The 288,358-nt window shown below is 41.4% G+C and overlaps 6 protein-coding genes across 21 annotated transcripts in view; 1 reads left to right on the forward strand and 5 right to left on the reverse strand.

Moving 5' to 3' along the window:
• Positions 1-22,188: 22,188 nt before the first annotated feature.
• On the reverse strand, positions 22,189-111,211 carry FAXC (failed axon connections homolog, metaxin like GST domain containing). 2 transcript variants are annotated; one of them, XM_062187629.1, is made up of 6 exons: positions 110,935-111,211; positions 104,706-104,841; positions 87,170-87,366; positions 78,258-78,481; positions 43,084-43,200; positions 22,189-26,028 (listed from the first exon to the last, which is right to left on the reverse strand). In XM_062187629.1, exons 1-6 carry the CDS (start codon positions 111,198-111,200, stop codon positions 25,739-25,741), a joined length of 1,230 nt encoding a protein of 409 aa, XP_062043613.1. In that variant the 5' UTR covers positions 111,201-111,211; the 3' UTR covers positions 22,189-25,738. The 2 variants fall into 2 exon arrangements, with proteins under 2 accessions (XP_062043613.1, XP_062043614.1); XM_062187630.1 differs by lacking the exon at positions 43,084-43,200.
• An 11,939-nt stretch (positions 111,212-123,150) lies between these two features.
• Positions 123,151-148,120, reverse strand: COQ3 (coenzyme Q3, methyltransferase). Of its 3 annotated transcripts, XM_062186532.1 has the most exons (8): positions 147,994-148,010; positions 141,647-141,777; positions 136,095-136,206; positions 132,990-133,142; positions 129,790-129,889; positions 127,323-127,565; positions 124,999-125,158; positions 123,151-123,901 (listed from the first exon to the last, which is right to left on the reverse strand). In XM_062186532.1, exons 3-8 carry the CDS (start codon positions 136,100-136,102, stop codon positions 123,681-123,683), a joined length of 885 nt encoding a protein of 294 aa, XP_062042516.1. In that variant the 5' UTR covers positions 136,103-136,206; positions 141,647-141,777; positions 147,994-148,010; the 3' UTR covers positions 123,151-123,680. The 3 variants fall into 3 exon arrangements, with proteins under 3 accessions (XP_062042516.1, XP_062042514.1, XP_062042515.1); XM_062186530.1 differs by lacking the exon at positions 141,647-141,777 and having other exon boundaries at positions 147,994-148,120; XM_062186531.1 differs by lacking the exons at positions 141,647-141,777; positions 147,994-148,010 and adding an exon at positions 147,292-147,379.
• Positions 148,121-148,618: 498 nt separating this feature from the next.
• On the reverse strand, positions 148,619-181,886 carry PNISR (PNN interacting serine and arginine rich protein). 6 transcript variants are annotated; one of them, XR_009865510.1, is made up of 14 exons: positions 181,697-181,829; positions 172,408-172,487; positions 171,141-171,257; positions 168,037-168,225; positions 166,466-166,689; positions 164,827-164,998; positions 163,092-163,282; positions 161,277-161,414; positions 159,749-159,848; positions 158,964-159,017; positions 157,620-157,790; positions 153,146-154,232; positions 152,780-152,900; positions 148,619-148,967 (listed from the first exon to the last, which is right to left on the reverse strand). XR_009865510.1 is itself a non-coding variant. In XM_062186533.1 (13 exons), exons 3-13 carry the CDS (start codon positions 171,226-171,228, stop codon positions 152,870-152,872), a joined length of 2,445 nt encoding a protein of 814 aa, XP_062042517.1. In that variant the 5' UTR covers positions 171,229-171,257; positions 172,408-172,487; positions 181,697-181,829; the 3' UTR covers positions 152,546-152,869. The 6 variants fall into 6 exon arrangements, 5 of the variants coding, with proteins under 5 accessions (XP_062042517.1, XP_062042518.1, XP_062042519.1 ...); XM_062186533.1 differs by lacking the exon at positions 148,619-148,967 and having other exon boundaries at positions 152,546-152,900; XM_062186534.1 differs by lacking the exons at positions 148,619-148,967; positions 172,408-172,487 and having other exon boundaries at positions 152,546-152,900.
• Positions 181,887-188,777: 6,891 nt separating this feature from the next.
• USP45 (ubiquitin specific peptidase 45) lies at positions 188,778-266,396 on the reverse strand. Of its 7 annotated transcripts, none has more exons than XM_062186540.1 (18): positions 266,357-266,396; positions 259,118-259,227; positions 253,489-253,658; positions 251,328-251,431; positions 248,440-248,540; positions 233,899-234,041; positions 233,428-233,523; positions 229,701-229,831; positions 227,270-227,357; positions 208,007-208,088; positions 206,342-206,433; positions 205,286-205,342; positions 203,515-203,658; positions 200,887-201,592; positions 199,835-199,932; positions 196,271-196,357; positions 192,778-192,931; positions 188,778-191,916 (listed from the first exon to the last, which is right to left on the reverse strand). In XM_062186540.1, the coding sequence occupies exons 2-18, from the start codon at positions 259,215-259,217 to the stop codon at positions 191,786-191,788; spliced, it is 2,484 nt and encodes an 827-aa protein (XP_062042524.1). In that variant the 5' UTR covers positions 259,218-259,227; positions 266,357-266,396; the 3' UTR covers positions 188,778-191,785. The 7 variants fall into 7 exon arrangements, with proteins under 7 accessions (XP_062042524.1, XP_062042527.1, XP_062042528.1 ...); XM_062186543.1 differs by having other exon boundaries at positions 259,118-259,224; positions 266,357-266,383; XM_062186544.1 differs by lacking the exon at positions 266,357-266,396 and adding an exon at positions 265,692-266,032 and having other exon boundaries at positions 200,887-201,550.
• A 4,174-nt stretch (positions 266,397-270,570) lies between these two features.
• On the forward strand, positions 270,571-276,728 carry TSTD3 (thiosulfate sulfurtransferase like domain containing 3). The gene is made up of 4 exons (XM_062186546.1): positions 270,571-270,685; positions 275,296-275,469; positions 275,565-275,724; positions 276,584-276,728. Exons 1-4 carry the CDS (start codon positions 270,613-270,615, stop codon positions 276,651-276,653), a joined length of 477 nt encoding a protein of 158 aa, XP_062042530.1. The 5' UTR covers positions 270,571-270,612; the 3' UTR covers positions 276,654-276,728.
• An 8,066-nt stretch (positions 276,729-284,794) lies between these two features.
• Positions 284,795-288,358, reverse strand: part of CCNC (cyclin C) — a 38,184-nt gene continuing 34,620 nt past the window's right edge. Inside the window, exons 12-13 of one of the 2 annotated variants that reach the window (XM_062186548.1) lie at positions 286,660-286,754; positions 284,795-286,115 (exon numbers count right to left, since the gene is read on the reverse strand). In XM_062186548.1, the coding sequence (XP_062042532.1) occupies positions 286,703-286,754 (52 nt within the window). In that variant the 3' untranslated portion in view covers positions 284,795-286,115; positions 286,660-286,702. The remainder of the gene's footprint in view (positions 286,116-286,659; positions 286,755-288,358) is intronic. The other variant, XM_062186547.1, reaches the window with a different exon arrangement.

Raw genomic sequence — 288,358 nt, forward strand, 5'->3', positions numbered from 1 at the left:
CTATTGATTGGACTTTGTCCTGAGATGTTAGACACAACTCAAATGTTGTGTTCTTTGTAACATGTATCATTATCTGAAATTTTCTTATTAGTTTCCTTGTCTGTTACACACACTAACATATAAGCTCCCTCAGAGACAAACTCAGACTGTTCTGTCCACTAAGGTTGCTCATCATCTAGAATAATGACTGCAACATGGTAAATACACACTAAGCATTTGAACGAACAAATGAAGTCAGTGAAATGATGGCAGGATCACTCCAACAGTAAGGTCAAGTTTTGTAGGCTCTTTACGGCTCTGACTGCTCCCTCAGGTGCCCCTCGGTACTGTGGAGCTGTTTCAGAAACTCCGTTTATTACCTTGATCTCGCTCTCTTGTGTGTGCTGACAAGGCTGTATTCTCCTTTATTCCAGAATACACACTCCCTTTTTGGCATTCTCCTTACACCATGCTATACCCTTAGTAGGCAGTACTAGTGGTGGCTTGCTTGAAACATTTCCCCTTTACTGGGAAGTCCAGGGCACAGGAGTTGTGTAACAATACCTCTGGCTACATGATGGAGACAGAACAAAATGGGACAACCAGGGATGAGAAGGCAGAAGCCCAGGCAGCTTCATTCAAGACACCTAAGCTGGATCACTGATTCTTTCACAAAGAATTTTTTTTTTTTTTTTTGGACAGGCAGAGTTAGACAGTGAGAGAGAGAGACAGAGAGAAAGGTCTTCCTTTTCTGTTGGTTCACCCCCCAATTGGCTGCTACGGTGGGCGCACTGTGCCGATCCAAAGCCAGGAGCCAAGTGCTTCCTCCTGGTCTCCCATGCGGGTGTGGGGCCCAAGCACCTGGGCCATCCTCCACTGCACTCCCAGGCCACAGCAGAGAGCTGGCCTGGAAGAGGGGCAACCGGGACAGAATCCATCGCCCCAACCAGAACTAGAACCTGGGGTGCCGGTGCCGCAGGCGGAGATTAGCCAAGTGAGCTGCGGCACTGGCCAAAGAATTTTGAAAGGTGGAATGGAAAGACCCAGAGATTGGGAGTCCCTAGCTCTGAAGAATATCGGGAACAGTTACCACTGAATTGCCCATTCTGAGGTCGGGGCGTCCTTGATCTTCTGTTTGCTTTGTGATTGATTTGTATTGCTTGTAACCAAATGAATCTTCATTGACATAAGAAAAGATTAGTTCACTCTGCAGCACATATCTCTGTCACTTAACACTTTATCTAGCAGCTATCACTGTAAGAGCATGGGCAATTGTAACAAAAATAAACTGACGAGGCCGGCGCCGCGGCTCAATAGGCTAATCCTCCACCTAGCGGCACCAGCACCCCAGGTTCTAGTCCCAGTCGGGGCGCCAGATCCTGTCCCAGTTGCCCCTCTTCCAGGCCAGCTCTCTGCTATGGCCCGGGAGTGCAGTGGAGGATGGCCCAAGTGCTTGGGCCCTGCACCCCATGGGAGACCAGGAGAAGCACCTGGCTCCTGGCTTCGGATCAGCGTGCTGGCCGCAGCGGCCATTGGAGGGTGAACCAACGGCAAAAGGAAGACCTTCCTCTCTGTCTCTCTGTCTCACTGTCCACTCTGCCTGTCAAAAATAAATAAATAAATAAATAAATAAATAAACAAACTGACACATTGATCAAAGGTGGCTGTTCATCAGCAGGATGCTATCAGTGCACTGTGTAATCCAGGAACCTCAGTGAAATCAGAAACCCAGAAATAGCCTAGATATCTGGGCGGGGGTGGGGGGAGGCACAAGACCAAAATAATCAAACTTTATAGGAATATATATAAAGACGTAATGTCACAATAATCTACGTAATCATATCAAAGAAGTTGAAAAGATCTAGCATCTTAGGAGCTTAAATAAAGGTACCTGAAGGTTTCAGTTGAGCCTACACTCAAAATGTACCAACACTACAAACACTCACAGGTTGATAAAACTCCCAGATTATGATTCTGGCATGTCTGTGGACTAAATATTATTTGAAGTATTGTTCCCAAATTTGTGGTCATCCTACAAGGGTGACACTGGATACAGATCATCCAGGTGATGGCTCTAAGGTGATGAGAGGTGTGCAAGCCATGTGACCTAAGGAACCATTGAAAGAACTGGGTAGGGGGAGGGAGGAAGGTTTAGGGAAGGAAATGCTTCAAACAGTCTAAATGCTTCATCACATATTTAAAGAGCAAGCACACAGAAGAAAGTTTGCACTGTAACTCCAGTGAACAGAAGAGTGGGAGGATGCTACAAGGAGACAGAATTTAATCTAATAATATCTTTCAGAATTCCTCAATGATATATTAATGCCTAATGAAGAAGTGGGCTGCCCTCCCTGGAAATATTCTCAAACATGCTAAATGCTTCCAAATAAGGACTTCTGCACTAGATGAATGAGTGGCATAGATGACATCCAAGTCCCTTTGATACTAGGATGTGGTATTTGCGTGTGGTTTCTATCACTCACTGTCCTTGTGACTTGAGCAAATAAGTTAATTTCTCTTAGACATTTTAGCCTCACCCATAAGAAGAAAACAGTGGTTAGGTGGTTTCAAGATACCTCACCTTTCAAAATTCTGCAATTTACAACATAGAACAGGACACCTAAGGCCAAGGAAAGATAGACTTACAGAGAGCAGGAAAGAGGGAGGAAAAGAAAACCTGCAATTAGAGGGGAAAGTAGAGACTGACCAAAAACCAGGGTAAACAAAAGTTTTCAGAGGAAAGAAAAAGCTTATAAACAGTCACATAACAAGAAAGAAAAAAGAATGAAAAAGGGTGAACAAGTAAGGTGAAAAAGGAATGTGGAAGTTCTGCCTCACCTGAGCCCATCCCAGATCTATTTAGTACCTCTGTCTCCACCTTCTTCATTGTCCAGCTATTTTCACAAATTTCAGCTGGCATTACTGTAAAGCATGTAGTTAATAACATAGTTTTAACACCCAAATTAAATTTTATTACTAAAGATGTCTTTTTTTGTCCTAAAACAAGATTTTCTCTAAGACTCATTGCTTTTCTCCTTTATAGTCATCACATAGTAAAGATTTCCAGGAGCCCCTAAATTTCCCATTTATGCTGATGCTCCCATTTGGTATGCTGAAGGCACTTCATCGCCATTCGTTATGAATGAGCTACAACAGTATTGCAACAGTGCTCAGCAAACAGCTCCTGACTTTCGGGTGTCGTTACATGCAAGTTAAACTAAATGGATGAATTTTGAGCAGGAATAATGTAGTTCATGTTGACATTATTCACAGCTTTCCCGAGAAGACAAGTATTAATCAGACAACACTCGTGTAGTTCTCAGTATATAAATATTTGGGTGTCTGGCTAAACAGTGGCCTAACCTTTAAAAGGCATATAGACCTTATGCTTTAAATAGGGTCATCATATAAAGGGCAATTTAGGACAAATAAAAGGAAGAACTTCTTTACACAGGAATATGGATGTATATGAAACTTATTATCTCAAAAGTTTGAATAGTATAAAATAAGAACAGGAAGGATTTAGATAAGTCATTAGACAAAAAATTCTGTGATTTCTTCCTTCAAAATCACTCATGCATCTGTCCCTTCCTTTCCATTTCCACTGTCCCCACTTTAGAAAAAGTAATATGTCACTATTGAAGCCTCCTAGAAGAATTTTAAATGTGGAAACTCAAGTGGTTTTTATCTGCTTATAATTTAAAACATGGCATATGGTATATAACAAGAGACTAATAGCTTGTTTGGAGGTTCTAGCAGGGGAGCGCAGCTACTCGTATACCCTTGACCAAAGACCGGTCCTCCTCTAGCGGGGAAGGTCGTCCTCTTCGACCGAGCATGCAGCTTCGGGAGGGACACATGTGGAGTGGTGAGGGAGGAAGGGGACACCTGCCTAGCCAGCCAGATCAGCAGAATCAACCCTGGCGATCAACGGGGTGACAGATGTCACAGCCAGATCGCCCTCACATCCACAGGAGACTAATAGAAAAGCAGGTGAGCACATGCTAGGAGTTAAATGAATACATGAGGAATAATTGCTCCAGAAACTAAGAGGGACCTTTCCTCAAAGCAGGAATACTTCCTGGAGAAGGATAAACTTGATCAACGATCATAAGGCATCAGATAGACACAGAGGCAGACAGGATGGGAACTCACGACTCAAGATGTGAAGGCAGGGGCTGGCGATGTGGCGCAGTGGCGCAGTGGGTTAACACCCTGGCCTGAAGCCTCGGCATCCCATATGGGCGCCGGTTCGAAACCCGGCTGCCCCACTTCCGATCCAGCTCTCTGCTACGGCCTGGGAAAGCAGAAGATAGCCCAAGTCCTTGGGTCCCTGCACCCGCGTGGGAGACCCGGAGGAAGCTCCTGGCTCCTGGCTTCGGATCAGTGCAGCTCCAGCCATTGCGGCCAATTGAGGAATGAACCATCAGATAGAGGACCTCACTCTCTCTCTCTGCTCCTCCTCTCTGTGTAACTCTGACTTTCAAATAAGTAAATCTTAAAAAAAAAAAAAAAAAAGATGTAAAAGCAGCCAAGAGCACGACACAATTTTTAGTAAATCAGCTGTGTGCATGGAGAACACAGTTTATGTGAGAAAACTTCACATAGGAGAGCAGGAAAATGATTGCTTCAGGGATCAGATGTGAGATATCCTGGATAAGCAGGCTATTCCATACATGATGAAGAACCATAGCAGGTATTTGAGTGTTGGAGCAGGAAGTTCAGAAAAGAATTGATAATAACCACAGTTGAAGGCAACATATGAAGAGAAAAGAAGGAATGAATGTTGAAACTCTACTCTTTCCTTTTATTGCCCACTGCTGCTGGATTTTCATCAGCTTGTTAATCTTCCACTCAAAAGTCCTCATTGAATACCACACAAAGTCAAATGCCTCTTCACCTCCACCAGGCTTGCACAGATCTATTTATGATCTTAGTTAACACTTACAGCAGAACTCGTCCACAGCACCCAACCAGTCAGTTCACTAAACTCAGCACACAGTGTTCATTATTAAAACATTTACAATTCACCTGTTGGGCTCAGCTCTGTGCCAGATATCAAAATGAAAGGGTGACAAAATAGAATATGATTCTTCGATCCAACATGGGAAGCAGGATACACAGCAGACTCATAGAATGGCAGATGTCCTAAACAGCACTCTGGCCTCAGAATCAGCCCTTAAGGCATTCGGATCTGGCTGAAGAGCCCATGAGAGTATTTTAGGCATGGGAAGCCAAGGCAAAGTAGGAGGTACCTTTCTCTGAAGGGAGGAGAGAACTTTCATTTTGACTATGACCTTGTCTAAATAAGATCAGAGTTGGTGAACTCGAAAGGCTTCCATAGCCTTGGCAACTCATGACAAGAGCCTAGGGTGATTACTGACGCCATAAACAAGAGTGTCAATTTGTTAAGTCAACAACAGGAGTCACTGTGCACTTACTCCTCATGTAGGATCTCTGTCCTTAACGTGTTATACTATGTGAATTAATGCTATAACTAATACTCAAACAGTATTTTACACTTTGTGTTTCTGTATGGGTGCAAACTATTGAAATCTTTACTTAGTATATACTAAATTGATCTTCTGTATATAAAGATAATTGAAAATGAATCTTGATGTGAATGGAAGGGGAGAGGGAGCAGGAGATGGGAGGGAAGTTATAGGGGGTAAAAAGCCACTGTAATCCATAAGCTGTACTTTGGAAATTTATATTTGTTAAATAAAAGTTAAAAAAATAGAATATGATTCTTAAAGACATTTAATTGAATTAAAATCCCTTTCCATTGTCTTTGAACTAAATCCTACTCATAATTCAGAAGTAGTTCATGTCCACATATTCCCCAGGGCCACTGATGGTCACTCTTGCCTACTCTGGCCCCCCTTACTATGAACTTATCTGTATCTACAACCTCTTCCACTTATTTTATAATTTTAATTCATTTATAATTTTAACACGTTCAAAAATTGTCACTTTTTCTGTTTGAATAAATTTAGCATATATAATTGGTTTGCATTCCTGGTTAGTGCTCCTATGGTTTGCAGATCACCACCAGGAGGCAATAGCATGCCAGGGGTATAGCCATGCGTAGCAGCCACACTTTAGAAGCATGGATTTCTGGAACTGGTGCTGTGGCATAGTGGGCTAACCCTCTGCCTACAGCACCAGCATCCCACATGAGCACTGGTACATATCTTGGCTGCTCCTCTTCTGATCCAGCTCTCTGCTATGGCCTAGGAAAGCAACAGAGGATGGCCCAAGTGCTTGGGTCCCTGCACCTACGTGGGAGACTCAGAAGACGCTCCAGGCTCCTGGATTTGGATCAGCCCAGCTCCAGCCATAATGGCCATTTGGGGACTGAACCGGTGGATGGAAGACCTCTCTGTCTCTCCCTCTCTGTGCCTGTAACTTTACCTCTCAAGTAAATAAATTTTTAAAAAGCATGGATTTCTATTGTTTTTATAAGTATTCAATTAGTCCTCATCTTGTACACAGGCATAATTAAAACAAAAATCAAGATATCTCTGAGGCCAACACTGTGGCACAGCAGGTTAAAGCCCCAGCCTGCAGCACTGGCCTCCCATATGGGCACCAGTTCGAGTCCTGGCTGCTCCACTTCTAATCCAGCTCTCTGCTGTGGCATGGAAATGCAGTGGAAGATGGCCCAAGTTCTTGGGCCCCTGCATCTGTGTGGGAAACTTGGAAGAAGCTCCTGATCCTGCCGTTGGATCACCTCAGCTCTGGTCATTGCCACCATTTGGGGAGTGAACCAGCATATGGAAGACCTCTCTCTTTCTGTCTCTCTCTCTCTATAATTCTGTCAAATAAAATAAATCTTTTAAAAAATTTCTGAATCATAACTTGGGAATAAATCCCTATGAAATATTTACTCAATTTTAGCTTTAGATGTGAAGTTTTAATAGTTAATATTCCCAAAACAAATTCACTTACATTCTACAAGCCAATATGCTCCTACTAACCAGTCTCCCAGCCAGGTCCCTTGATAGCACCCTATCCCATTTGCCAGATGTCTTCACATATATACAGCTTTATATTCCTATGTTTTAATTTTTATTTTTATTTATCTGAAAGGTAAAGAGAGACAAACAAAAATATGCACTCACTAGTTCAACTGCCAAACATTCCAATAGCTAGAGCTGGGTCAGTCCCAAGCCAGCAGCCCAAAACTTGATCTGGGTCTCTCACATGGGTGGCATGAACCCAAGTACTTGAGCCATCACCTGCTGCCTTTCAGGATGCAAATCAGCAGGGAGCCAGAGCAGAAGTGGAGCCATAACCTGACCCCAGGTACTCCAATATGTGAGTTAGGCATCCCCAAGAAGTATTTTCATCACTGTGCCAAATGCTCCCTGCCCCAAGTTTATTTTTTAAACCATCTCATTGGGTACTTTCAAATCTCTAGTACAGAACAGAATTTGAGGAGAGCAACAAACTTCTGCTATTTGGCCAACCAAATATCTAACTAATATATGATTTTTATATATTAGTGTTAACTCATTCCATGTTATTAGAAGAAAAGGACATTTGAAAATACCCCTGCATGCCAAGAGGGTGTTTACAGAATACCTCAGAATCTCACTTCAGAGACAACACTTGGGCTATACTAGTCAGTTGGAACAATGGAGAGGTTTTCATCCTCTTATTTTCTCTAACAAAGGAAGGAATTGGAGCCCATAAGAACCAGAGAAGGTGGGGATGCTTGGAGCAGGGTCCTTATGACGAGTGCTTCCAAGCCTGAGGGTAGATGCCAGAGGCCCTCCTGTTTCAGTGAGGCTACCAGTGGCTCTCTCCAGACTCATAACCATCAAGTCCACTCAAAAAAATTTGGATCTCTTTCACATGTGTATACTACATTTTACAGGATGTAAAACTGAGACCGTGTCCTCACCTTTGACTGTCACCCCAAGAAAATAACACTATATTGATCCCATTCTCCTCAAGGTGGGGCTTAATCACATTAGCAGGTCTAACAGAGATAGGTGAGGACTAGGGGAGGTTTCCAGCTCCCTCAAGCTGGTAAAGAGTTCAACATTTTAGAGAAGTCCACATTTTCACACCAAGAGAAAGAGATATTGGCACCATCCTAGATAGACTATGCCCAAGAGGACTTTTAGAAAAATGGTAGCATCCCAAACAAAGGGCAATGGGATAATCATAAGGGATCAGCCAGAGGAGATGCATTTGCCTGCATCTCGTGCTGCCAGACGACAGATCTGCCGCACTAAGGAGTCTGCAAAAGCCATACAGTGCCCACCACAGAGTCCTCTTTGAACATCTGCAAGTGTCTGTGACCACTTTGGTGGCAGACGAGTTGGCAATGCTCTAGAAACTCTTCTTCCTTCCTCTGCTCTATGCTAGAAAGGTCAGAATCTATGGCCAGTCAGTGTGTGCATGGGTCAGGATAGGAGTAGGTTGTAGAAGTTAATAGAAGACAGGAAACAGAAGCTCCGTGTCCTTCTCATAGACAGCAAAGCAAAGCAATGCAGCAGCTTCGGCGCTGAACGCAAGTCAGGGTTTTGGTTGTTACACTTCCACGAACATAAGAAGGCTTTCTAAAAGTTCATGATAACATATGGATTTCAAAATGGTTTTGCCCCAAAGTAAATGTATTATCTAATTCCATTTTCTGTGAACTTTTTGAAGTATCCTCATAGTAATAGCAGAACTGAGCTTAAAGAGATTCCCCCACTTTTCATTTCTAACAGTAAACATACAAGAGGCTTGCTGGAAATTCCATCCCACATCACAGGAAAAACAAACCCCCCAGAGTTGCTTTATAATTGTGCCTGTCATGTCTGCCTTTAAGATAGTAGTTACAGATATAGGACAACATTGGAAAGAGGACTAGAAACAATAGCATATTACTATGAATGCAAATTCCCAATAACAGCAAAGATTTGCAGCAAAAGAAGGAAAAAGTAAAAGAATGTGAATCATCTCCTACCTACCAGGAATTTCTCCCTCTGTGTGCAGCAATCAAGCTAAAGTCATGCAAAGAATGCATCACTAATCTTACTCTGCATCCTGTAGGATGCAGAAACTGATAGCTAAAAGGAATAAACTCTCAAGACCTCAAAGAAAGCCATAAGCAGAATTCTAATGTATGTAGTCTCATTGGTAAATTAAATATTCACTAATTTGTAAAAACAACATAACACAAAGAAATGGCTAAATGGAGAGGCACCAACAAAGGAATTTACTGCGCAGAGCAAGAGTTCAGGAGTGGAAAAAACTAGTTCCTACTATGGCAGGATTTGGGATTCAGATCCATAGTATATTTGTGTCAAGGAAACAGGAGCTGTTTGAATTATGGCACTATAATTCCATCGAGGGATGCTGAGGACTGCATAAACCACTTGAGCCTACAGAAATTACTACCCCATATTTCAGTCACCTGCGGTTTGTTCTATAAGTAATTTATTGGCTGCCTTCGCACAGTATGTTGTGTCAAACTTCAAACTTTGGATATGTCTTTGCAATCTGATTTGTCTTTTACCTGAGAATCTATCCATTCCTGTAACAAATCTTTATTGAGCATTTACTACACATACCATGTTGTAGGGAGACACAAATCGTACAATTCCCTTTGGACACGAAGCTGCTTCAGGTTCTAAACCATTCAAGCTATCCAACTCCAGAAATCAGACATCCTAAGGAGGGCATTTGGCTCAGCGGTTCAGTCCCTGCTTAGGACACTCATATCCCATATAAAGGCCTGGTATGAGTCCTGGCTCCTCTGCTAGTGTACACTCTGGGAGGTAGCAGATGGTGGCAATAAGTACTTGGGTCCCTGCCACCCACATGGGAGAACTGGACTGAGTTCCTGGCTCCTGGCCCTGGCCTGACCAACCCCTAGCAGTTGTAGGCATGTGGGGAAAGAACCTGAAGATGAAAGATCTGTCACTCTCTCTGCCTTAAACAATACATTGAAAATTGTAAAAACACAGAAATCAGACACCTGATAAGGAACCAAGGAGCTTTGCCTGCAGTACAAATACTGTCATCATAAATAACTGTTTAAATAGGACACAACCACAGGCATTTGGAACATGATTCCCAAAGAACTCTAAGCAGTTTCCCAGGATTCCAGTCATAGGGCAAAGCCACTGCACACATTTAAGGCAGCTGCTTTTAAGGAGATAGGGGAATCACTTGATTGCTAAGGTGTATACTCCCCATCAGCTCATTGGCCTGCCTCCAGGCAGCTGAGCAAAACCTACCAGAGATGCACTCCTTGTCAACTTGAGCCTTTTAAGATGTCAAAATGTCTCTTTGCCTATCTCTTCAATGCTAATAGTAATCACTTCTGTAAGTTGCTGAAGGCAGAGAGAGGGTCTTTCACAATGCAAGATGTCTCAGGAGCATGAGAAAATAAATCTTACAGTTACTAATTAGAATTTGGGTCATATGGCCTGTGGATCAATTCTTAGACATCTAGGCTTTTGAAAGTCTTTATAACCAAAGGAAAACCATATTTATTCCTTCCTATACTAGAGAGAAGGCACATCTAGAGGCATTACAATGTAAAAAAATAAGTTTAGCATCAGTGCTAAAAGGGCAGAACAATGGAGAGAGGCCTGGAATGTCTTTAAGATTTATTTATTTATTTAAAAGTCAGAATTACAGAGAGAGGAGAAGCAGAGAGAGAATCTCCCATCCGATTGTTCACTCCCCAATTGGCCGCAAGGGTCATAGCTGCGCCAATCTGAAGCTGGGAGCCAGGAGCTTCCTCCAGGTCTCTCACGTGGATGCAGGGGCCCAAGGACTTGGGCCATCTTCCACTGCTTTCCCAGGCCATAGCAGAGAGCTGGGTCGGAAGTGGGGCAGCCAGGTTTCAAACCGGCGCCCATATGGGATGCCAGGGCTTCAGGCCAGGGCATTAACCCACTGTGCCACAGCCCAGCCCTCTGGAATGTCATCTCTAAGAGGCATCTCTGTGTTCCCATTCTGGAAGAATTCTCTCCACCATGAGGTCCAAATAATGTTTATTATTAGCATCTACCTTTTTTTCAGAACTGTGTGTGTTCATGCCTGACCTTCTGTTAAGGGTAAGGAAAAAAAGATAACAATTTTGAAACCATCTATATTAGGCATCTTCAAAAGGTTCATGAAAATACATATCATGAGGCCAGCACTGCAGCTCACTAGGCTAATCCTCCACCTGCGGCACTGGCATCCAGGTTCTAGTCCCGGTCGGGGCACCAGATTCTGTCCCGGTTGCTCCACTTCCAGTCCAGCTCTCTGCTGTGGCCCCAGGAGTGCAGTGGAGGATGGCCCAGGTGCTTGGGCCCTGCACCCGCATGGGAGACCAGGAAGAAGCCCCTGTCTCCTGGCTTCGGATCGTCACAGTGCACTGGACATAGCGGCCATTTGAGGGGTGAACCAACGGAAGGAAGACCTTTCTCTCTCTCTCTCTCTCTCTAACTCTGCCTGTCAAAAAAAATTTAAAAATAATAATAAAAAGAAAATACATATCATGATAAAGTTTATGGAATTCAACTCATTTTGCACAAATATAATTATTCCATTTTCCCACAAACTTTTTTAAGTATCCTCACATGTATGCGTGTGTATGTGTGTGTAGGGAGGAAAGAGGAGACTGGGAGCAAGAACTAGACAGTTGAGTGAGAAAGTGAGCATTTGAGGTTTTGTTTGTTTGTTTGTTTGTTTGTTTTTGACAGGCAGAGTTAAACAGAGAGAGAGAGAGAAAGATCTTCCTTCCGTTGGTTCACCCTCCAAATGGCTGCAATGGCCGGCGCACTGCGCTGATCTGAAGCCAGGAGCCAGGTGCTTCCTCCTGGTCTCCCATGTGGGTGCAGGGCCCAAGCACTTGGGCCATCCTCCACTGCCTTCCCAGGCCACAGCAGAGAGCTGGACTGGAAGAGGAGCAACTGGGACTAGAACCCGGGGTGTCGGCACCGCAGGAGGAGGATTAGCCAAGTGAGCCGCAGTGCTGGCCTGAATTTGAGGATTTCACTCACATGATTATGGAAAGTGAAAAATTCCATCGTCTGTGAACTGGAGACCCAGGGCAGTCAGTGGCATAATTCAGTCGGAGTCCAAAGACTTGCTGATCAGGAGTTAATGATGTACATCCGAGCCCACGGGCAGACGAGAGGTCTCAGTGCAAGGCAGTAAAGGAGAAGCGCATTCCTCTTTCCTCCACCTTCTGTGGTTCTCAGGTTTTCTCGGTTGAGCCCTCTCACGTTGAGGAAAGCGGTCTGCTTTACTGAGCCCATAATCAAAGTGAAAGTCATCTGGATGGAAACATCCTACTGACACCCAGAAAAAACTATTCAGCCTAGGCACCCCCATATCTTGTTTATGTTGACACATAAGCTTAATGAAAGTAAAGATTAAGAAATTAACCATCATTAACTCACCATATAGAAGAGCAGCTTCCTATAGGACCACAAATCTCTGAGAAACTGCAGTGAAATGAAGGCACTTGACAGGGAAAACAGAAAACAAACTACAATTGATCATTTTTATCTATTTAAATCAAAGAGAAAAGTTGTTTTTTTTAAAAAAAAAGCATAATCCTTTCAGTGGTGCGCTGACATGTCAACAATGGAGCCCAAACCCTTTTAGTTTGGTAGCTTTGGAGTTTGATGTGTGAGGATGGGAAGGAGAATAGTATAGCATCCAAGACAAGCAAGGGAAGCAGTCTGCAACCCTCGAAGACCTGGTGTGCCCAGACTTTATCTTGAAGTAATAGAAGTAACACAGATTTTCCCTTTTTTGAATAGCTGGCAGCAAATGCAGACAATGGTTTGAGGATAGCTTTGTAGAAGCAGAGAACCCAGATCAGGTGCAGTAGACCCCATAGTTGCAGGCTGAGCCAAGAAGTAGTGAATCTAAATTGTCTTCAAGCAGCAAAGTGCAGGGGCCGGCATGGTGGCGTAGCAGATAAAGCTGCTGCCTGCAGTGCTGACATCCCACACAGGCACCGGTTCAAGTCCTGGCTGCTCCACTTCTGATCCAGCTCTCTGCTATGGCCTGGGAAAGCAGTAGAGGATAGCCCAAGTCCTTAGGCCCCTACACCTGCATGGGAGACCCAGAGGAAGCTCCTGGCTCTGGATTGGCACAGTTCCTGGCCATTGCAGCCAATTGGGGAGTGAACCAGCTGATGGAAGACCTCTCTTGCTTGCTCTCTCACTCTCTCTGCTTTTCCTCTGTGTAACTCTGACTTTCTAATAAAGAAATCTTTAAAAAAAAAAAAAAGCCAAAGTCCACAGAATTGAGTAACTCTTTATTTTGAAGGAGGGAGTTAAGAGCCCTGGAGGATTTCATGGGTGTCACTTGTTAGACATTGGATGAACTTAAACTCCAGGAAACCACAGACCAGAGGAGAGATGATTATAAGTTCACTTATGGATATGTTGAGACATAAGAGGCGATGTTTTGCAAGCATATATGCACATATTGGCCTGGATGTAGGGAGTAAGATCTGGTTTGGAGATGTAGAAGTGTGTCTCCACCTCACACATGGTGGAAAGCAGTATATAAGATAAGCTCCTTCAAGCACCAGGCAGTTGGAACCCTTTTTCAGGCATTCCTCCAGGATTCCTCCAAATAAGGAGTCAGGAGGAGCGAAATGTATAGGGCCAATGGCCATGTATACCAGAAGTACATTGAGTTGACCACTTATGATCCACAAACAGACTAGTTCTTCAATAGAGGCGAGGACTATCTGAGCATGGATTACAGACTTGATGACATGGATCTGCATACATTCTGTCAGAAGGCAAGCATTAACAGGTGAGAGTCATGCAACAGAAGTTAAAGAAGTAAAATTATTCCTGGTTCAAACAGGTGCCTTCTAAGTACAGTCAGCCTTCTACTTGAGAGGTTGTGTGGTCTGTCAAGGAAGAGCTATTCTTGGTGTCAAGGTGTAGAAGCAAGACTCTTAACTTCAGGCTCTCTGCATTCAAGCCCCAGCTCAGCTGTTCACTTGGCTTGAAATCTGGAGCACATTATTTAACTCTGTTTTGCCTAAGTAGCTCATCAGTAACAGACAGTTTTGGTGTTGTTCGTGATGGTGATGATCATGGTGACAATAATAATACCTATCTCAGAGTTTTTATGAGATTAAATGATTTAATATTTGTAGGTTACTAAGAAAATAGTTCTGGGTCCATAGTTGGAGACACGTGAATGTTAGCTATAATTAATTGATTTGGTTAACAAACTTCTCTTTCAGTACTACAACAATCTAGAAGGCAGGATGTGAAATCAACATTTTGTCAGAGAAGTAGTATTTGACATCAGGGAAAGATGAAAAGAGGTTTGACCTAGAAGGCATATTAAAGATCAACTTGAAAGTCCTTCATTTTATTTAATATACTAATGACACATCCCAGGAGGTATGCTGATTTGATATTATCTTAACAATAAACATTATACAAATACAAGGTACTAAGAACCTTTCTTCTCTCTGCAGCCTATTTGTTTCAACCATCCCTTCGGTGGCTGTGGCTTCACTTTCACCCCTTCAAGGGGCCCAGTCCTGCACCTCCTGCTTGATCTAAAATTAAGTGTGGCCAAGGTCACACTGTGCCTCCCCGCCAGCCATTTCCCCTCCTCCGTATTTCCCACATCACACAGCATCATCACATGGTCCCAGTCTCCCAGAGAACGAACTTCAACATTATCCTGGTTTTCTCCCAGGCCCCAGTGCTCTCAGGGATCTCACTATTTTCCACTGCACAATGGCTGCTCTCTCCCACACCAGTCCCATTTCACGCCTCCAGTTTCTCTCTGAGCCACCAAAATCAGGTCCAGTTGCCCTGCAGCAACCTTTTCTCTGACTAGTCTGGTAAGGTCACAAAAATTGTACTTACATACTCTTCTTCATGTTAGTGACTTGCTCTCATGACTTCCAGAAAGTCTGGTCCCAGGATTCTTCCTCCTCAGACCCCATCCCATCCATGTGTTGAGGAGTCTGTGGTCTTTACAATTTATTTTTCTCTGCCAATTCATATCTCATGTTCACGAAAAATGAGGGCCATGGACAAGGAAGGGTGTGTAAAACAGAAGTGGCTTATTTAAGAAAACAAACCTGAAAGGGGGGGGGACTCAAAATTACTAAGAGGGACCCCTAAAGAAAGCAAAAAGTGGAAGGAAAAACCTCACAGCAACACCTAGAAAGGTCCCTAAGGGAGGCAGCCATTTTGGGGGCTGATTGTCCAAGGTTTTATAGGCTGTGGAGGGATATTCTCATTAGGGGTCCAGGAAAGGGGATGGTTTTCATTGGTTGATTGGATGATAGTTCCACATGAGATTCAACAGAAAACACATGAAACTTTCCCCCTCAAAGTGAATAGGATTCTCATTACCTAGATCAATTACAACAGCACAGAAAAACCTTAATTACAAGGACTAGCGCATGCCATCAGCATCCCTCACAGAAACTGGTTGCTGGAATTCTATTTTTCTACAGATTGCATGAGGGGGCTCTGATCCCTTCTACCCAGTTGGCAATCTGTCTCTCTATCACTTGTACCACCTGGACAATTTGATATCCCAAGTAGTCCGCAGAATTTCTGCCATCTTCCTTCGAATTAACCAGCTAAAGTCGCAGAGTGAGAGAAGCAGGCAGTAGGGCTCCCATGTGATCAACATGAGCACAGGCAGGCCTGGGAAGCAGCCTGGGGCTGCCACTCCACACACAGTCCTTCTCTCCCCTCTCCTCCTCCTTTTCAAAGCTGTCTTTGATGTTGGTTTCAATCAGGGCTTACCAGTACACAGTGCCAGGCCAAACACTCCCCCAGGGAGCTAAACCTCAGGCTGAAAACCCAACTGTCTGTGCCCCAGAGACAACTCCCATAAGTCTTTGGCACAAGAACACTGGGCACTAAACCAGACCCAGTACTGCTCAAACACACAGGGCAGCAACACAGTAATGTTTGTGAGGAAGGAAGCTAGTCCTCTTACTTTGTTTTCCAAAGTCCCCTGTCTTCCCAAGGATAAGCTAATTTAACCTTGGCTGTTTTTAAAAGATCAGGCTGTTGCTATGGGGAACCAGTCCAGCTGGGAAGTGTTTAAGGGGGGCTGAGAGTGTCATCATCTACAAACACAACATAGCTCCCAAGAGAGCAGGTAGACCAACTGTTCCTCCTCTCTTCTAAAGGGAGGGACAAAACTATGGAAAACCAAAGCATGGAATACACAGTGCAAGTGGCAGCAGTGCATTTATCTCTGCACTTCTAAAAGCACAGTCATTTGGGTAGCTTCAAAGGCAACCCGCTTCCCTCTATTGTGTTCTAAAGACAAAGAGAGCCAAAGCTTCTACAACAGAATGACACTGAGCTTGAAGTCTGGGACCCCTGCCCCAAGTTCTAGAAGAGTCTACAACCAACTGAAATCGAAGTGAACATGCAAGGATACTTCACAAAGCTTGAAGAAAATTGAATTATAACCTAAGTTTCTTTGGATACTGAAAAACTTCAAAATCCAGGCATTTGAGCGATCTTCAAAAAGTTCACAGATACTAGGTAAGGTGCTTTGAAAAAACTATATGTGGTTTCAAAATTCCACTTTTCTGTGAAGTTTTTGAAGTGTATTTGTAGATTGTCCCCAAACATTTCTGATTAGGATCTTTGTTAATAAGCAAAGCAGAAAGGTTAGGATTTCTATGTCAAGAGACCAAAGGATCCAGATGAGTAAAACCCAAACTATTATCTCTGAAATCTGAGATTAAAGGGCTCTCTCATTTTCTGTAAAGCAGACATTCCCATGATTGGGCTGGGAGGTAGAATTTTGGATATTGCCTTGTTGTAATTTACTCTAAATGGAAAGAAGATAATAAGTATTCAGTCAGTTTTCAAACACCCTGCATGCCTTTATGGATCCTCAGACCTTAAAGGCCTAGCTATCCTTCAAAGTTCGTTGAGGTACACAGATGTGAGAAACGCTTAGCAATGACCTTGTATTTCCAAAGTCTGCCTGTGAATCCTTGACCCCAACGACTTGTTCCTATCTCAGTCATGTTATTCTATGTAAATTTACCTCCTCAATTGTATCCTTCATCTGTAAAGGGGGAGTCACAATTACTCTATTGAAGAGGTATGAAAATTAATTGAAACAATATTTATGGAAAGGAGAAACTGGGGTGGGTGGATGTTGTTGTGCAGAGAATTGAGTCACTGCTTGCAACTCTAAGCCTATATGGGACAGAGCGTCGGTTCAAGTCCCAGCAGCTCCTCTTCTAATCCAGCTCCCTGCTAATAAGCCTGGGACAGTATCAGAACCTGGCCCAAGTAATTGAGTCCCTGCCACCCAGGTGGGAGAACAGGATGGAGTTCCTGGCTCCTAGATTCAGCCCAGTCAGCACCTGCTGTTGTAGCCCTTTGGGAAGTAAATCAGTGGATGGAAGATATATATCTCTCTCTCTTGCTTTGCCTTTCAAATAAATTTAAAAATATTTTTTAAAATGTAAATTTACAAAAAGGAAAAGCTGTCCCAGAAAAGTTCTTAACATAGATTCTTAGTTTTACCACTCCTTTTCTTCTCTCCACCAGACTATCACTTTCACATGCTCCGAGGGGTACACTGAGCATAAAATAAAAGCAGGAGAGGATGGGACCGCATATTCCCCAGATTTGTTTTTCCCTTTAAAAAATACTCATTTTAAATTCTATCAGAAAGTTACATGCCTAAAAAATTCATAATCTCTGTTCTAATTATACAAGAGCCTTACAACTAAAATATTCTCCCAATCTTCTAAGGGACCACCACTTAACAGTATATTAGATGCAAAAATTCAAAATATTTCCCATGGGTATAAATTTTAAACATTCATATTTGCCAAAGAGAAGTGAATTGCAATAAAGACATGCACAGCAAGCTATTTCATATCCATTAGTTATCATTTACACATCAAATACATACAGCATTAAGACCAAATATACAGAATTTCCACATTTATATACAGTAATCAACATAGTGCACAATTCAAATCTATCTTACAGTCAAGTGTACAAGTTTAAATATGGCTTTATAAACTACCAAAAATATCTGTGCTAAAGTAACTCATAGGTCCAGAAAGAAACACTGGAATGCTGCCTCCACGTTGGGGCCCTCATTCAGCAAGAAGCTAGTCACTGTGTTTGCAAAAGAGATGGTGCATGTAAATATTTTCAGGCAGTGTCCACCAGCAGCACACAAGCAGCTGGATTCAAAATCCCAACACCAGTCTACCCTATCTCAGATATCTGAAAACAAATCTTTTCATCTTCCACATGTTTGGAGACACAGGTTCTAAACAAATGTTGCACACATATCCTCTACTCAGTTACCGTCTTCTAGATGCTACTTTTCAGTACCCCTTGGCCTATTCCTTAAATTCTATCCGGTAGCAGAAAATACACTTCTCAAATTGCTATGTTTGCTAGGGTTTTTGTGTATGTTTCTGTACAGCAGTGTATACATATATACATAAATTACACTAAGGAGCATGCTCAGAAAGTTTTGCCAATGGGGTGAATAAGCACAAAGATTTTGAGACTACTGCCTAAATACAGATGAGCTGAGGTGTCTCCCCACATTTAAAGCAGGTGTCTAAAACAAAACACACATTACTTTGTAACTTGTGTATTTGGAAAGTGGAAAATATATACCATAAAAACTTGTGAGACTAGAGGGAAGTTCCAAAATGAAAGATCTCTCTCCAAGGTCTTAGGCCTAGCTCAGGTGGAGCAATTCCAGTGCACAGGCTCAGAAATTAGCTCTGGTACAGATATACCTGACTTCAATGTGGCCTGCACCAGTCCCTTGTATATCCCTAGGCAGTCCTTCCTTACATAGGTTGTATTTGTTTTTTTACTCATAAGCCTGAACTTTTTCTTTATTAAGATGCCACTTCCCAAGAAAACGTCCGATGTGTCCGACGAAAGTTATGCCACATGGTTGTTTGAAGGTCTGGAATCTGTTTCTGTTCCTTCCCTCCACCCACTCCAGGTAGATTCCATTATCTCCCAGTGGGGGTCTCACATCCTCATTTCCCTAACCATCTCCACAGAGAAACCATCACCATCACCAACACTGGAGTTGCAAGACATTCAGTGTAATGCAGCTCTCTGGGAAAAAACATGTGTTCACAATGAGCATGATCAGATCACACAGGGCTTATTGCTTGAGGTAAAATCATTTTGACAAGAGGAACACAAACATGCCATCCCTACTGAAGCAGAAATTCCTCAAAAATTTGAATATTGTTTTCAATACAGCAAAAAAAAATTCAGATGTAAGTTAAAGGTAAAAATACAATTATTTGGACATGGTTAATAAGCCAATGTGATCTCTTGTATGGGTGTAGAGCAAATACAAAGGAACTCTTCCAATCTTTCACAACTATTAAAGAGCAAAGTCCATAGATTGTTCTATAGAAGGAGACACTAAATGCTCAGAGCTTTCTTCTTTTCTAGCCCTCCTATGAACAATTATATGCTCTATTTGTTTGTCCATCACTAATTAACATGCATGCTAGATTCTATTCTTTTAGCCATGAGGCAATTTTTAAAATGTACTAGAGAAAGGGGCCGGCGCCATGGCTCACTTGGCTAATCCTCCGCCCGTGGCGCCAGCATTCCATATGGGTGCCAGTTCTAGTCCCGGTTGCTCCTCTTCCAGTCCAGCTCTCTGCTGTGGCCCAGGAAGGCAGTGGAGGATGGCCCAAGTACTTGGGCGCCTGCACCCGCATGGAAGACCAGGAAGAAGCACCTGGCTCCTGGCTTCAGATCGGTGTAGCTCCGGCCGTAGCGGCCATTTGGAGGGTGAACCAATGGAAGGAAGACCTTTCTTTCTGTCTCTCTCACTGTTTAATTCTGTCAAATTAAAAAAAAAATGTACTAGAGAAGGAATAAAGTTTAAATATTACTGATAAATAAAAGCTACTGTATTGCCATGAAGTACAAATAAATAAACCAAAGCAAATGCTTGCCAGTGGAGAGTGGGAGGCAATTAGTCGCATTTAATAACACTACCTTTTATACAATTAACTAGTTGTGATAAATACATCTTGTTCTACATTTAATGAATTGTTTTTAAATATTTAAAGCTATAAGGAGAGACAATCATGATTTTTAAAATGCAAGATGATCATTAATTCATTGCTGAAATTATCAAATTGTGTCCAGAAAACCAAAGTACTATGCCAATCATTTACTATAGATAATGTGTTTCTGCACCAATATTAGGAGTTAGGTGCTGGCTAGACCACAAATGAGCTATTTGATTACTGCAATAGTCCCCTTTATTTATCTACAGATTTGACAGTTTGGTGCAACAATCCTCATGAAATTTGAGATCTTGGTATGTCATGGTGTAGCTAGCAGCAGGAGTTTAGGAGAGCCTGGATCTGGGGACAGGTTCCCTACAAGAGCAAGAATGGTTGAGGAATTCACAGGGTCAGCTCCAAAACACATGAGACTCTTTCCTTGAAGCCATTTTTCAGTAACCTCTATCACCATCTCCAAGGTGCAAGGCCCATATGTTGCTCGTTGCTCATCTAGAATCTTGCCTAAAGATTAAGAAAACTTTATTAGAATAGTGTTGAAAGTAAGGAATCTAAGTTCCCTGTGAGGAATTCAAATGAGGAAAACATTTCTCACGTGTTTACAACTAGTCCTGACACTAACAAGAATCCTAAAGGCAAGCAGCACCTTCACCCATCCACCGAGACAATCCTTGAAGATTTTTCAAGGGTCATTCAGACCACTGGAAACACCTGGATAAAGGGCACATGCAATTTGACCCCTGACCTGTTAAAAATGGGTTGCCAGAGTCCAGCATTTAGATCTGGAAGAACTGTCATTGAAAGTGCTTCTACCAGCTCTTGTTTGACTTAGTATGCACATATAAAGGAAAGCAAAGAATCCTGGATCATAGGCAGGCAGGAACGATAAAAATAACTCCACTATTTAAAAAAATAAATGGAAGAATAACCTGAGTTGTTCCCAAACAACAAAAAAAGGCACTATCTATTTATTGAAAATACACTCAACAATTGTTCTATGAATTGTTCAATTAGTACAGAAAAATAATTGTGTAGACCCTTGTCCTGTAAGGAAAAACCCAGCCTCAGAGGCCGCAGGCTGATTGGTCTACCCATGGGGAAGTGGCAGGTTTCAGGGCTGAAATGAAGCTCCCTTGATCCTGAACTCATTTTGATAAATCAACTTTTTGGGTTTTTAAAAGATAAGTGATATTGACAACAATAACAAAACTCTGTCACTTTCAAAATTCCAAAACCATAAAGCAAAGATAATTTCTCAGATAAAGCAAATTATTGTTTCTTCCTTCTTGGTCATTCAGCACATACTCAGAGTGTATAGAGATTCTTTTTCCTTGTGTATCTCAACCAGTTTCTCTCTTCTCTGGGTATTTAAAAGACAAGAATAAACATCAATAACCACAATATTTAAAGACTCTAGAACAAGACCTCTTCAACTGGGGTTCATGAACCCCCTAAGGAATTCAAGGACAATTTCAAGTCTCTAAATCTCCTGAATTTGTTTGTAAAGTTTTAGGTGTTTATATATATTGATTTTTTTGAAAAAAGGGTGCAGGAGTTTCATTAGTTTATCGATGAAATTCCTGGACACTTACCAAAAAAAGGAAAAACCACTACCTTATAGTATGTAACCCATGTTCTCAGCATACTTTCTCTATGCAGCCTTCCTGGAAGGAAATAATGAGTGTTTTGTTCCCACAGTAAAATAATGAGCTGGGAAGATTTTGTGTGGATTTGATGGAGGTGGGCCTTAAGAGATATGATTTGGTCAATGGAGAGGGGAGTGGAAATTTCCAGAGAGGGACTGGCAGGAGCAGAGGTGCAGGGATGGGGGTTCACTTGAGGCAAGTATAGGCAGAGCCAAATGGGTCAACTTGGCTGCACCAGATACCCACATGGAGGAGTCAGAGAGACAGGGTCAGTGAAGTGAGGATACTGGCCCTAAGGGGTAACCCTTATCAGCAAGTTATGCAGCAGCCCCTCTGGGTCAGAGAGCTTTTACAAACAGTCCAGTTTGATGCAAGGGATGGATGAACAAGTGGTCAAGCATGTAAATGAGGCTATGGCAGAAGTTTGGCCAAGAAAAGATGCCATGAAATTAGAGGACCATATCCGCTTGGCTCACCACTCTATACTATACACAGTGTGGATCCAAAGGCCAGGCATAGGGTAGCTGCTCAGAAAATATTTTGTGAATGAGTTTATGGACATGAATTCTTTACAAGATTGACCAGAAAGAATGGGGAATCTTAGAGGTTTGGAAATCCAGTCTATTATTTACAGAGCTCAACAGTGCCATGCACAGAGCAGACACTTAGGAAAAGTCTCTTTGATTGGCATGGACCATTCTGTGTGAATGACACACAAGACAAACATGGAGGAGTTGTCTAAGCACACTGGGAGAGGCAGGGGGTATGCTGATTCTGTGAACATGGAATGATTTCTTGAGGAGCATAGATTTTACAAGGAAACCACACCAAAGAAGTAGAACAGAAAGTGTCATCTGGGGCAAGTGAAAGGCTTGAGCTCTGTGGCTGCCCTTCAGATAGGTAACAACCTCAGGGCCTCTCTTGTTGGGAGCTGTCTAGAGCTAATCCTTGCCCTGGCTATACATCTGAACTGTTCTAAACTTTCTCTCAAACAAATTTAGGCAAGACCCATGAAACTAAAATCCTAAGCACTTCCTGTCCTTGAACTCTGTTTCATAGAAATATATCCTAGTATCTTCGTATACACACGTGAGATTCACTTACGGAGTATACTGTAGTTGTGATTTAAGTCCAAGTTGTTGTAAGTCTACAATGAGTTCTCTGGGTAGCCCATGTCCTTGGTAGTGTCACTGTGGTATCTCTGATAATGTACTTTATCTCTGCATAAACTTATGTTGTCCTCCTAGCTCTTCTGATGGACGGAAAAGCATACAGCTGCTGCTCATTAATACTAACAAGATTATGGGCCAAAAGTTAATAGATATAAGGGCAAAGTTTATTTTTCAATGAGAGGTTAAAAAAAGTAGAAGTGGCCCAGGGATCTTCTGTCCAATCCAAGGCATATGCTAATATTAAAGTTATTTTCCAGTAAAAAGAAAATAGAGATTTTTGAACAAGTGAGCCAGATGACCAAAATGTTCCCTAATTTTTTGTCTTCTTATAAGTAGCACCTGTTCATCAAATTGGAGAACACTTCAAACCTGGGTGGCTTAAAAATGAAGCAAATACAATTAAAGCCCTCCAAATAGTCATACCACAGCGGTTTGTCTTGGTCATTTTGTTTCCATAACCCATGTTGGGGTATATTCTAGAGTTCCAAATAAAGTTTTCACCAACACCAAGTTGCATGCCTAATCTTAAGCCATCACAGAAGTACCCAAGACTCCAGCTGGCAATGTCCATTTCACGCCCTGTGGGAGGTACCCGGATGGAATGAGTTGTTTTACAGCTTCACTTGGAAAACTGGCTTTCCTCATACCTGCCTTCCACATAATGCACAATTAAAAATATATACAAATCTACATACTCATATCATTTTTGAAGTAAAAGACATCATACTTGGTGCTATACAGTAAGAATAAGCTGTTGGTAGGCAAAATTCCAAACATAATTCTTTCCAGCTGAGGGTGGGGGAAGGGCAGCTGGGACTTTGGGTAGTCAGGCATAGTCCACCTGTTCATTATATTCATATTTTCAGACCAGAGTTTCCCTTGTCATGCAGAACTGCCACCAGCTGGCCTAAAAACACACTGGTTAGGGATGGAGGCAGCAAACAGTCCTCCCAAATGACACTACTGACTCCAAACAGTCTTATCCATTACATATTCCCCACCGCATTCTCATTAGGCATCAGACAGTCCCTTCAATTCATGGCTTTAATAAGGTCCTAACAGCTCCTTTCCTGGAGGGTAAGGTTTTAGGATAGCTCAGCATTTATTCCCAGTTACATGTGCCCACCCACAATTGCTTAACTGGTAAACAGCCTCAGAAATTGTCCTCTCTGAAACTCCTTGTGCATCCATGGCAGTCTTACAAGATTGTTTTTGCAAATGCTATATCCAGAGTTTTTTCAAGTAAAGTACATGAATCTCACAGACATCATGTTTCCAGAAGTGCCTCTTTAACACCATAATGAGGAATCCTTCCCCGATCAGGAAGAAGTGAAGCAGTTTCACTTGCAGCCGTAAATCTCAACAGTGGGTCTCCTAGTCCAGATAAACAGCCATCATCCAGGATCTTCACCTTTTATTTCCCCCCCAAAAAAAGTTCCAAGTCAACAAAAATTGGTATCTTCAAAGACAGAGTGCCTTTGTAAATATCAGAAACCCAACAGCACACATGCCCTGCAGGGAGGAGAGGGAAGACAGAGAAGGGAGGGATGGAAGATCCTTAAGAAGCATAAGATGTGTCCTCAGTGTCGCCCTCCTCTCACTAAGCAATGTCTAACAACATCACAAAAGCTGCATTAAAGAAACTGCATATAGTCTATCACTGGACAGAATGCTTTGATACAAATAACATGATCTTCCTCCTTTGTATTTTCTGTATTTTCAACACACCTTTGTTTTCAAAAAGACATTACAAGTTGGCAAGCTTCTGCTTGCAAAAATCAAATACCTGCCCTTTCACCTCTATTAAACCCGTCATATTCCTGAGCTTTATTCTCTCCAAACCTTTCAAACATAGGCAGCTCATTAACACTCTGGAACAGCATTCCAGTGTGAGTTCAGGCAATGAAACGCTTCTCTGCAGATACACAGTAGAACTGAAGACTGCTGGAGTTGTTGATTCATAAAAAATATTTCCAAGGTTCTTTCAACAAAAGATTTCAATTCAAACTAGATCACAAAGAGGAATGATGACAAATTCCTAGGAGTGCCTTTGTGTGCTCAGCTTTTGCTAGTGACTGTGGCTGTTGTTTCCTGGATTATGGAATTCCTTTGCCCTCAAATCTTCACTCATATGAAGCACAATGAAGAAGAATAAAATGTTGTGTTCATATCACACCACTTCCAAGAGGCTCAAAGCGCCATACAATGTCACCACGTGAATCCCCACAACACCCCTGTGAGGTAGGTAGGTGGAGAGTGTTGTCATCCCCACTTTACAGGTGGGAGAAATGAGGCACACAATAGTCATAGGACTTGCCTGAAATCACACAGCGAATCACTGGCAGGGCTTAGAATGATCTACTGATTAGCACCTAGCACAGTGCTTTGCACATAGCAGGTGTTCATTGAATATCTGCATTTTATTTGACACACATCTTAACATACAATATACACACATAAAATACAAGCAGCCACCATAGAGCATTTCTCACCTACATTTTTTACTGATGATACCTCTCCTTACTTCAAACTCTGGTGAAGGAAGGATATTCAAGAGTCCATCTCACAACTAAGCCCCCAGGCTGCAGAGAATCAACATAAATGCTACCCATGGACAACCCGCTCTTCCACCTGCTCTACCACCCATATTGGTTTTCTAATGAAAACAAAAATGGATGTCAAGAACCATGCTGACTTTTGTTTTTTGCCTGTTTGTTTTAAATGGAGCCATCTGAATGGTTCTTTGTACAAAAAAAGAAATAAGGCGGCTCTAGTCCAGTTAGTGAGTGAAAACTCTGCCAAGCATGAAGATCTCCTCCCAACTTGATGAATTTCCTCCTGGGGAACTTGCCCAGCCCCAGGGAGTGGCAGCTCCAAAGGAAAACAGTCAGAGAGGCTGGACATCACTTGCACTGTTCATGGTCTGTGCAGTCATCCATGTCCACATCCGAATCAAAGAGTGAGTGTCCTGTGAAATCCGTGTCAGGGGTTCTGGAAAAACTGTTCTCTGCTCCCTCATCTTCGAAGGTCTCTGTCCTTGAGTAAAAGCTAAAATCCAGCAGCGGGGTGTGGGTTTTGCTGCCTTCGCTGCTCTCCTCGGACTCATAGATGGTGTTGTCATCACCGTGGTGCCACTCGGGCCAGAACTTCCTCCTTATCCTCTCACAGTACATGGCAAGGTTGATCAGCTCACCTGCAGGGTGGGAAGGAGAGCACTGGTCAGGTCTCAAAGGCAACGTCTACTTGTGCTGTGGCCAGAAAGGAAATGTTAAAACCCTCACCCCCAAGGTGATAACATGAGGAGGGGAGGCCTTGGGGAGGCAATTAGGTTGGGAAAGCACAGCTGTCACAAATGGGATTAGTGCTCCCATCGGTGCTCCCAGAGAGCTGCCTTGCCCCTGCCACTGCATGAAGGCACAGTGAGAATGCATCATCGATCAACCAAAATGCCAACCCTCACCAGACACCCAATCTGCCCAAACCAAGATCCTGGACTTCCCCACTTCCAGAAATATGGGGAATAAACTTCTGTGGACTACAGGCCACCTAGTTTATGGAATTTTGCTACTGCATTCTAAAGGAACTATGACCAGTCACTGGGCTTCCTGGGGAATGTGGAACAGGGTGGAACACAAAGTAACAGTGTTTTCCACGGAGATAGCATCAACACATCTAGATGTGTATGTACATATTAAGAAAGGTAAGGGGCTGGCGCTGTGGTGCAGTAGAATAAGCTTCCACTTGCAGCCCCGGCCTCCCATGGGTGCCGGTTCATGTCCTGGCTGCTCCTCTTCCAATCCAGTTCTCTGCTGATGGCCTGTGAAAGCAGTGGAAGATGGCCCAAATGCTTGGGCTCCTGCATCCACATAGGAGACCTGGAAGAAGCTTCTGGCTCCTGGCTCAGCTCCAGCCATTTGGGGAGTGAGTGAACCAGCAGATGGAAAGACTTTTCTGTCTCTCTCTTTCACTGTCTGTAACTCTACCTCTCAAATAAATAAATAAAATCTTAAAAAAAAAAAAAAGATTGAATTAAGATGGTGGAGTAGGGAGGGAGCTTGCTGCTCAAGTCTAGGAGAAGATAGTTTTAAAAAGTGGAAAGAGTACAGTCTTAGGGAAGAATTAGGGAGAAAACAGCAGAGGAAACTCTACACAAGTTGGAGGAACACAGTGGACCCATGTGCAGGGCAAAGACACACACAACTCAGGATCCCATCAGCCAAGAGCCTCCACACCAGTGTTGGAGAATAAGGTGAGACCAGACTGCAGTAACTCAATCCACTGGCAAAAAAGCTGCAGGAAGAGCCTAGAGGGAATCCAGGTTGTGGGCGGAATGTGGTTGTGGGGACAGTGTACCCACCAAACTAGAGGAGAAAAAAAACCAATGGGGGGCACATTTTCTCTCTCCCTGATCATCCTGCACAGGCATCCTGTAACAAGCTGACAGAGAGCAGGTGCCATTTTGGACATATGTAACAGCCGTACCAGCTTGTGTCCTCACACAGCAACCAGTCAAGTGGAGACTCCTGAGACTGGTGGGGAGAACAGACAGGGTGCTGGGTGCTCGTGACTGTGGGAGGCTTGTGTGCCAGGATTGTGAAAACACTGAGGCAGCATGGGAGGGCTCAGGGTGTGGCTGGGACATTGGGCAGTCACTGTGGGAGGCTCCACAAGATTAGGGCTCTCTGGTTATCTGGTGAGAGACATTACTGAGGAATCGGAGCTTATACTGAGAACAGCACAGATCCTTTGTGTGGTCCTTGTGGCAGAGTAGACTAATAATATACTCACAGGGCTGATCTCCTTGGAGGAGAGGAGTTCAGCTTAGTCTAAACCAACAGACAAGAAGAAACCTCCCCTCTGATTGGAAAAAAAAAAAAGGAAAGATTTATCACACCAAACCTGGGTGTGTCACCTCAGACATGCCTTTCACCCTGGAGCACTGAACAGAGTTCCCTGGCCACTTCAACCATGCACCTCTAGTTATTCCCTGAAAGTAGACCCTGCGATAATTAAATCAGATATAGTCAAAAGATAAAAGCCACCACTGTGAAAAAAAATCAAAGAACAAACCAACAAGTATCCCCACAAATACCAAATAACAAACGCACCAACCAAGAACAAGGAAGACAACATAACACCCTCAAAAGAATACAACACCTCAATACTAGATTGTGAAGATGATGAGATTGAAGAATGACAAAAATGGAATTCAAACAATTGATCATAAGATTACTTAGAAGTAATGAGAAGCAAATGCATGAACTAATGAAATCCATATATGACATAAAAGACAATTTTTCCCATGAAATTGAGATCTTAAAGAGAAATCAAAATGAAATCTTGGAAATGAAGAATTCAATAGAACAAATTAAAAATGCAATGGAGACAACACATTAAGGACAGTTCCCACATGGGATGTAAGTACACAGTGACTTCTGTTGCTGACTTAACAATTTGACACTCCTGTTCATGGCGTCAGTAATCTCCCTAGGCTCTAGTCATGAGTTGCCAGGGCTATGGAAGCCTTTAGAGTTCGCTGACTTTGATCTTATTCCGATAGGGTCATAGTCAAAGTGGAAGTTCTCTCCTCCCTTCAGAGAAAGGTACCTCCTTCTTTGATGGCCCCGTTCTTTCCACTGGGATCTCACTCACAGAGATTTCATTTAGGTCTTCTTCTTTTTTTCTTTTCCATGGTATCTTGGCTTTCCATGCCTACAATACTCTCATGGGCTCTTCAGGCAGATCCGAATGCCTTAAGGGCTGATTCTGAGACCAGAGTGTTGTTTAGGACATCTGCCATTCTATGAGTCTGCTGTGTATCCCGCTTCCCATGTTGGATCCTTCTCTCCCTTTTTGATTCTATCAGTTAGTATTAGCAGACACTTGTCTTGTTTGTGTGATCCCTTTGATTCTTAGACCTATCAGAGCCATCGAATGTGAACTGAAATTAATCACTTGGACTAGTGAGATGGCATTGGTACATGCCACCTTGATGGGATTGTATTGGAATCCCCTGGCACATTTCTAACTCCATCATTTGGGGCAAGTCTGATTGTGCATGTCCCAAATTGTACATCTCCTCCCTCTCTTTTTCCACTCTTAAATTTAACAGGGATCACCTTTCAGTTAAAATTTAAACACCTAAGAATAATTGTGTGTTAATTACAGAGTTCAACCACTAGTACTAGAACAACAACAACAACAACAAATACTAAAAAGGATAAAGTATTACATTGTACATCTAGAGTCAGGACAAGAGCTGATCAGGTCATCGTTTCTTATAGTGTCCATTTCACTTCAACAGGTTTCCCCTTTGGTGCTCAGTTGTCACCGATCAGGGAAAACAAATGATATTTGTCTCTTTGGGACTGGCTTAATTCACTCAGCATGATGTTTTCCAGATTCCTCCATCTTGTTGCAAATGACTGGGTTTCACTGTTCCTTACTGCTGTATAGTATTCTATGGAGTACATGTCCCATAATTTCTTTATCCAGTCTACTGTTGATGTCCTTAATGTGTTGTGTAATGTGAAGTGATGCTATAACTAGTACTAAAACAGTATTTTTACACTTTGTGTTTCTGCGTGGGTACAAACTGATGAAATCTTTACTAATTATATACTGAATCGATCTTCTGTATATAAAGATAATTGGAAATGAAAAAAGGAAAAACCTGGTGTTAAATTGGAAATGGCATAGAAAATTAATTTTTTTAAAAAATATATATTATGTAAGATCTCTGTCTTTAATGTGCTGTACACTGTTATTTAATGCTATAACTAGTACTCCAACAGTATTTTTTTTTCACTTTGTGTTACTATATGGGGGCAAACTGTTGAAATCGTTACCTAATATATACTAAACTGATCTTTTGTATATAAAGAGAATTGAAAATGAATCATGATGTGATTGGAAGGGGAGAGGGAGCGGGAAAGGGGAGGGTTGTGGGTGGGAGGGAAGTTTTGGGAGGGGGAAGCCATTATAACCCATAAGCTGTACTTTGGAAATTTATATTCATTAAATAAAAGTTTAATTTAAAAAATGCAATGGAGAGCCTTAACAACAGAATCAGTAAATCAGAAGAAAAAATATATGACTTAGAATACAAAGCACAAGAAATTATACAGTCAGACCAAACACAAGCAGAGGAAATTAGGAAACTAAAATACACTGTTGGGAATCTACAAGCTACTACCAAACGACCCAACATATGGGTTGTAGGAATTCCTGAAGGCGTGGAAAAAGAGAAAGAATTAGAAGGACTTTCTTTATCTTTTTTTTTTTTTTTACAGGCAGAGTTAGACAGTGAGAGAGAGAGAGAAAGAGAGAAAGGTCTTCCTTCCATTGGTTCACCCCCAAAATGGCTGCTACGGCTGGCGTGCTGTGCCGATCCTAAGCCAGGAGCCAGGTGCTTCTCCTGGTCTCCCATGCGGGTGAGGGGCCCAAGCACTTGGGCCATCCTCCACTGCCTTCCCGTGCTTCAGCAGAGAGCTGGCCTGGAAGAGGGGCAACCGGGACAGAATCTGGTGCCCCAACCGGGACTAGAACCCGGGGTGCCAGCGCCTCAGGCGGAGGATTTGCCTAGTGAGCTATGGCGCCAGCCTAGAAGGCCTTTTAAGTGAAATAATAACGGAAAATTTCCCCAATTTGGAGAAAGAAAGGGGCATCCAAGTACAGGAAGCACATAGAACTCCTAATAGACATGACCAGAAAAGATCATCACCACAACACATTGTAATCAAACTCTCCACAGTAAAACATAAAGAAAAGATTCCAGGCCGGCACCGTGGCTCACTAGGTTAATCCTCCACCTGCAGTGCCAGCACCCTAGGGTTCTAGTCCCAGTTGGGGCACCAGATTCTGTCCTGGTTGCTCCTCTTCCAGTCCAGCTCTCTGCTGTGGCCTGGGAGTGCAGTGGAGGATGGCCCAAGTGCTTGGGCCCTGAACCCACATGGGAGACCAGGAGAAACACCTGACTCCTGGCTTCAGATCGGCACAGTGTGCTAGCCACAACACACCATAGCGGCCACTTAGGGGGTGAACCAATGGAAAAAGGAAGACCTTTCCTTCTGTCTCTCTCTCTCTCACTGTCTAACTCTCCATGTCCAAAAAATCAAACAAATAAATTTAAAAATTAAGAAAAGATTCTAAAATGTACATGAGAGAAATGCCAGATTACTATCAAAGGATCTCCAATTAGACTAACAGCAGACTTCTCATCAGAAATCCTACAGGCTAGCAGAGAATGGCGAGATATATTCCAAGTCTTAGGAGAAAAAAAAAAAACTCAACCAGGAATACTGTACCCTGCAAAGCTCTCATTTATGAATGAAGGTGAAATAAAGACCTTCCATGACAAACAGAAACTGAAAAAATTTGTCACCACCAGTCCAGCCCTACAAAAGATGCTTAAGGATGTGCTACACATACAAACACAGATACATGGCCATCATTATGGAAGAATGTAAAGGAAGGAAAGCTCCCAGTAAAAGCACAAAGGGAACCAAAAGTAAAAAAGAAGAATATTTATGGAAAAATGGCAGGCCAAATGTTGCTTAGCAATAATCACCTTGAACGTAAATGGCCTCAACTCTCCAGTTAAAAGACAGACTGACTGAATGGATTAAAAAACAAAACCCATCTATTTGCTGTGTACAGAAAATACATCTCACCAATAAAGATGCATGTAGACTGAAATTGAAAGGATGGAAAAAGATAGTCCATGCTAACAGAAACCAAAAAGGAGCTGGTGTAGCCATTGTAATATCAGACAAAATAGAATTTAACACAAAAACTGTTAAATGAGACAAAGGAGGACACTATGTAATGATTAAGGGATTAATTCAACAGGAAGATAAAACTATTATAAATATAATTACAGGGCACCCGCCTATTTAAAAGAAACGTTAAGGGATCTAAATGGAAACATAGACTCAAATACAATAGTAGTGGGGGATTTCAATACCCCACTTTCAGCAATGGACACATCACCCAACAGAAAATAAGCAAGGAAACACTAGAGTTAATTGACACTATACACCAAATGGACCTAACAGATATCTACAGAACTTTTCATCCTACAATGCAGAATATACATACATCTCACCTGTGCATGGAACTTTCTCTAGGATTAACCATATGCTAGGCCATAAAACAAGTCTAAGCAAATTAAAAAAAAAAAAAAAAAACGAAATCGAACCATGCATCAATGCAATGAACCTGGACCACAATGCAATGAAGCTGGAAATCAGCAACTCCAGAATCTATAGAACATATGCAAACACATGGAGACTTAACAACATGCTCTTGAATGAACAGTGGGCCATAGAAGAAACCAAAATATTTTTGGAAATAAATGAGAATGACAACACTACATATTAAAATTTATGGAATACAGCAAAAGAAGTTCTAGAGGAAAGTATATAGCAATAGGTGCCTACATCAAAAAATTGGAAAAGCACCAAATAAATGAGCTATTAATGCATCACAAAGATCTAGAAAAACAATAGCAAACCAACCCAAAACTAGTAGGAGAAAAGAAAATAAAAATTAGAAAAGTGGGGCTGGCACTACAGTGTAGCAGGTAAAGCCGCTGCCTGTGGTGCCGACATCTCTTATGGGCACCAGTTTGAGTCCTGCCTGCTCCATTTCCAATCCAGCTCTCTGCTATGGCCTAGGAAGGCAGCAGAAGATGGCCCAAGTCTTTAGACCCTGCACTCCATGGAAGACTCAGAGTAATTCCTGGCTACTGGTTTTCGATTGGCACAGCTCCTGGCCATTACAGCCATCTGGGGAGTGAACCAATGAATGGAAGACCTCTCTCTCTCTCTCTCTCTCTCTCTCTCTGCCTCTCTTTCTCTCTGTGTGTAACTCTGACTTTCAAATAAATAAATAAATCTTTAAAAAATAATGGGGATGAAATCAACAAAATTGAAACAAAAAAATACAAAAGATCAGCAAAACAAAGAGTTTTTTGTTGTTGTTGTTGGTTTTTTTTTTTTTTTTTTTTTTTTTTTTTACAGGCAGAGTGGATAGTGAGAGAGAGACAGAGAGAAAGGTCTTCCTTTTTGCCGTTGGTTCACCCTCCAATGGCCACTGTGGCCGGTGCATCTTGCTGATCTGAAGCCAGGAGCCAGGTGCTTCTCCTGGTCTCCCTTGCAGGTGCAGGGCCCAAGGACCTGGGCCATCCTCCACTGCCTTCCCAGGCCATAGCAGAGAGCTGGCCTGGAAGAGGGGCAACCGGGATAGAATCCGGCACCCCGACCGGGACTAGAACCTGGTGTGCCGGCGCCGCAAGGCGGAGGATTAGCCTGTTAAGCCACGGCGCCAGCCAAGAGTTGTTTTATTGAAAAAATAAACAAAATTGACACACCATTGGTCCAACTAATCAAAAAAAAAAAAAAGGAGAAAGAAGACCCAAATCAATAAAATTAAAGATGAAAAAAGGAATGTAGCATCAGATACCACAGAAATAAAAAGAATCATCAGAAATTACTACGAAGAGCTGTATGCCAACAAACTAGGAAACCTAGAAGAAATGGATAGATTCCTAGACACATACAACCTACCTAAATTGAGCCATGAAGACGCATAAAACCTAAACAGACCCATAACCAAGATGGAAACTGAATCAGTAATAAAGGCCCTCCCCACAAAGGGAAGCCCAGGACCATATGGCTTCACTGCTGAATTCTATCAGACATTTAAAAAAGAACTAACTCCAATTCTTCTCATGTTATTCAAAACAATTGAGGGCTCAGTGCTGTGGCTCACTTGGCTAATCTTCCACCTGTGGCACCAGCAGCCCATATGGGTACCAGGTTCTAGTCCCGGTCACTTCTCTTCCAGTCCATCTCTCTGCTGTGGCCCAGGAGTGCAGTGGAGGATGGCCCAAGTGCTTGGGCTCTGCACCCATGTGGGAGACCAGGAAGAAGCACCTGGCTCCTGGCTTCGAATCGGTGCAACACCAACCATAGTGGCCATTTGGGGTGAGAACCAACGGAAGGAAGAACTTTCTCTCTCTCTCTCACTCTCTGTAACTCCACCTGTCATTTAAATAAATAAAAAAATTTTTAAAAAAAAGATATAAGGAAACTACGTAAAAAAAAAATTGAAAGGGAATCCTCCCAAATTATTTCTATGAAGCCAGCATTATCTTAATTCCTACACCTGAAAAAGATGCAAAAAGATGCAACAGAGAATTACAGGCCAATTTTCCTGATGAACATAGAAGCAAAAATCTTCAACAAAATTCTAGCCAATTGAATCCAACAACATATCATAAAGATCATCTACCCATACCAAGTGGGATTTATCCCTGGTATGCAGGGATGGTTCAACATTTGCAGATCAATCAATGTGATACATCACATTAACAAACTGCTGAACAAAAACCATATAATTATCTTGGTAGATGCAGAGGAAGCATTTGATTAAATACATCACCTTTTCATGATGAAAACTCTAAGCAAATTGGGTTTAGAATGAACATTCCTCAACACAATCATGGCACTTTATGACAAACCCACAGCCAGCATCCTATTGAATGGAGAAAAGTTGGAAGCATTACTACTGAGATCTAGTACCAGATAGAGATGCCCACTCTCACCACTTCTATTCAATTTAGTCCTGGAAGTTTTAGCCAGAGCCATTAGGCAAGAAAAAGAAATCAAAAGGATACGAATTGGGAAGGAAGAAGTCAAACTATTCCCTATTTGCAGATAACATGATTCTATATACAAGGGATCCAAAAGACTCCACTAAGAGATTATTGGAACTCATAGAAGAATTTGGTAAAGTCACAGGGAATAAAATCAATACACAAAAAATCAACAGCCTTTGAACACAGACAATGCCACAGCTGAGAAAGAACTTCTAAAATCAATCCCATTCACAATAGCTACAAAAAAAATCATATAATTTGGAATAAATTTAACTAAGGATGTCAAAGATCTCTACAATGAGAATTACAAAATGTTAAAGAAAGAAATAGAAGAAGATACAAAAAAAATGGAAAATCTTCCATGTTCATGGATTGGAAGAATCAATATCATTAAAATGTCCATTCTTCCAAAAGCAAGTTACAAATTCAGTGCCAGCATCCCATATGGGTGCTGGGTTCTAGTCCCGGTTGCTCCTCTTCCAGTCCAGCTCTCTGCTGTGGCCTGGGAGGGCAGTGAAGAATGACCTAAGTACTTGGGCCCCTGCATCCACATGGGAGACCTGGAAGAAGCTCCTGGCTCCTGGCTTCGGATCGGTGCAGCACCGGCCGTAGCAGCCATTTGGGGAGTGATCCAATGGAAGGAAGACCTTTCTCTCTGTCTCTCTCTCACTGTCTAACTCTATCTGTCAAATAAATACATTTTTAAAAAATTTTTAAAAATTACTTGCAAACTATGCAACTGATAAAGGATTAATAACTAGATTCTACAAAGAGATCAAGAAACTCCACACCAACAAAACAAACAACTCAGTTAAGAAATGGGCCAAGGACAGACATTTTTCAAAATGGCCAACAGACACATGAAAAAATGTCCAGGATCATTAGCCGTCAGGGAAATGCAAATCAAAACCACCATGAGGTTTCACCTCACCCTGGTCAGAATGGCTTTCATACAGAAATCAGCAAACAACAAACACAGGCGAGGATGTGAGGAAAAAGGTACCCTAATCCACTATTGGTGGGAATGCAAACTGGTAAAACCACTATGGAAGACAGTTTGGAGATTCCTCAGAAATCTGTATATAGTCCTACCATACAATACAGCCATCCTACTCCTTTACCCAAGGGAAATGACATCAGCAAATAAAAGAGTTATCTGCACCTCTCTGTTTATTGCAGTTCAATTCACAATAGCTAAGACATGGAATCAACCTAAATGCCCATCAACGGAAGACTAGATAAAGAAATTATAGGATATGTACTCTATGGAATACTACATAGTGGTTTTAAAAAAATGAAATCTGGTCATTTGCAACAAAATGGATGAATCTGGAAAACATTATACTTAGTGAAAAAAGTCATTCCCAAAGGAACCAATACCATATGTTCCCCCAATCTGTGACAACTAACAGAGTAACCAAAAGGAAACCTGTAGAAGTGAAGTTGACACTATGAGATGCAATGACTTGAACAGCCCTTGTCTTGACTGTTGAGGAACAGTTTTTTGGCTTTGTTGCTGTTGTTGTTGCCTTTTTCTTAATGGAGAATGGGACTGGGAATGGGAGAGGGAGAAGGAGGTGGGGTGGTAGTGGGGATGGGAGTGCAGGTATGATGTGAAGAATCACTATATTTCTAAAGTTGTACTTATGAATTTTGTACTTATTAAATAAACAGTTTCTTTGGAAAAAAAGATGAGTGTATTATTTAAAAAAAAGAAAGACAGACAAGAAAGGTGAGCAGGAAGAGCTAAATTCCGTGAACAGGATGGATAAAACTTAAAGAAGTGAGTTTTATGATGACAGGAAATGGAGGGGTAATAGATCCAGCAGGAAGATAAACTGTCATCCTTGGGCTTTATGAAGCATTTTATTATGGGTGTTTACATACCAAGAGAACAAATGCTTCAGTTAGTTCATATTTACATTAATTTATATGCTATGAAAATATACTAACTGTTGGTTACATCAAGTTAGCTGGAAGTCAGCGCTCATTCCTCAGATTTTTTTATACCATTTATGGGCCAGGTCCTATGTCAAACAGTTGAAAGATGTTATGCCAGGATTCATAACACTTTACCCTAAAAGATTCATCAAATGGATAACTCAGGAAGTGAGCACTGGGCACAGCAGTTTAAGTCCCTGCTTAGGACCTGCATTCCATCTCAGGGTGTCTGGTTGGAGTCCCACCTGCTTAACTTTGGATCCAGCATCCTACTAATGCACATCCTGGGAGGCAGCAGATAACAGCTCAAAGTACTTTGGTCCCTGATACCCACAATATCCACAAGGGAGACCTGAATGGAGTTCTGGCTGCTGGCTTTAACCTGGCCCAGTCCTGGCTGTTGTCAGCATGTGGGGACTGAACCAGCAGACGGAACATAGCACAAAGGCCCACTGTGTGTGTGTGTGTTTCTCCCTTTCAAATAAAATGGTAACCTTATTTTTTTAAAAGATTTATCTATTTATTTGAAAGGCAGAGTTACAGAGAGGCAGAGGCAGAGAGAGAGAGGTCTTCCATCTACTGGTTTACTCCCCAGATGGCTGCAACAGCCAGAACTGCATTGATCCAAAGCCAGGAGCCAGGAGCTCCTTCTGGGTATCCCCAATGTGTGCAGGGGCCTAGGGACTTGGGCCATCCTCCACTGCTTTCCGAGGCCATAGCAGAGAGCTGGATCAGAAGTGGAGCAGCAGGACTTGAACCAGTGCCCATATGTGATGCCAGCACTGCAGGCAGCGGCTTTACCTGCTATGCCACAGTAACGGCCCCTAAAATGGTAATTTAAAAAAAAATTTTAATAGAAAACTCAGAATTGTCTTTATAGATAAATCAGCTTAGAAACACTGTACAACACATATTTTTTAAACTTTTAAAGAAAACAAAACTTTTAAAGAAAACAGACAGTCACTAGATTGCTTTTTTCCTGGAAAGTCACTAGCTTCATAAACACATCTGTCTGAAACATGACAGTATTTGACCTTCATTTCCTAATTCCAAATGAAAAAGAAAGCAGGTGAATTTTTGCCTTTGATCCACCAGATGGCAACACTGCTTATAGATACATTGTCAGTATCTCCTACAGAACATTATTATCCTAAGAATAGTCTTTGGATAGTAGGGTCTTTTTTATCCATTTATTTGATTTTATTTGAAAGAAGAAAGAGAGAAAGATAGATAGACAGAGCTCTCCTATCTACCGGTTCACTCCCCAGATACCCACAACACCCAGGGCTGGGCCAGGACAAATCCAGGAAGTATCTGAGCCATGGCCTGTGGCCTCCCAGGGTGCACATTAGCAGGAACACGGAGTCAGGAGCCAAGCTAGGACGTGGACCCAGGCCCTCAGTCACAGGATGTGGGCATTCTCAGCAGTGTCACAACCACCTCACAAGATGCCTGCCCTGGATAGCCATTGTTGTTAAGGTTACATAAGCATTCACTAAGGAATCGATGTTTTAACTGTAGAAAATTAGAAAGTATAGATAAGCAAAAAATAAAAGAATTACAATAATCTCATTCTCCATATATAATTTATATTTTCCCAGAAATTTATAAATATATATTATATATATACATATATATATACTTATATATAATATATATTATATATAAGTATATATATAATATATATTTGCTATGTAGGATTTACTGTACTGTGTCCTAATCTACTTGTTACCATTTAACAACATATAATGAGCATATTTTAATTTTACACTATGAGTACTTGATAATAATTTCATTAAATGGATGTACCATGGTTTAATTTGTTTTTATCAGTCTCCTACCACAGGCCATTAGGTTGTTTCTGTATTAATAGCTCTGTTAATTATAGTCTGTAGCTGTTATTAAAGAAAAGAATACACTTACATCTGGGGAAGTTAGAAATCTGTTTATAGAAATTTAATGAATACCAAAGAAAACCAAAAGCACCTATCATTTCATTAATCCAGGATAATCACAATTAGCATTTTCATGCAATTTCTTTCAGTGTTTTTTTTTTCGATTTATTTATTGCCACTATTATTATCTATTATCTCCCATAACGTTATAATAAACATTTTCTCATGTCATTAAAATTTTTCAAAACTTGATTGCTTAAATGAATACACCCCAGGCCTGATGTTGTGTCACAGTGCCACTTGCCATACCAGCATCCCATATCAGAGTGCCAGCTCAAGCCCCAGCTGCTCCCATTCCAATCTAGCTCCCTGCTTAAGCACCTGGAAAAGCAGTGTGGCATGGCTCAAGTACTTGGGCCCCTGCCTCCCACGTGGAAGACGAGGGTGGAGTTCTGGGCTCCTGGCTTCAACTAGGGCTGCTTCTGGGCCAGGTTGCAGCCATTTGGGGAGTGAAAGAGCAAATGGAAGCTCGCTCGCTTGCTCTCTCGCTCTCTCTCCCCATCCCCCCATATCTTTCTAATAAATAAATACATCTTGAAACAAACAGGTTTGTGGAGTGTGTGTGAGAGAATGAGACAGAGAAGCAGAGATGCCTGTCTATTAAGTGGAGGATATTCTTTTTTTTTTTTTTTTTAATTTGACAGGCAGAGTTAGACAGTGAGAGAGAGGGAGAGAGAGACAGAGAGAAAGGTCTTCTTTCCGTTGGTTTACCCCCTAAATGGCTGCTACAGCTAGAGCTACACTGATCCGAAGCCAGGAGCCAGGTGCTTCCCCCTGGTCTCCCATGCGGGTGCAGGGGCTCAAGCACTTGGGCCATCCTCCACTGCCTTCCTGGGCCACAGCAGAGAGCTGGACTGGAAGAGGAGCGACCAGGACTAGAACCCGGCACCCATATGGGCTGCTGGCGCCGCAGGGGAGGATTAACCAAATGAGCCAAGGTGCCGGTCCCAAAGTGGAGGATATTCTCATGTCACACAAATTCTAGTTAAATCTAAGTGCTCGCAAAAGATGTATCATTCTTGGGTTCCTCTTTAAAGACAAAAAAAGAAAAAAGTGAAATTACCATTGAGATGCAATGTGTTTGAACAGCCCTTGTCTGGACTGCAGAAGAACAGGTTTTATTCTTGGTTGTTCTTTTTTTAATTTTTTTTTTATTTTTACGCTTTTTGTTTTGAATTTTTTCTTTCTTTTTCTTTTTGTCCCTCATACAATGTGCTGTACTCTTTACCTAGAATAGAGTTAATCTTCTGTGTATAAAGTTAAATGAAAATAGATCTTAGTGAAAAACAAGACTGGGAATAGTAGAGGGAAGAGGTAGAGGGGTGGGAGTGTGGGTGGGAGGCCGGGAACTGTGGGAAGAATTACTATGTTCCTAAACTTTTATTTATGAAATGTATGCAAAAGGGGAGGGCATGGAGCTAACGACTAAAAAGAGACTTACAGACTGTCTGTGGTCTTTAATCATTTGTGCTACACAGGTCCTAAGGGAGATTGGAAGTTACTCACCTGCTTTAAGACTCAAAGTACATGCGAAGACATGCTAAAAGCCCCATGTGTGTGCCTCAGGAAGGAACCCAAAGCCAATGCTCCAAAAAGATTGATAATCTCTTTAACAAGAACACTAAATGCCTCAAGTCTTTCAAGAAGTAATAGAAAAAAAGGCCAAATCATAAATAAACTAACACAGGATGCTTTATCCCTTAAAAGAGGGATTCTACGGTCTGAGAGTTCTACTGATAATGTATCCCTAAATACTTCTATGCTAAATAACAGATGACTTCAGTTGTGTGTGCATATGAAAGGATGTGTGTAAGTAGTACAGGTGTTTGGGCACAGATTAAGCCTCTGCCAACAGTGCTGGCATCCAATACGGGTATTGGTTCACATCCCGGCTACTCTTCCTCCTATCCAGCTCTCTGCTTATGGTCTTGGAAAGCAGTAGAAGATGGCCCAAGTCCTTGGGCCCCTGCATCCATGTGGGAGACCTAGAAGAAGCTCCTGGCTCCAGATCAGCCCAGCTCTGGCCATTGCAGCCATTTGGGGAGTAAACCAGCAAATGGAAGGCCTCGCAAATAAATAAATAAATAGAAGAAGAAGAAGATAGAAGAAGATAGAAGTAGAAATAGAAGAAGAAGAAGAAGAAGAAGAAGAAGAAGAAGAAGAAGAAGAAGAAGAAGAAGAAGAAGAAAGAGGAAGAAGATAGAGGAGGAAGAGGAGGAAGAGGAGGAAGAGGAGGAGGAGGAGGAGGAGGAAGAGGAAGAGGAAGAAGAAGAAATACAGGGGCCGGCACCGTGGCAGAGCTGGTAAAGCTACCACTTGCTGTGTTGGCATCCCACGTGGGCACTGGTTTGAGTCCCAGCTGCTTCACTTCCCATCCAGCTCTCTGCTATGGCCTGGTAAAGCAGTGTTAGATGGTCCAGGTGCTTGGGCCCCTGCACCCATGTGAGAGACCCAGAAGAAGCTCCTGGCTCCTGGCTTCGGATCAGCGCAGCTCTGGCCATTGCAGCCATTTGGGGAGTGAACAGGCAGATAGAAGATCTCTCTCTCTCTCTCTCTCTCTGCCTCTGCCTCCCTCTAACTCTGCCTTTCAAATAAATAAATAAATCTTAAAAAAAAAAAAAAGAAAGAAAAAGAAGAAATACAGGTGTGTGTGTGCACATAGGAGCATGTGAGTAGATGTGGGTGGGCTGTGAACATGGATGTGCCTGGTGGGAGAAGAGGAAAGGAAGTATCAGAAACAGTGGATATAAAACAGACTCCTGGCCGGCGCCACGGCTCAATAGGCTAATCCTCCGCCTTGCGGCGCAGGCACACCGGGTTCTAGTCCTGGTCGGGGTACCGGATTCTGTCCCGGTTGCCCCTCTTCCAGGCCAGCTCTCTGCTATGGCTCGGGAGTGCAGTGGAGGATGGCCCAAGTCCTTGGGCCCTGCACCCCATGGGAGACCAGGAGAAGCACCTGGCTCCTGCCTTTGGATCAGTGTGGTGCGCCGGCCACAGCGGCCATTGGAGGGTGAACCAACAGCAAAAGGAAGACCTTTCTCTCTGTCTCTCTCTCTCACTGTCCACTCTGCCTGTCAAAATAAATAAATAAATAAATAAATAAATAAAAAATAAGACTCCTAAATCAACTAGAAAGAATCAATATCTTTTATATCACCATGGAAAACCTTCTAAAATAAAGGAAAACTAATATTTTTGTTGCTACCAGCATCACTAATATAGTAACATTCATAGTATCATATTATAATATCAATATATCATAAAACAAGGAATGTATTCATAATGATCACTTAGGAAACTAAACACGAGTCCATGTCATTCCTAGCCCCACTCAGCTGAACTTCCTGAAGAGCTTCAACCAATGCCTAATCCAGCCAAGTATGGGCAAGTATCTGGGCCCCAGCCACCCAACTCCTGCGCCAGCCCCACCCTCAACAAGAGAACCTGAAGAATGAGTGCTGCTGCCCTCAGCCTGGCCTGAACATGTCACATACACAGCTTCAGGCTTCACCACTACAGGTGCCGCTCGCCTGCCTGTGTGATCCTGCCTAGCTTAGCCTGTCTGCCTAACAGCCTATCTGGCCAACAATTACTAAAAGCATCCTTGGTGCCACTGCACCGGTGACCTCATCCACACTCCTCAGCCTGCTCAGCTGGGCACAAACACTTTGCCGAACTCTTGCCAATCGCCTTCTCTAAAACTAAATATTGAACTTTAATCTTCACATCCCCGGTCCCTAAGTGCTTGCTCAGATACTGCTTTCAGCTGAAGATGATTTCAAACAGTACCCACCCATCTACGCAGGAGAAGTGTCTCTCAGAGGCCCAGCTGCAACACGTCTACTACCATCCCACTACACACACACACACTTCACCCCACCCCCACTCCCAAGATCTAGTCAGGTGAGCTTTTTTCAACCCCCTTGCCATCATGAATTTCACTTCTAGCTATTAACCCTGCCCCCACACCACAGACATACATGTTCATCACCTGACTCTGACCCATACATCTTCCTTTCTGCACTTACTCCCCCAGAATAGAGGAACTGTAATTCTGATAGGTGTAACAGCCAAGATCATATAACAGATTCCAAGATTGTGTTTCTTTGACCAAAATGCACACTCAATAACATTAATATTTTACATAGCACTAGGTTCATAATCTGTTGACATTTCGCTCACTTTCCCACAATCTTGAACTTTCCAGTTCTACTACCTTCAGTATATGATCTGAAGCTACTCCTCCAGAATAGGATGAGAGACTGGATTGAACTTGGATGACACAGACTCATTTGTACTTACACCTACATGTGAAATAGCTAAACCCAGCTCATTGCCAAAAAGAGCTCTGAGATGGGCAGTGAGTTCATCCATCAGCATCACCCCACTGTGGTTGCTATAGCATTTGATATTCCAGAAAGTTGTGAACCATCATTGTCCAACAGAGATAAAGGAAGATCAACTAACAAAGAGCAGCAGGTAGAATTCAAACCCTATTTCAGCAACAAGCAATTAAGTCCCACGGTGCAAGGAGCTGGAAAAGAACTGATGTTTGGTCCAAAACATCACAGCCTGGTGTCTCCATAAGGCACAGCCAAGCTTGAGGCACTGGCCTAGAATTCTCTATGTGATACCCATACCCTTCCATCCCCAGCAACCCCCAAAACCTGAAGAAGTTTACAGAGCTTGCCTTTGATCAGCCGCTCAGGTCTTGTGCCTGGTAAGGTCCACATTGCCTGTGCCAAGTGTCCAAAGACAGTGGCATCGAGTGTGGAAAATTTGGGCCCCATGATGTACTTCTTATCACCTGCAACAGACAGAACATAGAAGTCACTGGGATGGCCCATGCTGCCCACACAACCACAATGGCATTCAGCACAATCTGGTTATATGTTCACTTAACTGTGCACCAAAGAGCTTTGCAAAGCCAAAAGTGCATGCAAGATCTTTTTCTTAAAAAATTTAAAACACACGTAAAATGAATTAAGCAGTTCTATGCTACATCAACCCATGGGGTAGCAAAGCAGGAAACAGCAAGAGAAGCATATGAGGGAGGACGTTCATGGAAAAAAGAGAGAACTAATCAAAAACAGATTTCTAGGGAACTTTGTCTTGACCACTCGCTTAAAGCTCATGATGCTTGGGAACACCTGGAAGTTTGCCCAAATCATTTTGGCAGTAACCCAAACCAAGCACAGCCAACCTCAGCACTTACGTCATCAAATTAAGTACATTTCCTCAGGAAAAACAAGAAGGCTAAGCTACTTAAGAAGCTTGGAGGAAAGATTTTCATGATGTTCCACTGTCTGCACAAGGTCCTCACCACTGGGCACCAAGAGAAGCTCTGAGGTCACAGGGTCAGTCTCTGGCATCAGGCACTCATACAAGGAGGTTTCGCACTACTGCTCCAGCACTGCTGACTAGGTCAGGCCTTGTCACCTGGAATATCACACTCAATCTATTTCAATTTCCTCAAGTATCCTGGGCCACTGCCAGTTGCTATAACACATAGAGGTAGCATAGCTGGAGTTGGGTCTACCTTGCATGGTTATGAACTGTGTGAACCTGGCCATTAATTAACCTCTCAGTCTTCCATCTGGAAAACGGGGATGGCATGAAGAGTGTCTACTACTTAGGGGCACTGAAAATGCAACAACATACTGCGTGGAACTTAGCCCCATACAAAGGTAACTCAACCACTGGCTCCCATGATGATAGCCCCCCTCTTTCTCTGGTCGTTTCCATAGCCCACCTGAATGTCAAGCACCCAAGACACTCTTTTCATCAGAAACACCTTCAATACTCCATGGAATACTTACAGAATAAGGTCCAAACTCGCAACTCAGAGCAAGCACATTATACTCCGCCTTCGACACTTGTCCCTGCGTTTTCCCTCAATCCTCCCTTCCTTGGGCAAAGCTTGGGAACAGTCCCATTCCCCAGCACATTTAATGCCTCCCAATGCTACACCTCAGCCTATGCTGTACCCAGCCCCCTCCACCCATACGTGCTCCCCGCTTCTGTCTATCAGGTCAATTCTATCCAATCTGCAAGCCCACCCTAGCCTTTCAGGTACTCTCCACCTACTCCACCTGGTGACAGCAGGAGTTTTCAGTACACACAGGCCCATGTCCCAATCTCACTTGCTCACATAAGAACTCACTGGATTTTAAGGCATTTAATGCCTGTTAACATCAACTTCCTGAAATACAAAATGGGGCAAAGCTCTAGCTGTTGGGAAGAATAAATGAACAGAACACCCAGTAGATACATCCGGTCCTCTCCCCCAAGCCTCTTCAGCGGCACATTTTCCACACTGCTCCATACGCAGGCTATCGTTTGTATGTGTGGTGTCTTTCCAGGCAGATAGTAAGCCCTTTGAGAGTAAGGGTCGAAGCAGGCAGTGTGGCCTACCTGGTTATGCTGCTGCCTGTGACACTGGCATCCCATATGGGTGCCAGTTCATGTCCCAGCTGCTCCACTTCTGATCCAGCTCCCTGCTAATGTACCTAAGAAAGTAGCAGATGAAGGTCCAGATGCTTGGACCCCTGCACCTACAGGGGAGATCTGGAGGAAGCTCCTGGCTCCTGGCTTTGACCCAGCCCAATCCTAGCCACTGTGGACATTTTGGAATTGAACCAGCAGATGAAAGATCTCTCTCTCTCTCTAACTCCGCCTTTCAAATAAATATGTAAATTATAAAGTAGGGTCATTTTTTATTTTCATTGAACAAACTGTTACACCATGATTCCTACATGCCTGGCATGGTTCTGGGTGCCATACTCTAGGACTATCCACCCACCTCATTGCTCCTGAGTGACAAGTCGAGGAAGTGGAGCACATGGTGGCCACGCACAGGAAAGAGCATGAGGGGAATGGCTGGGGTGGGGACACCAGTCAGCAAATCAATACTGCACAAAAGAAGCTGGAAGTGACTTTTACAAAGTTCTCTCTACTATATATTGTATAGAGACAAAGGAATCCTTACACTAGCACAATATGCTGAATCTAACCAAATGGTGTTTTTGTAAGTACAATCAAGTTGTCCACGTTGAAGTCATTGTCAACCAGCTTCTCCAACATTTCAGTCTTATTCAGGATCTAAGCCTATTAACACAATACTGGGGGCCAGCATTGTCTGTAGCCGGTAAAGCTACCACCTGCAACACCAGCAACCCATATTCTCATCAGCTCGTGTCCTTGGCTGCCCCACTTGTGATGCACCTCTCTGCTAAAGGCTTGGAAAAGCAGCAGAAGTTGGCCCAAGAGTTTGAGCCCTTGCCATCCAAGTGGAAGTCCTGGAAGAAGCTCCTGGCTCCTGGCTTCGGCCTGGGCCACCACTAGCTATTGGGGCTATCTGGGGAGTGAACCAGTGGATGGAAGATCTCTCTCTGTCTCTCCCTCTCTCACTATAACTCTGATTTTCAAATAAAATAAATAAATCTTTAAAAACACACCATACTGCACACACACACACACAATACTGGAAATACTGAGCAACAACAGATCAACAAAGAAAAGTATGTTTCATTTCTTTGCAAGAGTGTCAATTACTTCATGCTGCATCCTGCTGGCCCCATGCCTCAGCCACATACCTACTGGCATTAAGCAAATGCAGGTAGACAGAGGGATGCCAGGGCTCTCATGGCACCCTGCTAGGGCAGGAAGGGTGTGGCAGCAGATGGCCAAATTGGGCCCAGGCTCAAACTACCCAAGGCCCTAACCTAGGCAGCCCACAAAGTGGGAACCACCAGAAGGATTAGAGCTATTGTGAGAAGGGCTACAGGGAGGGAAAAAAACGAGGTGAAAAAGGGCAGCCATGACTTCCTGAGCTAAAAATAAATGAAATAGAAGAAAGAAAATGTTGATCTCCTTGAACTGCTAAAAAGCAGGACAACAAAGGGAAATGTCAGAGTGAAATCTATAAATTATGAGGTCTGTTGAAGAAGACAAAGACTTGGGACACAGTGAGAAACTAATTATGGGTAAGAAATTGGGAATGGGGCTGGTGTTGTGGCATAGTAGATAAAGCCACAGCCTGCAATGCCAGCATACCATAGGGACGCCAATACGAGTGCCGGCTGCTTCACTTCCAATCCAGCTTCCTGCTGATGTGCCTGGGAAAGCAGCAGAGAATGGTCCAAGTCCGTGGGCTGCTGCACCCATGTGGGAGACCTGGAGGAGGTTCCTGGCTCCTGGCTTTGGCCTGGCTTAGCCCCAGTCATTGCACCCATTTTGGGAGTAAACCAACAGGTGAAAGATCTCCCCTTTTGTTTCTTTCTCTCTCAAATTCTGCCTTTCAAATACATAAATAAATCTTAAAAAAATAATAAATTGGAAAAACCTAAAAACAGAGCATATAAGACTTTGATAAAAAAAAAAACCTAGTCATCAAATATATAAATCAACTGAACACAGACATCAACTAGAGCACACAGCATTTAGCCTAAATGCAGTTTGTTCTCAGCATGTTAAAAGTACAAGGCCATGAATTGACTCACGTAAGAAGCAGATCAAGCATGCCAGCCAGTACCCAGGTCACCTGACTTTCCCCCTGAGGCTCTTTGTGCCCATAATCTGCCTGGCACACCATCATCTCAGAGGTAATGACCCCCGGAACAGCAGGAATGCTGGGCTGTGAAAGTTTACAAAAAGATACTTTGGTCAGGAAGGAATATAGACTAGATAGAGAAGCAGAAAAAGAAACAGAAATCTGAGGGGTTTTTTGAAAAGGTACTCATTTAAAAAGCACAGAATTTAGTATCTACAGAGAACCTTGACTGGCAGATACAAAATTGCACATATATACACACACAGGACAGCTGTCAACTTTTAAAGTCCTCAGAGTACCCGTTGACTGGAAGTTTTCAAATTTTTCTTCTAGAATAATTTTTGGCATACAGAAGAATTCAAATATAACAGTCACTTCCAATAACATCCTACATAACCACAGTACATTTATCAAAACTAAGAAATGAACCACTCGTACAGTACTATGAGCTGCATTCTAGATTTCATTCAAATTTTATTAGCTTTCACACTAACATCTCCATTTTTGTTTTTGAAGCTGACCTATAATGTCACACTGCAACTAACTGTTGTATCTCCCAAGTCCCCCCTAATTTGTGAAGGTTCTTTAGTCTTTCCTTGTGTTTCACAATACTGAAACTTTTAAAAAACTACTGCTCAGAGGGTGAGAGTTTGGCTAACAAGTCACTGGTTTGGGTGCCCACATTCCATATCAGATTGCCTAGGTTCAAGTCCAGCCCTGTTCCCAATTCCAGCTTCTTAATACTACACATCCTGGAAGGCAGTAAATGATGGCTGGGTCCTTGCCACCCATACAAGAGACCCAGACTGAATTCCTGGCTTCTGGCTTCAACACAACCCAGCTCCAGCTCTCTCTCTTTCTCTTGTTCTCAGGTTAAAAAACAAAATTCTTAGTCATTTTGTAAAACAGTCATCAGTTTAGGCTTGTCTAAGGTTTTTTCTGCTTTTAAGATTTATTTATTCATTTGAAAGGCAGAGTTACAGAGAGGGAGGGAGGGAGGGAGGGAAGGAAGAAGGAAATATACCATCTGCCGGTTCAGTACCCAAATGTCTGCAGCAGCCAGGGCTGGGCCAGACTAAAGCCAGGAGCCAAGAACTTCTTTCAGGTCTGCCATGTAGGTAGCAGGGACCAAAGTACTTGGGCCATCTTTCTCTGCTTTCCAGGCTCATTAACAGGGAGCTGGATCAGATGTGGAGCAGCCAGGACTCACACCTGCACGAATATGGGATGCCAGCTGGTGGCTTAAGCCGCTGTGCCACAACACCAGTCCCTAAGGTTTTCATGTGATTACATTAGGTCATGCATTTTTGGCATGAACACCCCAGAAGTAATATTTTATCCTCTGACAGCTGATTTTACTTGTCAATATGACTGGACCACGGCGTGCCCTGAAATTTGTTCAAACAATATTCCATGCGTGTCTCTGAGGGTGTTTCCGGATGAGGTTTGCCTTTGAATCAGTAGACTGAGTAAAGAAAACTGTCCTCCCCAGTGTGGGTGGTCCTTGTCCACTCAGTTGAGGGCCTGAGAAGAACACAGAGGCCAAGGCTCTTTCAAGTGACAGAGAATTCCTCTGCTTGACTCTCTTCAAACTGGGACAGTGGCTTTTTATTACCTTTGGACTAAAAGCACCAGCCCCACCGAGTCTCAAGCCTGCAGCTGAACCATGCCGTCAGCTCTCCTGGGTCTCAAGTCCGCCAGCTCATTCTGCAGACTGGGGAACTTGTCAGCCTTGATAACACGTAAGCCAATGCCTAATCATCGATCTCTTCATGTTTTATTGGCTCTGTTTCTCTGGAAAACCCTAATTCTAACTACTGTACCTTCTTGAGAAACCATATCTGGAGGAACACAAATGTCTATGTCTTACCCCACATGATATTAACCTTGACCGCCTGGTAAACAGGTGTCTACCACATTTCTTCTCTATAAAGTTACTGTTTCTCCTTTTGCAATGAATAAACCTGGGAGGGATACTTTGAGCCTGTCTACATATCCTGTTTCTCCTCAAACGTTGGCTCATTAATTTATCTGAAACTGTTATTATTGTGTGCTGTTTGCTTTATTGTGATTTTCCATCTCTCTCATTCCTCCTAAGTGTATTGATTAGAATTCCACTGTGCCTCTCTCCCATTTACTAATGTAATTCAATTATTTATTTATGTAGGGATGCACTCCTGGATATTCATTTTATTGTATGGGTCATAATCCAATATTCTTATTAGTTATTTTGTTGCTCCAATTCTTCCAGCTCTGGCCTTTGGGAGCTTCACAAGGAGCACTGTTAATAGGGAAAGCAAATTAGATTTGATGCTGCTGAGAGACAAAGCGGCCAAGTTAAAGGCTTCAAGGTTGCAGCACTCCCAGGGTTCACCAAGAGGCCACAGATGGCACAACCACAGGATTTCTTGTAAAAATCAAACACTAAGATTACCACTGAAGGAATAAGCTTGGGTGCTGAGGCAACCTGAGCTTCACTGTGACAGGTGAACCACCCCCAACAACTCCACAGAAATGCAACAGCAGCTGAGGAGTATGTGAGTTCCTGTAACTCTCCTTGCTACCTTCCAGGTTGGAAGTGTGGACTGTGAATCATTGACAGGGACAAAGGAAGATTGAAAACATGAAAGCTCTAGACAGAAGAGCCCAGAGTACAACAGACACCCTGAAGTATGCTCCATCAGAGATCAGCTTCCATAACCCCAAAACACCTACCCTAGGGCACCAGCTCCCCTAACTATGAGGGTGAACACTCATCCCAACCATAGCAAGGTGACTTCAGATGCCCTGGGTGACTTAACGGACTTCCCTGGCTAGGTTTCCAAATAGCCATCCGGGAGCTGAGTTTAATGAGGGGACACAAGGACAGTGACCATGCATCCAGAGAGAAGGAGCCATGTGGCTCTGGAGGAGGGCCCACAGCAGGAATGGCAGGAGTTGGCTCTATTGATGGGCTAGGGAATGACAGCTGGTGCTGGGTATTCACAGCATCTGATGTGATGTCTCCTGGGTGGTTGAAGCAGCTCCTCCCTGTGAAGAAGGTCACATCTTAGATGCAGGAACCACTGGGGCATCCAACAATGACCAAAAACTGAGTTGAGAGTACTGAATTATGTAAACCAAGAGGCCCTGCTGGATATTTGCTCTTTGTACTCCAGACATGAACCAATGTGACTGGATTTTATCCTAGGTCATTGGTCATAAGTCTTTAGTAATCTCCATTACCACACGGCTGCTTACCCTGACCTCTGGCTTTTCCCACACTGTCTTCTACTCTCCTATTACAGGCAACAACGAGGCTGACCAGGGAATACCAAGACACAGCAGAGAAGAGTATGTGAAAGAGGTCCAAGCATGGAGGTTTGGTCCCTCCACCCCACTACCTGCCCCTCACCCCTGCTAATACTGAGATGATGGCTGAGAGATGAGGGGAAAGGGTGAATATGAAGGACAAAAGCACATAGTTGTCCAGAGAGAATTAAATCAATATTGAGTCTGGGAGGAATGACCAGAATCTAACCCTAAAGACTCGGGCCAAACTGAGGGGACAAGCAAGCCGCAGAGTGGACACAAGCTGAACTTGATAGGCAAGGGAATCCAAAGGAGCAAGCAGAAGGACTGAGTGGAGATTCCTTTAAAAATAAACAAGACATAGGGGCCGGTACTGTGGCATAGTGGGTAAAGCCGCCTTCTGCAGTGCCAGCATCCCATGTGGGCACCAGTTCGAGTCCTGGCTGCTCCTCTTCCAGTCCAGCTCTCTGCTGTGGCCTGGGAAAGCAGTAGAAGATGGCCCAAGTGCTTGGGCCCCTGCACCCACATGGGAGACCTGGAAGAGGCTCCTGGATCCTGGCTTCAGATCAGCACAGCTCCAGCTGTTGCAGCCAGTTGGGGAATGAACCAATGGACGGAAAACCTCTCTCTCTCTCTCTCTCTCTCTCTCTCTCTCTGCCTCTGCCTCTGCCTCTGCCTCTCCTTCTCTCTCTGTGTAACTCTTTCAAATAAATAAATAAATCTTAAAAAAATAAAATAAAAACAAGAAATAGACTTGCCATATGATCTAGTAATCCCACTAATGTGTTTATACCCTAAAGACTTGAACACAATGTATCAAAGGGATACCTGAACCACCATGTTAATAGCAGCACTGTTCATAGTAGCCAAATTTGGAATCACCCAAGGTGTCCATCATCACATGACTGGATTAAGAAAATGTAGTACATATACACAATGGAATATTACTCAGCTATAAAAAAAAATTGGAATTACAGCAAAATGGATGTAACTGGAGGTCACCACATTGAGTGAAATAAGCCAGATTCACAAAGGCAAACACCACATGTTGTCCCTTATGTATGGGCACTAAAATTTAAAAAACCAACAACAGGACCGGTGCCGTGACACAATAGGTTAATCCTCCACCTGTGGCACCAGCATCCCATATGGGCGCCAGTTCTAGTCCTGGCTGCTCCTCTTCCAATCCAGCTCTCTGCTGTGGCCTGGGAAAGCAGTAGAAGATGGCCCAAGTCTTTGGGCCCCTGCACCCGCGTGGGAGACCAGGAAGAAGCACCTGGCTCCTAGCTTCAGATCAGTACAGCTCCGGCTGTTGAGACCATTTGGAGAGTGAACCAATGGACTGAAGACCTTTCTCTGTCTCTCCCTCTCACTGTCTGTAACTCTACCTCTCAAATAATTAAATAAAATCTTTAAAAAAACAATAAAAAATAGAGAAAAAACAAAAAAGTCTGTGTATATGAGTATTTATGCAAATACAGTTTTGTAAAACTGTGTTATACTCATGTAAAACCAATAGTTAAGAATGTTATACAAGGGGGGAGGGCAGCACTGTGGCATTGTGAGTAAAGCTGCAGCCTACAGTGCCAGCATCCCATATGGATGCCAATTCGAGTATCAGTTGCTCCACTTCTGACCAGGCCTGTGAAAGCAGTAGGGGCTGGCCCAAGTCCTTGGGCCCCTGCACTCAGAGAGACCCAGAGGAAGCTCCTGGGTCCTAACTTTGTATCAGTACACCTCCATTGCAGCCATCTGGGAAGTGAACCAGTGGATGGAAGACCTCTCTCTCTCTCTCTCTGCCTCTGCCTCTCTGTAACTCTGCCTTTCAGATAAATAAATAAATCTTTTTTTTAAAAAAATGTTATACTGGATCAGCACCGTGGCACAGCAAGTTAAGCCACAGCCTACAGCACCAGCATGCCATATGAGCACCAATTCAAGTCCTGGATGCTCCACTTATAATCCATCTCCGTGCTAAAGTGCCTGGGAAAGCAGTGGAAGATGGCCCAAGTGCTTGGAACCCTACACTCATGTGGGAGACCCAGAAGAGGCTCCAGACTCCTGGCTTTGGCCTGGCACAGCCCCAGCCATCGTGGCCATTTAGGGAGTGAATGAGCAGCTAGAAGATCTCTCCATCTGTCTTTCTGTCAGTCTTTCTCTGTCTCTGTAACCCTGTCTTTCAAATAAATAAATAAATAAATCTTTAAAAAATAAAAAAGTGTTATACTTCTATAGTTTTAGTGATTTGTGATTACTTTAAAATTTACTGTATATGGGTGAAATGGGCATTTTTCCATTTAATTATCGTTTATAGCTGTCACCTCAATTCCCACTAAACTAGGGTCTTTTTTGCTTTTACTTGTTAAACTTCTTATTTGGTGAAGAATTAAGCCTTTGAATTGTAATGTAAATTTAAAAATATGTTATCTCAAAAACCAAAAAAAAAAAAAAAAAAGGAAGAAAGAAGAAGGGTAGGAGGGGAAAGGAGAGAGGGAAGAGGGAAGAAGGGAATGTCATTATGTCCTCAGAATTGTATCTACAAAGCACAATGAATCTGTTAAAAAAATGTTTAAAAATGTTTGTAAATGTTAAAATAAATAAATAAATAGCCCTAGATCTTACTACCAGCATATTCTAAAGTATCAGCATAGATAGTTCTTTCAACTATGGAGGGCTGCTGTGTTATAGCTGAGATTATTAACAGTACTGATAGATGAATCTCAGAATTAAAATCAACTTTGATGAGGCCTGCACTGTGGTATAGCAGGTTAAGCTGCCATCTGCAGTGCCAGCATTCCACAAGGGTGCCGATTCATGTCCTGGCTACTCCACTTCTGATCCAACTCCCTGCTAATGCTCCTGGAAAGGCAGCAGAAGATGACCCAAGTGTTTGGTGTCCTGCACCCACGTGGGAGACCTGGAGGAAGTTGTGGCTTTGGCCTGGACCAGCCCTGGCTGTTGTGGCCATTTTGGGAATGAAGCAATGGATGGAAGATTCTCATTCTCATTCGCTCTCTCTTTCTCTCTCTCTCTCTCTCTGTAATTCTGACTTTCAAATAAATAAATAAATCTTTCTTTAAAAAATCAACTTTGACAACTTGCTGACATCTAGCTGTACCAATCAGCTCACACTCAGAGAAAAGATAAGGCAGATGGGGGAACATAGCAGAAGAAGAACCTTAATTTAATTCCTTCTCAGCTTTTATTCTAGAAAGCAACTGGACATTCCCATAATTTTCTACAATGTTCTCTGAAAGAACATCCAAGAAAGAATTTTTTCCATCTTGAATGAGCTATCTCAACACCTTCCCCCTTGCCCACCAATAGCAATCACCAGGTCTCTTCCTCCCAACCTTCTCTTTCCCAGCCCTTAATATTCCCCAGGGGTGAGACTAGGAAGCACACGAATGTCCCACCAGAAGGAACGGGTTGTGTCTGCTCTTCTGCAGTTCAGTCCCTGTACTAATCTGTCTGGTTCCAAACCCCACACACTCAGAGCATGCATCGTCATATTTTGTAATTTTAGGAAACCTGGATCAAGGATTTATCCCAGTGTACAAAAACTCCACACATGGGCAATCTGGGTAAGGAAAGAACTCCTCAGGAGAGACAAATGCCTGTTCACCTATTATAATTTAAAATCATTCAACAGCAGCTCTTGGAAGTGCTAAGGAACTACAGCCAACATCTCAACAGATGTCAGTGTTACCAGCTCACTGATGATCAGCCTTCAAGTTTCTCTTCTTGAAGTTTCAGCCAAATTGTTGCTTCTTGGTCTGACTACCCATTTGCTTGAAATGGGGATTTTAGAGCTATGTAAGCTGTGTGGCTTGAGTTTCTCTTCTCTTGTCTCACTTTGACCAAATACATGTTCTGAAGGTTAAAAATACAGAGCACTCAACTCAAACTGCACTCTAGGACAGGATTTCCTCTGAATTTCATTTCTGTCTTGGCTGCCCTATGCTGTGCAGTCCAAGGAACCAGTTGCTTTTCTTTACTCAATAAAGACAATCTGGCAGGCCCCAGATTCTGGCTGGTGAAACAACATATCAGCAAAATTCAGCACTGCAATGAAATTTTAGTTTGGATCCTTTCATAAGGAACTTACCCTGTTTTAAGACAGCTAAACAGTAATGGATTCTAGTGGGAGCTTTTGTGTTTTTTCCATCAGGGCCAGAGGAGGCCAGCTCTGCAAACAGATGCCATATTCCTGAAGGGCCATTCTTCCTTTTGTTGATCTGAAGTTTCTCCTTAGCTGGAATTCAGGATCTCAACAACTTTCAAACATTTAAGCAATCACCCAAAACTAGCAAAGATTTTCAACCACCAGAGCTGTTTAGGCAGCCCAGAGAAGCAAGCCTTACTCAAGCTAACTCTTTAAATACAGGTCCTTGAAGAGCAAATCAAATTGCCCTCAACCTCATCTTTGAATATGAAAGTCCAATGCCTTCTCCAATGACGTCCCTTCGGTACTCTGGACACCATGTCAAAGTGCTGTGTGATGTTCCTTTTCAAGGGCAGCACTGACTCTCTACCTCCTCCTCGGGGAGACCTGATTCCCCAGCTGACTGCTCTCATCTAAGTGTCCTGACCACGAAACAGTTGGGAATGACCACATCACTGCTTCCCTGATGCACATAACTTTCTCAAAGATCACTGAATCCAGAGGCAGAAACCACCTGTGTGCCAAGTTCTGAAAGTCTGGAATGGATCCCAGTTTCTTCAGAGCCAAGATGAGAAATCTCCTGTGAGAATCAGAATGGGTAGTAATGAGTCTCCTGGGAGACTGAAAGATAAGATACTACTTCTCAAAGATGTAAAACCTTTTATCTAAATAACTTAAATAAATTGAGACCTGGTGCCTGCCATCCACCACAGCCTTTATTCTTCAAGGCTCAGCAGCAGCTGAAAGAAATACCTTCTGGATTTAATGAGACTAGGGTTATTGTGCAGCATACTAGCTACTGTTGGCTGCATAACAAATTATCCCCAAAGTAAACAGCTCAAAACAATAAACATATCATCTCAGTTTCTGTGCGTCAAGCAGCCTTTGCTGAGTACTCTGGCTCAGGGTCTCTTACAGGTTGCAACCAAGATGGTGGCCAGGGTTGCAGTTGTTGCAAGGGTAGACTCAGGGAAAATTTGTTTCCAAACTCACTCCCAAGACTGTTACCACACTTCAGGTCCTCAATGGCTCTTGACCAGAAATATTGGTTTCCTTTTCACATGGAACTCTCCTTAGAACAGCTCATTATAGAACTGTCCAAATAATTAACTGAGAGAGCAAGAACAGGAACGAGAAGATGCCTAAGACTGGAGCCTAACGCTTTCAGTAATTGAATCTTGGAAGAGTCATCTGCTTATGTCATATTATATTTGGGCTTTTTAAAAAGATTTATTTAATTATTTGAAAGGCAGAGTTACAGACAGATATATACACAGTGAGACAGAGAGAGAAAAAGAGAGATCGATCAATCTTCCAGCTGCTGGTTCACTCCCCAAATGGTCACAACAACTAGGGTTGGGCCAAATACTTGGACCATCTTCCAATGCTTTCCCAGGCACATTAGCAGGGAGCTAGAATAGAAGTAGAAGAGTAGGGGTTGGAACCAGCACTCATATGGTATGCCAACACCATACGCGGTGTCTTAACTTGCTATGCTACAATGCTGGCTCTGCTGTATTCTATTTGTTAAAAACAAATCCCTGGGGCCAGCTCTGTGGTGTAGCAGGTAAGGATGCCACCTGCAGTGCCGGCATCCCATATAGGCACAGGTTCATGTCACGGTTGCTCCACTTCCGATCCAGCTCTCTGCTATGGCCTGGAAAAGCAGTAGAAGATGGCCCATGTTCTTGGGCTCCTGCATCCACATAGGTTAACCAGAAGAGGCTCCTGGCTCCTGGCTTCAGATCAGCTCAGCTCCGGCTGTTGCAGCCATCTGTGGAGTAAACCAGCAGATGGAAGACCTCTCTCTCTCTCTCTCTCTCTCTGCCTCTGCCTTTCAAATAAATAAATAAATCTTGAGAAAAAAATCAGTAAGTCCAGCCTATACTCAAGGAAGCTACTAAGAAGCTGGGATACACATGGCCCATCTTGGAGTCTGCTTACTACATGAGGAAAACATCTTTATTCACAGAGCTACATTCAAGTGTTTGGAGGTTAAATGTCATGATGTTGGTAATTTGCCATAAAAGACACACACATACAAAAAACAGATAAGGCAAATATAACAAAATATTAATAGCTACTAAGTTTAGATGATAGTTATGAAGCTATTATGCTATTCTTTTGTGTTTGAGAATTTCCATTATAAAAATCACCTCATCTTGTCCAATAATAATGGGTCAAGGGGGAAAGTATACCAGTTTATACCAATTATTCTAAATCTTGATTATAGTATTTGCCAGACATTTTCTAGTATTTCAATGGTTAGTGCTAAGTAACTCTTATCTAACAGGTAAATGATCTCAGCTACTTAGGAGAGTATGCAATACCAAGATGCCCAGACAGTCCCATCACAATGGCTCTTTTTTGTGAGTATGTATAATCTGTAAACTCAGTGAAGACAGACATCACACTTGACAATGAGCTCTACTGGAACACTATAACTGTATGCCGCAATAATCAGCCCAGTATACTGTACGTGCTCAGTAAGTATATTTGTTGTTGTTGTTGTTGTTGTTTTTGGAGAATGGCAACTGGTTTATAATTCCTTACCTTTAAATCTTTTAGACCAAAATAATGTCTTCTAATAATTGAAAGCATAGAATCCTACAGTCTAGAACTCTGGGACTTAACCAAGGACTTGTATAGATGCTTAAGCTAATAGTTCATCAAGAACTACTCTGGTTGCTCCAGTTCACTGACCCACAATGGCAAGATGACCTTCTAGCCAGGCAGCACAATAGGCCCTTAAGTTCTTCTAGGAGAATGCCCAAGTTTGGACCATCTGGTATCTAATGCAGTGAGAATTCTCCCTTACCAACAAGGAGGAGCTTTACATCTATTGGTAACTAAAGAATTAAATGTGAAATAGTCCACTCAAAACCTGCCGAAGTTTGTCCTCCCTCACCTAAAAATTAACTTGTATTAGAAAGTGGGTTGGAGCCAGCACTGTGGTGTAGTGGGTAAAGCCACCGCCTGTAGTGCCAGTATCCCATACGGGCACCGGTTCTAGTCCTGGCTGCTCCTCTTCCAATCCAGCTCTCTGCTGTGGCCTGGGAAGGCAGTAGAGGATGGCCCAAGTGCTTGGGCCCCTGCACCTGCATGGGAGACCAGGAAGAAGCTCCTGGCTCCTGGCTTCAGATTGGCGTAGCTCCGGCCGTAGCGGCCATTTAGAGAGTGAGCCTACGGAGGGAAGACCTTTCTCTCTGTCTCTCCCTCTCACTATCTGTAACTCTACCTCTCAAATAAAATAAATAAAATCTTAAAAAAAAAAAAAGGACAGGCAGCGTGGACAAAGTGGAAGTGGGGCAGAGGACAGGAAAAACAGCCCAGAAGAGAAGCATCCAATGTAAGCAGTCCTATGAATTTGGCAGAGGTTAGGGAAAACATTAAGAGAAATTTCTTAGTGGAGATAAGTCCCGAGAACCTTTCAAGTTAAGCAAGGCAGGGGGAACAGCCTAGGGAAAGGCACAAAGCTGAAAAACTACCCAGTGTACCACAGGGAGGAAGGGTGACTTGTTGCGGCAGGAATGAAGGCGGATCTACGAACTAAGGGAGGAGATGGGCACAGAATTCAGGTTGGAAGAAAAGGAATGAGAATGGTAGCCTAAGAAGAATTGATAACCTACAGTTCTCATTGACATTTTTTATATTAACTATCCTAGTAGAATTAAAAACCAAAACTGGAGGCTGGGATATTTAAAAAGCTGTGGCAAATCCAAGCAAGAGACAGCAGGTGGCTGTACCATGGATGTGTGACAGAAAGGTGGTAGGGGACTAATGTATTTGGTGAGCACCCAGTGAATTATGTCCATTTGTTCAGTAGGCAAGCACTTACTGAGCTTCTGACTCTACAACCAGACTCCAGGATCCAGGTCTGACATCACCTCTTATTAGTTTCATGAACTTGGATGGGTTAATCAATCACAGTGTACCTCAGTTCCCTTATTTACAAGCAGACATAATGATATCAATAATAATAATTCCTCCCCTCATATGCTTGGAGTCTGGCTGCTGATCTCAGAGAATAAATGAGGGGAAGGGAAGAGTATGACTGTTGTTATACTTCAGATAAGCTTCTATGTGAAGGAATGAGACAGGACAGAATTGGGGTAGCATTTTTAAGAATGGGATAGACTTATATGGTAATTGAAAGAAGCCTATAACGAGATAAGGTCTGAAGAGACAAGAGAAACTCTGCCCTCAACAACGTGAGGAGGGCAGGTGACACAGCAAGATGGGGAGAGTGAGGCTGACTGCACTGGGGCACAGCTGGATGAGGATGGTGAAGGGCTGGGGCAAGGGGCGAAAGACCCTGGGAGACAGTAGTCTCCAAGGTGGAGCTCAGGTTCAACTGACAGCGAAGGAAGAAAAATGGAAAGGCTAATAAAATGGGGAGGTCAGGGAAGCAAAAGGAGGCTTGAGTTCTGGGGCAGTCAGTGATCAAGGGCAGGGTGGGAGCAGTGGGGTGGGCTCCACAGGAAATCACTAGACAGCCATGAAGCCATGAGGAGTCAGCGCCAGGTACTAAGTCTGGAGCTGGTCTATGGGAGAGGCAGACGGAAGGAGCAGAGGTCACCACAGGGCTGGGGCTCAAAAGGTCCACACCAGCACTCCCTACAGTAGGGAGGGATTGACCTGAAGAAGATGACATAATTCAGAGTGTCCATCCATATAAATCTTCTAAGTCCATGTGAGTCTAAGCAAAGATTTACCCCAAACATCACTCAGACACAAAAGGCTATGAAATATAAACAGATCAATCACATTTTAAAGAAAAACCTCAAGATTCAATAGAAAACTGGACAAAGGATTGCTAGCTGTCAATCAAGAATAAAATCAGCCCAGGCAAGAGCAAGAAAATTACACTACTTTGGGGTTAATTAGGATTGTAACCTGTGAAAACACACATTCGAGCAGCTTTGAAAATGTGCTCTGAGAGGGGACTACTGTGGCATAGCAGGTTAACCTGGTACCAGTGATGCTGGCATCCCATCTGGGCACTGGCTCATGTGCTGGCAGCTCCACTTCTGACCCAGCTCGCTGCTGATGGCCTGGGAAAAGCAGCAGAAGCTGGCCCAGGTGTTTGGGCCCCTGCCACCCATGTGAGATACCTGGATAAAACTGGTTATGGCTTGGCCTAGCCTAACCATTGTAGTAATCTGGGGAGCGAACCAGCAAATAGAAGATCTCTTTCTCTCTCTCTTTCTCTCTCTCTCTCTGAGACTCTGACTTTCAAATAAATAAACAAATCATTAAAAAAAAAGTTTTCAAATAAATAAACAAATCATAAAACAATGGCACTGTGGTGTAGTGGGTAACGCCGCCACCTGCAGCAAAAACATCCCATATGGGCACCAGTTCTAGTCTCAGCTGCTCCTCTTCTGATCCATCTCTCCGCTACGGCCTGGGAAAGCAGTAGAAGATGGTCCAAGTTCTTGGGCCCCTGCACCCACGTCGGAGACACAGAAGAAGCTCGTGGTTCCTGGCTTCAGGTCGGCTCAGCTCCAGCTATTGTGGCCATTTTGGGAGTGAGCAGCAAATAGGAGACCTTTCTCTCCTTCTTTCTGGCTGTAACTCTACCTCTCAAATAAATAAATCTTTTTTAAAAAATGTACTCTGAGATTTTACAAAATAGTGGCTATATTTAAAGTAAAACAACAAGGTGGTGGCAGTTGCATCATTTGTTTGACAGGAACTGTGAAGGGAGTGTCTCAAGACCAAGGTAATTCAGGGTAAGTAAAGGGTTTTACAAATGGTTATCAAAACTAGTGAGCTGCACTTTGGCCCAGTCTGAATGTCAATATGCATGTGAGTGCATGTGAGAAGGGAGCCTGGTTCCATCCAAGGTTCAGGTACAGACATGTCTGAAACCTGATTTAACCATGTCCTCCCAACTCCATTGTAAATGCACTGAACCAAAGCTACCCCATTTTGATTTTATTCCTAGATAGTCAGGATAAATCATAGAAGTAACATAATTAGGAAAATCCAAAAAGGAAAATGCTTATTACAAGTGACTAAAGAAACAGAAAAGCAGAGTATTTTAAAACACCAGTTTACAATGAAGAATGATGAACTTTTTTTAGCCCTAGATCTGATACTGATAACCCTGCAGTCAAATGTACTCAACCTTTTACTGGTGAATTTGCACATCTCTTTTGCACCATGACAATGGCTAGGAATAGACGTAACAAAGGTCATAATCTTTCACTTAGAAACTTCATTCCTATGAGAATATCTCAAATAAATAATTCTTCAGAAGCAGTGCCTGGAGATATTATATATATAAAACAACTGGACCACTTAAAGTTTGCTTTTAAAAGTGAACAGGGGTGCCGGCAATGTGACATAGAGGGTAAAGCACAGCTTGCAGTGCCAGCATCCCATATGGGTGCTGGTTCAAGACCTGGCTGTTCCCCTTCTGATCCAGCTCTCTGCTATGGCCTGGCAAAGCAACAGAATGTGGCCAAAGTCCTTGGGCCCCTGCACCTGCGTGGGAGACCTGGATGACTCTCTTGGCTTCTGGCTTTGGATTGGCCCAGCTCTGGCCATTGAGGCCATTTGGGGAGTAAACCAGCAGATGGAAGATTTCTCTTTCTCTCTCTCTCTGCCTCTGCCTCTCTGTACCTCTGCCTTTCAAATAAATAAATCTTCTGAAAAAAAAAAAAAGTGAACAGGATACAAATAGATGTGTACATCAAAGAAGAAATTTCAGGGTATTTCGTCAGGTGGTTAAGATGTTCATGTCCCACATAAGAGTACCTAGGCTCAAAATTGGCTCCAGCTCCTGACTCCAACTTCCTGGTAATGCAGACCCCTGGGAGGCTGCAATAATAGCTCAAATGCTGGGTCTCTACCACTCCAATGGGAGACCAAAATTGAGTTCCTGGCTCCTGGCTTCAGCCAACCTATAGCCCTGGCCATTGTGGACATTTGAGGAGTGAACACGCAAGTGGGAACACTCACTCTTTCATGCTCTTTGTAATAAATGATGTTTTTAAAAATGAAATTTTGGGGCCAGCGCTGTGGCACAGCGGGTTAAAACCCTGGTCTGAAGCGCTGGCATCCCATATGGGCACTGGTTCTAGTCCCAGCTGCTCCTCTTCCAATCCAGCTCTTTGCTATGGCCTGGGAAAGCAGTAGAAGATGGCCCAAGTACTTGGGCCCCGGCACCCACGTGGGAGACCTGGAAGAAGCTCCTGGCTTCGGATCGGCTCAGCTCTGGATATTGCAGCCATCTGGGGAATGAACCAGTGGATGGAAGACCTCTTTCTCTGTGTCTACCTCTCTCTGTAACTCTGCCTTTCAAATAAAATAAAATAAATATTTTTAAAAAATAAAAATAAAATTTTATTAAAACTATATGGAAATTAGAAGAAAAGTAAGAAATATTGAGTCAGGTGATGGAATAATAGAAGATACTGAAATTGTTTCTAATTTTCTAAGTGTTGGGTTATTATATTTTTAATACAAATTGAATAATTTAAATAAACAAAAATATGGTGTTGGAGAAACCAAAAACCAAACAACTGACTTAATGAGTTTGAGTATACCAAGTTATCACTTATCTATAACTCTTCCCTGAATTTTACCCAAGAAAATCAGCCCAACAGAATATATAGGTAGGGAGTGTTTCTATGTCTGGCATCTTGGGGGTGGGGAATGCTATGGTTTGGGTAATTATTTCAGTGTCCCCTAAAGATGCACGTGTTGAAGGCTTGATCCCTAGAGAGTCTTACATTAATGGATTAAGAACAGAACTTAATCCAGTTATGGTGTTTAAAGAAAGGGCCAAGGAAAGTCATTAGATTGGATTGGTTGCTAGGATGGAGCCTCATAACTGAATGATGTGGTTTCAGAGAGATCACACAGAAGGTAGACAACCAGTGTGCTTCCTATCTCTCTGCTTCCTGGCTCAGCACATGTGATCCTCCATTTCAGCATTCACAACCCTCATCAGACACTAGACTCATGGAACTGCCTGATCTTAGACTATGAACCTCCAAACTCACAAACTGAAATAAATCTCCGGCACAAGTAGCTGCTCTCAGGTATTTTAATTGTGCTCACAGAGGGTTGACCAGTGTAACAGAGGCGAGCCTTCACATTCTGCATTCATCTCTGAGACACAGATACATAACAATGGATGTGACAGGAATTTTTAAAAGTCTGTTGTTCAGATTTAGTGTTTTGTCAAATTTGTATAAATCTTTGTCAAACAAAGTGTTAAGAATTATACAGTGCTATAGTTTTTATGATCTGCAACTATCTTAAAATTTACTTTATATGAGTGAAGTTGAATGTCTTTTCACCAGATAACTGTTTATCTCCCTTGCCTATATTCCTACTGAACTATGGTCTTTTTATCTATAGAAGTCTTTATTTAGTGGAACATTAATCTTTTGACTATAATATAAATTAAAAATAAAAAGAGAGAGGAAATAAAAGCCAGTTGGCTCCACAGCATTACCTTGTTAAGTTTTTTATTGTAATCATTCAGGAATTTGAGCCCTGAAGTTTAAATACAAAATTAAGGTCATTTGGCTCAGAAAAAAAGAGTAAGCTAGAATACTCCTAAGGGAAGCAGAGACCAGATCAAGTCAATCAGAATTATACTAACCAATATATATTGCTAAATGAGCCACAGAGGTTTCTAGGAACTCAGCCCTTAATTATTAATTATTAATATTTATTTTATTCTACTAAGAGCAATTTTTTTATTTTCATGAGTAATCAACATTTTACCAACTGAAATAGTAACAATGAAAATGGAAAAGTAAAGAACCTCAACTCAGGGTTGTAAGGGTCTAGTGCCCATAAGAATGCAAATATTGGGGACAGGCATTATGGCATAGCAGGTTAAGCCACCATCATATCAGTGTCAGTTTGAGTCCCAGCTGCTCAGGCTAATGTGCCTGGGAAAGTTAACAGAAGATGGCCCAAGGGCTAGGGCCCCTGCCACCCACATGGGGGTTCCTGATGGAATTCCAGTCTCCTGGCTTTCCCCTGGACCAGCCTTGGTTCATGTGGCCATTTGGTCTCTCTCTCTCACTGTCCACTCTGCCTGTCAAAAAAATAAAAAGATAAAATAATAATGCCTTTACTTTTTTTAAAAAAAATTTTTTTGACAGGCAGAGTGGACAGTGAGAGAGAGACAGAGAGAAAGGTTTTCCTTTGCCATTGGTTCAACCTCCAATGGCCGCCGCAGCCGGCACTCTGTGGCCGGTGCGTCACGCTGATCCGAAGCCAGGAGCCAGGTGCTTCTCCTGGTCTCCCATGCGGGTGCAGGGCCCAAGCACTTGGGCCATCCTCCACTGCACTCCCGGGCCATAGCAGAGAGCTGGCCTGGAAGAGGGGCAACCGGGACAGAATCCGGCGCCCCAATCGGGACTAGAACCCGGTGTGCCTGCGCCGCAGGCGGAGGATTAGCCTATTGAGCCGCGGCGCCAGCCTACATTTATTTTTTTTAAGATTTATTTAATTATTTATTTGAAAGGCAGAGTTAGACAGAGGCAGAGGCAGAGAGAAAGAGGTCTTCCTTCACTGGTTCGCTCCCCAAATGGCTGTAACAGCTGGAGCTGGGCCAATCTGAAGCCAGGGGCTTCTTCTGCATCTCCCATGTGGGTACAGGAGCCCAAGCACTCGGGCCATCTTCTACTGCTTTCCCAGGCCGCAGCAGAGAGCTGAATTGGAAATGGAGCAGCCGGAACTTGAACTGGTGCCCATATGGGATGCAGCGCTGCAGGCGGAGGATTACCTCACTATGCCACAGTGCCGGCTCCTATGTTTATTTTAAAAAACCACAAATGCTGGCAGGGCAGGACCCCACAATCCCTGGCTATCAATTGCTCCTGCTTGTCCTGGAAGTCTGGAATGGAGAGGGTAAAGGAAAAGAGGAGTCAATGTTTTCTGAGTTTATGATCTACTGGTCCTCTTCATCAACAACAGTGAGAACTCAGAGTAATTGAACAATACGTACGATTTTCCAGGATAAATCACTTCCATTTCAATTAGTGAGTGCACGACTTCAGTGAGAACTTGAATAAAGCTTAGGTTCTTGCTGTAATCCAATCAAGCAGATAAAAATAGAATTTATGGCTTAAAGGTCAAATCAGGCCATTCTTGTATGTGACTGCAACAAACCACCAATGCAAGCAGAGAAATCACACTGGAGCCGAATGGCCTCAGACCTCCTCCCTAGCTTCTCCAAACTGCCTTTGTCTTTCTCAACTCTACTATAGCTGCCTATCCAGAGGGGTTGTAAGCTAAAGTATCTTCAAGATTCTATTGAAAATAGTATCTAAAATCTATCAGAACACACACAAAAAAATTGCAGTCTACATACTAAGTACCATTCAGACAAACCCAACCAGAGTTACCTTCGCAATAAAACTGAGTAGACCTGGTGTGTTCTGCACGTCACCACTTCCTTTTACAGAAGACTATAATTTTCTCCCCTTGGGTACCTACCAAAAAACCAAGGTGCAGAAGCCCCTCACAGTCCCTTCCATGACTGTTTACCTCGCTCTTCCATCATCTGCACATCCAGGCCAATGCTTCCCTCCTCCATCTACCCGATACTGGATCATAGACATATTCCTATCAACTGAGTTTAAAAATGACCTGTTCCCAGACCTGATGCCCAGAAACTCTGAGCTAACCAGGCTGGCATGTGGCCTGTGTGACTGTGTTCTTTTTTTTTTTTTTTTTGACAGGCAGAGTGGATAGTGAGAGAGAGAAACAGAGAGAAAGGTCTTCCTTTTTACCGTTGGTTCACCCTCCAATGGCCGCTGCGGCCGGCGCACCGCGCTGATCCGAAGCCAGGAGCCAGGTGCTTCTCCTGGTCTCCCATACAGGTGCAGGGCCCAAGGACTTGGGCCATCCTCCACTGCCTTCCCGGGCCATAGCAGAGAGCTGGCCTGGAAGAGGGGCAACCGGGATAGAATCCGGCACCCCAACCGGGACTAGAACCCGGTGTGCTGGTGCCGCAAGGCGGAGGATTAGCCTGTTAAGCCACAGCGCCGGCCACAACTGTGTTCTAAAGCATCCCCCACCACCACCCCAGGTGACTCTACCAGATGGTCAGGACTGTCAGCCACTGTTCTAGACAGGCTCCTGTACTTTAGAGAGCACATACAGAATCTGCCTTGGGCAACACTGCTCTGAGGTTCCAGAGTACTGTTTCTTTCTGCTTCCATCTGCAGATCTTATCTCTAAGCTCTAGAGTGACAGCAGTAATTACTTCTGCATCTTCATTCTCCTCCAATCTCTAGGTACCACTCCATAGTAAATGCAAAGTGTTAAAGTGCACGCGGGTAGAACCTACTGATGTTCATGCTTCTCCACTGCCCGGTTCTGAAGGCTTTCCCCATCACCTTCACCAGGCACAGGGCTGTGTGGCTGCTGTGTTGCAGGCTGCTCCCACGATGCCTGCAGGCCCACCATGAAGATGGCCTGGGCATTTCTGTGAGATGCATTTTGCATAATACAGTTAAACAGAGCAGAAAGAGCAGATATTGAAAAAGCCTTTTCCCAAGCTCTCTTGAAAACTGGAACAATTTTGCCACTATCCAAGTCAAAAGCCTTTAAGACAAAGCACCTGGAAAGAAGATTCATTGTTTAAGGTAATAACAAGGAAAATAGAAGGAACGCAGATCATTTATAGCTCTGAGCCTCTGAAGGCATGCTGGCAGCCTAACCATAAATCACAGACTAAAAGGACAACCAGATGTGAATCAACAAATCTCCACTCTGGCCTCTGCCTTGCTTTACGATTTGGAAAAAAAATTACACTCTTCTCTCTAGGCAATGAATATAAAAATCATGAAACCATCAGAACTTTCTCATCTAGTTTGGATTTCGATTCAATTTACCTTATGTAAACAAATTACAAGTTGAATACTTTGACTTTCTCCCTTCATATTTCATTCTCTTAAAAATCTTCAGGGCCAGAGCTGTGGCACAACAGGTAAAGCCAACGCCTGCACTGCTGGCATTCCATATGGGCGCCGGTTCAAGTCCCAGCTGCTCCACTTCTGATACAACTCTCTGCTATGGCTTGGGAAAGCAGTAGAAGATGGCCCAAGTCTTAGGGCCCCTGCACCTGCGTGGGAGACCCGGATGAAGCTCCTGGCTCCCGGCTTCGGATCAACGCAGCTCCACCCATTGGGGAGTGAACCAATGGATGGAAGACATCTCTCTCTCTCTCTCTCTCTCTCTCTCTCTCTCTCTGCCTCTCCTCTCTATGTAACTCTGACTTTCAAATAAATAAATACATAAATATTTTTAAAAATCTTTAACAGTCCCAGGTTCTCTTACAAACCTCAATCCACTGGATTCCAACCTCCTGACACCATTACACAAGGTTCATCTCTCCAAAGAATCCTCTGAAGTAATGGTCATTTCTCTTGGTGTGGCTGTGACCAGAGAACTGATGGAATTAATTCAGGTGCAAGGCAGGGAGTCAGAATTATGCCATTCTGTTCCAAATGTTTAGCCAGATGTCCCAACACAATTTATCAAATCAGTTTATGTTTTCCCTACTGATAAAGGCCACGTTTCTCCTACACTGCATTTCTACCTAAGTGTCTGTCTCATAGGGATCTTACACTCAATAGTCACACACCTGAGACTTACCATCTTCCCCAACTCTCCGAATGGCTACTCCATCCACTAAGTCCAGAACTTGGTTACCCCTTACCTCTGCCCTTTCTATTACTATCCATCCTGCACACATACACACACACACACACACACATGCACATACACATCAATTCACTAAATTTTGTGAATTCTATCTCTAAAATATAGCTCTAACGCATAATTTTCTGTACAACCCTATCACCATGACTATGATAAAATTCAAATGCCATCTTGTCTTGGCCAGTAACAGCCTTAGCCCCTAAATCTTCTCTTGGTCCCTAAGCACGTTAAATGTAAACAAAGTCATGATACCCTCCTACTTTAAGCTTCTGCTGGTTTCTATTGCTCTTAGGGGGAAAAAAATCCCACAAAATTATTTCTGTGACATATAAGGCCAGTGTGGTCTTAGCCCCTGCCCGCTTCAGCCTCACTCCACTCTTCTGCACTCAGCTTCCAGACACACAGGCCACCATTTCATTCCCTAAAAGATACCTGCTGCTCTTCCTCTCAGGGCCTTTACTATGATAGTCCTTCTCTATTCCAGGCTATTCTGCCTGCCTCCCTCCCTCCCTCCCTCCCTCAATCTCTCTTTCTCTCTCTCGCTAATCTGAATTGTTTTACTGAGTTAGAAAACAGCTAAAGAATTCTTTATTTTTCAGAGTCCTTGTTGACATCAGGTCAGCCCATTTGTAAGAATCCAACCTCATGGGTATTTCACTAAAGATCAGTATGACCATGACTACTTAATAAAGAGCAAGAGATGTAAAGAAGTGCTCCCTTTAAATGTAACAACAGATACCACAGAAATAAAAAGAATCATCAGGAATTACTAAAAAGATACACAGAAAATCTAAACAGACCAATAACCAAGATGGAAACTGAATCAGTAATAAAGACCCTCCCAACAATGAAAAGCCCAGGACTGGGTGGCTTCACTGCTGAATTCTACCAGATATTTAAAGAAGGATTAATTCCATTTATTTTCAAGCTATTCAAAACAATTGAAAGGGAGAGATCCTCTCAAACTCCTTTTATGAAGCCTGAATCAGCTTAATTCCTAAACCAGAAAGATATACAATAGAGAAAGAAAGCCATAGACCAATTTCCCTGATGAACATAGAAGCAAAAATACTCAACAAAATACTAGCCAATTGAATACAATGACACATCAGAAAGAACATTCAGCTGGACCAAGTGGGATTTAACCCTGGTAGGCAGGGATGGTTCAACATTTGCAAATCAATAAATATAATACATCACATTAACAAACTGAAGAAAAAAACCATATGATTATCTCAATAGATGCAGAGAAAGCATTTGATAAAATACAATATCCTTTCATGATAAAAACCCTAAGCAAATTGGGTAGAGAAGGACCATTATTTAACATAATCAACACAATTTATGACAAATCCATGGCCAGCATTCTATTGAATGGGGAAAAGTTGGAAGCATTCTCACTAAGATCTGGAACAGCCAAAGATACCCATTCTCACCATCACTATTCAATATAGTCCTGGAAGTTTTAGCCAGAACCATTAGGCAAGAAAAAGAAATCAAAGAGATACAAATTGGGAAGAAGGAAGTCAAACTATCCCTAATTGTAGATGATGTGATTCTATATATAGGGGATCCAAAAGACTCCACAAAGCACTAAGAGACTATTGGAGGCTGGCACCGCGGCTCAATAGGCTAATCCTCTGCCTAGCAGTGCCGGCACACCGGGTTCTAGTCCCGGTTGGGGCGTCGGATTCTGTCCCGGTTGCCCCTCTTCCAGGCCAGCTCTCTGCTGTGGCCAGGGAGTGCAGTGGAGGATGGCCCAAGTGCTTGGGCCCTGCACCCCATGGGAGATCAGGATAAGCACCTGGCTCCTGCCTTCGGATCAGCGTGGTGCACCGGCCGCAGTACACCGGCCGCGGCGGCCATTGGGGGGTGAACCAATGGCAAAAGGAAGACCTTTCTCTCTGTCTCTCTCTCTCACTGTCCACTCTGCTTGTCAAAAAATAAAAATTAAAAAAAAAAGAGAGAGACTATTGGAACTCATAAAAGAGTTTGGTAAAGTGGCAGGATAAAAGTTAACACACAAAAATCAATAGCCTTTGTATCTACAGATAGTGCCATGGCTGAAAAAGAACTTCTAAGATCAACCCCATTCACAATAGCTACCAAAAAAATTAAATACCAGTGCCAGTACTGTGGCACAGTGGGTTAACGCCCTGGCCTGAAGCGCCAGCACCCCATACGGGTGCTGGTTCTAGTCCTGGCTGCTCCACTTCCAATCCAGCTCTCTGCTGGGGCCTGGTAAAGCAGTGGAAGATGGCCCTGGTCCTTGGGCCCCTGCACTGTGTGGGAGACTCTGAAGAGGCTCCTGGTTCCTGGCTTCGGATCGGCGCTGCTCTGGCCATTGCAGCCAATTAGGGAGTTAGCCAGAGGATGGAGGACCTCTCTCTCTCTCTCTCTCTCTCTCTGCCTCTCCTCTCTCAAATAAATGGATAAATCTTTTTTAAAAAAATTAAATACCTTGGAATACATTTAGTCAAAGATTTCAAAGATTTCTATGATGAGAATTACAAAACATTAAAGAAAGAAATAGAAGAAATTAAAAAAAAAAAAAAACAGAAAAATCTTCCATGTTCATGGATTGGAAGAATCGGTATCATCAAAATGTCTACACAACACAATTGAAAGCAATTTACAGATTCAATGTGATACCAATCAAAATACCGAGGGCATTCTTCTCAGATACAGAAAAAAAGATGCTGAAATTCATATGGAAACAAAGGAGACCCCAAATAGTTAAAGTAATCTTATACAACAAAAGCAAAGTCAGAGGCATCATGATTCCAGATTTCAAGACATACCACAGGGCAGTTATAATCAAAACAGCCTGGTACTGGTACAAAAACAGATGAGTAGACCAATAGAACAGAATAGAAACACCAGAAATCAGTCCGTGCCTCTACAACCAACTTAACTTTGACAAAGGAGCTAAAATCAATCCCTGGAGCAAGGATAGTCTCTTCAACAAATGGTGCTGGGAAAACAAGATCTTTGCATGCAGAAGTATGAAACCAGACCCCCACCTTACACCTTACACAAAAACCCACTCAAAATGGGTCAAAGATCTAAATATACAACCTGATACCATCAAATTATTAGAGAACATTAGGGAAACTCTGCAAGACATTGGCATAGGCAAAGAGTTTTCAGAAAAGACTCCAGAAGCACAGGCAATCAAAGCCAAAATTGACAAATGGGATTACATCAAATTGAGAAGCTTCTGCACTGCAAAAGAAACACTCAGGAAAGTGAAGAGGCAACCAACAGCATGGGAGAAAATATCTGCAAACTATGCAACTGATAAAGGATTAATATCCAGAATCTATAAAGAGCTCAAGAAACTCAACAACAACAAAACAAACAATCCAGTTGAGAAATGGGCAAAGGACTTGAACAGGCATTTTTCAAAAGAGGAAATTCAAATGGCCAGCAGACATATGAAAAAATGTTCAGGATCACTAGCTATCAGGGAAATGTAAATCAAAACCACAATGAGGTTTCAGCTCATCCCCATTAGAATGGCTTTCATGCAGAAATCAACAAACAAAATGTTGATGAGATGTGGGGGAAATCAGCTGTTGGTGGGAATATAAACTGGCACTGCCACTGTGGAAGACAGTATGAATATACCTCAGAAATCTGAAAATAGACCTACAATATGACCCAACCATTCTACTCCTGGGAATGTACCCAAAGGAAATGAAATCAGCATATGAAAGAGTGATCTGTACCCCCATGTTTATTGTAGCTCAATTCACAATAGCTAAGATATAATCAACCCAGATGTCTGTCAACTGAAGACTGGATAAAGAAATTATGGTATATGTATACCATGGAATACTACACAGTAGTAAAAGTAAAAATGAAATCCTGTCTTTTGTAACAAAATGGATGCAAACCATTATACTCAGTGAAATAAGCCAGTCCCAAAAATATAAATACTATATGTTTTCCCCATTCTGTGGTAACCAGTAGGGTACCTAAAAGGTAATCTATAGAATTGAAATTGACACTTGGAGATGCAAGGATTTTGAACAGCCCTTGTTTCAACTGCTGAGAAATTATTTTTTTTAATTTCATACTACTTGTTGAACTCTTTACTTAGTGTAGGATTAATCTTACATATATAAAGTTAATTGAGAATAGTTCTTTGTAAAAAATAAAATAAAATGGGAGTGGAGGGGAGGAAGAAAGTTTGGAGAGTGGGTGGGAGGGAGGGTAGGGTGGGAGGAATCACTATGTTCCTAAATTTATGAAATACACAAAGTTTGTATACCTTAAATAAATAAAAGGTTTCTAGCTAAAAAAAAAAAAATTCTGAAAGTTTAAAAAAATAGTGCTCCTTTTCATAGCCTGGGCAAATGAATCATTAGTTACTCCATGTCTCCTTCCTAAGCATGTATATTTTTAAAGAGGTGTGGTTTTTCAAAATGATTGTGCTTTGCTGTCAAAGGAGTCAAATAATTTTGGTTTTCAAGTACATTTGGCTGGTCACTTAGTTCAGGGTTAAATTATATATAGAAGATTAAATAACATGGACAAGATTATGTGATTGCTAACAGAAAATCTCTGGTCCTCTCAGCCAGAAATGCCTTTGGGGTTCTTTATCTCTGGGTGGGGATGTCTTAGTATGAAGCAAAGGACTTATACTTTTAGCAGATGGATTATGGTGGAGTCAGGGAAATCTGGGTGGTGGAGAGTGGTGCATATTGGAGAGAAGGTAAAAAGAATGAGTGCAATTACATCCTGAGGTCTAGGTAGAGATCTTGGAAGAGTTGGATATCACACTGAAGACCCCTTTACTCCTGTGGCATGCCAAGAATAGAAAAAGCTTGTCCCAAACAGTTTGTATCTAAAGGAGGGGTCTGAGCTCTTGAAGGAAATAGACCGTGGATGTGGTAGCAACAGCAGAACACTCTTTAGGGAATGTTGCTGCCAAACCCTTGCTATGGTTTTATACCTCCTGTCTTGTGGTTCTCATACTTCTCCTAGTCACAACACAAGATTGCATTTGGATGCTTTTGGAAAGCATTCTTCATAAAGTAGACCAGAGCTGAGAGTTATTAGCATTGAGGAAGCAGTTCCTGGTGTGTGGAGAGGAGATGGGGGAGAGGATGGGTTGCAGCTGGGCCTTGAATAGCTTCACTGGTCACCACTGATCTCTAAATCTTGAGGTTGAGGTAACAGGTTGTTGGGTTGGTGTTTCGGTAATAGTCTTTAGAAAGGTGTGTGTTGGGACCAGCATTGTTGCATAGTGTGTTAAGCTGCCACCTGCAATGCCAGCATCCCATATGGGCACCAGTTCTGAGTTCCAGCTGTTCCACTTTGATTCAGCTCCCTGTTAATGTGCCTGGGAAAGTAGCAGAGGATGGCCCAAGTGCTTGAGATGAATCTCCAGGTTCCTGGCTTCCATTTGGCCCAGCTGGGTCATTGTGGCGATTTGGGGACTGTACCAGAGGATGGAAGATCTGTCTCTGTGTCTCTCCCTCTCTGTAATTCTGTCAAATAAATAGATACATCTTTGAAAAAAAAAAAAACTGTCTTTATCTGATCATAACGAGACAGCACAGACTATTAAAATCTAATGTCTCTTTGTATTTTATTTAATTGGGCTTTTACAGACCCTGGGTGTTAACAGAGCAAACATCTCATGAGAGAAGTAGGTGAATAGCTAGTAAATAGAGTTAGTTTGGGAGATAGTAACTTAGTGAGGAATCATACAGTTTCAGGTTCAACTGCGCACACGTGACCATCAAAAACTGAGTTGGAAGAATGAAGAAAACAATTAAGGAATTTCAGGGTACATCTAGCAGCAGTCAGGGACAGATGCCAGGGTCTGTGGGTCTGGGATTACTTTTTGAGAAAAAAAACTTTTCTTTGTGAATACATTTAAGGGATGGGGTCAGATAGAGGTTCCAAGTGGAACCTACAATTTCCAGTCAAAGAACAATGTGCTTTGCAGCCACTTTTCCACAGTGAGAGGTCTTAGAAGGAGAGTAGAACTCAGATGTAAGGATGATTCCTTTGACTTTGGTCAAACACACGTACACTGAAAGGTGTGCTGGGCTCTTTGTGAGGGGCTTGAGAGTTGGAAATGAGCAAATTGGGCACAGCCCTGATCTATCAGAGCTGCTCCCTGAGGGATATAATACAGTAAACATTTATTAAGTTCTAGTACTTGGGGGCAGGTGTTTGTTGCAGTAGTTAAGACACTGCTTGGAATGCCTGTCTCCCACATCTGCAGCATGTGGTTTGAGCCCTGGCTCCTCTGCTTCCAATCCAGCCTCCTGGTATTGTACATCCTGGAAAGCAGCAAATGATGGTTCAGTTATTTGAGTCTCTGCCACCTGCATGGGAGACCTAGACTGAGTCCAGGGCCCCTGACTTCAGCCTGGCTATTGTGATCACTTGGGGAGCTAACCAGTGAATGGAAGATCTCTCACTGTTCCCATCTGTCTCTCTGCCTTTCAAATAAAATAAAATTAAAAAGCAAAAAATACAGCACTTTTGAGGAATGCCACAGTGAGGAAGTGCAGGGTGCAATAATGGCTTTCTACAAGGAAATAAATGTGGTCAGTGATAGAAGGAGGGGTGGGAATATTCCAGAATGTTTCTTTGAGTTAATTTAAGATAAGCTCTGAAAGGCAAGCCAGAGTTGGGCAGGTATGTATGGGAGGATGGGGAACACACAGACACACAGACACACACACACACACACACACAAGAAAGGCAGATTACAGTGCATTTTTGTGAGTCCTCAGTTCCATTTACAAATTTTATTTATCAGTTAGCTCTTTCAGGAGCATCCCCCAAAAAGAAATTCTCTCTCCTCAAGTACTCATGTACTTCAGCCTGGTGGCTGGGGAGAAAACCTCAGGAAGTGTGTGACTTCAGCTCCCAAAGTTCAGGAAATCGACATCAGTGACCACAGTCACATCTAATTCCACTCTCAGTGTCGGAGAGCAGCCAGTACAGCATACTTCAGTATTACTTTGGAGATGACATTTTAACTTGCCAGTTACAGTTCTGGCCACATTAGATAACGTTGTAAAGGAGTCATCTTGATCTAAGACAACTTCTACACTTTAAGCCACAATTCGTAAGGAACATCAGAGTGAAAATCAGATCAGAAGACAACAGGGGTCTTGAGTCTGACCACTTGGAGTTGACTTTAGCTCTACTTTAAAAAATATATTTTTTTTATTTGAAAAATAGGGTTACAGAGAGACAGGGAAACACATAGAGATCTTTCATCCATTGGTTCACTCCCCAAATGGCAGCAATAGCCAAGGCCAGGCCAGGCCAAAGCCAGCAGCTTCATCCAGATCTCCTACACGGGTGCAGGGGCCCAAGCACTTGGATCATCATCTGCTGCTTTCCCAGATACTTTAACAGGGAGCTCCATCGGAAGTGGAGCAGCCAGGACACAAACCAGAGCCCATATAGGATGCTGGTGTTGCAGACAGCGGCTTACCCCACACATGACAACACCGGCCCCATGACCCCACTTCTTACTGTGGCAAATCACTTGACCTTTCTGGGCCTCAGTTTCCTTATCTGAAAAAAGGGTCGTGTAACTCCTGACTTTACACTGGAACCTGCTGCCTATTTTTACTTTAATCACACATCTAACAGCCATCTGAGGATCTCTGTACTAACACAGGACAAGACTATAGAGTTTTTATTTTCATTCTGTCTTATTTTCCATCTAAATCAAGATCATACCTGTGACTTAAGAGTAATCACAGAGCAGAAATATTTAAAAGGCAGAAGACAGAGTGGGATTTTGTCTGATAAATCCCCCATCAGTTTTCTTGACACCAAGGGTAAATTACATGGTATAGAATATTTTTTTAAAGATTTATTTTATTTATTTGAAAGAGGGAGTTACAGAGAGAGGTAGAGACAGAGAGAGAGGTCTTCCAGCCGCTGGTTCACTCTCCAGATGGCCGCAACGGCCAGAGCTGCACCGATCCGAAGGCCAGGAGCCTCTTCCAGGTCTCCTGCATGGGTGCAAGGGCCCAAGGACTTGGGCCATCCTCTACTGCTATCCCAGGTCATAGCAGAGAGCTGGATCAGAAGAGGAGCAGCCGGGACTAGAACCGGCCCCCATATGGGATGCCGGCGCTTCAGGCCAGGGCTTTAACCCACTGTGCCACAGTGCCAGCCCCATGGTATAGAACATTTAATGATGGAATAAAATAAAGAAAATGGAACATGTGATTTAAAATATACATAAAAATGTTTAAAACATACACTCCAAAATGGTAACTGTGGTAAGCAATAGGTTACAAAATGAGTGACTTATTTTTCTTCCTTGTGATCCTCTAAACCTTCTGAAATTTCTACCATTTATTAATAAATGTAAAAATCAGAAAAAAAAGGTTTTTGCTGAAAAGACATTTTTCCAGAAAACAAAGTTGCTAATAAAGTTGTGCTACAAAGTCTGTGAAAGCGACAATGAAAATAGATAATACTATTTAGCAATTCTTATTGCCAGTTGCTCTGATAAGTACCTTACAGGAAGTATCTCACTTAATCCTCACACTCTGAGTAATACAGAGTGTGTATTATCCATAATGTAGATAGAACAGACCCTCTTATCCTCAGGGGATTTGTTCCAATATGGCCAGGGGATGCTGAACCTTGTCTATACCGAACCCTATTTATCCTGTTTTTTTTTTTTTCAGTTCCTACAAGCTTATAACAAAGTTTAGTTTACAAATTAGGCACAGTAAGAGAGCCACAGCAATAACCAAGTATGGATCTCAGCAACCTCAGCATACAGTGGTTTTGCTTTCCTTACTAAACTTAGAGCTTCAATTTTTTAACTCAGGGAAAGCACTTCACTGTTCATTCCTGGCACATCCGAACTGCCAGGTACTACATGGGGTCTTTAAAAAGTTCTTGGAAAATGGAATTAAAAAGATAACTTAATCCAGGTATAAATTATTTGAAATCTATGCATAGTTTTCTCATTTTCCATAAGCTTTCGGAAGATATGCCTGAGCTCTGAGGCCATCATTTAGAAAAACAAGGTTACCTGAACTCAAGCACTGAGATACTGTGCCCACTGACCTTGATCACCAAGAGGGCAACTAAGTGATTAATGAGTGGGTAGGGTATACAGTGTGGATACACTAGACAAATGACTGACTCACATCCCCAGCAGGACAAAGCTGGAGTGTGAGACTCTATCACACTACTCATAATGACACACAATTTGAGACTTAAGAACTTTGGTAATCTTCCATTTAATATTTTCAAACCCGAACTGACGATGACTAACTGAAATCATAGAAAATGAGAATGCAGATAAGGGGAGACTGTTGTACTTGCAAGTATCCAGACTAACTATGAGCCATCTATTTCCCTCCCACCTCATGAAAATAGAGAAGAAAGCATTGTCTAAATCAGTAAAGCCTACAGAAACATTGTCAGTGATTGTTACCATCACCCTGCTCCCTGGGGCTCCCAAACAGGAATGCCCCAGAAAAGCAATGATCACCCTTCTCTGGTTTTAAAAAAAAAAAAAACTGTTACATTATTAATGATGAGTAGAACTTTTCTGGCATAATCTCTGCCAAAACTCTGGGGAATCAACTCTGTGGCTGGTGGCGCTCCCAATTCATGAGCTGGTAAAGAGGAGGAAAAAGCCAGAAACAGACACAGCCACTGTTAAGGAGGAAATAACCCAGACATCAGCCTGGTTTCTGAGCCCAACAGTCTAGGATTAAGCTTCCAAAGGAAGGAGGCAAATTTGAGGCTAATTCCATTCATATCTACTCCAAGCAGGTGCACCTGATGCCAGTGAAGCAGCACAACAGATAGGGCTGGACAGTGTCGACTCTTCAAGCTACACAGAGCTTTTGAAGGAATCCACTCAGCATCCAAACCCCCCACATATCATAACCGCAAGGCAAAGCTTGCTGATAGCTACATGTGGCATCAGATCTGCCTCTTGCAGTCGGGGCTATAAGAAAAGACTCCAGAGCTAGCAAATGTCAGAGTGCAAACCAGGAAGGAGCCAGCCAAGGCGGTTACTCTGCAAGGACAGGTGACACCCAGTGCAGGCTTTCATTCCTAGGGCAGCTGCTAGAATCAAGAAAGCAAATTTCCAGTCTCCTGTCTTTTATTCATCCATTCATTCATTTGAAAGGTAAAGACAGATCTCTCATCCACTCACTCACTTCCCAAACACCCGCAAACAGCTGGGCATCTGGCCCGGCCAAAGCTAGGACTTGTTAATTCAATCTGGGTCCAGTGGCAGGGAGCCAAGTGTTTGGGCCATCATTGCTGTCTCCCAGGATGGACCCAGGGTGGAGGACAGGTACCTAAAGTGCTCCAGAATCAGGGAGAGAGTTTTTCTGGGAATGATTTTCACACAGGGAGGGCCTATGAAAACACATCTTTACAGACACAGCAGCCCCTGAAGAACTAGGCCCTGTGACCCAGTCACACAGAGGATTTGACCCCTTGTACATTAGCTGCCCCAGCAGGAGAAGTCATTATTTCCCACCATTATTTCCCAAATTCAAATCGTCTGTTTATAAATGAATATAGTGGCAGGCCACCTCCAGACAGCCAGCTGAGCAGGTGTGCATCCATCCTCACCAGCCCATAGTAAATACACAATCAGAGCTAAACTCTGCTAGTAACAAGTGGAATAAAAACACAAACAGAAAGTGGTGAGAAAACAATACCTGTTGTGTGCGCGCACACACACACACACACACATTCAGGTTAGAACAAGTCTCAAACAGCCTGATGCCCACGGCACGTGGCCAAACCTGCGGGCATTTGTATTCCGAAGCAGCCTTTGAACCCTGACCTGTTCACAAACAGAAGCGATTCCTTGCTCAAAATCACCTCGCTTCTCACAGTACATTCAGCAACGCCAGCCTCACCTACAGCCGCGTAGTGATGCTGAACATGCTCTATTCTCTGTCCACATTAACACAGTTGTGGGCCAGTGATTAACAAAGATGCATGCTTCTGAAAATTAGGGGGTCTGGCTCAACGGTGGGGCTACAATCTACACGTGAAAGCAAAGAAACCAACTACATACACTTCACCAGTCGGCCGGCAGTGCTTTATTCAGCATGCAAGAAGTCAGGATATAAAATAGAGAAGAGAAGGCGTGGTACGTTACCCAGCAGCCCCGCCAAGGCCCGCATGTCCTTCTCCATCAGCATGTAAATCTCCTCCTCCGAGAAGCGGCCAATGCCGTGGCCATGCATCTCGCGCTTCACAATTCCTTTCGTTATGTGGCACACGACCCACCTCAGCAGGTTACTGAAGGGACCGCCTCCGCTAAGGGAGAGCATCTTCCGGGTCTCCTGGAGGTTGTCCACCCACTGGCAATAAGCTAAGGTCCTGGAATTGTGCGGAAACAAGTTACTACCATGCACCGGACACTTGCGCGCATCGTTGCCACACAGGCACTTTGCAGGCACTTGTTCAGAAGGCAGCACCCCCTGGAGGAACACGAGCAGCTTTTACACGGAGCAATCTCAGTGGCAGATAGCACCACAGGCTCCAGTCACTGCCTAGACTACCGGCCTGTGAGAGAAATGGTGAAAAATCCTGACAACAACGCTGTAGCTTCCAGTTCCATCAAACCACTCCTGTCAGACCCCTCCTTCCTCATCCCAACACCACACCTTTGCTTTCCCTTATGCAAGCCCACAGAAAACTAAGAGAAGCCCACTTTTAAAGTCTTTTAGTGAAAACCAACAGGGGCACCTGGCAGGAGGCAGTAGCGACTGGCGCGCTGTCATCTTTCCCTTTCTGAGGCAAAATTGTGGCTCTACAGGTACAGGGGACTTCAAAAAGTTCATGGAAAAAGTAGAATGAAAGTCAAGTGTATTTGGTAGATTTTTATAAATTCTATTTTCCATGAAATCGTGTGCTTTGCAATGGTTATCTTGTCCTTCTGGGAACCGTTTGCATCTTTAATGATTTCTTTTGATTTCCAATTGAAAGTTTCATTTCAAAAATTGCAACTGGGGCTGATGCTTGGCATAGTAGGTTGAGTCTCTGCCTGCAATGCCAGCATCCCATATGGGTGCAGGTTCATGTCCCAGCTGTTCCTCTTCTCATCCAGCACTTTGCTTATGGCCTGGTAATGCAGTGGAAGATGACCAAAGTGCTTGGGCCCCTACACCCATGTGGGAGACCTGCAAGAAGCTACTGGCTCCTAACTTCAGACCTGCCCAGCTCCGGTCATTGCAGCCATTTGCGGAGTAAACCAGTGGATGAAAGACCCCTCTCTCTGTCTCTCCCTCTCTGTCTGTAACTCTGCCTCTTAAATAAACAAATAAATGTTTAAAAAATAAATAAAATAAAAATTGCAAAAAAAGAGAAATTGTTGTGCTTTGGATTAATTAAGCTATAAATTTCTATTGTGTGCACTCCATATGTATTTTATATTTCACAATATAAAGGTTTTTTTTTAAAGAAAGCATTTTGCCTTTCTGACATACAATTAGACAATTAGGGAGTAGGTACACCTGTCCATGTTTATAAATCATAGAAATTATAAATATTATGCAAATTATTCACTCTCCAGAAAATCAACTCTACCTCCGTTTTCTCTCAAGGGAACACAAATACCAGAGGAACTTGGCTGAAGCATTTTTCCCACCTGGGTACTGCTCGTAGCAAATTCACCCACCCAGATGCTCCTGTACGACATGTACAGACAGTTAAATGGCTGCACCCTGTTCACACATCCTGTCAGCCACAACACTCAGGCCTTTGCTGATTTTGCTCTCTGAACCTATGCAATTGCAGGATGTTTTACAGCTAATAGTAGACAGCAACTACAAGGGTGTCCTTCCAAAGGCCAAGGCGAATGCAGCTGTGGGAGTACATATAGCTCTTCCTCAAATTATTAAAAACAAATGCATTGGCAGTCATGGCTACACTAGTACTGGCAGATGTGGCAGTAATGATTGCTTCCAAAAAATCAGAGCAATGGAAAATACTTCTAGAAAGAACAAAAGGGGTGATGGCACATTGTAGCTACCATCATGTGCTATTTTTCACATTAGTGAGGGGCGGAAGCAAGAGAAAAAGAGACCCTGGAATTTTAATCATTTTATATAGTCCTATTTTAGGGTTTTAGGGTTTTCTACTCTAAAAAAAATGAAAATAAGAAAGCAACAGATTCTTTTAAAATTTTGAAGTATTCCTGATTTTTACTGAAAAGTCCTGCCCCCAGTTCTCACAACCACTGTGTACTGCAGCCATAATTCTTCTTTATTACTGGCATGAAAGAATTCCCACAAATCCTGGTAGAAAGCTTTGCATGCTTCTTTTTGTAAGTCTTTCAAAATAAACTACTGAGGAGTCATGAAATGAATTTCATGATGTCTAAAGTGTACAATCACTGCATTCAGTGGCTCTTTTGGTATAAAATACCTCATATTTATTCCAGTAAATTCTACATAAATAAAAATTAAATGCTTTTCTATTGCTCTTCTCTCTACATCTGCAGTAATTAAGGTGGCAATTTTCACAACCTGTTAGAATAATTGAGCACTTTGATTCTAATTGTACTAGATCTAAATTCACAGTAAAGGGTTAACAACCTTTGATTATTCTGGAAGTTGATGGTGTGAAGATAAAACTGAATTACCCTAAATTCAGCTTGACCAAGTAATAATAGTACTGATGAAGCACCTAAAGTGTAAAAATGAGGACTGTGTAGCTCTACGCTGACAGGTTGATTTGAAGACAGAAAAGAGTTCTTTCCAGGCAAATTACATGGGCTTTGTTATAAGCACACGGGCAACTGAAGCATGAGCAGAAGCTCCCCAGACCAAGCAGAGGGAGAGGGTATCCCCAAGAAGAACAATGGCTGCTTGATGGCTGCCAAGAGCTCCAGCAAGAGCTGGATGATTCTAAGGGATGAGGCCTGAGAGATGAGCAAGGATCAAATCAGGATAGGTCCGATGCAAAACCAGCTGAATTTTATTCCAAAAGCAAAAGCTAATGACTCGGAGGTTTTATGCAGACAGGAAACATAACCAGACCTGTGGCAAAGTGAAGGAAGGGCTGGAAGGCAGAGAAAGTGTTGGTAGAAAGGTTGCTTCCTAGAAGACCACAGCAAGACAGAGCAACAAATGATGCACTGGCTAAGGTAATGGTAGAGAAGATGCTAAATAAATAAGCAAAATATAGAACTACCGAGATACATGAGAAAGAGTCAGCTGACTGCTGGATATAAGAATTATATATAAGGATAAATTAGATATTTTCTCCTAGATTGATGACTTGAGAAGATGATAATGCTACAAACTGATACTGGATTACACAAGGTGAAACTGATTTGGCAATGAAAGAAGAGTTAATCTATTGAACCCCAAGTGAAGACGTCTAGAAGATGGAGAATTCAGGAAACAGGTTTAGTCCCAAGATAGAGAACTAGTGGACAGGAGCCTGTTGGTAGCAGCTTTAAAGCTGTGAGAGGTCATGGGGTCCCCGAAGAGAGTTTCTAGGAAGAGGAGCAGTGTCGGGGAAACCCCATTCAGGGCAAGTTAGAAGATGAGAAGACCAGATTGGAAGCAGCAGCTCGGAGAGAAGTAGGGTCACCTCTTTCTTGAGATGGAGGGAAGTAGGGTGTTGCAAGGGTTGATGGGCTGCAGAGGGTTTCAGAGTTCCTGCCTGGTAACTTCCATGACTTCCACAGACTGAGCAATGTACATAAAGGCATATGTAGAGATGAGGACATAGCAATGGGTAGAGAGTTTTAGGAGTAGCAGGTAGCAGAGAAGGCTTGGCAAGAGAAGTCCCAATCAATGCAATGGTACCTGAAGTAGCACATTGAATGTTGGGCCCAAAAGAAGGAACATGGAGTTCATTCCAACATTTTGCAGCTGTAAGAACCCTCAGAAAGTCTTCCTCTTTCCTCTTCTCTGCCCTGTTCTTGATTTCTCTTCCTCTCTTTCACTCCCTATGCCCAACATTAAAGGCCAGTGACAAGGCAGAGAGGCAAATGAGAGTGAGGCAAGCTCTTTCAGAGTCAAGCCCAGTGAAGAATATGTACACTTTAAATACCAAATAAAATGAGTGCATTACAGATTCCTTAATCAGCTACTACAGGTAGACAACATATTATACGTGGTTCCACATCTTACAACCATGAAGCCACTTCCTCTCACACCAAAATTCCTGAAAACTCTGTCTACTTCCATCACCCCACTGAAACTACTCTCCTCCAAGTCAACAATCACTTCCTGCTGCTACATCCAAATAAGCACCTTTGTCTGTTCAGCTTCCTTATTCTCTCTACAGCACCGAACATTATCAGCCTCTTCCTTGGAACTCTCTCTTAACTTTCCTGTCCACTGCTTACCTTCTACCTGCTTCTCCTTGCCAGCCAGAACCCCGGAGTTATTATTCTCTGCCCCCTCCCCTCCCATGGTCTCACCTCTCTGATGCTTCCCTGGTCCCCTCCCCCAGCGCTGCCTTCCATGCACCCTTTGCACTAGTCATAAAAACTGCATACACCTCCCTACTACAGAAGGACGACTTATGTTTCCTCAACATTCTTAGGTTGAAACCTAATCCTCAATGTGATGGCATCATGAGTGGGGCCTATGGCAGGTGATGGGAAAAGAGATCCCAGAGAGCTCTTTCACCTATTCTGCCATGTGAAGACACAGTGAGATGACTGTGAACCAGGAAGCTGGCCTTCACCAGACACTGAGTCTTGACCTTGGACTTCTCAATCTCCAGAACTCACATAAATAAACCTCAGTTCTTCCTAAAGCTACCCAGTCTATGGTGTTCTGTCATCTCAGACTGGCTGGATGAACATGCTCACCCAATGCCTCCTTTCTACTTCTAAAGTTTGCAGATGCTGTTCCCTCTGCCTGGATACCCTGGCCTTCCCCTATCACCTGCTGTGTCACCAGTAGCTCCAGCTGTGACATCACCTTGACTCCACTGTGCCACCACCCTCTCTGGGAAGCCCTACCCTCGCCTCTCCAGCAGCTGGACTCTTATCCTCAGTTCTCCAACCCATCCCCAGTGATGATCGCTGCAAAGGCTGGATGTCTACCTTCAGCCTGTGAGCCACTTGATAGGGTCAAAGCATTTGGCCACCACTAGTTATTCATTAAGCTTCCAGAAAGAATAAATTACTGATTAAATAGGGGGGAAAAAAGGCTTTGCTCTGAGCCAACTACTGCTAAGTGGTATTTCTCAGGGATGCCGTGTACTTAGATGGAAGAATGGAGAGAGGGATATGCTAAGGAGGGTGAAGAAGGGGCCACCACTCTTCTTTTCTGCAATTTGTGGCTCTTCCTTCTCCACTGGGAAGGGGTCCACTGTACCAGGAATGAACCACTATTAACTGGAAAGGACAGGAAGGGCCAATCTGGTAAGTAGAGTAGGCTGAGCAATTAAATTATCATTTCAAGAATTTACTTCAGGAAGTTAAGATACTAATTTTCCTGTGGCAACAAATATATCTGATTATGCCTATAAAAATGAGGCCAAAGGGTTTATTTTTTTCCAAAGATCATCTTAGGGGGCATTGTGGCACAGAGGGTTAAACCTTCCTTGCGACACTGGCATCTCATATGACAGTGCCAGTGGAAGTCCTAGTGGCTCTGCTTACAATCCAGCTCCTTGCTAATGTGCCATGGAAAGCAGCAGAAGATGACCCAAGTACCTAGATGGCATTCCAGGCTCCTGGCTTTGGCCTGGCCCAACCCTGCTGCAGGCATTTGAGGAATGAACTAGTGGATGGAAGATTCTTTCTCTCTCTCTTTCTCTCTCTCTTTCTCTCTCTCTCTCTTTCTATCAATATACCTATCTATCTCTAGATCTCTCCTTTCAAATAAATAAATTTTTTAAAAAAATGAAACGTAAAACACAACAATCAAGATGTAACAGAGCAGTTTCTGGCTTTTTGAAAAGATTTCTTGGGTAAATCATTTTATAGGGCACCCTATTTCCACACTCATTGAAACTACATAAAAACCTAAGCATGAAATTTTAAAATCATGACCAACCTAGGAACAAACTCATTGCAATAACACCCATATTTTCAGTCTGGCAGTGGTGCCCTGCACACTTCCTGACAGGCTATAAGATACTTAAAATATTCCCTTATGTCCACAAGGGGGCAGTAAGTACACTAAAGAAGCTATAATGTGTGTAAACCAAAATCAATCCCATTCCAGTAATTTGACCCCATGTCTCTCAGGCTTCCCTTTATATCAGCTTCTCGGCATTGGATCTATCTTAAGCACTTAGTAGAACACAGGGAATAAGAAAAAACCCATCTTCTCCATCTTCAATAATAGCTTTTATAATATAAGTGGGACATAATTATATGGATTTCAAGAGGCAAATAAAACAAAACAAAACCATTGTATAGCTGAGTGTGCTTATTTTGAACAGACCTAACTCAGAGCTTCAGAATTACATGATGTTACATAATAATGACAGCTTCCTATCACCGCTGCTTTTCAGAAAGTCATACCTGAAGTGAAGTGTTTTTAAGGTTTCAAGTCCAAATAAACATAACTGAAAACTGCAGATCATCAAATGGCTGAGTCAAAGGCAGGTTTACCGCACTTTCACCTCTGTGAGTACACGGAGCCTAGAGCTTGCTGACTGTCAGAATTTAACAGGCTCTCACACTGGTAAGTTTCCTCCATATTGTGGTCAGTTCCCTACCAGCCCAGCTTCCACAGCTGCACACTCTATGTGTGGATTCTGGGTCCAGAACAGGAAGAGGCAGAGGGCAGCTAAGAAAAGAGCCCCTGGAGGTTCTGGCTTGAAGTGTTTTCTTGAGAGTAGGGGCGGAGGTCTTTTCCTCCTCTGCAATTTAGAGCTCTTGGGAAAGTCTCTGCAGGGTTTTCCCAAAGCAAGAAGTTGGCTAAAGGCTTGAGAACTTTAAGAAACAGCCAGAGACAAGGTACATTCCTCCTGCTGCGGCTGGAGTCTAAGAAGTGCTGATTTCAACATTCTCTGCATATTCAGATCTCAGTCAAGACCTTCCCTCCCACCTTCACTGTTTTCGTCTTCAAACCTTTAAGTAGACACAAATGAAGAAATAGATAGGCCAAGAATTTTTTTAGTTAAAAAGTAAATTAGAGAAATAAAGTCATCCTTAGAAGAGTCTTCTTAAGACCCAAGCCAATTTCAAGCACTTGGGAGTTTACAGTCTGTGAAATTCAAATTGCTCCCAACCAGGGATCCACCTGACAGCTGTCCCTCCCACCTCCACCCACACCCCCACTCCTTGCTCCCCATGGTACTCAGGACTGGTGGTAGGAGAGATGGAGAGCTGGAGATGGTAGAAGATGAACCTCTAGCAGGCACTATACATAAATCACACACACCCAGAAACAAAAGCAGTGACATGTAGCAACTGGGAATTTTCACTGCATTAAAAACTTTCTAGCCAGAATATATATTTTCTGAACCACACAATAGAAATCAGAGTTGGAGCTCAAGTACCAACTGAAATGTATAGTCTGGAGCTTCTCAGTTGCCTAACACAGTAATAGCTCTCTACATCAACAAGCCATCAATCACCTGCACCATGGACACACACAAGGAGCAGGGTGGTGGGTTCTTCACTCCTAACTGCTGCCAAGCTGGGCTGGAGCCTGGCACGTGAGATGGGATGCATCCCACAAGACTTTTCCACGAAGCTGGCACATCACATGCAGTCATGCATCTTGGTCCCCTCTGCAATTCCTGAACTATTCGAGAGGACAGCCTCAGTATTTCTCCATCAGTATTATTAGGGAAAAAACTCAGATTCTTTCCTGGAACACCAACTCTGACTTCATTCACACTCATCAGTACCTTGTCTCCAGCCTCTCCCGTGTCCCTTCCTTGCTCAACCCTTCCTTTGCCTCTGAAGAAGGGCTCAGGTCAGCCCTGGAACAAAATGGGAAAGACCCAAAAATAGAAAGGGGAAGAGAAAAGCAGAGGGTCACTTAAAATACAAGAGATAGGAGCAGCAAGCTTTCCATTGAGAAGGAGCAGAATGGCTGAAACAGGGAGATGAGGAGGAGGATGGTAGCATCAGCTCCACTCTGAGTGTCTCTCTCAAAGTGGGAGGTCAGTGTCTGACAAGGCAAGAACCACTAATGCCAAAAAGTGGGCTTCATAATTCTTAATTTAACCATTGAAACAAGACAAAGTTGCAGAAATCAGGAAGAAAATAGCTCACATCTACTGGTGTGTAGAGAAAGGTGCAGAAACTCTAGAAAACTGGTAAAAGAAAATGGAAAAAAGAAAAAGCCACCAGACAAATGAGTTTGGAAGGTAAGAGGAGCCACACAGCTGCTTCATTCACTTGGTATCGCAGCCAGCTCAAGGCCACAAGAAGCAGAACAGCATAACTTGTGTTACGTATGCTTCCAACTTGGGGAAGACAAACCAGGAGTCAGGCAATCAGGAGTGGCATGCATTGCTTCTGGAACAGAGAAAAACTCTTGCTACCTATGGAAAACTGACTATCTTATGATGGATTCATAATGTATTCCACTTAGGGATTCTACCTCAACTTAGTCTTTCATTCCCTCCTCTGGGTGTGTGATGTAATATTACTCTAATTCTGCAGTTTGTATTGGTAATATCCCCCTCACCTCAGTGAAGTCTAGTTCAGTGTTTAGCAAACCACAACTCATAGGTTAAGATGTTCATACATTTTTCGATGGTGGGAAAAAAATCAAAAGAGGAGGACTAAGTTGCATAAAATGAAATCGAAGCGTCAGTGCCCCTAACAAACTGTTATTGGCACCCAGTTGTGCTCATTCATTGTACACTGTCTATGGCTGCCTTTGTGATGAAATTTGGGCAGAGCTGCCATGAAGATAAAGATCCTGCAAAGACTATAAAGTGTGCCGACCCCTTGTCTAGATACCTGGAAACTTAACAGTCCTACCTTTAACCCTAAGTCAGTCAGACCTCTCACTCCAAACCATTAACAGAAAGTTTTTCATAAAGTGGGAAGGACTTCTGAAAGGTGACCCAGAAGTTTGGGCTTACTCGGAGAGCTTGGGGGTGCACCCAGCAGGGACTCACCAGTAGAAATGCTCCTCCACCATCTTGGTCACTGCTCTGGAGATGGCTCTTTCATGAGGGCCAAGGTTCTTGTTTAGATTCACTCCCAGTTTCTCTTCCAGAAAGTCAATTATGAATTCAGTGCCAGAAACTTTTTCATGATTATATTCAATCCAAGGCATTTTCCCTTGAGCAGAGAGCTTTCCACCAAAATAGTTCTAAAGTAGAATATACATTAAAAAAGAGAAAAGCAAGGTTGTATTACAATTTCACTGTATGATTAACAACCTGCACTCTTCAAATGAGTGAACTCAGCACATAAAACACTTTAAGACAATAAATGGTGACTAGGGGGAAAAAAACTAGTTTCCCTCACATGAAGATATCTCTTTACTCCCACAGATCCTACCGTGGCCCTGTCTTATTATGGGAAAAAGAATAAAAGACCCAGGGGGGCAAACAGGATAGGGTGGACCGACAGTTTGAAATGCTCCTGTAATACAGCAACTGTGGAAAAAAAACCATGAAGAAACCTGTACTGACTAGGCTAGTGACCAAAGACCTCAGCTAAAATCTAACATCCAGAATAATGCTTAATCCCACTACTCTGCAAACAAGTGGTCCCAGGGTTCTAACACTAGGTGTAACAAAGTGTGTACCCTAAGTCAGCTAGAGTGTCTCTTAAAAATCTAAGTGACTGGGCCCAACCTAGAGCTGTGGATCAGAATCTGGGGAGGGTGTCCTGTAATCTGTGTTTTGATCAGCTCTTACTTGATATGTACCTATACTAGATCTTCCCAGTGTCTCTGAGGACTCTGATCCCAGAATGAGGGAGAAGGCACACATTTTAGGAACATCCAAAATTATACAGTGACATTTGCTTTCCACTGTAGAAAAAGTAAGGATCTTAACTACCTTGATAGAGGGCTTCCTAGGGTGTTAATTTCATGTGTTCAATCACTTTTCTCAGCAAATCTAGATCATTTAGACTCCAAAGTTGATTGTTAAAATGGAATCAATTTTTGTGGCTATGCATTCCTGATTTATTGAATTGTTACAAACTCTTCCTTGTGTTTCCTACAAGTAGAAGGTCACATGCTTGGATATTAGAAAGTGCTGTCTGGATCCTATGGAGGAAATGGAATTCTCAAACACTCTAATGAGGATGTGAAATGACAAAGCTACCTTAAAATCATTTGACAGCTTCTCAAACAGTTAAATATATACCTGTTTTATAATCAAGACATTTCACTCCTATTTACCAAGAGAAAAGAAAGGATATGTCTATGCAAAAACACAGACATAGAACATTTATTTGCAATTACCAAAACCAGGAAAATTTTTAAAAACCCTCATGCCCATCAAGAGATAAATGAATAAACAAATCTGTTATGCCCTGACAATGGAATTTGAGTCAGTAACTAAAAAAAGGGAAAAAACTCTTGATACCCACCACTTGAATGAATCTCAAAATAATTTTGCTGAGTAAAATTAGCCAGACAAAATGTCATTCCTTTTATACAAAACGTCATTCCTTTTATACAAAACTAAAAAAATGCAAACTAATCTATTGTGAGAGAAGGCCAGTCAGTGATTGCTGGGGACAATGTGGGGCAGGAAGGGGCATGAAGAAATCTGGGGGACAGTGGGTATATTCACTGTCTTGTCACAGTGATGTTTTCTGGAGTATTTACATATGTCAAATTTTATCCAGCTATACACTTTAAATACGTGCAATTTATTATATGTCAATTACATATGCATAAAGATTTTCTTTAAAAAAAAAAAAGAGAGCATTAGATGAAATTTTATGTACAGGGGTCAGCGCCATGGTTCATTTGGTTAATCCGCCTGTGGCGCTGGTATCCCTATGGGCGCCGGATTCTGTCCCAGTTGCTCCTCTTCCAGTCCAGCTCTCTGCTGTGGCCCGGGAAGGCAGTGAAGGATGGCCCAGGTCCTTGGGCCCTGCACCCACATGGGAGACCAGAAAGAAGCACCTGCCTCCTGGCTTCGGATCGGTGCAGTGCCGGCTGTAGCGGCCATTCAGGGAGTGAACCAACGGAAGGAAGACCTTTCTCTCTGTCTGTCTCTCTCACTAATATTCTACCCATCAAATTAAAAAAAAAAAAAAAACAGAGAGAGAGAGAGAGAAAGAAATTTTATGTACAGGGGCTGGTATTGTGGTGCATTGGGTTGGACATCTGCCTGCAATGCCAGCATACCATATGAATACCGGTTCAAGTCCCAGCTGCTCCACAACTTCTTTTTTTTTTTTTTTAAGACTTATTTATTTGAAAGAGTTACAGAGAGAGGTAGAGACAGAGAGAGAGGTCTTCCATCTGCTGGTTCACTCCCCAGATGGCTGCAATGGCCAGAGCTGTGCCGATCCGAAGCCAGGAGCCAGGAGCTGCTTCCAGATCTCCCACGTGGGTGCAGGGGCCCAAGGGCTTGGGCCATCTTCTACTGCTATCCCAGGCCATAACAGAGAGCTGGAAGGGAAGAGGAGCAGCCAGGACTAGAACCAATGCCCATATGGGATGCCCACGATTCAGGCCAGGGCTTTAACCCACTGCGCCACAGTGCCGGCCCTAAGCTGCTCCACTTCTAATTCACTGCTAATGTGCCTGGGAAAGCAGCAGAAGATGGTCCAAGTGCTTGGACCCATGCACCCATGTGGGTCAGCCTGGTCGTTGTGGCCATTTGAGGAGTAAACCAGTGGATGGAAGACATCTTTCTCTGTCTCTCTCTCTCTGCCTCCCTCCCCCTACTCTACTTTTCAAATAAGTAAGTCTTTTTTTTTTTTTAAAAAGACGTTATGTACACTAGTCCTGCATATCTTTAAACTATTTTTTTAGGGTAAAGGTCAGCCAGCTGGTTCCATCAAGGGCCAGAAAGTAACGTTTTAGGCAGGTCCTAAGGTCTCTTGTCCCGAAGACTCTGTTGTGCAGTCTTGGCCCAAGAGCAGCCACAGACAATAGTAACTGTGAATCAGCGTGGCTTGTTCCAATAGCTGTGTGAGACACTGACACTTGAGGTTTATAGAATGCAAAACATTATGGAGCTATTGACATACTTCCTCGCTATTTAAAAATGTAAACATTCTTAGCTCACAGGGCTGATCTGGCCTACAGGCCATATTTTGCTGACCCCTACTGCCAAGGCCATCCATGTGTCCTCCTTTTCGCTTAGAGAAAGAAAATTAAAATGAAGGAACCATCTGGATCAAGCGCTAGACAAGAAGATAACTCTTTGCAAAGGTGCATTAGTGGGGCCAGCACTGTGGCATAGCAGGTAAAGCCACTGCCTGCAGTGTCAGCATCCTATATGGGTGCCAGTTCAAGACCCGGCTGCTCCACTTCCAATCCAGCTCTCTGCTGTGGCCTGGGAAAGCAGTAGATGATGGCCCAGGTCCTTGGGACCCTGCCCCGTGTGGGAGACCTGGAAGAAGCTCCTAGCTTCAGATCAGTGCAGCTCCAGCTGTTTTGGCCATTTGGAGAGTGAATCATCAGATGGAGGACCTCTCTCTCTCTCTCTCTCTCTCTCTCTCTCTCTCTGCCTCTCCTTCTCTCTGTGTGTAACTCTGACTTTCAAATAAATAAATAAAATAAATTTAAAAAAAAAAAAAAAGCAAAGGTGCACTATGACAGAAGACTCTGGGAGGAACCCCTCCAAGAGGAGCCCTGCTCAAGTCTCCCTTTCAGGCCTGGAACACCAAAATCTGTGGAGATGGAACAATGACAGCTTCTTGTGAGAGATCTCAGGGATTAGCAAAGTTGTTCAAGGTGTTGTTTACATGTTCAAGATGTCCTTGTCCAAATCATACACAAGACTTCTGTGTGCCTTTCCCAAATGCCAAATGGTATATCAAAACAGATAAAATGGATAAAAACAGAATGTAAAATTTCTTAGTCTTTCTCTGTTGTCTCACAGTTACGTTTCTTGGGTATAGTACGATGGTCCTTCAAAACCTTTGTGGAAAAACAGAATCCAAGGAAACATTTATTTTACTGCAAACACTTTTAAAATCCTATGTACAGGGAATTGTCCAAAATGTCATGAAGTGGGACCATTGCTGTGGCGTAGCGGGTTAAGCCACCGGCTGCAGTGTCAGTATCCTATATGGGCACTTGTTCGAGTCCTGGCTACTCCACTTCTGATCCAGCTCTCTGCTATGGCCTGGGAAAACAGTAGAAGATGGCCCAAGTCCTTGGGCTCCTGCATCCGCATGGGAGACCCAGAAGAAGTTCCTGGCTCCGGGCCGGCGCCGCGGCTCAATAGGCTAATCCTCTGCCTGCAGCGCCGGCACACCGGGTTCTAGTCCCAGTTGGGGCACCAGATTCTGTCCCGGTTGCCCCTCTTCCAGGCCAGCTCTCTGCTATGGCCCGGGAGTGCAGTGGAGGATGGCCCAAGTGCTTGGGCCCTGCACCCCATGGGAGACCAGGAGAAGCACCTGGCTCCTGGCTTCAGATCAGCCCTGTACGCTGGCCGTGGCGGCCATTGGAGGGTGAACCAACGGTAAAAGGAAGACCTTTCTCTCTGTCTCTCTCTCTCTCTCACTGTCCACTCTGCTTGTCAAAAAAAAGAAAAGAAAAGAAAAGATTGGCTGTGTGTGAGGGTGCAGGATGTGGCTGGGTCTTTGGATAGTCACTATGGGCACCTCCACACGCTCAGGGCTCTCTGATATCCTGCAGGATCCGGGCTTATACTGAGGACTGTACAAATCATTTGTGCAGTTCTTGTGGCAGTGTGAACTTATATTCACTGGGACTAGTGATCAGGTATTGGTCTCCTTGGAGAAGAAGAGTGTGAGACTAAGCCAATATAACAGATTAAACCTCTCCTTTGATTAAAAAAAAAAAATTTATCAACTTGGATGTCACCTTGAACACTCCCCGCATCATGGAGTACTGAACAGAGCTCCTTGGCCACACCCAACACATGCCTCAGGGTACTCACTGAAAGGGCAAACACTCCACTAATCCACAGAGGCATAGTCCAAAGATAAAAGCCATCACAGGGGGAAAAAAATAAACCAACAAGTATCTCCAAATGCTTAAAAATAAACACAGAAATTCAAGAAACAAGAATAACGAAGATAATATTACACCTCCAGAGAAATACAACACTGGAAATACTACAATGTGAAAAATAGAGATTGGAGAAAAGCCAGAAACAGAATTCAAAAAAATTGATCATGCTGGCGCCGTGGCTTAACAAGCTAATCCTCCACCTTGCGGCGCCGGCACACCAGGTTCTAGTCCCGGTTAGGGTGCCGGATTCTATCCCGGTTGCCCCTCTTCCAGGCCAGCTCTCTGCTATGGCCCGGGAAGGCAGTGGAGGATGGCCCAAGTCCTTGGGCCCTGCACCCACATGGGAGACCAGGAGAAGCACCTGGCTCCTGGCTTCGGATCAGCACGATGCGCCGGCCGCAGCGGCCATTGGAGGGTGAACCAACGGCAAAAAGGAAGACCTTTCTCTCTGTCTCTCTGTCTCTCTGTCTCTCTATCCACTCTGCCTGTCAGAAAAAAAAAAAATTGATCATAAGATTACTTAGAAATAATCAGAAGCAGGGCTGGTGCTGTGGCATAGTGGATAAAGCCGCCACCTGTGATACTGGCATCCCAAATGGGCGCCAGCTTGAATCCTGGCTGCTCAACTTGCAACCCAGTTCTCTGCTAAGGCCTGGGAAAACAGTGGAAGATGGCCCAGGTGCTTGGGTTCCTGCACCTATGTGGGAAACTCAGAAGTTCCTGGCTTCAGATAGGCCCAGTTCTGGCCATTGTGGCCATTTGGGGAATGAACTAGCAGATAGAAGACCTCTCTCTCTCTCTCTCTCTCTCTCTGCCCTGTCACTCTGCCTTTCAAATAAATAAACCAATATTGAAATAAAACAAAAAAAAGTCCTACGCAGGGCAAAAGTTTAAAAAAAAAAAAAAGTGATCAGAAACAAAACCATGAATTGAAATCCACACGTAACATAAAAAATTTTCATTTTTCCCATGAAATTGAGATTTTAAAGAGAAATCAAAATTAAATATCAGAAATGATGAATTCACTAGATCAAAATAAAAAATGTGGTGGAAAGAAGAAGAAGAAAGAAATTAGAAAACTAAAAAACAATGTTAGAGATTTATGGTATACTATCAAATGACCCAACATATGGGTTTTAGGAGTTCCTGAAGGCATGGCAACAGAGAAAGTCTAGATTAGACGCCCCCCTTTTTTAGTGAAACAATTATATAAAACTTCCCTAAGAGAAAGAAAAGGACATCCAAGTACAGGAAGCACACAGAATTCCTAACACACATGACCAGAAAAGATCCTTGTAGTCAAAGAACACCTTGTAGTCAAACTCTCCACAGTAAAACATAAAGAAAAGATTCTAAAATGTGCCCAAGAGAAATGCTAGATTACTTTCAGAGGATCTCCAGTTAGACTCACAGTGGACTTCTCATCAGAAACTCTATTGGCTAGGAGAGAATGCAAGATACATTGCAAGTCTTAGGAGAAAAAACTGTCAACCAGGAATACTGTACCCTGCAAAGCTCTCACTTATGAATGAAGGTGAAAGAAAGACCTTCCATAACAAACAGAAATTGAAAGAATGTCACCACTCATCCAGCCTTACAAAATATGCTTAAAAATGTGCTACACACAGAAACACAGAAACATGGTCATCATGATGAAAGAAGGTGAAGGCAAAAAATCTCCCAGTAAAAGTACAAAGGAAATCTAAACTAAATAGGAATATTTATGGAATAAATATTTCTTGAGTGTAAATGACCTCAACTCTCCAGTTAAAAGATACAGACTGGCTGAACGGATTAAAAAACAAAGCTCCATTTATTTGTTGCCTACGAGAAACACACCTAACCAACAAAGATACATGTTGAATTAGAGTGAAAGGATGGAAAAGATATTCCATGCTAACAGAAACCAAAAAAGAGCTGGTATAGCCATCCTAACAGCAGGCAAAATAGACTTTAATACAAAAACTGTTAAAAGAGACAAAGAAGTACACTATGCAATGATTAAAGGATGAATTCAATAGGAAGATGTAACTATTATAAATATATACACACCTAATTACAGTAATTATAATTACTATTATATAGCACCTGGCTATTTAAAAGAAATGTTAATGGATCTAAAAGGAGATATAGACTCAAATACAACAGTAATGGGGGAGTTCAATACCCCACTTTCAGCAATAGACAGATCAACCAGACAGAAAACTAGCAAGAAAACAACAGTGAATCAACAAATGGACCTATCGGATATCTACAGAACTTTTCAACCTACAGTTACAGAATACACGTTCTTCTCACCAGTGCATGGAACTTTCTATAGGGGTAGACCATAAGCTAGCCATTAAGGAAGCTAGCAAATTCAAAAAAATCGAAATCATACCATGCATCTTCTCAGACGACAATGGAATGAATCTGGAAATCAACAACTCAATCATCTCTAGAACATATGCAAACACATGGAGACTGAACAACATGCTCCTGAATGAACAGTGAGTCATAGAAAAAATAAAAAGAGAAATCCAAAAACTGTTGAGGAACAGGTTCTTTTTTTCATACTATTTGTTGAACTCTTTACTTAGCATAGAGTTAATCTTCTGTGTATAAAGTTAATTGAAAACAGATTTTAGTAAAAAAGAAGAATGGGAATAGTAGAGGAAGGAAGGAGAAGAGTGAGAGGACAGGTATGGTGGGAGAATCACTATGTTCCTAAAGTCGTATTTATGAAATGCATTGTTTGTATACCTTAAATAAAAGGTTTCCGGGGGGAGGGGGGGACAATGCAATAAATAGAAAGACCAATGTTCTGCAAGAGTATAGATTTGGGCTATAAACAATAATCAAATGTCAAGATGTCAACTTCACTCATTTATATTACATTTTTGTACTCTATATATTAGCCACCACAAATCAACTAAAACATATTTATCAAAAATATTAAAAAATAAAAAGTAAAAATAACTGGCAGGACTACATGCAAATGAGATGTTGGTGATCTTTCTCCTTCCTCTCAATTTTTCTGAATGGGTTATATAACTTTGAAAACAAAAATATTCACTTTTATTATAATAATTATACTTAATTTATTAAATAAGTTAAAGAACTCCTGCTCTATTTTCATTTCAATAATTGGAGAATGACTAGCCCACTGTAGGTAGTTTCTACAAGTTATTTTGAGAAGAAAGATGAAAAGGTAAATTCCAAGCTGATATTTTCTTCCTGCAAGACTGTCTCAGGTGAGAATGATGCAGCCCCACATTTCCTACAACATTAGCAAAGCAGCAAAAGCCAAAGGCTTTGAATTTTAAAATCTTGTCCCAGGGATGGGCATTGCGGTACAGGAAATGCCAGTTGGGACACCTGCATCCCATATTAGGATGCTTCCAAACCAGGTTTTCGCTAATGTGCATCTTGGAAGGCAGCTTGAGTGCTTGAGTCTCTGCCACCCACAGGAGACCCAAATGGAGTTCCGGGCTCCTGGGTTCAGCATGACCCAGCCTCTGCTGTTGTGGGCACTTAGGGAGTGAATTAGTGGATGGAAGACATGCAAGACATTTCTCTTTCTCCCATTCTCTCTCTCTCTCTCTCTCTCTCTCTCTCTCTCTCTCTGTCTCTCTCTCTCTCTCTCATTCTTGCTCTCTTTCAAATCCATAAAAATTTAATAAACATTAAAAAGAACTAGTCCCAGGGACCACGTCATGGCACAGCAGGTTAAGCACTGCCTAGAAGGCCAACATCCTATATGAGCACCAATTGGAGTCCTGGCTGTTCTACTTTCAATTCAGCTCCCTGCTAAGGTACCTCAGAAAGCAGATTTGGCCCCATTATGTGGGTCCCTGCACCCACACAGGAGGCCCAGATGGAGTTCCTGGTTCCTGGCTTCCACCTGGCCCTGCCCCAGCAATTGCAGCCATTTGGGAACTGAACCAGTGGATGGAAGATCTGTCTCTCCCTCTCTTTCTGTAACTTTACCTTTCAAATAAATAAATCTTTTTTTAATTTTATTTTAAAATCTATTCCCATCTTTTATTCACTCTGTGATCTTGGCCTCCTGGGTCTCCGTTAATCCTCCCTGCACCTCAATTTCCTCACCTATAGTACGGGGTAATAATTGTTAGCATTAAGTGAGAAGATGAACAACACCTTAATTAGAAGTAGCAACACCGCCATCACTATCATCATTTTGAGCTGAAGAACCTGAAGCCTTAAGAGAGATCCCAGAGATAGTCTTTGATTTGCTCTAATGGTCAAGGAGCCCCAACTTATCAGCCAAATGTCTTTCTCTTTCTTTTTTTAACGATTTATTCATTTATTTAAAAGAGTTACACAGAGAGAGGAAATGCAGAGAGAGAGAGAGATAGGTCTTCCATCCAATGGTTCACTCCCCAATTGGCTGCAATGGCCAGAGCTGTGTCAATCCAAAGCCAGGAGCCAGGAGCTCCCTCTGGGTCTCTCATGTGGGTGCAGGGGCCCAAGGACTTGGGCCATCTTCTACTGCTTTCCCAGGCCATAGAAGAAAGCTGGATCAGAAAAGGAGTAGCCAGGTCTCGAACTGGGCATCCATAAAGGATGCCAGCACTTCAGGCCAGGGCATTAACCCACTGTGCCACAGAGCCAGCCCCATCAGCCAAATTTCTATCCATTTCATTCACTGCACCCTGGAGCTACCTTGAAACATCTTCCATTGGTGAAATCTGAACTAATTTGAGAATCTTGTGAATTATAACACATTGGGGAAAAAAAAAAAAACTTTTGCATGCATGATGTATCATGTTCTGTATAAACAATTACTTTTTTGGAGATGTATACTAAAATATTGTAAGATGAAGTGTCATGATTTCTACAACTTATTTTCAAATGATTTATCCAAAAAAAGTAATCATAAGTATGTATACACACACACACACATATAAAAAGAGACAGAGAAAGCAAAGATTAAGAGGGAAGATGGTAATGATTGGTGAAGCGCCTGGGGTACTCAATGTATTATTCTCTTGTCTGTAGCTTAGAAAAAATTGAAGAAAAAAAGATGAAGAGGAAAAGACAAGATCAGTAAATAAACAGAACATCAAAAGTTAGAGCTGGGGCCAGTACTGTGGCACAGCAGTTAAGCCACTGCCTACAAGGCCAGCATCTCATGACTGTCAGTTCAAGTCCTGGTGGTTTCACTTCTACTCCAGCTGTCTGCTAGTATGCCTGGGAAAGCAGCGTTAGGATGGTACAAGTGCTTGGGTCCCTGCCACACATCTGGGAGACCCAGAAGACTGGTCTGGCCCAGCTTTGGCCATTATGACTATTTGGGGAGTAAACCAATGGATGGAAGATCTCTCTCCATCTTTCCCTCTTTCTTTCTCTCTCTCTCTCTCTCCCTCTCTCTCTAACTCTGCCTTTCAAATAAATAAATATTTTAAAAGATTTCTTTTAAAAAAATGAAAACAAATGTAGTCACTCTTGAAGTGAAAGATTTTCAAAAAAAATTAGAGCTGAGAATTTGATAGAATTTCTTTTTTCTTATTTAAAGAGAGCTATTATATAAATTGCAGCATATGCTTCTTATACAACACCAGTTATGTCAAGTGATGTAGGTGTTTTTATGTCTATTTAGAGAAATATACGGAACAATGGCCAAAAACTATCATCAATGGTCATCTCTAGCTACCAGGACAGCAGCTGATTTTTACTTTCCAAACACACTTTTGTATGATTTTTTAAAAAAATTTAAGGACCATATGTAACCTCTATACATCATGGCAAAAAAAGAAAAAAGTAAAGCGATTTCATTTTTTTAAGAAATTTAATCATGGTCTGACATCTGGCTCAGTGGTTAAGATGCCACTTGGAACACATGCATCCCATATCAGAATGCCTGGGCTTGAGTCCCAGCTCCACTTCTGATTCCAGCTTCCTACTGTTATGTAACTTGAAGGCAACAGGTGATGGCCGAAGTTACTGGGTCTCACCACCCACCTTGGAGAACTAGTCCCTGCCATCACGGGTATTCGGGGAATGAACCACAGGATGAAAGATGTCTCTGTCTGTCTCTCTTCTTTTCAAATAAGTAAAACTATCTAAATTCTAAAGATTTCAATAACCATATCTGCAGGGCCTCTCTGCATTTTTTTTGCAACTTCCCATGAATCTATAATTACTACAAAATAAAGAGGCTTTTAAATTGAATTATCAGTTCTCATAGCTTGATATATAAAAATAGTAACGGTATCCAACATATTGGGCTAAAAACAAGTCTTGTGATTTCCTACTAGAGGTCATCAATTATTCATTCCCACCCCATTTAGGTTAAAAAATTTAAAAGCTTCAAATATAGAGCCATGATCTTAGGAATATGACATTTTAATCTTTTTTAAATGGCACAGGAAAAGCAATAGTGGGTGGAGTTCTCTGGGTCCATGAGAAAACACTTCTGCACCGACAGGTCCCAGAAACCAGCTCCCTGGCACCTCTCAGGCTCCACAGCCCCACAGCACCCCTGGCAGCCAGACAGCACCCCTAGCTACACCACAGGGCCTTTGCTTCTCACCAAGCACCTGCCACCTCCTGACCATCCTCTCTACTTACTTTCCAAAAAAAATCTCACATAAAGCAATCCTATTCATTTTTTAAAAAACATACACTGAAGAAACCATAATTTTGGAAGCGGTAAATGCATCCCTTCCCTGAGGCCCCTGGAAGAGCTGCAGGCTTCACAGCCATCCTCCAGTTGCACTCACTCAAAGCAACTGCTCTGAGATAGAAACACAGATGGCGAGGCTGCAGGTACAGACAGACCAGCAGCAGCCAGCGTTTACCACACGAAGCTGAGAAAGGAAAGGGCAGAGCAATCTGGCACCTGCTGAAACTGCTGCACTCCAAGGTTGGCTCCAGCAAGGGCGGAGACATGCAAAAGATCCTGAAAGCAGACACAGCAGCACACAATATTCAGGTTTGGGATCCCGATTGCCCAAAGCCATCACGACTAAGTGAGGCAATCTAGCCAAGAGTGACGATGGAATAGAGACAGGTTCCTTCCATTTCAGTGCCTCAGTGACACGTCTTCACGTCTGGCTGCCAACACCAGGCTGATCCGATGCCTTGGTGATTCAAGCCTTGTGTCTGTTCTTATTGCCAGTTTCTCCTGCATTGCTGCCATAGCAAGTCCTGCACAATCTTTCCCCTGCTCCTCTCTCCGGATTCACTCCTTGCATCCCACTTCCCAGTCATAAAGACTCTCTTCCTAAGACCACCCCCCAATATTCCCTCATTGATTCCCACCCCCAAGTTCAGTTTCAATGCCACGCCACCGGAATTCTTCCATGACAACACGTACCAAGTGGAAAGTCTATCAATCATCGAGTCCCAGCACTGCCATAGAAGGATTACTGCCAGCCCCAGCCCCTCTCCCAGGGACTCATGAGTTGGAAGGGCAATATCCTTAAGGGGCAGCCCAAAGCCTGGCTGAGCCCACCCCCTCCAGCCAGTGTTACAATCTAAGGAGACCACCTTCTCCTAACACTGCAGCTGCCACACGGAGGAGCCACAGCAGCCGGAAGGATCACTGTAGTTTGGAGATGCCCAGGGCACACCTCCTTCCTTATCCTAACCTGCCTCAGAGGCTCTCAACCTGCGGTCTGGGCATTAGCCCTTGCCCAGTACGAATTCTGAAATGGAGAAGCTGACATTCCTGCTCAAAGTAGCTCTTAACCCCAAATAATTGACATTTGAGGAGTACGCTATCCCAGGAGAAGGGCAATGCACTGAATAGACACACATGAAGTAGAATTATATGACCAAAGAATTATTTACCATAATATATACCCTCCAAGGGATAAAGGAAGAGATTAGTAATATGGGAGTACTTCAAAAATTCCATGGGAACTGGAATAAAAAGATGATTATTTTTGTGGAAAAGCAATTTTGAAATTCATGCAGAGTTTTTTCATTATATGAAATTTTCATGAAATTTTTGAAGATTCTTCCTATGCATGGATTTCAAAAATTTTAAACCAAAATAAACTTATCTTTTAATTCCATTTCCCATGAAGTTTTTGAAGTACCTAGTACAAACTAAGGGTATATATTAAGAAGAAAAATACAGAAGTTGAAATAAGGAACCCAATAGATCAGAAAAATGGCACAATGGATACAAGAGAACAGAGACGTACAATGGAAGTTCCTAGAGAGGCATGCTCCCAGAAAGACACAGGAAAGAATTAAGGGGTTTAAAGTACAGAGATAGAGAAAATAAAAGTAGAGACTCCACCAGGAAGATAACAGGGAACAGGAAATGAGAGGGAGAATGCAAACAAATGTAAAATAAAGGGAATATTTTAAGAAAATGAATACCTCCCTAGAATTAAAAAGAGATGAATGATCTCAGATTAAAAGAGTTTAAGAGGATTAAACAGGAAACATTAAGACCCACACCAAGGTGTATTATAGAAAAATCTTAAGAGTTTTAAGATTGAGAGCAAATTCTAAAAGAATTGAGAGAGAAAGGCAAAGAATGAGATTGAAATCAATTTTTCAATATTAACATCAAGAAAAAAAGCAAAACAGACAATGGAGTAGTATTTTTAAAACATTAAAGGAGGGCCAGCGCTGTGGCACAGCGGGTTAACGCCCTGGCCTGAAGTGCCGGCATCCCATATGGGTGCCAGTTCAAGACCTGGCTGCTCCACTTCCAATCCGGCTCTCTGCTATGGCCTGGGAAAGCAGTAGAAGATGGCCCAAGTCCTTGTACCCCTGCACCCACGTGGGAGACCCAGAAGAAGCTCCTGGCTCCTGGCTTCAGATTGGCGCAGCTCCGGCCATCACGGCCAATTGGGAAGTAAACCATCGGATGGAAGACTTCTCTCTCTCTCTCTCTCTCTCTCTCTCTCTGCCTCTCCTCTCTCTGTGTAACTCTGACTCTCAAGTAAAAAATAAATCTTTTTAAAAAAACATTAAAGGGGGCCGGTGCCGCGGCTCAATAGGCTAATCCTCCGCCTTGCGGCGCCAGCACACCAGGTTCTAGTCCCGGTCGGGGCAAAGGATTCTGTCCCAGTTGCCCCTCTTCCAGGCCAGCTCTCTGCTGTGGCCTGGGAGTGCAGTGGAGGATGGCCCAAGTGCTTGGGCCCTGCACCCCATGGGAGACCAGGAGAAGCACCTGGCTCCTGCCTTCGGATCAGTGCAGTGTGCCAACCGTAGCACGCTGGCCGCGGCGGCCATTGGAAGGTGAACCAACAGTAAAAGGAAGACCTTTCTCTCTGTCTCTCTCTCTCTCACTGTCCACTCTGCCTGCCAAAAAAAAAAATTAAAGGAAAAGAACTGTACACAGACTTCTCAAACATGAAGTATAACAAAAGATGTTGTCAGGCATTCAAAGCCACTGAAGTTTTGCCATATAAAGTCTCACTGTGGGGGCCATCACTGTGGCATGGTGGGTAAAGCTGCTACCTGCCACACCGGCATCCCATATGGACACCGGTTCACATCCCTGTCACTCCACTTCCAACCCAGCTAATGTGCATGGGAAAGCAGCAGAGACTGGCCCAAGTTCTTGAACCCCTGCACCCACATAGGAGACCCAGAAGAAGGTCCTGGGTCCTGGCTTCGGTCTGGCCCAGCCCTGGCCATTGTGGCCATTTGGGGAGTAAACCAGCAGTTGAAAGATTTCTCTCTCTCTCTCTCTCTCTCTGTGTGTGTGTGTGTGTGTGTCTCCGTCTCTGTAACTCTACCTTTCAAATAAATAAAATAAATATTTTTTTAAAAAGTCTTACTCTGAAAATATTCATTAAGGAATTATTAAAATGAAAATAAATCCTACAGGATAAGATATATGATAAATAGAGCTGGTCAAATAATTTCCCAAAATTTACTGTATAAAAATAAAGAAAAAGGAAAAAAAGAGAGAAAGAACTGCCAAAACTAAATTAAATTAATTCCATTTGGGCACCAGTTCAAGGCCCAGCTGCCCCATTTCCGATCCAGCTCCCAAATTGCCTGGAAAAGCAGTGGAAGATGGCCCAAATGCATGGGCCCCTGCAACCATGTGGGAGATCTGGAAGAAGCTCCTCGCTTCAGCCTGGCCCAGCCCTGGCCATTGTGGCCATCTGAGGAGTGAACCAGTGGATGGAAGAATTATCTCTCTGTCTCTCCCTCCCTCCCTCTCTCTTTCTCTCTAATTTTATCTTTCAAATAAATAAGTTTGACAACAAATAAGTTTGACAACTTTTTTTAAAGTTTGACAACAGACACACAATTAGAATGAGGACTGGAGTTAAAGATGAGACCCAAGATACATGTGAATTGCTACCACATTTGTATTATACAAGATAAACACAAAGTTTAATATATTTAATAGTTGAATAGGAAAACAAGAGCAACCACTGTAACAAAAATAGGACTTGTTTTAAATGACAAGGAAAAAACTTTATTCATTAGAAAGCAGAAAATGAGAAAAAAAGTTTTAAAAAGTATAATAAAATGAAATATATCAAGATATTAGAAATAAGCCCCAGGGTCTGGCATTATAGCATAGCAGGTTAAGCCACTACGTGAGTGACACTGGTATCCCATATGAATGCCAGCTGGAATCCCAGCCTCTCCTCTCCCAATTCAGCTCCCTGCTAAAGCACCTGGGAAAGCAGCAGCAGATGGTCCAGGTGCTTGGGCCTCTGCCACCCATGTGAGAGACCTGGATGGAATTCCAGGCTCCTGCCTTCAGCCTGGCCCAATCCAGCTACTCTGACCATTTTGGGGGTGAACCAGCACATGGAAAAACTCCCTCTCTTTCTCTATCTATCTCCCTCTCTCTCTTTCCTCTGCCTTTCAAATAAATCTTGTTTTAGAAACTGAGCCCTAAGAAAGTAATAAGCATAAATGGATCAAATACACTAAAGGATTCTCTGATTGTACACAAGCAATACATTGACTATGAGAAACAAACACACAAAAAGATAGAGAAATAGGTTGGGGAAAGATACATCAATCAAATAGAATTAAAAAATACTGGTAACACAGTAACTAGTAACATAGAATTCAAGTTCTCAAAAAATTCTAAGGAACAATGATGGATGCTGTCTACTGGTAAAAGAACCAAAAGAATAAAATATGTGAATAATATGAAAATAAATAATAAATAAGTAAAAGATAAAGCTTAATGATAAGTAAATAAAAGATAAAACTTTTGTATTATGTGGAATCTTCAAAAAGTTCATGGAAATGCATATTATGAAAAAATACTCATGGATTTTGAATGTTTTGCACCAAAATAAATTTATAATTCCATTTTTCACAACATTTTTGAAGTACCTAACAATATAACCTCAAATATTTGAATACTCTTAGATAAAGAGCTGACAGAATGACATGAGAGAGAAATCAACAAACACTTGAATATCTTAACGTACTCCTCTCAGAAACTGCAGAACATGCAGACAAAAAAATCATACAGAAGATCTAAATGACACACTAAATACATTCAAGCAGTTGTATCTAGAAAACTCCATTCCCAAAGAATACATAAGTATCTTCAACATTTCTAAGAAGTAACCACACACAAGGCTCAAGACTCAGTAAACTCCAAGGACTCACTATCACAGAGACCATATTCTCTAGACATGAAATTAAAAATGATAACAAAAATTAAAACCTAAAAAGTTTCCATTGGCTAGAGCTTGTTTCACAGAGAAGTGAGTGACACTGAAAACACAACATGTCAAGTTTGTGAGACGCAGTTCAAACACGATCCAGAGGGAAATGTGTACCTTAAAGGACCTTCTGTTCATTCTTTAAAGCTGAAATGGGCAAATATTTCCCTGAAAGTCATTCAAACAGAACATGGAACACCATGAAAAAGCTCTCACAATATATACATGAGAACTTTTTTAAAAGGGCTATAGAAAATGGAATTAGAAGATGTTTATTAGGGTGCAAAAATATTTTGAATTCCATACATACAAGGGGTCTTGAAAAGACTCATGGGAAGTGTGAATTACAAAAAAATTGCCTGGATAGTATATAGTGATGAGTTAGAGCCAAAATTAAGCTGCATTAAAAATATCACATAATACTACTTTCAAGCTATGTATATAAGGTAAACATGAAACAAAAAATTTTGTGTTTAGACTTGGGTCCCATCCCCAAAACACCTCATTATATATACACAAATATTCAAAAATCCAAAATCCAAAAGCATTTCAGATAAAAGGTCTTCAATCTGCATCTACCTGGTAACACACTGGATCTTCTGACCCCACGATTCACAAGAGATAAAATATAATGAGTCAATAAATAAAAATCTAAAGGAAATAAACATCTCAGACAATGGCACACTCACATGTATTAACAGTTGCCTAATAGGTATACCTCAACTATTAGCCAAAGCATATTCCAGCTTGGGGGAAAATACCATGGCCTAGGATCCAATACCCTTTTGATCTATCATTAACTTGGGTAGAAAACTCACAAGACCCCGGACTCAAGTATCTGAGATGAAATACTCTTCTCTGATGTTGAAATCATGAAAATAAAACATATTTGCACACAAGTACCTGATAAGGTAAGTCAGCCATCCTCAAATAAGTTTCCATTTTCAAACAGAAAGGAGATAAACTGGGGACACCATTGTTAGGTCTTGCAAACTGATGCAAAATAATAGCATCTTTGGAGTCAATCTCTTGCTGTTTCCTGTTAAAACCAAAACAGAAATAAAGAACAATCCACATGTTATCCATCCAGTTCCCTTAGTTCTTGAGCTGACCTGCTGCATTGTAGCATCTCAGTGAACAAGCAGATGTGTTTGTCACAGGGGTTCACCCAGCAGTGAGAGAACAGAAGCTCAGTCAAAACACAGGAGAACCTTACAAATACTCTAACATTACCACAACCTCAACAGCCCAGAAAAGTAACTACACAGTCACTGCCTCTGCTCCCCGCAGCCTCTTCTCTGGTGGGCTGAGCTTGCTTGCTGGAAGCCAGCTGACTGGAGAAAATGGTATTCTTTGGGGCCGGTGCCTATGCCGTAGTGAGCTAAGCCTCTGCCTACAGCGCCAGCATCCCATCCCAGTGCTGGTTCATGTCCCAGCTGCTCCTCATCTGATTCCACTCTCTGCTTAAGGCCTGGGAAAGCAGTGGAGGACAGCCCAAGTGGTTGGGCCCCTGCACCCACATGGGAGATCAGGAAGAAGATCCTGGCTCCTGGCTTCAGATTGGCGCAGCTCCAGCTGTTGCAGCCATTTAAGGAGTAAACCAGCAGATGGAAGACCTTTCTGTCTCTCCCTCTCTCTGTCTTTAACTCTACCTCTAAAATAAATAAATCTTCAAAAAAAAAAAAAAAGAAGAAGAAGAAGAAGAAGGAAGAAAATGGCATTCTGTGCTTTATGCATGCCACAATGCTGTGAGAGTTTCACAGGTATTATCACATTGAATCTTCAAAACAACCTTGTGTGGCAGGTACCACTGTCACCACATTTGATACAACAGGACAGATTATTAACTTGCCCAGAGTCGCACTGCTGCTAAATGGCAGGACCTGAACTGAACCAGGTGCTGAAAGCCTAACTTCTTGGCTATCAGACTACACCATAAAACCTTTCAGGTCTCTCCATCCCTAAGACCCCAGAATAACATTGCAGATATGCTCTGAGACCCAGAATCCTGGAGTCCCTTTTGCAAACTTTGGTGTGCTTACCTGGTCTTCCACCTGTGGTGTTGAGGAACCCACCTTCTGGGCTCTCTCTCCTCCCTCCCCCTCTCCCTCTCTTCTCTGCTTCACAGCCTCCACATCAGTCACACAGCATGTAGTTTGGTACTGCTGCTTTCCCTTTTCTTGAGTCTCAGCCACACATCCATCTTTTGCTTTGGCTACTTTTCTGGGGAGGAAGACTTCCTTGTCGGGTTTTTCGGGAGTCACCATGTAGAAGAGCAAGGGCTAGATTCCAAGTCTGCACTTCTGGGCCAAATCCAAGCCCTGCTTCCTCCTGGCCATGTTGCCCTCCACCTCACTCACCCAGAGTGAGAACATACCAACTCTGCAGCAGTTATTGTGAGGATGCAATCAGGCAGGCTCTGTATATATTGTGTTTACCACTTACCAAGCACTGAATAAGAGTAGCAGAATTTATTCCTATCCAAAGAGATCTGACCTTATCCCCTTAAGCTACAAGATCTCATTACGCCCTGCAGTCCCACTTACTTACCACCCCTGAGGAAGCTTTGGCAAAGTTCACCTTTCATTCTTTCTAGCTACATACACTTCACTCTTCCCCCCACCCCGCTCTGCCTGAAACTTTGTTTCATATTTAACACTATTTAACATATAGTGACAATTACTCTATAGAGTGGGTATTGTTACAGTTTAAATTTAGGGGATCATACTAATATTTTACAGTAGTCAAGGAAACTGAAGTTCAAAGAAGTTAATTCCTCCTCCAAGGAACACGAATTTAAGATCAAGTCTGTAATAACTCCAGTTCCCAAGCTCTTAAGCACTCCAAGGACACTAATTTTTTTAACACAGCCTATTTGATTCAGACCACTTGAGTCTGGAACTTTCTAATTAATATTTATAAGAACTAAATGGTGAGTAACTTTGAATGTCCTCCATATGACAAACTCTGTTCTAAACTTTCCACATGTGTTAACTGACTTAGTCAACTCTAGGGAGACTATTCTGCTGGTCCTAATTTTACAGATGAGAAAACTGAGTAATCCAAGGTTACATGGTTGCTTAAAAGCAGAGCGTGAATTTAAGACCAGAAAATTTGGCTCCCTCCCTCTACACATCAGAAACCTCTGTGACTTAGGATCATTTGATCAGGCAGATTGTTTCTTGTGCAGCTCTATTTTACAAGGTGATCTTATATGAGGTTTGTATAAAAGGAAACCAGTAGAGCATCAGCTAGTTTAAAAGCGGACAAGCTCCTACTGCCATGGCTATGGATATCACAGATGACCATGCCTCTGTACACAGCTCGTAAGTGTTAGGCTTATAGGGATCAGATGTTGACCCCTGGGCTACTTTGATTCTCTAAGTCTTCTAGGACAGGGTGAGCATGAGTGCCAAAAGGACAAATGAGGGGTGGGTGTTTAGCCCAGGACTGCTAGGTTCAATTCCCTGCACTAGCTCCTGACTCCAGCCTCCTCCCAGTGCAGACCCTGGGAGGAAGAGATTGCTCCTGTACTTGGGTCTTTGCCATCCGTATGGCAGACCTAGACTGAGTACTGGGCTCCTGGCTGCCACTCAGCCCAGCTCTAGCCCTTGGGGGCATCTGGAAGGTGAACCATACATGGAAGCTCTGTGTGTCTTTCTCTCTGTCTCTCCTTGAATGAATGAATAAATGAATGAACAATCTTTAACATTTAAAAAGTGCTGGGGCTGACGTTATGGCACAGCAGGTAAAGCCACCATCACCTGCAGTGCCAGCATCCCATATGAGTGCCGGTTCGAATCCCAACTGTTCAGCTTCTGATCCAGATCTCTGCTATGGCCTAGGAAAGCCGCAGAGGATGGCCCAAGTGCTTGGGCCCCTGCACCCACATGGGAGACTGGGAAGAAGCTCCTGGCTTCAGATCAGCTCAGCTCCAGCTGTTGCGGCCATCTGGGGAGTGAACCAGCAGATGGAAGATCTCTCTCCCTCTCTCTGCCTCTGCCTCTTTGTAATTCTGCCTTTCAAATAAATAAATAAATCTTTAAAAAAAAAAGAGAGAGAGAGAGAGCCAATGAGCTATGGGTTATGAAGTCATTACTGAATCATTAGATTTACAAACAACAAATTTCCAAGTGCCTGACTGAACTTAATATAATTGCCAGGCTGTCTCTACTCAGAAAAAATAGAGGATTGAGAAAATTTGGGTATTTATTTATTAAGCTCCCTAAATTATTCTCACCTATCAACTTCACTTTCTATTCTGGAGACACAGCCATAGATTATGGTTAAATCTAAAGAGCATAAAATGAAGCAAAGTGGTAAACAACTTGCAATTGCCAGTGAGCTCGCTGTTGCCATTTCAAGGTGCATTTTTTTTTTTTTTTTGACAGGCAGAGTTAGACAGTGAGAGAAGAGACAGAGAGAAAGGTCTTCCTTTTTCTGTTGGTTCACCCCCAAAGTGGCCGCTAGGGCCGGCGTGTTGTGGCTGGTGTGCTGCGCTGATCCGAAGCCGGGAGCCAGGAGCTTCCTCTGGGTCTCCCACGCAGGTGCGGGGGCCCAAGGACTTGGGCCATCCTCCACTGCCCTCCCAGGCCACAGCAGAGAGCTGGCCTGGAAGAGGAGCAACCGGGACAGAATCCAGTGCCCTAACCAGGACTAGAACCCGGGGTGCCGGCGCCATAGGCGGAGGATTAGCCTAGTGAGCCACGGCGCCAGCTTCAAGGTGAGTTTTCTATCCTACACATTTCAGATTTTTTTTTTCTTTTTTGGTTTATTGCCTAAACTACACAGACAACTGAAACACAGATTTCACATTCAGTGGTAGTCTCTACCATGCCACCTCTTAAGCCTTGGTCTTCAACCTCCTTACTACCTATCCCCTAGCAGGGATGGGAAACATCACACAATCACTCAGTCTGACCCTGCCACGGTGACCAATAAATCTTCAGCAGACTAATGTTTACGGTGATTATTTTCTATGGCCCATGAATGATATTATAAATATCCGAATAGGTCCTTGGCAGAAAAAAAAAAGTTCCCCAGCCCTGCTAGAGGCAGGTGGAAAGGGAGGCCCCTGCTACAGGCCTGTCTTCTCCGAGCAATGACCCCATTCTTCCCAATCTTCTCCTTCCCCCATCAAAACTTCTCTCCGAATGGGTGCTTTCTAGGAAGCAATGGTAATAAAAAAAAAGTGCAGGCTCCACACGTGGGCACATGTTCTCAAATCTGAATCTGCATCCCACTACTCTTACTGTATGATCTAGGGCAACTTACTTAATCTCCTTCAGCCACTGGTTCCTCACCTATAAAGTGGGGATCAAACCTCAAAACGATAGTTGTGAGGGACAAACACAATCACACATGCAAAGCTTTTCCACTCAGAGGTCCCCATAAGTGCTCAAAGCTGGGCCACCCCTGTTTATATCATACAGGGTTTTCCCGTTCCTTTCAAGCATTTGCCGAGACACAAACGGGAATACACCAAGAATTTCAAACTGCTTAATCCCAACAAGCAACCAGAGCTCAGGCTAGTATTCTCCTAAATGCAGAACGAGCTATCTGTGGGCAGAGGGCTCTCCTGTCTCCAGAGTCCGCTTGTACCAGGGTGTGGCCTACTCCAAAGTGAGTTCTGAGCTGCCAGCTATTTCTGCAAGGTCATGTAAGCAATTTTGAGATTCAGTACTGTGAAGCCGTCACTCTCTCCACAACACAAAAAACTGCCCAAAAGCCACGTGGTTTGGGGTCCTCAGACTTGGGACTGGCAAACAAAGGGGTTACCATAAAATACTGCACGGGTGTTTAGATTCTTGAAACCTAGCTTGAAAGGGTGTTCAAAAACTACGACAAATATCAAGTAATCTAAAGAGATAATTCACTTTGAAGCTTTTTTTATTTGGTTCAACTAGGTTCAAGGAACGGTCCTAAGTCAGAGAATTTACATGTGTGGCAAGCTTAAAATAAACTTCTCCATTATAACTACATAATATGAAAGCCAACACAGTCCCCAGATCTAAACCACTTCTCATCTTCTGTCTCAGAGACAGGAAATACTCAAAATACAGCACCCAAATTTGGCTATACAATGTCCTCTTGGGATCTCAGCAGGCCCCCTAAAGGTCACCTAGCTGCTTTTGTTTATAACCTATTGTGTTAGGATTTCCCCACTGGAAAAAGGCATTGTGCTCACACTGGCCAAGAGGGACTTTCAGAGAACCGCCTGGCTTTGGTAATCTTCCAGTAACTGAGAGCTCACACACATGGAAATTTTAACCATAAACTGATGTATCAATAAGCCAAACAACCTTACTCAATCAAAGATCTCCTCTGGGGCTGATGCACCAACAGCAGGGGCCTCCATTTTCTGGAATTTCCAAGTCCATGCTGTAAACATTCTGCAGCAGCGGATGCAAGGATGCGAGTGTTTACGGCACTGAGCGACGGTCTCGCTCGGTGTTACGGCAAACACGGCAAACACGCCCATGTGCTGGCCCTGTCCTCGGGTCTCCTACTGCTCACACAACAATGACATTTAAGCCTCAAGATGGTGCTTAGGTCCAATTCCAGATAAGCAGATAAGCAGGCGAAGACTGCATTAACACTGCACATCACTACACTTAGCCAGGCATCTTTAAGAGGTTTCTGGAGCTTTGCAATTTCGGTCACTTAATGATGCTGACATTTAGGGAGAGACAGCGGAGAACTAACCTTGCAAGCAAAAAATGAGGTTAGCAGTTAGTTTTCCAGCAGTATCACCTATAAACAAACAAGGCACTCCACAGACGAATAACTTTCTGTATCTACAAAGCCTAATTCTACTGTTGCAAACACACTGCACTTAGGATCTTCCTAAGGCTGTCTCTTATCAGACTTTTGCTCCATAACGACTAGGAACCCAGAGACTTTTTGCTTTTAGCACCCGTGTAGGAGACAAACGCTTTTCCCTCCCAACACCAGTTAAATTCTCCGGTAAACTCAGAACTGCCCCTCATGGCCAGGTGGCCACGGAACGCCTTTGGGGAACGGTAAGGGCACGATGCTTGGGCATTCGGGCGGCGTGACCTGCTCGCGCCAGCCCTGCCCGGGCCAGGTGGCCCTCTCGGCGCCCCAGCGCGGGGCCCTCTCTCCGGCTCACCTAATGACCAGGAGTTCGTGGAGCAGATACGCAGCTGCGGCCAGCAAAGCTCCCCCGGTCAAGTAAAGGGTTTTCTTCCACCAGGGATCGGAGCCCAGCCCTGCCATGATCCCACCGTAATCCTGCAAAGGGAAAGCGATGATGTCCCCATAAAAGGAGAAGGGCTCCTCGGACCCGGCCCACCAGCCGAAGACGGAGACGCTCTGGTTCCAGCTCAGATCCACCACGCACGGCCTGGACGAGGCAAAGCCAACCCCCCAGTGCATGCTGCGCGGCTGGCTCCGGGCGCCCCTCCCAGGGCCCGCGCCGCCGGCATGGGAAGGGGCCGGCGCGGCCCGGCGCGGGCTCAGCCGCTGGCGGAGGGCGCGGGTGGCGGCGACCAAGGAGGCGGCGGCTGAGGAGGAGAAGGAAGAGGAAGGGCGCGGGCCGCGGGCGGCGGGTCTGGCCGGCGGAGCCCCAGGACCCTGGGCGGCAGCGGCGGCCGCCGGCTCCCCCCGCAGCGGCCTCTCCGCACCGCTCTTTGTGTCGGCGCCTGGAGAAGGCCGCGTGATGTCATTGCTCCCCGGGGCAGGGAAACAGAGGCGGGATAAAGTCACCTACCCCGCGCCCTGCCCCCGCCCCGCATCTCCGCGGTCCCGCGGCCTCCGCCCCGGCCGGAGCTGCGGGGCCGGGGCGTGCCGGGCGGCCTCCGCGCCTCCAGGAGGCACGCCCTGGAACCGCTGGCCGCGGGGAGGCACGGGCTGCGGAGGCGGCTGCAACTGCGGCTCCTCCGCCCGCAAGCTGCAGTCGGGACCCGGATCTCGCCTGCACCCAACTCTGGCCAGGCCCGCCCTCCGCCGTTGCTCCAGCCCCTACCGCGGGCGTGAGAGCAGGGACGCGCGGGGCACACCTGGGCGGCGCGGAGCTGTGCGCAGGAAACGCCCCCCGGCGGGGGCAGCGAACCAGGGCCCGGATCAAGGTCGCAAGCCCGACCGTCCTGGCCGCCGGGTAAGCCTATGTATTTGCATCGCTTTTGAAAACACCCTCAGTACGTTACAGTTAACCTATGGGAGAGGAGATGTCTGGTGTGACAGATAAACAACAAAATATTCCCTAGCTAGAGAAATTTGCCCTCTGACACATCCAACTCAAATTTGAAACCAAATCCTTTAGCTCAAAGATATGAGTTTTGTGGGGGGATGTATTCTTCTTGATACAAAAATCTGCTCAACAACTGTGCTTTCGATGTTTTGTTTTTCTTTAACTTCATGTTTTAAAGTTCGTAAGTACAAAAAACTGAATTGGGGTTCCTAGAGGTTTATGACGTATACACAAAGTTAGGCAAAATTGCTTGGAGGAAAAGATGGTTGGAGATGCAGGGTCCCCCTGACTCCTAAGTGAAAGGAGGCATACAGGAAGTGTATGCCTGGGGAGACAAGATTGGAGTGGAAGGGACACCGGTTCCTTATTTCACATCATTAATAGAACATGGGTGTGTTACAAACGGTTACCAGGATGGTGTCGCTGCACCAGTGCGTGAGGGGGGCCCAAACACTGTTGGCAACAGAGGAGGGAGCTTCAAAAAGTACATGGAAAATGCAGGTTATGTTTTAACTCCATTTTCTGCAAACATTTATTTTTTAATTAATTTATTTATTTGGAAATCACTGAGAGAGAGAGAGAGAGAGAGAGAGAGATCTTCCATCCACCAGTTCATTCTCCAAATGGCCAAACGAGACTGGGAGCCTTGAACTCCATCTGGGTCTCCCCATGGGTGTCAGGGGCCTAACCACTTGGGCCATCATCTGCTGCATTCCCAGGCACATTAGCAAGGAACTGGGTTGGAAGCATAGCAGCTGGCTCTGGAACTGGTACCCATCTGGGAAGCCGGAGTCACAGGTGGCAGCTTTCCTTGGGGCACCACAAAAGCAAACCCTTCCATGAACTTTCTGAAGCCACCTCCTCTGTCCCGTGTAAGTGACCTCTCAGGATGAAGTAGTGTGCGACTGGAAGAGGACTTCCATGAGCAGGGTGCAAGGAGTGCAACCAAATGGCCTCCGGGGTGACTAAAGCGTCACCACATAGCTTTCCAGCCAGAGGAGTCAGGAAGCTACAAGGCCTTGTGCAGAGCCCGCAGAGCCAGTAAGTTTAGGGGCTCTGGGTGAGGGTTCCCTTTAAAAATAAATAATAGAAATTTCTTAAACTATATTTTAAAACATGAAGCACATCATTGTGAAAATTATTTTCCTAGGGTAAATTAAATGTCTAAACTGTTTGACGCATTTGTTTATGCTCTTTGGATTGTGACCTGAAAAATGTGGCATGATATCATTAATTGCCAGGCAGAGAAACAGAGGCAAGATAAATCACCAATCACCTGTCTTCTCTTTCTTCTCCACCCCTTACATCGCTCCTGCCTAGTGTCTTTCTCATTCAGTTCTTGCCATTTGGATCAATCTCTCAGAAGGGATATGTATTACATTCTGTTCTAATTGCTCTACTAGAGTCTTGATTCATTTTCTATTTCTGAATCTAATACATTCCCATTCCTTTTATCTGTGTGTCTGAAGTCCAAACAAAAACTGGTGACTTGATTGGGTTGATTAGGAGCCAACAAACTTGAGGTTCCTCTGGTGAGTAGAGTTCTGATCTTCTTCACAAACCAGTAGTGCAGACAATTGTTACCTCAAAGTGTAGTCTGGTATCATCTGGAAGCTTGTTGGAATGCAAAACCTTATTGGCCCACTCCAGAACTGGTAAGACAAAATTGCATTTTAACAGGATCCCCAATGATTCATTTGCATGGTGGTGCTTGAGAAGCACTGATCCAATTGAACTTTGATTATCTTGACATAGCTCCAGCTGATACATATCCATTTTAAAGTTTGGGAAACACTGATTTAGTTTCGCCTTGCCCAGAGGCTGCAGACTCAGGTGCCACAGGGCATAGCATTATTTGCATAAGGAGCTCTGTGAAACTAACTTTCTCAAAAGGTCTAGCTGGCAGGCACTTCAGACTTTGTGGCCATTCAATTTAGACAGAGTTCAGAACTGACTGACAGTGTAGAGAATGAGTACCATGGACAGTGCTCCAACATTCACTTGGTGTGGGAGATGATGGATGCCTAGATGGTGGAAACCACACAGGGCCACTGGTGTGAGATCTGCTTGGGTTGAATTCTGTCTTTATTATTACACAGCTCTGGAAGCTAAACCTGCCATTTGACCCCTCTGGGCCTCAGTTTCCTCATTTGTGAAATGGGATGACAATACTCACCTAACACAGCTTGTTTTGAAAAGTTATTGGAAAAAAATGTATATACCACTAGACAGGCAGGTATTCAGTCACTATTAGTTTTTTCCATTTTCTAACTAAAGTTAGTTTGTTTTAAAAAGCCATTGAAAAAGAAAAATAAATTGCCTCCAGCTTGAAGCTATGTAGATGGTTATGATACCAAGGCTGTCAAAACTGGTGGTGCTGGTAGGGGTGCAGTAGATTCCCATTCTGGCTCTCAGAGTGTTTATACCATCTAACTAGTTGATTCAGCTTGGAAAGGGAACCTGGTGTGCCAGCGCCGCAGGCGGAGGATTAGCCTATTGAGCCACGGTGCTGGCCGAGATAGAGATTTTCTACCTGCTGGTTCTCTTCCCTGATGGCTGCAATGGCTGAGGCTAGGCCAGGCTGAAGCCATGAGCTTCTTTCAGGTCTCTTATGTGAGTTTCAGGGGCCCAAGCACTTGGGTCATCTGCTGCTGCTTTTCCCAGACCATTTGCAGGGAGCTAGAACAAAAGCGGAGCAGCCAGGACACGAACTGGGACCAAATAGGATGCTCTCATTGCAGGCAGAGGCCTTACCCGCTACACAACTCCAGCCCCAAGAAATTTTTATAAGACTTATTTATTGATTCGAACAGTGGAAAGAGAGAAAGATCTTCCATCTGCTGATTCACTTCCCAAATGGCTGCAACAGGCAGGTCTGAGCCAGGCCAAAGCCAGGAGCTGGGAATTCCCTCCTGACTCCCACAAAGGTGGCAGGGATCCAAGTACTTGGGTAATCTTCTTCTGCTTTCCCAGGCACATTATCAGGAAGCACATTAACAGAAGTGAAGCAGCCAGGACTCCAACTGGCTCTCTGATATGGGATGCCTGCACTGCAAGCTTAACCCACTGCACTACAATGCCAGCTGCTTAAGAAGTTTTTTTCAAGTTTTGAGCAATTTATTTATTAAACTGTGAAAATTATGACTCCTGAAACCTAATTGACATTGTAACTGGAAGCCAGTCTGTCACCATAAGGGAATATTTGCTTTCTGATCCACTAGATTTGAACATTTTATAAGTCATTATGCAACTCTCAGAAAGCATGTCCTGTAAGATTAACTTAACACTGAGAAAAAAAAATGCATATAATAACGAGGCAGTTGAGAAGTGAGTCATGAGAAGAGTTTAGGACATTTTGAGTTTGGGCAATGCACCAGGTTAACTAGTGTGAAGGACAGAACCCTGAGAACAGCACATTTAGAGTACGGGCAAAAGGAAGACTGGAAACTGCAGAGTGAAAGGGCCCCGGGGAAGTCAGAAAGGTGTCAGGGCTGCAGAAATCAGGGGGAGGGGGAGTTTCAAGAGTGCGGGTGAGATTCACAGTACCGTCTGCTCCCCAAAAGTCAAGTAAAATGAAGTTAGGCAGCGGGCAGACATTCCTGATCTTAATAGGTGAGCACATTCAGGTGCTGAGGAGGCAGAAGCTGGACTTGAAAAACAGTACTCTCAATAGTTTAGACAGGTGTCTGTTTCTTTTAAATATTAACTATTTTGGTCTTTTCTAATTTGACAGTGAGAAGTGTCTTCTTGTGTTTAAATTTGCATTTCTCTTACTATGTGTGAGATTGTATTGACTTTTCTGAAAATTGTTCCATAAATAATAATAGCCCATCTACTGGGCTATTTTTAGTTTTTAGGGTTTTAAATGTGAGTTATGTGAGCTCTTAGTTGAGAACAACACCTTGTTATCTGTGAATAGATTTGTAAATATTTTCCCCAGCTTGTTCAAGTTTTTTTTTTTTTTTTTAATCCCCTATGGCTTTTTGACTTCCTACCACAATTTTAAGAGAAGTTTTTCTCTGAATGAGATGTTCAAATATGATTTCAATATTCATAGATGACCTCAAGTGCTAGGGTGTGTTAAAGAAAAAATTTATTCTGGGAGCCAGCACTGTGGCACAGCAGGTAAAGCCACCACCTGCAGTGCCGGCATCCAATATGGACACTGGTTTGAGTCCCACCTGCACCTCTACAGATCCAGCTCTCTGTTATGGCCTGGGAGAACAGTAGAAGATGGCCCAAGTGCTTGGGCCCCTATATCAACATGGGAGGCCCAGAAGAAGCTCCTGACTCCTGGCTTCAGACTGGCACAGCTCTGGCCATTGTGGCCAAATTGGGGAGTGAACCAGCGGATGGAAGACCTCTCTCTCTGCCTCTCCTTCCCTCTCTGTGTAACTCTTGACTTTCAAATAAATAAATAAATAAATCCTTTAAAAAATACAGTGAAAAGAAAGAGCAATAGTATTTTTCATTTACTGACATACTTTTGTCAGGACTAAATTTCCCCACTGTAGTATAGAAGTTTTTAACTTTTCTGCGTCTCTTATGAAAGCTATGTAACCTTCTCAGCAGAAAAAAACACACACACATACTATCTCTCTCACTATACTAGAGGTTACTTTTACCTTAGAAGCTTGTGAACCTCCTCCTGTATGTTTTAGATAGGAAAGGAGTACAGCTCTTAAGAGGTGTCAGCGAGATCTGTATCCATTAGGTCCTGTCTCTGAATAAGAAACAAGGATTCAAATTTAGCTGAAGAGGAAGCATCTTCTATCCATATTTACCTTGTAACTCTCCACCCCCATTGTCAGCTCTGCCTCCATATATTTTTCTTCTGGTCAAATGATGTCTATTATCTCCCAGACAGTGGCTCTTTATATGTGTTGCAACCTTTTCTTCCTAGGATACAAGAGGCTTATTGATCCCACCAACAATTCTTTTGTGTGATTGCCCTGCAAACAGTCAGTGTCAGGATGCTTTCTTGAAACAGAAAGGGCTTGCATGTTATTTGCATCTCATCAGTCAAGTAAGAATCTTCCTTCTATTAATAGAGTGGCATTGTAAGTTAATAAAAACAATTATGTGTTGGCTGTAGTAGCACGTTCATTTGGTCTTGTTTCCATCTTTATTTCTACATTGGCATTTCTTTTGAAATTTTTTTAGACCTAATGATGCAAATATGTTTTATGGAATTGTGAGGACATCATTAGTCTAGGTTTAAAAAAATATCTCTAGGAACCTGAGCTTTTGCCTGGTTACTGAGAAGTCTATAAAACTCTAGTTGATGCCTCTCAATGTTGTGTGTATTTCAAGTCAACAATAGCACAGAAGACCTCTTGCCCCTAACATGTATCACAGACAGTTCAAATGAGGTCCAAAAATTTGACAATTTTTTTGGATGACTAATGGTATTTTTGAGGGGTGGCGCTGTGACTTAAATAGCTAAAGCTGCTGCCTGCAGTGCAGGCATCCCATATGGGCACTGGTTTGAGGCCCGGCTGCTCCACTTCTGATCCAGGTCCCTGCTAATGGCCTGGGAAAGGCAGTGGAAGATGGCCCACGTCCTTGGGCCCTTGCACCCATATGGGAGACCTGGAGGAAGCTCTAGGATCCTGACTTTGGATCTGCCCAGCTCCAGCCATTGCAGCTGTTTGGGAAGTGCAGATGGAAGACCACTCTCTCTGCCTCTGCCTCTCTGTAACTCTTTCAAATAAATAAATCTTAAACAAAAATTAAAATAAAGGTATTTTTGATGTGTAATTTTTAAAAAAGATTTTATTTATTTATTTGAGAGATAGACTTACAGGCAGTGAATGGGAGAAACAGAGACAAAGGTCTTCCATCCACTGGTTCACTCCCCAAATGGCCACAATGGCTGGAGCTGGGCCAATCTGAAGCCAGGAGCCAGGAGCTTCTTCTGGGTCTCCCACGTGGGTGCAGGGGCCAAAGTGCTTGGGCCATCTTCTGCTGCTTTCCCAGACCATAGCAGAGAGCTGGATCAGAAGAGGAGCAGTCAGCACTAGAACTGATGCCAGTATGGGATGCCAGCACTCTAGGTGGAGGATTAACCTACTGTGCCACAGTGCTGGCCCCTGATGTGTAATATTTTAACTCAGTGCTTTTCTTCAACTTATCATTGATCCAATATTAACACCTGTAACTACAAACATAGAAACTCAGGATATAATTTTATTCAGGGTCTTCAAAGCATTTTATTACATTGCAATTAGTAGTATGTAGTCATTTTCTTCTTAAATTTTTATTATTATTTGAGAGAATAGAGACAGACAGAGATCTCCCAACCACTGATTTACTACCCAAATGCCTGCAACAGTTAGAGCTAGACCAATTACCTCAAACATTTTTTATATTGGTCTTGTTGTTGCTGCTGTTTTCATTTTTCTATCATCTAGAATCCAATTTTACATTGCATTGGTCACTTTTAACCTATATTCCTGTTTAGGCCCCTTAACTTGTAGATCTCACATTTTGGGTTTGTCTGGCTTTCCCCTGGTGGTTTCTTTTAACTGGTTCCTTTTGCTCTATACTTTTTCAAACTTCTGCCTTTAGATTTAAATATTTTTAGCAAGAACACACCACAGATGATATTGGGAACTTCTTAGTGCTTCATATCAGTAGGACATGTCAGGCTGTCCTACTTTGAGTGATGTTAACTCTTTCCATTGTAAAACAACATTTATCTATTTGTAATTAATAAGTAATCTGCTGAGTGATACTGTGGTATCCAGCAAATATCCTGTTTTTCTCAACTTTCACATCAATGGTTTTTAGCTTTCATTGATTATCTTTACCTGTATCAATTACTACACTGTAAGCAATGTAAATACTTTTAATCTTCCACTTGAGTGGTTGAATTATCAGTTACATGACAGAGTAGAGCAGGGATGAAGGCAAACAGGAATACATGAAAATCGAGGGAAATCACCAAGGGTTTAGAGATTGTGTGGATACCTACACCATGTATAAGAATGTAGTATAGCAGGTAAAGCTGCCGCCTGCAGGGCCAGCATCCCACATGGGCGCCAGTTCCAGTCCCAGCTGCTCTAGTTCCAATCCAGCTCTCTGCTATGGCCTGGGAAAGGAATAGAAGATGGCCTAAATCCTTAGGCCCCTACACTCATGTGGGAGACTCGGAAGAAACGCCTGGCTCCTGGCTTCAGATTAGCCCAGCTCTGGCCGTTGCAGCCATCTCAGGAGAGAACCAGTAGATGGAGGACACCTCTCTCTCTCTCTCTCTCTGCCTCTCCCTTTCTGTAACTCTGCCTTCAAATAAATAAATCTTTATTTAAAAAAATAACATTTTACAGGTATAAATCCTTCTTGATTTAGTTCTAGTAAGGTAAGTATTTACTCATTTCAACTCTCATTTAATAGTGCCTGTATGTACCAGATTATACTAGAAATTTGAAGTAGAGATAACATATAGGTTTTATCCCACAAGAAGCTTTCTAACGGAGAGCAAAAGCACTAAAGTGTTATAGACATCCTTGGAAAAATAAATACAGATTATTAGATGGTGGGGGGAGAGTATCAGGACAGGAGACAGTAGGGGGTAGAGAGGGATGGCTCTAAGATGTGAATGATCATTTTTACCCTAGAAGGTGAGCTGGTCAGGAACTGATTGATGGAGGAGATACGTGGCCTGAGTTTGGAAGGTTAGGAACTCATCAAATGGACAGGAGAGAGAGGGGTGTTGAGAGCACAAAGATTTGGATATCTGCAAATTGTCTTCATCCTTAGATCACCATAATCCCCTAGACCTAAAGCAGGCTCCTCTTCTAAGTTCTAAATGCCATTTCCCAATAAAAGGAACTGAATTCCAAAGCTGAGTCAAGGAAAATAGGAGTGGAGCCTGGATCATTTTGTGATTCCAGAAAGTAAGGATATATTCAAAAAAATTGAGAGAAAACAAAAAATTGGAAGGACGCAGGAGGGGTTCCCAATGGCCAAATTTATGGCAATTTGAGTAATCAAAATCATGGAAATGGAATATAACCCATAGAAGATAACAAATATCCACAAGTCTGTTTGGATATAAATGTATCGATAAGTAAATGGAGGAGAAGGGACAGTTCTTCCTTTTAATAGAATTCCATTAAACAGGTGTAAAAGATATGAAAACCACCATTTGACAATATTAACATTAAAGACTTAATTAGTTCAAGCTGTTATTTATAGATTCTCAAGGTATGTCACTACAAGATACTTAATCATTACTAAAAGAAAAACAGTAACTTCCCAGTGAAGAAACCTGGTAGACACTACCTCAGTCAACTGATAAAAGTTAACATCACAAGTAACCAAAAAACTGACATCACCTGCCTTCAGTCCAGATGTACTTAGGGCACAGTACCATTTCTGTGATATTTTTGCCAAAATACGCAAACTGAATTGTGAAGAAAATTCAGAAAACTCAAATTGAAGTCCATTTCAAGTAACTATCCACTTCTTTTCAAATGTGAAGTCATGAGTGCCAAAGTTGGAGGAACTGTCGTGAATTAAAGAAAACTTAAACACATGACAATTTGGGGCTGGTGCTGTGGTGCAGCAGGTTAAGCCACGGCCTGAAGTGCTGGCATCCCAAATGGGTGACAGTTCCTATCCTGGCTGCTCTACTTCTGATCCAGCTCCCTGCTGATGTGTCTGAGAAAGCAGCAGAAGATGATCCAAGTTCCTGGGCCCCTGCTCCTCACATGGGAGACCTAGATGAAGCTCCTGGCTCCTGATTTTGGCCTGCCCCAGCCCAGGTGATTGCTGCCATTTGGAGAGTGAACCAATGGATGGAAGATATCTCTCAATGTCACTCTATCTCTGCATTTCAAATAAATAAATAAATGATTAAAAAATGACAATGTAAATATAATGTGGAATCTTATTTAAAAAGAAAAAAAACTCCAGTGGTGAGATAACACAATGGTTTGTAGATTAAGTACTATATCAAAATTAATTTCCTGGTTTTTATAATTTTAATGTGGCTAAAGATGTTAGCATCTAAGAAGTTGAGTGAAAGGTATGTAGGAATCCTTTGAATTACTTTTACTTTTGCATCAGCTATTACTGAATCATTCCAGATTTCCAGCACTTAACAATGTATATATTTAATACCTGTGAAAGTTAGAGATCTCTTTTTAAAATAAATGCATTTTGTTTTGGCAACTGCCTTTTAATCAATCCCAATTCATTTCTTAGATTAATATTAATATCAACACTTTTTTTTTTTCAATAGATGTAATGAGGAGAGTTTGTTTTGGTAAGAAAACTACTAGAACTCAGACTAAGAATTAAACTTTTTAATGAAGACTATTGGGAACTCCTAATGTTTAGCCCCCTAATTAGCCACTAGCTACTGAAGCTAAAATTTTGCTTCTAATTCTTTGAATTTCAGTTTCCTCAGCTAAGATGCCACTACGAACAAATGATAAGCTAACATGATTGGGAACTACTTTCCTGAGGAGCCCAATTCAACAGACATTGACAAAGGAATATAGAAAACATGAACGAGCTGAAATGTCAAAAGGCTAAAAAGCAAAAGCTGACCTTCTACATGGGCCACATACTCAAAATCCATGCTGTCTCATTCTGTCAACGCCTCTTCTGCACACATTATATAACATCTGGACTTCCAGAAAAAGCTCTAGTCTCACCTACTCCAAGAGGCATAAAGACATATTTCAGGAGCAGACAGCCTAGCAGTTAAGACAAGTATGTCCCACATTGGAGTGCTTAGGTTTCATTTCTGGCTCCAGTTCTTGATTCTAACTTCTTGCCAACACAGATGCTAAGAGGCAATGGTGATGGCTCAAATAATTGGTTTCCCACTACCCATGTGGGAGATCTGGATAGTGTTCCTAGATCCTGGCTTTGGCCCTGGCCCAGTCCCAGCTACTACAGGAATTTGCTGAGTGAACCAGTGGATAGGAGTTCTGTCTCTGTTCTTCATATAAATAATATTTCAATATACAGTATTTCAAGTCAGACTTTTTAATTATAGAAATATTAGCTCAAAAAGAAAACTCACAGGAGTGGGCATTTGGCTATGGGGTTAAGATGCAACTTGGGGCTAGCGCCGTGGCTCAATAGGCTAATCCTCTGCCTGCGGCGCCGGCACACCGGGTTCTAGTCCCGGTTGGGGCGCCGGATTCTATCCCGGTTGCCCCTCTTCCAGGCCAGCTCTCTGCTCTGGCCTGGGAAGGCAGTGGAGGATGGCCCAAGTATTTGGGCCCTGCACCCCAAGGGAGACCAGCACCTGGCTCCTGCCTTCGGATCAGCGCAGTGCACTCGCCGCAGCACACTGGCCGTGGCGGCCGTTGGAGGGTGAATCAACGGCAAAAAAGGAAGACCTTTCTCTCTGTCTCTCTCTCTCACTGTCCACTCTGTCAAAAAAAAAAAAAAAAAATGCAACTTGGGATGCCCGTATCTCTTATCAGAGTGCTTTGGTTTGAGTTCTGGCTCCACTCCTGATTCCAACTTCCTACTAACACACACCCTAGGAAGCATTAGGTGATAGCTCAGGTAATTGAGTCCCGGCCACTCACATGGGAGACATGGGTTGAAGTCTTGGCTCCTGGCTTCAGCCTGGCCCAGTCATAGCTGTTGTGAACATTTAGGGAGTGAACCAGTGGATGGGAGCTCTCTCTCAAATAAATTAAATAAATAAAAAAAATTTTAAAGACTCTTTCATGACCAAAAATTTTTTTAAAATTACTTATTCAAAAGGCAGAGTGACAGGGAAAGGGAGAGACAGAGAAAGAGAGAGATCTATCCACTGGTTCGTTCCCTAAATGGCTGCAAAGGCAAGGGCTGGACCAGGCCAAAGCCAGGAGCCTGGAAATCCACCTCAGGCTCCCACATTGGTGACAGGAACTCAAGTACTTGGGCCATCTTCCATCGCTTTTCAAGGCACATTAGCAGAGAGTTGGATTGGAAGTGTAGCAGCTGGGACTCAAGTCAGCACTCCAATACAGGATGCCAGCATTGCAAGCAGCCAGCCCCTATAACTGAATTTTTAAATAAAATAAAATTTTAAAAACCAATCCTTTCTACTTAAAAAAAAAGACCATAAAACATTTAAGGGACCATATACAGAAGTACAACCAACATAATCTGAACTTCTTGACTTTAATGTTTGAAGCCAAATGCAGCACATATTTAATAACTCATTTGCTTTACAACTAAGTAAAATTTAAAGAAAAAAAATATATATTATCTTCCCAAATATAATACAAAACTATACATGGTTTTAATCACTCAGAAGTATAACTGCTTTTAATTAAAACCAAATGAAGAGGAACATTAGATGATATAGATTCATTTAAATTAAATCAAATTACAGTATAGTATATGCATACATGCAGGAAAAAGATATATAATCTATAATATAAGAAGAAATATGCATACCCTATTTACATATTAAGGGCTTAGGAACTTAAACTCTTAGATCACGTAATACCTTGACAAAACCTTTTTATCCATAGAATAATCTCTTGAAAGTAGCCTTTAGATGAAATAACAAAAACCTCTGTCCAATAATGTAGCCCTCTTTATTCACCTTCTTCATGATTCTCTCTCCAAGGATAAGCTATAGACTTTTTGTATTTGTAAACTTCAGACGTTCAAGTCCCATCACTCCAGTCCTCGGAGACTATTCATTTCTTCAGCTCTTCAGGCACACCAGGGCTTGGGGAAGTGTTAGCTTGGAGCTCTTCAGTATCCTCCTTTAAAACAAACTCAGCAGACCCTGGGTGTTCCTGTACCATGGATTTCACAGCATGAGCTGCATAATTAAGACTGGTGTTTTCACTCCAATGCCAGTAACCTGAGAAGGGATTATAGAGCATTCCTGCCACAGTTTGAAGTGATAGACCATCTGAAAAAAAATATCAGAAAGAGCAGAGGTGATGAACATTTACTTTCCAAGTGCCAAGAGACTCCCGCAAGTCTCCATATTAAAAAGGTTTCCTAACGTAATGGACACAAATACTGTGTAACCAGAGATCATTGTTTACTGCAGGGTAGAACACAAACTCTAAAGCAGACTGCCTAAGTTCAAATCCCAGGTCTAGTCCCCATTAGATGGTGTCTCTGGGCCAGTCACTTACCCTGTTTGAATCTCAGCTTTCTCACACATACACACCATATATCCTAGAACTGTTGGAATTAGATACGCATGGAAAGTAGCAGAGTGCATGGAATTCATTAAGTACTCAATAAATACTAACTGTTATCAGAAAATGCCTTCCAATAAGATTGCTCCCATCTTTAAAATATTTCAAATATTTTTTCTACTGTGTATGCAACAGTTATAGAATCTATAGAACTTACTATGTTGCTATGTAATATTCCAAATAAAGTCATGTTTATTAATATACTGTTACATGAACAAAAAGCCTAAGAAAAACATGAGTCTAAGTACTCAGCAGGAATACCAAATGCCAAATACGTATCACTACTAACAGGAATTCAACCCAACAATTAAGTGCTCACTATGTGTAATGTAAAGCCAAGCCAGGTACAATGTAGGAAGTATGAAAAGGAGATATAGCCTTTCTTTAAAGGAACTTGTAGGCCAGGAAAAACACCAAAATAACCATAACATACAGTGTGCTATAAATAATAAAAAACACATTAAAAACGTCATAGAAATTCAAAATATATGTGAGTGCAGAGGAATCAAGAAAAATATGTGCAATAAGCTGACAAGAGCAGGACTCAATGGGATAAGCCAACAATGTGTAAGTAATAGACACTTCTACCTGCCCTGAATTAGGTGCACACAGTTAGAAGGATATGGTATATACTCCTTATTCTTAACTTCAAGAAGCTTATGACATAGATGAGGAGATGAGACAAACACCCAAAAAACAGTGGCTTATTTAGTTAAGTGCTAGGTTATGAGATTAATAATCACAGGTGCATTAAAAGTTCTGTTAGACCTTGAAAACTGGAAAAATTCTTAATACTTACTTGATTCCAGAATGCTCTCTAGCTTTTCAGGTGATACAAACTTCTCCCATGTATGAGTACCTTTTGGTACAATACCTGCAATTTGCTCTGAGAAAACAATTCCTAAGGCATAGGACAGTTGTGTTTTGTTGATTGTAGTAATGAATAAAGAACCACCAGGCTAAAAGTAAAGATGTAAAGAAGTAAAACTTTAAAGGTTAGGAGCATCAGTTAGGTAAAGACTTGTCCCCCCTCCCTCTATTTCCTTTCAAACAATTTTTAAAAATATTTATTTATTTATTTGAAAGGCAGAGTTACACAGAGGGAGAGACACAGAGAAACAGAGATCTTCCAGCTGCTTGTTCACCCCCCAGATGGCCACAATGGCTGGGACTGTGCCAAGCTGAAGCCAGGAGCCTGGAACTCCATCTAGGTCTCCCAACTGCATGCAGGGGCCCATTGATTCAGGCCATCTTCTGCTGCTTTCCTAGGCATACCTGCAGGGAGCTGGATCAGAACTGGACTCAAATCGGCACCCATATGGGATGTTGGCACTTCAGGTGGTGGCTTAACCTTCCACACCACAACATGGGTCCCCCTTCCAAATAACTGAAGTGCAGTTAAGATGCATATATGAATAAAATATAATTTATCAAGGGCTGGTACTGTGGCACAGCGGGTTAACGCCCTGGCCTGAAGCACTGGCATCCCATATGGGCACTGGTTCTAGTCCCAGCTTCTCAACTTTCAATCTGGCTCTCCGCTATGGCCTGGGAAAGCAGAAGACGGCCCAAGTCCTTGGGCCCCTGCACCCGCGTGGGAGACCTGGAAGAAGCTCCTGGCTCCTGGCTTCAGATCAGCACAGCTCCAGCCATTGTGGCCAATTGGGGAGTGAACCATCGGATGGAAGACCTCTCTCTTTTTCTCTTTGCCTCTCCTCTCTCTGTGTAACTCTGACTTTCAAATAAATAATCTTTGAAAAATAATAAAATATAATTTATCAAATTAGTATGTTTTTTCTCTTGGGAAATTCTCTGTTAAATGTAGTCCATAACACATGCTACTAGAAGTTGGTGCTGTGGCACAGTAGGCTAAGCCTCTGCCTGAGGCACTGGCATGACAACTAACAAGATACGGTTACTGAATGAAATGCAGGAGCCAGGACTGGGTCCTGTATCCAAAAAACCAGCGTTAGCAGAAGAATTGATGGAATTTTATAAGTTCTGAGGTGCAGTTAAGAAGTATAATGCAAACATTCATGTCTTAGTTTTGAGTACTGTTCATGGGTTATGTCCAGGGGCAGGACTGCACTGGAAAACATGAGGCTCCTCGGGCCCAGAACTGAAATAGGAAACCTTTTTTGGAGCAAGCAAGTGCAAGTCGGCACCTGAAAGTGTTTCCTTCAATCTTGTGCCCTTGGGGCCTCACTCAACTCATCTCTTATTTCCCAGGGTTCTGATATGAGATATTAATGCAAGGGGAACCCAGGAGAAGGAACAATGGCACTATCTTGGCAAATCTTCTACACATCCAAAATTACTTAAAAATAAAGTGTTATTTTTTTAAAGCTCTATTTTGATATGGGCTAATCATTTCATTCTTTTAGCTTTGACCTTAAGAGTATTTCCTCCTAGCCACATAAACAACACTGTGAACATACTAATAATAATTCTTTAAGGATGTTGATTGAAAGAATTCAAAGGACTAAATCAGAAGCAAATTATATAAACATAATAAGCGAGGCGAAAACCCAGACTTGGAATAAAAAAAAAATTCTAGCTCTACGCCCCAGTGGAACCTCTCACAAATCCCAAATCCACATAGGTCAAAGGTGATGGCAACCTCTCTTTCCTTCCTCACCTGGTTGTAGGTAAGAACATATGTGGTAAGTGCTCTTACACAAGCTGAAAATTGGTATACATACATCACATACAGAGTTATATAACTAATGCTATTTTGGTGAATTTATGCTAATGACTGTTTTCAATTTTTTAAAAGTATTCATCTAAATCAATTTCTTGATAATTGTCATTCAATATCTATTAAGCATTTAACCCAAAAGATACAACTGGAAAAATACTACTAAAAATGTTTGTTTTCCAGTGTTCAGGACCATCGTTTTTCAAGATCCCTGGACATCAAGATATTAATAGGGTACTAGGATTGAGGACAAACTGAGAAACAGAAATCGTCTCCAACAGATACGCTGTCCTCTAATCCTAGCTTTTTAGTTCTTTCTCTCCTATACCTTGCCTGCTGGACTGCTAAGATATTGTGCAACATCTTATTGCTATGGATACAAACACACACTTAAAAAGCTAACAAGTAAATTCTGTCAGTCTTACCTTTAATACTTGACAGCAGCACTGTATAAACGTTTCTAAATCAATCACATGCTCCACAACTTCAGAGGCTATAACTGCATCAAATGTTCCTATAGTCTCTTCCACAATCTCCTCCAGGGAACACGCTCTGTACTCTAGCCTCTTATCCAGGACTGGATCAAATGATTTATGGTGCTGGGCTGTTTTAATGTTCTCATCCACAGGATCAATTCCAATAACTGAAGCCCCAAGTCGTCCTAGAGGCTAATGGAATAAAAGACTGTTACCCTCAGGAAGAAAGCAGAACATGTGTTAGCAATAAAAAGCTTATCAAAAATGAAGCAATGTTAACCATGACGTGATAATTACTGGAGCTCATTTATGGGTTCATAGAAGTTCATATACCATTCTCTCTAGTTAGAATACATGTGAAATTTTTTCATAATAAAAAGGTTAAAAGTAAGAGTCAAAAAAACAACAAAAAACATTTACAACTACTTAAAAATAGTGAATTTTTTCTAGATTCTCTAGATACACTTATACACATGTAGCACAATATTACTTTATTTAAAATGCAATAAATTTAACAGGCCATTATAAAAACAGCGATTATTTATATTTCTGAAATATTCTCATTTTCTAAAGAATAATTTTTCTTAGTACTCTTGAGAATAAATAGAAATAATTCTTCATTCTTTCAGCTTTTGTATTCAGTCACTTCTCATGACATGTCCAAGTTTTTTTTTTTTTTTAAGATTTATTTATTTACTTGAAAGGTAGAATTACAGAGAGGAGAGAAGAGGAGAGGCAGAGAGAGAGAGAGAGAGAGAGGTCTTTCATCCACTGGTTCTCTCCCCGGATGGCCACAACGGCCAGAGCTACACTGATCCTAAGCCAGGAGCCTCCTCCGGGTCTCCCACATGGGAGAAGGGGTCCAAGGACCTGGGCCATCTTCCACTGCTTTCCCAGACCATTAGCAGAGAGCTGGATCAGAAGTGGAGCAGCCAGGTGCCCATATGGGATGCCGGCACAGCAGGCAGCGGCTCTACCTGCTACACCACAGTGCCGGCCCCTGACATGTCCAGGTTTTTAAACACAAGCTTAATTTTAATCAAAACTTGCATACTATTTTATAAAATGAAGTTAGTCAACAAGCTGAAAGTATAAATCACATTAATTTTAGACTAACCTCTGTAATAATATGAGGCTACTTCAAAAAGTTTATGGGGGCCAGCACTGTGGTGCGGCCCCACATATTCTTGATTGCAAAAATGTTATAACTGATATGAAAAGAAACCGGGCCACTGCCAGGTACAAAACATGTTTTCTGTGCATGTGCAAACTTGGCAGTCCATGGGAGGCCTCTGTGAGTGTGACTGTGCACATGGCTGGGTTATAGACCTTGACAGTACTACATCCCACTAAACCTTAACTACCATTTGTATCCCATACTCTGCCTTAAAATACTTTTTGAAGATCTAATTATGATGCAGCATTGAAACAAAGCATTTCTGTATCAACAGAAGAACTCAAGATAGAGCTGTAAGACATACATTTCCTATAAGCTAGAGCAAAACGCCTTGTAGAAAAAATGACTACTCTTCCAAGTATTCCAAAGCACTGAAGAAGGGAAGAATAGGCAAAACACCTAGTTAGCCTTACATTGCACATAAAACAACAGAAATTTAGTAATTTCTTCAAATAGATCACATAATTTTCAAAGCTATTTGAATGATGCATGCCTCATTTTTTATTTAAAAAATTCTTCAGGTATGGCGCTATGGCGTAGTAGATTAAGCCTCAGCCTGTGGTGCCAGCATCCCATATGTGCGAGACATGGAAGAAGCTCCTGGCTCCTGGTTGCAGATCAGCCCAGCTCCACCATTGCGGCCATATGGGCAGTGAACCTGTGGATGGAAGACCTTTCTCTTGCCCCCTCTTTGTCTATAACCCTGCCTCTCAAATAATAAGTAAATCTTTTTTAAAAAAAATTCTTCAGTATAATTTTCTGAAATTTCTAGATGGTTTTAAAAAGAAAAAGCTTTCATAATAATAAAATATTAAAATAAAGATTATTTTAAATGAATATTATTTTTTAGAAAAACAAATGAGGCACAACTGCAATTTTTTTTAAAGATTTATTTGTTTGAATCACAGAGTTACAGAGAGAGAGGAGAGACAGAGAGACAGAAATTTTCCATCTGAGGGTTCACTTACCAAATGGCCATAATGGCTGGGGCTGGGCAAGACCAAAGCCAGGAACCTGGAGCTTCTTCCAGGTCTCCCAGGTGGGTGCAGGTGCCCAAGGATTTGTGCCATCCACTGCTCTCCCAGGTGCATTAGCAGGGAGCTGGATTGTTAAGTAGAGCAGCCAATCTTGAACCAGCATACATGTAGGATGCTGGCATCGCAGGCAGAGACCACAACACCAGCCCCATCAATATTTTTATCTTGGTTAAAAACAGCAGAAAAGCTGTAATTCACTTACTTCAGCTAATAATCCACCACCACAGCCAACATCAAGAATCTTCATCCCAGACAAAGGTTTTCCAGGCTGGTGATCATCAACTGCTTTCAAAAGATTATCTCTTTAAAATATTTAAAATATACAAAAACAAATGATTAATTTTATCAATGAAAAGTTTTAAAAGCATACAAGTTTCAAGAAAATATTGGGGCCGGCATTGTGGTGTAGCAGGTAAAGCTGGCACCTGCAGTGCCGGCATCACGTATGGGCGCCAGTTCTAGTCTAGGCTGCTCTACTTCCAATCCAGCTCTCTGCTATGGCCTGGGAAAGCAGTAGAAGATGGCCCAAGTCCTTGGGCCCCTGTACCTGCATGGGAGACCCGGAAGAATCTCTTGTCTTCAGATCGGTGCAGGTCTGGCCATTGCGGCCAATTGGGAGTGAACCAGCAATGGAAGACCTCTCTCTCTCTCTCTCTGCCTCTCCTTCTCTAACTGTGACTTTCAAATAAATAAATAACTCTAGAAAAAGAAAGAAAATATTAACTCAATTTTAGTTGGGTTATTGTTATTTTTACGTAAACAGGTCTTTTATTTTCAGCATTAACTTACTTATATTTAATTTAGAAAACATTTTCAATAATCTAAAGCAGAAGCTTTAAAGCTCTGAAATAATCTAGTAGGAATCAGGACTTAAGGGAGTGACCCAGCAGATAGATTTCTCTGTGTCTCTCCCTTTCTCTAACTCTACCTTTCAAATAATTATAATAAATCCTTTTTTTAAAAAAAATCACTGCTTTAGTAATAACTTAGAAAATTTTTCAAAATAATCTAGTTTAGATTAACCTAATTTTATTTGCTTGAGATTACAACACCGGAGGCATCTATTGGTTATAACATCAACATTTGTTAGCCCAATCTCAAGGCAGCAACAAATAGGTTGTTTTACAGGGTTACAAGTAGCAGATGGGAGACTTATATTTTCATAATTTGCCTATATTTCCCTCTAAATGAAATCTCTTTTAATCTTCCAAATCAGTGGCATGTAAACAGACATCCATACCAACATAAACTTAACTCTAAGAAAATAATAATTGATTTTTAAAAAAGATTGATTTTATTTATTTGAAAGAGAGAGGTAGAGCCAGAGAGAGAGAGTGGTCTTCCACTCTGCTGATTCACTCCCCAAATGACCACAAGGGCCAGAGCTGAGCTGATCCGAAGCCAGGAGCCAGGAGCTTCTTCCAGGTCTCCCATGCAGGTGCAGGGACCCAAGGACTTGGACCATCTTCTATTGCTTTCCCAGGCCATAGCAGAGGGGTGGATCAGAAGAGGAGCATCCAGGACTAGAACCAGCACCCATATGGGATGCCAGTGCTGCAAGCTGGGGCTTTAACCTGCTGTGCCACAGCAAGCCCAGATAATAGTTCTTTAGCATAACAAACATACATAAAAACACATAAAGACAAAAGTAATTATGCCTGTATAGGAGGGGACCTCAAAAAATTCATGGAAAATGGAATTAAAAATCACTTATTTTGATGCAAAAATTTGGAATCCAGGCATATTTTTTCATCACACACAGTTTCCATGAATTTTTTTAAGATCTCTTGTATGCACAAATTTCAAATATTTTTACAAGAAATGAACTTACCTTTTAGTTCCATTTTTAAGTACCCTTGTATCAAAAGATATTATAAACTCATAAATTGGACTATATATGAATTTTAACTGTATTTATATTAAAATAAATTTAATTCAAAAAACATGATAATGGTTAAGTAGATCACTTTGGAATGTTACACAGAAAAGATCTATTTCTAATAAAATTCAATACATTTTCAAACAGCAGCCAAAATGACTCCCTTAGATCAATTCTGATACTATCACTTTCCTTTCATAGCCTCCAATTATGCTAAAAATAAAAGCTAAACTTCTAATAATAGCTTGTACTTCATTGGGTGATCTGTATTATGCAATGTCTACATAAAAAAGTAACAGTATTTGAATAAAATAGACTTAGTATTCAGTAGAATCACCTGGAAGTTTCGCTAAAATACAGAGCAGTAGGTCCAGGATGGGATCTGAAAATTTGCAGTTTTAATGAGTTCCCAGGTGCTACTGATGTTGCTGGTCCAGGGCCTATACTTTGAGAATCAGGGATCTAGCCTTAGAGAACAATATTCCTACTTTTCTGTGCCTTAGTGTTTCCACTATACACTGATTCAGAGGTAATAAAAAGATATTAATATTTTCCTTTTTCCTACACTGATTCTGAATGAACCAGCCAAAACTAATGAGGAAGTTCCTTAAAAGCCAAGTCTGAAACTGACAGTCTGCAGTCTGTGTCTGTTACAGTGCCTTGCCATATCAGCTGCTCCAAAATGTTTGCTGAATAAATAAATGGAGAGCAGATCAAAGGAACAACTTTGTCTATACAAGCCCTGATAAACCTTGCCTGTCTTTATTTCTCACAGTGCATTATAAGTTCATGAAGCACATGGATTATGCTTCATTCATCTTAGCAGCTTTCAGAGCTTAGCCATACCTCTGTACAAGGAAAGTCCTCAAAAAATATTTTAAATCACACAGTCTCAGCAGTATTTCCTGTATCAGAACTTGGGTGAGCACTGACGTCACACATAAGAGTGTTAGTTGTTAAATTAACAACAGGAGTCACTGTGCGCTAACTTCCCATGCAGGACCTCTGTTCTCAAAGAGTTGTATTATGAGAGTTAACTGTAAAACTTGTTCTCAGATTTATTTCATTTTAGTGTAGTAAGTGGAGGATATTCTTATGTCTCATAAGTTTTTAGATATGCCTAAGGACCCAACACCATTGCTTGTTTCTTTAGGTGCTTGTTAAATTAATGATAAAACTTATTCTCAAAGGGAAAAAAAAGTATATTATCATGAAAATTAAGTAGGAGGAAGCGTGCGAGTAAGGTAGGGAGGGAAGATGGGGTGAAGTGTCATTATGTTCTTAAAACTATATGTATGAGATACATGAAATTTGTTCCATTTATAGAAATTTAAAATTTTAATTAAAAAATTTTTAAAATTAATGGCTTGGAAGACACTGAAAAGAATCTCCCTAATTTTCAGAGCAAACTTAAGATGTAGCATTTTGAAGCTAGGTATAAACTAAGAGAAAAATGAATGCAAAACCAGATAAATTCTTGAACAGATACATTTTAAAAGACTTAAGAGTTTCTGGTGTGTTACCTAATAAATGGTACTCTCAGGTCGTTCATAGAGTGAAGAGGTGCATACACTCCTTGCTCATCCCACCACTTGTGAGCCAGGGCCTGGAAGGTTTTTACCTCACTGCTATCAATAGTAGTTTGTGAAGTACTGTACAGTCTCATCCAAGGGGGCCTAACAGGTGAAAACAAAAAGCCAGGAAAATACTGACATTAAAAAACAAAATGTAACATGGCACATTTTATTTAGAATGATATTTATAATTTATTAGATTCTAATGTTCAGTTTTGATGCTTCAAAACCAAGTTTTCTTATAAGACATGTACTTTTTTTTTAAATAGAGAAACCAAATAAGTTGCTTTAGAAGTTACTGCAGAGACAGCATTGTAATACAGTGGGTTAACTTTCCTACCACTTGCAATGCCATCATCCTATGTCAGAGTGCTAGTTCTAGTCTCGGCTGTTATGCTTCTTCTTTTTTTTTTTTTTTTTTAAGATTTATTTATTTATATGGAAGTCGGAGTTACACAGAGAGAGGACAGACAGAGAGAGAAAGAGGTCGTCCATCCACTGGTTCACTCCCCAGTTGGCCATATGGGCCAGAGCTGCACCAATCCGAAGCCAGGAGCAAGGAGCTTCCTCCAGGTCTTCCCAAGCAGGTGCAGGGGCCCAAGGACTTGAGCCATTTTCTACTGCTTTCCCAGGCCATAACAGAGAGCTGGGTCAGAAGTGGAGCAGCTGGGACTTGAACCCGTACCCTTATGGGATGCTGGCACTGTAGGCGGAGGCTTTACCCACTATGCTACAGCACCGGCCCTGGCTGCTGTGCTTCTGATCTAGCCTCTGCTGTCCATATGGGAGACCAGGATGGAGTTCCAAGCTCCCCGCTTTGGCCTGACCATTTGGGTAATTAACCAGCACATGGAAGATCTCTCTGTCTCTCCTTCTCTCTGTAACCTCTGCCTCTCAAGTTCAATAAATCCTAACCAGGTCTCCCACATGGGTGGCAGGGACCCAAGCACTTGGGCCATCGTCTGCTGCCTTCCTAGATACATTAGCAGGAGCTGGATAGGAAATGGAGCAGCAGGAACTTGAACAGGCCAGTGTCTCAGATGGCAGCTTAACCACTATGCCACAATACCAGCCCCAAATAAAGAAATCTTTAAAAATAAAAAAAAAGAAGTAAGTTACTGCTTAAAATAGAACTTTGTAAAGCTTATCCTTTTGGGTCATACTAATAATATGCTTCAATTACTGAGCATCTACTAAATGCTAAGCGCTGTCTGAAAACTCTGCATGTTAGCTCATTTAATCCTTCCAACAACTCTATAGTAGGGGCTATTATTTACCCCCATTTTACAAATAAGAAAAAGGAGACTCACGTTAAGTGCTTAAGCCATTTCCACTCCATTTTACTCCATTCCACTGCTATCATCCTAGTCCAATTTTCCATCCATCATCTCTTGCCTGAATTATTGCCCTCACTTACCAGTTAGTTTAGCTGCTTCCTATCTCATCCCCTTCCAACCTGTTCTCAACGATGCTACAAGAGTGATTATTCTATAACATAAATCTGATATTATCTTCCCAGTGCCATTAGGAAAAAGGTCAAAATCCTTACTGTGGCTTATAAAGCTGTGAATTATTTATTCCCTAGTTCCTTCTGCAAACTCCCATCACACTATTGTCCTCATTCTCCTCACTGCACCCACAGGGGCCTTCTGTCAGTTCTTTGAATTGGCAATCCTTGCTCTTTCCTTAGGTACTTTGAATGTGTTGCACCTTGTGCCTGGGATAGCCTTTCCCATCCTCCATCCTCTCCCTAATTAATTTCTTCACATCTTTCAGCTCTTAAATGGAATGTTATCTAAAAAGTCTTCCCTGATCCTCCAAACTGGGCCATTTTCCACCTATTTTAACTCCACATTGTCATAAAGCTGTGTGATTATTTGGTCTATATCTGTCTCCATATGGACCATAAGTACTATGAAAGCAATGCTTACCATTTTATTCCTGACTAGTGACTAGCACAGCTCCTGCAATATAGTGCTCAAGAAACATTTGTCAAATAAATAATATGAAGGAAAAGGCGCAGAAAGGTATTTAATTTGCCTAATTTTTAAAAAGCAAATGGGATTAAACAGAAGCTAACAGAGGTTAGACAGATCCTACACTGAATTCTAAGTCATAGCACAGTAAGCACAGTTCAGGAAAATCCTCTAAATGTAATTTAGATAAATGAGTAGTGTAAGGTTGTTAAGAATGGTATTGTCTTTCAAATTCTATGCTTTTTTAGTTTCATATGCATATAGAGACTACATTCTCTATTTATTACGTTTTTATTCTTTTAAGAATCAAGTGCCATTCTTGCTTAATATTAACTTAGAAATATTACCCTCCTTTTCTATGTTTACTGCAAAGTTTCACCAATTTACAGCTAATATATAACAGATAACAGCAGGTGGCTGCACACATAAACCCATTCTCAAGGGAGCTCATTTACAATAGCAGGCACTTAAGAAAAAAAATGACACTCAAATCTCAATGCTATACAATATGTTTCACAATGTCAAAGACTGGTTTATAAAATACAAACACAGAAAGGCATTATTTTGACTCAGTCTTACCACCCAGAATGTACAGTTATCTGCCTTATAATTATGTTGCACCCAAATCATTTATGATTTAAAAACTGCATTATCTGTGAGCTATAATAAGGATATTATAAAGAGGTGAAAATACTGCTCCAATAATAGAGTCTTATATTAAAAACAAAAGCTAACTCTGAATCTGTATGAGGATCCTTCAAAAAGTTTGTAGAAAATAGCATTAAAAGATAAACTTCTTTTGGTGCCAAAGATTTTGAAATCCATTCATTGTTTTTTCTTAATACACATTTACCACGAACTTTTTGAAACTCCTCATATTAATTTATCAACTTTTCTGAGGGCTTGAAATTTTCCAAATTTTAAAGTTGTTAGAAAATGAATTAAAGATATTTAAATTAATAAAAATGACTTTAATCAACCCACATGAGCTATTACTCTCCAAGTTTATTAAATATAATCAATACTAAAGAACTATTAGACTTAATTATGTAAATATTTGCCTCGGTGATAAACTCACCTTTTCATTCTATTTAAACAAGAAAAGGTCACCCCATAGGATCTGGACCATATGGTTCTGTATTTATTGAATATCCATGGTTTAATTTGCAGGGTCCAATCGGGCTGATTCACTGAATAAATTGAAAAAAAAATTAAATATCTAGAGAAAAGTTCTGCAGAGTAAGAACCTCTGATATGCATGCAATTTAAGAAATTTTATTTATATGGTAATCTTATGTTATACCACAACTGATAAACCGGAATTTTTTTTCTTAATTTTGGATTTTGTCTAAAATATAAAGGTCTTGCATTCTGCCATTAACTCTAACAAGATATTTCTGAAATTATAATTAGCAAAAATAAGTAATGCATACATAAAAGATTACATTAGGCTTTATATCCACATTATGATGCACAAAATTACAAAATATGATATTCAAATGCAAACTGTTACCTTTTAAAACTAGGTTGAAATTAATTCTGAGATTATTTGCCAAAACTAGTTTGAATTCTCTTAGTAACATGAAATGGATTTTTACATATGCTCAACACCCTTTACAGAAGAAAACAATGTGTATATAAGAGGATAATTCAAAAATTTTACAGAAAATGAAATTAAGATTACTTTGGTGCAAAATACTTTTTTAACTCTTATTTAATGAATATAAATTTCCAAAGTACAGCTTATGGATTACAATGGCTTTTTCCCCACCATAACTTCCCTCCCACCCACAACCCCCTCCTCCCGCTACCTCTCCCCTTCCATTCACATCAAGATTCATTTTCAAGGTGCAAAATATTTTTAAATTGTGATAGTTTTTTCATAATATGTGTTCTCCATGAACTTTTAATCCCCCCCCCCCCCCAACACACACACACTTTGGGGCTGGCACTGTAGTGTAGCAGGTAAAGCCACTGGCTGCTGCCGGCATCCCATATGGGTGCCGTTTCAAATGCTGGCTGCTCCACTTCCAATCCAGCTCTCTGAAATAGCCTGGGAAAGCAGGAAGATGGCCCAAGTCCTTGGGCCCCTGCACCTGTGTGGGAGACCCGGAAGAAGCTCCTGGCTCCAGATTAGCACAGCTCTGGTGGTTGCAGCCATCTGGAGAGTGAACCAATGGATAGAAGACCCTCCCCTCCCCCGCCTCTTTGTAACACTGCCTTTCAAATAAAGAAATAAAGCTTTTTAAAAAATCCCTCATATGTCTAACACCCTAACATAAACATTCACCCTGTTTCTGTTCAAACTTACATAGAGATCTGCTTTATGAACCACTCTACCACAGAAAATTCGGTTGCTCGATAAACATTTAGACAAAGCAAATGTTATAGCAAAGAGAAGTACCAAGAACAAAGAGAAACACTGTAGCAAAGCAGAAGGGACAATGCACCAAGACGATATAGCAATCCTAAGTGTATATGTACCAAACATTGTAGTTTCAAAACACATGAAGCAAAAACTGACAGAACTGAAAGGAGAAATTAATACACAAGTATAGCTGTGTACATCAATACCCCTCTCAGTACTTGAAGAGCACCACAAGTCAGAAAATCAGCAAAGATGCAGAATAACTGAACACCACCACTAATCAAGAAAATTAAATTGGGCCGGCGCCGTGGCTTAACAGGCTAATCCTCCACCTTGCGGTGCCGGCACACCCGGTTCTAGTCCGGTTGGGGCGCCGGATTCTATCCCGGTTGCCCCTCTTCCAGGCCAGCTCTCTGCTATGGCCCAGGAAGGCAGTGGAGGATGGCCCAAGTTCCTGGGCCCTGCACCTGCATGGGAGACCAGGAGAAGCACCTGGCTCCTGGCTTCGGATCAGCGAGATGTGCCGGCCGCAGCAGCCATTGGAGGGTGAACCAACGGCAAAAAGGAAGACCTTTCTCTCTGTCTCTCTATCCACTCTGCCTGTCAAAAAAAAGAAAAGAAAATTAAATTGAAATTTATAAGACACTACACCCACAGAACAACAGATTATACACTCTTAGAAGCAGTCACAAAACAGTCATATTCATGGACCACATCCTTTATCATTAAACAAATATTTAGGAGTGGATGTTTGGCCTAGGATTAAGATGCCCAAATCCCAGCTTTGGTTGTTTTTGTTTGTTTTTTTTTTTTTTTTTTGACAGGCAGAGTGGACAGTGAGAGAGAAACACAGAGAAAGGTCTTCCTTTACCATTGGTTTACCCTCCAATGGCCGCTGCGGCTGGCATGCTGCGGCCGGCGCTCCACGCTGATCTGAAGCCAGGAGCCAGGTGCTTCTCCTGGTCTCCCATGCGGGTGCAGGGCCCCAGGACCTGGGCCATCCTCCACTGCACTCCCGGGCCACAGCAGAGAGCTGGACTGGAAGAGGAGCAACTGGGACAGAATACAGCGCCCCGACCAGGACTAGAACCCGGTGTGCCGGTGCCACTAGGCAGAGGATTAGCCTATTGAGCCGCAGCGCCGGCCCAGCTTTGCTCTATCTGACGCCAGCTTTCTGCTAAGGCAGATCCTGGGGAGTAATGGTGATAGTTCAAGTGATTGCATTCCTATGGTGACACCTACATGGAAGACCTGCATTGCATTCCTGGCTCCTGGCTTCAGCCCCAGTTAGGAGCCATTGTGAGCATTTGGGGAGTGAACCAATGGATGAGAGTTTTCCCTCCATCTATCTGTCCCACCATCTCTGTTTCTCTGCTTCTTAAATAAATAATTTAAAAATAATAGTCAAAAACAAATCTTCACAATTTTAATAAAAGTGAGATCAGGGTGAGTATCTGGCCTAGTGGTTAAGACACCACTTGAGACGCCCATATCCCATATCAGAGTGCCTGGATTCATGCCTGGCTCTTTTCCCAACTCAAGCTTCTTACTGGTCCAGACTCTGAGAAGCAGAACTTGGGTCACTGCCAGTTGTGGAAGAAATCTGGTTTGAGTTGTGGCTCTTAGAACCAGTTGTGGATCCTGGTTCCAGATCCAACTGGAGATTTTGGGAGTGAATCATAAAGTAGGAGATATTTCTCTAACAAATAAATTAATAAAAACATTTTTAAAAAGTTAAATGATACAATATACTTTTTTTTTTTTTTTTGGACAGGCAGAGTTAGACAGTGAGAGAGAGAGAGAAAGGTCTTTTCCGTTGGCTCATCCCCCAAATGGCCGCTATGGCCAGCGTGCTGCGCCAATCCAAAGCCAGGAGCCAGGTACTTCTTCCTGGTCTCTGATGTGGGTGCAGGGCTCAAGCACTTGGGCCATCCTCCACTGCCTTCCTGGGTCACAGCAGAGAGCTGGACTGGAAGAGGAGCAACTGGGACAGAATCCAGCGCCCCAATCGGGACTAGAATCTGTTGTACCTGAGCGAGTGCAAACAAAGGAGCTCCACATATTGATAAAATTTGATGGTCCTTTATTGCCGGAGGTGGAGAGTGGGCTCATGCCCTAAAGAACTCTCGACCCTGAAGCCCAAAGCAACAGGGTTTATAAAGGCAAAAACCACAAAATCGGGAGGGGAATACATGGTTACTGGGGTCAAGCTGACCTAAAACCTATGCGAAACTAGTATCAATTATAATCTTGACAATACCAGTTACAATCTTAACAATTCCAATTATAATCTTGACATTAATCCAGGTATTGGTTTTAATCATATGTAGGACATAGACAAATTACATTTTTATCATTAACCCAGGTGTAGCCTATCCACTTCTAAGCTTGAGCGATCATGCTGGGGGTTTCTGTGCTCTGCCAAGTGTGATGTAGTGGACTGCTATTGTCCAGCTGTTTTAGATCATAGTTTCAGACCAGAGTCTCACGGTGTGGGGGGGCACCTTCCCAGAATGGAGTCTCAGGTTCTCCAAAATGGAGTCCCTACTGTCAAGGTGCTACTTCAAATCCAGGGTGCCAGTGCCGCAGGCGGAGGATTAGCCAAGTGAGCTGTGGCGTCGGCTGATACAATATACTTTTAAAATCTATTTGAGTGGCAGAAATGGAGAGAAACAAACAACAGAGTTCCTGCCTACTGGTTTACATCGATATGCTCCCAGTGGCCAAGAACTGGGGTCACATGGAAGCTGGGAACTCAATCTGCAGCTTCCATGGTGATAGCAGGACCCAACTACTTGAGCCATCATCTGCTGCTTCCCAGAGTTTGCTCTGGCAGGAAGCTATTATTGGGAACCAGAGCTGGAAACGGAATCCAAACACTCCAACATGGGACACTTAACTGGCATCTTAACCACTAGACCAAACACCTATCCCCAAAGCCTGTATCTGTTTTTATTTTTCAGTTTTTATTTATTTTCAGGTAAAGTCAGATGGAGACAGAGAGAGAGAGAGCGAGCGAGCAAGTGAGCGCCTCCATCTACTGGTTTACTTTCCAAATGCCCACAATGGCCAGGGCTCAGCCAGGCTGAAGCCAGAAGCCAGGAACTCCATCCAGGTCTCCTATATGGGTGGCAGGGGCCCAAGCACTTGAGGAATCATCCATTGCCTCTAAGGATGCATTAGCAGGAAGCTGGATTGGAAGCAGAGCAGCCATGAATTGAGCCAACATTCTGATATGGGATGTGGGCATTGCAAACAGAGGTTTAACCAGCTGTGTCACATTGCTCACTGATCTCCCCACCACCAATATATTTTTAACAGTAATGGAAAGAGAAATAAATAATGAAGATAATATACAAACAGTAAAACACCTGGAAATTAGAAGACACTTTTTTTTAAGATTGACTTATTTATTTGAAAGGCAGAGTTACAGAGAGAGAGAGAGAGAGAGATCTTCCCTCCACTTGTTCACTCCACAGATGGCTGCAATGACCAGGGCTGGGACAGGTGGAAGCCAGGAGCCAGAAGCTTCTTCCGGGTCTCCCATGTGGATGGCAGGGGCCCAGGGACTTGGGTCATCATCCACTGCTTTCCCAGGTACATAAGCAGGGAGCTGGATTAGAAATGGAGCAGCCAGGACTCCATCCAGTGCCCATGTGGAATGCTGGTGCTGCAGGAGGCAACTTAATCTGCTGCACCACAGCACCAGCCCCTAAATGACACACTTCTAAATAATCCATGAATGAAAGACAAAGTCTCAGGAAATTAAAAAAAAAAACTGAACTAAAAGAAAATAAACATACAATATATAATATCTAGAGCATAGTTTACAGCAGTACAGCAGCAGTCCTTAGAGGGAAATTTATAACACTACCTATTTATTATAAAAGAAGAATAGCCTCAAATGAACAATCTAAATTTCTTCCTCAAAAAACTAAAAAAAGGAAAGCACAATAACTCAAAACAAGAAGGAAATTATAAAGATAAAAGTAGAAATAGTGCTGAAAATAAAACAAAAACAAAAAACATCAAACCAAAAGATGAGTAATTACAAAGATTAATAAATTCATAAGTGAAAGAAAAGATAGGCCGGCACCACGGCTCAATAGGCTAATCCTCTGCCTAGCGGCACCGGCACACCGGGTTCTAGTCCCGGTCGGGGCGCCAGATTCTGTCCCGGATGCCCCTCTTCCAGGCCAGCTCTCTGCTATGGCCCGGGAGTGCAGTGGAGGATGGCCCAAGTGCTTGGGCCCTGTACCCACATGGGAGACCAGAAGAAGCACCTGGCTCCTGGCTTCAGATCAGTGCAATGCGCTGGCCGCGGCAGCCATTGGAGGGTGAACCAACAGCAAAAAGGAAGACCGTTCTCTCTGTTTCTCTCTCACTGTCCACTCTGCCTGTCAAAAAATTAAAAAAAAAAAAGAAAAGATATAAATTACCAATATCAGGAATTAAAGAGGAGATATCACTATAAACCTGACATATATGGAAAAAATAATAAACGAATACTATAATCAACTCTACACACAAAATTCTACAATTAAGACAAAATGGACTCATTCCATGAAAATAAACAACTAAGACCCATGCAAGATGAGGTAGATAGCTTAAACTGTCCCAGAATTACTAAATAATCAAATTCAGAGTTAAAATTTTTCTTGCTTCACTGAGGAATTCTACTAAACACTTAAGGAATAAATAACAACCAATTCTATCTAGTCTTCCTTCCATAAAACAGAAGATTGAGGAATACATAACCCATTTTACGAAACCAGCATTACTCTAACACAAAACCAAGATGAGGAAGTACTGCAGGGGAGTTCCAAGATGGCGGAGTAGAGTGGGAGCTTACTGCTCTAGCCCAGGAGAAGACAGTTCAAAAAATGTGGAGATAGTGTAGTCTCAGGGAAGAGTTAGGGGAAAAACAGCATAGGCAACTATGCAAATTAGAGGGACATGGTGGACCTACATGGAGGGCAAGGGCACCCATGGCTCAGAACTCCAACAGCCTCAAGCCTACACACCAGCATTGGAAAGTAAGGTGAGACCAGACAGCAGTAGCCCAAGCCACTGGCTTAAAAGTGACAGGAAGAGCCTAGAAAGAACCAGGCTTGGAGCCCTGGTTGGGAAAAGTGTACCAGCCAAACTAGAGAATAAAGGTGGGGGGGGGGGCAGTACAGACACATTTCTCTCTCTCAGATCACTTTACAAAGGGGTACTGTGACAAGTCGATAGAGCAGGCTCCATTTTGGACATACATAACAGCTGCACCAGCTCCTGTCTGCCCACAGCAACCAGCGGAGGGGAGACTCTTGACTCTGGTGGGGAGAAATAACAGGGGCTAGGAGCTTGTGACTGTGTGAAGCTTCTGAACTGGGAATGTGGAAAAAAAGAAAAAAAAAAAACTGAGGGTGTGTGGGAGGACTCACGGTGTGGCTGGGACTTTGAGCAGTCTCAGTTGGAGACTCCACAAGCTTAAGGGTTCCTGTTACCTGGTGAGAGACACTGCTGGGGAATCTGAACTTATACTAAGGACTGCATAGATCCTTTGTGTGGTTCCTGGGATAGAGCTGACAAATATTTTGCCCACTGGGGTTAAAGCTCAAGCTCTGCTCTCCACTGAGAGCTCAACTGAGCAGAATATACCTCCATTCTGATTTAAAAAAAAGAGAGAGATTTCCCATGCCAAACCTGGGTATGTCATCTTAGGCACACCCTTAACCCTGGAGATCCAAACAGAGCTTTCTGGCCAGGCCTACTACAAGCCTCTAGAGATTCACTGAAAACAGACATTCCACTTATCTACAGAGTCACAGTACAAAGATAAAAACTGCCACAGCCAAAAAAAAAAAAAAAAAAAGAGTGGGAATAAGAGAGGGAGGAGATGTACAGTTCAGCACATGTTCCCTCAGACTTACCCCTAAGGGTAAAACTAAAAACTTGCCATGGGACTCCAAGTCCCATTAAGTTGGCAGGTACCAATGCCATCTTACTAAAGTGATCATTTTAGGTGCATAACTGATCATAAACATAGGAATAAGTGTTAAAGGGATCACATAAATAAGACCAATTGTCTGCTAATAATAATAGATAGAATTAAAAAGGAGAGAATGACCCATCATGGGAAGCAGACCACACAGCAGACTCATAGAATGACAAATGCTCTAAACAGCACTCTGATCTGAGAATCAGCCCTTAAGTCTTCTTGATCTTGCTGATAAGCCCACGAGAGAATTTCCGGCATGGAAAACCAAGACACTGTGGCAAAAAATGTTCTACATGAAGGATCTCTTGTGAGAGCCCAGTGGAAAGAAGGGGCCATCAAAGAAGGATGTACTTTTCTCTGAAGGGAGGAGAAAACTTCCAGTTTGCTTATAGCCCTGTCTAAATAATGTCAGATTTTGTGTACTCAAAAGGCTCCCATAGCCTTGGCAACTTTTATGTCAAGAGCCTCAGGTGATCACTGACATCATAAATAAGAGTGTTGTTAAATCAACAACAGGAGTCACTGTGCACTTACTCGCCATATAGGACCTCTGTCCTTAATGAGTTGTACTATGAAAATTAACTGTAAAACTTGTTCTCAAAAAGTACTTTATACTTTGTGTGTGAGGGTACAAATTGTTGAAATCTTTACTTAGTATATAATTGGTCTTCTGTATATAATTAAAAACAAATCTTAATGAAGAAGGGGGATAGGAGAGGGAGTAGGAGGTGGGGGGAGTGGAGGTGGGAGGGCAAGTATCAGGGGAATAACCACTGTATTCCTAAAGTATATTCATGTACCTATGAAATTTGTGTTAATTAAATAAAAGCTTTCTAAAAAAAAAAAAAAAAGAAAGAAAGAAACAGAGGACTAATAAGCTGGACCAGTAGATGAAAGTGTGTGTATAAATAAAGATTCCCCTGTGACCTCACATATGAATGAGGTCATGCTGGGAATTCCCTCTGCAGGAATCTGGACTGACATGAGTTCCATATATGCACTCATTTGTTTATCTTTTTTTTTGTATATTTTAATAAGTAAATATTTTAGGTTGTAAAATTGACTCCTAATTTTCATATAATTAAAATCATAAGAAATTCCAAATCTGAAGAAAATAAAGAGCTGAGTGTTCAGTACTATAACTGTTAGCCTTTTCAACTTCTGAAATACTATTGTTAATTTCTTTTCATTTGTAAATATATCACATTGTATTTATTTCAGGAGACTGCAAAAAGAAAAAAAAAAAGCAAGACATATCATGTTCTTTCTTGGATGATTCAACATAATAAGTACATCAATTCTCCACAAATTGCTCTGTACATTCATCATGATTCCTATTAAAATCCTAACAGTCAATTTTTCATAAATACAGATAAGTTGGTTCTAAATCATATATGGAGGGCCAGTGCTGTGGTGTACCGAGTAAAGCTGCCACCTGAAGTTCCAGCATCCCCTATGGGCACCGGTTTAAGTCCTGGCTGCTGCACTTCTAATCCAGCTCTCTGGTATGGGCTGGGAAAGCAATACAGGATTATCCAAGTTCTTGGGCCCCTGCACCCTCAAGAGAGACCCGGAGGAAGCTCCAGGCTACTGGCTTTGGGTCGGCCCATCTCCCGCCATCGTGGCCATTTGGCAAGGAACTAGCAGATGGAAGACCTCTCTCTCTGTGCTTCTGCCTCTCTGTAATTCTCTGGCTCTCTGTAACTCTCTGCCTTTCAAATAAATTAAAAAAAAAAAAAGATAACATTTTAAAAAAATGTATATGGAAAGGCAAAAGAAATAGAATATTGAAAAGGAAGATAAAGGGCTGGTGCCGTGGGCACACTTGGCTAATCCTCCGCCTGCGGCGCTGGCACCCTGAGTTCTAGTCCCGGTTGCTCCTCTTCCAGTCCAGCTCTCTGTTGTGGCCCGGGAAGGCAGTGGAGGATGGCCCAAGTGCTTGGGCCCTGCACCCGCATAGGAGATCAGGAGGAAGCACCTGGCTCCTGGCTTTGGATCAGCGCAGCGCCGGCCGTAGCTGCCATTTAGGGGGTGAACCAACGGAAGGAAGACCTTTCTGTCTCTCTCTCTCACTGTCTAACTCTTAAAAAAAAAAAAAAAAAAAAAAAGATTGAGTTCAAGTGTCACCTTCCTTATAACTTTAGGTAGCTAAATTTAGATATTATTAAAGAATTACATAAATTGTGATATACAATTAAGGATATATAATTATGATGATGAAACTGAGCCTCTGAGACTGAGAGGACGTGCCCTCTTCTCAGTGACAGCCCCTCATCTCCCTCATGCCTCCCCTATTTTAGAAAATGAATCTTTCAGTGATCAATATTGCCAGAATTCTCAAAGCTTTAAGTCACCTTACCACAATTAAAAGAAACTGAGTTTGTACTAATGCTACTGATTTCCTCCCTACCTTGAATCTGTGATCATCTTGGTATCTGAGGTTCTAAAGGAATGGGAATGTTTTCCCATTTAATTCATCTAGAAGTCACTTATCATTAGGTACCACGCTGACAGTGAACAAGACAGGCAATAGATCTTTTTCTTCTTGCAAATACTTTATCACCTTCGATCACTGCATTACTCCCCTGGAGCCTAGATTCCCCTGCCTCCATCCCACTTTCTACCCAGCTGCTGAGTGTTATTTCTCAAACCTAAGTCTGATTCTGTTTCTTCTTCAGTAATTTGCACTGTCCTCAGTGTGAGGTCAACCCTAGGTGGTGTACCTAGCTTTTCATAAGGTAATGGCCTAGAAAGGTTCTTACTTCATACCTTGCAACTCCTTGCCCTCACCTCTTGACCTCCATCTATACAATTTACTTTTTAGGGAACACTTTGCATTTTCTCAAAAACTTTCTCACAGATTCTCAAACTTGTCCTCTGGCCTTTTCAACTGCTTCTAAAATTAGCCAACTCCTTCAAAACAGTTCTCTAAATAAATCTCAGGCAAGAAGTTTCCCTGAATGGCTAAGATGCTCATTCTACATTCACCCTACAAAACTTGGAAAGAGCTTATATTGTACCTTTTCTAAATAGCGGTTGAACGAAAAACAGTTCAGACAAAAATAAAACTACATGAGGGATGATAGAAAATCACCTGCTCTACCACAGGCAATCACTGCTAAAATTTCAGTCTATCTCTATTCTCTCTGTATCTCTAGCTACATCTATACTTGCAAGTTCATAATACACACTGATCTGTAACTTGCTTCTTAACACTATAACCTAATCATTTTGCCATGTGGATGCAAATACTTTTTTTTTTAAGATTTATTTATTTATTCAAAAGTCAGAGTTACACAGAGAGGAGAGGCAGAGAGAGAGATATCTTCCATCCAATGGTTCACTCTCCAGATGGCCCCAACGGCCAGAGCTGCCCTGATTCGAGGCCAGGAGCCAGTAGCTTCTTCCAGGTCTACCACGTGGGTGCAGGGGCCCAAGGACTTGGGCCATCTTCTACTGCTGCCCCAGGCCACAGCAGAGAGCTGGATCGGAAGAGGAGCAGCCGGGACTAGAACCGGCGTCCATATGGAATGCCGGCGCTTCAGGCCAGAACATTAACCCACTGAGCCACAGCGCTGGCCCCGCAAATAGTTTTAAATATTTTGTATTGACTGCACTTTTTTCACAAGTGCCAACTCTATATGTGGCTGTTAGATTGTTATTTTTTGCTCATTACATCCTAATCTTGGCTCTGTCCTAACACTTACTGATCAGAACTTTGAGATATTATTCATTTTTAAATTCTCAGTGCGCCTAACACCTCTGTCATACCGTCCTTTTCGTACCATATTTGAGCAATATGTTTTACGTAAAGGACGAACTTAAGTTTCTACTTAATACTGGACGTTAACAGACTGTCACCTACAAGCACCAAGTGCAGTTAGTTATTTCCTTAAGTTGCAAATACAGTGTTGGAGGTACCTATCTATCAAAAAGTAGTATACAGGTAGGCATTTATAAAGCCAGGAGGTTATGGGGCAGGATGGGACGCCAACATGCCATATCAGAGTGTCTCGGTTTGATGCTGGGGCTCTGGTTCGATGCTGAGAAGCAGCAGGCGACGACTCCAGTGTCTGGGTTCCTGCCGCACACGCGAGACCTGTACTGAGCTCCTGGCCCCAGTCTGCCGGCCTGTGGGAAACGAGCCAACGGAAGGGACGGATGGGAGCGCGATCTTTCGGAACAGTACAGCTCCCTTAAATTCTTTCTGAAAACAGTCAAGATACGCGCGAACAAAAGGCAGTTAGAACGCGATGTATAACCAGGAGAGACCTGTTAGCCTGTCTTCCCCTTCCTCCCCCGGCAAAGGAGGGGAGCACGACCTTGAGACCCCAGCACACACAAGGTTGGCCAGCTCAACTGAAATGAGACAAAGGCCGCTGGGCATATGGCGGCGGCCCCCGGGCTGCCTTCTTTCCGGCCAGTACCGCTAATCCTCAGCTTTTTCCCGGCGTCCGCGAAGGTGAGGATGGCACCCCAGACCCAGTGTTCCACTGAAACGAAAGCCGGGAGCTAGGACGGTTGCCGCCGACGGCGTGTGGAGTCCAGCGGCGGCTCCCCCTCCCGCGCCTGCGCAGAACCACCAGTCCCGCGGCGCGCCGAGCGGGAACGCCGCACACTCACCCGCCCAAGTTAAGCGAAGACGGTGAGCCGGTGCTTCACGGCAACCAGACCCAAGCACGCCTAAAAAACGAATGCCGGAGCCGCTCAGCTTGTGTCCTCCCGACATCCTGATGAGGTATGCCACCTCTTTTCCGGTCCCTCCAGCATAAAACCCCCAACAGAAACGTTCCGGGACCCACTGACGCCGTCTACAGCCGAGTGTCAGGACTGCATTAAATGTTACCACGTGTGTGAGAGTGTAGCGAGGTTTTCACGTTCGACATGTAGCACGTTGTCTATGCAATCAAACTATAAAATGTACTATTGTAAACAAACTTGGATATCCTCTATAACGCCTGTTCTTACAGGACCACCTCGAACTTTACGGTCAAAGCAGACATTCAGCCACTAATCTGCTGTGTTCTTTACTTTTGTGTAGCTTTTTCAACAGATATTCCCCCCCAAGGACATTTATATATGTCTGCAAAATAATGATTCTACTCAGAATCACAAAACTGTGGCAGAACCTGTTCCCTAACGGTAGAATTATTTCCCCTTTCAAGGCATTCAAGTATGACAAGAGGGCCAGAAATCCAAATGTAAAATTTATTTTCTGCAAGTGATCTGCTAATACCCTATATAGGATATTATAGTATGCAACTGTTAACACTCTATGCAAACTTCATTTAGCGCTTGAATATTGATCAGTAACCTTGTATCTAAATATATAAAAATCCTTTCCTTCAGGAAGAACAAGGATGTTTCCAACATTAAAAGGCAAAAAAATAATTCTACATTTTCAACAGGCAGGATCAAATCGGTGCAGAGTTCTTCGAATTAGTGAACTTTACTACTCAGAAATAGTGTTTCACTCATGGCTCCTTAGCTAAAATATTGACCTCCCAAGAATGACTGCAGACTTTTCAGTTGCTATGTCCTCTTCAGAGCTCCTCTCTTTAGATACAAGAACATCTCTCCCAATCAAAGCAAAAGTTCTGCACAAAAGAAAATTAAGCATGTTATATTTGCTGGAGTGACAAGGCCAAGGATAAATGTGAAGTGCAAGTATTATTAAATAAAGTTCTTAGCTTTATTTAAATGCACTGTACTTTGTACAAATATGCCACACTTTTCAGGGCTTTTAAGCCTTCCTGCTACATTTTCAATCCAACACCAGTGGCCCAGTGATTTGCCTTAACACTGACGGGAAGCAAAAGGCTTTTAAATCCTCATAACTAGTTTGGTTCATGTATGCACAAAGAGCTCATGGTACTTTACAAACATCAACAAAGAGCAAACCTCACACCTGACTTACATTCATAGTAGTGTTAGATATAATACAGTATATGGATGTATGTGGATGGTTTTGATTTCCCAGACTATCACTATGGCTTAGCCTACAAAATTTATTTCTATGTAAAACTAGTCTGCATTTAATAATTGTTTTACCAGAAGTGAAGTACTCCCAGCTAAGTTTCATCACTTTGAAACAGTACATATACTTGACCTACTACAATCACTCAGTTTGTTTTCATATTTATTAAAAAATTCCACAAAAATGGCCATTTAGAATAATTCTATGATAACTTACACTATTATAATCAGAATGTGGCAGATGTAACTAATGTTTTAATCAGTGATATGTGATAAACACTTAAGGTAGAAATTCAAGGGTAATTCAAAAAGTTCAAGGGAAATGGAATTTAAAAAAGGTAAGTTTATTTTGGTGAAAAAAATTTAAATCCATGCATAGATATATATATATATATATATATCTTGTATATGGCTAACAAAAAACTGATTTTCTCTCTTAGATTTTGGACATTACAACCAAATTCCACTTGAAACTGAACAACTTAAGGGCTAGAAGTGCCCAAGACCTTAGAGATAATCTAATACCTGCTTTACCCAGTTGAAGATTTTGAAGCCCATAGTGACTTAGCAATTTGCCAAAAATACATCAGCAGAATCCAAAGACTCTCGTTATGTTTCCATTGAAATGTAGTTTCCATTGAACTACATTTAGTACATTTTACAAACTTCAATAAACTAAAATAATTTTAATTTATATAAAGGGAAGAAAAATTCAATTTTTTTTTTGACAGGCAGAGTGGACAGTGAGAGAGAGAGACAAAGAGAAAGGTCTTCCTTTTCCGTTGGTTCACCCCTCAATGGCCGCTGCGGCCGGCCGGTGTCCCACGCTGATCTGAAGCCAGGAACCAGGTGCTTCTCCTGGTCTCCCATGTGGGTGCAGGACCCAAGCACTTGGGCCATCCTCCACTGCACTCCTGGGCCACAGCAGAGAGCTGGACAGGAAGAGGAGCAACTGGGACAGAATCTGGTGCCCCGACCAGGACTAGAACCCAGTGTTCCGGCGCCGCAGGCGGAGGATTAGCCTATTGAGCCGCGGCGTCGGCTGAAAAATTCAATTTAAATGTAAAGGCTACCATAAGACAGTGTTGCAGGAACTTTGGATCTAATAGAATTCCTATGTAAAAAATAAATAGATAAAATTTTAAAATCTCATCTAGCATCACACTTCATGTGTTCCTTTGAAGGAACAAAACGACACAAAAAATAAACTCTATTTGGGGAATTTACCTATTATGTATTATACCATTTCTAATTTCTAATGGATGCTAAAAAAAAGATGGTAGAAAACATACACTAATGAGATTCCACACCAATCTTTATTTATATTTTGGGGCCTGAAACAAATTTTATAATTACCTCTTCCAAGTTACATTTATTCTCTTAATGGTGTGGTTTACTCTCCCCCCAACAAAACCAAGTATGATTAATACACTAAAAATATTTTAAAAGAAAATTTCTTAAAGAAGATAGTTTATAGTAACCAGTCCAGACCAATGATTGTCTTAAAAACTGAATCTATTAATTTCCTGGTAGTGACATTTTAGAAAAGGTTTCATACCAAATTATACATCTAGTTAACTTATGTGTATGTTTTAGCATTCACATCCCAAGTCATTGGAGCCCTTTTTAATATGATCTTAACACTCAAGGTAATTACATGTCAAAGAAATAATGAATTCTTTAAATTTTCCATAAAAAACCAAATATCTCATTATAACACTGATGCATCTAATAATCACAAAAACCTTTAAAAAAAAACTACAGATTTAAGTGATAAGAAGCTTCAAAATCATAGCAGAGTATATAAAAGATATCAACTACTACTTTTGGCTGTAATTCATATCTTGTCCAAAAATGTGCATATCCATAGGCAGAATTTTTCTGAGGTTTTATTTTGAAAATAATATTTCACTTGAAGATGAATCTAAAAACCATTTTAAGATATAAAAACATTATACAACTTATCTATTACAAATTAATCAGCTCATTTTGCAATTAGGTTTACCGTGTTAGCTCACTTACATAAAAAATATTGCACATTTACCCTTGTCTCCAGATATGATTGATGTCTAAACTATATATAATTCCAAAGCACTTTAAAATTATTCTGTGAAATGTCAACTGTATAAGTATCAGAACTAAATGCACTGTAAATAGCCATTTTCATAAACATGCATTTACTCACAGGTGATTTATTACCTTTAAATAAATGCATAACTGCTCAAAATTATTTAAGAACCTATGTAGAGGTACAAGAGCACAATAAACAAATGTATTTCTATCTTCATTTTGAGGAAACACTGATCTTGGCAAAATCTGGCATTATTTTTAAAATGAACTACTGCTGGTAAAAAGGTGTACTTTAAAAACTTCTCTGTGCCCTGCACCGACTTTCCTTCTTTTCAGATTACAATTTGAAAGCCTCTGCAGATTCATCTATCACTCATAAGTGCATAATCTTATAAAGAGGGATGTTAAAAACAGTTGAGCACTTCAGTTTAAATACCTTGAGATCCCATTCTACACATGAGTTATGAATGCCTTGAACTGTCAGACCTCTCACTGATCATAATTTTCAGAAACTGACAAATATCAGACCACTTTAATGTTGCGAAATTGAAACAAACCTGCATAATACAGCCTTCTTTCATTGAGCTGAAGTCATATACTTAAAAAATATAAATAAATCTATTGAATGAGTCCTATTTCTGTAATACCCCGAGTGTTTAAAACAGAAGTGACTGACTGCAGAATATAATTCCGGACTTGACTATTAGTGTGCAACACAATTGTTTGTTACAAATAACTCTACTGGGTGCAATGGCTTGACTGATTCCAGCAATTTCATTTTACAGGAGTGAACCATATTTTATACATACACACACACACACGCACACGTACACACACATATATATATATTACTTGAAAAATCCCCAAAATAAAGAACTTTAGAAAGTTGTCAAATGCTTCTAAATGAAAAATAAAGGTCTATGTATGACCCTCTTCCACACCCTTAAAGTTGGAATTTGACAAAAGTCCAAAGGTACAATTTACAAATTTTGACAAACTATTAAGTTAAAACCATTTTCTTTGGGGGAGATGGGAGGAAGTACCTTTAAAACCTGTTATACAAAATTCCAGCTGCCTTTTTAGAAAAGTACATTCCTTAGATTAAAATCATAAAATTAAGGTGCAAGAGTTTAACAAAAATGAACTAAAGAGCTTTATTGACATCACAGTACATTCAAGAATAATTTTAAGAACATTACAGCTGAAAGAGAATGGCATATTTATAGTCATTATGCACTATTTTTTGAAAAAAAAAAAAAAAAGTAATACAAAGAAATCCTATTATGTAACTTGGAGCAGCATTTGAAAAAAGTACACCTATTTACAGATTTAAAAAAAAAAAAAAGATTCTGGTTTCACCTACACAGCCACAATGTGCCTCTATAATGAGACAAGCCCTTAAAACTCATGGAATTTTTAAAACAACATCATGGCAATCTTGCCACATCATTCCTCAGCGCTTACGACGGGGAGGGGTGGTTGATCTGAAAAAAAAAAAAAAAGGGAAAAGACAAATTTAAAAATAAAAATGTATTTTAAACTAAAAAACTGCAATTTTTAATAAATAATATTATATAGGATTTCTAACATTTATGACTATGATCATTTAGCAAGTACCAAACTGAGTTATTAAAGAGAGAGAGAGAAAGGACACTTTCAACTTTGAATAAATTCAGTCAAAATTTTTTTTTTTTAAAAATCAGACAAAATACTTTAAAAAGTATACTACCTTGATCGGGACTTAGACTTGTGTTTGCGGCTTGCCTTCTTACCAGACCTTTGAGATTTCTCCATGGATCGCGATCGACTATGTTTAGGCTTCTTAGCCTTCTTTTCTTTGCTACTTCCTGGAGATTCAGAACTGCTCCTTCCACTAGACTCAGAGCCTGAATGTTTTTTACTATCTTTGGTGGTACTTTTCTTACTATCCTGTCTAGAATCATGTCTTATGATTTTAACAGATATAGAACCACTCCTGGAGAATGTTCTTTCACTTTCTCGTTTCCTTTTTAACCTATCATCCTGACTACTGAACTTAAAATCTTTTTCTTCCCTTTTTTGTTTCTCTTTTCTTTTATCCTGTTCACGCTCCCTTTCTTTGTCTTTCTTTTTTCTGTCTTTATCTACACTTCGACTCCTCTCCTTTTTCCTCTCTTGTTCTTTAGCCTCACCTTTGTGCTTCTGACTGCTTCCACTAAGATTTCCACGTTGATCATCAGTTTTACGCCTATCTCGACTCCTACTGCGACTGGAACGATTGGTTCGTCTATCCCTTGAGCGACTTCTACTTCTACGTCTCTCTCGGGAAGGACTCCGATTGCGTCGTCTTTCTCTTTCCATGCTATTTCTATGAGATCTCCTCCTATCTCTAATCTTTACCCTAGCCCTATTGCTCTCTATTTTAATTCTGTGAGAGTAGCTTCTACTCCTGCTACGTCTAGCTTTCATTGCTGGAGATCTACTCCTACTATGTCTCTTTTTCCTTTTAGGAGAAGAAGACCTAGAAGAAGTCCGACTACTACCTGAGCTAGAACTGTATGAAGAGCTAGACATAGTACTACTAGTACTACTAGTTCTGCTATTGCTACTTGAACTACCACTACTAGAACTTCCTGATCTACTTCTTCCCTGTTTTTCTTTTTCTTTATGCTCTTTTTTTGGTTCTAAAACTGATGTAGTCTCATTTGGAGTTCTTTTCTTTTCATTAACCACATCACCATCTGCTTCTCTTGCTTCTAGTAGTGATAAACTATTTTGCTCTTTGTGGATAAATTCATTCATCTCTTTTGTAACTCTTTCTGTTTGTTGCTTTTCTTCTGAAACAGAAAAAGAAAAATACTAAGAAAACTGGAATATAACAAGAAAAACTCCTAATTTTAAAATTTTAAGCTAGCAGATTTTTTTTTTTTTTTTTTTTTGGACAGGCAGAGTTAGACAGTGAGAGACAGAATAAGCTAGCAGATTTTAACAATAAAGCAGAACTGTTCAACAAAGTTAGCAAATGCAAACCATGTAAGTAATTCAAAATTGACAGCCACAATAGAAAAGTAAATAGAAAGGGGTAAAATTAATTTTAACATCTTATCAAAAATACTACCATTTTTGACACATTATCTATCAATTAAAAAGAATCCTGAGATATTCTGCTAATTTTTTCCATGTAAATTCTTTTAAACCTAGTGTTTTTTATGCCTATAGCCCATATTAATTTGGGTCATTCACATTTCAAGTGATCAGTATCTCTAAGAAGTAAGCTATCCTATCCATCACAGCAAGAGGGTATCAAGATGTAGAGGGGCAAACAAAGCAAGTAAGAAAAGATTTCTCTTGTGTTCAATTAAAGCAACTAATTTATAGTAATTTATAGGAAACTTTTAGCTCCTCTTATCTTTCAAATAACCCAAAAATTTTTTTTGAAAAGCCCTTCACTCAGCCCAACTTCCAAAGTGACCACTGCAGCTGAGGGGATGGCCAAGTAGGGTCAGCAACATTGCAGGCAGAACTGTAAATTTCTTGTTAGAGATGCCACCTGCCTTTACCTGGCCAGCTCTCCTCCCAGGCCAGCCAAGTAATGAAAGTCAACAGAGTGCCTTCCCCTAGGAGGTTCACACCTCCCTTAGGATATACCCCATGTGAAGAGATAGATAGGTCTAGGCCTCTTCACTTATAAGGCCTAAAGCCCACCAGATTATTATCAAGCCCCTTCTATCAGGTTCTATTTGCCTCTCAATCAGAAAACTTAATTGTAGCTTAGACAGCACCTTTCTTAGCTCCTCTAATAATGACTCTGTCCTTTGTTCTAGACCCTGTCTAGTGCACTTGGGCCTCATTCCTTTGTAATCATAACCTCTACTCTACCACCAATGGCTCTACTCCCAACCTGTGTGTACTGATGGTCCTCTTCCCCACTTAATGCTGTATAATTGTTCAAACCTGATAAATGCCACTCTTAGGATCATTGGTTACTATCCTCACTCTGTCTTTTATGACCTTGTCTAAATATGATCAGAGTCAGTGAACTTGGAAGGCTTCCATAGCCTTGGCAACTCATGACGACAGCCTAGGGTGGTTACTGGCGCCATAAACTAGAGTGTCAATTTGTTGGGTCAACAACAGGAGCCACTGTGCACTTGCTCCTCATGTGGGATCTCTGTCCTTAATGTGCTGTCCATTTTGATTTAATGCTATAACTAGTACTCAAACAGTATGTTTCACTTTGTGTTTCTATGTGGGTGCAAACTGTCGAAATCTTTATACTAAATTGATCTTCTGTATATAAAGAGAATTGAAAATGAATCTTGATGCAAATGGAAGGGGAGAGGGAGCGGAGAGGGGAGGGTTGCGGGTGGGAGGGAAGTTATGAGAGGGGGAAGCCATTGTAATCCATAAGGTGTACACTGGAAATTTATATTCATTAAATAAAAGTTTAAAAAAAAAAAAAAAACCCAAATTTTTTTTTTTTTTTTTTAACAGGCAGAGTGGATAGTGAGAGAGAGAGAGACAGAGAGAAAGGTCTTCCTTTGCCATTGGTTCACCCTCCAATGGCCGCTGCAGCTGGCACATCTCACTGATCCGAAGCCAGGAGCCAGGTTCTTTTTCTGGTCTCCCATGCGGGTGCAGGGCCCAAGGACTTGGGCTATCCTCCACTGACTTCCCAGGCCATAGCAGAGAGCTGGCCTGGAAGAGGGGCAACCGGGATAGAATCCGGCGCCCCGACCGGGACTAGAACCCGGTGTGCCGGCGCCGCAAGGCAGAGGATTAGCCTGTTAAGCTACGGCACCGGCCCCAAAAATATTTTTAATAATGAAATTCTAAATAAATATTCTTTCATTATTCCTAATATTATTATATAAACTCATAGGAAATACACTCATGTAAAGGATTTTAAATAAAACTTCTAGGGGCAGGCATTTAGCTTAGAGGTTAAGATCCCCGTATCTCACATTGGGAGTGTCTGAGTAGGGAATAGCTCTGGCTCCAGCTTGCTAATGCAGACCCCAGGAGGCAGTGGTGATGGCTCAAGTTAATTGGACTCTGCTACCCATGTGGGAGACCTAGATTGAATTCTCAGCTCCTAGCTTCTCTCTGGCCAATACTGGCTATTGTGGTTGTTTGAGGAATGAACTAGCAGACAGGAATTCCCCTCCCTCCCCCACCCCTTGCAAGTAAACAGACCAATAAATAAATCTCGTTTTCCCTTCTATTATCCTTACAAATCCTTACAATTCTTATTATCCTTACAAATAAATTTCAATAGTCTTATAAACTGAAATACCCTAGCTAGTTTTACAAATACATTTCTTGCATCTTAAAAAGGTCTTTTTCATTTTAAGAATTTTAACGTTGGGGGCCAGAATTGTGGCACAATAGTTAAGCCACTGCCTGCCAACATTAGCATCCCATATGGGTGCTGGTTCAAGCCCTGGCTGCCCCACTTCCTATCCAGCTCCCTGCTTAATCACCTGGGAAAGCAACAGAAGATGGTTCAAGTGGTTGGGCCCCTGCCACCCATGTGGAAGACCTGGATGGAGTTCCAGGCTCCCAGCTTTCACCTGGCCAACCCCAGCCACTCACTGCAGCCATTTAGGGAGTAAAGCAGTGGATGCAAGATCTCCCACCCTGCAACTCTGCCTTTCAAATAAATAAATAATAAAGCCTTAAATTTTTTTTAAACAATGTAACAGTACTCTAAATAACCTGGCTTATAGCCACTGGAACGAATGGCTCCTACAATGAAAAAAATGTAATATTAGTTTCAGTTGTAGCACAAATTATTCAGAAATGTAGCCCCAATTCTATCTTTTGATATTTTTAAGTGGTTAAAAAATTTTAGGGCCTGGTGTTGTGGTACAGCGGGTAAAGCTGCTGCCTACAATGCCAGCATCTGATATGGGCACTGGTTTGAGTATTAGCTACTCTACTTCTCATCCTGCTCCCTGCTATTGTGCCTGGGAAAGCAGTGGAAGATGGCCCAAATATTTTGGCCCCTGTCACAAATCTGGGAGACCCGTATGAAGCTCCTGACTTAAGTTTCAGCCTGGCCCAGCCCTAGTTGTTGTGGCCATTTAGAGAGTAAACCTTCAGATGGAACATCTCTTCATCTCTCTCTCTCTCTCTCTAACTCTGCCTTTCAAATAAATTAATCTCTAAAAAAATTTTTTTAAATATACAAAACCAGACAAGAACTAAGTCTAAAAATATACCTTCCATCTGTTTGTCATGTAACAGCTGTTGTTCTTTTTCTTTTCTCCAAAAAGCTTCCTGTTTTTGCCGGATTCGGTGCCGTAATTCTTCATCATCAGTGTCAGATGACTCAGAGCCTCTGTCGCTTCTCTCATCTTCACTGTCTCCTGATCCATAACCACCCAGTCCACCTGTGTGTATAAAGCTCAGTCTATCATATGAAAAAATTGTATTATGTATTAAAAACTTTTTAAGGCCCGAGAAGAAAGCTCATTTGTTTTTCCATTGCCTTTTCCTGGAAACGTATGCTTATTCGGGGTGGGGAGAAGTATAAATTTAAACGCTTAAGGAGTTCACTGAACCTTCAAAGCAATGGTTACTTAGCATTTTGTTCTTTCTGGAATATTTCATGTATTTCTCACCATAAACGAATCATGATAATGGCTTTGCTTTGCTGTCCATGCTAAGAACAAAACCTTTTAACAAACCAGTAACAAAGCCTCACTAAAGCTTACTTAATTCAGCTATCTTTACAAAATTTATAATGACCCTTAAAATATTTCTAAAATTATCTTACATTATTGAAAGTTTATGAACCCCAGGTAGTATCCTAGGCAAATTTCCCTTAAAAAACAAAAATCAGAATACTGTAATTCTCCCTGATATAGAAATGGTATAGTAGTACTGAAACTACTCCCCACCCTGAAGTGATCTAAATAGTAAATCATAACAAAAACTGCATGGGCATTTAGTTCTACCCATTTTCTTGATCCTCACAAAACTAATTTGAAATGAAGACGTGGAGAAGGCAAATTTAAACTTTTATAGCTTTGGTAATATGCCATGCAAATAGCAAATTATGAACACATCACTACTATTATAAGAGACCTTTTCCTCTATGTTAAAATTTGACTTCCTGCAACACAATCTCTGCAACAGCCATTAAAAGCATTAGTGGACAGGTTCTTCCCTAAAGCATGTTTGCAATAACTCTGAAAGTGAGTTTAGATACTATCATGGCTACCTTACGAACTATTAAAGCATATATCACGTATATATGTTTTCATATATAATTTTATATCTATAAAATGCATGCATTGGAGCAACTGATGAGGAAATCCTCCATTACAAATTGCCCCAATAGCTATGAATTAGCCATCACAGTTGTAATATTCCCAATTGTGAATGCTTTAGTAAAAAAAAAAAATTAAAAAAGGCAAATCGTGTACAGACTGCTATAGGACCCTGAGACCTAGGTTTATAAACTGAGTAGAAATAGTACAGTTTCAAAACAGAACATGGAGAGAGACAAGGTAAGTGTGATTTTCCCTTTAGGCCCTCTCATAAATAAGGAGAACACTTACCGAGTCCAGTGAGGGAAGCCAGTGCACTGGACTGTGCCAGCTGTTTTGCAGGAGCTTTGTATCACATCAACAACAGGAACAACATGTTAACACAAATAGCCACGATTTCATAGTCATGAGTCTATGGTATTGTTAAATCTACCACTATTGCTGCTTTTTGGGGAGAGAAGAAACATTAAAAACATAACATTCACTTTAAACCAGTAGCATGTCTGGCTTTGAAATTCTAATTCTGATGTGAATTGAAAATGGTTTAAAATGAGGGAAAATGTTGATCATTATATCTGTATTCCTATTTCTGAAATATGGCATGTAATTTAATTTTTGTTTTCTATATATTTTTAAAAGTGTCACTAAAAATATGGGGGGAGGGAGGAATCACTTGCTTCTGGAAGAATTATAACTGATAAACTGAAAATTCTGAAGGTTTATAATCCAAAATTCACTAGTCAGAATAAGTTATATTAGAAGTCATACACCAATACCATGTTATCTATAAAAAAAATCAGGAAAAAAAATTAAACATCAGAAATTTTTCCACAAAACATTTTACGGACAATAGCATGTAGCTAATTTGTGTTCAGGTAGTTCAGATAAAACAAAAATATCTGTATAGTTTTAATATAGTATCTACAAATCTAACCCTTCTCAGAGTTAAAACATGCAAGATGAGGAATATTCAAATATCTGATAGTAATCCAACAAGGACAACAAAAAGAGTCCAAAATAGTCACCAAAATCAAAATAACCCCAGAAAAAGAAAACCAAAAACATCCACAATATACCTTTCGTTGCTTTTCGGTGTGCATCTTTGGCTATGTAATAAATTTCTTCATCTGTGACATCCAATAGAATTTCAGTCAGAAGCATTTTTGTCAATAACATCTAAGGAAAAATATTTTATAAAGTTTCTCAAAAAACTTAAATACAAATCCATTTTATAACAATTTTGAATCAGATCAGCCATTCAAATAGAGTTCTTTGAAAATTATTCTAAAACATCAATGTTTAAAAAATTCTAAAATCTTATGGGTCAAAGGAAAAAATGAAGACAATGAATTCTTACTCTAGAGGGAAAATCCTCATAAGGAGTATCCCTTCATTAAATAGTACTGGTAAACAGTATAATACTAGTTTCCTAAGTCAGTTTCTCAAGGTTAGATTAAAAACATCTGGGGAAAAATACAAGAATAGTTGTGGAAAAGGATGTTACTCTATTCTACCAAATGAAGTTCTTTTATTCTTGAGTACTCTAATACACTAATAACCTATAGCAGAATTCTTAAGGAGAGCTAACATAATATAAAATGGCAAGTTCAACAGACCTAAAATAAGTGCTGAATTCTAGCCCTGGCTGAGCTACCGATTTCCTGAAATGCAGACTACTCTTCATTAGTCACTGAGCCTCCTTGTGCTCCAGATTGCCCATCTATTAAAATAAGAGTAAAATGACTCAGCATTTTCTAAAGACACTCTAAAAATCATAGGTCTTTGAAGTGAGAAGCACAGCATATTAGAATCTCAATCTCACAAAATGACAATATACAATATGGAAAATCAAAGGCATTCAGGATTCTTTCTATGAATTCTGTGCCCCACTCCAAGGCTTCCTAAACTTGTATTTCTATGAATTCTTTTATCTCTTCTCAATGTTTCTATTTAACAAAACACATTTTAGAAAAAATAGATTAATATTCTCTTGAATCTCATATGGTAAAAGACTGTTTTAATTGCAATATTAGTATTAGGAAATGGGCTTAAAGGCTGCTTTTAGGCTGGAATTTTGCATGTTGAAAGTCATCTGGGGCCGGTGCTGCAGCTCACTAGGCTAATCCTCCGCCTCGTGGCGCTGGCACACCGGGTTCTAGTCCCGGTCAGGGCGCCGGATTCTGTCCCGGTTGCCCCTCTTCCAGGCCAGCTCTCTGCTGTGGCCAGGGAGTGCAGTGGAGGATGGCCCACGTACTTGGACCCTGCACCCCATGGGAGACCAGGATTAAGCACCTGGCTCCTGCCATTGGATCAGCGCGCTGCGCCGGCCGCAGTGCACTGGCCACGGCGGCCATTGGGGGGTGAACCAATGGCAAAAGGAAGACCTTTCTCTCTGTCTCTCTCACTGTCTTCTCTGCCTGTCAAAAAAAAAGTAAAAAAAAAAAAAAAAAAAAAGTCATCTGGATTCTGCAGACATTATTTGCCCAGCCAATCTATATATAAACGTTTTCTACTTATTCTGTAGTTCTCAGTTTAAATGTTTAGATTAGCCACAATTACTAACAAAATAAATTCCTGTACACAGTAAGAAACTAAAAATTCTACCATTTGATATTCTTTCTCTTCTTCAGTCATCTCTGGTTCACTCTGCTCTTCTTGAGGAATTGGAGATGGACTTCTTGTGACTTTTCCACTGCTTGTAGCTTCAAGGTTTTCAGCATCTTCATCTTCCTCATCACTATCCTACACAAAAACAGATGGTAGTCCAAATTCACATTTTTAATCCAAAATTCTTTCCCTAAAGAATATCAAAAATTTAAGACTCCAAATTAAGAAGTGACGAAATAGAAATATAAAAGTAAAATTGCTAATTTACAGTTTTGTACTATAAACTTCATGTGGTAGTTTAAAAAGTATTATCTAGAAAGAAATCTGACCATAAGATAGCTTATGAAAGAATTATTTTAACTCTTTATTTTCTAAACATTTATTTGAAAGAGTTAGAGAAAGGGAAAGACAGAGAGAAAGAGACAGATTTTCCATCTGCTGGTTCACTCCCCAGATGGATACAATGACCAAGACTAGGCCACACCAGAGCCAGGACCCAGCTGATTCTTCCAAGTCTCCCATGTGGATAGCAGGGGCCCAAGCAATTGGGACATCTTCTGCTACTTTTCTCAGGCCATTAGCAGGGAACTGGATCAGAAATGGAGTAGCCGGGATATGAACTGCTACCCACGTGAGATGCCAGTATTGGAGGCACAGCTTTATCTTACACTGTGCCATAATGCCAGCCCCCAAGAATTATTTTAATTCTTAAATTTTGTTTTTCCTTTAGTCAATTTTGACCTTATTTTGTAAAAAACCAGAAAAATATGTCCAGAGACACATTTAATTAACACCCATTTCTATATGACAGTTCTAAAATGAATGGCTTCAGGAACTCTGGATAAATGTACTACATGTTGTTCAGTATAACTTTTATAATCATATGTTTACTTACCTAAATATGACTAAAAATAAAAAAATCTTTACATAGTTTCAAGATCTCAGCTGGCTGTGAAAGTTAGCAAAACTTATTTCTCTTTAGCCACATAATGGATAAATAGTTTAAAAAATTAGGTATACTTCAGAGTGAGCAAATGCCAGCAGTTTATCACTGTACAGTTTTAGGCTTCAGTATCCATAGCACACCTTAAAAAGCGGACCCTTCTTTAGTCAAAGAGGCTTCCCATAGTGACTCATAATGATCCCACTAAGTAAAAGACCAGATGATCACTTCAGTGCTACTCTGGAAAGACTATTTGAACCAGAGGAAAAATATATTTAACACAATTATTTCAGAAGGAAGGATAATCTCCAAACAATTTTTGACCATAAAAAAAAATCTATATATTAAATCTGAAAATATACTATCTCATGTAAAGACTTAAAAAATAAAAGAGGTAAACATAAACAGTATTTTTCACTTACTTCTATAACATCCAGTACAAAAAAAATACAGCTTTGGTCTAAGTCTTTTAGGAGAAAGAAAAGTAATTTATAGTATTTATGGAATCTAAGCAAAACTAGAAAGTTCTGCCAAAATCTAGCTACCTCGCTTTCACTGAGATGTACTTCTGCAGCAGCAAATGTCCTTGGGAGGAGGACCCATTTCCTGAGTCACATACTAGACAGTGCTGATATCAAACCAGCACAGAACAAGTTATTGCTGGCTCAGCCCCACTGCTGGAGGCACTTGGAAAGTAAACTAGCAGATGGAAACTCTCAAATAAACAAAAACACACAATAAACCATAGTCCCCCTGGTATACTAACTAAAAATAATCTCAGGAACATTAATTAGCTAAAACATTTCAATGATCTCATTTACACAGATAAAACTGTCACTTGGAGTCTCATGTCAACAGATTCTACTTACAAATTTACTTCTCTGAGGTAAACGAGGCCCATCTCCTCCTTCAGCGTCTTCTGTGGTCTTCTTTTCTTTTTTGGACAGTTGTGAACGTTGCTGTTCCATTCTTTCTTTCTCCAACTTCTTCTGCTTTTCACGTTCCATTTTTTCAAGACCTTCCCGAATCCAAGCTGGAAGAGTTCTGCGTTTTACTGCATCTGAAAAAATATTTACAAGTCAGTTAAATAAAAATTACAAACATATGAGTTCACTATTTCTGAATATTTACAAAGATATGAGTAAATTTTTGAAAACCATACTTTTAATAGTGTTAACGAAAATGTCTTATGCTTGGATTTTGCCAAGGCAGAATGAAACATTAAAACATCATCTTGAGGCCAGCACTGTAGTATAGTGGTATAGTGAGTTAAGCCTCAGCCTGTGACTCTGGCATCCCATATGAGCACCGGTTCAAGTCCTGGCTGCTCATTTCCATTCCAGCTCCCTGCTAACACACCTGGGAAAGCATTGGAAGACAGCCAAAGTACTTGGGTTCCTGCCATTCACGTGGGAGACCTAGATGGAGTTTCAGCCTCCCAGCTTTAGCCTGGTCCAGCCTTGGCTGTTGTGGCCTTTTAGGGAGTGAAACTAGCAGATGAAGATCTCTCCCCTCTCTCTCTGTAACTCTGCCTTTCAAACAAATAACTAAATCTTTAAAAAAAAAAAAATCATCTCAAAACCAGCTAAGCTTCTGCCTGCAGCGCTCGCATCCCATATGGGCACCAGTTTGTGTTCCGGCTGCACCTCTTTCAATCCAACTCTCTGCTTATGGCCTGGAAAGCAATGCAGGATGGCCCAACTGCTTGGGCCCCTGCAACTATGTAGGAGACCCAGAGGAGGCTTCTGGCTCCTGGCTTTGGATTGGCCCAGCTCTGGCAGTTGTAGCCATTTGTGGAGTGAACCAGCGGATGGAAGACCTTTCTCTCTGTCACTCCCTGTCTCTCTCTGTAACTCTGCCTCTGAAATAAATAAAAAATCTTAAAAAAAAATCTCATTTGATCCTTACAAAAGCCCTCAGAGATCACTACTATTATCAGATCTCATTTGAGGGTGAACGAATAGGCTCCAACAGATTAAGCTATGTGCCCAAGGTTAAAAAGCCAATATACAGTGATGTGGGCTAATTCAGAGTTAATTTCTTATACTAAGTTGCTTCCTAAAATACGAAATCAGAACAGAGCCAAAAGTACAAGTTGTGCCCCAAATCTGTATATATGAAATACATGAAATTTGTTCAGCTTATATAAATCAAGAAAAAAAAGTAGAAGTTCTTTTCTAACTGATTAAGAATTCATTTGAATGAGTACAAGTTAAAAAGCAGTAATCTAGAATCTCCCTAAAATGTAAAAAGGAAAGACCTCAATGTCTGGTCCATTAAATGCTGGATGATTTGGGACCATCCAGATATAAAGGGGCATAGATATGTGGGAGGCGGAGTTCTTGGCTCCTGGCTTCAGCCTGACCCAGCTCTAGCAATTTCAGTCATATGGGAAGTGAACCAACAGATGGAAAATCTGTCGCTCTCTCACTGTCGCTCTGCCTTTCAAATAAACAAATATTTGAAAAAAATTAGCACTTTAAATAAAAGATCAGTTCTTAACATATCAGAAATAGCAGAACAATTAAAGAAAACAAAACATCCTTTCAACATGAAAACGAAATCAAGCCAAATGTAGCTCATTAAACTTAGGTAAATAGCTACCAATTTGTGGAGGCTCCTGTTTCACAGGAAGTGCAATAGGTGAACGCTGCCGATCCCTGAATGATGACGGTCTTTCTCTTCGATTCTGGGGAGGTGCTGGAGGTCCTGGAGGTCCTGGTTGCCAATAGGGAGGATGAAATCCACCTTGCGGTGGACCAAAAGCAGCCCCATGCTGAAAGAGTATTGCAGTTTATTTTTCTTCACAGTAATACAACATACTCTCTGGGACACACACGTGTTATGAACTGGGACAGTAGAAATCCATGTGTGCAGCAAATCCAAGAATTCCATGGTTCTAATATCCACCGATATTTCTGTAGCCCCAAAAGGCCTATTTTTCTTATGAAGAATAAAGATTTTCTGCCTATGTAAGGATTTTTGACTTCTAAAAGCCAGTTGACATGCTATTTTCAAGAAGTACAGAAAAGGATATATGTATATATATACATATATGTATGTGTGTGTATTTATATGTATACATATGAACCTTTTCATTTTTAATCCATTTATAATCTAAGACATCAAATAAGTAACAAGCTTTCTTTAATTAGAAAATGCAGAAAAACTTTAGTCAATTTCAAACTCTCTATTTCTAGGGAACTTGTTTCTGTAATCTTATAAGATATATTTACTTATAAGCAAAGACAGAAGTTACTGAATCACTGCAATAATTATTTTCTATAATTCTGCTATTTTCAGAGGCATTTTTAGGCCAGTTGCCAATGAAGCTCTTTCTCTTATTAGCATCGGATCCACCAATAAAAGTGGGATAAGTACAAATTCCCTGTTGTTGCATTTCTTCAAAAACGAAACAGAAATTGTCTTATCTGTATATCAACTATGAGTATACAACAAGCATCTGCCTATGTATTAATTAAAGGATTACTGTTCTCAGGGTGAATACTGTGTGTCCATTATCAAAGGACATAACCATCCACCTCAGAATTAATAAAAAACTATGGATTTTTTTCCAAAGTTTTAAATTATGATAACAATTTAAAAGGTAATCATTGTAACCAGTTATTTAAAAAAGACACCTGGCACTGTAATTTAATGGTAGACTCTGGCAAAGTGGATAGTGAAAATAAAGGCTTACATGATGACACTATTCCCCATAGAGTTCTATGTCCCTAGGAATGAATTGGATGCTACAAAGGAAATTATGTACAATCCTATTAACATGTCATGTCAGAATGAAAAAGCAAAAAACACTAGAAAAACAGTCATAATTCTACATAGTAGAAGGAATTGCAATTAGGAAGATGATCTATGTTCATGTGTTGTATACATGGCTTAATATTGATAAATAATATATTCAACTACTGTGAATTTTCTAAACTTTATTTAAATATGCCATTTTAGAATTATAAATTAGAAAACAAAACATACAGCTATTGCACTTATACATTTTTCATTTTATCCAAATTTTTCCCTAATGATTCTTTATACCATTTTCCTAATCAAAAGTCAAAAATCTAATGATTTTAATACTCAAAATAAGAACTTCTGAGACACAGTATGTGCTTATCTGTACAAATCTGAGAAGTGAAACACATATCTTAGGAATTCTTGATGAGACACTTCCAAAGAATGGGTTACGTGCACATCTACAATATTAAAGCAACAAAATATCTTTCACCTGATAGTCAAACTGGTTCACTGGCCCCACTGCAAAATTATCGGGTGGTCCACCAAAGTTGTGATTGTTCTGGTTAAATATATGCCTGTTGTCAGGGGCAAATTCCCCACTGTCCTGACTGTTGCTGTCTTCGGAAGGAGGAACAATGTCCATTGGGCCTGGTGTTGGTGGCATCCATGGCTGATCTGGAGGGGGGTGTGGGGGTTGCTGGTGCATTCCCCATTCTATTTAAGATTCAGGCATAAAAACATTCAACAGGGGGTTATAACAAAATCAATACAAATGTTTAAGATCTCAAGAAAACTAGACTTTTCATAAACAAATACAGAAAACTTATGACTTCTTGGTAAAACTCCTTCTGTGTATCTTAAAATTAAGCAATGAACTAAACTATCTTACAAATGATTTAAAAGAGCTAATTCAACTCTAATTTATAACCCAAATAGAAACCAAATGCCCAAAATTATTTTTAATGAATGTAACAAAAATCAAAGCAATTTTTTAATGAATTTTCTAATTCTGTTCAGTAACACCACCATAAAAATAATACTTTGAGATTTTATATAATTTCTTTCTTCTATGAACACATTTATCCTCACAACATCCCTGTGAGGTAGGGGGAAAAAAATCAGGTATTATTTTTGCCAATTTCAGGAGGGGAAATTGAGGTATACAAAGATAAACCACTTGCTTAGTCACAAAGAAAGCCAGTATAGTAAAACTGGGGGGTGAAGGGAAGTGGGAAAGTGTGATTCATTTATACACTAGAACTTGGGAATTGAAACATTTTCAAACTTGGAGAAGTCTGGCATTCAAAAAAAGCTAATAATAAATCACCTCACAGAATCAAATAGAGGATTTGTTATTCTTTTAAAAGTGATGTTAGGGGATTAGTTCTTTAGTTTTTCATTCTTACATAGTATGAAAAACAGTAATATTCATAGGGAAAGATATGACCACATCATCAGCATACTCAAATGAGAGATTCCTCTATAAATAATTTGAAATTAACAAAAGCCGTGGAAAACTGAGTTAGCATCAAAGACTCTAAATTATACTGTGAAGCAAAAAAAAAAAAAAAAAAAAAAAAGACAAAAACTAGAAGTTTTCACTATCTGAAAAAAAGGGGAAAAGGTAGGTGGGTGCATGGTAGGGGCAGAGTATATTTGACAGACTTATTTGTCACATAGTGACACAATTTTTCTTTAATTAGAGACTAGCCATGTTTTTACTCTGCCAGTGCTGCTTCTGAAAAGGCCAGAGGTTGCAACAGAGAGACAAAGAATGCTCTCTTCCCTAGATGCCAAGTGAGGTTTCCAGAGTGTTCCCAGCCCCTGTCAGCCTAGGAATGAAGAACCAAGAAAAAAATCAAACTGAGTGCCACAATGCTAGCCAATTGAGTACAGAATAATTTTAACCACAAAATGTTAAGGTCAAATCGAACTGAAACTACCTATTCTTTAAGGAGCATTAATCTGAGTAAGTCATAAAATTAAGCAAATTAAATAATTTAATTAATCCTCATTTTATTTTAAATATAGTCCTAAAATTTGGAAAACAAAACAACAAACCTGGTTGCCACATTCTGTTAAAGTTTGAATCCCCTTGAAAATTTCCATGATTGTTTGGACCAGATTCCATTGTAGACATATCTTGGCCATTTGGCATCATTCCTGGTGGTTGTTCCACCATGCTTTGCTGTCCTGAAGCTTCTCTTTGGGCAATCCAAGCTTGAGCCAAGGCAGCCCAGTCAATCTGGCCTAATAAAAATTAACACAAAATTGAGTACTCAAAATGTTGGAGCTATAGGAATAATGCCTCCATGTTAAAAAAAAAAAAAAAAAGCTTCTTAGCTATTCCTTAATAAAGATTTTAAGTATTATAGAATATTATAACTGAAAGGATGCTTAGAAAATAACCCATGGGTTGGCACTGTGGCATAGCAGGTAAAGCTGCTGCCTGCAGTGCCAGAATCCCATTTGGGTGCCAGTTAGTGTCCCAGCTGCTCCACTTTTGATCCAGCTCCTTGTTAATGGCCTGGGAAAGCACCAGATGATGGTCCAAGTTCTTGGGCCCTTGCCACCCACGTGGGAGACTTGCAAGAAGCTCCTGGCTTCAGCCTGCTCCAGCCCTGACCATTGAGGCCACCTGAGGAGTGAACCAGCAGATGGAAGCTCTCTCTATCTCTACCCTTCTCTGTGTAACTCTTTCAAATAAATAAATAAACCTTTAAAAAAAAAAAAAGAAAATAACCCAAATTCAGGCTAGAATATAAACTGCTTTAGATTTTCAGGAAAGGCACTCACAAAAACATTCAACTCATTTCTAATATTAACTCAAAGGAAATTTAAGCCCCAAATCCTGGTTTACTCTTTTTTTTTTTTTTTGACAGGCAGAGTGGATAGTGAGAGAGAGAGAGGAAGGTCTTCCTTTTTGCCGTTGGTTCACCCTCCAATGGCCGCTGCGGACGGTGCATCTCGTTGATCCGAAGCCAGGAGCCAGGTGCTTCTCCTGGTCTCCCTTGCGGGTGCAGGGCCCAAGGACTTGGGCCATCCTCCACTGCCTTCCTGGGCCATAGCAGAGAGCTGGCCTGGAAGAGGGGCAACCGGGATAGAATCCAGCACTCCAACCTGGACTAGAACCCAGTGTGCTGGCGCCGCAAGGCGGAGGATTAGCCTGTTAAGCCACGGCGCCGGCCTCATTTTTTTTTTTGACAGGTAGAGTTATAGACAGTGAGAAAGAGAGACAGAGAGAAAGGTCTTCCTTCCATTGGTTCACCCCCAAACGGCCACTATGGCCGGCGCTGTGCCGAACCAAAGCCAGGAGCCAGGTGTTTCTTTCCAGTCTCCCATGCGGGTACAGGGGCCCAAGCACTTGGGCCATCCTCCACTGCCCTCCCAGGCCACAGCAGAGAGCTGGACTGGAAAAGGAACAACCTGGACTAGAACCCAGTGCCCATACGGGATGCCAGCGCCACAGGTGGAGGATTAACCAAGTGAGCCACAGTACCGGCCCCGGTTTACTCATTTTTAAAAGTCATCCTCTGGAAAAAACAAGAACCATAGAAATAAAAAATTAGGGGCCAGCATTGCGGTATAACAGTAAAGCTACCACCTGTGATGCCGGCAATCTATATGGGCACCGGTTTGTGACCTGACTGCTCCACTTCTGATCCAGCTCCTGCTAATGGCCTAGGAAAGCAACAGTGGAAGATGTCCCAAGTCCCAAGTGTTTGGGGCCCTGCTACAAACATGGGGGACCCAAAAGAAGCTCTGCCCCCTGGCTTCTGCCTGGCCCAGAACTGGCCATTGCAGCTATCTGGAAATGAACCAGCAGATGGAAGATCTTTCTCTCTGGCTCTCCCTCTCTGTAACTGTTACTTTCAAGATAAATAAATAATCGTTTTTTCTTTTTTAATCAATCATTTCTAGCTTCACCATGTCCTATTTCTCTTTGCAAGCCTATTTTGAGCCTATAGACCTCGGAGGAGTGTAGCTAGCTACCCCTTCTCTTCCGCATAGTTGCCCTTCTTTTCCCTCTCATTTCTAGCCTGAACAAGTCTCTTTAACAACTTCTTAGCCAATCTTTATTTAAAATATACTGCCCTCACTATCTTAAAGTTCCCTCCCTTTCACCTTCCCAAATAGTTATACTTAATATTTTAAAGTCTAATTTTATTCATGAAGTAAGAAAATAGAAAAAGACACATTTTCCTGCATCTCAGTTTAGCAAGGATTAAATAGACATTCTTATAAACTTTGGTTAAAACTATAAGGATGTAGATGAGTGTGTAGGTTAGTGATAAGATGCCAGTTAGGACAGTCACATTCTATACTGGAGAACCTGGTTTGACACCTGGCTCTGGCCCTGACTCTAATCAGGACCCTGATAGGCATCAGTGATGGCTTAAATAATTGAGTTCCTGCCACGCACAGGCATGTGAGACCTTGACTGAGTTCTCAGCTTCCCAGTTTCTAGCTTTAGTCTGTACTGGGAAGTACTCTGGGCACCTGGGAAATGAACCAGGGGATGGGAGTTCTCTCTCTGCTTACCTGTCTCTCTGCCTCTAAAATAAATACTTTTTAAAAAACTTTATGAATGATATAACACATAGGAAGTTAAACCTGGCAGTATATAACCTAAAATTTTTCAAACGTGCAACTATAATCCTAGCAAACCTAGCTCTTCTCCTAACAAAGTAACTGATATGTATTATTTATTTTTAAAATTATTTACTTATTCTTACTTATTTGAAGGGCAGAGAAACAGACAAAAAGACAGAAAGAGCTCCCATCTGCTGGCTTTTTCCTCAGCAAAGCTCACAAAAGCCCTAGGGACCCAAGCTGGTCCAGGCCAAACCCAGGAAGCCAGGAACTCAAATCACATCTCCCACACGCACAACAGGGACTCAACTACCTGAGTGATAACCTGCTGTCTCCCAGGGAGTGCACAGCAGGAAGGTGTTGGGAGTGGTGCCAAGACTGCATCCTAACTGCCAGGCCAAACACATGCCCCAGATATGTATTATTAACTGAATATAAATAAATATTTATGATAAAAATTATATTCTGACCATAAAGTGATCCAATTCTAATTTCATCTCCCTGAGCCCTAGCTCATACCCATCTCCATATATTCAAACCTCCTCTAGTCCAAATTCAATTTGTATCCTTACTTGGATCCTGTTGGTGCTGGAATGACTGCATCCATTGTTGCTGGTTCAAGGGCCACTGTTGCCAAGGCTGTCCTCCTTGATCCCACATCCTTTCTTTTAAAATAGTTGATTCTTTATCTTCAACAAAGTAAGCATAGTTAAAAATTAGAGTCCTTCAATTTAAAAACTTCACACATAAGAGTTATATGACATTTATGTGGCAAGAGCTCTAAAATTCTAACCACCAGGTTTCGAGAGCCAACTGAATTTTTTAGGTTAGCAAGCAAAAGTAGAAATTTTTATTTTAATGTTAGTATCAGAGTTTGACAGAAAGTACAGATCTAATCATTTCAGCTTGAAAAAAGCAAACCAAGACCAACCATCTAATTTTCCCCAATGTAAACCTATGGAAAATGCATTATTTTGAAGATTTTAAGAAAAAGCAACTTCATCTCCCCTCAGTCAAAACTCCTTTAAGAGGGTAACCAAATAGCTGTAGCTGAAGAAGAAAAATTCTTCCTTTTCAATAATTATAATAAAAATAAAGACAGAAGTAGCCTAGAAATCGAAAACTATCATATGGCCAAACCTAATAATTGACTCAGAAAATCTTAGAAGAAAAGTTAATGAGAAATCAGAAATTCAAAGGTTGCCAAAATATCACTCCACAGATCAGGTGTCTGTAAGATCAGTATTATGCTTCCAGAGTCACTACCAACACTGTCACAAAAAATGTTTAACTGAATCCAATTGAGTTTTTGGATCTCACTTCTAGTATAAAAGAATTATTGGTGACAAAGAAGAAACAATCAAAGCTAGAGGTGAACTAGTTTGTAAGACCTGGATTCTTAACATAAATAGTATGGAAAGGAAGAGAGAGGACATGCCACGTAAAAAACTAAATCTAGGAGGTAGGCATTGTGTGTGTTGGAAGTAGGGTGCAAATAAGGGATCATCACACTAGCCTTCTTTTCTCTAAACTAGTTTGAAAGCTTTACCAAAAGAAAGTTTAAAATTCCTACAAGTCTATTTTTGTTTCAGACCCAAAATTATATAAAACCCTATTTAAGAACCAATGATACACAAGAAATTTGTATTTCTTCTTTGTTTTGTATCCTAGAACTTAGCACACTGCAGGTATTCAATAAGTGTTTACTAAACAGATCCTTCTAGATTAACCCTTTCCTCTATTTTAAAACAAAACCAAACCTAGTCTTAGTACTGCAGGATCACAAAAAATAGGAAAGCCAGATAACAAGGAAATAAACACACCAACTATTTCACTGACCTCAGAGGTTCACCTTCTGTTTAAAACTTAGATTGATTCAAACTACAGCTTGGAAGCATAGCAGCAAGAATATTTATACCCTAGGGAGAAAAAAAAGACAAAAACACAGTGTTTGCTCATAGATTATGAAAATTTATTAAAATAAATGAGATGCAACACGAAAATGTGATCATCTCCAAATTAATTTGGAACTTTTCCTTTTGTTAACTTTATAGTCGGAATTATTTTATCACTATAAAGTTAGAGATAAATCAAAAATGAAGATGCAAGGCTTTATAACATCTTTTTTTCCTTTTAAAATGTCTTATTACTTAATTCATTCATAATACAAAGTCGCATCAAACAATTTAGAGATTGAGGGAAAAAAAGAATATTTGAAAAGATCTCATCCACCTGGCATTAACTTAAATGGTACGAACAAGGTAATGACTCTAAATAAATCACTCTAAATAAATTTTCCTTACTCATATTTATAGTGGTTGTCACAGGTAACTTTTTCACTTCTCTTAAATGTTTTGAACATCACTTGTCACCTAGACTATACTGCACATCACTGGTTTATGATGCCTATTTGAATTCATTCCAAGCTATGTGAATACTTACAAATTACTCTCTAGTCCTTGGTTTTCCCATCCACGATAGTGTCTACCTCATAGGGTACGCGTTAGAATTAAATGAGAAACACATGAAACTTAGTACAGGAAGCTTCAATCAGTGATGGTTAACACCATTACGAGGATTTTCTCAGTATCACTTCTGGCAGCACTCCTCCAGTTTATAAATACCATGGGTTTTTTTAAAAAAATGGTGATTGGCCGGCGCCGCGGCTCACTAGGCTAATCCTCTGCCTTGTGGCACCGGCACACCGGGTTCTAGTCCCGGCTGCCCCTCTTCCAGACCAGCTCTCTGCTGTGGCCAGGGAGTGCAGTGGAGGATGGCCCAAGTGTTTGGGCCCTGCACCCCATGGGAGACCAGGAGAAGCACCTGGCTCCTGCCATCGGATCAGCGCGGTGCGCCGGCCGCAGCGCGCCTACCGCGGCGGCCATTGGAGGGTGAACCAACGGCAAAGGAAGACCTTTCTCTCTGTCTCTCTCTCACTATCCACTCTGCCTGTCAAAAAAAAAAAAATGGTGATCGACATAACTTATTCCTGTTCAACTCCTTTTTTTTTTTAGATTTATTTATTTATTTGAAAGGCAGAGCTAGAGAAAGGAAGAGAGAGTGAGTGAGAGAGCACTTCCATCTGCGGATTCACTTCCTGAATGGCAGCAATGGCTGGGCCTGCGCCAGGCTGAAGCCAGGAGCAAGGAATTCCATCTAAGTCTCCCACATGGACGGCAGGGGCCCATGTACTTGGACCATCTTCCACTGCACATTAGCAGGAAGCTGGATCAGAAGAGTAGCAGCAGGGACTCAAACCAGCACCATATCAGATGCTGGCTTCACGGGTGGTAGCTTAACTCACTGTGCCAGAACATCAGCCCCTCAACATGTACTGACATGTATTGCTATGCAAACAGTAAATTAAAAAAAAGCCCAACATGAAACAACATGAAAAATGATGCCACTTGAGCCTTTTTCTTTTTAATAATGCTATTATGTACAGAAAACTAAATTACAGAAATCTCTTAAAAGCTTGTAAGCTTTGGGAAGTGGAAATAAATCACAGACTTTTGGTTTTTTGTTTTACATCCTTTGTATTCTTTGAATAACTGTGTCATGTATATTTTTAGAAATATATAAATTTTTAAAAATATAATAAAGGAAGCTGATGAACATAATGCATAATGACTGCTATGAGTAATAAAAGCTACAGAAAAGTCATCTGAGACATTTGGCAAATCACCTAGTTTCTATCTCATTTTCTTTTAAAGATTTGGAGTAAATTTCTATAACTTCATCCAAAAGAGGTAGCTCCGGTCACAAAATCTAAATTTATAGTTATCTAAATTTCCTATAAAAGGGAAAGACTTTAGGTTAAGATTTGTTATGAAGGCCGGCGCTGCGGCTCAATAGGCTAATCCTCTGCCTTGCGGCACCGGCACACTGGGTTCTAGTCCCGGTCAGGGTACTGATTCTGTCTCGGTTGCCCCTCTTCCAGGCCAGCTCTCTGCTGTAGCCAGGGAGTGCAGTGGAGGATGGTCCAAGTGCTTGGGCCCTGCACCCCATGGGAGACCAGGAGAGGCACCTGGCTCCTGCCATTGGATCAGCGTGGTGTGCCGGCCGCAGCGGCCATTGGAGGGTGAACCAACGGCAAAAGGAAGACCTTTCTCTCTGTTTCTCTCTCTCACTATCCACTCTGCCTGTCAAAAAATAAAAATAAACAAAGATTTGTTAAAAAGCTAGCATTATTCAAATACTTACTAAAAACTTCTATATATTTTACTACCTAGCACAATGTTACATAAAGGACTTTGTTAATTAATTTTTGATAACAAAAATAATTTCAATAAGTGACTTAAGCCCTATTGTTTCTTCTTTCACCTTCACCACAAAATTTTCACTACCAACTTATATGCAAAATCTAGAAAACAGAAGGGATACAACAGTATATCCAGTAGTCAAAAGATATATACAACTGGGGCTGGCATTGTGGTGCAGAAGGGTAAGCCACTGCCTGCATCACTGGCATCCCATTGGAGCCCTGCTTCCAATCCCAGGTGATCCACTTCTGATCTACCTCCTTGCTAATGTGCCTTGGAAATCAGTAGAAGAGGGTCCAAGTACCTGGGCTCCTGCTACCCACGTGGGAGACTCAGATGAAGCTCCTGGCTCCTGGCTTTAGCGTGGCCCAGCCCTAGCCACTGTGCTCACTTGTGAAGTGAACCAGCAGATGGAAGATGTTTTTCCTTCTGTCTTCCAATGCCCTGTAACCTTTACCTGTCTTTCAAATAAATACATCTTTTTTAAAAAGATACATAATATAACGTAAATGCAATATAGGTATTACATTGTATTGTTCAGTAAATAAGGTCAAGAAAGACTTTTTTTTTTCTCCTCAAATATTTTCTATCCATGATTGAATTTATATATGAGGAATCCATGGATACAGAGTATAAACTGAACTTTTAAATTTCACCATTGTTTAAAGAATGGCATAACCTTGTACCATTAAAAATGACATTTACACACTAGTTTAAAAATGATTTGGGGGCCTGGCATTATGGCACATCAGATAAAGCTGCCACCTGCAACGTCAGCATCCCATATGGGCACCAGTTCAAGACCTGGCTGCTCCACTTCCAAACCAGCCCCCTGCTAATGTGCCTGGGAAAGCAGCAGAAGATGGCCCAAGTGCTTGGGACCCTGCTCCCACATGGAAGACATAAAAGAAGCTACAGGCTACTGGCTTCACCCTGGCCCAGCCCCAGCCATTGTGGCGACTTGGGAAGTGAAGCAACGAATGGAAGGTCCGTCTCTCCCTCTCTCTCTGTAAGGCTGCCTTTCAAATAAATAAATAAATCTGAAAAAACAAAAACAAAACAAAACAAAAAAAACATGATGATTTGAAAAATGCTGGTAATGATTAAACATGTGCATTTACTACATTCACCTTTTCACTATTTAAAAATTTCCACAATGCCAAATTACAGATATAATACTTCTTAGAGATGATCTATTTAGAATTTTCCTTGGCTGGCACTGCCGCAGCTCAATAGGCTAATCCTCCGCCCTGTGGCGCCAGCACACGAGGTTCTAGTGCCGGTCGGGGCGCTGGATTCTGTCCCGGTTGCCCCTCTTCCAGGCCATCTCTCTGCTATGGCCCGGGAACGCAATGGAGGATGGCCCAAGTGCTTGGGCCCTGCACCCCATGGGAGACCAGGAGAAGCACCCGGCTCCTGCCATCAGATCAGCGCGGTGCGCCCGCTGCAGCGAGCCGGCCGCAGCAGCCATTGGAGGGTGAACCAATGGTAAAGGAAGACCTTTCTCTCTGTCTCTGTCTCTCTCTCTCTGTCCACTCTGCCTGTCAAAAAAAAAAAATTTTTTTTCCTGAGTTTTTTTTGTCTTAGCTCATCCAATAATCTTGAAGGAAGAGGAAATGTTTTATAATTATTTGAATTCTCCAAATAGAGCAGTTACACAGTCTACATATTCATGAAATGTTTCCAAGTAAATACATTAATATTCCAACCATTAAAATAACATTTTTTTTTTTGACAGGCAGAGTGGATAGTGAGAGAGAGACAGAGAGAAAGGTCTTCCTTTTGCTGTTGGTTCACCCTCCAATGGCCGCTGCGGCCAGCGCACCGCGCTGATCCAAAGGCAGGAGCCAGGTGCTTCTCCTGGTCTCCCATGTGGGTGCAGGGCCCAAGGACTTGGGCCATCCTCCACTGCACTCCCGGGCCACAGCAGAGAGCTGGCCTGGAAGAGGGGCAACAGGAACAGAATCCGGCGCTCCAACCGAGACTAGAACCCAGTGTGCCGGCGCCGCAAGTAAAATAACATTCTAATACTGCTACTGCGATCTTATAAAAATTGATTTCAATACTCATTCTTCCTTTAAATTCAATTGTAAAGTTGGTTACAAGTCTGGAGAAACCTTGTTATTGAATCAAGATGTAAGACTTTCTTGAAATTACTTCCCTTTGGATCAAGTTAACTGATTTTCTTGGAAAACAAATAAGATTTGGGAAGAACAGAAAGATCAACAATCAAGATGCATCAGATCGTCAAAACTATCACACATGGCAGAGAAAAAAAAGCTTATGACTATGTTATAACTGTGACTATGATATAACTGTGTCCCCAACCATGAAAGAAACATAAGATGTCTCCTTATTTGGAAACAGGGTTTTGCAGATTCAAACTAAGATGAGGTCATACTTGATTACAGTGGGACCTAATCAAATATCTGGTGTCCTTTTAAGAACAAGGAAGACACAGGGAGAATTTCATGTGACAAAAGTTCGAGAGATTACAATGATGGGTCTAAAAACCACAAAACTCCAAGAATTGACAGGAACCACCAAAACCTAGAAAGCAGGAAGTATCCTAACCTAGAGCCCTAATAGCATGGCCATGCCAAAATCTCGATTTTAGATTTTCAGCCTTCAGAACAGTGACCAAATAAATTTCTGTTGTTTGAAGCCACTCAGTTTGTGACAATTTGTTACAGTATCCCTTAGAAACTGATACAACTAGAAACAACCATCATTTATCTTAGCCTCTTCTTAAATAATGCTATATTAGAACATGCTCTGAGGCTGCGAAAATGACTTGTTCAAATCATAATCATTAAAATTTGCAAAAGTCACTCATTAAACGAGACAAGGAGCTATATAAAAATTAAAACGTGGTGTTTTAAAACCCTTAAGATTCAACTGTAAAATCAATGATACAGAAACACAAATATTCTTTGGTACACATCAAATACAACGTGAGAAGCCACAAAATGCCAATAATGCTCTTTATCTCTGGCATTACAGTTTTACATACCAGTTGACTAATTTCAACATCAAAAGGAATTCACTTGTTGAATTCAAGTTAAGTAGAAATGGTACAGACAAGGACTAATCATGTAAACATCTGAAATGTGGTAAAATTTTTTTTTGCTGCTTGATGTGATATATATTTTAGTATGTATTGAAGTATTTTGTAGCTAGTAGTTCAAAAAAGGTACAGTATTCAAAAAACATGGGAGAATTGAAAAATTTGGTTGTAAATATCCCCCAGAATAGTGGTAACTGAGAAATAAATGTAGAGAGGGCTAAAATGATGCTGTAGCATCTATAAGCACCTAAAACTAGCTTCTCATACCATTCTTCACTAAAAGGAACTGGGACTCCTTAGAGAAATAGCTAATATTAGCATAGGACAGGAAATACAAAAAATGAGTCTGGAGTACCTTTTCATGGCGGGAAGACTGCTAAAATAAGAAAATTGATGGGACAGGTCAAAGGAGAAAAGTACACAACTGAAAAAGCTGCCAATGGCCAACTTGGAAGAACCTGAGCAACATATATTGTAATATCAGATTATAATACAAAGTATGAAATAAATATTACGAGTCCACACTCGTATAATAAACAAACGGGAGAGTAGGAAATCTCTTAAGAAGCAGAATTTAAATAAATACGGGAAGAATAGAATTAGTCATTCCTTAGACGTGAACTCCACACTTTACAATGGAGAAAGCTGACAACCATTACCTCAGACAGGTGATTCAAGGTCATTACCAATTTTTTAAGTCAGTTTGATAGTACGTACCCTTGATAGCACGTGATGAAAAGGGCACTTTAACTCTGACCTCATTTTACCTCTTTAAAGACCCCCCTCCAATCTCCTGGGGCCAGTGCTGTGGCACAGCAGGTAAAGCTGCTGCCTGCAGTACTGGCATCCAACATGGGCATAAGTCTCAGCTGCTCCACTTCTGATCCAGTTCTCTGCTACGGCCAGGGAAAGCAGCAGAAGATGGCCTAAGTCCTTGGGCCCCTGCACCCACATGGGAGACCTGGAAGAAGCTTCTAGCTCCTGATTCCTGCCTTCAGATCAGCCCACCTCTGGCCACTGCAGCCATTTGGGGAGTGAACCAGTAGACAGAAGACCTCTCTCTCTCGCCCTCTGCCTCTGCTTCTGCCTCTATGTAACTCTGCCTTTCAAATAAATAAACCAATCGTTAAAAAAAGAAAACACACATGGATCTCACAACAAATACACAGAAAACCAAAAGAGAGGCCGGCGCCGTGGCTTAACAGGCTAATCCTCCACCTTGCGGCGCTGGCACATCGGGTTCTAGTCCCGGTTGGGGTGCCGGATTCTGTTCCGGTTGCCCCTCTTCCAGGTCAGCTCTCTGCTATGGCCCAGGAAGGCAGTGGAGGATGGCCCAAGTCCTTGGGCCCTGCACCCGCATGGGAGACCAGGAGAAGTACCTGGCTCCTGCCATCGGATCAGCGAGATGTGCCGGCCGCAGCGGCCATTGGAGGGTGAACCAACGGCAAAAAAAAAAAGGAAGACCTTTCTCTCTATCTCTCTCTCTCACTATCCACTCTGCCTGTCAAAAAAAAAAGAAAAAGAAAAAGAAAGAAAGAAAACCAAAAGAGAGATTTATTTCAAATATATTCCCATACTAATAAAATGCAGAAATATATGGTGTATTTGTCAAAATTGATTGGTAAAGATGTACGTTTCAATTATACTTCAGTAAACAAATATTTTAAAAATCCAAAAGTAAGATTGGGTAATTTACCTGTTAACCAAAACACGCGCGCGCACACACACACACACACACAGCTCCATTTCCTAATTAAAGACACACTCTGAGGTCCTAGGGTCAGGACTTTTCATATAAATTTAACCCCTTCCAGTCACCAAACACAGGGAAAAGAGCAAGTGTTTTAAGACGCTGCTCAAAATACCCACATCCCACATAAGAGTGCTCAGATTTCAGTCCCAGCTCCACTTCTGACCCAGCTTCCTGCTAATGTGCACCTTGGGATGCAGCAGCTGATGATGGCTCAAGTAGTTGGATCCCTGCCACCCACATGAAACTAAGACTGAGTTCCTGGCTCCTGGCTTCAGACTGGTCCAGCCTTGGCTGAAGACATTTGGGAAATGAACCAGCAGATAGAGGATCTCTATTCATGTCTCTGTCTCTCTTTCTATGTCTCAATTTCAAACAAAGTGGAAAAAAAAAAAGAAAGAAACAGTCACCACAACAATAAAACAAGGAAAGCCTGAGAAATTCTCCTAAAGAAGAGAAGCCCAAGGAGACTAAATATAATCTGATATCATAGATGGGATCCTGGAACAGAAATAGCAGTACAGGTAAAAACTAAGGAAATAAGAACAGAATATGGACTTTAGTCAGCAACAATTCATCAATACTGGTCCATTAATTGCAACAAAAGTACCACACACACCAATGTACGTAAATAAAAGGAAATATGAGGGCTACTGTCACAGCGAGGCACATTAAGCTACCACCTGTGACACTGGCATCCCATATGGGCTTCAATTCGTGTCCCTGCTAAAGTGCCTGGGAAAGCAGTGGAAGAAGGACCTTACCACTCATGTGGGTGGCCAGGAAGAAGTTCCTGGCTCCTGGCTTCCACCTGGCCCCAGCCCTGGCTGTTGTGATCGTTTAGGAAGTGAACTAGTGGATGGAAGATTCCCTCTCTCTCTCACTGCTCTCCTTCCCATCCCCCACCCATAAATCTGCCTGCCAAATAAATAACCCCTTTTTTTTAAGAGGAAATTTGGGGTGGGGTGAGAGTGGAGAAGCGATGGGAACTCTTATTTGTTCAATTGTTCTGTATATCAAAACTTGTTCTAAAAAATTCAGTCTATTAAAATTTTTTGGTGCCAGCATCCCATAAGGGCACGGGTTGGAGACCCAGCAGCTCCCTGCTAACGCTCCTGGGAAAGCAGCAGAGGACAGCCAGGTGGGAGACCAGGACCCCACTCCTAGCTCCAGGCCTCCATTTGGAGAGTGAACCAGCAGATGAACGAGCTCTCTCTCTCTCTGGAACTCTGCCTTTCAAATAAATAAATCTTTTAAAAAATATAGAGAGACTCTCAAAAACATCCCAAAAAGAACTTAGTTACTTTTCCTATAGACTCTGACGCTATACAAAACAATCCCATGAGTAAAACCTTTAGAGATTTATTATTGCTGCACTCAAATAAGAAATCCAAGTTTATTTTGCTTTACTTCGGGGCAAGGGGAGAAAAAAAAAGATTAATGCGAGATTAAGACCTTAAATTGGAACATTAATTTAACAATCTGTCACGATCTAAAATTTATCCACTTCCCAATACCGATGACAGCACTACCCACCACAGAAATCCCTTCGTGAAGCTTAACACATACAGTCCACCATCCACTGAGAACACAAGAAACATTCAAATCAAAGAACCTAGTTGTGGCTAACAGGTCCCGAGTGCCCCAGCCCGCGCCTGCGTAGTCGGGGACGCACAGGACATAAGCTCCAGGCCCCGGCCCCCGCCTCCTCCGCCTCCCTGCACCCTCTCCCCAGAAGAGGGTGCCCACTGCGCACGCGCAGTGCTTAACGGCCGGTCCGGCACCCAACAATTACTCCCTTCTCATCCAAGAGCAAACTCCTAGAAGGGGTCGTGAGCACTCACTTAATGAGCATATTCCCTTTTCGCCGCGAACACCGCGCTAATTCACTAAGTCATGCGGATACCGCCGCTTTAAGGGAATGAGGTTCCGGCGGTCGCGCCAAGTAGCGTACGCAGCCTGCTTAAGTTACGGTACTTCCATTACAGAAACCAAGTGCATTGTAATAGGCCGGCAGATCCTCACGTACAATCGTTCTCCATCACTTACCCACTCTGGTTCCGGAACACCACTGTCGCTATCGTTCCTGTAATACCTCGCCAACCCTTTTGATGCTTCTACTTCTTCACGAACAAGACAAGATGGCGCCCGACTGGTCTCATCCGGAAGTGAATAAGAATATCCGCTCGTCATCTGAAGCCATACTCTATCTTCTCCCGGCTTGTGAGCACGTGACTGTACCGGGTTGACATGTGTCAGCGCCATTTTTCTTCCGGGCAAACCCACCTAGAGTCTGTAGCAACTGTCCTAACATTCCTGTACGTTACCTATAAAATAGGCGGCGCACGCCCCGCCCCCTTTTCCGTCTTTTCCCTGGGCCGAGAGCCGAGAGCTTAAGTGCTCTACACAGAGGGCGCCCTCGGGTTTTTTACTGTAGCAACCTGAGCCTGCCTCAGGAGGAAGTATGTTCTCCGCCAGAAACCCTCCCGCTTCGGAAGAGGAGCCGAGTCGGCCGCGCCAATTTCAGACTACGGAGGGACCCCGGGCTCAAACCGCACCGCCTCTGGCTTTTTGCTCAGTGCGTCCAGCGCGGCATTCCAGGCAGGCCAGGATCTGGCCCGAAACTTCGAGTCCTGTGGGTTTGGGTGTCACTGAGCTCCGCCGAGGGTTCCGCCTCAGGAAAACAGGATATTTGTGAAGGTGGCCAATCTTGACCGGTAGCGAAAGTGGGGGACTTGATCCCACCTCGCTCTTCTTGTTACCCTCAAACCATCGCGCCCCCTCCCGAGAACGCCTGCCCAGCTCTTTCTTAACTAGTACCGGTGTTGGATTCTTTTCCCCGCGACCTTTAGGGAAAAGTGACAGGGAGGTCTAGGTTCCGTCCGGCTGCTCCTTTCCCTCAACAAGATGGCCTCCCGAAGGGAAGTATGCAGTACGATTCTTCGAAAAGAACGTTTCGATTCCAGTGTTTTTAAACGAACAACGTTCATGTATCAAAGTGCCGATTTCCATGTTACAGAAATGTTCCAAAGATAAGTTTATTTCTTAACTAAATCTTGGGAAGTATTTTTCTAGAGAGTTACGTGAAACTTGCTGAAAAAGTGCACTGTTGCCAAACTGTTTCATTGTAAATTGTTGCAAACAGCAAATGATAGTGGAAACAAAACAGTAAGAGTGCAGCTAGATGGATAAAGAATGTAATAGATGTGAGACTACAGATGGCCTTTTTGTTCTTTCTTAATTAAAACACTTGAAATTCAGATTCCTGACTTATCATCGGAATAACGTCTTTACTAGCTAAAGATCTGCAGTCCTCAAATCCAAGTGGCTTTCAAAATAAAATTTCGTCTTGAGAGAAAAGTTAACTATTTACATCATGCAACACCATGAAAGGAGCTCTTGAGGATATTATTGGAGGCACAAGAAAAGCTAGATTTCTTTGATAGGCTCCATAATTTCCACTTAGCAGAAGTTCAACTGAGCAGTCTAATACAGATTTTAAAATTATTTTATGGAGAAAAAAAAAACAGAATAACATATATTGCATGTTATCAGTAATTATCTTTGTACACTGATTTTTCTGTACTTTCCAAGTTTTTTAATAGAGTAATTTTCAAGCTTATTTCCTTGAAAAACATGCTAATCAGAGAACTATTTCATCTTCTGACACCTGATTACCTTAGTGAAACTGGTATATTTGTGCTGCCTATAATCATCATGTAATTGCTCACTCAGCATAGACCTAGCATACAATTTCTTTATTATATCAAATAATTGATTATTTTGAACAATGGTCCCAGTATAGATCAATCACTTTGGAAATCCATTGCCAAATGGAGAGGATTCTTAAATACCCCCAGACAGTTTAATGGGACACTGTCAACAACCACCATTTGCCAGGCCACAAAGTGAGTTTCACAATTCCATTTCCTTTTCCCTAAATCACTCTCTTCGAGGACTTCTCCCTTAACACTGTGATCTGACAGAGACATCAGGCAACTAATTTTATGTATTTCGACACCAAATTCCTCTGAATGTGTGATTTTCTGTGGAAATGGGCAGCTGTTGTATACACGTAATACTGCAGTTTGACCACACTGCACACTGTCAAGTCCTTGCCCGTCCTCCTTGGCAATCTGCTGTTAATGAGTAATAATCAGGGATGCTGTAAACTAATTTATTAACTTCCCCTGTGTGCAGGGTGTTTGAAGTAAAAAATTCTACAGGAGGATATTTTGTTAGTACCAGGTTTTGTTATGGAAACAACTTGTCCTTAAAGTAAAATGGATAAAAGCTAAGTAAGATGAGATGTGGAGGGGCCAGTGTTGTGGCATAATATGGGTACAGCTACCACCTGGGACCCAGCATTCCATATGGGCGCTGGTTTGGATGGAAGATACTTCTCTCCCTTTCTGGGGGACTTTCAAATACAATTTTTTTTTTTTTTTTAAGATGAGATGTGGAAAAGATATGAAGATAGGACCTGGAGTTCTGCGCTGTGGCACAGAAGTTTAAGCCACAGCCTGCGGCACGTGCATCCCCTACCTGCACTGGCTCTTCCACTTCTGATCCAGCTCCCTGCTAATTTGCCTAAGAAAGCAGCAAAGGATAGCCCAAATCCTTGGGCTCCTGCCACCCATGTGGTAGACCCAGAAGACTCCTGACTCCTGACTCCAGCCTGGCCTAGCACCAGCCTTTGTGGCCGTTTGGGGAGTGAGCCAGCAGATCAAAGATCTCTCTCTCTACTTCTGCCTTTGAAATAAATAAGTGAAATCTTTAAAAGAAAAATAGGACCTGTTGAGATTTGAACATCTATAGTATTATTAGGTTCTGTATTACATCCACTTTAGAACAATAAAAAAAGTTAAAGCTGTGACATATACAGTAGATTATTACTCAGCCTTAAGAGGGAATGACATTCTGATAATACTATTATACTATGAATAAACCTTGAAACCATTATGCTGGTTGAAATACACCAGACATAAGAAAGCAAATATTTTATAATTCCACTTATATGAGGTACCTAGAACAGGCAAACTCAGATATAAAAAACAGACTAGAAGTGGCCAAGAGCTGGGGTAGGGAGAGAATGGGAGTTATTGTTTAATGGGTACAGAGTTTTTTTTGAAATAATGAAGTTTCTGGAAATGACTGATGGTGAGGTTTGCAAAACAATATGAGTGGAATTAATGCCAATGAACTGCAGTTGAAATGGTTAAAATGATAAATTCTGTTGTATGTACATTTTACCACAATGAACAAAATGGAGTATAAAAAAAATTTAAAGTTCCTATGCTACAAGCATTAATTATGACAGACTGCAACTCTTTAATTCTTAAAGTAATATGATTACTTAAGCATCTCCTAGAAATTAGTGACAGTATCTCATAACAAAGAGGGATATAAAATAATTGTTACTTAACAATGAACCATACTGGGCTTTATGAAGGAATTGACCATACTGGAAGAAGTATGGTAAACTACTAAGTTCAATGACTGCATATTGTTACCTAGAATCTTTTGTGATCCAAACTACTGTTGCTGTCTTTAATTCATTTGTATGGCATGGCAAGCATTATTTGTGTTCACTAATACTTAATTCGCTGCTGATTATTGTACACAGAAGACTGCATTTTTAAGCCCTTTAAAGTTAGGGTGGATTTTGTGAATTAGTTCTAACTGTGGGTTAAATGATGAAGTCAATTATGGGCCTATGCTTACTGTGGTCAGGTTGCACATTTCACATAAATGCAGCATGTTTCAAATAATGTATGATTTAGATAACACAGCTACAGATTGATAAATCCTTTGTCAGCCTGGACCACTGAGTTGTTGCATGGAAACAGTGCCATAACAATCCCTAAATCCACAAAGGACTTTGCACTGACCACAAAATAAACCATGGAGGTTCTGGGGTCACTTGTTAATATAGCTCTCCCTTTCTGTCACTCTTTTTAAGTAAAAACAAAATAATCTTTTAAAAATGTTTTTTTCAGCTGGCACTGTGGCTTAAAAGGCTAATCCTCCACCTTGCGGCGCCGGCACACCGGGTTCTAGTCCCAGTTGCCCCTCTTCCAGGCCAGCTCTCTGCTATGGCCCGGGAAGGCAGTGGAGGATGGCCCAAGTCCTTGGGCCCTGCAGCCACATGGGAAACCAGGAGAAGCATCTGGCTCCTGGCTTCGGATCAGCGAGATGCACCGGCCGCAGCGGCCATTGGAGGGTGAACCAACGGCAAAAAAAAAAAGGAAGACCTTTCTCTCTATCTCTCTCTCTCACTATCCACTCTGCCTGTCAAAAAAAAAAAAAAAAGTCTTTTTCACTGCATGACAATAAGTGCCTTATTTCTAGCCATCAATATTTGTTTCAATGTCTGCCAACCAACTTTTGCTAATGCTTTTTATTTTAGGTTCTTAATTTGATCAGTAGCAAACTCTGTTACCAGTATCTATATTTGTCTCAAGGTTAAGACGCTGTGATTTTGGGTTGCTAATGCAATATAACCCTGCCTATCCTAATACGTATGGGAATGCAAACATTTTAGATTTTTCTGCTTGGGCACAATTTTAAATGTGTATGAAAATGGTTTCAGGAGGTCCATGAACCTCTGAAATTACATACAAAAATTGGGACAAATACTTTTCTGGGAACATAACAAATACCAAGTTTTCCTTCCCAGACGCTGTATTACCAGAAGAGGGCCCCAGAATTAAAAACCCCATTGTCCCTCCAAAACCCCTCTCTCTTTGGAACGATCATGAATAACCCACAGGTTTTATCCATTGGGCATCTTTTATTCCCAGGACTTTAATTCCCACATGGCTCTGTAGGTAATATTGCTGGATTTTTTCTCCATATCAATACTACCTATTTAACCTGTCCCTACTCTGTGCAGCCTAGAATGTCTATTTCTTTACTTCTTGGATTTTTGTCTTTTTGTGTTCATTGCTATTATGTGTGCACCACATAGCAGGTATTCAGGGAAAGCTCATTAACTGATTCAACAAATGAAACTTGGACTGTAATTTTCACCATAATTTGAAAGTGCTTCATGACCCCAAAATGTTAAATACAAAAGGTGGACAAAATATTTCTTGATGAATTCTCTTGTCTAAATGATTCAAACTTTTTTAGGCAAGATTTATTTGAAAGGCAGAATTACAGGGGCTGGCGTAGCGGCGTATTAAACCTCTGCCTGTGGTTTATCCCACATGGGTGCCAACTCAAGTCCCAGCTGCTTCATTTCCCATCAGCTCCCTGCTGGTGCCCAATTAAAGCAGTAGAAGATGGCCCAAGTCCTTGGGCCTGGGCACCCACGTGGGAGATCTGAAGGAGGCTCCTGGCTCCTGGCTTTGGATAGGCCCAGCTCAGGTTGTTGCAGCCATCTAGGGAGTGAACCAGAGGATAGAAGACCTCTCTCCCTCTCCCTCTGTCTATCTGTAACTCTGCCTCCCAAATATATAAAATAAATCTTAAAAATAAAAGGCAGAATTACAGGGAGAAGGGGGGGGGAGGGAGGGAGGAAGGAGAGAGGGAGGGAGAGAGAGAGAGAGAGATATGAAGAATCTTCCATCCGCTGGTTCATTCCCCAAATGGCTGTAACAGGGTCAGGCTGAAGCCAGGAGCTTTGTCCAGGTATCCCATGTGGGTACGGGGTCCCAAATACTTGAGCCAGCTTCTGCTGCTTTCCTAGGTGCGTTATCAGGGAGCTGGATTGGAAACAGAGCAGCCAGAATTTAAACTGGTGCTCACATGAGATGCTGGTGTCCCTTAACTCACTGTTGCTTAACTCACTATTCCACAACTCTGGCCCCGATTCGAACATTTTATTTTTAATTATTTTATTACTTTTATTATTTTATTTTTATTTTGTTCTATTTATTTGAAATTCAGAGTTACACAGAGAGATGAGAGGCAGAGAGAGAGAGAGAGGTCTTCCATCCACTGGTTCACTCCCCAGATGGCCGCAACAGCCAGAGCTGTGTGGATCCAAAGCCAGAAGCCAGGAGCTTCTTCTGGATCTCCCACGTGGGTGCCCAGGCCTAAGGACTGGGCCATCATCTACTGCTTTCCCAGGCCATAGCAGAGAGTTGGATCGGAAGGGGAGCAGTTGGGTCTCGAACTGGTGCCCATATGGCATGCCGGCGCTTCAGGCCAGGGCATTAACCTGCTGCACCACAGCACCAGCCCTAATTCAAACATTTTAAGAAACATCACAAGGGATGAAGGCTCATCCTTGGTAGATGGTGAAAAATGACCTATAAACAAGATGTTTTGTTCTGAAACAGAGAATTTCTTAAAATTTAGAAGCTGGTTTATAGCTGAGTAAATTGCTGTGGAATATTATGTACCACCACCACCCCCCAGTTCACAATGTGCTTTTTTTTTTTTTTTTTTTTTTTTTACTTTTTGACAGGCAGAGTGGACAGTGAGAAACAGACAGACAGAGAGAAAGGTCTTCCTTTTGCCATTGGTTCACCCTCCAATGGCCGCCGCGGTAGGCGCGCTGCGCTGTTCCGAAGGCAGGAGCCAGGTGCTTCTCCTGGTCTCCCATGGGGTGCAGGGCCCAAGCACTTGGGCCATCCTCCACTGCACTCCCTGGCCACAGCAGAGAGCTGGCCTGGAAGAAGGGCAACCGGGACAGAATCCGGCGCCCCAACCAGGACTAGAACCCGGTGTGCCGGCGCCGCTAGGCAGAGGATTAGCCTGTTGAGCCATGGCGCCAGCCCACAATGTGCTTTTTTAAGGTTGGGCCTTTGGGAGGTGATTAGGCCTCAAGTGTGGAACCCTAGTGAATGGGATTAGTAAAAGAGCCCCAGAGAGATCCCTTTCCCCAGATGTGAACACTGAGAGAAAGCACAGTCTATGAACCAGCAAACAGGCTCACTACACCCCCAACCTGATACCTTGATCTTGACCTTCTCAGCCTCCAGAATTGTGAGAAATAAATTTCTCTTGTTAAGAAATCACTCTATTTATGTTACAGCATCCCAAGAAGACTAAGACATAAACAAATACAGTATTGATAGGCAAAATATGCTGTCAATAATGTGCACTGCAAAAACTCCAGGGCCAATTTTGTAACATAAATAAGAATTTAATATTTATTATATATATTTGTACAGTTACATCAAAATAATGCTCAATAAGTTACATAGCTGATTTCTAAAAACACTGCAAAAAAGTAAAGATAAAACAGTAGGAATGACATGAATTTATTGCTCAAAATTGAAAATACAGTCATCTATCTTTTAAACAAATTTAAATTGAGGACTTCTATGTGAACAAAATCATTTTAAATACCTAGAAATAGGCTCTGTTAATAATGCGCTAGATATTATCGCTCAATTTTACTGCACATTACATTTTTGGTTGAGGCTTATTTGATCAGGTATCATGCAGAAAAATAAATTATCAATATGAATTTAAGAAAAGTAGCTAAGATGTTTGTTTTCCAAAAATTATATGAGAGTTGATACAGTTCACAGTTTAATGTTCAGGAAATTTTATTCACTTACTGTATAAAAATCATGATTAAAATCACACATGCACACTAACAGCTATTAAATGTAGTAAAATATCTCTGTTGGTACATTTAAAATAAGAACAGGTGTCAACTACCTTTTTTATTGATATCAACTATCACTCTCTTTGGCCACCTGAAAAGGCAGTATTCACATAATTCCTAAAAACATTAAATAATAAAAATCTTAAGTATAGATGTATATTTGGTTATGTCAAAATATTCACATAATTGGCACATAAGCAAAATTTTATCATTTTAAATATGGAAAAACAAGGGGGAATTCAGGTTCGATATACCCTGTAAACCAGTTTCTAAATAAAGCTAGTAAACATCTTTGCTATGCTTCTTAAATTCCTTCAGTCAAGCATCATGGTAGTTGAGTTGATGGTCTGTAAACATTCTCACTCATCTATACTATTTCCTGAGGTGACCCAAAAGCTATTGTTATGCTAATGGCCTCACAATTTAATATCCTTACAAATATGCATTGGAAATAATCAAAATTAAAAAAAAATTAATGTAGGCCAATGTGTAATTCAGCATACTTTCTCTATTACAAAAGAATGTTTAGGAAATTTTTGGGTATCAAAACCAAATTTATCCATCTTCAGAAGATAAGAAAAAAAAAACTTGTAGTCCTAGGCAATAAAAAATTCAGCATTAGTTCACTTAATATTAAGGAAATGAAAATAAATGTGTCTTACTTGCATGTACCTTCTGGAATAATGCCTAAAACCTAGGTAGGTCATTCCATTTTACAGAATGGTAAAAGTCAGTACAGTACCTGGCCCACAGTAGGTATGACAAGAAACAGATGACTAGTCAATGAAAAGTGCATGTTTTTTAGTATCTTTTCAACGAGAAAAATGAGGTGATTTAATATTTACATTTGTTGGAGAGGACTGTGGTTGCTATTACCAAAATAGCTGAATTGAATGAAGAAATTTATTAATACTTCTAAAAAATTTCACTGCTCCGGTACTGTGATCCTTCAATGTTAATTGGTTATACTTAAAAAGAAAATACTGCAAGGTACTTATATAAGATACAACCTGACTTACCAGATTAACTTATAAAAATATATTCTTCCATTATCTCATGGTTTAAAAAATCAAGAAAAGTACTATATCTTAAAAAGAGAATTCATGCAATGACATTTTTAAGCACTATATTTTGTATACCATTACCACCTTACTCACAATTCCATCCATCCATATATCAAAAGGCAGCACTGGTAACCTTGATTATGTCATATACATTTACATTTTAAAAAGGGCCAATCTTGGTTAAATATTTCTACACATTATCTACACCCACTATTCTTATCCTTCTTCTCCAGAGGAGAGCATACTGGATCCAGGCACTCATCTGGTGTTTGCCTGTAGTATCATTCTTGGGAAAGAATGATCTGAATGACTGAATTATAGAGTTAATGTTTTGATTCAAGAATATGACAGTGAAGGAGCCATTGTTTTTGAAAATTTAGGCTTAACAGTATTTTTCATGCTAAATTCTGATAGCTTAATAATTTGTTATTTAAAGGGAAAAAACTATCATCTTTTTCATATTATTTAAAAAGAAAACAAGAAAGGTCAACTTTATGCCCCATGAAAATAAAAGTAAACTCACATGAACTTACTAACGATGCTTACTGAAGACAATAAAAGTGACTTCAAAATTCTAAAAACTATTTTTAACATAGACTGAAATACAGAGGTAGAAAGTGTATTTATTATGTTTCCTTGTTAAGTCTAAGAATATAATTCTCTATCACTTACAAATATAATTTGCTAGTTTATATTTCAAACTATCCTGCAGTCTCATATGGATTATCTACTTTTATTTACCAATTCTGCATTTTACAGTTATCTACAATTATATTTTGACTCTGGACAACCACTTGTAAATTATTCCTAGCTCCACCATGAGTAGGTTGCAAATGGTATGTTGATGAAATGTTTTCAAGTTCTCAAAGCAAGAGGCCAATCAATATATTATTGGTAAATCCACACTACTTAAATTACAGTGATGCCTTTTTATGTGGCTGAATCATACAAAATGACAAGATAGCTATGCCTATTAGGCATTACTTCATGTATCACAGCAGTGTTTCTTATGCAGCAGTACACATATACCACTGGATAGCCCTGAGATGACTTTATAGGAAGTGGGACCTGGATGAACAATGTTTCTTTCATAGTTACATGTTTTAATGTTTAAGTATGAAAATTAAACATTGAATGTGAAATATGATTGCTCAAAAAAAAGCTAAGGCTAAAAAAGGTGAAAAAGATTTAAAAAATAATAAGTAAACAATGGCATAGGATATACATAGACTCTGACTGCCTGTAATAACAAGCCACATGGTAAAGGAGGGTTTTCTTCTTCTGTAAATTCTGAGTTACTTAGTTAAGAATGCAAATCTGAAAGCACTGAGTACATTGACCTTACTTTAAAAGGGCTTACCAAAATGGTGAGGAAGTTCAGAAGCATATGAGGGACATGCCATTCCTACAGAAGAGAGGACTACAAAGGCACGTTACATATTTTGGTGGTGTTGCAGCATTCAAATAAAAGTAATCTAAATATTACCATTGGCAATTAATGAATACTCATAATAATCTTTCATAAAAAAGAAGGTAAGCTTGTGCATTAAGTGCTCTTGATTCTGGAACCACCTGCACATAAGTGTCACTAACATGGATCCACTGGCCCACCGATTCATTGTCAGGTTCTTTCACATCTAACAAAACAAAAGTACAATTTTACAATAAGTATGTTTTTTATAGATAGCAACACATTCATTACAAACTTCCTGCTAGTTCTCATTTCAGGAGTTTTTTTTTCCCTCTTGGGTTAAGCATATACCAAAAGGAACTGATTATTTCAAAGTATAATATTATAGGGAACATTACCAATTATCTCTATTAGTAACATTTCAATTAATTGACTTTTTTACAGATTTTATTTATTTATTTATTTGAGAGGTAGAATTACAGACAAAGAGATGAAGGGAGAGACAGAGAGAAAGGTCTTCCATCCACTGATTCACTCCCCAGATAGCCACAACGGCAAGAGCTAGGCCGATCTGAAGCCAGGAGCCAGGAGCTTCCTCTGCATCTCCCAAGTGGATGCAAGGGCCCAAGCACTTGGGACATCTTCCAATACTTTCCCAGGACATAGCAGAGAACTGGATCAGAAGAGGAGCAGCCAAGACACAAACTGGCACCCACATGGGATGCCTTAGCCTGCTACACCACAGCACCAGCCCCAACATTTTAATTTAAATAGCTAGCAAAATATTAGTCTTGTAAACACTTAATTGTTCAGGGAAAAGAACCAAGGAAAAGAGGGGGAGAAAGGCAAAGTTAGTTTGAGGATCCATAAGGAAAGCCAGCAAATGTACAACTCCAACTCTACTATGCACACCCATATATCTTAAGAAGTTTGGTGTCACTGCACTTCACTCTGAAAGTGAGGAAATCCTTACAACCTTAGCGAAGTAAATCCATTGGAGGTATCAGTAAAGTAATAACAACTCTTCAAGAAATGGATGAATAAATTCATTAGTTTTCAAGAATAAAATAAACTGAGGATGGCATACCAGGCACAGTCTTCTTTCCAGTGATATATTCTGATAACTTCCTGGAGGGTGTTCTCACTTTCACATAAGCCGAGTAGTGCCCTCCTCTCATGGAGCCACTGTGTTCCACTATGCCATAGAGACTATAGAGCACTTTATCACCCACGCTTATATTCTTTTAAATAAAGAAAAAGACCCAAGTTAGTAATGCTGAATGAAATGCTACAGTAAGGAAAAGTAAGCAAATACATCCTGCTCAAAATAAAAGAAATGCATAGTTTTAAATATTCATGTTCTCCTCACTGCATTATGAGGTTTGCTCTTTATAAAAAAAATATTTAACTTTCATCTACTCAGAAGGCACACACACACACACACAGAGAGAGAGAAAGACAGAGAGAGAGAGAGAGAGAGAGAGAGCGAGCTTCCATCCATTGCTTCATTCCCCAAATGCCCACAACAGCCTGGGCTAAGCCAGGCTGAAGCTGGGAACCAAGAACTCCGTCAGGGTCTCCCACACAGCTGGCAGGAACTCAAGTACTCGAGCCATCATCTGCTGCCTCCCCAATGGAAGCAGAATAGCCAGGACACAACCAGGCGCTCCAGCGTGGGTGTTGGTTTCCCAGGTGGCAGCTTAACTGGTTGTGTGGCAACAACGGTTCCAGAAATGCATATCAAAATGACACTGAGACACTCTCCCATACCTGTTGCGCTGGTAAAAGTGCAAGAGCTTGACAAGATCCCCAGCTGCTGATGCTGTGGGGAAAATACTTACATATTCCTCATATTCCTCATGGCAATTCAAATGTTCCACTCCTAGGCAGGGATATTGCATGTCCTCTAGCTGAGCTACATATATATTACTTTTGGATCCATGAATCCTATTTCTAGGACTCTATTCCATAGGTACATGTGCAAAATGTAAAAAACAAACCAAACCAAAACAAAAAACATGTACCAGACTATTATCTGCTGGATAATTTGTATTATCAAAGGACTGGAATATGGTGCCAGAGTTGTTGTGTAGCAAACAAAGCTGTCGCCTGCAGTGCTGGCATCCCATATGGGTGCCAGTTCTGAGTCAGGGCTTCTCCATTTCCAATTCAGTTCCCTGATGGGACACCTAGGAAAGCAGCAAAAAATGGTCCAAGTGCCTGGATCCCTGCACCCACATGGGAGATGGGGATGGAGCTGCAGATTCCTGGCTTCCACCTGATCCACTCTGAGTTGTAGTAGCCATTTGGGGTCTGAATCAGCAGACGGAAAATTGTTCTGTCTCTGTCTCTTTCTCTTTCTCTCTGTTGCTCTGCCTTTTAAATAAAATAAATCTTTTAAAATGTTTTCACAACTTTAATAAAAGGCTTGTAAAGTTTCTTTCCCTTTTTTTTTTTTTTTTTTTTTTGACAGGCAGAGTGGACAGTGAGAGAGAGAGACAGAGAGAAAGGTCTTCCTTTTGCCGTTGGTTCACCCTCCAATGGCTGCTGCGGACGGCGCATCTCGCTGATCCAAAGCCAGGAGCCAGATGCTTCTCCTGGTCTCCCATGCGGGTGCAGGGCCCAAGGACTTGAGCCATCCTCCACTGCCTTCCCGGGCCATAGCAGAGAGCTGGCCTGGAAGAGGGGCTATCAGGATAGAATCCGGCACCCCAACCGGGACTAGAACCCGGTGTGCCGGCGCCACAAGGTGGAGGATTAGCCTGTTAAGCCACGGCGCCAGCCTATAAAGTTTCATTTTTATTTAACACATTATCAAATTCTAATAATGAGTGTTAGGGGCTATCATTGTGATGTAGTGGGTAAGGCCACTGCCTGAGACGCTGGCATTCCATATGGGCGCCAGTTCGAGACCCGGCTGTTCCACTTCTGATCCAGCTCCCTGCTAACGTGCTCGGGAAGGCAGATGATGCATGTGGGAGATCCCGAGAAGACTCCAGACTCCTGGCATCAGCCTGGCCCAGCCTTAGCTGTTGTGGGCATTTGAGGAATGAACCAGGCAATGGAAGATCTCTCTCTCTCTCTCTCTCTCCCTCTCTCTCTCCCTCTCCCTCCCTATCTCTCTTTCTCTCTCCCTCTCCCTCTCTCTCTCTCCTTCTCTCCCTCCCTCTCCCTCTCCCTCTCCCTCACCCTCACCCTCACCCTCTCCCTCTTTGTCTCTCCCTCTTTCTGTGTAGCTCTGGCTTTCAAATAAATAAATCTAAAAAAAAAAAAAAAAAAGAATAATGAATGCTAATAATTTGATAGATTGTGTTGGCAGTCCCATAGAAGATAAAATAGATGCACCAGAAAATTGCATTTAAGATGTTTTTGTTTTGATTGGCCAATATACTGAAAATAATAAGTTCAATAAGCATTGTTACATACCACAAATCCTAGACTTCTAGCCAGTAATCATGAACAGGATATGTGATCCCATAACTGTGATCCCATCAAGGAAGAAAAGTCATCAATTTCACCTATGAAACTCCTCCATGTAAATACAGGTTGAATATTCCTTATCTGAAATGCCTGTGACCAGAAGTGTTTCAGATTTTGGAACATTTCCATGTACATAATGAGATATGCTGGGGACCCAAGTCTAAACAAAATTCATTTAAATTTCATATAAACCTTACATACTTAGCCTGAAAATAATTTTATATAGCATTTCAGCTGAACTGTATTTTTAAAAAATTTTCAAATTTATTTATTTTCACTTTGAGAGGTAGAAAGACACAGAGATAAAGATCTTCCTACCACTGGCTGATTCCTCAAATAGCTGCAATAGCCAGGGTTGGACCAGGCTGAGGCTGGAGGCCTGGAATTCAATCTGGTTCTCCTACATGGAGGCAGGGAACCAAATACTTGAGCCATCACCTGCTGCCTCTGAGGGAACACACCTGTATTTTGACATTCTGACACAGCAGATGAAGTCAGATGTAGAATTTTCCACTTGTAATATCATGTTGGCACTCAAAAAGGTTTGGATTTTAGAGCATTTTGGATTTCAGATTTTGGATTTTGCATGTTTAGAAGCAATAATAAATAAGTCTGTTTTCTATACATAATTATGAAAGTATTAGCAATTTTCAAGTATCATACTCAGCTGACATGTACAATTCTTCAAGCAGTACACAAAAAATGGCATGAAAAAAAAAATTTCTAGCATATTGATTTACAGAGACATAGAACTCCACAAATGGTAAAACCACTACTGGTTACACAGATCACCCACAAGGAACAGAAGAAAGCACGAACCCTGCTCACTTCTTTCAGTAACCATCAGCTTCTAGAAGCATTTACAAGCAGCTTTGATCATTATGACCACTACATGTCATGCCTTACTCATCTTTTCAACTTTCTCTTATTCTGTCAAAGGATAAAGGTCATATTGAGTGTAAAACCTCCCATGTTACTAAAACTATTAAAATTTGTTTTCCAGGGAAGAGCTGATTTAACACAACAACAACTAATAAACAATATATAGGATATATTTAAGTATTATTTGCAAGGCAATTAAAAGTCTTTGTATACTGTACCTTACAAGTAGCAGAACAGAATGGTGCTAAATCAAGCATAAGTGGAAAATCTACATGTCTGTTGACTTTACGAAGACTCAAGCCAGCCTTTAAAAAGACCAAAAATAATTTTTAAATTGTTAGTTAAATAAAGCATTAATTAAAATCAAAAGAGAAATTCTAGAATTTTTCAGATATAAAAATATAATAGCTCAAAATTGATACATGAAATTAAAAGTTAGGTCTCATAAATTGTTACTGCAACAATTATTCATTCATATATATATATATATATATATATATAGGGATTGTTGTTGTTACTGCAACAATTATTCATATATATATATATATATATATGGATTTTTACCCTGAAGAATAAGAGAAATAATTATGTTCACTGTGTCTTCTCAACACAGAAAAATAAGTTCAATGTGATAAAAGCTAAACTACTGACATACATGTATCATAAAATGTATCTAACTAAGGGGGCTGGCACTGCATATAGTAGGTTAAGTCACTGTCTGTAGCGCCAGCAGTGCCAGCATCCCATATAGGTGCCCGTTCAAGTCTCAGCTACTCCATTTCCAATACAGCTCTCCCTGCTAATGTGCCTAGGGAAGAACCGGAGGATGGCTTAAGCACTTGGCCCTTGTACCCAATGTGGGAGACTTGGAAGAAGCTCCCGGCTCTTGGCTTCAGCTTGGCTCAGCTCTGGCCTTTGTAACCATTTGGGGATTGAACCAGGGGATGGAAGATCACTCTCTCTCCCCATCTGTCATTCCCTCTTTCTCTGTAATCCTGCCTGTCAAATAAATAAAATAAGTCTTTGAAAAATTAAAGTTATTTTACAAAGAGAAAATATATCTAACTCAGGTCAATGGCCTAGTGTTCCAGGCCTAATTCAATGATTTATTATCTATTAGCTTGACTCTAGGCAGTTTTATCAAAATCAAGGCAGAAAATGGTTAAAAATGGATTTAATTATGTTTTTTTCATTTCGAAAATGTAATGATATTCACTCCTTAAAAAGAAAAAAACCCTAAACATTCAAAACATTTTATCAATAAAAGTAGATGTTATATATAACACTCACATAAATGAAAATGAACTTGTATCTTCTTAAATAAGCTCTCTTTTTCTACTTATAATTCCCAAAGGCAGACTTTGAGACATGTATGTTCTGCATTATGTAATGGCAATAAAAACTAGATGACAAACTGAGAAAGGTATTCGATGGGAGACTCATAAATAGAAACGGACTTGGTTGGAATGAGAAGATATTTCAATCTGAATTGTAGAATTGAGTACACAAAAATTAACAGATGCAACCTTTCACATGTGTTTAATAACTGGTCTTTTCATTTGCATACCATGCCCATAATTTTACTCTAAATTGTGTGCATTTCCATTTATTATCTATCTTAAAAAAAAAAAAAACCTTACTTTTTGATTAAATAAATTTTCTGGCAAAAATATACTTTTATTTTTTCCAAGTGATTTTTAGGATTACAGGACATGTAATTATGAAGACACATCCCAGGAATAACTTAGTCTGTATTCAATTGCTTTGCCTTCTTTATCAGGTGATCTACATAAGCACCTGAGACCACCAATGTTTGAGATCATTTCATGTTAGTACATATCCTTTACCTGTGATACTATAGGGTCCTGTTATTTTTGTTATTGATCTTTTAGAGCTCTGTACGTACTTACAATATTAATCATTTGACATATTTTTGCCAAAGATCTCGATCCAGTTTGAGATTTGCCTTTAAGTGTTGTGGATGTTTCTAATACACAGCTCTAAAGTTACTACAGAGAAATAGGCCCTTTAGGGATGCTAACAAACTAGAAACAAATACGTGGCTTAGGGATTGTGGCTTCCACAATTCCAAATCCCTAAGAATGAGAATGTGGCTTTGCTGACATTACATTTAGCCTGAGAATAAGAAGGAACAGAGATGTCCATAACTATTTCCTTTTAAGGACACGAATTCTTTCTTTAAGTTGTTCATTCCTAAGTAGGGAGACAAGTACCAGATATAAAATAAGTATGTTTAAATATAAAGTAAGTGCCAAATATAAAATAAGTACATTGTGAAATTAACTTATGCAATCTGGCACGACCCTGTCTGGTTGGCAGAGAGTCCCTGCAGATGTACCTCTCCTGGTTGGCATTCTGGCATGATCCAAGTGCACCTGCTCTGCATGCCCATTTCACCTCCACTGAGTTTCTGTAACCTTGGTTACAGAAAAATCAAGAACTTAGTCTAATCCTTCTGTGGACAGGGGGTGTGAAAATAGAGAAAAATCTTCCCCTGACCACCTGAAATGTTGCAAATGTATTCAAAGCTCTCAATCTTTTTTCCTACAATTTCTTTAAAGGGTTTATACAAATTAAGTCTTTCACACAGATGTCAGGTTAAATATTCCTTTATGCTTTCTCAGTCTTTTTTGACAATTTGCTTTTAATAATTAAAAGAATTTATTTGAAAAATATCATGTGGAGTGAAACTCTAAATTTTTTCCCCTCCAACACCCACTGCTTTTCCTGAGTCCCAATTGATTTGAGGTTTTCCTTGTATCATAACATAGCAGCTTTAACTTTTACTCATTTTTTATTGACCATTCCAAACAAATTTTCTCAATTATTGTGTAGTTTATTTTCAAACAGGTAGCAAAAAAAACTCTTCATAACTTTTTCAAAAATGTTGTAGTATTTTCACTTATCTATTCTTTTGGAGAAATTTTAAAATCATTTTAAAAAGTATAAAAAACTCATTTGAGACAAGACACTGTATTAAAACTATGGGAGGGGCCAGCGCCATGGCTCACTTGGTTAATCCTCTGCCTGCAGCGCCGGCATCCCATATGGGCACCAGGTTCTAGTTCTGGTTGCTCCTCTTCCAGTCCAGCTCTCTGCTGTGGCCCAAGAGGGCAGTGGAAGATGGCCCAGGTGCTTGGGCCCTGCACCCACGTGGGAGACAAGGAGGAAGCACCTGGCTCCTGGCTTCGGATTGGCGCAGCACGCTGGCCGTAGCAGCATTTGGGGGGTGAACCAACGGAAGGAAGACCTTTCTCTCTGTCTCTCTCTCTCTCTCTCTCACTGTCTAAGTCTGCCTGTCATAAATATATATAAATATATATATATGTACATATATATATTATATTTAGGTTGCATCCAATTGTAGAGGCCTGTGGGTGTGTGGCCGCCTTGCAGTCCTCACTGCATTTGGCCCTGGCCCACTTTGCCCAGCCCAAGCACCCTTTGCAGTGGGACCAGAAGAGCTCAGGAAGCTGGGTATACTTTACTACTTTGCTGCTTGCAAGTGTGTGTTTTTTTTTTTTTTCTTAATAAACTTTTATTCCCTTAATAACCCATGAAGATATCTCCTAGGTTTCTACCACCTAAATCTTAAAATACTGTGAATTTAACAACTTTAACCAGAAAAAAATGTGTAAACTCTTATGGTTAGGATAGCAGTAAATCCCACATGACAATTCTTTAAATTCAATAAGTTATTAATCACTGAAAATATTCTATACATGGTAAAAGTGACTGTAGTTCTACGAGAGGGACTTTACCTGGTGGAATCTTTTCAGATGGAGAATTAGGATAGGCGGAACGGCAGAAATGAGCAATTGCTTCCTGGCATTAGTATAAACCGCTTCTGCTTTCTTCTCTGCAAAAATACAGTCACTTATTTAAACATCGTCTAACACAGATTATAGTAAAAATTTATATAGAAGCAGCACATCACATTTTTGTAATGTTAAAGTTAGTGAACTTCTCTACTCCTTACTTCCTTTACTGCTTTCCAAAACTCCACTTGAAAGAAAATAAAGGTGTTTTTGGAAGCTGAAAAACAGATTAGTAGTAACTTATGTAAATGTCCTCTAGCCAGAAGCACATCTATAGGTAAAAAACTTGGGTGTATTTCCTGTTTCAGCAAAGTGAGAAGGAATATCATGGTGAATTTTAATAAGTATTTGTTGAAAGGATTTATCATAGGATTTGGATATGGCCAATTGCATATTTAACCTGGATTAATGTAAATTGGTATTTCTTCTCTCAATTGGTTATTTCTTAAATTACTAGTAAATTGAGCATATCTGTGCTGATGCCTTGATATCTAGGGACTTGGTGACACTGGAAGGACAGACCCACTCAAAGATAGATGATTACTTATTATGAGGCTAGCTACACACTGTCATTGTTCTGCCAGCCTCACAATAAGTAATCATCTAAAATCTTCAGATTTGTATCTTCTGTTGAGCTGACAGCAGATTGAGGAGATCTCATCACTGATCACTAGTGAAACAATTCTAAGTGCTGGGAATATTTCTACTGTTAAGATTTACTTCCCTCAAATAAGAGTATGAGGATTTTCCTTTTCAAGGCAGAGATGTATGCTTCCTGCTCTTCAATTTATTCCAACAAAAAGCTACTATCTCCTGCACCCAGTGTCTTCAAGTGCTAAGGCAATGACACAAAGAAGACAACCCCTGGTCTGAGTAGTTCAAGTATGGAGACAAGGCTCCCGGGTTCTTTTACTTGGAATCCGTAAAGCGTAAGTCACTGATTATCAGATACTGAAGCCATAAAAAAAGAAAGGAAAATTAAGGTAAATACGTACCCGCAGAATTGATTTCCTTTGGGTACCTCTGCTTCTTTTCAGTACAGTTCTCACACAGAAGCTTGTTATTCCCCATAAGTAATTCCATAGACGTAAACTGGTAGAGACAGGACTGAACTGAACATTCTTTGGAAGTAGTGATGTAGCTCTGAGAGAGGGTCTGAAAAGCATGCTGGGGACTGTGAGGTCTCACGTACTCCTTCCTTGCAAAACCTAACTTATTTGGAATACTAAGTGGCTGCTTTTCTCTGTCTGAATCTCCATCTCCAATTTCAGGGCTGCTCAGACAAAGTTCAGAAATGGCGTTAGCCACTGCTTCATCACCACTGTCGGTCTCCTTAGTGGATGGCAGTGTACCTGCGGGTGGACCGGGCAGGCACCCATCTGTGAGTGCACAGGGCCTGCCGCGGGATCTGCACCGCCCCGCCTGCTTGGAAGCGCTTTCCGACTCAGAGGCCTCACTGTCGGCCTCAACACTGCTCTCAGAACAGCTGGCTTCTTTTCCGCTGCCATCGGTGGGGCTTTCGTTCGGACTCATTGCGCTGGCAGACAGTGAAGGAGTGCCATCCATGTCCAAGTCCGCGTTTTTCTGGTATGTGAAAATGTTTTTTTCTTCTGCGGGTAAGAGTTTTCTTTGACGTTTTCTGTCATGAATTTGTTGATTCTGTAAGTTGACAGTGTTTTCAGAGAAAAGACTCTTTGTGACCTTATTGAAAATAAATGCCATTAAGTCTCATGTAGCCATTTCACACTTACTGAATGAATACTGTTGCTCTGAGACCTGTTTCTTAAACATACCTATGCTGAGAACAACAAATGATACACTAGCAAATAGTTGAAATTTAAAAGTGACCCTTTACACAGGAAACTAACAACAGTGTGTGGGGAAGAGAACAGGGCTAACAGGGAGCCTATTTAACCATAAGCATTTCCCTACCTTTTGATTTTTTTTTCAAAGATCTTATTTATTGATTTGAGAGGCAGAGTCACAGGGAGAGACAGGGAGAGACAGAGAGAGATCTTTTACCCTCTGGTTCACTCCCCTAAAGTCCACAATGAACAGAACTGGGCTAATCCGAAGCCAGGACCCAGGAGCTTCTCCCAAGTGGGTCCAGGGGCCCAAGCACTTGGGACATCTTCTACTGCCTTCCTAGGCCAAAAGCAGAGAGCTGGATCAGAAGAGGAGCAGCCAGGACTTGAACCACTGCTCATACGGGATGCAGACGCCACAGGCAGAGGCTTAGCCCTCTACGCCACAGCGCCAGTCCTTACCTGTTGATTTTTAAACATTGAAAATGTGCTGCTTTGATCTATGTCTGCTTATCTACAAAGTAGGTCTAAGAAAAGTATTATTATCCATTTGGTGAAGGCAGAAACTAGAACATCTTGTTTAGATCCATACAACCAATTAGAAGATCTGTACTAGATCTTGTATTCTGTTACTACAAGTTATATGTTCACACTGAAACTGAAGAAATTATGACTACTTTATCTATAGCCATAATTATAATTAAATGTACGTGGGAAAAATATTTTGTTTAGTGAACTGCTTATTCAAAGACAACTAATAACAAATATTTCAAAATTTTGATTCGGTAAAGAAAATGTACTATTTTAAAACAAACTAAAAGCTAAGAGAGATAAACCACAAACTATTAGAACATAGTATTGCCTGGCTGCATAAATCTGGAAGGCAATATTTTATTTGTAGCTAGTCTTTAGTTTGCCCAATCACTGCTTTTTGACCAAAATAAATAGTATCCACTTTGTTTCCTTGATAACACATTACAGAGATAAAATCAAGTTCAAAATAAGGAAAATCACACTAGAGTGAACCAGCAGATGGAAGGTCTCTCTCTCAGTAACTCTGCCTTTCAAATAAAATAAATCTTAAAAGGGGCTGGTGCCGTGGCATACTAGATTAATCCTCCGCCTGCGGCGCCAGCATCCCATATGGGCACCAGTTCTAGTCCCACTGCTCTTCTTCCAATCCAGCTCTCTGCTATGGCCTGGGAAAGCAGTGGAAGAAGGCCCAAGTCCTTAGGCCTCTGGACCCGCTAGGAAACTGGGAGGAGGCACTTGGCTCCTGGCTTCGGATCGGCACAGCTCCAGCCGTTGTGGCCATTTGGGGAGTGAAAGGAAGACCTTTCTCTCTGTCTCTCCCTCTCACTGCCTGTAACTCTACCTCTCAAGGAAATAAATAAAATCTTAATAATAAAATAAAATAAATCTTAAAACAAAAATCAAAAGCAAAACAAAAGCCAAGTATTTACAAGACAATTGCAGGAATTTAAATAATGACTGAATACTTGGTGATATTAAGAAGTTATTAACCTTTTAGATGTGCTAATGGTACTATGGTTATATTGCTAAAAGAGTATTTACTTTTACAGATGTACCTTGAAGTATATATTTGAGATTTATTTCAAAATAATCTGGGATGGGAAAGAATAAAATGCAGGATAGACACAGCAAAAGGATGATTATCTATGAGTTGATAATTTTTACTGTGAAATGGGTACAAGGAAGTTCACTGTACTATTTTCTCTACTTTGATGTATGCTTGAGTTTTTTTTTTTTTTTTTTTTCATTAAAAAGCAGTTGTCTGACAAATGCTCACAGTTTTACCTTATCTTTAGAAGAAGAATATTTCTTGGCAGGTCTGGGTTGCTGAGTATTTTCCATAGTAACCGTGCTACTGTACTGATCATGATCTCTTTCCTGTGAACTTCTGTATTTACTCATTCTTCCCACAAGCACAGGCTTTGAAACCTATGTAGATGCCATGTATATAACACGAAGTTTGTTTAGTAAATAAATCTTGGACATCAACTTTTTAGAATTCTCAATATACTTGAAATATAATTTTCTTAATACTCAAAATAGAAGAGAACTTCAAAAAGCTCATGAAAATGTAAATAATTTTTTAAAATACTGTATGGATTTCAATTTTTTATTATTTTAATTTTATTTAAAAGACAGACAGATGGAGAAAGATCTTTAATCCCCGGGTTCATTCCCAAATGACTGCAAAATCTAGGACTGGGCCAGACAGAAGCTAGAAGCCCAGAACTCAATCTAGTTCTCCCATGTGGGTGGTAGGGCATGTTAGCAAGAAGCTAGATTGAAAGTGGCACAGCTGGGACTCCAAATCGCATTAAGTGGGCAGGTACCAATGCCATCTTACTAGTTAAAATGCTCAGTTTAAGTTCATAACTGATCATAAAGATAGGATTAAGTGTCAAAGGGATCACATAAGTAAGACCAAGTGTCTGCTAATAATAATTGATAGAATTAAAAAGGAGAGAATGATCCAACATGGAAAGCAGGCCACCCAGAAGACTCATAGAATGACAAATGCCCTAAACAGCATTCTGGCCTCAGAACCAGCCCTTAAGGCATTCAGATCTGGCTAAAAAGTCCATGAGAGCATTTCAGGCTTGGAAAGCTAAGACACTGTGGCAAAAAATGACCTACATGAAAAATCTGTGAGATTCGGTGGAAAGAAGGGGCCATCAAAGAAGGAGCTACCTTTCTCAGGGGAGGAGAGAACTTCCACTTTGATAATGGCCTTGTCTAAATAATGTCGGAGTTTGTGGACTCAAGAGGCTTACATAGCCTTGGCAGCTCATGACAAGAGCCTCAGGTGATCACTGCCATCATAAATAGGAGTGTCAATTGTTAAATGAACAACAGGAGTCACTGTGCACTTACTCCACATGTAGCATCTCTATCCTTAATGTGCTGTACTATGCGAATTAACGGTAAAACTAGTCTTCAAACATTACTTTATATTTATTGTGTCTGTGTGGGTACAAACTGTTGAAATCTTTACTTAGTATAAAGTTGATCTTCTGTATATAAAGATAATTAAAAATGAATCTTGATGAAGAATGGGATGGGAGAGGTGGGATGGTCTGGGGGTGGGATGGCGGGTATGGGAGGAAGAACTGCTATAATCCAAAAGTTGTACTTATGAAATTTATATTTATTAAATCAAAGCTTTCTATAAAAAGAAGAAAGTGGCATAGCTTGGACTTCAAACAAGCACTCTGATATGTGATGCAAGCATCCCATGTGGCAATTTAACCACGGTATCACATGTTCACTCCTCAAAAAATTTTTGCACCAAAATAAACTCATCTTCAAATTCAACTTTTTCATGAACCTTTTGACATCTCCTCATATAAAGCACAAGGGTTTAAATTCCTTGAGAATTAAAACTATATCATACTTTATGCATTCATACACAAACCCCAATGTGAAACATACCAAACTAAATTAAATGCTGAAAGAAAAAGAGTAAGATATTTGATAATACAATCATCCTATGATTAAATACTATAAATGAAAGAATAAATATTCTTCACAAAAGCTCCACTTAGTTTTATTTCCTTACCCTTTCTTCTATTATAGGAAGGGAAATATCAATGAAAGGATCTTTCATGGTAGAGATCTTAAAAAGAAAACAGATGAGAACTTCAGTTAGAATTCTAATATATTCTTGTAGTTTTGTAAAGTATCAAAGAACATAAATTTTACAGGCAACTTAAAATTTTAAGTTAAATAAAATATGAAATGCTAAGAAAAAGCCTTGAAAAAAATTAGAGATACTGTGTTTTGTAGATACCTTATGATAATTCTATTTTAAAGATACATTCTACTTTATGTTGGAGAAATCAGCTATGTTGACTATCCTGGAAATTTTAGCAGTCATGTTGACATATTCTGTGCCTGAATGTGACAGGCTTGAAGGGGAAAAAGTTTATAATCCTATTTTTACAAAACTAGAGAGGACAGAAAGTGCTCCATAATCTGGAATAAGAAAGTGGATATATTTTTTTCTTGTACCATGAAAATCTGAAATTTAAGTTTATCATACTTCAAGCCATTTTCAGAAATATTCCTTCCTTACCAAGCAATTAAAAAACCTATAAAAATGTATACACCTTTAAGCTGTCAAAGATGTCATTCAAAATAAAACTTATCACTGAATTCAAAGATGAGCCAAGTCCATACACACATAAACACAAACCTTAACTACTCATATAACTTTTAGTCAAATGTGATTGAATCGCCCTTAGTGGTACCTAAATTATTTCTATTGGCATTGCATTTTGGTCCTTGTAATACAACACAATCATTCTCTTAAGTTATTCTCCAATTTCAATCCAAACAGAAAGCTAACGAATTGTGTCATATTAAGATAGGTTAAAAACATCTCACAGGTATGTCAAGGTGAAAAATAAGTCACATGCATAAATGCATTTACTTGAATAGCAATAATAAATTAATCACATTCACTTTCTGCAAGTAAAAGATACAATGCTTTCAAGAATTATTTTGTAGTCACCTGTTGCAAATTTTAAAAATGACTGCTGATTATCATATATGAAAGAAAATAAAAATGTGGTTGTAATCTACTCCAAGTTGAAGTGAATTCCATAGTACCTACATTTGCACATTCTTCACACATTACTGTGCTAGTTAGTTCACCAATAAAGATCCGATCTATGAAGTTCATTTTCACACCTTCTTTTCCATATGCTGTAAAAATCATACTTTTTAATGCAAAAAATAAATCAACCATCCAGCAATATAACAGCTATTTTCTGTTTACTTGAAACTGATTTGAATAGGCAGATATCCTGTTCCACATTTATTAGTAAAATTGAAAAATTCCACAGTAAGCCATGGGACAGAAAGCATATTAACAAATCTCACCCCCTTTCAAACTTCTTTTCAAGCCTTTTAGGGCTTCTGTCATAAGTTTCATTTGAACATTTAAAATTGTTTAAAACATTATTTGAAGCACTGAATAACAAAACAGACATATTAACATATATCAGTTTTAAGATGTATTAATTATTATAGTTATTTTAAAACACTACAGTAAATTAATGTTCTTTGTTAATAACTATAAAGGGATGAAAAAGAGAAGAGGTTTGAAAACTGGAAAGAACAGAAAGAAAAACTGGGTTTTTGTTCTTAACATGCAGTAGATGGCGCTATCTCAACACAAAACAACAAAGAGCACACAAAAATCTTTATCTTTAAAGATCTTGAACCCTTACCTATATTACAGTTTTAGACTGTACAACAATGTAGGTATATTTGTTTCTAAATAATAAATATTATGTAAATTATAAAACTAAAAATGTTAGAAAAAAGACAAAATTCATACAATAATATTTTTATTTAGAACATACATTTAAGATAAGGTAACTTGGTAATATCATAGGATATAAACCCATGCAGCAAAACTGATCAATGCAAATGATGAGCATTTATTAGATAATCATTGTTTTATTTCATATTTAGATTGATGAACAGCAAAATCTATGAGTAGGCAAACTATACTCTCTTCAATAAACAGTTTCTTTGCAGGAGTATTTGAAGCAATTAAGCAATTTGTCTAATTAAAACTAGATAATGTCTATGAATCCACAAGAACTTGTTAGCTCCAAAACAATACAACAATACTACAATACTACTTTCAACAACCTGTCAAATCTCCCTTAGAAGACCCACAAAAGGACATCAGGGTCAATTTGTATTTGATGTTAGTTTTATTATTTAAAATTCACATGAATACATTCTCGTATTTTCTTTCTATAACCCACTAAAAGATCTTGCAGCTGGTGGAGTAAGTACTTTCTAAGGCCACCACTTTAGAGAATTGGTTCAAATAATGCTCAAGTTCTTTTTTCTCCCCTGAAAGGAATGTAATATTTTCTTCTAGAAAAAAAGTCTTGACAGTTAAAAAGTCAACATATCGGCTGGCGCTGTGGCTTAACAGGCTAATCCTCCGCCTTGTGGCGCTGGCACACCAGGTTCTAGTCCTGGTCAGGGCACCGGATTCTGTCCCGGTTGCTCCTCTTCCAGGCCAGCTCTCTGCTATGGCCCAGGAAGGCAGTGGAGGATGGCCCAAGTCCTTGGGCCCTGCACCCGCATGGCAGACCAGGAGAAGCACCTGGCTCCTGGCTTTGCATCAGCACGATGCGCCAGCCGCAGCGGCCATTGGAGGGTGAACCAACGGCAAAAAGGAAGACCTTTCTCTTTGTCTCTCTCACTATCCACTCTACCTGTAAAAAAAAAAAAAAAAAAAAAGTCAACATACCTTTGACCTTTTTTCTAGTTGCATCATCAGCAGTTTTAGTAGTTGGGTTGTTAAATGCCTTTAGAATGCTAGCTTGTATTCTCTATAAAACAAAGGTAATAGAATTTGATTAGTAATAGTTATTGCAGGCCATATCTTCTTTTAAAAATGACTTTCAGAAACAGCAGGGTACAATTTGTGTTGCATTTTCTCATCTGAGAATAAAATGTCTGAATTTTAAAATGTCATTCCAGTTCTAAAATGTCATGAATGAATAATGCTTTAGTGCCAAATTCCCCCAAGCAAGAGTCAAAATTTCTGTTTCTGCTCTCCCTTGGGTTTAAAGTATTTTTATAGTACAAAAAGCAAGCAGCCTAGTTTCATTTTGCTTACTGGCTTAAGCTAAGCTTATTCCTTCTCCCTCGTACTTTCCACCCTCCTTCTCTTACAATGGCACTCTTTAATCAGGAAAGAAAAGGTGACAAACTGACAATAGGAAATTTCTTGTCTATGAAGAAAACTTCATAATATAGAAGAAGCTATTAAACTGGAACTCTATGATTTTTTTAAAAGATTTATAAGAGTTACTGAGACAGAGGGAGAGAGGGAGGGAAGGAGGGAGAGAGAGGGAAAGACAGAGATAGAGAGGAAGGAAGGAAGGAGGGAAGGAATGGAAGGAGGGAAAGGGAGAAAGAGAGAGGGAGGGAAAGAGAGGGAGAAAGAAAGAGAGAGAGAAAGAAAGAGGGAGGAAGAAAAGAAGGAAGGAAGGAAGGGAGGGAGGGAGGGAGGGAGGGAAGAATCTTCTATTTGCTGGCTCACTCCCCAGATGGCCTCAACAGCCTAGGCTGGGCCAGACAGAAGCCAGGAGCCAGAACTCCATCTGGTATTCCATGTAGGTGCAGGTGTCCAAGCACTTGGGCCATCTTCTGTTGCTTTCCCAGGCACATTAGCAGAGAGCTGGGTTGGAGTGCTAGGAATCAAACTGGTGCCTATATGGGATGCCAATCACCACAGGTTAGGCCACAACACCAGCATACCATATCAGAGTACCAGTTTGAGTTCCAGGTGCTTCACTTCTGATCCATCTCCCTGCTAATGTGTCTGGGAAAGCAAAGAGGATGGGACAGTGCTTGGCCCCTATCACCCATGTGAAAAACCTGAATGAGTTCCTGGCTCCTGGTTTTGGTCTGGTCCATCTGGATAGAGGCATTGTGGCATAGTGGTTTAAGCTGCCATTGTCAATGCCTGAATCCCATATTAGCACTGACTAGAGTCTAGGCTGTTCTACTTCTCGTTCAGCTCCCTGCTAATGCGCCTGGGAAAGCAGTGGAAGATGGACCACCTTGCCACTCACATGGAGTTTAGGAGACCCCAATGGAGTGTCAGGCTGGTCTTTGGCCTGGCCCACTTAGGGAATGAACCAGCAGGTAGAAGATCTGTGTGTGTGTGTGTGTGTCCTCCTCTGTCACTCCACCTTTCAAACAATAAATATTTTTTTAAAAAGTGAAAATTATGTAACCCCTACCTATGGAGGGCAATTTGATAAATCGAAATTATCAATGTATATATTGGTTGTTCTAGCAATCTCCTTTACAGAAATATAAATACACGCACAACACTATTCATCATAGCATTATTTATATGGAAAATCACAATTATCCATCAATATGGGAGTGGCACTATCTGTTAAGTGGGAAAGAAAAAACAAAGAAGTATACTATCTTTTGCTATGGACAGAATGCCATAAGTAAAAGACAAAGCACAGAAAGGTATCCGTGTAGTATATGCCGCCTGCAATGCTGGCATTGCTATATGGGCACCAGTTCAAGTCCCAGCTGCTCCACTCCTAAAATAGCTCCCTCTTAATGTGCCTAAGAAAACAGCAGAAGATGGCCCAAGTGCTTGGAATCCTGCATCTACATGGAATACCCAGATGGAGTTCTAGGCTCCTGGCTTTGGTCTGGCCCAGCTCTGCTATAGTCATTTGGGGAGTGAACCAGCAGAAGCAAGTGCTCCCACTCTCTCTCTCTCTCTGTCTCTCTCTCTCTCTATCTCTATCTCTCTCTTCTGTAAGTCTACCTTTCACATAAATAGCAAATTTTCCAAATAAGCAAATAAATTAATAGACAACAGCTAAATAAAATAGCACTAATGATACTCTTTTTAACTCATGGAATGGTGATGAAGAGAAATGGCAGTGGAAAATTATTCTTGTTATTCTTTAAACTACATATTTATAAACATGCTTCTCTGTATTGTATATGACTATGTTTCAAAATAAGTGTTCACACACACCCCCAGAAATTGTGAAACTGAGTTTCACATATTATTTACTGGATTACGACTAGTACATTATATTTTATATAGCTGGTTACTGTTCTCTTCAAATATATTTTGAAAGTTAATGTAAGATTCAAAACACCAAAAAATATATATTGTACTGAAATACATGCTAAAGAAATCAAAACAATAAAATGTCCCCCAGGGGCAGATGTTTAATCTAGTGGTTAAGATGCCTGTATCCCACATAAGAGGACCTGGGTTTGATACTTAGCTCCAACTCCTGAATCCAGTTTCCTGCTAATGCAGACCCCGAGAAGCAGTCCTGGTCCTGGGCTCAGCTCTTGCCATCTCAGGCATTTGGGGAAACAAACACAAAAACTTTCCCAGAGCTATGAAATACTGAAATAATCCCTAATTCAGACTCAACAAATTTGAAGTGATATAATTCAGAAATTGCCTACAGTTCACTTTCACATTTTGAAAAAACAAGTCATTAAATTAAAATAAGCAAACTAAAGTGGTATGATTTCCATACAGGAGAAATACTTAACACATCTAAATGAGAAGTTACAAAAAATACCCGGTTGCCCCTCTTCCAGGCCAGCTCTCTGCTGTGGCCAGGGAGTGCAGTGGAGGATGGCCCAAGTGCTTGGGTCCTGCACCCCATGGGAGACCAGGAGAAGCCCCTGGCTCCTGCCATAGGATCATCGCGGTGCGCCGGCCACAGCGCGCCTACCGCAGCGGCCATTGGAGGGTGAACCAACGGCAAAGGGAGACCTTTCTCTCTCTCTCACTGTCCACTTTGCCTGTCAAAAATAAAAAATAAAAATTAAAAAATTAAAAAAAAAAAATTCCAGTGTTGGCCGGCGCCGCGGCTCACTAGGCTAATCCGACCTCAGGTCTGCACCGGCCCTGAGCCTAGCAGAAAAACCTGACTCTGGGGGGAGGGGTAAAATAACAGGAGATTAGGATCTAATTTGGCAATCCAGTGGGAGACTGCAGGAGAATTGGAGCCCACACTGAGGGCAGCAGAGATTCCCTGTGTGGTCCTTGGGAAAGAGCTTCCGATCTCTGGCTCCTGTGGGTATATCATTCGACTGCTAACTACCTCCAATTATGTTCAGCTGTGTGGAATTACTTCCCTTTTAAATCAAAAAAAAAAAAAAAAAAAAAAAAAAAAGGAGAGAGATTTACCACGCCTAACCTGGGAGTGTCATCTTTGACACACCCTCAACCCTGAGGAACCAAACACAGCTCTCAGTCCACACTTATCTCAAGCCTCTAAGGCTCCACCGAAAGCAGACAGTCCACTTAATATAGAGCCATAGTGTAACAAGAAAAAACAACACAGTGAAGAAACCAAATATCTCCAACATGCCATACAACAAACGCAAAAACCAAGCTAACAAGAAAAAGGAAGAAACTATGATGCCCCCAAATGAAAAAGACACCCCAATTCAAGATTATGAAGATGATGAGATCGAAGAAATGCAAGAAGCGGATCTCAAAAAATTGATAAGAACATTAAGAAGTTCTCAAAAACAAATTCTTGAACTACAGAAATCCTTAATGGAAAAGATAGAAAATCTCTCTCGTGAAAATGAAATATTAAGGAGGAATCAAAATGAAATGAAACAACTAGTAGAACATGAAACTATGATAGTGACAAAAAACCACAATGAAATGAAGAACTCAATAGATCAAATGACAAACACATTAGAGAGCCTTAAAAACAGAATGGGCGAAGCAGAAGAGAGAATATCAGACTTAGAAGACAGAGAACAGGAAAGGAAACAGGCAAACCAAAGAAAAGAAGAGGAAATTAGAAATCTAAAGATTATTGTCGGGAATCTACAGGATACTATTAAAAAACCCAACATTCGGGTTCTAGGAGTTCCTGAAGGCATGGAGAGGGAGAAAGGATTAGAAGGCATTTTCAGTGAGATACTAGCAGAAAATTTCCCAGGTTTGGAGAAGGACACAGGCATCTTAGTACAGGAAGCTTATAGAACCCCTAATAAACATGACCAAAAGAGATCCTCACCACGACACGTTGTAATCAAACTCACCACAGTGAAACATAAAGAAAAGATCCTAAAATGTGCAAGAGAGAAACGCCACATTACTCTCAGAGGATCTCCAATTAGACTCACAGCAGACTTCTCATCAGAAACCCTACAAGCTAGAAGGGAATGGCGAGATATAGCCCAGGTACTAAGAGAGAAAAACTGCCAGCCCAGAATATTATATCCTGCAAAGCTCTCATTTGTGAATGAAGGTGAAATTAAGACTTTTCATAGCAAACAGAAACTGAAAGAATTTGTTGCCACTCATCCTGCCCTGCAAAAGATGCTTAAAGATGTCTTACACACAGAAACACAGAAACATGGTCACCAATATGAAAGAAGGTAAAGGAAGGAAACCTCACAGCAAAAGATCACAGGAAGCTCAATTTCTCTTTGACATAGAATTAAACTCTGATGCTCTGTTAAAGCAATGTGTTAAAGTAATCTAAAAACAAAAAGCAATTCAAATCAATTGGCAATCTACAAAAAGAGTTAAAGATTTTAAAAGCTATTATTAAAATTGCTATATTGGTCTATTATGCTATGTTATATGTGTGTACATATTGTATGTCCACATAGGAAATTTTATTAAGAGTTTTATTTTAAATGGCTTATAGATAAGATTGTCCATAAATTTAAGCTGCTAAAATCAATCAAAGATACATTTTAATTTGTGTGACCTGAATCTGTGTATCATATGTTTTAAACTGGTTGGTAGAAAGAAACTAAAAACATTTTATATGGTTGTGCTTAAGTTTACTGGTTAAACAAACTACACCATGTTAGATATTTAAGAGGTGTTTTCAAATACATGATTCTTAAAATTTATAGAAGGCATTGGACCTTCTAGTAAATGTTTTCTTAAGTTGTTATCTAATGGTTGAAACGGTTTGCTAAGTATTCATGTGATATTGCTATTGTCAGCAAGCGATCTAGGACTTGCTCCCTCATTTCTCTATTCTAAGCCCAACTTGTTCTTTCATTTCTCTATTCTCTTCAAGGTAGGAAACTAATTCTATTATGAAGGAATCTGTAGGACGTACAATTTAATCTTTAGACCTTATAAAAGAGATGGCTAACATTTTTCTGTAATAGCATAGCCAAAATAAGAACTTAAATAGTAATATCATAGCTAGATTCACTTCGCCATCAGCGAAGGATACAGTAAGTAGAAAAAACCTCCCTTTCAGACCAAAGGGAAAGAAAGTTTTAAAGTGAGAATATAATTTTCCTCATGGGCATTGTCTACCTTAGAAAAACTACTACAGGACATGCCTGTGACTATAGACTTGCAGTTCAAGCCACCGAAGATTAGAGATGGGACTTGGGCACTCCCTTGACTTGCATCCTCTGGTCTGCTTGAACACAAACCAGGAGGAAAAGAAAGCTCGGCATCAGAAGCAATGGGTGGCAGGCCTACTAATGGCTGATCTGTACAGTGATCTGCCCTCAAGGAGACCCAACAGGCCAGTCCACTGCAGTGGCTTTCTATGTGGTAAGCCTGGGCTTTAGCAGAAGTCAGCTTGTGAAGAGCCCTGGCAGCTCTGCCAAGAGTTGGATCACTGGAAATGGACCTGCCCTGGAGTCAAAGGATGCCCAGGTCAGAGCCACAGATCTTATTGGCTCTAAGCTGAAAAGCCCTTCACTCAGCCCAACTTCCAAAGTGACCACTGCAGCTGAGGGGATGGTCAAGTAGGGTCAGCAACATTGCAGGCAGAACTGTAAATTTCTTGTTAGAGATGCCACCTGCCTTTACCTAGCCAGCTCTCCTCCTAGGCCAGCCAAGTAATGAAAGTCAACAGAGTGCCTTCCCCTAGGAGGTTCACACCTCCCTTAGGATATACCCCATGTGAAGAGATAGATAGGTCTGGGCCTCTTAACTTACAAGGCCTAAAGCCCACCAGATTATTATCAAGCCCCTTCTATCAGGTTCTATTTGCCTCTCAATCAGAAAACTTAATTGTAGCTTAGACAGCACCTTTCTTAGCTCCTCTAATAATGACTTTGTCCTTTGTTCTAGACCCTGTCTAGTCCACTTGGGCCTCATTCCTTTGTAATCATAACCTCTACTCTACCACCAATGGCTCTACTCCCAACCTCTGTGTACTGATGGTCCTCTTCCCCACTTAATGCTGTATAATTGTTCAAACCTGGTAAATGCCACTCTTAGGATCATTGGTTACTATCCTCACTCTGTCTTTTATGACCTTGTCTAAATATGATCAGAGTCAGCAAACTTGGAAGGCTTCCATAGCCTTGGCAACTCATGACGAGAGCCTAGGGTGGTTACTGGCACCATAAACTAGAGTGTCAATTTGTTGGGTCAACAACAGGAGCCACTGTGCACTTGCTCCTCATGCGGGATCTCTGTCCTTAATGTGCTGTACATTGTGATTTAATGCTATAACTAGTACTCAAACAGTATGTTTCACTTTGTGTTTCTATGTGGGTGCAAACTGTTGAAATCTTTATACTAAATTGATCTTCTGTATATAAAGAGAATTGAAAATGAATCTTGATGTGAATGGAAGGGGAGAGGGAGTGGGAGAGGGGAGGATTGTGGGTGGGAGGAAGTAATGGGAGGGGGAAGCCATTGTAATCCATAAGCTGTACACTGGAAATTTATATTCATTAAATAAAAGTTAAAAAAAAAAGGAAAAAAAAAAATTCCAGTGTTGGCCGGCGCCGCGGCTCATTAGGCTAATCCTCCGCCTTGTGGCGCCGGCACACCGTGTTCTAGTCCCAGTCTGGGCACCGATCCTGTCCCGGTTGCCCCTTTTCCAGGCCAGCTCTCTGCTGTGGCCAGGGAGTGCAGTGGAGGATGGCCCAAGTGCTTGGGCCCTGCACCCCATGGGAAACCAGGAGAAGCACCTTGCTCCTGCCTTCAGATCAGCGCGGTGCGCCGGCCACAGCGCGCCCTCCGCGGCAGCCATTGGAGGGTGAACCAACGGCAAAGGAAGACCTTTCTCTCTCTCTCACTGTCCACTTTGCCTGTCAAAAATAAAAAATAAAAATAAAAAAATTAAAAAAAAAAAATTCCAGTGTTGGCCGGCGCCGCGGCTCACTAGGCTAATCCTCCGCCTTGTGGCGCCGGCACACCGGGTTCTAGTCCCGGTCGGGGCACCAATCCTGTCCTGGTTGCCCCTCTTCCAGGCCAGCTCTCTGCTGTGGCCAGGGAGTGCAGTGGAGGATGGCCCAAGTGCTTGGGTCCTGCACCCCATGGGAGACCAGGAGAAGCACCTGGCTCCTGCCATTGGAACAGCGCGATGCGCCGGCCGCAGCGCACCAGCCGCGGCGGCCATTGGAGGGTGAACCAACGGCAAAAGGAAGACCTTTCTTTCTGTCTCTCTCTCTCACTGTCCACTCTGCCTGTCAAAAATTAAAAAAAAAAAAAAAACCAGTGTTCACCTGTAAATAGTTAACATAACTATAAATAGCCTTTCAAACAACTAAAAAAAATCTATACCTCAACCTGGAAGTCTATAAATTTTTTATAAAACTTGAACATTTTACTAACTCAGACTTAACTATCAATGATTTGATGAGCTTTGTTATATCCTGAAATGTAGCATGATCCTCTTTTTAAAAAGAACTAAATAGCTGTGATATCACATTCATAAAAATAGTAAAAACAAGGAAATTATTTAAATTATTAACTTTTAAATATTGAATTTGCTTTATTGTATCCCCCCCTCCCAGGAACTTATATTTTCTGCTCTAAACTGTCTAAGAGTTACTAGGGAATTCACCAAGTTGAATAAAATAAATGGGTTTAGATGTATATATAATTTCATTGTTGGGAGCTGGGCTTCCAACCATTTAGGTTTTAAAAAAATGATACAGAGTTTGGTTAGGGAGCTGCTAACTGCAGCACATTAATCAGTTAGCAGAACTAAGTCTCAACCACGGCTATTTCAAGTCTCCACTTTAAACGCCTTTCAAAAACAAGAATGCAAATATGTACAGCTCAAGTTAGCTGAGATATTTTGCTCAGTGTAAAATGACCTTAACCAACATTGTATTAAAGTGGTATATCTTTAGGATAATAAAAGTGTAATATGATTAATTTAGTGACAGCTCAAATTAAAAGGAAAAAAAGCAAAGAACCGCAAATAAGTTGAAAAGACTGCCTGGAAAAGAACTGATGCTCACAAATTTATTTTGTAAATAAAAAATCTGTAGTTTCTGGTCAATGATCCATTTAGCACTGTGTTCAGCAAGAATATACTCTTCAACTTTATAGTCATAAGAAAAGATGTTAATAAAACCATATGAAAAGAGGTCAGCAATTTTTAATCATTACTAAAAGATCCTGGTGGCAGACATAACACAGCAGCCTTTCTTCAATCAAAAACCACATGGCAGTGACACACGACAACAACAGCAGGATCAGCAGCTGTGGTGTTCCCAGGCCAGACAATGCAGCTCCTGCCTGGGCATGCACTGTAACTGCCTGCCATGGCTCTCCTCGCCCAGGAGGCTGAACAGACCCACAGACTCGACATTTTAATTTTGCCACACCCCCTAAAGCCCTCAAACCGAGGAATAGAAGAGCTTTCAAAACCAACGTGTCCTGCTGTACTGAGTTTTTAAGATGCTGTGCATCCCAATGCACCGTTAAGACCAAAAGGTAATTTCACTGTAACAAAGATTACTGTCAAATTATAGAAGCAAAGCAGAAAAAGAAAAAAGAAAAAAAGGATGGGGACAGATTTTTATTGCTCTATCAACAGAGAAACCCACTGCAAAGATGTAAATGTGATTAAAAACAACAATCATACATGATCATTATGTAGTAAACAAATTCCTGTAATCACAGGGAGAAAAACTATTGCAGCAACTGAGAATGATCAACCTTAATTTCTTTTAAACTCTTACATCATCTGTATGCCCTGTAAACTCTTACATCATCATATTGCATTTACTATCCTCAATACAAAGAGCAATCTCATCCAGTTGATGGATCAACTCTCCCAACAAGCATACCAATATGTCAGTTAATGGATCAGATTTAATACTTCTCCAATGGTGAACTAATTAAAATTTAAAAAACATTATTTATACTGATTGTGGATGACTAAGCACTAAAACTATACCTCAAAAGGCTGTGTTAAATGAATATGTTATCTTATTAAAATGCTGTCATGGTCACTGCAAAAAAAAATTAGTATTGTATAGAATAAGAAAGACTGTTCATTTTGGAGTCAGAAGGATCTGAATTTTAAACTCCATTGTAAGTACTGAGTTCTGGATTTAAGAAAATGTGATCAAATATGAGCTCATGGGGACTATGCTAACGTTCCTAAAATGTAACTAATAATAAATCTCTTTAATTGATTTTTTTAAACAAAATACAGGGCCGGCGCCGTGGCTTAACAGGCTAATCCTCCGCCTTGCGGCGCCGGCACACCAGGTTCTAGTCCTGGTCAGGGCACCGGATTCTGTCCCGGTTGCTCCTCTTCCAGGCCAGCTCTCTGCTACGGCCCGGGAAGGCAGTGGAGGATGGCCCAAGTCCTTGGGCCCTGCACCCGCATGAGAGTCCAGGAGAAGAACCTGGCTCCTGGCTTCAGATCAGTGAGATGCGCCGGCCGCAGCGGCTATTGGAGGGTGAACCAACGGCAAAAAGGAAGACCTTTCTCTCTGTCTCTCTCTCTCACTATCCACTCTGCCTGTCAAAAAATAAAAATAAATTAAATAAAAAATAAATAAATATAACTAGGGCTATGGCGGAATAGGCAGGGAGCACACTTAGTCCGGGGGCAGAGAAAGTTCAATATAAGTGGAGATACTGCAAGGTCAAGGAAGAGTAGGGGATGAAATAGCAGAGGAAACTCTTCCGGAACTAGTGATTCACAGTGGACCTGCGTGGAGAGCATGGGAGCCCAAGTTCGGGACACCAGCGGCAGACTCAACGCACCAGCGCTGGAACGCGAGGTGAGCCGAACCTCCATAGCCCGAGATACCAGCAGGCAAGCGGAAAGAGGAGACTAGAGGGAACGAGGCTTGAAACTCCGTGGGGAAAAGTTCACCAGGCTAACTAGAAGAGAGAGAAAAAAAATAAAAAAAGTGACTGATACGGACACAAGTTTCTCTCTCTCCGCTCACCTCTCAAAGGCGAGCAAGACAGAGCAGGCGCCATTTTGGACATACGTCATAAGCAGGGCGACCTCAGGTCTGCACCAGCCCTGAGCCTAACAGAAAAACCTGACTCTGGGGGGAGGGGTGAAATAACAGGAGATTAGCATCTAACTAGGCAACCCAGTGGGAGACTGCAGGAGAATTGGAGCCCACACTGAGGGCAGCAGAGATTCCCTGTGTGGTCCTTGGGAAAGAGCTTCCGATCTCTGGCTCCTGTGGGTATATCATTTGCCTGCTAACTACCTCCAATTATGTTCAGCTGTGCGGAATTACTTCCCTTTTGAATCAAAAAAAGAAAGAGAGATTTACCACACCTAACCTGGGAGTGTCATCTTTGACACACCCTCAACCCTGAGGAACCAAACACAGCTCTCAGTCCACACTCATCTCAAGCCTCTAAGGCTCCACTGAAAGCAGACAGTCCACTTAATATAGAGCCATAGTGTAACAAGAAAAAACACCACAGTGAAGAAACCAAATATCTCCAACATGCCAAACAACAAACGCAAAAACCAAGCTAACAAGAAAAAGGAAGAAACTATGATGCCCCCAAATGAAAAAGACACCCCAATTCAAGATTATGAAGATGATGAGATCGAAGAAATGCAAGAAGCGGATCTCAAAAAATTGATAAGAACATTAAGAAGTTCTCAAAAACAAATTCTTGAACTACAGAAATCCTTAATGGAAAAGATAGAAAATCTCTCTTGTGAAAGTGAAATATTAAGGAGGAATCAAAATGAAATGAAACAACTAGTGGAACAAGAAACTCTGATAGTGACTAGAAATCATAATGAAATGAAGAGTTCAATAGATCAAATGACAAACGCTTTAGAGAGCCTTAAAAACAGAATGGGCGAAGCAGAAGAGAGAATATCAGACTTAGAAGACAGAGAACAGGAAAGGAAACAGGCAAACCAAAGAAAAGAAGAAGAAATTAGAAATCTAAAGATTATTGTCGGGAATCTACAGGATACTATTAAAAAACCCAACATTCGGGTTCTAGGAGTTCCTGAAGGCATGGAGAGGGAGAAAGGATTAGAAGGCATTTTCAGTGAGATACTAGCAGAAAATTTCCCAGGTTTGGAGAAGGACAGAGGCATCCTAGTACAGGAAGCTTATAGAACCCCTAATAAACATGACCAAAAGAGATCCTCACCACGACATGTTGTAATCAAACTCACCACAGTGAAACATAAAGAAAAGATCCTAAAAGGTGCAAGAGAGAAACGTCAGATCACTCTTAGAGGATCTCCAATTAGACTCACAGCAGACTTCTCATCAGAAACCCTACAAGCTAGAAGGGAATGGCGAGACATAGCCCAGGTACTAAGAGAGAAAAACTGCCAGCCCAGAATACTATATCCTGCAAAGCTCTCATTTGTGAATGAAGGTGAAATTAAGACTTTTCATAGCAAACAGAAACTGAAAGAATTTGTTGCCACTCATCCTGCCCTGCAAAAGATGCTTAAAGATGTCTTACACACAGAAACACAGAAACATGGTCACCAATATGAAAGAAGGTAAAGGAAGGAAACCTCACAGCAAAAGATCACAGGAAGCTCAATTTCTCTTTGACATAGAATTAAACTCTGATGCTCTGTTAAAGCAATGTGTTAAAGTAATCTATTATGTTCTCTTGATGTCTGTTAAATTCTAATTGTTCAAAAACAGCTGAATTGTTATTAAGAGCTACGGGTTATTTAAATATCTGCTTTTTTCAAAAATTTGAATAATCACCTTGTAACAATGATCAAATTTGGTCTATGTTATGTCATGATTTTAAGGAATCTTATTTCAACCAGATATTTTGGATTTTGAGCCTTCTTGGCATTCTGGACAGGCATTCAAAAAATCAAAGTTTCAAACAATCTGGTCTCTAAAATTTCCAGTAAATCCTGGACTTTGGTTTTTCCAGTTTGGGCCCAACTGAAAAAATCGAAGGACCTATGTCTCTCATCTTATAGAGACACCAACTAATCAGTCTATTTGGAGTATATTAGAAGGACTGTCAAGATGTGATGTGGTACCAGACTTTAAGTTTCTATAATGGAAAATGCTATTAATACAAATGTTTGAGAATTAAAAAGTCTAATGATCTTGTGTTATTAGACATGATAGTTATCTTAATGAGAAAGCCCCAGAGGCTTAAAGGGTTAAATACTTGTAAAATCCTACAGGTGCTTTCAAAAATACTGTGAAGTAAGCAAGTGCCTCTTGTTGGTTGATGAGTTTATAATTTTAAACATGGCGACTTAAAGTCTTTTGTCATCCACAGTTATATATGATCTGCTGCTCATAAAACTAAAGCGTTGTTGGTTCTGTGTTTAGCTGTCCTCCTATAGGTTCCTATGGACTTTTTCCAGCCACTTTTATTGTATTCAGTACTTTGGGATGGCTCTGTAAACAGATGAAGCCAATAATGTATTAACAGTACCAACTGAGAGAAAGTATAGTTAACTGAGGTTACTAAAAAGAAAAAGCAATTCAAATCAATTGGCAATCTACAAAAAGAGTTAAAGATTTTAAAAGCTATTATTAAAATTGCTATATTGGTCTATTATGCTATATTATATGTGTGTACATATTGTATGTCCACATAGGAAATTTTATTAAGAGTTTTATTTTAAATGGCTTATAGATACGATTGTCCATAAATTTAAGCTGCTAAAATCAATCAAAGATACATTTTAATTTGTGGGACCTGAATCTGTGTATCATATGTTTTAGACTTGTTGGTAGAAAGAAACTAAAAACATTTTATATGGTTGTGCTTAAGTTTACAGGCTAAACAAACTACACCATGTTAGATATTTAAGAGGTGTTTTCAAATACATGATTCTTAAAATTTATAGAAGGCATTGGACCTTCTGGTAAATGTTTTCTTAAGTTGTTATCTAATGGTTGAAACGGTTTGCTAAGTATTCATGTGATATTGCTATTGTCAGCAAGCGATCTAGGACTTGCTCCCTCATTTCTCTATTCTAAGCCCAACTTGTTCTTTCATTTCTCTATTCTCTTCAAGGTAGGAAACTAATTCTATTATGAAGGAATCTGTAGGATGCACAATTTAATCTTTAGACCTTATAAAAGAGATGGCTAACATTTTTCTGCAATAGCATAGCCAAAATAAGAACTTAAATAATAATCTCATAGCTAGATTCACTTCGCCATCAGCGAAGTATACAGTAAGTAGAAAAAACCTCCCTTTCAGACCAAAGGGAAAGAAAGTTTTAAAGTGAGAATATAATTTTCCTCATGGGCATTGTCTACCTTAGCAAAACTACTACAGGACATGCCTGTGACTATAGACTTGTAGTTCAGGCCACCGAAGATTAGAGATGGGACTTGGGCACTCCCTTGACTTGCATCCTCTGGTCTGCTTGAACACAAACCAGGAGGAAAAGAAAGCTCGGCATCAGAAGCAATGGGTGGCAGGCCTATTAATGGCTGATCTGTACAGTGATCTGCCCTCAAGGAGACCCAACAGGCCAGTCCACTGCAGTGGCTTTCAATGTGGTAAGCCTGGGCTTTAGCAGAAGTCAGCTTGTGAAGAGCCCTGGCAGCTCTGCCAAGAGTTGGATCACTGGAAATGGACCTGCCCTGGAGTCAAAGGATGCCCAGGTCAGAGCCACAGATCTTATTGGCTCTAAGCTGAAAAGCCCTTCACTCAGCCCAACTTCCAAAGTGACCACTGCAGCTGAGGGGATGGTCAAGTAGGGTCAGCAACATTGCAGGCAGAACTGTACATTTCTTGTTAGAGATGCCACCTGCCTTTACCTGGCCAGCTCTCCTCCCAGGCCAGCCAAGTAATGAAAGTCAACAGAGTGCCTTCCCCTAGGAGGTTCACACCTCCCTTAGGATATACCCCATGTGAAGAGATAGATAGGTCTGGGCCTCTTAACTTACAAGGCCTAAAGCCCACCAGATTATTATCAAGCCCCTTCTATCAGGTTCTATTTGCCTCTCAATCAGAAAACTTAATTGTAGCTTAGACAGCACCTTTCTTAGCTCCTCTAATAATGACTCTGTCCTTTGTTCTAGGCCCTGTCTAGTGCACTTGGGCCTCATTCCTTTGTAATCATAACCTCTACTCTACCACCAATGGCTCTACTCCCAACCTGTGTGTACTGATGGTCCTCTTCCCCACTTAATGCTGTATAATTGTTCAAACCTGGTAAATGCCACTCTTAGGATCATTGGTTACTATCCTCACTCTGTCTTTTATGACCTTGTCTAAATATGATCAGAGTCGGCAAACTTGGAAGGCTTCCATAGCCTTGGCAACTCATGACGAGAGCCTAGGGTGGTTACTGGCGCCATAAACTAGAGTGTCAATTTGTTGGGTCAACAACAGGAGCCACTGTGCACTTGCTCCTCATGCGGGATCTCTGTCCTTAATGTGCTGTACATTGTGATTTAATGCTATAACTAGTACTCAAACAGTATGTTTCACTTTGTGTTTCTATGTGGGTGCAAACTGTTGAAATCTTTATACTAAATTGATCTTCTGTATATAAAGAGAATTGAAAATGAATCTTGATGCAAATGGAAGGGGAGAGGGAGCGGGAGAGGGGAGGGTTGCGGGTGGGAGGGAAGTTATGGGGGGGGGAGCCATTGTAATCCATAAGCTGTACACTGGAAATTTATATTCATTAAATAAAAGTTAAAAAAAAATAAAAATAAAAAATAAATAAATAAACAAAATACAGGGGCCAGCACTGTGGCCTAGTGGGTAAGGCTGCTGCCTGCAGTGCTGGCATCCCATATGGATGCAAGTTCAAGTCCTGGCAGCTCCACTTCCGATCCAGCTCTCTGTTATAGCCTAGGAAAGCAGTGGAGGATGGCCCTAGTTCTTGGCCCCAGCACCCGCATGGGAAACCTAGAAGAAGCTCCTGGCTTTGGATCGACCCAGTTCCTGCGGTTGCAGCCAGTTGGGGACTGAACCAGCAGATGGAAGGCTTCTCTCTCTCTCTCTCTGCCTCTGCTTTTCTGTGACTCTGCCTTTCAAATAAATAAATAAATCTTAAAAAAAAAAAAAAAAGAAAGAAAGAAAAATACAAGTAAAACATAACACAGTATTATCCTGTCAACTTCTCACTTTTTCAGCTCACAACATAATCAGCACCACCACTACAAATCCTCAAGAAACCAGCTAGTATAATTTACTTACGAGACTATTCTGGTTTTCTTCCCAATTCAAATTCTCAAATGAAGTTGTCATTCCACAGACACTCCAAAAACCCTAGTAAGAACACAGCACATGGCCGGCGCTGTGGCTCAATAGGCTAATCCTCTGCCTGCGGCGCCGGCACACAGAGTTCTAGTCCCAGTTGGGGCGCTGGATTCTGTCCCGGTTGCCCCTCTTCCAGGCCAGCTCTCTGCTACGGCCCGGGAAGGCAGTGGAGGATGGCCCAAGTCCTTGGGCCCTGCACCCGCATGGGAGACCAGGAGAAGCACCTGGCTCCTGGCTTCGGATCAGCGCAGCGCGCCTGCCGCGGCGGCCATTGGAGGGTGAACCAACGACAAAAAGGAAGACCTTTCTCTCTGTCTCTCTCTCACTATCCACTCTGCCTGTCCCAAAAAAAAAAAAAAAAAAAAAAAAGAACACAGCACATGGGCTGCACATGGTACACAACACCATTCCTCAAGGAGACCACAATGTAAGGAAAGTGACAGATAATGACACAGATCTATATAGAAGGCAGCATGGTTCATAATCAAAATCTAAAAGCAGAGGCCAGCACTGTGGCATAATAGGCTAAGCCTCCATCTGTGGTGCCAGCAACCCATAAGGGCGCCAGTTCATGTCCCAGCTGCTCCTCTTCTGATCCAGCTCCCTGTTAATGGCCTGGGAAAGCAGTGGAAGGATGGCCTGAGTCCTTGGGTCCCTGCACCCACATGGGGAGACCCAGAAGAAGCTCCTGGCTCCTGCCTTCCCAGCTCAGCTCTGGCTGTTGTGGCTAATTGGGAAATAAACCAGCAGAAGGAAGACCTGTCTGTCTCTCCCTCTCTTTGTCTGTAGCCCTGCCTCTCAAATAAACAAATAAAAATCTTTAAAAATAAGAAAATATTAGAACCCTAAATCTCTCTTCATTGAAAACTAGCATTAGAAGTAAAAAGAGGCCGGCGCCCCAGGTTCTAGTCCTGGTTGGGGCGCCGGATTCTGTCCTGGTTGCCCCTCTTCCAGTCCAGCTCTCTACTGTGCCCGGGAAGGCAGTGGAGGATGGCCCAAGTGCTTGGGCCCTGCACCCTCATGGGAGACCATGAGGAAGCACCTTGCTCCTGGCTTCGGATCTGCGCAGCGTGCCAGCCGTAGCAGTCATCTGGGGGGTGAACCAATGGAAAAGGAAGGCCTTTCTCTCTGTCTCTCTCTCACTGTCTAACTCTGCCTGTCAAAAAAAAAGATTTATTTATTTGAAAGTCAGAGTTACACAGAGAGAGAAGGAGAGGCAGAGAAAGAGGAGCATCCTCCGGGTCTCCCACTTGGGAGCAGGGGCCCAAGGATTTGGGCCATCCTCTACTGCTTTCCCAGGCCAGCAGAGAGCTGGATCGGAAGTGGAACGGCCGGGTCTTGAACCGGCACCCATATGGGATGCCGGCATTGCAGGCGGCGGCTTTACCCGCTATGCAACAGCGCCGGCCCCAGTATTTACTTTTTTAAAAAGGGTTTTGGGGGCAGGGTTGATCTTGCTTAAAAACACTTATCACAAGCATATGAGCACTTCATTTATACTTTCCTGCTTTACATGTGATGAAAAATTGTTATTTTCTTGCATGGAAAAGAAGTATTCACCTATTACACCAATTAGGATGGACAGGCGTAGTCCACCATGCTATGCTCAGAGAATAATGCTGAGTTGAATCTAGACTGAGCAGAATTGTTGAGAATGTTAGCAATGTCTGCTATGAGTGACAAAGGAGGGAAGTGAAGATGTGCGCTATGTATTTAATATGTTTGATTTCTTCCATTTTCTCTGATAAATATTAAGCTACTTACATAGGACCCTCCCGCCAAAGAAGTTGAATTTAACTAATTTAATGTTAAAGTTAATAAAAGCCATTCAATTAAGGTGGTTGGAATCCCAATGAACATCATTTGGAGAAACCTATGCAATCCATGATTTATTCTTCTCTTTCCAAGAAAAGGTTTCTGATCTGTAAGGCTGGGACTTTACTCTCCTAGACACAAGGGACTGATCCCGAAGTGCAACAAGTCCAACATGGGATAATAAAGTTTTTCTCTACAGGAATTTAAAACTGGGACACACAATTTAGTTTTTATATAGGAGTCTTCAAAAAGCTCATGGAAAATGAATATTATGAAAAAAACCACACATGGATTTTAAACCTATTTTTCTATCAAAATAATTTCTTTTTTCAAGATTTATTTTATTTATTTGAAAGACAGAGTTACAGAGAGTGTTAGAGACTGAGAGAGAGAAGAAGCTCCTGGCTCCTGGCTTTGGATCAGCATAGCTATGGCCACTGTGGCCATTTGGGGAGTGAACCACTGGATGGATGACCTCTCTCTCTGTCTCTACCTCTCTCTAAGTCTTTCAAATAAAATAAAATAAATAAAAATTAAAAATTAAAAAAGGAAGTAATGAGACAATACCGAAGATGAAGTACACAGTGGTGGATCATACATATCAATTATCAAGGAAAATACTAATCTTGTTCATGCTCCAACAGAAGAGGACTCACAATTAACAGCAGAAACAATAACCAGCACCATAAGCATAACAGCTGATTCAGCTTACATAATTCTGATTGAAAAATTAAAGTGGAGCAATCTTTCTTTTCTTTGAGTGCCAAAACTGTTAAACTCAGAAGTGCTGCAGACAAGAACAGAGCTTTTAGTGACATTTTAACAAGTGGGATCAAGATCTTGCCAAGAATTATAACAGGAGATGAAAAAGCTTTATCAGTATGGTAGTCAAAGCATAAAAGCAATGGCTACCAAATGGTACAAATGGTTTAGGCCCAGCAAAAATTGATCAGTCAAGAGTAAAGGTCATGGCAAGACTTTTTAGTGATGCTCAAGGCATTTTGCTTGTTGACCTTCTGGAAGTGGAAGAACACCACCACCTAATTATCAGGAGGGTGTCTTGTGCTACAATTCAGTCAAAGACGCAGAGAAACTACTCAATCTACAGAGAAATAAATGAGGAAGATCTACAGCCAGGAAACATGGAGAATGCTTCCTGGATTCCTGACAAGTCATCACTATATCTCGGGATGCCTCGATTTTTAAGACTCTTTTCTTTTTTTAAACAGTTCGAATTTATTTTCTTTATAGTCAAAGGACATAAAACTAATAAAGGGCAATATGGCTATAACAGGATAAAAGGAAATCTTGCAAAAAGAGGGAAAAAGGAATTATACATAGAATATTTACTTTAAAAAATAATGTCTTAACCATACTTTAAAATCACAGGGGAAACTGGGGGGGAGGGGTGATTCTAGCAGTTAAGATGCCCACATCCCAAACTAGAGTACCTGAGTTCAATTTCTGGCCACAGCTCCTGACTTGTTTCCTGCCAGTGCAGACCTTGGGCTCAAGTAACTGGGTTTCTGCTACCCAAATGGGAGACCCAGATGGGAGTTCCTGGCTCCTGGCTTTGGCTTAGACCAGTCCTGTCTATTGCAGACTTATGGGAACTGAACCTGTAGATGGGACCCTTCCTTCACTATGTCTCAAATAAATAACTTTTTAAGCTATAGTAGAAATGAATACTTTCAGCCTGCATTGTCTTCTCAAAGAGGATACATGGTAAATATAATGGGATCTAACCTTCGTTTCTTCTGTCCTCACCACATCCAGCAGGTAATGGAGAAGCTCCTGACTGTCCTGTTGTTGGAAATCTTTAAATCGAGGTGCCCTATGAGTTAAAAACAAGAGGAAAGAAAAAAATCATTCCATGGTTTATCACTAATATGTTATTCTTATTTAAAACTACTTTGAAGTAACACAAACATTCAATTTACTATTTTCGCAACTAAGTAGAAAGAAAATGGGATTACTGGTTCAATTAGAATGAGATCTTAAGTGTCCACTAAGGATGATCCGCTATCATTTATCAGGGAACTACTATATACATGTCAGGCATGATACTAGGAGCTTTATATGCAACCTTGTTTGGATATACTTTTCTAAAGCTTACCCATAAGCACTGAGAGGGACTATTTAAATAACTTGCAAGTTCATAGAGCTAGCCAAAGAACAGTATTCAAATCTCAGTTACTGTGATTGATTATATTCTTATTTTAATCAAAAGAAAAGCCTGAGTCTTTATATTAAAATGCAGACTGGGGTGGCTCACATTGTGGTGTAGTGGGTAAAGCTGCTACCTATGATGCTGGCATCCCATGTGAGTGCTGGTTCATGTCCTCGCTGCTTCACTTCTGATCCAGCTCTCTGCTAACGGCCTGGGAAAAGCAGCAGATGGCCCAAGTTTTTAGGCTGCTGCAACCCATGTGGAGACTAAAAAGGGGCTTCTGGCTTCGGATTGGCCCAGCCCCAGTTGTTGCAGCCATCTGGGAACTGAACCAGCAGACAGAAGATTGATTTCTCTCCCTTCTCTCACTGCAGCTCTGACTTTCAAATAAATAAATAAATAAATCTTAAAACAAACAACCAAAAAACACCACAGACTGGGGCAGGCATTTGGCATAGCAGTTAAGACTTCTCTTGGAGGCCGGCGCCATGGCTCAACAGGCTAATCCTCCGCCTTGCGGCGCCAGCACACCAGGTTCTAGTCCCGGTCGGAGCGCCGGATTCTGTCCTGGTTGCCCCTCTTCCAGGCCAGCTCTCTGCTATGGCCTGGGAGTGCAGTGGAGGATAGCCCAAGTGCTTGGGCCCTGCACCCCATGGGAGACCAGGAGAAGCACCTGGCTCCTGCCTTCGGATCAGCGCTGTGCGCCGGCCACAGCGCGCCAGTCGCGGCGGCCATTGGAGGGTGAACCAACGGCAAAGGAAGACCTTTCTCTCTGTCTCTCTCTCTCTCTCTCACTGTCCACTCTGCCTGTCAAAAATAAAAAAAAAAATTTTTTTTAATTAAAAAAAAAAAGACTTCTCGTTTTTAAAGACATAATACCTTGAGAAATTCATTTACACTCTGTCTCAAAGATCATCTGCAAAATAAGGAACTAGGGGTAAGCATTTGATGTGGCAGTTAAAAAATCACTTGGGATGCTGACACATCACACTGGATGCCTTGGCTCAAGTTCTGGCTCTGCTACCAATTCTGGCTTTCTGGTGATATGCACCCTTGTCTGGCAGCAGGTAGAAGTTCAAGTACTTGGGTCTCTGCCACCTACACGAGAGACCCAGATTGAGTTTCAAGTGCTCCTGGCTTTGTCCTGGCCCAGACCTGGATATTGCATGCATTTTTGGTGACTAAACCCGTGCACGGAAACTCTCTGTCTTTCTCTCTGCCTTTGATATAAACACAATTTTAAAAAACAAGGACTTAGATTAACTTACATGATCTCATATAGTAGTTTCTAGGTTCTACAATTCTATGACTTTCCTACTTTATGGAATCACATCATAGGTGCGAGTCAGGACAGACCTACCTGATACCCAGGCCTTTCACACTAAGCCGACTAAAGCTACCACTGCGAGTCTCTGTTTCCTCACACGTAAAATGAGCAACAGTGATCACATCTTTACAGGATCACGAGACATAATTTACAAAGAGCAGACAGCTGCAACTAAAGCAGTGACTAGTTCTTTCTCTTCACAGTCCAGGCAGTAATAGCAAAGTTAGGGTAAACCTTACATGATGAATACATCAGTATTTTGGATCACATCATTATTTACATTAAAAATCTAGCTGTATGGCCGGCGCCGCGGCTCACTAGTGTAATCCTCCGCCTTGCAGCGCCGGCACACCGGGTTCTAGTCCCGGTCGGGGCACCGATCCTGTCCCGGTTGCCCCTCTTCCAGGCCAGCTCTCTGCTGTGGCCAGGGAGTGCAGTGGAGGATGGCCCAAGTGCTTGGGCCCTGCACCCCATGGGAGACCAGGAGAAGCACCTGGCTCCTGGCTTCAGATCAGCGCGGTGCGCAGGCCGCAGCGCGCCTACCGCGGCGGCCGTTGGAGGGTGAACCAACGGCAAAAGGAAGACCTTTGTCTCTGTCTCTCTCTCTCACTGTCCACTCTGCCTGTCAAAAATAAAAAAAAAATAAAAAATAATAAAAAAAAAAATCTAACTGTACCCACTTCTGACAAAGCTGAGTGAAAAGAACTTTTGGAGAAAGTGGTCCTTTTTCAGTCTCCCTCATGCTGTGCAGAAACAGGAACAAGGCTGAAGTCAGTGGGCCAGGGCTTGGAAGTTCCACCACCAATGGGTCCTTTAAAAACATGATTAAATGATTAATTCCAGGTCAGCAATTTTAAAATATTATTAAATATCTAAAGAGCTGCACAATATACACTAAATAAACTCAAGAATATAAAGAAACTTTATTCCTTCATATACAAAATAAATATAGGAAAAGAGAAAATGGGATTAAATGTGTTGCCTTAAAAAATACAGGGATTTTCATGCCCTCTACCCTTTACTTAATAAAACCATTAGCCTGAATAAAATCACTGCATGTGACTGTCCCTTCAAAGGCATCTCCTACAAGTAAAAGTACTAATGTTGCTACTTGTACATCTTCACAAGTAATCACAATTTTATTTATTAGCAAAATTCCACATATTTCCGGAACCCAAGTATTTTTCTAATAAAATTAAGAATAATCTTGGCCGGCGCTGTGGCTCAACAGGCTAATGCTCTGCCTTGCGGTGCCGGCACACCGGGTTCTAGTCCCGGTTGGGGCGCCGGATTCTATCCCGGTTGCCCCTCTTCCAGGCCAGCTCTCTCTGCTATGGCCCAGGAAGGCAGTGGAGGATGGCCCAAGTCCTTGGGCCCTGCACCCGCATGGGAGACCAGGAGAAGCACCTGGCTCCAAGCTTCGGGACAGCGCGATGCGCTGGCCTTGGTGGCCATTGGAGGGTGAACCAACGGCAAAGGAAGACCTTTCTCTCTGTCTCTCTCTCTCACTGTCCACTCTGCCTGTCAAAAAAAAAAGAATAATTGTGGCAAAATCAATATAACGCGCCCCTCTTTTAAAAAGGAGACGAACCTTGACAAAAGCAATTAATATTGCATGAAAGATTAACATTTTATTTTAGAATTTCCTTCCCAAGTTTTTTTAAAAATTTTTTTAAATTTTTGTCAACTATATACATTCACTTATTTATTTTTATATGAAAGGCAGAAAGAGAGAGAGACAGAGATCTTCCAACTACTGGTTCATTTTTCAAAAAAAAATAGCCAGGGCTGGGCCAGGCTGAAGCCAGGATTCTAAAACTCAGTGTGAATTTTCCACATGGTTGGCAGGGACCCAGGTACGTGAGCCACCACCAACTGCTGTCCAGGGTATGCATTAGCAGGAAGCTGGAATTGGGAGAAGAGCTGGGCTAGAACTAGGCACTCTAGTGTGGAGTCCTGGCATCCCAAGCAGTGTCTCATCTAGTGTGCCAAACACCCAGCTTTCCCCTCAAAGTTTTGTTTTCTAAAAGACAAGGGTACTTTCAGAAGTTCATTGAAGGATGGAATTAAAAATATGTTTACTCTGGTGCAAAAAGAAATCTGAAATCCACACATATTTTTCACAATATGTATTTTCTATGAACTTATTGAGCTCTTATTCATGGATTTCAAAAATAATATTTTGCACTGATTACTAACTATGCCTGACTTCTAACACTGACTGATGCCCTCCGGTCAATGTCCATCAGGAACACATCTGTGATTAAGTAACATGGGTATATTACTATCATTATGAGGGAGAGGACACATGCCATGGCGGCCAGGGAGTATTTCAGTAGAGGGTATCATAAAGAACCCACAAAGGACTTGGGCTTGGTTTGGGTAATTCGGAGTGGGAGAGTCTATGGGATGGAGATTTACTCTAGATTAGATGCCACCAAAACATGGAGGTAATGTTATGATTGGCCATCTCAATAAGTCGCATCTAAAGCAAGGAGGAGACTAGACCAAGAATCAAACTATAATTGGTAAAGAAGTCACTCGGGGTTGGCACTGTGGCGCAGTGGGTTAAAGCCCTGGCCTGAAGTGCCAGCATCCCATATGGGTGCCGGTTCCAGTCCAGGCTGCTCCTCTTCTGATCCAGCTCTCTACTAAAGCCTGGGAAAGCAGTAGAAGATGGCTCAAGTCCTTGGGCTTCTGCACCTGTGTGTGAGATCTGAAAGAAGCTCCTGGCTCCTGGCTTGGGATCAGCACAGCTCTGACCATTGCGGCCATTTGGGGAATGAACCAGCAGATAGAAGATCTCTCTCTGCCTCTGCCTCTTTGTAACTCTGCCTTTCAAATAAATAAATAAATAAATAAATCTTTAAAAAAATTTAACCTATTATGTCCTAGTGTCCTATCTACAGGACACCTACAAAGACTTAAATTGAGCAATACATGGTACTTATGCTAAGTTTCAAGATAAATATTATATTGTAGAAATAGTCACACAATTGAAACCACTTTAAAAGAACAAAAAATGCTAAATTTAAACAAATATAACCAGTAACTGCAAAACAGAGGTCCCAAGCACTTTACACAACAAAAGTCAAACTCTTTTTGCTTTTCTCAGTGTGTTTGTTTTCAAAATGCTTCAATATCTTTGTACTGTTTGATTCATGGCATGTTTGAACTACAGCATATCTTAAAGTTATGATTTCAGAAATTTAAAATCTGAGCATTTCACAAAATGGTTTTTAAAAAATGATTTGTGTATTTGAAAGGCAAAGTGACAGAGAGAGGGGAAGAAACAGGAAGAATGAAATCTTCCATTCATTGGTTTATTCCCTAAATGTCTGTGATAATTGGGAGTGGGCCAGGCAGGAGCCCAGAACTCCATCAAGGTCTCCCATGTGTGTGACAGAGACCCAAGTACTGGGACCATTCTCCATTTCCTTCTCAGGCTCTTCACCAAGGAGCTATCTCAGAAGAGAGCAGCCAGAACTTGAACAAGTGCTCTGATATGGGATGCTAGCATTGGAGCTGATGGCTTAAACCACTGAACCACAAAGCCAGCACCCACAAAATGCCGGCCCTATGGCGTAGTGGGTAAGGCTGCCATCTCCAGTGCTGGCATCCCATATGGGTGCCGATTCGAATTCCGGCTGCTCCATTTCCGGTCCAGCTCTCTGCTATGGCCTGGGAAAGCAGTGGAAAATGGCCCAAGTGTTTGGGCCCCTGTACCCACATGGAAGTCCTGGAAAAAGCTCCTGGGTCCTGGCTTCGGATCAGCACAGCTCCAGCCATTGCGGCCAACTGTGGAGTGAACCAGCAGATGGAAGACCTCTCTCTCTCTCTCTCTCTCTCTCTCTCTCTCTCTCTCTGCCTCTCCTTCTCTATGTAACTCTTTCAAGTAAATAAATAAATAAATCTTTAAAAAATGCTTTTGAATTATTATTGTTTTAAAAAAATATTTATTTATATTTATTTGAAAGGCAAAGCTACAGACAGAGAGAGGGAGAGACAGAGAAAGGTCTTCCATCTGCTGCTTCACTCCCCAAATGGCCACAAGAGCCGGAGCTGGGCCAATCCAAAATCAAGAGGCAGGAGTTTCCTCTGAATCTCCCACGAGGTTGCAGAGGGCCAAGCACCTGGGCCATCTTCCACTGCCTTCCCAGGCCATTAGTGGAGAGCTAGATCCAAAGAGGAGCAGCCAGGACACAAACCAGTGCCCATATGGGATGCTGGTACTGCAGGAGGAGGCTTAACCTACTATACCATGTCACAAGCCCCGAATTATTATTTTTTTTCTTAAAGTCCTCTGACTACCATCCTAGTTGATAGTTCTCAGAAACAGGTAGGATAGATTTTGGCAATATCAGCAACTCATCTGAAAACAGCTACTATCTAGAGAGTTACACTTACCAGCTGAGAGTCTGAGGAAGGAAAAATCTTGAATTTTGTACCGTTTTCTTTCATCTCATTCATAAGTTCAGTTAGGATATAAGTCTGTGACAAGTTCTAAAGAAAAGAAATGTAAAGTTTTCTAATTTTGTTATGGTATGCCTCTGATTTTATGAAACAAATACTCTCTCAAATTTCATCCAGCATACCAAAAATGTCTACTTCAAAAAAGTTTTAAATCGAATAGATTCATACTTAGTACATGTCACTATTACTAATAAATCCATGGTAAATATACACATGACCTTTCTGAAGCACTGTCTGAAAAGAAGGTATATGTGATGATAAGCACTCTCATGAAATAAGCAAAATAAAAACAGAGAAATTTCTAGAGGAACACTGAGCAGTTGTCTGAAAGTGTACAGGTGTGCCAATGGCCATATAAATTAGGACAATCTGCTACATTTTGCCAATCTTTCTGATGACTTTTACCTGAATGACTGCATTAAAAAAGCAAGTATTTCCTAAATTTGTAATTCCTTTTACAGATGATCCACTGCTGCCTTTTCTTCCTTTCTTTATTTCACTCGTTTCACATTTTTCTTCACAAAGTTTCATGAGCCTAGAAACTGCACCTACAAGTTAGAGAAAGTATAACTAAATAAGATGCAAAATTAAATATCATTTGATAGCTTAAATATACTATTTAAAGTTAAAACACTGTCTCCCTGAAAAAGTGATCAGCTTTTGTCCTGACTCTAGATGTACAATGTAATACTTTATCCTTTTTAGTATTTGTTGTTGTTGTTGTTGTTGTTCTAGTACTAGTGGTTGAACTCTGTAATTAACACACAATTATTCTTAGGTGTTTAAATTTTAACTGAAAAGTGATCCCTGTTAAATTTCAGAGTGGGAAAAGAGAGGGAGGAGATGCACAGTTTGGGACATGCACAATCAGTCTTGCCCCAAATGATGGAGTTAGTAATGTGCCAGGGGATTCCAATACAATCCCATCAAGGTGACATGTACCAATGCCATCTCACTAGTCCAAGTGATCAATTTCAGTTCACATTCGATGGCTTGGATAGGTCTAAGAAACAAAGGGATCACACAAACAAGACAAGTGTCTGCTAATACTAACTGATAGAATCAAAAAGGGAGAGAAAGATCCAGCATGAGAAGTGGGATACACAGCAGACTCATAGAATGGCAGATGTCCTAAATAACACTCTGGCCTCAGAATCAGCCCTTAAGGCTTTCGGATCTGGCTGAAGAGCCCATGAGAGCATTGTAGGCATGGAAAGCCAAGATACCATGGAAAAGAAAAAGGAAGAAGACCTAAATGAAAGATCTCTGTGAGTGAGATCCCAGTGGAAAGAACGGGGCCATCAAAGAAGGAGGTACCTTTCTCTGAAGGGAGGAGAGAACTTCCACTTTGACTGTGACCCTATCGGAATAAGATCAAAGTCAGCAAACCCTAAAGGCTTCCATAGCCCTGGCAACTCATGACTAGAGCCTAGGGAGATTACTGACGCCATGAACAAGAGTGTCAAATTGTTAAGTCAGCAACAGGAGTCACTGTGTACTTACATCCCATGTGGGATCTGTCCTTAATGTGTTGTCTAATGTGCAGTGATGCTATAACTAGTACTGAAACAGTATTTTTACACTTTGTGTTTCTGCGTGGGTACAAACTGATGAGATCTTTACTAATTATATACTGAATCAATCTCCTGTATATAAAGATAATTGGAAATGAAAAAAAAAACAAAAACCTGGTGTTAAATTGGAAATGGCATAGAAAATTAATTAATTTTTTAAAAAAATAATATGTAAGATCTCTGCCTTTAATGTGCTGTACACTCTTATTTAATGCTATAACTAGTACTCCAACAGTATTTTTTTTTCACTTTGTGTTGCTATATGGGGGCAAACTGTTGAAATCGTTACCAAATTTATACTAAACTGATCTTTTGTATATAAAGAGAATTGAAAATGAATCATGATGTGATTGGAAGGGGAGAGGGAGCGGGAAAGGGGAGGGTTGTGGGTGGGAGGGAAGTTTTGGGAGGGGGAAGCCATTGTAACCCATGAGCTGTACTTTGGAAATTTATATTCATTAAATAAAAGTTAAAAAAAAAAATACAAAAAAAAAAAAAAAAAAGAAAGAAAAAGTGTTCCCAAAAGGTCAAGGATACAAATAGGGATGTCTTTGTTGTTATTCATTATTGCTATAACAATTAACCTAAATTAATTTTAAATATTATAAAGAACATTTTAAATATAATACTTTAAATATAATACAAAATAACTTGCAGATGATTTATAAGTTCAATGTGAGGAGCTGACGTTGTGGCATAGCAGGTAAAGCCACCACCTGCAATGCTGACATCCTATATGGGTGCCCATTCAAGTCCCAGCTGCTCTACTTCCGATCCAGTTCCCTTCTAATGGCCTAGGAAAAGAATGGAAAATGGCTTCGGCCACCCTCGTGGGAGATATGGATGAGGCTCCAGGCTTCACCCTGGCCCAGCCCTGGTTGTTTGTGTCAAAATCCACATATTCATAAGCCACCCTCCTTCATGTCCATTGTTTATCTGCCTCTATTTTTCTTCTCCTTATTAATTTCCTATATGCACTACGTATTTTTTCTCAGATTTACCTCTTATTTCTCATTGGATTTTCTGAACTGCTAATATGTCAGCCTCTAATTTATATCTAAGATTCTACCTAGAGCCTAGAAGGCTGATTCAGACTCTCATGTTGCTGTTGCCAGCAGATAGCATTATAATGATTTTTAAGGGGTTTAAAATAAAAGCATATTTAAACCCAAGCATTATTCCATCTTTTCAGGTAAGCTGTTAACTATTGTCTCACATTTATAAAACTCAGTCTCTGATATGTTAAGGAATTTGTCCAAAGTCACAAGGATAATCTTCTGATCTAAATTCAATGTCATTTTACCACTCAAATTCTCTTTGGTGATTTATGTACAATGAGAAGAATTATGAAAGACAGTGGTGCAATATTCTTACAGATTTGAGTCTATGCAGCCCTGAACAAATATGATTCCTCAAAAGTATTTATTCAAAATTCTTAACAAATATTGCTATAATATTTTTTAGCTTTTTAGCATAAAAACAGAATGGCTGAAGAACTATAAATAACTATAAATATTTAAAGTAGATATGCATTATTCATTTGGAAAAATATTCTCTGAAATAAATTTTATTTTAATCTTATCAAAATAAATAACACTTTTAGAACCATAATATCCAAATGATTTATGTATCTGTGTACCACATTTATCCATCAGTTTTCAAAACATCTGGGATAGCATCCCAAAGTAAACAATGTTCATAAGACCATCTGGACAAAACTGCAGGCAAAAAAAAAAGCATAAACATATGGAAAAACAGATTTTCCTCTTCCCTTCAGCAGTAAGGGATAACAAATGTCAGCCCTAGATACATCCACGCTTCACTGTGCGATGCTTTTCAGCACCACCTGGCGCTCCATGCAGAGCCACCAAATATGGACAGCACTGCCAGAAAGAACATATCTGCAGGGCAATGGCAATAAAAATAGTTTATTTCATGGCTAAATAGCCACTTCACACAAGTGGCAAGGGTCTGTCTGTTGACTTTCACATGTAAGTCTGTGAGAAAATATTTAAAATTAGCTCTGCTATTAGCCTGGAATATTAAACAGATCTGACAACTAGAAAACAGAATAACATTTTCTAAGAGCTATTTAAGTGTCTTAATTAAAGTGTAAGGTTTTTATTTTACTAAGTAGTACATTTAGAAAATGTTGCCATTTAAATTCAGTTGATTTATCAAATGTCCATTGTGTGCCAAGTACTATATGAACCATTATCTATAACTGTTTACACTTAGTTGCTGATGATTATAACTGGAATATAAAGAATATATAGTAAATAATACAGAGACATTAAGACTTAAATTTATAATAATATATCAGTAAAATTTTTGGAAACTAAGTATATATATTGTACATTATTCACTATGAAACTAAAACCTGAGAGCTTAAGATTCCAGTTTAAGGGGCCGGCACTGTGACATAGCGGGTAAAGCTGCCACCTGCAGTGCAGGCATCCCATATGGGAACCAGTTCAAGTCCTGGCTGATCCACTTCTGATCCAGTTCTCTGCTATGGTCTTGGAAAGCAGTAGAAGATGATCCAAGTCCTTGGGCCCCTGCACCTGCATGGGAGACCCGGAAAAAGCTCCTGGCTCCTGGCTTTGGATCGGTGCAGCTCCAGGCGTTGAGGCTAAATGGGGAATGAACCAATGGATGGAAGGCCTCTCTCTTTCTCTGCCTCTCCTTCTCTCTCTGTGTAACTCCAATTTTCAAATAAATAAATAAATAAATCTTTTTAAAAATAAATAAAACATTCCAGTTTAAAGTACGTTTCAGAATCAGTCTCTCGATTATCTGACACACACGCAGGTATATGTGCTTTAGTAACAAAGCAGCTTATAACTTCTAATGAAGAATGTTCTAATCATTTCATTTTCACAGACAGCAAAGCTTTCCCAATCTGACTGCAAATATTTTAGGTCATAATCACGTTAAGAACTCCCATCTTCCTTTATAAACACACACAAAAAAATACATTGACTGGATTTCAACATGTTTTAAAGTTTGGTATAATTAAAAGAACAAAGCTGCTATCACAATATCAAAAAAGAAAAACTACACAAATTTTTGATTGTTTTTGTACTCAAGTTTTATCCACACCTATGAAAAAATGGTGCCCAGCGCTGGTTCTAGTCCCAGCTGCTCCTCTTCCAATCCAGTTCTCTGCTATGGCTCTGGAAAGCAGTACAAGATAGCCCAAGGACCCCATGTGGGAGACCCGGAAGAAGCTCCTGGCCCCTGGCTTCGGATGGGTGCAGCTCCAGCCATTGCAGTTGTCTGGGGAGTGAACCAGTGGATGGAAGACCTCTTTCTCTGTCTCTACCTCTCTCTGTAACTCTGTCTTTCAAATAAATAAAATAAATCTCTGCCGGCGCCGTGGCTTAACAGGCTAATCCTCCACCTTGTGGCGTCGGCACACCGGGTTCTAGTCCCTGTTGGGGCGCCGGATTCTATCCTGGTTGCCCCTCTTCCAGGCCAGCTCTCTGCTATGGCCCGGCAAGGCAGTGGAGGATGGCCCAAGTCCTTGGGCCCTGCACCCGCATGGGAGACCAGGAAAAAGCACCTGGCTCCTGCCTTCGGATCAGCGAGATGTGCCGGCTGCAGCGGCCATTGAAGGGTGAACCAACGGCAAAGGAAGATCTTTCTCTCTGTCTCTCTCTCTCACTATCCACTCTGCCTGTCAAAAAAAAAAAAAAAAAAAAAAAAAAAATGGTGCCCAGAATTAGAAAGAGTAATCACTGAATTTCAAGTTTATTTTCCTCAGAGGAATGACTTAACTTCTCCAAATTACCAGCACTGTCAGATGTTTGTTCACATAATCAAACAATACAAGGATACTTCATAAATTTTGTGGAAAATGCTCTTTTTTTTTTTTTTGACAGGCAGAGTGGATAGTGAGAGAGAGACAGAAAGGTCTTCCTTTTTGCCATTGGCTCACCCTCCAATGGCCGCTGTGGCCGACGCATCTCGCCTATCTGAAGCAGGAGCCAGGTGCTTCTCCTGGTCTCCCATGCGGGTACAGGGCCCAAGGACTTGGGCTATCCTCCACTGCACTCCCGGGCCATAGCAGAGAGCTGGCCTGGAAGAGGGGCAACCGGGATAGAATCCGGCGCCCCAACCGGGACTAGAACCCAGTGTGCCGACGCCACAAGGCGGAGGATTAGCCTGTTAAGCCACGGCGCCGGCCGTCATTATCTTTTAATTCTATGTTCTCACAAACTTTCTGAAGTACTCTTATATGGATCCAGAATGCAAAGGACATTAAGAGAGAACTTCAGGCATTCTAGCTAATTTCTAAAGCTCTTTCCCATCTCTGTAGTTTATCTTGAAGCCTAAAATCTGAATACTCAAAGAGTAGCTGGTTAGTTGAGAAGGCCTGATAGGTTTTGTGCACATCTCAGGTCCTATAAAAGGGAAAACTGGCTGAAGCATCAGCAAAGCAAAACAAAAATTGTTATCAACATGTCTAAGACAACCTAAAAAGTAGTCTTAAGAATTCCCTCAAATTTTTGTGCCATAAAGTGAGTCAATACTTAAAGATCTAAGCGGATTTTTTTTCAAAAACCAGTTTTAGGAGTGGGTGTGTGGTCTAGCAGCCATGGCCTAGACACCAGATGTCCATATCCCATCTTAGAGGGTCCTCAGCTCCTGGCTTCAGTTTCCTTCCAATGCAGATGGAGGGAAGCAGCAATGAAGGCTCAAGTAACTGGGTTCAGGCTACCCAAGTAGGAGACCTAGATTGAGTTCCCAGCTGCAGCCCCAGCCTTGGCCCAGCCCCAGAGGGAGTTCTCTGTGTATGGCACTGTATCTCCCTCTCAAATAGGAAAAAAAAATTTTTTTAAACATCATTGTAAGGATATTAAATAATAATTAAAAAGAACCTTAATGGGGTAAAAAAATTTTAGGTTATTATCTTTGTAATCTTGGAGAGCAAAATGACTTCCAAAGTACAGCCCTAAAGAGCAAAAGCCATTATAGAAAAGATTAATAGACCTGGCAACAATGAATGATATTAAAAATTCACTATGGCAAAGCAAAGTTTAATATGGAAAAAGGGGCACTGTTGTCAACTATACCATTTGCATTATTTTTCTGGAGGGCAGCTGAACAATTAAAATAAAAATTTAACATGTGGGGATGGCACTGTGACATTATAGGCTAAGCCTGTGCCTCCAGTGCTGGCATCCCATATGGGCACAGGTTCATGTCCCAGTTGCTCCTCTTCCTAAGCAGCTCTCTATGAATGGCCTGGGAAAGCAGCGGAAGATTGCCCAAGTGCTTGGGCCCTTGCACACATGTGGGAGACCCGAAAAAAGCTCCTGGCTTCAGGTCGACTCAGCCCCAGGCATTGTAGCCATTTGGGGAGTGAACCAGTGGATGGAAGACCTTTCTCTCTGTCTCTCCCTCTCTCTGTCCGTAACTCTACCTTTCAAATAAATAAATAAAATCTAAAAAAAAAAAAAAAAAAAAAAAAAAGTTAATGTGCTTATGATTTGGCCAAGAAATTCCAAAAACTTAACCCCAAAAATGGAAGAGTAAGTATATACAAACGCAGTGTTGCTTATCATGGGAAAAAACTGAAAATAAGCAAGAGTGAATTCGTTGAAGTAATATTAAATTGATATCTTTTTTTACTCAAATGTATATTTGTGAATTGCTGCTTTATTTTCCCCCAGAGGTAAAAAAGGATGTAAACTTATTTTTCAGTATATTTATATAAGAAAGAATAGTTTAAAAGCATTATCTCCCTTAAATTACCACCTCTGATAACTGAATTTTAACAGAATATTTTATGTCCTCTTTAATCTTGTTAAAAACACCTTCCCACCAGTATTAAAGTTATGGGCTAAATTCATGGCCTTAGAAAAGAATTTGGGATTGTCTATAAGCTGCTTAACTCACAAAAAGCAAATCAATATTCAACAATATTATTTCACCAGGAATCCCTGTGTCATCTGTAGGTATTTGTAAAATACTTCAGGGACATTTATGAGACTACTGAAGTACCAGATTTCATAAGCCTGTGGGAGAACATGTCCTACTTTCTTAAGTATTTTTGGAGCACGTTTTTGGGTTCACAGCAGAAGTGAGCAGAAGTGAGCAGAAGTTACAGAGATTTCTCATTTACCCCTTGCCCCCACACATGCACACAGCCTCCCCCATGATAAACATCCCCCACCTGAATGGTTCATTTGTTGTAACTGATGAACCTACATTGACACGTCATTATCATCCATAGTTTACATCAGCGTTCACTCTAGGTGGCGTGCATTCGATGGATGTGGACAAATGCATGATGACATGAATCTACCATCAGGGTATCACACAGAAGGGTTTCCCTGTGCTTTGCCTTCTTTTCACTATCATCAAAGTTTTTTGGCCTACTTTTTAGTGATCCATACTTCTGAACGGGCCTCACAAAAGTGTTTATTTGTCCCTTTTCAGTCTTGCATTATGTACGAGCTTTTTATTATGTGTATGAGGTTGGGGGCAGTGGAAGGAGTTTTTCTCTTTTTGACTTGGTTTTTGTTTTAAGCAAATCCTAACATCAGATGTGAAATCTGCACAGCTGTAAGCATTCTTCTGGGAACCTGCACTGTGGCTCTTCTCAAATGCTTAATGCAATTACCTAAACCAGTCATGTAGTATTAATGTAATTTGGCCGTCTCTACAGCTGAAAAGAAGTTTAATCTTTAAAGAGTAAAAAGGAAAAGCTTCCTGCCCCACAATTCCCCTACCTTGAAACCAAATAATTAGCTCATCTGTTTATTCTCATAATCTACTAACTCCCAGTTAACCCCTAGCCTTAGAAATCCTTATTTAGCCACATGATAAAGTGAGGTTAACACAATGAATGGGCAGGTAGCATACAAAGGCATTCCTATCTGCCTCCTTACAGACAAGTCAAGTGATATAGCTAGAATATAAAATTCACCAACCACTTATCTTCTTAAAATCCAACAATGGTACCTTAAATCAGGACAAACTCCACAGTTTGTGGCCCTTGGATATCTATCCCTGCATATCTTTTGAGTCTCACCTCTAACCTTCCCTCAACACTACAAAACACAATTTTCCAGCTCTATGGACTTCCCTGAAACCTATTAAGCTCCCTCATCAACAAGCTACGTGCTCTGCCTGGAACAAAAGTCTTCTCTCTTTTTGCCTAGATAATTTTTAGCTATCCTTCAGCACTTGGCTCAGGAGATCATTCCTCAAAACAAAATCTTCCTAGCTCCACCCATCTAGGCTAGATAGTGTTTCAAAGTGTTCTCAGAATGCCCTTCACTTGCTCCATCAGGGCACTATTTAAATAAGCAACTAAGATGAATATCTGAGAATATCCTTCCCAAGGTCAAAAAGCCAGCAATGACAAGAAGTGAGGAGTAGATCTGTTTTGTTCACTACCGTATCTCCAACATCTAGTACATCAATTGGCACAAGGTGAAAACTCAAATATATAAAGACAATGATAAATAATTTTAATGTGAATATTCAGGGTTGGGGGAAAATACATTGCTTTATTAACGACATCAGTAGAAACTGGTTATATTCAGGGCCGGCACTGTGGCACAGCGGGTTAAAGCCCTGGCCTGAAGTGCCGACATCCCATATGGCCGCCGGTTCTAGTCCCAGCTGCTCCTTTTCCGTTCCAGCTCTCTGCTATGGCCTGGGAAAGCAGTAGAAGATGGCCCAAGTCCTTGGGCCCCTGCATCCACATGAAAGACCCGGAAGAAGCTCCTGGCTCCTGGCTTTGGATCAGCTCAGCTCCAGCCATTGCAGCCATCTGGGGAGTGAACCATTGGATGGAAGACCACTCTCTCTGTAACTCTTTCAAATAAGTATATAAATCTTTTTTTAAAAAAAAAAAAAAACTGTTTATATTCTATTTCAGTTTAATTCACCAAGTATTTCTTACCCAGACACATAAGAATCAAAAAGAATGTAAGCCAGATTCCTGTCCTCAAGGAACATACTATTTTGAGAACATAAGATACATGCAAACATGAAAGCTAATCACCACTAAACAGTGTATATGAGATCCTAAATTGTGCTGCATAGACACCGCGGGCTATAGAAAACAAAAAGGACTAGGCCAGCATCCTAGTAATAGGATTTGAGCTGAGTCTCAATGGATAAGCAAGGCTGAAGACAGAAAATGAAAGCCTGATCTTCAATGATTCCTCTCCTTTACAATTCCTCTCAGCCGACTATTACATAGGTCTTCGAATATCTGAGGAGCTTTGTGCTAGTTCAGCCACTCTTCTCAAGTGAGACTAAAAACGTCTTCCTCCTTTCAGGAGCTTTTAAGATCAAAAAGTATTTTCAAAATAAACCTAAGATGTTATTTGCTTTTTTTACTTGCATTCACTCTCAATTATACAATGCAGTCTTCCAGAGGCTTGTAGAACATGTGTCAGCACAACAGACTGAATGCAAAAGCAGAAATAAGAATTCAGTTGTTTCCTGCTAAGCCAGATATTACAGGGATTTCTAAAGATGTAAAATAATGCCACTCATTAAGCTTCTTTTGTTTTCAAAAATAATTATATTTCCTAAAAACATGGTATTGCGTTAACATGTCAGGAATTTACCTTTTTTCAGTAAATATTTAATTTTTTAGTTTTAATTTCTCATATGATAAATACTGACATACCCACCCTGCATAACCAAAGCTCCTTGAATCCTCAATAATTTAAGAGTCTAAAAAGGCACTAAGACTGAAAGTTGGAAGTTGGCTGAGCTGTTTACAGGTAGGGGCTCTAGCCCTGATTGTCTATGTAGACAAACCATATCAAATGTAACAGAAATGAAATTCACGCAGGCACTGTGTAATTTTAAAATATGTTCAAGGTCTATTAAACAGGTACAAGTTTTCTTCTCAGTAGTTCTTTTTACTTATTTGTATTATTCTTCCACCCAAACACAATATATATAGTTTCACATTACTTTTTCATCGCTATTTACAGGCATTTTTACATTTCTGTAGTCTTCACAATTATCATTTAAAATAACTACAAAATCACATCAGACTATGGCAGATTACTAATGCCTCCCCCGCCCCCCAAAAAATTTACATCTAAAATGCAAAGGGATTTAATTTTAAATCAAACTTGCCTGAGAGATTCTGTAGCTTGACCCACAAAAGTAAGGACATTTTGCCCCAGAACGTGTGGAAACCATGAACTCAAATCTCTCTCTCCCTAACTTTGAAGGCTCTACTCATCCTCAAACTGCCTCAAGAGCCCATTTCCCATCATTCAGGTGCTGCTCAGGGTGCCGCAACACAATTAAGGCTTCCAGCAGTGCTTCCAGCCACCTGAGATGATTACTCCTGTTATCTCCATCTGGCCAAAGTCCCTCCTCTTAGGGTCAGCTTGAAAGCCTGATCACCCATGATTCCTTTCCTTTACAGTTCCTCTCAACCGACTATTACACAGTTCTTCGAATATCGGAGGGGCTTTGAACGTTAATTAAAACAGAAACCTTATTCTGCTGGTTTTATCATTACTTTTGATCACACACCCCCTTTCTGAAGTTAAGCCTCTTGAGGGTAGAGCCAAAAAGCACTAGAGGGAAGACACAGAAAGTTCTGAGGAAAAATGGGGCTCAGATGAACTGGGTTTCATCTGGGGTCCCACAGCCAGTGACTGAGGGGGTTAGATGTGAGTGCCACAGCCCTGACTCAAAGCCCATGCCCTTCCTACACCATTCCAAGCTCCCTGCCCACTATCTTACAATAAACATTCAAAAACTCTGTGACACTGAATGGAAATCACACTGGCTCTGTCCTTAACCTCAGGGAAACTCTAAGGTAAAAAATGCCAAGAAAAGAATTTCTCCAATGGTACTTCCATCGCTCTTCACACTATATCCCTGCATATCTTATTATGGCAACAACAAAACGAAGGCCAAGTGCAGTTTTCGGGGCCAGCATTAACGGCAACTTCAGTTCCTGATGTCTATTAAATGTCTTCCATTGTCACACTGCCCTGGTTCTTTTATCAGAGCAGAACTGGAGCTCTAAGTGTGCCTGGGATAGAGTAAGAACTCAGTAAGTGGTGTGCTGAATAAGTAAAATTAATGATTTCTTTGGCTGTCTGGGAGCCTGAATTTATTCTTCTATCTCTTCTAATTTGCTCACCATCCTGTCTCATTAGAGAGACAAATGGCTAACAAAAAGAATTGTATTTGGGCTAGAGAAAATACAGCTGGAAACTATATTTTTATATAATTTTTCAGTTTTCTTTAAATTATTTATTCATTTTGTTTGAAAGGGAGAGGCAGAGAGAAGGATAGAGATCTTCCATCCTCTGGTTCAATCCCCAAAACATCTACAACAACAAGGGCTGGGCCAGGCTGAAGAGATACAGATAGAAAGAGATCTCCCATCCACTGGCTCAATCACCAAAAACATGTGCAACAGCCAGGGCTGGGCCAGGACAAAGCCAGGGGCACCTAGGATTCAATGGGGGGTCTCCCAGGTATGTGGCAGCCATCCAAGTACTTGAGCTATCACCTGCTGCCTCCCAAGGTGTGCATCAACAGGAAGCTGGACCAGAAGCAGAGGAGCCTGGACTTGAACCACACACTCTGACACGGAAAACAGGCATCCCAATCAGGGTCCTCTATCAAACTCCTGCCCTAACTTTTCAGTTTCTGTCCACCTACTAAGAACTGCAATTCTGCTTCACCAGCATCTCAGATTTACAATGTCTATTCACTGCTATTCACCTAATTGGTCAATCAAAATCCTGGGGTTTATACTTGATCCCTTCCACTCTCTCACTACATCTAATCCACCCACTTTCCATCAGAGCTTCAGTAGTCACTCACCGACTTGCCCTATCATAATCACCTCCTTTAACTTTCTGAATGATCTCTCCACCCTATTCTTAACCCCCTAGGCTATTCCCAACAGAGCAAGCAGTTGTCTTTATTTGAAAACAAATATGAAACAACTATAATACTGCCCTACTTAAAACACTTTAATAATTCCCATTACCCTTCCAATCGAATAAAAATTCCTCACCATGGAATTCCCTTCAGGATACTTTCAGACCTGCCTACTTACTGTAACTTCATCTCATTCTACTCTCTTCTGACACCCACACCTCAGGCAGATCTGCCTTTGCTGGTCACTGTAATGAGTAGATTATTACCTATCACTGCAATATTTTCCTTTCCAATGTAGCACTTACCAGAAGTCTCATTTGCTCATTTTTTGTCTGTCTCCCTCACTATCCTCTAAACCCCAGAGAGCAAGTTAAAGCTATTTTTGTTTTACTACTTCATATTTAATAAAGTTTAGCATCTGGCACATCAGAGGCACTATTTTTGGATGGAGAGATTACCTACAAACCGTAAATTTCTATTAACATGCATATTACTTATACATATATTTATATTAACATGCATATTACTTGTATGTTAGGTATATCACATGTTATTTAACACATACATATCACATATTATATGCATGTGTCAGGTAACATTACTTACATGGTATAAGTAACAAAGTACATAATACGTATTACTGATATATAATAAGGGATTTGGCTGGCCTTTGTCCTAGGTCCCTGGGAAGTATTCACTAAGTTATTGGAGTGACAGGGACCCCTCAGACCACACCAGAGAATTCATGCCAACAAAGTGACTCATTGTGGACCCCTTGACAGTTTATGCTAGAGAGATGGCTCAGGGGGATGGTGCTGTTGCACAGCAGGTAAAACCACTGCCTGCAGTGCTGGCATCCCGTATAGGTGCCAGTTAGAGTCCTGGCTGCTCCACTTCTGACCCAGCTCTCTACTATGGCCTGGGAAAGCAGTGGAAGATGGTCCAAGTCCTTGGGCCCCTGCACCCACATGGGAGACTCAGAGGAACCTCCCAGCTCCTGGCTTCAGATTGGCTCAGCTCCAGCCATTGTGGCCATTTGAGGAGTGAACCAATGGATGGAAGACCTCTCTCACTCTCTGTCTCTGCCTCCCTGTAACTCTGCCTTTCAAATAAAATAATCTTTACAAAAAAAAAAGAGAGAGAGAGAGAGAAAGAGAGAGAGAAAGAGAGAGAGAGGGCTGGGTAACTTAAGACTGAGTTAAAGGGCTGGCGCTGTGGCACAGTGGGCTAAGCCTCTGCCTGCAACACTGGCATCCCTTATGGGTGCCAGTCCTAGTCCTGGCTGCTCCTCTTCTGATCCAGTTCTCTGCTATGGCCTGGGAAAGCAGTAGAAGATGGCCCAAGTCCTTGGGGCCCTGCACCCAAGTGGGAGACTTGGAAGAAGTTCCTGGCTCCTGGTTTCGGATCAGCCAGCTCTGGCTGTTGTAGCCATATGGAGAGTGAACTAGTGGATGGAAGACGTTTCTCTCTGCCTTGCCCTCATTCTGTAACCCTACCTCTCACATAAATAAATAAAATCTTAAAAAAAAAAAAAAATTGTGGCAATGATTAAGTCGACCATGCCTACATAAATGAAACTCCAATAAAAATTTTCAACATCAATGCTCAGGTGAACTTTCCTGGTTAACAACATCTGTGCATATTGTCACACAATGGTGTGGATGTGTCTTTTTTTGGGGGTGAGAGGAGGTCTCACTCCCTTTGTACTGGACACAGAAACATCACATTTGGGACCCTCCTGTACCTTTATGGATCTCCTGTTTGGACTGGTCCTACTTTATATCCTTTATGCTGTAATAAAACTATAAATACAAGTATAATACTTTCCTGAGTTCTCTGAATCTTTCTGTTGAACTGCAAACTAGAAGAAGACCCCCAGATGTAGCTGGTTGGTTGAAATGTGCTGTTCCAAGAACCCTCCAGTTCGTGGCTGGTATCTGAAGTGACAGCAGTCATGTGTGCAACTGAGCCCTTACCTATGAAGTCCAGCCTAACTCCAGATACTTGTGTCAGAAATGCACTGAAATCATACCACAAACAATAACAGACATGTGCCAGGCACTAGGCCAGTATTTTTATATCATTTCTAAATCTTTAGAAAATACCATCTCTGAACCTCACAAAAATCCCACAAGCTGGGATTACTGGCCTAATTTTTGTAATTAAGTAAAAAAGGAGTAAAAACCATCTGGCCAGGAAGTGGGGGAGCCTAAATTCAAACTCAGGACTATCTGACCTCAAAACCCACAATTTAGTCATGACATACTTCAGCTTCTTAGATGGGTTACCTAAATGCACCACAAGATAATATCCTAAGATTGTACCTAATTATGCATGACATGCATAAGATCCTTATGCAAGTTACAGACTGGAATGTAACAGTAAAATTTTAGTTATGAATTTATGAACTTTTTACATGAAACATGAAATGCCATATTTTAATGCAAATTTCTTGAGCAATCATTTAACTTACTTGTTTGTGTTTTAGAAACATGTTTCTGGAGAAAATCAACTATCTGAGCCAAAACTTTCTTATTACAATGTGTTGATAACTTTTCATCACACTCGTAACACCTGAAAAAATGCAAAATTTAAGAAAGTATTATGAAAGCGCCTGCAGTCATTTTGCACACTAATAATAAAGTTGGCCTTTAACCATTTCAGTCTTGAAATTACATGGCAAGGAATGTAAAAGGGACGGTGCTAGGTAGAGAAACAAGCGGGGCAATTCTCACAGAACCTTATAGCTCAAATGAAGGTCTGAAGCTGATCTTGAGTTTACTGGAAGCCTTGGAGGGGGTTTCAGCAGGATAGTGATGTGGTCCAATGTACATTTTAAAAGCATCACCCTGAATGACACACTGGATTGGAGGGCACCAGGAACAGAAACAGTTCAGCACAGCAGCAATGCATATGGAGAGATGCAGACATGTTCATTTTTAGGTAGAAACAGTAAGGAATTAGATACAAAACATGAGGGAGAGGTCAGTATCAAAATAACTGCCATGGGAAGAGAGAAGTGAGTGATGACACGTCAGCGATTCTCAACAAGCAGTGATTTTTTTGCCCCCAAAGAACATCTTTCAATGTTTGGAGACATTTTTGGTTGTCTATCGGCTGCTAATGGGAAGCTGCCAGACACCCTAACGTGTAAATGACAGCACAAGAAAGAATCTATCACAACAAAGAATTAGTCCAAATTCCAACAGTGCTGAATTTGAGAAATTCTGGTCTAGATGAAACAAGACTTGCGAGTTGCTAAAATCCAAAGCTTGGTGACAGGTACAGAGGAGTACCATTTTGTTTATTTTTGTAAAAAAACAAAGATGAAAGGGCTTTCCCTCTTTATACCTGCTGGGCTTCTTGGTTAGATTACTAAGGATGAAAGTGTCACTGAGAGAGCTGGGACAGACGCAGCTGTTTCATTTTGTTTGGGGCTTCTCTGGAGGTAGGAGAGTAGGAAAGAGATCTTCCAAAGCACATTCCATTTCAGAAAACTACCCTCAATGAGGTTTACTCACTAGTACACACACTTCTCTTGCTACCTTTTTCTCAGACTGTGGTTCCCAGACTAGCAGCAATGGAAGCAACTGGGAACTAGTTAGGCAAGCAAATTCTCAGGCCTGCCCCAGGACTACTATACAGGAATTTCTAGGCCTGGAACTCAATAATCTGCCTTAACAAGCCTTCCTGATGATTCTGAAGCATTCTAAAAATTGAGAGCCACACAGGGTATTATCTCCCACTCTCTGGGCTCCAAGGCATCATCAACATACTAAGTCCCCTCTGTTCTCACTTCATTCCCCCTAATACTGCTATTTGGGGCCAATAACAGCAATAACAAAAAACACAAATGCAGCAAACAGCCAATCCCTATGACTGCATTAAATTACACAATGATGATCTCTCCTATGAGTCAAAATATCCTGTTGTTAATTTTAGAATCCTGAAATAAAAACACAAAGTTAAAATAGTTTTGTCTGAAAAAAACCTAGGGGGGGCAACATTGTAGTAAAGTGGGTTAAGCTGCAGCTTACAATGCCTGCATCCCATATGGGTGCCAGTTCCAGCTGCTCTACCCGCTATCCAGCTGCCTGCTAATGTGCCTGGGAAAGCAGCAAAAGGTGGTCCAAGAGCCCCTGCATCCACATGGGATATTCAGATAAAGCTCCTGGTTTTGGCATAGTCATGGCCTGGCCATGTCTGAACCATCTTGGGGGTAAACCAGCAGATGGAAGATCGCTCTCTCTCTCGGTCTTTCTAACTCTGCCTTTCAAAAAATAAATCAATCTTTAAAAAAAAAAAAAAAAAAAGACAGACAGAAAAAGGAAGGAAGGAAGGAAGGAAGGAAGGAAGGAAGGAAGGAAGGAAGGAAACTAAAAGACTCCTGATAATTCATTCAAGGAACCCTAGAAGTCCACAGATTCCACTTAGAAAATTATTGTTGTAGGGCCAGTGTTGTAGCACAGTGAGTTAAGCCACCACCTGCGATGCCAAAATCCCATATCAGAGCTCCAATTCAGGTTCTGGCTGTTCCATTTCCAATCCAGCTCCCTGCTAACGTGCCTGGGAAAGCAGTGGAAGATGACCCAACTACTTGAGCTCCTGCCACCCATGTGGGAGACCCGGATGGAGTTTCAGCCTTTGGCCCGACCCAGCCTTTGAAGTTCTGGCCACTTCAGCAGTGAACCAGCAAATGGAAGATACATCTGTCTGTCTGTCTGTCTGTCTCTGTCTTTCAAATAAACAGATCTTTTTTCAAGAGAAAATTATTGGTGTAAAATACTGAAAAATCATTTCAATTTAGCGTTCACTAACATAATTGAAATAATGCAGTATACTAATGGGAACCTAGGGCATCGAAAGATGTTAGAAGCTGCATGTTTATGTTGTAATCATACAAAAGTAAATGATACTCAGTTTCCTTCCTCCACATAAGGAACTGGATTACACTCCCAATCAGCAGTTAAGTAGCAGGAATCACCACAGAAGGTTTCACCAACTACTAATCGCCAGGCTTTCCCATCCCCCTTCAGAGAAGCACCAAACCACTTGACTTCTTACAGTACCTTCCTTCTCTAGAACTCTGGAATTAGCAAGTTCATTACATAAACACTAAAAAGAATTTTTTTTACAGTTAAAAAAACTTAGAGAAAAGTAGGGAAATAACTACTTTTTTTTCCCCTCTAATTTAGACTTTGTACTCACAGGTAATGCTGATTTTCTTAAATTATTCCACAGATCATGTTTAAGCTAAAAAAAGCATAAACTGGTAAAACATCTTGCAATAGTTCATCTTGTAAAGCTCAGGAAACCTATTTTTCTTGGGATAGACAGAAGCAGCAAAACAATTTAACTTACCATACAATCCATGTGCTCAGACTAATGACAATGCAATGAGCCTCTGGTCCGGAACTCTTGAAGTGCTTCAGTGAATGCTGGCTTTCCGAGTTTTTACCACAGCCCTGATGATGAGGAGAATGCTATTTGTATGATTTACATATAAGGTTAATGAAAACTTAAAGCATGTTCAACTTACACTGAAAATGTTTTGTTATTAATTCCAAGTGAGAGGAAAGTTTCAGAAAGCAATACAGCATTAGATTTATCTCAATAAATTTAAGCTCCTGCAAAAAATCTAACTTGCTTTTTGTGATACAGTATTTTCCTGAGCCAGTTATGCACAAAGGTAATTTCTCTATCACTTAAAAACATGCATGAGTGGGACAACAAGCAGCCTGGTAGGCCAGTAGTACCTCTCCTCTAAATGCACATTTTCCCAACCTGTGAATACCTCCATTCCCAACCCATCGAGAACAAGTGAGACACAGGCCAAGCATGCCGGTTTTCCTCAGTAGATAATGAAATACAATTCTGGTTAATGTGATGTGGGGAAAAGTGAAGTCTACTGCATATTTTTGGGAAAGTTTCACATATTTTTAAAAGGAACACAGGCAAGGGGGCATCTTCTTTCCCCTCTTTTATCAGCTACATGGGTTGCTGTGTAATAAACAATGCCCGAAGCATTCCTAGCCATTCTGAAAACCAAGAAGCTGAGGAAAGCACAGCAGAAAAATGTAAGAAAACTCAATTTTGAATGTTTATTCGCTACAGTTTGCTAGCGCTGCAGTGGCCCTACCACTGAATTTCTATCTCAGATAACAAAGATTTAGTCCTCTTATTTATTTATTTATTTATTTTTAAATTTTTATTTAATGAATGCATTTTTACGTAGATACAACTTTAGGAATATAGTGATTCTTTCCCCCATATCCCTCTCCCCTCCACTCTCATCCCACCTCCCATTGCCTCTCCCATCTCCTTCATTGTGGATCATTTTTAGTATGACTTTATATATAGAGGACCAACTCTATACCAATCACAGACTTCAACAACTTGCCCCCACACCCACACACAACATAAAGAGTACAGTTTGGGGAGAGAATTTGCAGTCGATTCTTATATTACAGTTCAATAGGGACAGAGGTCCTACCTGGGGAGCAAGTGCACAGTGTCTACTGTTATTCCTTTAACAATCAACACTTTTTTTATGACATCAGTGATCATCTGAGACTCTTGTCATGGGCTGTCTAGGCCTTGGAAGCCTTTTGTGGCCATAGACTCCGTCGGTATTTGGATACGGCCATAAACAAAGTAGATGTTCTCTTCTCCCTTCTGAGAAGAATGTCTTCTTCTTTGATGACCCTTTCTTTCCTCTGGGGTCTCACAGAGATCCTTCGTGTATACTCCTCTTATTTAAACACACACACACACACACACTTCTAATTTCAAGAGAAAACTCCTTTTCTCCAGACATCAATAACTTTTGAAATTTAAGGTAAATTACTGGGGCCAGCACTCTGGCGTAGTAAGCTAAGCCTCCACCAATGGCACCAGCAACCCATATAGGTGCCAGTTCACATCCTGGCTGCTCCTCTTCTGATCCAGCTCTCTGCTTGTGGCCTGGGAAATCAGTAGAAGATGGCCCAAGTGTTTGGGTCCTGGAACCCACACAGGAGATCCAGAAGAAGCTCCTGCATCCTGGTTTCAGATCGACTCAGCTCCAGCTGTTGCAGCCATTTGGGGACTGAACCAGCAGATAGAAGACCTTTTTCTCTATCTTTCCCTCTGTCTGTAACTCTACTTCTCAAGTAAATAAATGAAAATCTTAAAAAAAAGATAATTTTGCAGAAAAAAGTAGAATAATTCTTTTTGAGAGAACAAAAATGAATCTGAAAGGTAGATTCATTTTCTAAGCAAATTCACAAGGCAAAGATAGGTCCAGATATGGGAACTACTGCAAATAGATTGGACTCTCTCTCAAAGTAATTATAAACCACACACAATTACTTTCTGGACATAGCATACTTGTTGCTTTACCTCAAACCTTGCTAAGTTCATTCTTGGGGAATTTCAAGCTAAATATGGAATAAATTTATCTTAAGTTGCACATGTGACTAATAGCCCAAATCACAGGAAGCACTTAAGAAAATATTCAAGACATAAGTAACACTTTTCTTACCTGAAAACCACACTTGAGGCACAACCAAATATCAGAAGGAAGTACCGGCTGTCCGTCAAAGAATCTCCTTTCTTTCAAACATTCTGAGCAAACTGACCACAGATTCTCAGCCACTGCCCGCTTCACATGATTCACATTGACAGCATGACTCACATGCTGGCAAGTTAAACCTATTGAATAAGAGAAAAAACGTCAAAGTGTTAACATTTTATTTGTTAAGCTAAAGTGCTACCATTAGTAAATAAAAGTCAATAGCATTAAAATGGTATTGGGACAGGCAGTGGCCTAACAGTTAAGATGCTGCTCGAGAGGCAGGCGTTGCAGTGCACAGGCTTACACTGTCACTTGGGACACCTGCATCCCATATCACAGTGCCTGGTTTGAGTCCCAGCAACTCCACATCAAATCCAGCTCCCCGCTAATGTGCCTGGGAAGCGGCAGATGATGGCTCAAGTACTTGAGTTCCTGCCACCCATGTAGGAGACCCAGATGGAGTTCCTGGCTCTGGGCTGTGGCATGGCCAGATCCTGGTTGTTGTGGCCACTTGGGGGGTGAACCAGTGAATGGAAGATTCTCTCTCTCTCCTTCCTTCTTGTCTCTCCATCTCTACCTCTCTCTCTGGCATTCTACTTTCAAATAAATAAATCTTAAAAAAAAAAAAAAAGATGCTACTTGCGATGTCTACATCCCATATCAGAGTGCCTGGGTTTGAGTCCCAGCTCCACTTGGGATTCCAGGTGCCTGCTAATGCAGACCCTAGGAGTCATCAAGTGATGGCTCAAGTACTTGGGTCCCATCACAGGTGAGAGATCTGGATTGATTTCCTAGATCCCAGCTTCAGCCTGGCTCAGCCCCAGTAAACAGCAGATGGGAGATATCTACCTGTCTATCGCTTGCACGCTCTCTCGCTCTCTCTCTCTCTAGCCCCTCAAATAAATATTTTTCAAAAATACTCAGGATTCTCCTTACTGAATATTCCCATGTACACATTATTTTGCCTGGTCCCTAATGATCCTTTGTAACAACTTCCCACTGTGTGCACTGTATGGAGACAAATAGCTATAATTAAGCGAATATATTTTTAAGTTTTCAAATAATGACACTCTCTTCCAAGGGGGCACAATTAATACTTCCATTTCTCCCAAATATATGAATAATTTCTCCACTTCAGGTATCCTTAACATTAAAACTACAACCACCCGCCAAAAACAAACAACAAAGAAGAGCTACTTAAAGAGGAAAACAGCAGCATGTATATTTCAACTTTTCTCTACTTCCCTTTCAAAATGTAAAGCAGTCTGTTTTGCCTACTATTAACTACAGAGAGGCTAAGACTGAGAATGTGAGTCCTGACAAGTTATTAATAATAAAATGTAATTTCATGGGCCGGCACCATGGCTCACTAGTCTAATCCTCTGCTTGCAGCGCCAGCACCCCGGGTTCTAGTCCTGGATGGGGCGCCGGATTCTGTCCCAGTTGCTCCTCTTCCAGTCCAGCTCTCTGCTGTGGCCCGGGAGGGCAGTGGAGGATGGCCCAAGTCCTTGGGCCCTGCACCCGCATGGGAGAACAGGAAGAAGCACCTGTCTCCTGGCTTCGGATCGGTGCAGCACACCAGCCGTAGCGGCCATTTGGGGGGTGAACCAACGGAAGGAAGACCTTTTTCTCTTTCTCTCTCTCTCACTAACTCTGCCTGTCAAAAAAAAAAAAAAAAGTAATTTCTACATGTAAGTCTTTGAAAACTTCTGATCTTACATCAAGAGCTATCAAAACAGACCTAAAAGGAGCAATTCTTAAGTTGATATGTTTGAAAAGCAAGGAGCCATGCCATTAAAGAAAGTGCTGAGGGCAGGCGGTTAGCCTAATTACTATGACACCAGTTAAGATGCCACAGACCACATCAGAATGCCTGGGGTCAATTCCTGGCTTCAGCTCCTGTCCTGGTTCCCACCAATGGAGATCAAGGAAGTAGGAACCACCTACTTGGGAGATGGGGATTGAGCTCCTGGATCCTAGCTCAGCCACAGCCCAGCCTCAGCCACTGATGGCATCTGAGGAGTGGGACAGCAAATAAGAACGCTCTCACGTGTGTGCTCTCCTTCTCTCTCATTCATCCTCACTCACTCTCTCTTCTCTCTCTCTCTCTTTTATTCTTTCTCTGTCTCTCTGCCCCTCAAGCAAAAATTTTTTAAAATTCACAATCTCAGGGGCCAGCACTGTGGCACAGTAGGGCAGGTTACCACCAGTGACACTGGCATCCTCTACTGGAGCACCAGTTCAAGCGCTGCCTGCTCTGCTTCCAATCCAGCTAATGTGCCTGGGAAAGCAGCAGAAAATGGGCCCCTGACACCCATGTAGGAGACCAGGATGGAGTTCCTGGCTCCTGGCTTTGGCCTGGTCCAGCCCCAGCCATTGTAGCCATTTCAAATAAATAATTTCTTTTAAAAAAATATAAAAATCAGAATCTCCAAGTTTTCCACTTTAAACATTAATAAAACTTCAGAAGGAAGTCTCCCAATTTGTAAATGGTGACAGAAAGTCAATACTTCCTTCTTCTCCTCCCATAAATTATCAAAAGGCACCAAGAACAGGAAACAAAGACTCATTTTCAGAGAACCAGTAGATAGCTGAAGCCCCCAAGTCACAAAGCAGAGAGAATACTGCCACTGTAGGTTTTACAAAAAACAATTGCTTCCTTTTTTTTTTTTTTTTTAAGACAGAGAGAGAGATAAAGAGAGGTCTTCCATCTACTGGCTCACTGCCCAGATGTCCACAACAACTTGAGCTAAGCCGATCAGAAGTCAGGAGCCAAGAGCTTCTTCCGGGTCTCCCACATGGGTGCAGGAGCCCAAAGACTTGGGTAATTTTCCACTGCCTTCCCAGGCACATTACAAGGAGCTGGATAGGAAGTGGAGCAGCTGGGACATGAACCAGCGCTCTTAAGGGATGCCAGCATCACAGGCCGGGGCTTTAACACACTGCACCACAGATTCAGCCCCAACAATTGCTTCCTAAATATAGAACCCGAGTCTCTGTGCTATAACAAAATCTCATTTAAAAAAATTAATATTATTTTTTAAGATTTATTTATTTATTTGAAAAGCAGTTACAGACAGAGAGGAAGAGACAGCCATCACTGGGTCACTTGCCAAAAGGCTATGATGGCTGGAGCTGAGCTGTGTTGGGCAGAAGCTGGGAACAAAGAACTTCCTCTGGTCTCCTACATGGGTGGCAGGAGCCCAAATACCTGGGCCATCGTCTGCTGCTTTCCCAAGGACATTACCAGTGGAGCAGCCAGGACCTGAACTGAAGCCTATATGGGATGCCAGCATTGCAGGCAGAGGCTTAACCCACTGTGCTACAAAACTGGCCTCCACAATCTCATTTTAAGAAAAAGCAAGCAACAGAATATCTCGTTCACTGAGTGACTGAGAGATAAAAATGCAAATAAAATATTCTTCTAGGTTTTCAGGAAGCAGTGGTATCTCTATGGTAACTGGAAAGAGATACTCTAGACTATGAAAGAATCCAGAGCTACAGAACCCCATTGACTAGAAAACTTGGCTAAATGAACTCAAACTCAAACTCCAGCAGGTCTCTACAAGGCTCTGCCTGGTTCATTTTTCTTATACAAATATTGTAAAACCAGCTGGTCTAAGAAAAGCAACCCTACATCAAAGAATGAGCAATCAGAGAAATCTTAGCCACAAACTCTGCTAAGATAATGTTGCTGTTCCCTCAGTACCTGAGGGTGGTTCTATGACCTCCAGGGTACTAAAATCTCTGAATGCTCAAGTCCCATAAGTAAAAGAGTAGTATTTGCCTGTAATGTCTGCAGAGCCTCATTTAAGATTTATTTATTTTATTTGAAAGGCAGACTTACAGAGAGGAAGAGAGAGAGAGAGAGAGAGAGAGAGATCGATCTTCTATCTGCTGGGTCACTCCCCAGATGGCTGCCAACGGCTGGAACTGGGCCAATCCGAAGCCAGGAGCCTGGAGCTTCCTCCAGTTCTCCCATGAAGGGCCATCTTCTACTGCTTTCCCAGGCCATAGAGAGAGCTGGATCAGAAGTGGAGCAGCCGGGTCTTGAACCAGTGCCCATATGGGATGCTGGCAGTGCAGGCAGCAGCTTTATCCGCTATGCCACAGAGCCAGTCCCTGTATATATTAAATTATGCCTGAATTACTTATAATACCTTATACCATGTAAATGTTATGTTAAAAAAAAGAATGCTATGTAAATTGTTGCTATATCTTATTCTTTAAGGAATAATGGCAGAAAAAAAGAGAGAGAGAAAAATCTGTATACTTTCAGTATAGATATAATTTTTGCCCTAAATACTTTCAATCTGTGGATTTGAAACCTGAGGATACAGAACCTGCAGATATAGGGGGTTGAGGAGAGAGCAACTGTATTAAAAAAAAAGAAAGGAAGGAAATGGGAAAAAAAGGCAGAATAATCACTGTTATTACATAAAAACACAAAAAACAGCAAGTGTTCTAGGACAGGATGGCAAAATAATAGGAAGTGATAGGCAGAGCTAAGGAAAGAAGTGGAACAAAAACAAATACATAAATAAAACTGCAGAGACAGACAACGTGGTACAGCAGGTTAAGCCACAACTTCAGGCACCTGCATCCCACATGGAGTGCTGGTCCCAGTCCTGGCAGCTACTCCACTTCTAGTTTCCTGCTAATGCATCCTGGAGGGCAGTGGATGATGGCTCAAGTGCTTGGGGCACTGCCACATGAATGAGACACCCAGCGTTCTGGGCTTCTGCCTTTGGCCTGGCCCAGCTCTGGCTGTTTCGGGCATTTGAGGAGTGCACAAGTGGATAGAAGATCTCTCTCTCTTCTTCTCTCTCTCTGTCGCTCCCCCTTTCTTTGTCACTCTTTCAAGTAGATAAAAAAATAAATTTGAAAAACATTTAAAAATTAATAAAACCATAAATATGAAGACTAAATTTGAAAGAATGTAAAGTGAAATGGATACTGCTACAAATATATTAAGGATTAAAAATAGCAAGCAGAATGAAAAGGAAATAGGAGTCCTAGAAGATCTGAGAAAAAATGATTACCATGGAAGACAGGCAACAGGAATTAACATAAGAATAATCATAATCTCTGAAGAAAAGGTATTAACAGAATACAACAAACACTTAAAGATACAATTCAGACTTTCTTCAACACAGGAAACTAAACTACCCTGAAAAATTATCCAAGTTAACTTTTAACAATGGAAATGATATATTAAAGACATCATTTTAAATGGAATGTTGAGCTGGCATGGAAGCAAGGAAAATCATCAGAGGCCAAAACCAAGGCATGAGGCTCAAGAGAAAGGCAATCCTGAGACCAGCAGCTCTGACAGGTCCTGTGCCAGCTTCTGGTGGCCTGGAGGTTCTGCTAGGCCATAAGGAAGGACAAAACAAACAAACAAACATAGCAATACCAACTTTGTAGACTAAACAACATCCCAATAAAAACACCAACAGGAATTTCTGGAACCACACAAGCAGGCTCTAAAACTTGGTAGAAAACAATGAAAAATAAAAGTACGAGATTTGTTAAAAGCATATATTATTATTTCTGTGTCTCAATACCATGTGGGATGTCAGAAATTACAATTTACCAGCAATGTCATCTGAAGAGTCTTCATCACGAGGTACAGTGGGCCTTTTACTTCTTTTGGCTTTCTCAGGTAACACCTTGGACGGATCTTTCACCCGCATCTGTTATCTACTGAAAAGGTTGAAGGAAAAAAATGAATATGCTTTAATCTTTAAAGCTAAAATTTTAAATATTTTATTTAATGCATAGCAAATCTGAAATGACTTCTATTTCACTTTGTTTCTGAAAAATTTTTAAATTTTTTTCTTATTAATTTGAGAGGAAGGGTGGGAAGAAGAGAGTGAGAGAGACAGACAGACAGACAGAGAGAGAATCTCTATTCCCAAATACCCATAATGGCTGGGGCTGGCCCAGGCTGAAGACAGGGAGCTGGATCAGGATGAAGCTGGGGGCTTAGAACTCAATCCAGGTGTCCCAAGTGGTTGGCAGGAATGCATCGACTTAAGTTATTATTGCTGTGCCCAGGGTCTATATCAGCAGGAAGCTGGAGTCTGGAGCCAGAGCTGGGTATGGAACCTAGGTACTCCAATTTGGGATGCAGTCATCTAAACCATTAAGCTCAACATCTACCTGACATCAATTTAAACTGGTCTAGTAAATCAGCAGAGCAAAAAGTTGGGAACATCAGGAAAATTTTGTTAAGCCTCTATTCCACTAGTACATTCTATTTGACTTTTACCAGCTGCCTTGTTACAAACCAAATGATTGTGTCCTGCCAAAATTCCTATGTTGAAATCTAATCCCAATGTGGTAGTATCTGCAGGTGGAAACTCCAGGAGGGCATTAGGTTATGGGGGTGGAGTCCTCATGAATACAATTAGTACTCTTTTTTTTTTTTTTTTTTGACAGGTAGAGTTATAGACAGTGAGAGAGATAAAGGTCTTCCTTCTGTTGGTTCACTCCCCAAATGGCCGCTATGGCCAGTGCTGCGCCGATCCGAAGCCAGGAGCCAGGTGCTTCTTCCTGGTCTCCCATGCGGGTGCAGGGGCACAAGCACTTGGGCCATCCTCCACTGCCTTCCTGGGCCACAACAGAGAGCTGGACTGGAACCCAGCACCCATATGGGATGCCAGCGCCACAGGCGCAGGATTAACCAAGTGAGCCACAGCACCGGACACAATTAGTACTCTTAGAAGAGACCAGCGAGCTAGCCTTCTAGTATGTGAGGATGCAAGAAGACGGCCATCTACAAACCAGGAAGAGTGCCACCAACATGCACCAGATCTACAGGCAGTTTCATCTTAGACTGCCAGGCCCCAAGTGCTATGAGAAATAAACATCTGTAGTTCAGGTTTATACTAATTTGATATAAGGGCCTGAACTATGACATTCCTTCTACATACATAATATTCAGGTGAATAATGGAAAAATGGAATAATGGAAAAATGGAAGTTTTGGTCAATGGAATAAGTGCTGTTTCTCTCAACCCACTAACTAGAGACAGCAGGAACTAGAAGAGCCACACTGGACCAGGGATGGAAGCCATTATCCAAGCACAATAAAACCACGCTACCTGTGCTGAACTATGGAGAATTGGTAAAATAAATAAATAAAAGTTTTTAAATCTTTTATCTTTTTAAGCTACTGCATCTTTTATCTTTTCCCCTGCAACTTTTTATTATGAAACAATTTAAACATTCCCAAAAGTTGAAAGATAAAAATATAATGAACACCTACATACTATCAAGGTGTCACATATATTAATATTTTGCTATCTGGTATTTATGTAAATATGATGGGTGTATAGAGAGCTGTATACATGTATGAGTATATTTTTTTCTTTTTTGGCTGAACTGTGAAAATTGTAAAGATCATGATATTTCATCCTAAACTATTTCAGCATTTTATCTCTAAACAACAGACATTCTTCACTACATCATTTTCATACCTGATAAATGAACAATTCTCTAACATCATCACATATTCCATCAAATTCTAATTTCCCTAAGGACCCCAAAGGGTATACTATAGCTATTTTTTGAATAAGGTTCAGCCTAGCCTTATGCTTTATATTGAGTATGTCTCTTTAGTACCTTTAAATCTAGAACAGTTCTTCCAAGCTTTTACTTGCCAAAGACTTTGGCTTTTTTAAGCAATCAGGCCAGCGTATGTAAGTCATCTTAAGGATCTCATTAAAATGTGGATTCCAATACCTGAGAGCCTGCCTGAAGATCAAGCTCCTAACTGATCCTATTGCTGAAGGTCCACAGAACACACTTTCTTCTTTTTTTTTTTTTTAACATTTATTTAATGAACATACATTTCCAAAGTATAGCATATGGATTACAATGGCTTTCCCCACCCCATAACTTCCCTCCCACCTGCAACCCTCCCCTTTCCCACTCCCTCTCCCCTTCCATTCACATCAAGATTCATTTTCAATTCTCTTTATATACAGAAGATCAGTTTAGTATATATTGAGTAAAGATTTCAACAGTTTGCACCCACACAGAAACACAAAGTGAAAAATACTGTTTGAGTACTAGTTATAGCATTAAATCCCAATGTACAGCACATTAAGGACAGAGATCCTACATGAGGAGTAAGTGCACAGTGACTCCTGTTGTTGACTTAACAAATTGACACTCTTGTTTATGGCATCAGTAATCACCCTAGGCTCTTGTCATGAGATGCCAAGGCTATGGAAACCTTTTGAGTTCACTGACTCCAATCATATTTAGACAGGGTCATAGTCAAAGTGGAAGTTCTCTCCTCTCTTCAGAGAAAGGTACCTCCTTCTTTAATGACCCGTTCCTTCCACTGGGATCACAAGCGCGGAGATCCTTCATTTAGGTCATTTTTTTTTTTTTGACAGAGTGTCCTGGATTTCCATGCTTTTCAGCCAAATCCGAATGCCTTAAGGGCTGATTCTGAGGCCAGAGTGCTGTTTAGGACATCCGCCATTCTATGAGTCTGCTGTGCATCCCGCTTCCCATGTTGGATCGTTCTCTCCTTTTTTGATTCTATCAGTTAGTATTAGCAGACACTGGTCTTGTTTATGTGATCCCTTTGACTCAATCCTATCATTATGATCAATTGTGAACTGAAATTGATCACCTGGACTAGTGAGATGGCATTGGTACATGCCACCTTGATGGGATTGAATTAGAATCCCCTGGTATGTACACAGAACACACTTTCAATAGCAACCGTACATAATGGCCCGTATGGAATGTGTCTGTTTCTTCACAGTGCTATTTACTTCTAGCTCTTTTCTTTATAAATAAAAAAGTTGGGGCTGGCGCTGTGGCACAGTGGGTAAAGCTGCCGCCTGCAGTGCCGGCATCCTATATGGGCACAGGTTAAAGTCCCAGCTGCCCCACTTCTGATCCAGCTCTCTCTTGTGGCCTAGGAAAGCAGTAAAAGATGGCCCAAGTGCTTGGGCCCCTGAACCCACATGGGAGACCCAGAAGAAGCTCCTAGCTCCTGGCTTCAGATCAGCACAGCTCCGGCCATTGAGATAATTGGCGAGTGAACCAGTGGATGGAAGACCGACCTCCCTCCTTCCCTCTCTCTCTCTCTCACTCTCCTTCTCTGTGTAACTCGTTCAAATAAACAAATAAATATTTAAAAATATAGAAATAAAAATTTTAAAAGTTAATTCTAAATATTTTAGAACACATTAAGCCTTTTGTTTTATTCACTATATTTTGGAGTCTTACTTAGAGTACCTATTCTAATTCCTACGGAATACTATCCTGTTTGGGGTCTCAGCTCCATTCCAATTTTTATGATTGCTCATTTACTCTTTTCCCCCCAATACTACTTTATTTTATTGCTCAAATTGTTTGACCAACCACAAACAATTAAATTCAATTCATTAGTATGCCATGTCTCATATTTAGATAGTTTTGGTGACTGGAGACCTTCAATTGGCTCCTCTCTGTGACACACCACCAATCACTGTCATTTTTTAGCATTTCTTTTTTTGTGTGTGTGGTACAAATGCTCCAGACTCATCTTGCGTACTTCCTGCTCAAGTCCTAGAGTCAGCCATCATTCCAAGGAGCCCTGACTCCTTTCTGAGAACCTGAGGCCTAGGCAGTAAGTGCACTTCCATCTAGGTATTCTCTGGCTGTGCAACTGCCCACAAGGAAGTCTTTCTCTGGCTGCACTGATGGGAAGTGGAGACTTCAGCAGGGAAGCTCAGCTCCAGAGAGCAGCAAGCCCTCAAAGTACTTTTTCTCACCAAAAAATACGTCTAAGAAGAGGGAAAAAAAAAAAAAAAAAAACATGCAAAGGATTTTCATTATAAACTAGCTAAGACAAACCAGTACATTTGCTGTATTGTAAATCAACCCAACACAGTTACAACAGGACTGCAGAAAGATCCTTAGAATAACAAGGTCATTTGTCAGGGCTCACCAGGGAGAATGCATTCCACAACATGCACAGCATGGTGTACTCCTGAAATTCATCTATGATGCTGAAGATATACTCATGCTTGGCTATTACATGATGACAGTTCTTACACAGATGATCATAGGTAACTATTTCTTCTCCATCTTCCTCTTTCAAGGATTTGTTTGTGATCAGCATAAAATCCCGCTTAACTGCACACTGCACAACCTGTCTAGTTCAGCAAGAAAGATCCACTCTTCAGACAAGTGTCACCCAGATTGGGATGTATCTTCTCCACACAGTCCCACACATCGTGGAGCCATCAACAGGGAACGCCCTGTAGCACTCCCACTCATTTACTTTTTAACAGTCAAGTTAAGGAATTCAGCACTAAATTCCAAATATGGATTTTGTCATTCCATGTTTCAAATAAGGGAAGTTTCAAGACTGCCATTTAAAAAAGCCAATTTTTTAAGTCTGACTACAGAATTGAGCTGCAACAAATTAGAGCTTCAGGAGTTGCAGATATATAAAGCCTCTGACTCCTTGATCATTTCATCTCTCCTACCTCTTCCCTCCAAACTCCATCATCTACTTGCCCCCATGGGTCTATAGCACACAGTCACTAATTCAAGTGCACTACTTCCTTTTCTAATCATACTCCCCGGTCCACCCAGCTTGCTTAATCAGCCACTCATATTTTCCTTTCCTGTGTAGGCTGACATTCACTTACCAAAAAACTATCAAGTTTTCTACTTTACTAAGGCAAAAGAGAGATAATCAAATGATAAATCTGATCTACCACAAATTTACAAACTTACCTCCAGCAATTTTAAACTTGATGTCCAGAAAAGAGACAGGTATAACTAATAGATTATAGGGAAAATGGCCCATAAGAAACTGGCCACATTTCCCCCTTATAGAACAGTTACAATTTCCAAAAAGATAAGCATAAAGATACAGATAATGTTGGTGAAATAACAGATAGAACCAGGCATTTGACTTAGACTGTGTAAACAACCTGTGCAGTTTTTTTCAAAAACACTGACTGAGATCTAATAGCAACATAGAAGCAATTTCCAAAGATTTTTCTGATGTACATATGTAATACATCTAAACCTACAGCCTCATTTGATACAGTAACCTACAATTTAGCAATCATTTATTTGTGTAGTTTTCTTTGCCAATTTCCATTTATGGGAAAAAAAAGAGAACAAATTAAAGGCCAATTATTAGAGCATCTAAAACGTTCCATCAACAGAATTGTGCCTTGGGGACAGCACTGTGGCATAGTAGGCCAAGCCTCTGCCTATGGCACCGGTATCCCATATGGGCACAGGCTCGTATCCCGGCTGCTCCACTTCCAATCCAGCTCTCTGCTATGGCCTGGGAAAGCAGTGGAAGATGGCCCAAGTGCTTGGGCCCCTGCACCCATGTGGGAGACCCAGAAGAATTCCTCACTCCCGACTATGGATCCACTCAGCTCTGGTGGTTGAGGTCATTTGGGGAATGAACCAACTGATGGAGGACCTGTCTCTGTGTATATAACTCTGCCTCTCCAATAAATACATAAATCTTTAAAAAAACAAAACAAAACAAAAACAAAAAAACCCTGTGTCTGGAGTTCTCCAAGACTTCTCCCACATTTTGAGATTTGCTAGGTTTCACAGGACTCAGCATACATTGTACTCACAGATATCATTTAGTACAGCAGTGGAACAGAGAGCCTGATCTAACAAAGAAAGGCCAGGTCTGGGGAAATTTTGTGCCAATTCCTTGAGCTCTCCCTCCCACTAGGAGTTAAACAGAAGGCATTCTTCACCAACCAAGAAAACAACACCAGGTAAGTAATGCTGCGTCCCACGTCCCACGGAAGCCCATTAAAGACTTGGTGCCCGGTATTTGCATGGAAGGTGGTAAATCCGGCACAAAAATTGCTTTTCCACATAAACTACATTGCCCTGGGTGGGAATCCTCCCAAGGTCCAAGCTCCCAGACGCCTACAAGGGACCCAAGGACAGCAGTCTCAGGCCTGCTATGCGAACTCTTAACAGCACAAATACGGTCCGACCGCGGCGCTTTCCAAACATCAAACAACGGTTTTCAACTGCAGCATTACCTAACGACTGTTTTTTTTTTTTTTCCTAATGTGGGATGTGTGAGTTATTTAGAAAGTTTAGTTTTTAAACAGGCTAAGCAAACGAAAGCTCACATTAAAAAAAAATATTGCCTACTGTTGGGCACTTTCCGGGATCAGCGGCAAGGAAAGAGATACATGTAGACACTAGGCTCAGAAACGAACAGCGCTCAGCGCTGAGCTTCGCATCACGCTGCTGGAAGCACTTCGATCGGCATTAACCCACCGAACCTCCACGAGCACTTCATGAAATGGACTACTATCATTTCCCCCATTTTACGCTAGAAACTGAGTTAGGCGAGGCGGCTTGCACAGGTGCCGGGGTCAGGAAGCGGGGGATGGGGATGGGGACCCCGACGGGCCGACCCCAGCGCGCCTAGGCCACGAGGCTGCCAGAACCCGTGCTCTGACACGCTTCCTCCAGCCGCCAACAAACGCTCGAGGTGGGGAGGGAACCTGCGCCCGCAGCACAGCGCGCAGCGGCGGGTACGCGAGGATGCCCGCCCCGGTCACGGCGAGGCGGGCCCGACCCCTCCCCGGCGCCCACGCTGCCGCCGCCGCCGCCGTGACACCAGACCCCAACCCCCGCCCCGCACTGCTCTCACGTGACCCCCGTGACCGCCCGGCGGCCCAGGATTCAGGAACGCTAGACAGCCTCAGGGGTGCCTCGCTCCCCGCCCCGCCCCCCCCACAAGGGGGCGTGGGTGGCGCCAGCCAAGACCCAGAAACAGCAGCAACCCCACCGCTACGGTCTTCACTCACCCCGCCCGGCCGGGCCGCCGCGTCTACAACCAGGCGGGACTGCGCCTGCGCGGCTGTAGGGCGGGCGGGCAGGGGCGGGGCCTCCGGGGCCGGCGGAGGTTCGGTGCGCCCGGCTCTGGCCGCGCGCCCCGGGTCGGGGCGGACGCGGCCGGTGGGAAGGGCGGGGCCGGCCCGGGTGGCGCCTGCGTGCTGAACGTCCGCGGAGCCGCCGGCCCTTGCTAACCCTCAAGTAGCCGTGGACTCCCAGTTGGATTGGGGCGGTGGCCTGGCGTGAGCCGCTGGAGTCTTGCGGAAGTTCGCTGTAGGACGGCCTCCGACCTCCCTCGGTCACTCTGCTCTGGACACCTGGCGTTCATCACCTCTGGCTTTATTTCCTTACTGTTCTGGAACCTGCCGGGTCGATTACGGACTAGACTGTATGTCTCTTTTTGCTCTTTCGAAAGCATCGGGTGAAGCGTGCCTCATTCAACCCAAGCGCGGTTCATACTGTGAATTATGAAAGATTCAGTCTGAGGATGCCACACGAAGAATACGCGGATCTTCAGTATGTGATTGAAGCAGTCCAGTGTGGCTGGGCGTCGGGGGCCCCTCAGACATGGGTAGAATGTCCCTCACAAGCAGACTGCCAGCTGTGGCTGCAAAGCTTGTCCCCAGACTGAATGGCATCGCCCCCAGTGATAGCTTCATGCTGCAGATGTGACCTCCCGGCTTTAACTCGCACCTTCAGGGTGGTTGCAGTCTTTCACCCAGAGCTGGCAGAGGAGGGGACTGGGCCTCTAAGGAGACCCTTGCTAGCTCCCTGAGCCCCCAGCCAACCAGCGGACAGTATGTGAAACCCCTGTCCAGTGGGCATCCCCACGGAATGACCCAGTAGAAAAAACTAATGCCTTAAAAACCCAGGTCACTTCCTCAAAGCCAGTGTCCCGCTCCGGCGCTCTGCCTGCTCTCCTCTCAGATCAGATGCTTTTTCTGTTGCTTGCCAATCAAATGAAAGTTTCTTTTCTGTCCAATAAAAGTTTCTGCCTCTTTGTAAGTTGTTTCCTGGCATTTTATTCCTATACTAAGCTGAGGAAAAGGACCCGAAACTCACTCCTGCAACCACCCTCCCCCCTCTGTCACTGGTAACAATGATGACCTTTTAATTCAAAGTCCATAAAATAAGTTGAACTATAGATTATGTTTGAAAATATATAATTGTAAATTATGTCGCTGGTAAAGGACCTTGAAGTGGCTTATTAACTTCTAAAGTATTGAAAAATAATTTAAAAGCATGATTAATGAAATTCTCAGGAATACATCTCAATAATGCCATTTAAAATTAATATTCTGATTTTTAAAAAAATATTTGAGAGGTAGTGTTAGAAAAAGAGGGAGAGACAGAGAGGAAGGTCTTCCATCTGCTGGTTCACTCTCCAAATGGCTGAAAAGGCTAGAGCTGACCTAATCTGAAGCCAGGAGCCAGGAGCTTCTTCGTGGTCTCCCACATTGGTGTAGGACCCCAAGCACTTGGGCCATCTTCCTCTGCTTTCCCAGGCCATAGTAGAGAGCTGGATCTGAACAGGAACAGCCAGGACTCAAACTGGGGCCCAAATGGGATGTTGGTGCTGCAGGCAGAGTCTTAGCCTCTGCCTGTGAGGCCACAGTATTGGCCCCAATATTCTGATTTCAATCTCAATAAATTTGGAGTTAAATATAGCTTACTTTATACTGGGGAACTAAATTGAGAATGAGCTAAAGGTGAAATAATGAGGGGCTGGTGTTGAGGCCTGTGGGTTAAGCCTGCGACATCAGCATCTTATATGAGATTGGAGTCCTGGCTGCTCCACTTCTGTTCCAGCTCCCCCCTAACATGCTTGGGAAAGCAGCCACAGAAGGCAAGTGCTTAGGCACCTTCCTGGCCCATCCCTGGCCATTGCTGCCATTTGGGGAGTGAACCAGAGGATGGAAGACCTCTCTATTTCTCTCTGTCTGTAACTCTGCCTTTCAAATAAATAAATAAATCTTAATAACTCTGACTTTTAAATAAATTAATCAAATCTTAATAAATCTAAATCTTTATGATTTATTTATTTGAAAAGCAAAGTTATAGAGAAAGAAGAAAAAGAAGAGACAGAGTTTAAATAAATATACATATTTATTAATATGAAATTAATAAATATAAAAATATAAATTAGCCGGCGCCGCGGCTCACTAGGCTAATCCTCCACCTTGCGGCGCCGGCACACCGGGTTCTAGTCCCGGTCGGGGCACAGATTCTGTTCTGGTTGCCCCTCTTCCAGGCCAGCTCTCTGCTATGGCCAGGGAGTACAGTGGAGGATGGCCCAAGTCTTTGGGCCCTGCACCCGCATGGGAGACCAGGAGAAGCACCTGGCTCCTGCCATCGGATCAGCGCGGTGCGCCGGCCGCAGCGCGCCTACCGCGGCGGCCATTAGAGGGTGAACCAATGGCAAAAGGAAGACCTTTCTCTCTGTCTCTCTCTCACTGTCCACTCTGCCTGTCAAAAAAGTAAAATAAAATAAAAAATAATATATATATAAATTAATAAATAATGCTCCCATCCCCAAAGATGTCCCTGAAATCTGAGACCATGTCAAGTTGCCTGACAAAAGAGACTTTTCAGATGTGATTAAATTAGGTATTTTGAGATCAGATTCTCTTGGGTTGTCTCAGTTTTGATATAAAGATATTTATTTATTTATTTATTTTAAGGGTGATACCAGACTAGATGGGAGCAGTTCTCTATCTTTTTTAAATTTCTTTTTATTTATTTGAAAAGCAGAGTTACAGAGAGGCAGAGGTGGAGGGGGAAAGAGAGAGAGAGAGAGAGAGTCTTCTATTGGCTGGTTCACTTCCCAAATGGCCATAATAGCCCGTGCAGAGGCTGTCCTAACCCAGGAGCTTCTTCCCGGGCTCCCACGTGCATACAAGGGCCCAAAGACTTGGCCTTCTTTTACTGCTTTCCCAGGCCATAGCAGAGCGCTGGATCGGAAGTGGAGCAGCAGGGATTCATACAGTGCCCATACAGGATGCCAGCGCTGCGGGCAGCGGCTTTTACTGGCTAGGCTGCAGTGCTGGCCCTGATATAGAGATCTGTATAACAGGGAGGTAGGGAGACCAGGGAAAGAGAAGGCGACGTTGCCACAGAAGCAAGGGGCAGAATCAGAGATGTGTGGCTGCTATGGAGCTGATTTTCAGGATGGAGGAGTTAAGAGCCAGAGAATGCGGCCGGCGCCACGGCTCACTAGGCTAATCCTCCACCTTGCGGCGCCGGCACACCAGGTTCTAGTCCCGGTCGGGGCACAGATTCTGTTCTGGTTGCCCCTCTTCCAGGCCAGCTCTCTGCTGTGGCCAGGGAGTGCAGTAGAGGATGGCCCAAGTGCTTGGGCCCTGCACCCCATGGGAGACCAGGAGAAGCACCTGGCTCCTGCCATCGGATCAGCGCGGTGCGCCGGCCGCAGCGCGCCTACCGCGGCGGCCATTGGAGAGTGAACCAACGGCAAAAAGGAAGACCTTTCTCTCTGTCTCTCTCTCTCTCACTGTCCACTCTGCCTGTAAAAAAAAAAAAAAAAAAAAAAAAAAAAAAAAAAGAGCCAGAGAATGCAGGCAGCCACTGGAAGATAGAAAGGGCCAGTAAGGAAGTGTTCCTCCGGGAGCCCTCACAAGGTGCACTGGCTTGCTGATTTTTTATTATTTATTTATTTGAAAAGCAGACTTACAGAGAGAGAGAGAGAAGGACACAGAGATCTTCCATCCACTGGTTCACTCCCCAAAAGGTCTGTTCCAGGCTGAAGCCAGGAGCCAGGAGCTTCTTCTGGGTCTCCCATGTAGGTGCAGGGGCCCAAGCACCTAGGCCATTTTCCGCTGCCTTCCCAGGCCATAGCTGAGGGCTGGCTCGGAAGAGCAGCAGCTGGAACTGCAAAAAGCACCCACATGAGATGCCGGCATGGCAAGCAGAGGCTTAACCTTCTAAGCCACAGCGCCGACCTCTTGTCATAGCTTTTAAACTTTGCCTTGCCTAAAAAAATAATAATCAAAACCATAAAAGCATTCATGACCCTGAGTTTCTTCCCCAAAACGATTTTCAGTTTTAAACCGGGGGAAGTTTTGGTCGAGCAAATTAAGCCTTGCGGCAATGCTGAGTTCGGCCGGTGCTTGGCTGGAGGGCGCTGGAGAGCCGGGAGCAACGCGCCTTGGGTTGGAGAGGAAGAGGGGAGGAAGGAGGAGGAGGAGGAGGAGGAAGTGGTGGGCCAGCGGCGATGGTGCTGCCCCGCCTGCTGCTCGCGACCCCGCGCCGGGCGGTCCTTGAGTCCGTGGAGGCTGCTCTCTGCGGTGAGCTTGGCGGTCCTGGGGAGAAGGGAGAGCGCCCAGTCTTGGATCCCGGGAAAGGGATGGCTTTGGTGGGGGTGCCTGCCTTTTTTCCGACTCCCAGTTAAAGTTCAGACCCATGACTTTGCCTCTGGTTATCTAGCGCCCACTTGGGGTTCTTGTTTCTTCGGAGCCGTGCGACTGGGGCCAGGGGCTGCTCTGGGGGCCGCAGCGGCAGGGGTTTTAATGGAAGTGGAGCGAGTAACCAAGCTGGCCAGTCCTTGCCTGGAGAGGCATATTCGCAAGCCCAGCCCTTGCGACCCACCGGAGAGCCGCGATGTTGGAGTGGGGAGGCAGATACCTAACGTAGTAAAAAACAAACAAAAGCACCGGCCTTCTGCAAATGAGGGACCTGAGAGGTGAAAGCGGTAGGTGGAAGCGCCGAATCCAGAACGCAGAGCAGGCCTCCGATCCCTTTTTGCTTTATAAGCTGCCTCTCCTCCAGTCAACTGCTATCTGCGGATGCAGCTCCAGAGGCCCAGGGTGACACTGCCCCGTCCCCAGCCCCTCGTGTAACTGCTGATCCGTTCTCTGTCATGATGTGCTTTTCTACGCACGTTGCTGTTCCCTTGTACCTTTTACTCGGAAGTCATTTATTGAGCAGTTTCTTGGGGGAGATGGAAGCAAATCATCACGGTACACAGCTCAGTCCAGTGAGACTGCAAGGGAAAGAACAGCTGACTCCCCGATCTGCAGGAAGCATTACAGATAGGTGCTTTATGCAGTTTAAAAGTAGTGAGAGAATTACATGTTATATTTTTGTTACAGTAAAACCATCAGTGAAGCACAGCCTGTCTCTGTGTATCTTGTCCAGCCCACTCTCTTTCCTAGATATGCTTTGGTGCATTTTTTTTTTTTTTATTTGAAAGGCAGAGTTACAGAAAAGTAGAGAGAGAGGTCTTCCAACCACTGGTTCACTCCCTAAATGGCCGCAATGGCTATAGCTGGGCCAATCTGAAGCCAGGAGCCTGGAGCTTCTTCCAGGTCTCCCACATGGATGCAGGGACCCAGGGACTTGGACCATTCTCCGCTGCTTTCCCAGGCACATCAGCAGGGAGCTGCACTGGAAGTAGAGCAGTTAGGACTTGAATCAGCACCCATGTGGGATGCCCGCACTGCAGGCTGCAGCTTTACCTGCTACACCACAGCGCCGGCCCCTTGGTACACATTCTTCTAAACACTTTTCTGAGTATGTCTAACTAAAAATCCATGTAAAATACTACATATACGAATGTGATGTATGCAGACTTTTCTGTAATTTTGTCTCTTTTGGGTTTTCAAAAGCTTTCTGTGAAAGCACATGTAACTTTCATCTGCTACATTTATCCCATTGTAAGGGGGTACCATAGTTTATTTAACTAGCTGAACATTTTGATTTTCAAATGCTCTTGCTATTGTAATAAATAGTTCTTCAAGAACTACCACTGTGCATGCCACTTTGCATATGTGTATAAGTATTTTACTAGATACTTAGACATGGAAGTGTTAAAAGGGAAGTGACAAGTGACATTTAACTGGGCCTTACAGAGTGCATGTGTTCCATGCAGATTTGAGGCAGGTGGACAAGACAGGATTTGAACCTAGGTTTACCTGACTTTACGATCCCTCCTCTTTCCACCGTGAAAATGTATTTAAAGCATACATATACTTTTGATTTAGCAGGAGGGTAGGGCAATTGGAGCGGAAAGGGCAGAAGTTTGGTAAACCATGCTGGCAAGGAGGGCTGAAGGGCCTAGAACAGTCTAAGGAAGCTGGACTGTGCTGTATGCAGTATCCTAGAGTTAGGTTTACCTATGTAAAAATAGCAAAAATACTAAAGTAGGAGGTTACTCAAAGGTTAGACTCAAAAGGTGAACAGGCATTTGGCAGTAGTGGTTAAGACCCTGTCTGGGATGCCTGCAGCCCCTATCAGGGTAGCCAGGTTTGAGAAACTCCACTCTCATTAAGGTTTGGTCTGTATTACTTTTTTTTTTCTTTTAACTTTTATTTAATGAATATAAATTTCCAAAGTACAGCTTATGGATTACAATGGCTTCCCCCCTCCCCCATAACTTCCCTCCCACCTGCAACCCTCCCCTTTCCCGCTCCCTCTTCCCTCCCATTCACATCAAGATTCATTTTCAATTCTCTTTATATACAGAAGATCAGTTTGGTATATATTAAGTAAAGATTTCAACAGTTTGCACCCACATAGAAACACAAAGTGTAAAATACTGTTTGAGTACTAGTTATAGCATTAAATCCCAATGTACAGCACATTAAGGACAGAGATCCTACATGAGGAGTAAGTGCACAGTGACTCCTGAAGGTCTGTATTACTCTTGATAATCCCTTACGAGACCCATACATTATCCGTCACACATTACACATTATCTGTAAATCCCAAATAGCCAGTTTCTCTTCAGTGAGGCAATAGGTGTTTTTCTGTTTGAGCATTGGATGGTGTGGCTGATTGACAAGTAGAGGCCATGACCCATAAAAAGCACACTCTCTAGCTGTAAAGAATTAGTGTGTAGTGGTGCATACCATGAGAGGTTTGGGGGGAACACGCTTCCCTCCAGCTTTTCTCACTGAATGGAAAGACAAGAAACCCAGTCTTTTTATTTTTTCTTTCTTTTTTTACATCTTTATTTACTATTATTTGAAAGGCAGAGACAGAAGAAGGACACAAAGATCTTCCATCCTCTGGCTCACTCCCCAACTGCCCACAGCAGCCAGGGCTGGACTGGGCTGAAGCCGGGAGCTGGGAACTCAATCCATGTCTTGCGTGGGTAGCAGGGACCCTAGTACTTGATTCATCATTGCTGCCTCCCAAGGTGAGCGTTTACAGCAAGTGGGAATCAGAAGCGGAGCAGGACTCAAACCCAAGCACTGACGGATGCAGGTGCTATAACCCCTTCACGAAAACCCAAGAAATTCAGTCTTCACTGATTATCTCCTGCTTCTCCCAATTTCCCAATAGGAGTATAGCTAAATTATAGAAAGTTAAATGTCAACTTGTTGACTCTATAAGAAGAACATAATTTTTGTTTCCCAACAGCTAAGTGTCAGAATCTTGAGTTTACCATAATGTATAAAATTATCATGGTTTTTCAGTTCCTAGGAATAAGAAGTAATAATAAATGTGAATTCAGCCTGCTGGCTCTGGATAGTATTAGGATACACAAAACAGCTAGTTGAATGAAAAATACCTTGAGTCCAGGTGTTTGCTTTTATTTTTATTTGCATTTTTAAAAGTTTTATTTATTTATTTGAAAGGCAGAGTTACAGAGAGGCAGAGGTGTAGAGAGAGTCTTCCATCCACTGGTTCACTCCCCAAATGGCTGCAACAGTGAAAGCTGGGCCGAACCGAAGCCAGGAGCCAGGAGCCAGGAGCCAGGAGCCAGGAGCCTCTGAGTCTCCCACTTGGGTGCAGGGGCCTAAGGACTTGAGCCATCTTCTACTACTTTCCCAGGCCGTAACAGAGAGCTGGATCAGAAGTGGAGCAGCTGGAAACTTGAACCAGCGCCCATAGGGGATGCTGCCAGTGTAAATGGCAGCTTTACCCGCTATGCCACAGGCCCCAATTTGCATTTATTTTAATTATTTAAGAAGACTTACTTATTTGAAAGATGTCAATGAACAGCCAGGTGAAACACTACATATCACTAGTGTGAGGTCTGCAAGGGTCTTAAGTGCAGAAGCTTCCGTCCTTGTGAAGTTGGGGAACCCCATTCTAACAAATGAGCATTTATTCACCAACTCATAATGCTCTCTGATACCCGCAAGTTAGGGAGTTTTATGGAAGCTTTGTCATGTAAGCATGACTAATTACTTTATTTAAAATGATCTCTTTATATCTATCTACCTATCTATCTATTCTTCTATTTGAAAGCAGAGTTACCAAGATCGATTGCTTCCATCTTCTGTTTTACTTCCCAAATGGCTGAAATAGCCAGGGCTGGGCCAGGCCAAAGTCAGGAGCCAGGAACTCCATCTATGTCTCCCACATAGGCGGCAGGAACCCAAGTACTTTGGCCATTACCTGCTGCCTCCCAGGCTCATTAACAGGAAGCTGGATGGGAAGTGAGGGAATCAGGACTCAAACTGGCACTCAGATTTGGGATTTGGGGTCCCAAGCAGAAGTTAAACCACAATGCCTGCCAACATATAATCACGATAAACTCTATCTCCAGCTCTTTAACCCTCTCTGGAGGATGAAGGATGGAGCTGAATATTCCAAGATCTGATCATGACCTTGTCGTTTTGGAGACTAGCCCTCAACTTCAAGCTATCCAGGAGCCCACCTAGTCACTGCAGTAGAATAAAAGATTCTACCACCCCAGAAATTCCAAGGGATTTAGGAGCTCTGTGTCAGAAATTGGAAGCAGAGACCAAGCATATATTACTTATTATTTTACACTGCAGAATACATAGAATTCATAGTTGTTTTTTTTTTAAAGCAAAAACAAACAAACAAACAAAAAACCAACTATAGTTAGCTAACTGGAACTGGGGAGAAAATTCTTAACCTACTCTTTCCAGCTATGGTGATGTCACTGTGAAGTTGCCTAAACTGTTGGATTTTTTTCTAGGTTTGAAGACAATAAAGGGAAGTTGCCACAATTTTTGTACTGTTGTTTCTAAAGATGTCACTTACAAGGAGCTAAAAAGCTTGCTAAATTCCAAAAACATTATGTTAATTGATGTTAGAGAGACATGGGAAATTCGTGAGTATGGAAAAATCCCTGGGTCTGTCAATATACCACGTAAGTGACATATATCTTAAGCTTATTAACAAATATTTATTTTCAATAATTTACTGGATTTAAAATTTGTTGAAATTCTTAATATTTTCTTTCAGTGGATGAGGTAGGTGAAGCTCTTCAGATGAACCCAAGAGACTTCAAAGAGAAGTACAATGAAGTAAAGCCATCCAAATCTGACAATCTAGTGTTTTCTTGTTTAGCTGGAGTAAGAAGCAAGAAGGCTCTGGACACAGCAATATCTTTGGGCTTTAACAGGTGTGTAGAAGAAGGGAAAAATGGATTCAAGAAAGGGTATTTTAATGTTTCATATATTCATTTAAGTAGACATTGTTACTACTCTATTCAGGAATTTTTATTAATTACTGCTAGTAAAGACATTATAATAAGACTAAGAGGTTCTATATTTTTTATCTCTCGCTCTCTTTCTCTCTATATATAATTTATTTGAAATTCAGTTACAGAGAGAGCACGCGCTTCCATCTGCTGGTTCATTCCCCAGATGGCCGCAACAGCTGACGCTGGGCCAGACTGAATCTGGGAACTCCTGGGCTTCCCATGTGTGTAGTAGGGGCCCAAGGTCTTGGGCCATCTTCTGCTGCTTTTCTCAGGACATTAGCAGGGAGCTGGACTGGAAGTGGGACAGGGGGATTCAAACTAGTGCCCATCTGAGATGCCAGCATTGTAAGCAGCAGCTTTACCTGCGATGCCACAGCGCCGGCCCCAACAGCACAGTCTTTTCATAGGCTTAGAGTCTAAGTAGCATGGTGAATGGCTACTGCATTATCTCTAAAGTTCCTACCAACCAAGGAGGGGATCTGGCGCAGGGTGAGGTTGCCACCTGGGATGCCTGCATCCCGTATCAGAGCCCTTGGTTCAAGTCCTGGCTCCTACACATCCTATCCACCTTCTTGCTAATACACACTCTGAGGCAGCAGATGATAGCTCAAATAGTTGGGTTCCTGCCACTTAGGTGGGAGACCTGGATGCAGTTCCAGGTGCCAGGTATTTGTCTCTATGCCTTTCAAATAAAATGAAAATAAAATTAAAAGTTCCTGTCAGTTTTGTTACTATACATCAGGAGAAAATGTTTACATAATTATTTGATTGTTTTCAGTGCTCAACATTATGCTGGAGGATGGAAGGAATGGGAATCCTATGAATTTACAAAGAAACAAGGAAACTGAATTTTGGAACACCATTTGTATGCATGCAGCCTAGGATAGTGGAATGAACAAAATAAAAATCTAGTCTTGGCACCAGTGGTTAATGGTAAGGGAGTTTTGTGTAAATCAATTACTTTTTGAACCTTTTCTTCAAGTGTGAATTGAGAATGCCACTCCCCCTGCTTACTTTCAAAGGCCATTGAGGACTGTAATTTGCCATGGATACATAAGGATTGGGTTCCAGGAATTGATTATTAAGTTGTTCATTTAATTCAAGAGTAGTCCAAAAGACCAAGATACTTGTATTACATAATCACATGTGATAATACGTGTTAATGTAATTTCTATTCCTCAAAGATGATACGAACTAGAATAATAGATTAACAGTCTTCATCTTAAAAATTCAAAAATCTAGGACCCAGACATCCAAGGACTTGTGGCAGTGTTGAGACCAGCAAGGTCATGATATAACTTGCAATTTAAAAAACTAGAACGAGTATGAAGATAGAAATGAGAATAGTGGTTGCTTCTGTGAAGGGAAGATTAACTGGTAAAAGCAAGGAAGAAACTTTCTAGGGTGACAGAAATGTTCCATACCTTGGATGAAGTGCCGTTAAATTAATCAATAGGGGATTACTTCAAAAAGTTTGTGGGAAAACAAAATTAAAAATAAGCTTATTTTGGTGCAAAAATTGTTTTAAATCCATGTTTTTGAAAAAAAAAATTAAAATGTATTTTCCAATGGGCTTACTGAAGTCCCTTCATACATTTGTGAAAACTCATTTAAGTGAACAGAAAAATGTATGTTTTCTGTAAGTAATCATACCTCAGTAAAAAATAGTGAAAACAGATGCTGGCATTGTGGCCGGGTGGATTAAGCCACTGCTTGAGACGATGGCATCACATATGGGTGCCAGTTCATATCCTGGCTACTCCACTTCCAATCCAGCTCCTGATGCCTCTAGAAAGGCAGGAGAGGATGGCTAGAGTGCTTGAAGCCCTGCCACCCCCATGGGAGACCTGGATGAAGCTCCTGGCTCCAGGCTCTGGCAGATGGAAGATCTCTCTCTCTCTTACTCTTATCTTTCCAGTAAACAATAAATCTTTTAAAACTGAAAATAGAGATCTAAATGTAAATGACTCTTACTAGCATGCATATATAAATATACATATTCCTTTTTAATGTTAAGTCCTACAATTGTTAGTGTTCAATAAACTTGTGTTTTCTTTTAAATATTTATTCATTTGAAAGGCAGAATTACAGAGAGAGATATCTTCCATCTGCTGGTTTAATCCCCAAATGACCAGGCTAATCTGAAGCCAGAAGCCAGTAACTTTTTCCATGTCTTCACGTGGGTACGGGGCCCAAATACTTGGGCCATCTTCTGCTGCTTTCCCAGGCACATTAGCAGGGAGCTGGATCAGAAGTAGAGCAGCTGGGACTCAAACCATCACCCATACTTGCTACGCCACAGTGCCAGCCCATGTAGTCATTCAGATTATTTAAGGCCTAGCAGTAACTATGAGCAATTGGTTTGTCCTAAGTGAGATGGGAAGCCATTGGAGAATCTGGAGTATTATCACCTTGAACTTATATTTCTTTAAAACAAATTTATGTTATTTGAAAGGCACAGTTACAGAGAGGCAGAGGCAGAGGAAGACAGAGGTCTTCCATTGCTGGTTTTCTCCCCAAATGCCTGCAACAGCCAGAGCTGAGCTGATCCAAAGCCAGGAGCCAGGAGTTTCTTCCGGATCTCCCATGTGGGTGCAGGGGCCCAAGCACTTGGGCCATCTTCTGCTGCTTTCCCAAACCATAGCAGAGAGCTGGATCAGAAGTGGAGCAGCCAGGACTCAAACTGGTGACCATATAGGATGCTGGCACTGCAGGTGGCAGCTTTACCTGCTATGCCACAGCGACAGTCCCTTGCACTTATATACTTATGTTTCTGAGATTATCATTCCAGTTTCTTGTAGACCAACTCTATAAGAATTACAAAAGGGGCCCACTTCTGATCCAGCTCCCTCCTAATGTGCCTGGGAAAGCAGTAGATGGCCCAAGTGCTTGGGTCCCTGCACTCATGTGTAAGACCCAGAAGGAAGCTCCTGGCTCCAGGCTTCAGATCAGCTCAGCTCTGACAGTTGCAGCCATTTAGGGAGTGAACCAGTGGATAGAAGACCTTTCTCTCTCTCTAACTTTCAAATAAAAATAATAATAAAAAAAAAGAATTAGAAAAGCTGGAAAATACACACACATTCTACTGCCAAATATGATTCCTCTTTTGATAATTTTTTCAACCATTAAAAAAATACAGCAAACATCTTAACTCAAGACCAGGCTAAGCTGGCGCCGTGGCTCAATAGGCTAATCCTCCGCCTGCAGTATCGGCACACTGGGTTCTAGTCCTGGTCGGGATGCCAGATTCTGTCCCGGTTGCCCCTCTTCCAGGCCAGCTCTCTGCTGTGGCCCGGGAGGATGGCCCAAATCCTTGGGCCCTGCACCTGCATGGGAGACCAGGATAAGCACCTGGCTCCTGCCTTTGGATCAGTGCAGTGCGCCGGCTGCAGCGCACCGGCCACGGTGGCCATTGGAGGGTGAACCAACGGCAAAGGAAGACCTTTCTCTCTCTCTCTCACTGTCCACTCTGCCTGTCCAAAAAAAAAAAAAAAAGACCAGGCTAAAGCAGATAGGAAGCTAGATTTGGCCTGTGGGACAGTTTGTAGCTCTGAGTAACAGCCACCAGTTATCCCTACAACTTTTTATATACAATGCCAAAACTTAATAGCATAGCAATAAATAAGACCTCATGACTGAAAAATAACAGTAACAAAAATAGAAACAGATCTACAAAAGAGCTACATATTAGTATCTTCAGACAGATTTTATAAAATAACTGTGATTAATAAGTTCAGTAACTTAGATGACAAAATGGAACAGGCATCAGAGCAATGGAAAAATATAAAAAAGTATCAAATGGAAATTCTAGAACTTAAAAATAAAACAATCAAAATTCAATCCCTAACAGATAGTAGATGGGCTTAATGGTAAATTAGACAGTGTTGATGACAAGACTAGTGAAAATGAGAACCCTAAAGGTACCTGTAATAACATGAATTAATCTTACAATGTCGATAAAAAAGACAAATATGGATATATATGTACTGTATAATATAGTTTTAAAACATACAAAATAATATTTAGGTATATGGACATGTACAGAGTAAGTACAAATAAATTATGAAAATAATAAATAAGGCCGGCGCCGCGGCTCAATAGGTTAATCCTCCACCATGCGGCACCGGCACACCAGGTTCTAGTCCCGGTCAGGGCGCCGGATTCTGTTCCGGTTGCCCCTCTTCCAGGCCAGCTCTCTGCTGTGGCCCGGGAGTGCAGTGGAGGATGGCCCAAGTGCTTGGGCCCTGCACCCCATGGGAGACCAGGATAAGCACCTGGCTCCTGCCTTCGGATCAGCGCGGTGCGCCGACCGTGGCGGCCACTGGAGGGTGAACCAATGGCAAAGGAAGACCTTTCTCTCTCTCTCTCTCACTGTCCACTCTGTCAAAAAATAAAATAAAATAAAATAAAATAAAATAAAATAATAAATAACCAAATTCAGAATGATTTCCATTGGAGGGTGAGCACAGTAAGCTTTAACTATATTGTTATAGTTTTATTTAATATAGCTAGACAGTAAATATATTATTATTACCTTTTCTGTGAGAGAGGAACTATTATTATCCTCACTTGAATGCACTTCAACAAGATTACACAATTATACCTTAACTCCTAGTACATTTTTAAAAGATATTTTTTATTTATTGATTGATTTGAAAGGCAGAGTTAGAGAAAGAGTGAGAGAGCAAGAGAGAGATCTTCCATCTGCTGGTTCACTCCCCAAACAGCTGGAATGGCCAACTATGGTAGGCCAAAGCCAGGAGCCAGGAGTTTCATCCAGGTATCCCATGTGGGTGCAGAGGTCCAAACACTTGGGCCATATTCTGCTGCTTTCTCAAGCATGTTAGCAGGGAGCTAGAGCAGAAGTTGAGCAGCTGGTACTCAAACTGGTTTTCATACAGGATATTGGCATTGCAGGTGGCAACTTATCCTGATGCCACACCACTGGCCCCCAGATTATATTTTTAAAGGCTACATATACTCTGTATTACTGCCATAATGGCATAGAAGGAAGATATCCTATTCAAAATGGCTACAATAAACAGCCTAAGGGAAAGAGCCTGAATTAATCAAGTGTCTCCATTCTTAACCTGCCTTATGATATTGGTTGGGTCTCTTGGATTCTACAATAATATCCCCTTTTGCCATCTAGTATTTATATATTATAAAAATACTGCATAGAGGTAGGATCAGTGAGAAATTTTTTATTATTAAAGACAAATGAAAAACTGAATGCTTCTTTCATGATCCAGTAAAAAAAATGTTCAATGTTTATAAAGGCAGCAATTTATTAAATCAAAAATATACTTTCCTGTGCTATAAGTTTTTCCAGGAGTAAAGGAAAATAGAAAAGGAGAGAAATTTTAAGAAGGTATTAGAGTGGTAGAATCTGGTTGAAGTGTATCCAATTGGGGATAATAATAGTTCCTGCCTCATAGTACAGTTTTAGAGATTAAATCAGATAATACATGTTAAAAAAAAAAACAGTACTATACTATTATTATTATTATTATTACTCTGTGAATCAGTACAGTATCAATTTTCATTAACTGGCAACTGATATTTTGGGTTGGGTTGCTGTCTGTATTCATTTAACATTCATGGGTAAAGAAGGCAGATTAAACTTCTCTTTAAACATTTGGAGGCAAGAATGGCAGTGAGACCCCTTAGAGAAAATAGGAAGATAAAATGAAACTCTGAATACTGAACCAGGAAGAGTTAGTTCCCTGTCCTCACATCTCCAAAAACTCTGACAGACCAGCTTATGCCACCTAAAAAACTAAGATTCCTCTATGGAAAAATTGGCCTTCCCCCAAAAAAAAACCTTCAGAAAATTATGTTGGGGGTTTTGTTGGTCCTTTGCCTTTAGGAAGCCTATCATGAAAAGTCCTACCCATGCACTGAAACTTTCCAATTAGCTTTCTTTGTGTCTCTGAAATACAAAGGATCCTTAAGACAATTAAAAAGATTTTTAATTTCAAAGACCATGGCCAAACCGAACAGAAAAAAAGAACTTTGAGGAAACAGGTTAATGCAAGGAACAAAGAAGAATTTCACACACAAAAAAACTAAAATAATATTCTAAGGTTGAGGAGAACACATTGCACTTTTAAACAAGAACAAGGTACTATTTAAAAGACTGATTTTTCAGCCGGCGCCATGGCTCACTAGGCTAATCCTCCGCCTGCGGCGCCGGCACCCCGCATTCTAGTCCCGTTCAGGGCGCCGGATTCTGTCCCGGTTGCTCCTCTTCCAGGACAGCTCTCTGCTGTGGTCCAGGAGTGCAGTGGAGGATGGCCCAAGTGCTTGGGCCCTGCACCCCATGGGAGACCAGGAGAAGCACCTGGCTCCTGGATTCGGGTCGGCGCAGCGTGCCGGCCGCAGTGGCCATTTTGGGGGTGAACCAAAGGAAGGAAGACCTTTCTCTCTGTCTTTCTCTCTCACTAACTCTGCCTGTCAAAAAAAAAAAAAAAAGACTGATTTTTCTCTGTAAGTTGGTACCAGTATGGGAGAAATCATAGAAAGGTCCCAATGTGAAAGATTCTATGACAGTTGTGCTACTTGGCCTAGAGAACAGTTAGGCCAGACCTAGAGAATGGGGAATAAATGAATGACAACAAGTGAGTCTGGAACAAATTAATAGAAAATACAAAGTAAATGCAACAAATTACACCTAAGGTAATTACTACTCCAGAAAGACAAAAATATTTTAAAAGAAAGGAAATGTAATCATAGTATACTGGAGAAAACATTATCTTTGCATATTTAATATATAATGAATACAAATTTAACTAAATGATAGAAGTCCTAGAACAGAATCAGGTTTTAGATAAAGAACAGATGTGTGAGAATGCAGAATCTTTATCTTCCATAGAAGGAAGTTAGTAGACAGTATTTACAATTGATAAAAAAGAGAGAGAGAGCCGGCGCCACAGCTCACTAGGCTAATCCTCCACCTTGCGGCGCCGGCACACCGGGTTCTAGTCCCGGTCGGGGCACCGATCCTGTCCCGGTTGCCCCTCTTCCAGGCCAGCTCTCTGCTGTGGCCAGGGAGTGCAGTGGAGGATGGCCCAAGTGCTTGGGCCCTGCACCCCATGGGAGACCAGGATAAGCACCTGGCTCCTGCCATCAGATCAGCGCGGTGCACTGGTCGCAGCGCACCAACCGCGGCGGCCATTGGAGGGTGAACCAAGGGCAAAGGAAGACCTTTCTCTCTGTCTCTCTCTCTCACTCTCCACTCTGCCTGTCAAAAAAAAAAAAAAAAAGAGAGAGAGAGAGAGAGAGAGAAGATGAGCAGAGGAAGAATATATGCTAAAGTATTTGTAACTCACATTTCAAGGACTGGAATCTGATCCAAGCTCTACCTCTTAATCTGTGATTAGGTATATTACTTAACCCTTGTTTCCTCATCACTAAAATGAGACTAACTTCATAAATGTGGAAGGCATACATCATACCTGGCACATAGAAAATACTCAAATAAATGCCATAATAAAAGCTTGTGTATTGGAAATGTGAAACTGTGGAGAAATGACTAAAAGTTGAAAGTGACTTTCTCTGGGAAATGGGAATGACATTTAAGGAGAATGGAACAGCGTCCTACCAGCCACTGTATGATTTTAAATTTTCTTACATTTAAAAAATTAAAATAAAACAGGTAACATACATTTTAATAATGTTTTATTTAGTCCTATGTATCCAAAATATTATCATTTAAAACATGTAATCATTATAAACAAATTATTGAGATTTTACATTCTTTTGTATTATACTAAGTACTTAAAACCCAACACATATTTTTTAAATTACAGCACATCTCAACTCATACTAGCCACATTTTAAGTGTTCAAAATGGCCACAAGTGGCTAGTGACTATCATACTAGACAGTATAGTCAATGGAAATATTTGATTTTAAAAACAGTATGTCTCATCAATGGCTGATAAATCTCAAGAAGACAACCAGCCACAGTGATATGCCTCCTGATGGAAGCTACCACTTTCTACAGTAGTCTACAAAAAAAAGAAAACAAAAAATTCCTGAATCCGATCAAACTTTTTGATTCAATCACAAATTCACAGAAAATAAAAGCATGTTCAGTGGTATGTCTAGAATGTAATCAGCTAAATCCAGATGGTGAAAAATTTTCAGTAGACAAGCAAAGCTTTTTTCAGTAGACAAGGATGCTTTTAAGAATGAGATAGAGGAATCTTAATTTTAAGACTTTTGAATAGAAATATTTAATAATTCTTAATGTTTTATGCAGTATCTAGAAATTTGAACATTGAATATTTGACTAAGAAATTTACTTATTACTAATTGTGTTTTACGTACAATTAATACTTAAATACTTTTTTGTTTTATAAAAAAAAGTTGCCTCTTAGGAGTATATACTGAAATATTTATGGATGAAATGATATCTGAGATTTGCTTCAAAATAATATGCAAGTAGGGGGAAGAAGGGTGGCAATTTAGAGGAAATTTAATTGGCTATTAATTGACAGGTGTTGAAGTTGGGTGATGTGTTCATGGAGGTTCATTACAGTTTTAAGTTTTCCACAATAAGAAGTAGAAAACAAAACTATGAGGTATATGTATTAATTTTAAAAGTAAAAATTATAAAGAAATATAGGTAAGCTGAAAGAAAAATTATGGTTAATGATTGTGACATTGAATTTACTCTGCCCACCCAACTCAATCACATTAATTCTTTCAGACCTGAGGAGAGCTTTTTTCTTATTTCTTATCCTACCATAAGCCTAAAGGCCCATACTTGTCATTGGTACTGAGTTTATTCATTCTCCCTTTTCCAGATCATCTGATAGTCTCCCTAAGGAAGCAGGACACAATTTAAAGTCTGTTTATAAGCCATTTGAAATTACCCCCTTGACAAACTATTAGAAGGCTTTAATTTAGTACTTACCTAAAGGAAGACAGATTCTCAGAAAAATATCATAAGCAAATTCAAAAAGATAAATTCAAGACACTAGTCAATGTACCTGGAGAACTTACTTTTATTCTTGTACTTTTATACTAGGAAGTCAACATTTAATTTAATAAATCCATGTTCACAAATGATTTATAAAAACTTTAATCCTTAAATTGTACATCAATATCCTATGACTCCAAATTTTATTTAGCACTCTCCTTCAAGTCTGAATAAAATGATTAATTTATTAAGTTCCACAGACAGCACAGTCCCACTGACAAAACATTTAGTCTGAAGTCCTACTTAAGAAAAGCCAGTATCAAACTGGCCTGAAACCTGATTGTGTTCCTGGCTCAGGATACCTGTATTAAGTTTGTAAATCCACACTAAGAGACAAAATTAAACTAAGGTGTATATACTTTATAAAAACTTTTCACAGCAGAATAAAAATTAACATTAAGATTATACCAAATTTTCAACCTTATTAATTGTGTTTGATCCAATTAAGCTTTCAAAATGCCAGGTTAGCTGAATGAATTCCAAGTATTTTCATGTAGGGTTTTTTTTTTAAAAGTTTGCCCAGCATTTCAAATGGTTACAGAATTAATGTAACTTTTAAACTGCTAAAATATGGTATACATATAAGGAGACTTAAAAAGTTCATGGAAAAATGGAATTAAAAGTTGGTCTTGGTGCAAGAAAATCTTTAAATCCATGCATAGTTATTTCATAATATGCATTTTCCATACATTTTTTTCAAGACCCCTCATATTGCACTTTTCTACTAGGCTGAGCTATTATACATTTTGAAATCAACAGATACTTGATTAATTTCCCTGAAATTATACACATCATCACTAAAATCTTCCAGGATTTTGTAAGACATGATTCCTTAAGCAGAGTTTTAAAGTTTAACTTATGAAGTGAAAAAAAAAAAAAAACCTCACATATTGACTTTTTACTTCCTTTTTTGGTCCTTCAATGACCAAAGATAGTTTTAAGCACTTATGTTTTGTTTCCTAGCTTAAATTTTTTCTATTATCCAAATTAAGAAATATTGAACAAAACTTATTAATTTTGAAATGTCTATCTGTCTACAGGTCCTTTTAGAACCTTTCCAAACTTTTATAACCAGGAGATTTTGATCAATTATATACTAGAATCAACTTAGGTAAGGAAAAACTTATTTTGCAAAAATAAAATCACTTCCAAGTATGCTTGACAGAAACAAGCTATTCATTTTCATTTGTGTTCCATTGAAGACATTACTGAAATCTGTCCAATGGTTTATTTCCAAGTGGTCCACTATGGAATTCTTCGGAATGTTTTAAGATTGGCTGTAGCTAGAGTTCTGACTTCCATTTGGACCCTGCTCTCCTTCACTGTTCAAATAGGGAAGAAAGAGATTTTTTACCAATTAAAAGATTCACTTAGTGATAAGCCCACTAATGTTTTTAAAGTTCACTATTCTATGCACAACTCTATAAAGCAAAGCCATTTCTAGCTGTAGGACACAGGTACAGAACAATTAAAATCCGGAAGACTAACATTTGATTTTATGTTTTTATTCTTATGTAACACACCAAGCATTCTAGAAGTTAGTGTCTATATATACTCAAAAATTTAAATTAGGGTATGGGGTTTCATTGTTATTACAGGTATCACTCAACATAGAGATTACAGCTTCTTCTGAACAAATTTTCTATTAAAGCTTACATATAAAATCCTATTCCTACTATTTAGGAAAACCAAGAAATTATTCTTCAGAAAAAAAAAACAAAAAAACAAAAAACAACAAACTTGTTTTCCAAAGGCATAATGAAATCATATGTAAATACAGCAAACCTTTATAAATCAGAAAGAAATATGGCAATTTCCCAGAAATTGCTGAATGTTTAAAATAAATACAACTAAAACTGAAAGTACCAGTAACTGTGGCAACAGGATTATTGCCTTATCTTGTCCACCATCATCTTGCAGCTTCAGGCCCTGCCACTAGTGGAGAATCACTCAGGGAATTTCTGCAAAAAATGCATCCAAAGGTAGCTGTTTCAATAACTGCCTTAAACAGCTCCTTGTATAAATCAAGTTTTAATTTTTTCCAAACTGTAACATTAACTAATCAGTATCAGTCCACAAATCTATCTTAACATTGAGGGGACTTCAAAAAGTTTATGGAAAATGGGATTAAAAGATTAAAAAAATAAACTTGATTTCTTAGTATAAATTCCATCAAGTTCAAGACATTTTTATAAGCAGAAACACCAAAAATGTAATCCAACCCCAAAGAACTGAGGGTTTTGGGAATTTAACCATGCTAACGTAGCTTTTTTCGTTTTTTGTTACATTACCACCTGAAGAATGGGTGCTCTTTGAAAACTGTTCTAATATCAGGAAATAAAAAAAGTCAATAGGAACCTTATCACTGTAAGGTGGATGCCTATGATTTCTCTCCAAATGGCCCTTGTTTGGTGAGAGGAATGAGCAAGCACATTGTTATAATGGGAAAAGACGAAAGCTTTGGCTAACTTTTTCAAAACACTCTTATAATGAGCAGATGTTATCATTCTTTGACCTTCTAGAAAGTCAACAAGCAAAAAACTATGGTCATGACCTTTGTTCTTGACTTGGTCACTTTTGCTTTGACTGAACCACTTCTACTCTACCTCTTGGTAGCCATTATTCTTTGTTTTCAGGGTCATACTGTATGTATGTGTGTGTGTGTGTGTGTGTATATATATATTTCACCTCCTGTTATAGTTCTCCAAAGAAATGCCTTGAAATCTTGATCCCATTTTTTAAAATTCCCATTAAAAGCTCTGCTTTAGTCTGCAGCTGATCCAGGCAGAACAATTTTGGTACCTGTTGACCACAAAATTTGCTCGACATTCATTTTTCAGTAAGAATTGTGTAAGCTAAGCCAACTGAGGCATCTGGAGTGGTGGCTATTGTTTCTGTTGTTAACTGTTGGTCCAATTCAATTAGGGCACAAATGTGATTAATTTTTTCTTGTACATGGATATGAATGATCTGCCATCACTGTGCGCTTCATCTTCAAGTCTCATCCCTTATTAAAATGAGTTACACATTTGTACACCGCTGACTTCTTTGAGGCACTGTCCCCATAAAATTCTCTTAAGGTTTCAATGATTTCACCATTCCTTCACCCAAGCTTTACTATCAATTTGATGTTTTTGTCTTGCTTCAATTGTAGAATTCATGTTGTTCTAATAGGGGCTCTTTTCAAATTGATGTCTTATCCTTCTTAATATCTCAAATAAGATCCTGTTCAAACTTGTAATAAGTTAGTATAAGTTTATTTTGGTGCAAAAAATTTTGAAATTCATGCATAATTTTTTGATAATATGCATTTTCTATGAACTTTTTGAAGATCCCTCATATATGACTTAGTTAATTTTCCAGAAAAATGATTTAAGATGGGTAGCATTTCCTTATTTTCCACCTGACCTGTTTTCCCTACCTCAAATGATCTGATTTATAGTGAAGGTTGAGAACCACTGAAGTAAATGAACAAATCCTATTTAAAACAATAACAAAACAAAAAAAAAAATCTTAGCACAGGTGTTCCACTTTACAGAAAATTATGGTGCTGTCTGTGGATCTT

The sequence above is a fragment of the Lepus europaeus genome, chromosome 3, assembly GCF_033115175.1.
Source record: "Lepus europaeus isolate LE1 chromosome 3, mLepTim1.pri, whole genome shotgun sequence".
NCBI classification, from domain to species: Eukaryota; Metazoa; Chordata; class Mammalia; order Lagomorpha; family Leporidae; genus Lepus; species Lepus europaeus.

Coding starts and splice junctions, on each gene's coding strand:
- COQ3 (XM_062186530.1), bottom strand. CDS start 148,099: ATGTCGGGAGGACACAAGCTGAGCGGCTCCGGCATTCGTTTTTTAGGC. Junction 129,890..132,989: donor CTGAGAGTACCATTTATTAG/GTAACACACCAG, acceptor AATATTTTAAAG/AGATAATCTTTTGAAAGCAG. Junction 123,902..124,998: donor AGAGAGCATTCTGGAATCAA/GTAAGTATTAAG, acceptor ATTTTTTTTCAG/ATGGTCTATCACTTCAAACT.
- USP45 (XM_062186540.1), bottom strand. CDS start 259,217: ATGCGGGTGAAAGATCCGTCCAAGGTGTTACCTGAGAAAGCCAAAAGA. Junction 248,541..251,327: donor CTGAGCACATGGATTGTATG/GTAAGTTAAATT, acceptor GCATTTTTTCAG/GTGTTACGAGTGTGATGAAA. Junction 227,358..229,700: donor TTCACTCAGCTTTGTCAGAA/GTGGGTACAGTT, acceptor TTTAACTCATAG/GGCACCTCGATTTAAAGATT.
- TSTD3 (XM_062186546.1), top strand. CDS start 270,613: ATGGTGCTGCCCCGCCTGCTGCTCGCGACCCCGCGCCGGGCGGTCCTT. Junction 270,686..275,295: donor CGTGGAGGCTGCTCTCTGCG/GTGAGCTTGGCG, acceptor ATTTTTTTCTAG/GTTTGAAGACAATAAAGGGA. Junction 275,725..276,583: donor ATATCTTTGGGCTTTAACAG/GTGTGTAGAAGA, acceptor GATTGTTTTCAG/TGCTCAACATTATGCTGGAG.
- FAXC (XM_062187629.1), bottom strand. CDS start 111,200: ATGCACTGGGGGGTTGGCTTTGCCTCGTCCAGGCCGTGCGTGGTGGAT. Junction 78,482..87,169: donor GTGGAGGAGCATTTCTACTG/GTGAGTCCCTGC, acceptor GCACAATTCCAG/GACCTTAGCTTATTGCCAGT. Junction 43,201..78,257: donor GGCCTTGGCGGGGCTGCTGG/GTAACGTACCAC, acceptor TGTCTGTTGCAG/GTGATAAGAAGTACATCATG.
- PNISR (XM_062186534.1), bottom strand. CDS start 171,228: ATGTGGGATCAAGGAGGACAGCCTTGGCAACAGTGGCCCTTGAACCAG. Junction 159,849..161,276: donor AAGAGAAAGAATATCAAATG/GTAGAATTTTTA, acceptor ATTTTTCCTTAG/ATGTTATTGACAAAAATGCT. Junction 154,233..157,619: donor ACATGACAAACAGATGGAAG/GTATATTTTTAG, acceptor TTTCTGTTTCAG/AAGAAAAGCAACAAACAGAA.